Here is a 288,358-nt window from a genome sequence, read left to right on the forward strand (position 1 = left end):
AAAAATCATGTCATTTTTTCGCTGTATTACTAACTATTCTTCTACCACAATTTTACAATCGTTACCTTAGTCCAACCCTTGATAATACTTTCAACTTACATTTACAACCCTCCTCCTTTAGAAATACAGACAGTTTTAAAATAGCAAAGAGGAATACGGTCTCTATTGCCTGTTGCCTATCGTTGGGAACAGTCGCTCCCTCTTGCCTGTTACCTATCGCTTGGAACAGACGCTCTCTCTTCCCTGTTGACTATCGTTAGTAACAGAGGTATTCTCTTTACTCTCTACTGATGACTGCTGCTAACAACAGACATTCTCTCTCTCCCGCTTATAGTTACGCGAAAAATACCGCAAATGCTGTTTTAAATCGTAGACAGACGCAAATGTGCTCTATCTCGTGATCTGAGTGTTAGTACCGCGAGACACGTGTTCAGAAACCGGTACCCGGACAGCTTCCCCGTATGAAGAACAACCGCGAGTGAAAGCCTGCAAATACCGCGAGAGTGTGTGCAGCAGAAGAATTGGTAAGACTTTGTATAAACTTAATTTGCTATAATCTGTATAACCCTTAACTACACGTGATAATTTATTTTGAACCAGCCTTATATAATACAGTGCTCATATACTGAAATTATATTCATAATTTCACATATGTACACCCTTTTTGTACACATAGTAACCATAGCAACAAGTGTTATACAGCCGACTAGAGAATTTTTAAAACATAATAAAAAGTAGCACGATCTCGATAAAAATTGGCTTGTCGAAAAAGTACTACGAGGCAAAAACGTTTTAAAAACATTGTTTTTAACTAATGGTACCACAATAATAATTTAATTGGAACGTATACAAACATTTGGGGGGATTTAAGGGAACAAAGCCCCCATAAAATTTTTATGGGATGTACAAATTTCACTGTTATTTTTTTTTAAGATATTCCTGCCATAAGAAAGCTACATGTCCATTTTTAATATAAAATTTCTAACAGTTTTCGATATATTGGAAAAAATCCATTTTTATTTTGTAACTCCAAAAGGCTGTAACTTTTTTATGTGCACGTTTATACTAAGGTAAGTTAGGTTCAATCGAACTATTTTTGGTCCCAGAATACGTAATTTAATTTATGACCTACCTTTTTGTTACACCCTTTATATTTCGCTGTCCTATTAATGTACAGCGAACTTATATTTATTAAAGCTCTATCAAAAGCTGAGAAAGGTATTGTGATCAACAAAAATAACATCAATATTGTTAGATATGCTAATGATACGGCCATTTTTGCAAACGACATGAAAAAGTTACACCTGTGGAAATAGTAACAACATATAAATACTTATGAACATCGCTATAGAAAGATGCAGATCAGATAAAAGAAATTATATTATTTATTATTTATATAAAGAGATTATCTACAATAACAAACACAATTATACATTAATACAACACAATTAACTTAAAGAAGTTATTTTGTAACCTTACCCTTAACATAGACATCTTATAAGACCGAAAACGTTTCGTAAAAATATCTGACAAACGGTACTTTTTTAATTTTCGTTATCTAATATATAAATCTAGTCATTAAATAAGACAAAAATTTTAAATGGTACTAACTATTTACAATATTCAGGGACATTTTGCCTTTCTAGAGCCTAAAATTCGTATGTATCCGGTTTGAAATACTGCTTTATCGTCTGCTGTGTTAATATACAGTGCCAATAACTTCTCTGCTGCCAAAGGATGCCATACGCCAAATGTGCAGGAAGGATTGTCTTCGGGATCATAGTAGTGGCATCTCCTGGTAACTCTCGCCGAAGGAACGTATTCAAAAACATCTACGAAACTGCAGAATGGTAACAGCAAACGAAGACCTGATAATATACATATTCAATATATACGGAATTATACTTGTGTATTTTGTAAACATTTTACATAACATTTTTCACAATTATACATATTAAACATTATATTTTAGCATTACAACGACAATAACGAACGAAAAAAAATTGTGTAACGAATTAAAAGACCAAAACTTGAAATTCTTAAACCGAAAGTAAACTAGAAACTATTTTAAACAAGCAATAAAGGCTCTTTAAACCTGGCGTAGGCTTTTTAACAGAACATTAGGTTTGAAACATAAAGCGATGTAGGTACTAGTCATATATAAAGGTTGTCAATCCCATAATTAATTATGCGGCGCTAGTTTGGTGAAACAAAACAATGCAGCAAAACACAATACTAAAGTTCCAAAAAGTTCAGACTCTCTTATACAAAAATCACGAGTGCAATGATATCTAGCTAAGCTAAGGTAATAATCGCCGAGATAGAAGACCAGCTACAAAGATTAACACACATCGTCAATACAGCAGCCAAGAAATACAATATGATAATATCAGCAGAAAAAACCAAATGTATGACAACATCTAAATACCCACTACAATGTAAAATCAAAATGGATGGGAAAATAATAAAGCAGGAAGCAAGGTTCAGATATCTGGGAATAGATATAACTAGTTACGGAGACGTTGAAGAAAAAGCGGCGGGATCTCTTAATGACATAATCTGGAAGAACAAACGCTTAAGACAAGATACAAAAACAAGAATCTATAAAGCAGCAATTAGACTTATATTAACATACATGGCGGAGACAAGACCTGACACATCTAAAACGAGACTACTACTAGAAACAACTTCGACGAATATCAGGGAAAAGTCTGTTGGATAGGAAGAAAAGCGAAAACATAAGAAGAAAATGCAATATAGAAGACATAAATGGATGGGCGACAAAACGGATACAGGAGTGGAACGAACACATTAGTAGAATGGCAGAGGATAGGATAATACGAACAGCACGAGATAAGTCACCAAATGGACCGAAGAAGTATTGGCAGACCAAGAAAAAGATGGTGCGATAATTTAAACAATTTAGGAGGCTAACATTGAAGAAGAAACTTTAAAACCTACATACAAGAAGGACGAAGAAGAAGAAGAGTAGGAATAGGTTTTAATAGTCATAACACTAAATCTTCAATAGCCCTTCTAAATAAGCGCAGAATTACTTTCAATAAATTTTGATGTTCAAGAGGACCTTGAAAACCAACTCAATTCAAAAAAAAAAAACGATTGCCAGTATTGAATTCCAGGACATTAAAGAATTTCTGTTAAGATAGTTATGATTTTGGAGTTTTCAAAATCAATTTCGTGACCTGTATGAAGATGGTGTTAACCTAGAGCTGAAATTGAATCGGAACTGCGAACAGAAATGGAATGTTTATAAATCCTATTTTAGATTCTACGATTTGTTTGGCCTATATAAGATCGGGGACAGTCTGCACAAGGAATTTCATAAACTCCGTGTTGTTCATTTGGAATGTTGTCTTTGATTGATCGGACAAGAGATGATGGTTTTTGTTAGGCGGTAAATATTGTCTTTATTCCTCTTGATTTAAGAATTTTGTCAATTTTGTCAGTGACACCTTTGATGTAAGGAAGAAAAGCCCTCAAACCCTCATCATACACCTTTGTGTATGATGAGGGTTTGAGTCTTTGAGTTGAGATTGGGTGGGATATTGTTATCTATCCTATTGATGTGATTTTCCCGATAGCCGTTTTGGATGAGGGCTTGTTTTAAACTAGAGACCTCAGCGGGTCTACTTACATCATCGCAAAGGCATATTGATATGGAGACAAGAGTAGCAATGACTGAATTAATTTGTGAAGGTAGATAATGAGAGTTGGCATGCAGATAACGATTGGTATGGGTGGGTTTTCGATAAACAGAATGATGAACCTTGGGATTGGTTTTTATTTATGATAATGTCGAGAAACAATAGTGATGAATCAGTTTCCACCTCCATCGTGAACTGGATACTAAGATGTATACTATTTAGATGGGTTTGAAAAGACACCAAAGCATCCCTACCATGGAGCCATATGACGAATGTACCGTCAACATATCGTTGCCAACATGTGAAATTGAGCATTGATGTGGATAATGCTCGGGTCTCGAAGTCTTCCATAAAGATATTGTCAATTACTGGAGTTAGTGGGGAGCACATTGGGGCACTATTTATTTGCCTGTAAGTGTTGGACATACAATGTTAATGAGAGATAAGTAGTCTAATTCTTGTAATAGTATTAATCTTAGCTTTAGGTTTAATTAGGCCTTATGCTTAGTCTAATTATCACCTATTCCTATCAGTTCTGGTGTCCTAAGTAACGCATTAATCCCTCCTACATTATAATCTTCAGACTTCAGGACATTCTGTTCGGTTCCTGCAATGGTACTACAGCCGACTCCATATGGATGGTTTCAATCTTCTTATTGCTTTGTCTCCATCTTCAGGTGTAAACTGATTTTCCAGTCTTTAAATAACCTTTTAGTGCCGTTCTCTGTCCCACATATTAATCCTAACTGCTCATCTCAAGAGTATATTACTTACTCTACCCAAATTTTATCACATATGAGGTTCACCATAATTTGTCTTTTCTCTGCTATAATGTTTTTATAATTTTTCTTAATATTGTCCTTTAACACCTTACTTTTTTTATATAGTCTGGGTCAACATAAAACATTGTCTTTTTAAGTTAATTTTTATTTTTCAAAATCATCAAAAGTTCAACATTCAAAATCATTCAAAAAGTTCATCATCGCGCATTTCCTCCGTAACAGATGCCCTGCCCGTCGATGTCCCCATGACTGGCTATGAACTTAAACCAATCCTTTTCTTCATAAAATGTACTCGGTAGACGAGTCCTTAACGAATAAACATATTTAATGGTATCCGTTATTAGGTCGACTGTAAAATCAAAGTTTTTGCCCGGATACCTCTCCTAGCCTTGATGCTAAAGTGTTCCATTCTCTGTGGAACCTAGCGCAGGCGAAAATGAAATGTTCTATGCTATCTTGCAGACCGCAGTCCGTGTATAACCATGGCCGGGAAGGAATTGAATATAAAAATAATTCAACCTTCTAAACTTATATGTAGAACACGTTACCACATCAGGGATTAACATTTTGTCCATCGAGCCTTAGTTAATTGTGCCTCCCACTTGTTTTGCCAGAATTGTCTGTCATCTTACTTCGGACTTGCTCTTCGATGAGTGTCCATTTTCCTTATTATCTATCACATTATCACCAAAGCTTTTTATAACTGCCCTAGAACGTCCTTTTAAAACACTGGATTGAGATCATAAAGGGATAAGTGTCGACGGGGAAAGACTACACCACCTGAGTTATGCTGATGATATAGTGTTAATAGGAGATGACATAGGCGAAATCAACATCATGTTAGAAGAACTGGAAAGAGCCTGCAGAGAAATCGGTTTAAAAATAAATATCCCCAAAACAAAATACATGACGAACCTCTATCTATCTGTCCAGTGCCCAGTAACAATTTAAAAATTCAGAGAGGCCAAGTAGAACTTGTTGATAAATACCTTGGACACGAAATTAGAATAGGCAAGGACTACCAAACAGGTGAGGTATCAAGAATAAAGTACACGGATGGACAGCATATGGAGCTCTTAACAACTTAAAGACGGCAACATATCGATTAATCTGATTAAAACCAAGAGTAGCACAAAGAAGGATGGAGCGTTCAATGATAGGAGTAATAGACAGGATCACAAACGAAGACCTACGAAAAAGAACCAGAGTTACAGATATTCTGGAGAGAGCTTGCAAATTGAAATAAAGATGGGCTGACCACGTGACAGGGATAAAGGATGGAAGTTGGACACGCAAGTTAACCGAATGGAGATCAAGAACAGATAAACGAAACAGAGAAAAACCACCTACACTATGACAAGATGGTCTGCGAAAGATGACGAAAAATTGGATCCGTACTGCACAATATCGTGCACTCTGGATACAAACAGGGGGCCTACGTTCTGCAGTGGACTTAAAACATGCAGATAATAATGATATATCTTCCTAACATACGGCCCTTGAATTTACGTATAGTAAGTCGGTTTCTCCACCAACACTGTCCTGGCATAATTGAGCAGGTAGGGTACTACTTACAATTCTCCTTATATACTTATTGGTTAAGTAACCTTATCGGGAGCTGAATTGTAGAGTCCAAAACAGGTCATCAAAGTTATATTATAAATCAATTTTAAGTCTTTTCTTTTTTATTTTTTACCTATTTTTAATATCTGCCATTCATATGGAATTTTTCTTTCTTTCATGTTATATAGCAATTATTGTATGTCATATGGAAATTTCATTCTGTATAACTTTTAGATAATAACAATACATGCAACAACCATGCTTGGTAGCACTATGACCGAGCTCCTCTTCACTATGCTGTTGATTCAAGGAAATGTTTAAATAACGTATTCAATCGTCGATTGAAAGACTTGGTTTTATCGAAGGCTCCTGTGATCACCTGACACAAAATCGGATTGACTTATAATATAAAGTCATTTAAAAAATACAATATACCTACAAAACACGACCTGCCAATATTCAAGAATTAAAAGAAAAATAATTCCGGAGATAAGGAGAATATACGATACAGATATGTTGCAAAAAGTAAGTATATAGTTTTACAAATCGGATGGTTACCTCTTTGAAAATAAATAAACAAAATTTAGAGCATCCATTGTAAATTACTGTTATTTGTCAATAAAATTATTTTAGATGAATTTATGAAAAGAATACCTAATGTAGATATGAAGGGTCTTCTGTTCTAAAAATTAAAACAACACTTATTACTTCTTTTTCTCCTTCGTCTTTTTATATAGACATGACTGTCTGTTTTTCAATCATCATCATCCAGCCTCAAGAGTCCACTGCTGAACATAGGCCTCTTCCTCATGTTTCCAACCCCGTCTATCTTGCGCCGCTCTCATCCAGTTTTTATTGAGTCTTCTTAAATCGTCAGTCCATCTTGTAGGTGGTCGACCGACGCTTCTCTTGTCTTCCCTTGGCCTCCATTCCAATAACCTCTTTGTCCATCGCCCATCTGTCATTCTGGCTATGTGTCCTGCCCATCTCCATTTTAGTCTGGCTATCTTCTCGATGATGTCAGTCACTCCGGTTCTTCTCCTGATGTCTTCGTTGGTTTTTCAATGTGACTCCAGTAAGTTCATCGTTTTCGTGGTCTTCCTTCTGGTTGTCTTTCTATTGGTGAACCGTCTCTTGCTGTCTTTACTACTCTATTTATTGTCATTCGGCTTATATGATCGTTCCATACTACTCTTCTATTTTTTACCCAGTTCTTGATGTTCTCCACCTTGCATCTACGTCGTATATCTGTACTTTTAGCTCTGTTCCATAGTGTCTTGCCATCAATTTTTTTAAGTGTTTTCATCTCTGCTGTTTCTAACATCCTTTTTGTCCCTGTGTCAGATCGTGTTTCTGCCACGTGTGTCATTATTGGTCTGATGACTGTTTTGTAAATTCTGCCTTTCATTTTTTCTTTCTCGATATTTTTATTTCTCCATATTGTTTCATTCAGGCAGCCTGAGGTCCTGCTTTATTCACTTGATCTTCCACTTGAGTTTCGAACTTTCCATAGCTAGATAATGTGATGCTTAGGTATTTAAACTCCATCACTTCTATTATCTCACCTTCCAGTTCCAATTATCTTAGTAAATTTGCTGTTTTAACGGTGCATTTTGTCTTTCTTGGGGAAATTAACATGTTAAATTTTCTGGCGGTTATATTAAATTGGTGCTGCATACGTTGTAAATCGTCTTCACTCTTCACTGAGAGAGTAGTATTACGTCGTCTGCATAGCCGATTATTTTAAGTTGTTTTTCTCCCATTTGGTATTCTTTTGTAGTTCTTACTTTTTTTATTATTTTATTCATAATCAGGTTGAACATAAGAGGACTCAAGGAATCTTCTTGTCTTATCCCATTACCAGCTTCAATAGGGTCGGTTAGTTCTTCTTCCACTTTTACTTTTATTGTGTTATTTGGTAAATATTTTCGATCGTTCTGATTATTCCTAGAGGTACCTGTCTTGCGTACAAAAAGTGGATAACATCCTTTAATTTGACCCGCTCAATTGCCTTCTTAAGGTTCACCAAACATAGATATGCCGGTTTGTTGTATTCTAATAACTTCTCATTATAAATATAACGTCGGTGCATGATCTTTCTACCTAAAACCTTGTTGTTCTTCTGCTGAATTTTATTCAGTCACATTCAATACTGAATTGAGTAGCTCTACGGTTACCACAGCCGTTCCCAAGCCCGGATAAAATGTGGAGGGCAATTGGCAAAGTTAGCAACCTACCAATCATAAAAACAAATACCGCTCAAAGAAACAATGTACAGCCTCGGAACCGGATGGACACTTGTTACTTAAATTAATAAATTATTTTAACATAAAAATATACGTCAGAGATTTCTTTTGTTTTTATGTATTAGGAAGTGTAATCATATAAAATTGTTTATACTTTCTATTTTAGATTTTTTAATTATCAAATAGTATTAGAGAGCTTAAAATCTTACCCAAAAATCCTGATGAAGGTGGATTACGTCGCAGCATGCTCGGTGAATTATTCTGAAGAAAATCCCAGACATCCCAAACTTTGCTAGGATTTAAAAGGAATGTTCTAGACTTGGGGTCCGTTTTTCTAAACGCCATGTAATTAGTAAATAAATTAAACTCTGGTTTTTCTAACCACTCGTTTATGGTAGAAGAATAGTTACTGGGGTCCCATGCTACTATGGTTACATTTTTGTACAGGTTTGCATTTAAAAAATTAAATTGAGGCTTCGATACAACTTGAGAATTTAACAGACGAATCGTGGTTTTGTTGCCGACATCTGCTTCAAAACCTTTTGTGGGAGCATTGTTAAACCTTAATACAAGATCATGAGCATCTAAAAAATATTATTCAATAAGTTTTCGTGCACTATTTACTAGTCACTAGCTAAAGTCGCATACACACACAGCGAAAGCATGTGACCGTACGAGAGCGAACGTTCGGTGAAAGAGTACTATAATAAATACAGTAGTGTTTGCGTGTTTGGCACATTACGTGAAATAATGAGATTTACAACAAGTTATACTCTTTCCAAAGACAGTTCACCAACATAAACATGCCTCCTAATGCTATCAAAAAGACGGGCTTTCGAATCAAGTTTACGGATTTATTATCAGATGTCGCTATTTGCGTCCATACGAAGCCATGTTAGAGTTGCTTCCCAAGACAAGAAAGATTTATTTTCACGTTCAGAGCGTCTGTGAATATCCGTCTCTGATGATCCCTTTTAGGGTGAAATACGTATAAGCAAATATACAGACGTCTTCTTCTTCTTCTTCTTAGTCGTTGACCTGATGGAGGTATCGTGATATCATGAAGCTATTAGCTAAATTTCCCAATGTTCCTCCGCGTTTTTCTATCTTCTGCCATTCGAGCACATTCTGACAATGGAGCGCCAATGGTAGCAACAATATGGTCCGTGTATCGTGTGGGAGATCTACCTCTATTTCTTTTGCCTTCTACTTTTCCCTGGATGGTAAGTTTTTCAAGACCATTTCTTCGAAGCACATGTCCAAAATAGCTTATTATTTGTTCTGATATTTGTGTTCTTAGCCTTTTCTTTATGTTTAGCTGGTCCAGTATGGATTCATTTGTTCTTTGGGCCACCCATGGTATTCTCAGCATTCGTCTCCAGCAGTACATCTCAAATACATCTATGTTCTTTTTGTCTTTCTCAGTAAGGGTCTAGCATTCCGATGCATAAGTAAAAACTGTAAAAACTAGACTTCTTACTAGTCTCATTTTTGTATCGGTAGTTATTTCATGGCTTTTCCAAATTTTTGTTAATTTTGCAATAGGGCTTTTTGCGATTGCTGACCGCCGCTTTATTTTTTCAGTACAGCCTCCCTTGTTGGTTATTAATGAGCCCAGATACACAAATTTATCTACAACAGCGATATTGTTTATCATGACCAGATGATTTTGATTGTTGTTAGCTCTGTCAATTATCATGATTCTCGTTTTATCTCTGTTTATTTTAAGGCCCATCGTTAAGCTTGCGTCTTCTATCCGTTGTAGCAGGTGAATCAATTAAGCTTCAGAACTAGCGAGGATAGTAGTATCATCTGCATATCTCAAGTTGCAAATCTTCTTCCCGCCAATGGTGATGCCACCGTTCCAGTCCTCAGTAGCTTTCGGCATTATCCATTCACCATAGATGTTAAGTAGAATTGGGCTTAGTATGCAGCCTTGTCTCACGCCCTTTGTGACACTGAAACTATCGGTTAGTTCCCCATTTATTCTAACTCTGGCATAATTGTTATTGTACAGGCTTTAATTAGCAGTATCAGATGATTAGGGACTCCCATTTCCGACAAAACCCGTCACATTTTACTCCAGTTGACCAAATCGAAAGCTTTACTATAATCTATGAAGCACAAATATGTTGTGATGTTGAATTCTCTGGATTTTTCTACAATCTGCCGTACGTTTAAAATTTGTTCTCTAGTACCACGTCCGGGGACGAAACCTGCTTGTTCCTCCGCAATGTTAGGTAGTAAAAAGGGCTTTATCCTCTCAAGAATTAGGTGTAAGAGTATCTTACTGCAATGCGCAATTAGAGCAATTGTGCGATAGTTCCTACATAAATCTTTCGCTCCCTTTTTATGTATGGGAATATATAGTGATTGTGTCCAGTCCTCAGGCCATTTATCTGTCTCCTACACTCTTTGACAAATTTGATGTATAATATCCACTCCAACGTCATCTAGGGCCCAAATCATTTCAATAGGTATGTTATCTGGACCGGCAGCTTTTTTGCCTCATAATTACTGCTTTAACTTCACTTTTGAGTACGTCGGGTTCCGTCACAAAACTGGCATCTTCTTGTTGTGATGGGGCGTCTGTGCTTTCCTCCATCATCAGTCGTCCACAGTATTCTTTCCATCTGTGTAAAATATCTTTTTTAGAAGTGAGTAGAGTTCCGTTATCATCTTTGATAGCAAGGTAGTTTGGTGTAAAGGAACGTGTTATCTGCTTTATTTTTTTAAACATGTCTCTGGTCTCAGTTTTGGTTTTATGCCCTTCTATTTCCATGCAGATTTTGTTCAAGTGTGTGTTCTTGTCCTTTTTGCAGAGTCGTTTTATTTGACCGTTCAGCGCTTTATAGGCGTCTTTATCACTTTCACTGTTCAGTCCTGTGGCTTTTAAGCACTTCCTCTCCTGTATTTTAGTCCACGTAGAGTCTGTTATCCATTGTTTTCTTCTTTCTTCTCTATCACTCTTATGCTGTTTTTCGCAGCATTATGCAATATGGATTTTGTTTTTGTCCATATGCTATTTGAGGACTCTTCTGGATTTAATGATTGTTTGAGCTCACATAGCTTTTGCATTGCGGCTTTTTTGTACGGATCGTTATATCTTAGATGCCATTTAGTTGTTGTATTTCCTAACTTCATGCGGAATTCGGCTGATAAAAATTGATGGTCGCTATTACAATCTTTTCCTGGATAGGTCTTAACATCCTTAACAGAGCTCCTCCAACGGGTTTTTACCAGTATAAAATCTATCTGATTTCTGTATCTATTTCCTGGTGATATTCAAGTGTATAGTCGTCTTGGGTGATGTTGAAAGCCTGTATTAGTAACGTATTAGTAACAAACAGGTTGTTGTCTATATAAAAGTGTAGCAAGCGTTCTCCTCTGTCATTTCTTTGGCCAAGTCCATATAATTCAACGGTCTCTCGCAAGTAATGATCTTCTGTAGTTACACCAATTTTAGCGTTGAAATCGCCTACGACTGCTGTGATTTCTTTATTTGGAAGCTTCCTAAGCGTCTGCTCCTGTACAGACGTACTATACTTGAAATCAAATCTTAACTGTCTTTTTCCTTATATTACTTATACTTTATTCTTCTTCTTTCTCTTTATAAGCAATTCTGCTGGTTCATTGACGGATTAATAGCTCTATGGAAGGTTGTCACTCCATCTTTTGCGCGGTCGCCCGATACTTCTTCAAATATAAGTAATATATCCATTACTCTGTTTTATAAACCATGAATTTAGTAAAATATTGAAACTTACCTATAAGTGAGCCAAGGTTAGAGTCTTTAAGAGATCCAGCGCTAGCGACTATTGCACAGCTATTAAACCTTTTATTTTCAAAAAGCGCTCTTTTGGGAATAAAATCTTTGAGCGGATGATGTTTCACATCACTTCGTTTAAGCGTACGTAGAGCAGTGTCATGTAACTGACATAATACTTTCTCAGGGGGTTTCTCTAAAAAATTTCCTCGGAACCCTCTAAAGTGAACATTATAAGGGTTTTGTTTTCCCATTCTAAGAATATTACTTTCATCGGTAAATACTCTTCTTAGTTCGTTGACTATATTTTCTTTAAATTCTGCCGTCTTTTTATCACAGTTTGTTGAGCTATCATTTTTTAAGCAAACGTACCGTTTAGCATCGAGCTCAAAATCTTTTGGTTGAAGATTTGGAAATCTTGGCTTGCTATTTTTTATTAAGAGTACAGTTGAATTTTCCTTAAAAATCGAATGCTTTTGTCTTGACTTTAAATCCAATGCATTTGCCCTAAAATAACAAAATAACACAAATAAGTGTCAAATAAAATTATATATATGTTCGGATTAATTTCCGCGGTCAGGTTTTAACACCCATTTTGGAGCCATTATCAAGAGGGATATGGTTCCGTTCGAGTTAGGGGTCTCAATCTGCGTACTCCCCTCACTCGTGCCATACTAGTATCTTGTTTTGTAGAAATACAAGAACCGTCAAACGTCAGTCGAGTCATTCGACACTGAGGAGTAGGAAGATTGAGCCCTCAGTGCCGCTTAACGGTTTTTGTATTTCTACAAGATACTGGTACGTCACAAGTGAGGGGAGTAGGCAGACTGAGACACCGAACTCGAAAGGGGTCTATAAACGTTCATATATATATATATATATATATATATATATATATATATATATATATATATATATATATATATATATATATATATATATATATATATATATATTATGGTTGCAAGAAATAATTTAAAAATATTACGAAATTGTTTATCTAAAAGTTAAATATATATATATATATATATATATATATATATATACATATATATATATATATATATATATATATATATATATATATATATATATATATATATATATATGTATATATTTATTTTATAAAATAAAATACAATATAACCCAATCGAATCGATTATCGAATCAAACCAAATATCGAATAAATTTATTAATAAATCGAATCGATTGTCGCATCGAATAGATTTTCGAATCGAATCGATTGTCGAATCGATTATCTAATTGAATCGATTATCAAATCGAATGGACTATGGAATCGAATTACATATCGAATCGAATATCGAATCGAATATCAAATCGAATCTATTACCGAATCGATTATCAAATTGAATCGGTTATCGAATCAAATCGAATCGAATAATATGTATCGAATAAAATATTGATTCGAATCTTTTATCGAATCGATTAAAGCATCGAATCGATTATCAATTCGAATCTATTATCGACTTGAATCGATTATTATCCCGAATCGATTATTGAATTGAAACGAATCAAATCAATTAACGCATTGAATAGATTATCGAATCGAATCGAATCAAATTAAATATCGTATCGAATCAAATATCGAATGGAATCGAAAATATTATCTATTATCAAATCGGAATCAAATCGAATGAAATATCTAGTCTAATCAAATCGATTGTCGAAACAAATCGGTTATCGATATCGATTATCAAATCAAATCAAATCGAATCGATTGTCGAATCAAATCTATTGTCGAATCTAATTGATCATCGAATCGGAATCGAATCGAATTAATTATCGAACCGATTATCGAATTGAATATCGAATCGAATAGAAATAAAATAGAATAGAATAAATTAAAATAATTAAATTAACAATCATTCAGTTTTTTTTGCTTAGGTTTCTTATGATTAACTCAAGTTTGTATTTTTAATGGATTTTCAGTTAAAAAATTCTAATGCCGTACAATTTTTTTATGTTTTTACACTATTTTCGGAATCTTTTTTCAACACTTTTTACTAGTTTCTACCTAAAATAAAACATTAATACCTATTTGAGCTTTTTGTACTTTTTTAGGAACGTTCAACAAAATTTACGCATTTTAATGCCTTCCTTTATATTATATACCAATTTATTACTAAAAAAGATTTTAGTTTTATTCCTAAAATAATGTGTCCGTAACTATATCAACGAACTTAAAAAAAATAAGAAGGTTTAACAAATACATACGTATTATTTGGGTAGTAACCCCGATTATAGAAGAAAATTTGCTGATCATAAGTTGATGTTGTTGCTGTTGCTTGCCTCTCCATGTACAGCCAATATTGCGACCATAATAGATACATATATCCACACATTCCAAAAAATACTAAATTTATAAAAACCCATATTGACACTACCAAGGCACGCATTGCCCTCTTCTATGTCTAAAACATATCGAAAAAAATTTTGAACCTTGACTATTTTACATTGGAAAAATAATATATCATTCCACCACACTAAAGATTTATTAGGGTGGTTTGGTTAGAGTGAGATGAAAGGTAAAAATGAAAAGCTTTACCTACAAATCAATAATAGATATTAAATACAATAAAAATAAGAGAAAACAACGTTTAAAACATCAGCTATTTTATAAAATCATAAAGTTAAAACAGTAGAGTTTATAAATAACAACTTACAAGAAATATTTGTATGCAGAATTCCATCCTTTTTAAAATTTTAGTGCATTGCACGCACTCACTAGAACTTTTGTGACGTTTGAGAGGCATGCGCATGGACCTCGATTATTTAAATCAAACTGAAATAAAATGAATTGATATTAAGAACTAAAAATATAACAATGAAAATTGAAAATACGGCAAGATATATATATAATGTATCTTAAACATATGATTAATTTAGAACATGAAAATAAAATATGAATACTTTATCAGAAGAGTTTGAGAGAAGTTGGGTAACTTCTCTAATAGGAATATTTTTGCTGTGTTTTGGAATTTGGTTACTCACTTGGAATGAGGTTAGAAAATTATTTTAATTTTTTTGCATGTACTAGAATCTTAAACAGTTAAGTAATATTATTATCTATAAAAAAAGAAATGTACTTTACAATCGTGTAGTCTATTTTGGACCATGTTGGTACTTGGTACTTAAATTAATTATGTATATTTTAGGGTAGGGCAGTTCATCATGCTCACTCCTTGGATGAAACATACAATAACGCAATAATTCTGAATTTATATGAAAAACCATCAGATGAACATAATGGCAAAGTAGTCCATGTAACCGGCAGTCTGCAAATTGAAGAGCCCTTGACTGAGGTTGAATATGGTATAGCCATTCAAGCAGTTAAATTAAAAAGAAGAGTCCAAATGTACCAATGGGTAGAAGAAAGAACGTAAATAGTTCTTGTTTATTGTTTAAAACAAATATAAGATTGCATTTTATTTTTTAGACCAAGACCAGATGATGATAATAATATAGAAACCATGGGTACAATGACAAATGATTATTACTATATAACAGAGTGGAGGGACAAGTTGGTAGATAGCAATAATTTTTATATCAGACATGGCCATGAAAATCCAAAGTAATGTTATTTTTTTTTGTTATGTAATTTAACACTGGAATCTATGTGTAAGCTTTTAGGGGTAAAGACCAATTGCAGTTGTTACTCTCCTCAAGTTATTTATTAGTACTATGTAGTAGTACTATATTGATTACATCAAAAACTTGTAGTAGATATGTTTTGATACATTTTGCAAATTTTGGTAATATGCTTCATGTATCACAACAGATTACAATTAACATCATATCCAATCCTTCTAGTATTCAACTCCAAAAGGAGTGAACTACTAGCATGTCATTACAGATTTTATGATAGGTTTAGCCTTAATGTCTATTTAAAGTCTTCAAACTGTTGTAGTAGACATGCTTTGATGTATGTAATTACAGATTGTAATGTGCTTCATGAATCTTAAAATTAGACTACAAATAAGATCATATTGTCCATCTGTCCAATATTCAACTCCAAAATGTTTATTAGTTGTAACAGAATTTATGTAACATATCAGCTAGCTGTTATGTCCATACATATGTCATAGTGCACTTAACTGTGTTGTCTATTAGAGTCTTAAAAAACATAATGCTTTATTTTAAAATACCACTTTTGTTATATTTGAATTTTAATTCTTAATAATTCGATTTCTAAATTTGGCTTTTGGTTTTTATATTTTTTTGCATTAACTAACCCATTGTTTATAAATTTTGCCAATGCTTTTGTGGTTCATATTACTTAATTAATAACAGTTAGCAAAAACTCTTGGCAGGAAATACTACAGTATTCTGCTGATATAAGTAAAAGGCCACTTCGCCAAACAATATAATAATAGTTTTACTTTTAGGGAAATACCATTAACATCAGTAACATATGTTTCTCCTACAGTACAATTAGGGCATTTACTAGTAGGAAATGAAATAAAAGATAAATTCGATGATTTTATTGAAGTTACCAGTGATGAAAGACCAGACAGAAGAGATGTTAAACTGCATATGGGTATATATTACCACTGTGATGATATTTGGAATCCAGAAGTAGGGGATATAAGGGTTCAGTTTTATTATGCTGGTGCCTCAGGTGAACCTGTATGCATCCGTTTCCTTAATGATTTCTCTGTTTTTATTTAATATTTCTTAGGTTACTATAATAGCAAAGCAAGAAAGTGGGGCATTAATTCCCTATGAGACATCAAAAGGTCACAAAATTGCTCTACTGAGACAGGGGAACTTAAATATAAATCAGATGTTTTCTGCTGAACATTTTGATGCTAGATTGGAAACATGGAAGTTACGAGGATTAGGTTTTTTTATACTTTATGGCGCTGCTGTTTGTTTATCAAGGCTTATAAAAATAATAGGTAAGAATTTTTTGCATTTATCAAGGATAACTTTAAATCAAGAAGTGAAAGTTTTTATTTCATTACTGTTACATTCTTTGCTTATTGTGAATTTACTTTTAAAGTGATTAGTCCAGCTGTGTCATACAGATAAACATATTATACCCTAAGCATGCTTAGTGAGGATGACAAGCCATAGAGGAGTATTTCTTATCATATAACTAAATTCTCACAATATTGAGCAATTATGATCTAATGATCTACAAAACTCAGTTGTCCCTTCCTGGAATTTCTATATTTCTAGGTCATAAACTGTATAGGTTAAATTTTGCAGGTGACCAAGTAATACTTACAGAAGATTAAGATGGTACCAACTACATGCTACGAAAAATAGCCAGGCATCATTAAAAAAAAACAAAATAGCTAAATGTTTATGCCTAGAAGATATTTCTATAGTAATGTAATAAAAAAATTCTAAATAAGCAGTTATTAAAACCACGTTATTTGATATAAGAATACAAAACTGAATGTTACAAATGCTGCTAAAATAATAAAAACATATACATCTGATGATTAATAGATTCTCAGAAAATGTAAATTAAAACCGTAGACATCCCAATTAGAACGGAATCCTAGAAATACAGATATGAAAGAGGCCATTGCGGAACTTATTGCGCAAAGAAAAAATCCATCTAAATGTATTGAGGATCATCACAATCGTGAATTTATAGTTTCTAAAATTTGTTTATCTGTGACCAGGAGGATTTTGGTTTGTGGGTTAAATCATTTTCTAGAAAGTGAATATATTCATTGTAATATTTAGCAAGATTTTTATAGTTAGTTATAAACAGTCTTGTTCGCTGCCTTGGTGGGAACCAAATAGGATATTTATATCAGTATTTAACTGTTTTACATGTAATAAATATTTACCTGTATGTTTTTCCAATTTTAAGCTATACTTTGGGTTTAAGGTTATTTGGGTAAATAAATGAAATAAATACTAAAATTGTAGTTTCGAATTTAATTCATAAATTCGAAACTTAAGAAACTTAAGAACTAGTTCTTATATTAATTGTTTAAAATGTGCTCCATCTATCTCCTGACAGTAATGTATCCTATTGCTAAACTCTTGTACTCATTTAAATGTATCGGGGGAAATTGCCCTACATTCTTCAAAAATTCTTTGTTTTAAAGTGCCAATACTGTCGGGTGCTGCAGCGTTAACCTTATATTTCAAGTACAGACGGAGTTCCGTCAGATCAACACTCTGACGGAACTCCGGACGGTTGGCCTCCTGTCAATACCCAGAGACCGGGTAGAGTTCCCACTAGATCAGCACTTTAGTGAAACTCCCTTCTCTCTTGTGACCTACACTGTTTTATTTTCTTGTAGGCCTTATGGAAAAGGATGGAAAATGAATTATTGGTAAGAGTGAGTGTGTACGAAACGCTGACGGGACGGAGGCGATGCACATCATTATAATCACGATATTTCTCATCTAGGTAACGTCTTACTGCACCATAATAGTGTGCACAAGCACCATCTTGTTGAAACGTTATTTCAAAGTTGCTGAATTCGTCTGGATTATTTTCCAGAATATCAAGAATTAACGGCTCAATTGTGTAACATCTCCAGATACACTTCACCGGTTAAGTTAACATTAAGAAAAACAGGCCCAACTATTTGGTTTCCCAAAATAACTGATCAAACATTTACTTTTTCTGGAAATTGAGTATGTTTTTTTTAAGAGGAATCCCAAGTCACATTTAAGTCTATTACTATTTTGTCGACAACAGTGGAACTCCCCGTCCAATCTCCACATTTTCTCTTCTTCCTTGATCATATGGCCTACGGCATTAGCCCAATCTTCTTTCCGTACCCGTTCCATTGCGAGTTTTAACAAACGTTGGACATTAGAAATTGTATATGCCACGTTTTCCCTTTACTTGAGTCCAGATTAATAATGTCGAGTTTTACTCGCAATGGTAAGGAGGAAGTCTCAAAATGGTGATGCCTTTAGCACGAGTCATGATATCTACAACATTCTTTCTTTCAGAATTCTTTTTTGTCCTAACCAACTCTGCATGTCTGCGTTTTTGGTGGCCATTGTTGGCAGATGTTCTACCAATCGGCTGTGATAGGAAGCATTATCCATCACTGTTACCGAATTTGGCTCGACTCGTGAAAGAAGCGATTCAAACCATTTATTAAAGCGTTCGGCGTCAATGCCTTCGTGATAATCTTCGGTTTTTTTTTGAGGAAAAAATGAATGCACTATCTTTTAAGAGCACTCTCACTACCTATATGCGCGACAATCAGTCGTTGTCCTTTACCCGTTAGTCCTAATAACCCTGTTAAGTATCTTGCCAGATCTTATATGCTGTATGACCAGCGTTCACCTACGTTTCGTCCAAATAATAAACCTTTTTGTTTTCAGAACCTCCCTATTAGAGCGAAAATATCTTCGTCGCCATGAGACTAAATCTTCTCTTTCTATTAAGACATGTTTACGGGATCATTTGGCATATATAAATTTGAAATCTTCTTTTATTATTATCCTTAATGTATCTTTGCTCTTTTCTGGAATGAGATCATTCTCCATTACCTTTATCCTAATGGATTTGAGGGTTTGGGGTTTTATTCTCCAAAAAGAAAGAATGAATAGTAGGGTATACAAAATTTTTCTGGTACTCGTCTAATTCAATTTTTTTTTCTACCACGACAATTTACTTTTGGAGCTTGCACAATCTCAGTCACCTTTTTTTTCACGTACAATAAGTTCAATTGTCCACACGGATACTCCCGTTAATAATGAATACTGAGCTACAGCTTCCATTGTATGAAGTGTATTTTTAAAATTTTCATAAAATCTACTGACAAAAACTATTAAAGTTAATACATATAATTAAGTCTATTTAACAAATAAACAAAGTTACATTCACAAGAAACCCACGCATATGCAGATATGGACGCTTGGTGACGAAGAAACCGAACGAATAAACTATTTCTCCCATTCCCACTCTTTCCAAGGCTTACTTTTCATTTATCCACATTGGCGAAGCATACACAATAAAAATGACACCGGTAAGTGCCGGTAACAATTTACTTCTGACATTTAACATTGTTATAGTGTGTATCACATACCGATCCTGTTACTTGGCAGAAAACAGACATTTAACTATTGTCAGAGGTGATTAGGGAATCGAAAACGTATGTACTAGAACACAAACGTAAACATGGCACATTCTTTGATCAGATAACAGGAAAACGGACAAAAATAACGATTGATTTCTTGTCATGATCTAATCAAAATACATAATTTTTGTTTTGATACAACAGTGGTAATTCCAGAATATCTAAGAAATTATGAAATGAAAGAGAACATGGGTTGTTATCACATTTATGCTACAAAATTGGTTTGCTAAACAATATATTTCTGTAACTGCATTTTTTATGTGCTTTTATCAGGAATGGCTGAATTAATATAAAAGACATCTCTTATAACCAGAATCTGTGACTGTATTGAAGTTAAACATACATGATAAAAAATATGTCAAAAGTATCTTGTGTGCAATAAATTATTTATAACATTTATTTTTTAGTGTTCCAGGGTTCATTCTTGAGTTTCTACAGCGGAGATCCACTGTCTTTTAGTAACTTGGTTCTAGCATTTTCTGTAACTCTCTGCGTAGTAGCTACTGCTTGGATTATGTATAGACCAATGTTGGGTGCAAGTTTATTCTTTGCAGCAGTAAGTCCGTTTCTCTACTACACTATGGGATTAGATCACGGATATAATAATATGCGCATAAACTGAGTAGAAATAAAGTTTTATCGTTGACGAATGTATAGGCTGTAACTAATTTTATTTTTTTGTGTTATTTGTTATGAATCTCAGGTTGTATATTTATTAATTATTAAATATCATTTAATACAGTAGTAAGAATAGATTTTAAAACGTAAGTACTTAATATTTAAAAAATAAACTTTCTGTTTAATAAATCGTGGTTTTTGTTCTATAATGTTAAAATTCGTAATTTTAAAATTTTTAACTTGTACCCACGGAAAGCTGTGGAGTTTGTGCTAGTAAGCAAACCGGAAAGTGAAACCGAAGATTTTTATGATAGAAGATATCATAAATGAATACTGGAAGACTGCGAAAAAAATTGATGCCAGCCACATATCTCATATAATTATTGATTTTAACGAATCAGATTGTGAATTCAGGAATGATATTGAGAAAATAAATTAAAATATTACCGTTAAGGATAATTAGGTAATATGTATTAAAACGGTACTTTTTAGCACCACGACATTTTCTTGAAATGTAAGATATAATTGATGTCAGCCACATATCCCCTGTAATTACTGATTTTAATGAATCCAGATTCTGAATTGAATTGTGGATTGTTTGTAGATTAACTCAAAAATCAACCGATTTACTATTTAAACTTTTACATTGATTTTTTAACTAAACTTCATAACATTTGCACACCAAATCTGGTAGAATAACTCAAAAATCAACTGCTTCACTATTTAAACTATTTCCACTATTTAATGATAAACCTTCACAAGATTGGCTGCCACAGAAACTTATCGGAAAATTACTTATCCGAATATGACGATTCTATTTTATCACAGGAATTTCAATCGATGCTATTTTATCACAGGAATGTTTGCCTTGATGCCTTGTAAATTGCCAGTAAAATTTTTTATTTCGTACTCAGCTCTTAAAAGATTCTAGAACGAAGCGTTATTTTAAATAAACAAACATTCCAATTCCATAATGTTTGTAATAAATAATAATAAATCCATAAATAAATCTTAGCTAATTAAGCACTTTCCTTGGAATGTATAGAATAGGAATTATGACAAACTGCCGTTCCAATATAATGTAAATTAAAAAAAAATTGAATTGTTAAAGTTTTTATTCCATATTTAAATGAAAAATAACCTTTTCACATTTAGCCGATTACGATCCTGCAACTGTCAGATGAAATGTCAGACTAAAATGTCATGCAATAATTCTCGACATTCTTAAAATCCGTCAAAATGACGTCAAAATTAGTGACGCACTGAATGAAGGATTTGGGACAGATTTGTATGTATTTTCTTAGTGAACATTAAAACTTTTATATTCTAATCAGTTGTTTCGATTTATCATTTTTTTTTTCGAAGGTATTCGCGATATTACATATTTTGAAATTTTATAACATTTTACTCAGAATAAATGCTCCAGCTGCAACATCTACTTAAATCATTTCCTAAGTTAGAACAACAAATTTAAGCCAGCTGAACAAAAATATATGCGGAATGCATTGTTCTGTTGAATGCAGAAATTCAGAAGACGTGATCTAATTATTATTATATGTTTACTGATGCTTCGAAAAAAGGAAATAACACTGCATGCGAAGTAAACTAACATAATTCTGGATAACAGTATAAATATAAGTTACTTCTAAGTAATTAATATAATTAGTAATTAATAGTAATATAGGCTACGTCTAAGTAATTAATAAAGCAACCATCTACAGAGCACAAATGATGGCATTAAAGTTTGCTCGTTGACCGTTTTAATAAAGAAAATAAAGGGCGGTATAAGATTTACAAAAAGTAAAAGTACAATAGAAAGAATAGGCTTAACAAATAAATACAAGCAATTAACCCATCTTGATATAGAGATTTTAAAATTGTATTATGAAATTTCAAAGCTCGGTGGAGAAGTTATTATTGCTTGGATGAAACGACATTCCGGGACGATAAAGGGTAACATAATAGCAGATGCCTTGGCCAAAGATGAATATAGACAACAATATTTTTTGATCCAAAAATCCCTTCTTATTTATTTTCAGAGATATTACGTTTAATATTTTATTGTTTTAATATTATAGGACAAATATTTCAAATTAAGAACCCAAGTGTAGGCAATATTTTTTACACAATAATAACACCGTACAGCGTTCTCTCTCTATTAACCTACATGGGATAAAATGAAATAAAAGATCACATGACTTAAATGTCATTTAACTTCAATCATAGTGTCAGGTGCTGTTGGTGTCAGCTGACTTTTTGGTCCAGTCTTAATATTCAACACACTTTAGATACAGAATATTTTATTCTAAATCTCAAAAATGGCCTCAAAAGATAGATTAATGATTTTTCCATCTAGAGGGTAAATATATTTTTAAATAACTTAATGGTTTGCTAAACCATTAAAGCTAATACATTGAAACTTATCATATTTTTATTAAGGGAGTGACCACTTATAAATTTATTTTAGAGCCCAAATGATGATGAAATCCAGGCTAAAGGGAGCCCAAAAGGGACATAGTTTATTAAAGAAGAAAGCTGATGCTTTACAAATGAGATTTAGAATGATTTTGAACAAAATTATTGAGGTTGGTATTTACATGTACCATAACTATACATTATTCACTACCATTACTTATTAATTCTATAATTTTTATGTACAATCTTAAAATGGGCTTTAAAATGTTTTAATATGAAAGAAAAATAAAAATTACAGTTTTAATAGGAAAGAGTAATTATATTAATATGGTTTTAGTAGTCAAATCAATCATTTTATTCCCGCTAAAGTTTTCTACAAAATTAAACAGTTTTAGTGATCATATTATGTATTATTTTAATGTTACAATCACAACCAAACTTCAACTGTTTCACTTCCATTTGAGTAAACTCAGCATTATTCTCTTTTTCATTATTACTTCTGAGTTAACATAATCCTTTGAACTTTTGTTAAAGATATTTAAATTAAGGATACTTAATCTTATTACTATGAACAACTAATGTTAATGAGGGGATAAGTTCTTGTAAGAATCACCAATATTTGTAAAATTATTTGAATTTCTTCAGAATACTGATAAGTCCCTTTAATCATTAGTAGCTGGAGTAGTTACCAGGGTATTTTTATTAATCATTAAGTAATTGATAACCACATATTTTATAACTATAGACTGTTCAATCTTAGTAAATTTTTATAATAATACCTTTTTTTTACAGACCAAAACTCTTATGGGTGAAGTAATGAAAGAAGCTGCCTTTTCTTTAGCTGAAGCAAAATTTGCTACTGGTGACTTCAATCAAGTTGTTCTTCAAAATGTCACCAAGGCTCAAATAAAAATAAGAACTAAGAAAGACAATGTTGCTGGCAAGTATCTTTTAGACAGTATTGTTTTTTTATATTATTTTTGCAGAATCCATAACAATAAGTAAATTATTTTATATTGAATATAAGTTAGACCTTTGTTTATCTATCAGTTATTCTGTTCTCTCCTTTCTAAAGTGAAAATTTTGTGTTCAGATTCTTTACTTCTAAATATTATTAATTCATACATGATAACTTAATTTTTTTAGGTTTCAATATATTTTGTTGATTTTAGGTGTTACTTTACCAGTTTTTGAATGCTATCAAGATGGTACAGATACATATGAGCTGGCTGGTTTGGCTAGGGGAGGTCAACAATTGACAAAACTAAAGAAGAACTATCAAAGTGCTGTTAAACTGTTGGTTGAATTAGCTTCTCTGCAAACTTCTTTTGTAACTCTTGATGATGTTATCAAAATAACCAATAGAAGAGTCAATGCCATTGAACATGGTAAGTTATATCTATATTTATATTGATATAGTGTGATTTGTTGACTTCATGTGTGATTTGTTATGAATATGGACATAGCAATCTAATCAGAATGATCAGTATGCATTCTGAGATCTGTCTCAAAATTACTGTTTTCTATTAGGTCAGTTTTATTGAATAATGTTTCTATAAGATGAAGTTGACTTACTGTAATTGTTGACACCTTTTACATGTGGATGCTAAACTGCACTATGCTTTACTACCTACAGTTTTCATCTTAACATTTACGGCCAGTTCCACAATCAGTGGTTAACCCTAGGAGTTAAGTAACCTTTACCCCTAGTTTAACTGACAGATGCCGTTTCACATTCAGATTCGGTTATGGTCACTTAACCTTAGGTTTCGTTTTATTTTTCTTATGTTGGTAGGAAATTATGGGCAATAATCAGATTTTTATGAAATATTGTCAGTAAATATTATGGACATTGACCAGTACAGATGAGTTATGACACTTTTGTCACATTAGATCTAAAACAATATACCAATATTATTCTCATTTTCAAGTTCTGTTCTAGTGTGGTAGTTTGGTCTAAGTAGTGGTTGTTTGTTCTTCCAAGTTAAAATTAAAATTATAAAATGGAACCCACAAAAGTGTTCAAGAGATCTATTTTCAGAGATGTATCTTTAATTTGCTACAAAATATTTTCAACTGTGTTCTTTGAGAATCTAAACCGACAGAAAAAATCTTCATGGTCTAGTTCTTCAAAATGATTTGTTCTGTGCCTAATGATTCTTGTTCTGCTAGCTTCCTCATCACTGTTAAAAGCATTTACATCATCTGATTAATTAATAATTTACGTGTCTGTCTACACTCTGTCAATGTCAACAAAACGAAATTCGAAATTAGGTTAGGATATCCTGGTCAAGCTCTAAACCACCGCTTTATCTGTGGTTCTTATTCTATCCATTTTGGTGACGCATTTAACTCTTCTTAAAAACTCCATCTCTATAGCCTGTAGTTATCTTGCTCTTTTACTGATTACTATTTAATTAATTGTTTGATAATCAAAAACTGCTGACATCTAAATATTGGAACATTTTTTGCTTTTCCCCACTTTTCTTGAAAGTTTATCAGCTCGGCGCAAAGAAGGCGTTGAAATCAAACATACGAGTAGGTAGTGTGTTGTCAACAATAATTGTCACTCGTCATTTGAGTATGAATAAAGAGTTTTATTTCGAGTAAAATATAATAATGGCATGTGGAAAACCTACTGATCCAAAAGTTCGAGGAATTATTATTTATCAGTACCTGTTTTGTGTAAAACAAGAGGTTGCTGGTTAAATGAATTTAGAATAATAATGAAGAAAAAATTGCAATATTTTGACTGTAAATAAATTAGCGAACATAGCAAATATTAATTGTGAATAAGTTACGATAGTTTGCTGGCTTTACTTATTACTGTTATCTGTACAAAGAATAGACTTACCCTTTGAAATATTGGTGTGTTGATCGTAGCAGGCAGTAGAATAGTACCACGTCGCGACGCTCCGTGCCGAGGCTCGATAGGATGTAACTGATAAACTGGATGTTTTCAGCATGCAGTCTCAATAGGAAGTTTTGTCTTGAGATGGTCAGAAAACCCATTGGTTGTTCTTAGGTGGTCAATGGCACAAGTGCTCCCCCATAAATCAGCGCTATTGTATGGCGCTTTTGAATGGCGATAATCTAACTTAATGGTCACTGAAATATGATACTTTACAGCGTTTTGTGTGTGCTGGCGATATACTTTCTAAATAACAAAAGAAGTCAAATTCTTCGAACTTAAAAACAGACACATGTGCTAGCCAGTTTGACAATGAGATTTTACGAAATAACAGAAAATAATATCTTTTAAAGCAAAGTAGTTAGAATATACCATTAAATTAGATCATATTATACTACAGTAAAAGAAAAATATTAAATGTAAAATATGAAAATAAATATTAAATACTTTCCCAACAGTATCATGAAGGAAAAACAATGCGTGAAATTTCCAGTGAATTGACTGTAGCAAAAACTTCTGTGTTTAATATAATATAAGAAATATGGTGAAGCTGACAGTATTGATTTTTGAGGCAAAAACTCAGGCCGTCCAAAAGTTGTTTGTCAAAGGAGTGTAAAACATTTAAGTCGAATACGTAAGTCAATGAGAAGAAATACACTAGGAGAAGTAACTACTATAAGGACTAGAGAAACTGGGATGAATGTTTTCAGGGAATCCTGTCTCAAATATATCCACAAAAGCAGTCTTAGTTTTTATAATGTATGTTTGATAGGTTCTTCTTTGCGATATAAATTTTATTTTTTGATTTATTTGAGTCTTCTTCTTCAAGTGCCATCTCCGCGACGGAGGTCGGCAATCATCATAGCTATTCGGACTTTTGAGACGGCTGCTCTGAAAAGTTCATTTGATGTACATCCGTACCACTCTCTCAGGTTGCGCAGCCATGACATTCTATGCCTCCCTATGCTCCTCTTTCCTTGGATCTTTCCCTGCATAATCAGTTGGAGCAAGGTGTATTTCTCTCCACGTGTAATATGTCCGAGATATTCTAATTTTCTTGTTTTTATTGAATTTAAAATTTCCATTTCTTTGTTTATCCTTCCCAGAACCTCTTTGTTTGTGATGTGTTCTGTCCATGATATTTTCAGAATTCTTCTGTACACCCACAGCTCAAATGATTCCAGTTTTTTCATTGATGTCGCATTCAAGGTCCAAGATTCCATTCCATAAAATAAAGTCGAAAAAACATAGCACCTCACCAACCTAACTCTTAGTTCCAGTTTTAAATCCCTGGTACATAGAACTCTTTTCATTTTGTTGAAATTTGCTCTAGCCTTTTCTATTCTTATTTTTATCTCCTGATTGTAATCATTTGTGGAGTTAATCATTTTTCCCAGGTACGCATATTTGTCCACTTGTTCGACGTTGGTTTCGTTTATTAGAAGATTCTCGTTATTTCTTTGAGTTTTCGATATTCTCATAAATTTCGTCTTCTTGACATTCATTGTTAGACCATACTCTTTTCCATACTCTGCTATTCTGGTCACCAGTCTCTGAAGATCTTCAATGTTTTCGGTTAAGATCACAGTGTCGTCCGCATATCTAATGTTGTTAATGGGAACTCCATTTACCTTTATTCCAGCTGTTTCACCCTCAAGAGCTTTTTTCAGGACCTCTTCGGAGTAGGCATTGAAAAGAATTGGCGACAATACGAATCCCTGTCTTACTCCACATCTAATTTCAATTTCTTCTGACAGCTGTTCGTTAACACGTACTTTTGCTCGCTGTTTATAGTATAAATTTGATATGATCCTGAGGTCGTTGTAGTCAATCTTCTTTGATTTCAGGACATTCATTAAATGTTTATGTTGTACTTTATCGAATGCTTTATTATAGTCAATAAAACATGCGTATATATCTTGATTGACGTCCAGGCATCTTTGTATTAGTATATTAAGTGAAAAAAGAGCTTCACGTGTTCCTAGGCCTTTGCGAAAACCAAATTGTGTATTATTAACGTCTATGTCCAGTTTGTGATATATTCGGTTATGGATGACTTTAAGTACCTAGTAACTTTAGCGTGTGAGACATTAAGCTAATGGTGCGGTAATCGCTGCATTCTCTTGCGTTTTTCTTTTTAGGGAGACAAATAAAAATAGATGTTAACCACTCTTTGGGTAATACGCCTGAACTATAAATTTGGTTCAAGAGTGTCACTAAAACATCAATGTGCTTCTCATCTAGAATTTTTAGGATTTCTATAGGAAGCATATCAGGTCCAGGGCTTTTCCCGCTCTTCATTGTTTTTAATGCGTGCAATATTTCTTCTTTTGTAATATATGGACCTATTTCTTCTGACGTAAGTTCTATGTGCTCCAGATCTCCTCTTTCATCATCGAACAATTCATCGATATATTCTGCCCATCTTTGTATTTTCTTGTCCGTATGTGTTATAGCAGTACCGTGTCTATCCAGAATTGCACATGTGGGAGTTTATTGAGTAGGCCAAAGAAAAATCATTGTTGACGGAAACTTAAAAAAGGAATTATTACATTTGGGTAAATCAAAACTTTCGTGGACCAAACACGGGGACAAAGTTATCTTTAGCGACGAAAGCAAATTTGATGTATGTGGGAGATTATTGAAGGCGTGTGATTCGGGAAAAAACAGAAGCATTCATAAGGATTTTTTCAAAAGAACTTAAAGTTTCCACAGGACATCATGGTGTGGGGTTTTACTTTACATTTTATTGAGGCCATAGTAAACGCAGCCAAATATCAAGATATCCTTTAATACCTCCAAGAAAAATGTACCTCAAGGTACATTTTTCTTGGAGGAATCCGAATAGTGAAGAATACATGTCTCTGTTTTTAGACGTTATAAATTCTTGTGGTAGCTCCCTCTTATTTTTACGAATTGTACCAACAATAGCTAATCGCTTTTGAAGCAAGTCCATGGCCAAAGGTATACTGGTAAACCAGTTATCCATGGTTACATTTCTGCCCGTTACTTCTATGGGTTTAACCATTCTTTTAACAACCTCTGCGCTACCCCAATCAGTTTCAAAAGGACCAGTTTATACCATTTATAAGTATAAATATGCATATTTGCTATCTAATAACGCAACTATTTTTATATCATATTTGGATGGTTTACTGGGGATGTATTGATGGAATTGACATTTTCCCCTAAAAGCAAGTAATGACTCGTCAACTGTTCTGAAGGTGTAAAATTTTTTTGACAATTTTCAATAAAAAGTCCAAAAATGTCTCGTATAGGAGCAAGTTTATCCAGCTCTCTCCTTTGTTGTCTAGAATTAAAGTCAAACCTCAAAGATCTCAGTAGAAATCGGAAAAGATTTAAAGACATTGTCAAGTAAATAGCTTCAACACCAGTACCTTTCTTATTATCCCACATTTGCAAAACATTTAGTCTTGCACATTTTAGAACACCTGCTAAAAATAGTATACCAATAAGTCCCCAAATCTCTTCGACGTCGGTCATTTTAGCATCTCTGTAGCGTTGGAAATTTGCTCTTATCTTTTCAATATAGAGTATAACGCGTAATTTCTTCGACGATATTATCATCTAGCATACATTTAAAGCATTCAAATTGTGTTTTTGCGATTCTAGCTTCTCTTATTGGTCCTGGTAACTTCAAAACAATATTTGTTGCATATGAGTTTTGAAGTAGGCGCAGGACACATCTTACTCCACTTTGATTTTTTTGTCTTTGCCAAGATAGTATTTTGAAATTATTTTTTCTTCATCTTCTTCCCCTTGAACCTCTTTATCACAATCTTGTTCCGATTCTTGTTCAGACATGGTACATTCTTGTTCTACTACATCATCAGATAAATATTGCTCAACATTATAGTCATCTATCTGAACAGCTGTCGTCGTCACTACGATCTATATTCGGCTCCTGTTCGTTCTCTATTTCATTATTCCATTTCATCAGCATTTTTTCAAAATTAGAGTCGCGAATCTTACTTTTTTTTGGTCGGGACGTTGCTGATAACTAAAACAAAAATAAAAAATAAATATTTGTTAATCTTTTTCACGCAGAAAACTTACCTTAACCGCCGAATACAAAGTATAATTTTTAGTTTAGGGTTACGTAAGTACACGCGTGGATTACAATGGTAACAGAACACAATCTATTTCTTACACCTACACACATCGAGCGACAGTCGCATACTAAAACCAAAGAATATAGACGCTATATTCTTTGCTAAAACAGTAAAACAGTTCCTTATGCTATGCCCTGAAAGTATAAGGAGATAGGCAACTTTATATACAGTATATTCCGAATAGCAATATTATAAAATTTAATGGATTACGTATGTAATCCGCGGGTGTCCTGGAGGGTTAAACTGTAAAAATAATCCCACAAATTATGAAAAAAGTTGTTAATTTCATATTTACAGTTCTTCTTCTTCTTTTGGCATCATAACCCTGGATGGGTCTTTGCCTGTCTGGCTATGTCCTTCCATTCAGATCTCTCTTGTGCCCTTCTTCTCCATTGTCTTATGTTCATCGTTTTCAGGTCGTCTTCCATGCCATCCAACCATCTCGTTCTGGGCCTTCCTTTTTTTCGCCTTCCTATGGGCATTCATTGTAACATTTTCTTTGTTGTTTTTGCATCGTTTTGTCTCTGCACATGTCCCAGCCATGACAGTCTTTGACTTTTCACAAATCTTACAATGTCATAACCTTCATTTAACTCATTAACCTCGTCGTTTCTCCTGATTCTCCATGTGCCATCTTCCTCTTGTACCGGGCCATATACTTTCCTCAGTATTTTTCTCTCGAATGTCCTGAGTTGGGCTTCATCTTTTTTCGTCATTACCCAAGTTTCACATCCATAGGTTACTACGGGTCTAATCAGTGTTCTGTAGATAGTCATTTTGGTTCTTTTGTCTAATAATTTCGATGTCATCAATCTTTTATTAGCATAGTATGTACGATTCACGCTGGAAATACGTGCATTAATTTCGCTACTTACGGAGTTCTTCTGATTGATTTCTGTGCCGAGATATGTAAAGGCATCCACTCGTTCGATAGTATAGTTGTCTATTATGATATTATTTTCATTGTCAGTTATTCTTTTGACTGTCATATACTTCGTTTTTGCTTCGTTTATTTTGAGACCTCTTTTTCTTGCTTCAGGATCAATTTGTTTGAACACTTCCATTAGTCGTGGCTTATTCCTACTAATGATGGCTACATCGTCTGCATATGCTTTAATTTGTACTGATTTGGTGTTTATATGGCCGGTTATATTGGTTTTTCTGATGACTGCCTCAAGAACTAGGTTGAATAGCATAGTTGATAGGGCATCTCCCTGTCTTACTCCCATGTTGATGTTAAACAGGGGAGTCAGTTCTCCATCTACTCTGACTGCGGGTTTTGAACCCTGCAACGTCATTTTTATGAGGCTGATGTATTTCTTAGGTATACCTAGATTACAAAGGTCTTCCAGCATTCTGTCTCTTTTCACACTATCAAAAGCTTGTTTAAAGTCTATATACATATTATATAGGTCTATGTCGTATTCATAAGCTTTTTCTTGTATCGTTCTTAGTATGAATATGTTATCTGTAGTGGCTCTATTTGGTCTGAATCCATTTTGATAATCACCAATTATATTTTCGGAGTATTCTAATAATCTATTGTAGATTATACCAGAAAGAATTTTGTATATTAAATAATATTTACAATTAAAAAAAAATTAAAATAAAACAATTTCGGTAAATTGGTATTTTATTCCTAAAATTACTGCTTGTTTCAATATATTCGCTCCGTGCGTAACCATAGTAGGGGTATTTTGAAACGATGCCAGCGTGCGTAGCGGCGGTAGTAAAAATAGGTGCAAATACATGTTGCGTATTTAATTGTGCTAATAATGGCAAAAATAGTGAGTGTAGTTTTTATAGGTTTACAAAAGATTACATATAAATTAGAGAAAAGAAAAAGATGGATTCGTGCTATTAATATGAAAAAGTAAATATCACATAATTTCATTTTTATGCAATTGAAATAGGAAAATTTTTAAATAATATACCTTAAATGATATTTCATAAAGCTTCAAGCTAACTGCAGCCTGCCTGATGACTGTAGCTTTTATATCATATCATAACTTTTACTATTATTATTTTTAATCACAGGCTCTTCCACATGACAAACGTCATTTGCGAGTACTAGAATTTTCCCATTCTTTTCCCTTTGGGGTTGAAAAGATAAATTATGATGAATTTTTAGAAACCAAGTTCTTAATATTACATTCATTTTTACATAAAGTGAAAAAATATAATTAAAAAACTAATTATTAGTAATTTTTAATTTCATATGTATTTAACATATGTTTAACCTCAAATTGAGAGGTCCAAAACTGTCAGATGAAGACGGTAGGTGTCGCGTGACTCACTCACGGAGCGAATAGTTGTTAGGGGTCGTATGTCATTGTACTTGCATGCAAAGTTTCGTCATTATCACCTTTTTCGTTTCAAAGATATTTAATTGGTTCTATACTTTACCACAATCCTGTATATATACACATCAGTCTTTTGCTTGTATTCTTTATTGTAGATTTACTTTTAACATCCACATGTAGGATATATATTTTGTCGACTGGTCTTTCTGTAAGTGTTTTTCGGTTTATATTCGGCTTTTATTGACAAATACTTTACATTCATGTATAATCTAAACTTATTAAATTTTTACATTTTAGTTATCATTCCAAGAATAGAGCGTACTTTGGCTTACATCATATCCGAACTGGACGAGTTAGAAAGAGAGGAGTTCTATAGATTAAAGAAGATCCAGGACAAAAAGAAGATCCACAGAGCAAAAGCCGAGAAACAAAAACAAGCTCTTCTCGAGGCTGGGCTACTTAAAGAGTCCCAGGCAAACATGCTTTTGGATGAGGGCGATGAAGATCTACTTTTCTAAAACATCAAACACCGTAAAGTGTGGTTCTGTACATATGAATAAATATATAACGATAACTTGTTTTTAGATGGTAACTGTTTATTTTTCGCATTAAGTAATACATTTTAAAGATATGTCTTAATTTTTAACTTATCTATATCATTATGAATCAATAGTAAAAGATATTATAGCAACCCGTATATTTCCAATATAAATAACTTCATACTTTTTATTAACTTCAGTTTTTAAAATTTTAATACAATATTCAACACAACTTGCAATACAATTCGAAGTGAATAAAAGTTGCGAAAATTAAAAAAGTACCAAATATTTTTCTTAATATTGAACGCATATTCCAGAATAGTATTATAAAAGTTTTGATTGAAATTCTTGTACTTGACACTATGAACTTGTAGATTTTAGAGAAAGCAGCTTTTTCGATGGAAAATGCTTTATTGATATGGAAACTAGATAATGTAAATACTTGTTAATATACTATGAACAGAAAAAATAGTTTATTCGTGATTTTCAAATTGATTTTCATGAAATATATACATGGCGTGTAAATTGTTGGTTAGAAATAAAACTCTGTTCAAAAAGCAATTCTTTTATTATCTGGTATACCTAATGATTATCAGACAACCGATGGACAAAACATATTGTCGAGTTGAGACCAAGTCAAGAAGCTCTACTGACCAGAGAACACCCACAAATCAGATGGACTAATGACTTGAAGCATATTAGCAGTAACTGGATACAAGCTGCAAAATACATACAGATGGAAAGAGCTAAAGAGATACAGCCTTATGTCCCTCAGTGGACGTATACAGGTTGTTGATGATGATGATGATACCCAATGAACTTGTTCAACTAATAAATCTTACACTCATAGGCACAGAAAACAGAGAGTCGGGTGCAGAACAAGATTTCAAAGGCCCTCCATTATAAAAATGGACTATAACACGAAGATGGCCTTTGGATCTTCTATTTAACCTTGCACTGCAAAAAGTAATTCGGGATTCTCGGGATATTAACACGAATTGTACAATCTACGATGTAAAAATGAATCCTTGCCACGCTATAACTTGAGGACTACTTTAGAGATTTCATTCGAAAGAAAATCTCAGTGAAAAAAAAAAATCAGGAAAATTAACGACCATTTAAAAGTCGCACGTTTAATAAAATAATTTTGCGTTTGACAGTTACCACGATGTAAACGTCGTAGTTAAGTACCATGCAGTGCTGAGTATCCTCGCATCTCAAGCGGGGATCGGGTGTTCGATCGCCCCGTCCTATATATCAAAATAAAATGACGTTTGTTAGTCTCACTAAACGTTGAGAACGACTAGACATCTTGGCTAATTTGCTTTTTGAGACCTAAGGAAGGTTTAAAAGGTGAGAAAATATGAAATTGTAAGGAAAATAGTAAAAGCAATACATTTATTTTCCCATAAAATTATATATTATGTGATTTTACTCTTTTGCACTGACGTCACTAAAACTGTGGATGTCTTCACGTCTATTTACTTCAATATAAGTGCCCGGTCTTAGGTTATTTTGCGTAGAAAATGCACCATTCTGAATGCACCATTAATATAAGGACAATAAACAAATAAGTATGTCATTAATTTCCTTTTTAACTCCATGAAAGCACTATGGTGTACCTATTGGCCCAAACACCATATTGGCGGTCGCTCAGCGTATGCTTTTCTTCCAGCTCTCTACAATTTAGCTACCGAACTAAGAAGGAAAATTGTCCGAAAGCGCACCCCTTCCTCGTCATCTCCACCTTTCGGGATAAGGACAACCTGTGGGTGAATTAGTGCGGCCAGTCTTACTGTCTCTGACGTGACTACGTCTATGCTAGGTGCCGTTCGGATCTTCATCCGTCCAACAGCCTCGCCGAGTTCCAACTTAGTAAGGGGTTCCGCCTCTACGAAACCGATAACCCTTTCACGCATATCCTTTACCTGAGGAAAGAGTTCCCTCCCGTATTAAACTGAGTTTCTCCTCCTCAGGTAGGAGGTAGGATGTCCTTTTCCCCTTTAATTCGGTACAAACAATATTGAAGCCCTGTCCCCAGATATCCTTTTCGAGATCCTGAAGCAGGTTACTCCACTTTCTCTCTTAGATCCTCTTATCTCATTCCTGTATTCATTCTTCATTCGCTTCAATTCATTCATTCTCTCTTCCAAATTTCCTGCTTGCACTATTCTTAACCTCTTACTCTCATGCAATTTGTCCTCAGGTATTCAAGCCACTTGTTCCACCAGTATGGTTGTTTCCTTTCATATCTCCCATTTGATGTTACACAAGCTAACTCCTGTGCCGCACTCAGACCCTTAATCAACTGACATCCTCGCATCCTAGACCAATCAAGCCAAAAGCATTTACAAAAACCTCCTCATTTAAACAGGTCTTTAGATTGATATCCCCGTCTTTTTGTTTCTGCCTTTTGCTCGCTATCTCAAAACTCCATCGAGTTAGAATCTATGAAGAGGGCATCACGTGACTAAAAACGACCTCACTTCGGCCATATTGTTTTGCCACTTTTAACAGATCGTATATGTTTATTTACGTTTTTGTTTTTCGAATATTTTTAGTTTTATAATACTTTTATAGAAACTGTAATAATATATTGTGATAGTGCATAATAATGGTTTCTTGTTCTCAACGTAGTTGCAGTGGCAGAAGCAATGTTAATAAAAAATCTTCAGGAATAACGTTCTACAGGTTAGTATACAAATATGTAAACAAAGTAATGGCCCGTACTTCAGAGAATAAATTAATAGTATTTGACTGTATTAATTTATCTTTATGTATAATATACCGTGTTTTTAGTGTTTACCGCGAGATAAATAAATCATAGTTTATTAAAAATGTATTGCACTTTTTTAGATTATGTTTAAATCTTCGGAATAACTAGTCATATTTTTAAAGTAGTTTTATTATTATTGAGTCCGGCCATGATGCCACCGCCATATTGATATCACAGTTAGCCACGCCTACCTACGCCGTTTTTAGTACATACGTTAATATGCTCATAGCTTCTCCATAGATTCTAACTCGATGCAAAACTCACATACTTGTCTAAGCTGAGCAATTCTTTTTCCAAAACAGTCCAGCTTACGACCCTGTTTAGAAGTGACGTTGAAACCAGTGAGATGTCCAGAAAGGATTCACTATTACCTTGAATATGCATCCGCTAAATAGCCTACAACTCTGTTATATTCCTAAACTATATTAGCTACAAAAAGAGAGCCTATTATTATTTTATTAATTCGGTTCAGTAAAAATTGTACAAAATGTTTTACACATATCTCACTACAGACATCAATTTAATATTTAAGTAGGTATAATTTATTTGCTACTGTTAAGGCAATCGTTATAAATGCTGGAAGTCTTTTTAAATTTTGAGATCGCCGGGTGGAGGTGGTCCTAACTTTTTTTTGGCACGTTCAAAGGCTGCCATAATGGCATTTCTGAAAAGTTTTTGATGAAATACGTAACCACCTACATGTCCACAATTAATATATTTAACAGTACATCCGGGCCAGATATCTTCCAGCTTTGACACTCCATTCCTGGGAACATATCCATCCGTTGCGGCACAAACAGATATCACTAAGGACGTGTCGTAAGGGACAGAAAAGTTTCTCAAATGAGTACATTCATCCATCATGCCCCTCATGAACCACAAGGCCTCTTTGTTTTTCATTTTTACTTCTATTATTTTTTTGTTAAATTTGGGTCGTTGAGTTGGATTCCAAATATTAAAAGAAGTAAATTCTTTCCCAGGCGACGGTTGTTTTATTGGAGACATTTTATGCTTTATATTACAGTACTTATTCAAAAAATTGATCAGTTGGTGGGGTGTTATATTGGACATGCGAATATTCGAATCATCAAAGAAATGTAATAGAATATCCAGATCCTTAACTGCTTCTATTTTTCGTTCCCCCGATCTTATGAAAATATTGCCTAGCACAGTCTGAATAAGGTCACACAAAAAGGGGTTATCAATGATGTGACATTGTTTAGACAGCTGATTGCACAGAAAGCTATTGGATTTATATTGTGTTTGAAGCATTTCCCAATCTATTGACTCACTCATTACTCCCTCTGTGAATACTGAAGATGCAGTGGACCATGATAGGCAAGGAACTAACACTAGAGGTCTGGGCCAGTTTGACGCTGCCAAAGAAGCCATGTGACCTCCCATAGAAATTCCAGTAATTCCCAAAGGACCAAAACCATATTTTTCACACCAGTTTAGAAGAACTATACACTCAAATATAAGGCAGCCACCCATAACAAAAATATCAGATACATAGTGAAGACTAGATCTTATTTGATTTTTTGGTTTTCTAACACCATAAAAGGGATTTTCTAATATAATAGCTCCAATACCTTCTTTCAGTAATGGTTTAGCCATGAAATTCCTTCTTCGCCAAAAATAGTGATCACCTGTCCCTGCTAGATGAATGCACATTGGTTTGTAATCACTTTTCCACTTCAAAGGAAGCAACATTTGAAAATAGCAATCTTGTACTACTTCAGGTACTAGCCCAGGTAGGAAATTAGAAAAAGGGCTTCGGAATTTGCCTTCTATTATTCTACAGTCAGCTTTCTTCGTGATATTTAATATTTTGATAGGATAAGTGTTTGGCACCAATCTATAAGAACGGTCTCTGTTCGATATTATTTTTCGAAATTTGAATAATCTTTGTAAATTATCAGCTGACCCCCATCCTTTTGTAAAAAATTTAGATAACAGAAGTTTTCTATACACTACATCTAAACGACTTATTTGCATTATTTCATTAAATAATGAAAAACAATTTCCAATCTATACTTTCTAACTGTACTGCATCAAAGCCCAATTTATGTAGATATCTATAAAGTATATATTTTTCTCCAAACGCTCAATATAAAAATTCAGTTTGTATTTTATATACTTTTAATAAATACTGATAATAAAAATACATTTTTTCTGACAATTCAACTTTGATCTGACTATTCAAAATACCATTATCATGAAACTGTTTGAAAATTACCATTTATTTCATACATAGGTATTTTACATTTAGTACATATTGTGAACTGACATTTATTGATTAACCTGCAAAATTTACCTTTATTTATATTATCTCATCTTCTGTGATAAATTCTTAACATGTGTGATTTCCTCATGATCCTTCATGAACTTTACTTTGAAAAGGTACATGTCAGGGACGCGGCTGATTTCTTTTCCTTTATATATTTTTACGTTTCATAATCAAATTATGTAATGTTTACATCAATTTGACACTTAGGACAAAATATAAGAAATTATATTAATAAGGCTACTGGGTCAATGGTGCATCAAAAATATTTTTTTACTTTAACTCAGTGGCGCCTCACGATATTATGCTATTGGGGAGAGTGTGCAAGAACTATAATCCAATATTTTTCCTTCGATCACTCTCGTAACGTATGGTCCTAAAGTTTTGGGAAAAATTTCAAAAGCATATAACACTGACTACAATAATCTTATACTTTTATTAAATTATTCAACAATTTAACTTAGCTATCCTTATTATAAATCAAAATTCAAATGACAGACAAGGGACCATTATTTTCGATTTGCCTAATAATTCCCCTGACACGCTGCATCATCCTTTGGACGACGTCGGCGTCAATTTCTCTAATTTTTGTGTATATGCGGCGTTTTAACTGTTCCTGATTTTGTGCTTTCCATCCGTTATTATAGACTTTCCGACTTAATATTGCCCAGAACTCTTCAATTGGACGAGCCTGAGGTAGGTTGGGGGGACTGTCTGCTTTCGGTACAAAGGTAATGTTGTTAGTTTCGTACTAGTCCTTGTGATCCTCGCGTAACTTGACGAAATGCACTCGCCTTAACGCGCGGCAACATCTCGGAATTCTGTCTAATTGATCCTCTGTGTATTTTGGAGCTTTCCTTCTTTTCCGGTAGATAATATTGTTACTCGATAGGGTCCTGTATACTGTAGTCTTTCCAACATGAAATCTTCTCCCCAGTTTTCGCTGTGAGACCCCAATTTTGTTCTTAGCTGCTTCAGTCAGTCTTGCCTCTCTTATATGGTTCAAAATCCGCGGTCGGCCACTTTTACGCAAGTTAACACATGGTATCCCTTCTTCACATTCTCTGATTGTGCAATAAATTGTCGATTTGCTTATGTTTTGATCTCAATAAATATTAACAATATCTCGTTTCGACATTCGCCCAACCATATTATAAACACCTCGACGAATATCAATTTTATAAGACATTTTGCAGAGCACAAACCAAAATATTCTGCTTTGTTTATTAAATGTCAATAACTGATGACATTTCAATTCCATGGCCTTCTTTGTTAAATGCATTTTGCTTCTCAATCAGACCAGGTGAAATTTCTCCCAAAACTTTAGGACCATACGTTAATAGAGAAAAATAAAATTTAATCAACAGTAAAAAGATTAGCTTACGCGATATTTCCAATGAAAGAACGAGGTATAATTTGTGCATATAGGGGAAGTATGCCTTTGATGACATACCTAATTTCCTAATTTCACCTCTCGTTTTTTTTTTATTAAAATACATGATCATATCTGTTACATTTTTTTTTTCTAGTTCAGTTGAATGTATTAATTAAGCTGGACATATAAAGGTCAAAGGGAATGTGGATTTTTATATTAAAAAATTGAAATATCAGAAATGTCAAGTGTGCCATCATAGGCACATTCCTTGCCTATGATGACATGGCTGCAGAGTATACTAGAAAAAAATATGTTTTAGTGTTAATAAAAATGTTAATATATTAACAAAAAAGTAACACACATTAAAACAATTCAGAACATAAATCACAATAAAATATCTTACATATTTTATCGACCCCAGCGCATTCAGAGTGACACCAGGATTGGCACTCCTGACATTTAATCCAGCATTCTTTCGACTTTCAGAGGGAATACAGGCCATTACAATACAATCAAGCGACATCGGAATCATCATCTTCAAAATTTTCGTTATCGCTCACGGATTCCTGTTCCTTCTTATCATTTCTCTTTATCCCTTCTTTTGCCATCGGTATAATGTTCGTTTTTCAGGAAAAGTGTCATCCACAGATTTCCGTTCTATTTCACTGTTGTACGTAGCTTTTCCTTTAGGTTCTATCTTCTGTTTAATTTTTCGTTTAATTTGGTTTGCCAGTTTTCTTTTTTCTACATTTTCTTTTTCAACAACCTTATCTTTCAATTCTTGAATTTCAGGGGTTGAATTTATTACCCCTGTTAATTGGCGATTGGTGACTTATCCCTTGCTATTTTGACGACAGGGGTCTCCTCTATTCTGCTTATGTGTTTATTGTATTTTTTTTTTCTATTTTGTGTCCACTCATTTACAAACTGTACGTTACATTTTCTTTTAATGGCTTCATTTCTCTTTCGATGTCTTATCGTATTTCCTGTACCTAATTCTTCTCAGTACTCTCATCTCTGCCGTTTTCAGTAGTTTTTGCATTGTGGCTGTCTCGGGTCTTGTTTCTAAGGTATATGTCATTATTGGTCTTATACTGGTTTTATAAATTCTTGACTTCATCTCAGTGTTAATGTGTCTGTTTCGCCATATAGTGTTATTAAGGCATCCTGCCGTCTATTTGCTTTTTGTACTTGATCTCTCACTTCTTTGTCCAGGTCTCCATAGCTAGACAGTGTAATTCCCAGGTGTATTTTATTTCCATTACTTGTTCAATACTGATGCCATCAATTTCTAGCGCCATATTTCCTTTTGCAGACCGTAAGAATCATGTTTCATTTCTTTCGAAATGCGTTCCTAGTGATCATTTTTTATTTTTCTTATAAGTGCATTTGTTTCGTTTCTAATTGCCTTGTAATTATGGTATGCCTCTTGTGTTTTGGCTGAAATGTGTTTCAGGTAAGTTTTTTGCTTTTCTTTAAAATGTTCCTTCACTTCTGTACAAAACCATGGAGTTTTTCGCCTTAGGAACGATTTATTTTTATTTATATTTCTTTCACCAAGAATTGCCTTGGCCAAGGCGAAGATATTAGACTTAATTTTTGCCCAGCTTTCTTCGACTCCATCACTTTCTCTCATATATATGTTTCTGCTTTTTTCGGTTATTCTTTTTTGGATTAGGTATCTTGTGGAGTCATCCTGTTAACTTTCGACTTTTATGTTCTCGGGGTATTCTCGGGGTATTCTGGTGTTTTATTATCACATATATGTGTTTTCATTCGGATCGCTTCCTATTTCTGCTGATGTTAGTGGTCTTACATCCAAGATTTGAGAGCTGTGCAACTCTCTATTCGACAGAATATAGTCTATCATAGATCATTGTCCTCTACTGTTTTTAAAAGTGTATTTGTATTATTTTTTGCGAGGGGATATTTTGGGGAATATTGTAAATAAGTGAAACGTCTTCTGGGATATTAAGGGTGTGGTTGTGTTCTTGGAGATGTTGAGAGAAAGTGGAAGAGTTTTCTCTTTTTGTGTGCTCTAGAGAGCGTGAAGACAGTGATCTACATGTTCCACCTATGTAGGTGGCATCACAATCTGAACATTGTAGTCTGTAAACACCACTACGGTTCATATAATTGATGGGATCTTTGGAATTAGATATGTGCTGATCCAAATTATTGGGTACTTTAAAGGAAACATGGATATTTTCAACCGAACGTTGGATAAGATTCTGAATATCTCTAGAAAAACTTTCGTGATGGTATGGGAGTGAAACGTAATTGGGTTTGGTGGTAAGGTCTCTGGGGAACGCAGTCTCCTGCAGGGTCTTAAGGCGTCTTTTGTGGATGAGTTTGTTGATGATGTGGAGATCATATCCATTGTTGACTGCTATTTGTCTGAGTATGTTAAGTTCTTTTTTGTAGTTTAAATCTGAAAGTGGAATGGATTCTAGGCGATGGATGTAACTATGAAAAGCTGCGCATTTGTGTGACAGGGGGTGGTTAGATGAGAATGGTATTACGTGGTCAGTCTGTGTGAGTTTCCTATAGATACTGAAGTCGAAGTGGTCATTTAATCTGGTAATGGTGAGATCAAGAAAATTGATTGATATAGATGATTTCTCATAGAACTCCCACTTAAACATTTCCAGTAGCGCCTCAGTAAAATTGAGAGGGATTTTGATACCATGTGGGCGCTAATGGGTTAAAGATTTTGACGTAAACAAAACATACATATTAAAATTTTTCTTAAAGCAAAATCATAAGAATAATTTTCCTAATAAGTTTATACGTTACCGACTAGAAATATTTTGTATAACAATAACTTACATATTAGATATAAAATCGGAATGTCATGAAAAGCAACGTCAATACCTATATTTGCTGTTTATCTATCGACGGCGTCTTACCTTAACCATTGTATAATAAGCATGCAATGCAGTTATCAATGTTATCAATAAACGTATTTTACGTGTTTTAAAACTTGTTTTTGTCAATGAAAGAATTAAGGATATCTTTCGTCCCACCTGCTGCACGATGGCTAAATCACACTAGCACCAATGTCACAGTCTTTATCACAGACCATTTTATTTATTAAGCTCTCATGATGTGATTATGTAGAAGAAACTGGTACACAATGACACATTTTTTTAGGAAATGTACTCTAACATCGGAATGCAATCTTCGAAAAAATCTCAATTTAGAGTTTTGTTATCTGTATACATTTGTCTATAAAATTTGATAGTTATTAGGACTAAAGTAAAACTTAATTAAAATCCTTTGTAAAAGGTATATATTTAAAAACCCAAACGGGCTGTGTTAGACAGAACGTTTTTGGAATACATCATTCCATCATCGGTGTCTAGGAGTACATGAATGTAGCCACTAAATATATGGGTAAAAACCCGTTAACAAATAATTAGTTACATTTGTTCGACATTATATCTTATAAATACTTAAGATGTTAAAGTTACCGTTGGATTAGGTAACATGGCGAATAATCTTAATTAACTGGTTACCTAATCCAACGGTAACTTTAACATCTTAAGTATTTATAAGATATAATGTCGAACAAATGTAACTAATTATTTGTTAACGGGTTTTTACCCATATATTTAGTGGCTACATTCATGTACTCCTAGACACCGATGATGGAATGATGTATTTCGAAAACGTTCTGTCTAACACAGCCCGTTTGGGTTTTTAAATATATACCTTTTACAAAGGATTTTAATTAATTTTTTAATATATGGTATACAGACAAATACAGGAACGTAGATTCCTTGTGGATTTTAAAGTAAAACTAGTTACTTTGAAATTTTCAGAAATATGCAATCTGAATTTGTATCAATGTGTACCACCAGTGGTACAGTTTGAAACATAAAGTAGTAGATAATATAACCCGTTAAAAACAATGATTAAATACAAAAAATATTTATTATTTCTTCAAGTTACCGTAAAATAAAATTGTTAAACTCCAAACCAAATCTATAATAGCAAGACAGTTGTTTGTTTTCTGCATATATAGATGCTGCCAATAACATAACAAAATCAAATTTCAAACCCATATGAATATCAGGAACATCTGAAAAGCAAAATAAATTGGAAACTTTTGTACTTCTCAAATATGAAACTTTAAATTCACTTCTAAAATTTTCACAATTTCTAAAATTTTGGCTACACAATAGACGTTACTCATAAATTTGACAAAGAGTCTGTCAACACTAAACTTCCCGAATCCGTTTCTGAATCACTTTCACCTTACTTGGTCTTTTTTCTAGGAGGGCCCTTTTTATAGCCTTTTGTGCTAAAAGATTCACAAATATTTCGTTTCAGTTTCTTGACTGTGGGGGTTTTCTTACCTTCCGTGTTATAAGAAAGGTCTTTTATTTCTGGTATAGGTACTAGTTAAAATGACACTTTTCCTTGATTTCTCCAAATTTAAGCTTAATTTAGTATTTGCTCCAAATTTAAGAAAAATCGGTCAACATTTGGTTTCGTAAATAAAGTAAGCCTTGACAGTGAACATCCTTCTGACCTTCTGAGGCTTAATGATGAATTTCTTTTTATAAATGCCCTTAACCAATCTTTGCTTGCAAATTTGTTGGCTTTTCAATATTCTGGCATAGTGATATTGTTTTTAGCAACCATTTCATATGCCAATTCTCTGACTTTTAGAGTATTCAACCCAAAAGCCATTTTGCTACAGTTCTTGATATAATCACACATCGACGTCTCATGCTATGTGTTAAATACTAATCCAACAGCATAATTTGGCTCCATTTTTGCATTTGGATCATTTTTTTCTTCTAGAACATATCGCCTTAATGTGCTAAAATTTATGCCAAACATATCTGCCGCAACGCGAAGTGCCCATCCATTTTTTTAACCTCTGTTACTGCTGTGGTCATTTGTTCACTTATAAATTTGGTTCTTGATCTTTCTTTCTTCCTCCTTACCATGGTACACCTGCAATAGAATGCCGTTGGTATAGAATTATTAAGTATGGTACACAATAAACACGTGTCATTGTGTACCTCTACTATATGTTTCAATGTGTACTACCACAGGTTTAAAGTTTCAGTTGGATATAAACGTAAAACCCGGCAATTATTGGCAACGATATTTATACGTCAAAAGGCATCCATTACAGGTATTATAACAACATATATACTTAAAATAAAACTATTTATTTATAGGCAATATACCTTTTTATAAACGCTCCAGTTTTTAAATCTCAGGCACAAAGAACAATAAAAAACGTCGTGTAATGTCTACTACTCCGTATATAAAAACGCAATGCATTATGTACTTAGTATCCATTGCAGCTAGTGGCAATGTGGCGCCAATTTAATTCAGTACTAATAACAGTGTTTTATTGTGTACTATGAATTAATGTGTACCACTCTCCCTTACATGTCAAGACAGCTGAAATGGATAATGCAGATAATACTATGGCCCCTTATCCTAATCACCGTTATGTTCGTTATCAATAATATCTACGTTATTTTTTAAATATTTCTATCAAGAAGAAAACAACATAAAAATAAAAATATTTATTTTGTGTTCCTATGTACATAAGTTAAAATTATATTACATTTTATTTAAAATCTAATGATATCTAATTACTGTTTTGAGATCTCTTTTATATAAAAATAAAAGTCCTCAAATAAAAGTGAAAAGTATGGACTAAATAGTGCTTTTACACAAATAAAAATACTATAATCCTTAACTACCATACATTTTTATACAATAACATGATCTTAACTGTTAGTCTTGGCATAGTTGAGAGCGCCTAAGTTGCCCGATAAATGATTGGTTAGAGCATTCGAAATATGTAAAATCTCTATAAGACGATGCCTATCATCCTAATGAAGATAAAATACAATTATTGTAAAACTGTAAAAGATCTGGCTTCAGACGAAAAAGAACAAGATGCTATCAACTATGATAAGAGTCACTCACTGTTTCCAATTATATTAAAAAACATTTCCCACTATCTTCGTAATCTCTCTTTGAGGTGTAAATTTAGTTTGGATTTAAAAATTTTGCTAGGAATTGTTTAAAGAAGATGTTAATCATTATCTTATAACATAATCTACACATTATTTTCTTGAACTAAAATTTGACTTGCATTTTGATTTTTACGTTTTTGTTTCTTATCGTAATTTACTTTTGATAAAATTAAAATCATAATTGCTAGCACTAATATCGCTCCTATAATTAATACGATTCCCATCACAGAAATGGGGTTATGAGCTACTTTGGCTTTAAATACATTATCACAATCTGCCCAACTAACCCAGGTATTATTCCAGTACACTGGATTTGCTTTCGGATCACGTGGTTTATTTCTTGGAGGCACAACTGTTTTTCTATAGTCCAGAAGAAGATGTTCTAGATTCTTTACAATATTTGGTCTAGAGGAAGCTAAATTGATCCTTTCACATGGATCATCTTTAATGTTGAATAGACATGGGGACTGCAATAAGTTGCATTTTGTTTCTTCCAATTGATCTGGATCGGAAGGTGCACATATAACAGTTGCTTCCCGTCTTAGTTGTTCCACGACAGTTTTATCTATAGGTTTTAATCCTCTTGGAGAGCTATTTGAATATTTGTCTTCAATTTGTTGATAAGTTATGAAACCTAAAATAATTAAAAAGAAATTAGTTTTGTTACTGCAATTATTTATAGAATATTAAAATTAAACTGGCACAATTAGGATCATTTATTTTGGCCTCAAAATATCTCCAAGTTTGATAAATAATCTCTTTATTTGATCCAAATCTCATTACCTGTTGTACCTATTCCTCTGAGATACGCAAATTGCTTGTAGTGGCTAGGAACCGGACTTTAATAAGTGAGTGCGTAAGCAGTTCGAAGTACAGTTCTCGTATTTTGTCATTGTTACAATCGAGACTATCCATTATATTGCCTAAAGATCATTTTTTCCTCTTCATTTGTAGCTCCTTTCTTGATTTCTTTATTTAATCGTACCATATAGTTTATATAATACTTGATATCGATGGGTTTGCCCTTCTGAAATAATCGATGAACAAAATATCTTATGCATCCCAAAATATGAAATCTATGCCAGATGGACTGGACTGTTCACTTAGCTTACTGCCGATTTGACTTTTAAGTGAATTCGTGTTTCATCAAAGACAATCGACAAACGACTGTTGCCTATCTGTGTTTCGTCAGTCTCCTTCAAGAGCAGTAGCCAAGTCGGTCGCTGCGCGACATTTCTGTTTCAGCACTAATTTGTAAATGGTTTCTTATTAAAAATAATAACTCGCGAAATAAAATTTAATAACGAGGAAGACGAATTGCTAATCAAGTTAGTGCCTAAGAACCCACCACTATTTGAACCTCAACTAAAATCCTGCACGGATGTTATCATCCTAGAAAATATAAAATCCTTCTTCGCGCCTAGTGTTAAATATAGAATATATACATCTCCGTTTTTTCATTCGAAAGATACGAGAATACGAGAAATGTGTCGTCATTTTCTTCTTTCAGTAGCTTTTAAAAGAACAGTTTCGAAGCAGTTATACGACCTTTTTCTACATCTGATATACTGAAGTATAGACGCACGTTTTGCGTATGTCTCTTGTCTCGGTCGCATACTCATTTTAAGGAGTGAAGTTCACTTGCTGTCTCGGTCTCGCTCTATATATCACATGTCTCGGTTTCTTGTCTCTGTCGCTTGTTGCGGAATGCTACGTTTAAGTATCGAAACACAAATTCATGTTTATTACTCTGATATAGTTGCAAACAATTCTTTGAGTCATCAACGGGTTGATATTTTTGATCGACTGAGAGCTAACGCGGTCTTTCTCTAACGCGTGTCACGTAGAATTTTCAATCATAATTAATTTTCAATCATGATTAACTGGGAGCAAACTCCGTAATTACTCTGAAAACAGTATTCTCAAAGATAACCGTCTACGCAAAATGGAGAAATAATATACTTCCTTCTGATATGTTTAATATCCCTACTATATTACGCAACTACAATTTACGATAAATCCTCTAAGGGAAAAATTTACTCATCCCAGATACCTATGGTGTCAAAACGATTGAGCTCTGGTGGGGCTCTTTCCGTGTTATCGAGCCCTAGGTGACTTGTTATGCTGGGGTATCTCCCAAAAATTTTCGTACACATCTGGTCGTCGAGAGTAGTACAGCTTTCTGCATGGTCTTATAGAGATGTTCATTCAGACCCAGCTTTTTATGTTTTCTAGGAGGTTCTTCAGAATGACTCCAGTAGTAGAAAGAATAATAAGTATTATCTGGTTACTTTTCATTCTCCATTGTCGCCTCCATTTGTATTTCTAGATCTCTGTACTTGGCAATCTTTTCGTTGTATTTAACACACAGAATATTGTTGGATATCGCCACGTCGATTAGTGTTGTTTGTCTCGTTAGTTTATTAACTAGTATGAGATCTAGTCTATTGTGTGTGACTGTTTGGTTTGTGAGCACAGTGCGGTCCCAATATAGCTTAAAGTTGTTATTTTCAAGCATATTCTCTGGGACGTATTGATAATATGGGAGATGGTTTGCTTGGAGAAGTCCGAGTTTGATAGCTACTTCTTGATGAAGGACTTTTCCTACTGAATCATGCCGTTTTTTGTATTCAGTTGCAGCACAAACTGGGGGCTGCCAGGCACAAATGCCTGGCAGCCCCCAGTAAGATGTTGGATGTTTTCTTGGGTTTGACATCCATATCGGCATTTGTCGTTTTGGGTTTGAGGATTTTTGAGGATATATTTAAGGTAATTTTTTGTTGGTATAACCTAATCCTGAATGGCAATTAATGGATCTTCTGTTTCTGGGAAAATCTTTCCTGACTTCAGCCAATAGTTCAACGCTATATTGTCGACATAATCTTGACTGATTTCATTGGAATCTCGCCCGTGCAGAAGTTTACCTATTCAGATGCGCATTTTTTCATTCTTAGTTAGATGGTTTATGCGCATTTCTGGTTCCCTCAGTTTGATCGGTGTTGTGTCATCTACTGCGTAAATCGCGCGATGTCGAGTAGATGTCTCAGATTGCATATAAAAATAAGTTCTTAAAGTAGATAAGGTATGCCGGTCTGAGGCCATCCCCTAAATCGCAACCCCTAAAACCGCAACCCCCGGTCGTAAGTTCCAAACGGCTTAACGTAGGATAACGTACTAGGGCTCGTTGGAAAGGGGATGGAAAATGGGGTTGAACGCAGTATGTGCCGTGCCCATCGAAGCATGCCAAAAGGTCATTATTAGGTATCTTCGTTTCTATTGGTCCGATCGTGACGTACGAGGGCTCGTTGGAACGGGAAGGGGACGGGGAATACTTTGACACAAAAACAAAGATGGCAGCATTGCCAAATGGGCGCTAAACCGTATCTTCGTTGCTATTGGCCTGTTTTTGACGTATGAGGTGTGAGGTGAAAGCGTTGGTGACACAGAAGCCATGTCAACGTTCAGTATGAACATTCTTCTTCTTCTTCTTTTTCGTACAGTGCCTAAGAGAACGTGACAGTCGACGCAGAACGTGAAATGTCGCGTGAAATAACGTGACATTTGACGAAGAACGTGACATTTCACGTCCTGCGTCGAATGTCACGTTCTTCCAACGAGCCATCGTACGTCACGATCGGACCAATAGAAACGAAGATACCTAATAATGACCTTTTGGCATGCTCCGATGCGCACAGCACATACTGCGTTCAACCCCATTTTTTATCCCCTTTCCAACGAGCTCTCGTACGTCATACTACGCTAAGCCGTTTGGAACTTACGACCGGGGGTTGCGATTTTAGGGGTTGCGATTTAGGGGATGGCCTCAGACCGGCATACCTTATCTACTTCTTAAATTAGTAATCTGTTTTTACTCTTCTTTTACTGCACTGTTGAAGAGTTTTTATATCCATTTTAGTCTACTTAATAATACCAAATAAATAGCTAAACGGTGTTTAGTGCCTTTCGTGCTAGTAAGATGTGAGCGGAGCAGCTGTTTTACTTTTCGTATGAACTCTGAAATTAATTCGATTTTATTTTGTTTATAGTTAATTTTCTGCGCTTGCTTTACTCCTAGATATTTGTACATGTCATTTTCTCCCATAGCCTCGACGTTTTGGCCATTTTGCATATCGAATCCTCCGGGCTGAACCTTTCCTCTGACTATATTTAAAACGTGGCACTTGTCTAACCCGAAGTGCATACTAATATCATTTGAGGATGTTTCTAGAGTTTTTAGCATCTGATCTAAGTGGTTTCGAGTGGAAGACTTTACTTTTAAATCATTCCTATACAACAGATGATTAAGATTGGCCACTACAATATTGTTGTTTTTAATGCTAAAACCTGAGTCAGTGGAGTTCAATAGCTGGGAGAGTGGGTTCATCGCTATATAGAACTACAATGGGCTCAACGAGTCTCCATGGATTATTATAATATTAAAAGTACAATTAGTTAATCAGGCATTTTCAAAATTGAAACCGTGCAAAAATGTTCCCGACTCTTGATACGCATTGGTAATTGTTGATGATACTGATGGTCGAGAACAACTTTCAGCAATCATTCCAACGTGCTACTGCATCATTAGCCGCGGACTCAATTTCGTTTAGGTGTTCCATTTTCGCACTAAATTTGCGCTTGCGGTTGCAACAACAATAAGCTGTCTTTAATAATTGCAAACAACTGTCAAACAACTGTAACCAGGGAGACGCAAATCCCACGAAAATTGCTACGTTTGAAGAAAAAATAGTATACTTTATTCGGCAAAGAAGCGACTTTTCTTGACTTGCCTTCTATTATGCGTCATATCGGGCGAGTCAAGAAAAGTCATGCTTCTCCGCCTCATAAAGTAATATACTATTTGATGATGTGGCACCTGAAACGCCTTGTGCTTTTTCTTGAGTAAGCCGTATCACAATTTGATACCGCACTATCAAAAATAACAATTTAAAAATTTCCTAAATTTAAAACTTCTTATTTTAGTTTTTTTTTTGTAATTCATTATCTTAAATATTCGTCCACTGCTTGATATAGATGCTAGGTCTCACGCAACTCTTTCTATATTTTTCTGCATAGAGCATTCTTCTACTACTACTTTTTCTACTATTCTACATAGAGCAGCCTGCATCCAGTTTCTACTGATGAGTTTTATTTCATTGGGTCATCTTGTTGGTGAACAATGTCTGCTCTGGAAAGCATGTTTTTTTTTATTTGACGCGTTTTGTCCATCGGTCATCTGACAAATTGGCAACTTTACGACTTCGTTTTTCTTTAGAGTCATAATTTCTCGTATGCCACTTAAATTAATTGGGACTTAAAAACTACACATTAGGAATATCTAAGTGATAAAAGAACTACATCATATTTTTAATCTAATGAATATAACAAACGAATGCTCAATGAAAGGTAAAGCAAAAACGTAGCTAACTTAAGTATACCTGTAAAGGAAGTAGCGGCCTTTGACGACAAAACTTGATTAATGTCGTAAAAATACTCATCCCTTTTACCATTATCTCCAAACCATTTATCACGTTTTCCTTTAACTACAGTACCATACATGTATTTCCAGTCACCTTGTCTAATGGCTCCATATCTATCTATGTCATCGATGTTATAAACAAACTCTGTTCTAGGACTTTCTTTGTCTTCAGATATTGATTCCCACATATCCATTCCGTCTAAATGTTTGGGTATATTGGTCTTATTTAGTCCTAAAATTATTAAATAAAATTTCTTTATCAATGTATTATTTATGCATCAAGAATATTATTTGTATCAGATTGAGTATAGTACTTCTGAACTTCAGTACTTCAGTAGATGATTCTGAACAAAAATGTTTATTAACACTTTTTTTGTAGAATAAATCGTTCTCTTAGAAACAACGCTTGAACCGACCGGTGATTTTCAATGTCAGGTGCGCGCGCGAAATCAATTTCGAATAAAGTTTGTACCAACTCGACTGCAAAAAATCGATATCTTTTGATTAAAGTGTCCTAGTAACAAACATTAAATGCGTTTTAAAGGTGAATAGTGCAGCTATCGTATGCCGTTTTTGTATTTTGCCGCAAATAAAGTCAGTTTCATAAAGGCGTTAAATATGTAAACGTTTAGCGATTTTTACCATTTTTACGATTCTCACGAGATTAATAAAATTTTTCCTCTCCGTTTACCGGTCAATATGCAATTTTCATTAGAGCTTAATCTTCATAACATATAGCCTTAAATTTTGGTTTTGAGTTTTGGCAACAAATGTAAGGCATTGGAAATATGCCTAAACAACGCTGAATTTAAACTTTTACATTACAAATAATCTAAAATTGCTTTCTTTTGATTACGTACGTACGTAAAAGTGCGATTTTTAAAACGAGACAACTTCAGCTACAAATTTCAACTAATAACATTATCGTGGATTGTGATGTCATTTAGGCTTATTTCAAATGCCTCATATTTATTGCCAAAACTTAAAATCGAAATTTCATGTTAAAGTTTTAAAGATTATGCCCCAGCCGTGAAAATTTAATAGCGACCGGTCAATGGAAGTGACAGATTTTATTGATCTCACGAGTCATGATCACGAGATCTCACAAAATTGATTTCATTTGCGGTAAAATATAAAATTCTTTATAAGAAAGCTGCACTTTTCACCTTTAAAATGCCTTTAAAATTTTGATTTTTGTCGATAGGTCACTCTGATCCAAAGATATCGAATTTTTACCGTCGAGTTGATACAAATTTTATTTAAAATTTATTTCGTGCTCGTACGTGCAATTGAAAATCATCGGTCGCTTCAAGCGTTGTTTCGTAGAGAACGGTTGATTCTACAGCAAAAGTCTTTATAAACATTTTTGTTTAAAATGATCTCAGCTACATTTTTTAATTGCAATATTGTTTTCTACAGCGTACAGATTCATTGTAAATCGATTTTTCTGTTTCCTCCCCCCTTACGAAGAGGGTTTTAGGGGGAAGCCTTGGGATAAAAAAGCTAAACTTTTTTTATCTTTTTTGAAACCACAAAATTGACATTCTCAGCAAAATTCAGCCTGTTCGTATGATTTTCAGATCTCAAATCTCTGACGACTGGAATATAGTTGTACCTGATGTACCTACTTAGAAAAGTTTTGTTTGTATAGAAAAAGCCGTTCAGCAAGATGTTTTTTTTTCGAAGTAAAACACAATTTTATAACAATTTTGAATAAACTAAACAATCAACAAAGATCGCGATAAGCGGTGCTAAGGTAGAAATTTCGCAGGGTTGTAATAGGAACATTTTGGACGAAATATCTTTAAATGATCGTCTGTTTTTTATGGTACAAAGTACCATAATACACTTCTTTGTTGAAACTTTATTTATTTCAAATGTATTATCTAAATTTTACAATAACTACATTTATTTTAAGTTTCCGCATTTCATTCGGTGCTGATTTCATAACGCCTGTTACAAGCAAGCAATTACCATGGAAACGACATGCAAAACTACTTACTAAACAAAAAATGTTTTGTGCTAGATATATAGCTTAGCTGATTGTATGGACGTTCGGAATGCAACCAAGACATAAAACTTCTATTGGTTAAATATTATGCGTAGATATGTACTACAAAATTATTTAGTGTTAATAACATCATGTTAATATCCTCCTAGTTTGGAGGATAAGGCAAATATTAAAAAAATTTAAGATCTGCGCCAGTATTTAATTTAAGGCAAGTACGAGGCCATTCGTAAAATAAGGTTCCCACGAATTTTAAAAATAGATAGCTTTAGTGCAGACGATGCTCCAACTGTTCTATCCCCATATTATACAATTCTATTGCCAATCGTTTTAGGTATCAAGTAACCTTTTCTTTAACTTCATCATCGGTACTGAAGCATAAGACACCCAAGTGTTCTTTTAATAATCACTTGGTCCTAGATCCGGACTGGGGGAGGGCGGGGCACAAAGTCCAGTCAAAATCTCTTAGCAGTTGTTCAGTTTGATGTGAGATATGAGATCGAAGCCTCACACCATTGAACATGAATTGTGGTGTGGGAAGTCTCAGAAATATGCAAAGCAAGTTCGCTAATGGTAAACCTCCGATCTTCAAGCAATATTTGTTGAAATTTTTCGAAAATTTCGTCTGAAACTAAAAAGTCTGTTCTTTATCGTGAATTTCCGTTTGGCCTTCATTAAATTCTCTACTCAATTTGTGAACGTATTAAACAGATATGCACTTTTTCCCATAAACTTCGATTAACCGACTATGTATGTCAATAGGTGAAAACTGTTTTGCAAGCGAAGCTTTATCTTCGAAGGCTGCTAGGTCATAGGTCAGCACTAAGCAATGCAGAGTGGCATTAGTGGTAATCGCAGAGAGAGGGAGAGTGGATGTCTAAGGCAGTGTTGCCGGACTTCTCCTCCCAGCACATCGCATTCTGTCTCAGCGGCATAGAGAAGCTTTTTTTACGAATGACCCTCGTACAAACTGGTTATAAAAATTGAGCAAAGTTTATGCGGAAATATGAATTATAACCAACGTATAAGATCTTCTTCTTCAAGTGCCATCTCCGCGGCGGAGGTCGGCAATCATCATAGCTATTCGGACTTTTGAGACGGCTGCTCAGGCTGTAGAAGATCAAAGGACCGAAAATCCATACCTGACACCAGTTGTTACGTTTTTTTCTGTGGGTTCAAAGATTATCACAGTCACTAATTACCTTAAAGTTATTGCTTACAAAACAATTGGCACTTTAATGTAAAATTGCCAATAATAATCTAATTTAAGACTTCGGCAGGCTTATATATATAAATGAGAATGAAATATTCTCGAAACAGCTACCGAGCAACGATCGGATCCATACTAAAATTCGAAATTCTAGAAGGCATCACAACAATATCAATGAAAGAACTTGCTTAAGATCTATATCCAGTGGTGGATGAATACGGGTTGAAAAAGAAGTAAAAAAAGAGGCATCAAATTAAAATACGAATTCAGAATATTAACAATATATCGTAATCGCCTGCCAAAAAGTACTAGCGTCGCGCATTTTTAGTAATTTCAAAAGGTACCGAGAAGCCGTTGATGGATGATATTATTAATTAATTCATAAATGAATTTATCTAGACAATACAAATAGGGAAAGATTACTCCTTTCAGTATCCAATCTAATTCTTTATTTCACGTATACACACAGACAAACTTTTAAGTTTGACATTGCATACCATGCAAACCTAATATCCATATTAACACGTGTATTTGATGTATTTGTCCAGTACGCAGCTTATGATGTCTAAGGTTCTTGTTATATGAGCGCTAATGTCGTGTTAGCCGCGCCGCGTTAGCGTTGGCCCAACCCGACAATCGCATTACCATATGGAGTAAATTGTCGTCAGCGATTCCGCGTTATTCCGACGGCTAGCGTTACTAGCGCGGCCAGTCGTGTTAGTAGTGTAGAGTTCAAGCGTTGCACATAGCACGCATTAAGTTATACGTAGCGCTGACAACGCGAATAAAGTGATCTCAATGCGACGTAATTCCAGTCACGTATAACTTGGACATTATACGCTGTTATACGGCATTAGTGCTCGTATAATAGCTCCCTAAGAATTCTGTAGAAATTTTAAATTTATATACAAACCTGCTATGGAGTAGAATGTTGGCAGCCAGTCAGAAATATGCATTAAACGGTTGGAAACGCGTTGTGGTTTTTTAATCAGGGGACTCCATATAGCCGCTATATTTCGATGGCCTCCTTCGAAGGCTGTTTCTTTCGTCTAAAAAATAAAAAATACATACAAATATTTTAGCGGTAGATTTACAAAGTAAACGAGTTATTTTGTTTGTTGATTTTAGATGTGCCTATGATAGTGTTGAAAGAAACGACTGTACAAGGCCATGATAGAATTCAGCATATCAGTACACTTAGTAAAATTGGTGAAAGCGACCCTCTCAAGAGTCGAGTGTAAAGTTAGAGTGCAGAACGGAGTTTCCAGAACGTTCCAGTCTCAGATAGGACTTACAAGGAGACAGCCTATAATGCCTTCTATTCAATATTGCACTAGAGAAAGCGATAAAAGAATCTGAAACCAGAGAAAGTATTATTAATAGCGTACAATTACTAGCGTACGCCGATGACATCGACATTATTGCAAGAAGAAAGGCGGACGTGGTCGAATCATTCAAGGCGCCTGAAGCAGCAACAAAAAGAATAGGACTAGAGGTTAAAACTAGTAACACGAAGTATACGAAAATATCAAATTATGTACAAGCAGCACAACCCGAAGATGTAACGATCCGTACATATACTTTCGAAGGAGTGAGAGAGTTTATATACCTAGGCTCACAAACTAATCAGAATAAATGCAGTAAGTGCAGAAATTAACAGACGGATATATCTGGCAAATAGAGCCCATTATGGATTAAAAAATTTTTTTAACAACACGCCTAGTTACAAAAAGAACGACACTAGTGATATACAGAACTCTTATCAAGTCCATCCTCACCTACGCGTCGGAAATATGGACGATGACAAAGAGCGATAAAGAACGTTTAAGATGTGTTTAGATGCTATAATTTCGAACTTTACAGCCTGTATGACAAACCTGATATTATTAGGTCCATCAAAATAAACCGGCTGCGGTGGTTAGGTCACATAGAGAGAATGAATGAGATGGAGCAGCCAAAATATATTTATAACCAAAAAATAGATGAAGTGAGAAGGAGAGGTAGGCCCAGAGCACGATTTAAGGATCAAATGGAGGAAAACTTGAGAATGTTGAGAGTACGAAACTGGAAAGCCAAGGCGAAGAATAGGAGAGAATGGAGACTTAGCCTTGAGCAGGACAAGACCTACCATGGGTTGTGAAGCCAATGATGATGAGGTCTCTCATCTTAAAAAGTTGTACCAATTTTTATAAACAATTTTTTTACAAATAAATTTTCAAATTTGAATATTTTAATTTACAACTAGTTATAAATGCTATATATGTTTTATTTAAAAAGTGTATAATTTATTAGGTATTACAAATTCTACATCAATTGTTCGAAGATTTTTGCCAAACTTTAGTCCTTATAACTTTTTACATGGAGCATATTTCTCTAAAATCTGCACGTGAATAAAAAGTTTGAACCTCTTTTGACAATTTACTATTGAAAAAAATGTAAATGTAAAAAATAACGTGTTAGTAATATTGCTAGCAGCATTAGGCATGAACTCTTTTTGGACAGTCCTATCAGAAAAAGTGAATCACTCCATGCCGTCCGCAGATTCCATGTTTCCTGACCCAAGAAACTAATACCTGCTGAGGGTAACTTGTTCAGGATTACGGATAAATTCCAAAACAACATTCATGGAGGAGAAACAAGACTTCGAAACCGAATTGCATGAAAATTTGGATTTAGGTTCTACTTACCCTAAAATTTACTTTTGGACTTCTGCCGTTGATTGCTTTTTTATTTTTAGGGGTGAAAACTACCCCTATTATAAAAAATCGTATAATTGTAAATTAAATAAATGTCAATTAACGTTAGAGATAGATTAGTTATAACTAAAACAATGCGTAGGAAGACATAAAATCTCGTGGCTACGCAATCTCCGTGAATGGTTTGGATGCAGTTCAATTGAACTATTCAGGCGCGTAACCAACAAAATTATAATTGCCGGAATGATTTCCAATCTCCGATAGGAGCGGAACTTGAAGAAGAGAAGAAAACGATGTCATTTGTCTCCATTGATTTGCATGGAAACTTCGATTTAGGTTTTACTTACCCTCTACTTCAAAATTGGACTTGTGCTCTTGGTTGATTTATATTTTTTAGGAACGAAAACGACCCCTATTAAAAAACAATCATATAATCGTAAATTGAAGCAATTTGGAAGTATTTAATGATACAGTCACATTCAATTTAGATTTATTTACTGTTTTAATTTTTTTCACATAATTTCTACCCTTATAAAAACCACCCCTTGCGAAAAAATTCGAATGGTTGTAGTATTATTGAAGCGAAGCTTTTATACTGGCGTTGTATTGCTTTTTTTTTCTCTACAGTAAAATGCTGAGGAGGACGTTACGGAACTAGCGCCACAAAACGTCGTTGTCACGTGTAGCGTCATAGAATAGTGGTTCTTGATATCGATTCACTACTCTCGATAAAATGAATCATAACAAAATCCCCACCTTGTTTTGAGATACAATTTTTTTTATAAGTGCAATAAAAAATGTTTTCTCTCAAACAACAAAAAAAAATTTCTCTTGTTATCATTTTATCCTAACCTAATTCTTTTATCCTACCTTAAAATTTTATAAATTTTTCTTTATTCGTGGCATTTGTACACATCGTGGATATTGTAAATTCCTCGTATCTTTTCTGATTCCACATGCCTCAGTATATAACTGTTTATTCCATTTTCATTGTGGATTATATATGGACCCTCGAAAACAGGCATTAGTTTTGCGCAAACGTCCCCAGTAGGATTTGATACTCGTAACGCCCTTATAAGCACCTTTTCTCCCTTCTGCTAAGTCACTGGTCTTCGTCTTCTATTGTGACTTTGTCTTTGGAGATATTTCTGATTACTGCGCTGCAGCCTCCTCTGGCCAGTTTCCAAAACTCGTTGATATTCCCTCCGCTCAAGATCTTTCCATGGCCGTATTGGCATCACACCCTTCATGATATATTCTGGAGTTTCTTTTGTTACCGCTCTTGGAATGGTGTTCAAGTCATTTTCTATTTCTGCCAGTTTCCTATCCCATCGTCGATGTTATCCATCTGTAGCAATGCGAAGGAATTTCGTAGTCTCCTGTATAAAACGCTCTGACGGATTACTTTCAGGATGTCTGATACTAACAAAATTTGTCCCTATTCCCCTGTCTTGAAGCTGTCCTTTGAAATGATCACTCCGGAAATAAGTCGCATTGTCTCAGAGAATTCTTCTTGGTGCTCCTATGGTGGCTATAAAATTGTCAATCTTTCTCAATATTTCTTCCCCTTTTGTGGTACGGCAACTGTATAATTTTACATATTTGGAAAATATATCCAACATCACCAAAATATGTTTATTCCTTTGCGTGGTCATAATCAGATCACTTAACATATATATCGCTATAATATCCAATTTTTGACGGAATACAATATTCTTTGCATTATTTTCATTCCTGAAATTTCTGCTTTTATATTTTTGACATATTTCACATTTTTGGGTAACTTTTTGGCAATTCGGTAATCTTTTCGGCAGATATAGTTTTCTCGAAAAACCAGCCAAACCTTCCTGCTACCAATATGTCCATTGTCCTCGTGTAATTTTTTTATGATCCTCTCTGCCAATGTCTGTGTTACCAAATATAGTTGCTTTCCATCAATTCTCTTGAAAAATATGTCATTTTCCCTCTCCGCTCTTCTTTTTTCTCTTTCCTCCAGATCTTCTTGATTTGCTCTTATTTCGTTTAATGATAATACACCTTCCTCTTGTGTCAAAATATTCAGTCCCATATGAAAAGCAACTGCTTCCTTTTTTCCGGTGTTTTCATCCGGTGTACGAGCGTCGGTTATAATGTTGTCTTTTCCTTTTATATATCGAAATTCAAAATCATACTCCTGTAGTAACAAACCGCCTCTATGTATACGATTGTTAACCAAACGATTTTTCATAATATGTACCAAAGCTGCATGATCTGTTTCGATTGTGAGTTTTGCTCCCAATAGATAAAACCTTGGCTTATTTACACAAAAAAGTACACTAGCAAACTCTAATTCAGTCACACTGTATTTTCTTTCGTGTGCTTTTGTTGCCCGGGAAATAAAACAAATTGGCACTTTTTGGTTGTTTTGTATCTGTGACAAAACTCCTGCAAATTTTTGTATAGACGCATCGATTCGTAGTATAAAAGGTAAGTTGTACATGGGATGATATATTTTAGTTCCTTTTGAGAATTCTTCTTTTAATATTTGTAAAGCCTTCTCTTGTTCTTCTTTCCAATTCCATTTAATACATTTCTTCAGTAATTTTATTAATGGAATCTCCTTCTGGTTCAAATCAGGAATTAGTTTTTTGAAATAGTTAATCGTACCGAGAAAACCTCTCAATGTTTTCAAATTCGTTGGCCTTGGGTATTCATCTATGAGTTTTACCCGGTCCTTGGCTAAACCAAGTTTTTGTGTCCAATTTAAAACCCAAATAGATCACTTCTTTTTGAAAAAATTGACATTTTTCAATATTCAATTTTAATCCGGGCTTGTCCAACTCTTAGGCCAGTATTATTTTTATATGTTTCAAATGACTATGTGTATCTTGTGAAAAAATTAGTAAGTCGTCGATGTAGTGGACTATGAAATCTTCATACCTATTTAAAATTGTATGTAGAGCTCTTACCAGTGCTGCACAAGCACTTTGTAAACCAAAAGGTACTACTTTAAATCGGTACACAATACCTTCTATTGAAAACGCGGTGTAGTTTCTACATTTTTCTGCTAACGGTATCAACCAAAAACTATGGTTTAAATCAAATTTAGAAAAAATGTGTGATCCAGTAATTCTTACAAAAATAGCCTCGATGTTGAGAGGTGATTTATATTGAGATACCGTGTATTGATTTATATTCCGTGCATCCAAACATAGCCCCAATTCTCCACTGCTTCTTTTTACAATCACGATTGGGTTGATATACGGCGAGTCACATCTCTCTATGATTTGATCTTCTAACATTTTATTAATTTCACCTTTGACCTCCTGTCGGTACTTATATGGGATGGGGTAAGTTTTTGATCGAAAAAAGTCTTTAACCTCAAATGAATGTTCATACTTTTTGGCTACTCTGTTTTCTTTATTTATTAAATTTTCACAATCCCTCAATATTAAACGCAGCTCCTTCTCTTTTTCTTCTCAACATATCAATTTTCGTTCTTTTTCCTTAGATTCTTTACATATGTTTATTGTATATTCTATCTCCTCCATCTCGCATACATCTTCTTCAAACACCACCGTTTCAATTATTTCTTTTCCCTTTTCGTTTATCAAACTTTTTTTTTTCTTTTTCTTCTTCTTCTGGTCTCATCTCTTCTTTTGAGGAATCCCCTGTTTTCTTTTTTAATTTTGTTTTCTTTTCTTTCTTCTTTCTCTGTCCTTGCTTCGTTGCCAAATTCATTTCCACTGTTTGTTCTTTGTCTAAATCATCATTTTTCCGATTCTCATGTTCCTTGTCCTTTTCCAATATGTCCTGTTCTTCTTCGTTTTCCTCCGTGATTTTCATCGCGTTATTTTTGAACTCTATCACCACATGTTTTTCTGCCAATTCATCTACTCCTATGATCATATCATGCAACATGTTTGGCATTATAACACATTGTAGTGCATAAAATTTCTTGCCCAATTGTACCCTTATTCGTATTCCTTCATTTATAGTTGCCAAAGTCCGTTTATTTGGGCCCACTAAATTTACCCTGAGAATTTTGTAAATTAAATTTGTTAAATTAACCTCTTCTATTAATTTTCTGTTGATCAATGTAATTTCTGAACCGGTGTCTATCACAATTTTAATCGGTTTCCCGTTGATAAAACCATCTACAAACTTTAAATTTACTCCACTTCTTTTATCATTATTTCCTGCCAATTTAATAAATTCGTTCGGGTGACAAAAAATTCCTGTTTGTTTTTTTGTATCTAGTGAGCGCCTTCGTGCAAAGACGCTTGCTGTTCTTCTGTGCTCCTTTTTCCGCCGCTCAGTCTTTCGTCCTCATATTATTCTATTTGTGTGTTGTGGATCTCTCTTCTATTTTCTCTTCGTCTGTTGGACCCGTATCGATTTCCATGATTTTCCTGTTCATTTCGTCTACTATTATTTCTGTTTTCTTGATAATATGTGTGAGTGTAATTTCTATTTTGGTTTTCTCGATATCTGTCCTCGTTCCATTGCCGATTTCTTTGTTCATAATTTCCTCTTCCGTTGTCTTTATTTTCGTTTTCCCTTCTAGGAATAAATTCTCTTTTTGTGTAATCTCTCCTAAAGTTTTGTCCTCTATCTTTATAGTCTTGATTTTCGCATTGTGTATAATTTTCTTGCGATCTTCTTATTTTTCTTTCTCTCAGTTTTGCTTCTCGTATTTGTAGGAATTGGCATAAACTGTCGATACACACGTTGGTTTGCCATTTTATTATGATCTGCTCTTTCTTACTTTTAAATTAACCTTTTTATTTATTCAATTACTTTAATTAATTATTTAATTAATTATCTAAGTGTCGCAAATCATATAAAAAAACACTCTCAGGGTGACTTTAGCTCAGAGCTGTTTAGCACCAGTAAAAGATGCCATAAACTAAGTTTTACTATCTGTACCTAAATTTTAAAAATTTTAGAATGTATTTTGTCCATTATTTTATATTTTATATGTGTGCTATTAATGTTGAGTGTCAATGCTTTTACAAATAATCTCAACGACTATGTCTTGAAAAAGGAATAAAACCATTCCGAAAGCTACACAAAAAGTGAAAAGAGTGTTTCATTAATATCCCGGCCAATTTCCTGACTTGTGCTTGTGAAACAAAAGTTTCCAATGTATATATAGACACACTGTATTATCCACAGAGAAGCTCTGGCTTCCAAAGAAATGTCTCCTGGCCTGAACCTTCAGGTTCAAGGAGCCAATACACATATATTGGATACGAGTCATAAAGTTAATGCTTGTTGTAGAAAATTGCAATTGTGGAGCAGAAATTTAAAGCAAAAAAACCTAGAAATGTTTGCAAATGTAGATGAATATATTAAAACTTACAAGATTGGAGAACAACACGTGAAACTCGTTTTTGTAACCATTGAAAATTATTTAGCGATGTTGACAAAAAATTTTGAAAGATATTTTTTTGCCGCCGACCGACTTGTTATGAGTGGTTTAGGAATCCATTTCAAATTGTACTCGAAGGGCTCTCTACTATCGAAGAAGAAACCTTTAAGATTGCACGGTAGATGCCGAAATTAACAGACTGTTTAATAATAAATCCCTCTTAGAATTTTGGTCAGGGGTAAATAATGAGTTTTCTGCGCTGAAAACCAGAGCCTTCCGTATACTTTTACTGTTTTCAACATCTTACCTTTGCAAAACAAAATTTTACGCAATGGCTGCTTTAAAGACCTAATATAGATTGCAGCTAAATATATAAAAAAAAACTAAGAGCATCTATTTCTAATAGTACACCCTGTTTCGATAAAATTTGCTCTGCAAAACAGGCCCAAGGAAGTCACTAATATACATTAAACTTGTTGATAATTTAGTATTCAGTGCCCTGTTTATCAGTGTTCAAGTGTATTTTATTTTTTATTTTATCAGAATATTGTTTTGCTTTGATTTTAGTAAATTAGTCAATGTTGTTGGTGTTTTTTTTATATTCTCACGCCCTACCCCACTAGTAAAAGCGCGCCACCTTAGGGGGGCGCGCCCCACAGGTTGAGAATGACTGGTGTAGGCATTCTCTTAGACCCGTGTTCGCAAAGTGTGGTTCGTGATCTCCTAGTGGGTCGCAAAATGAATTCCGAAACAGGAAATTTTTTTTAAACAATGTTTTTTTCATAGCTTAAATAAAACATGTAAAATAAAATATAACGCCCTAATTATCATAATATTGTTGTTGTTTATTTGGGAACATAAACGTTGAAAGTACCTCGTAAAACATAAATAGTAAGAATTAAACACTTTACATAACAATACATTACAACGATCTACAGGTCTCTCGTATTAAATTGATTATTTTCTTTATTATAGTGATGATATCAAGAAATTTGTTCAGTTCCAAATTAGTTTTTTCTAGAAAGACACTAAAATTGAAAATAATATATGAGTTAAATGGTTCTGAAGATTTTTTCTTAAAATTTTTGATAAAACTCTTTTGCAATATATAAACTTTTGACCTAAAAAACATATATTTTCTATTTAAGTCTTATGAGATAAAGATACCTCTTCAAACAAGTATATTATTCCTTCCGACATTTTTATTTCCCTACAAGTCGTATAGGAAAGAAAATCGTCTAATTTATATGCATACAGAAGAAAAAACATTTTACGACCGCTACATAAAACGAACTTACCCCTTGAAACGGGTAATTCGAACCGTGATATGCATGGATTCCTTCAGGTTGTTACGAACTTTAAAATGTACCCTTTCCAGCTCAATGTTTTCTTTAGTCCCTAAAAAGGTTACGCATCAGATGGAACGGCATATAAATTCGTCTAATGTACTTTCCATATTGCACGAATTAGATCTGCCTATATATAAGAAAACCGCGTAGAATATTAATTATCGAAGGCGTTTGAGCTGGATTTGGTTAAAATTTGAAAGGTATTTGCTGGGATTCTGTTATGAAAATGGACGTGTCACAATTACAAATATCACACAGTGTGGTTTGACCTTCGAAAGAGCTTAAACCAACATTCAAATGAAGCCATCTGTTAAAATCAAATGAACTAGTGTTCTTACAGTTTTTCTTGTATTTTTTTGGTTTCGTTTCTCTCGTTTAGTTGTTAATCTTTAATGTTAAGTTATCGTAGAGTTTTTATAACATCAAAAAAACCCTACAAATTGTTTTTTGAACTGATGATGCTTTTAAAAATAAAAGCGAAACGTATTCGAATAAATCAATAAAGTAGTTGACGACTTTTATTTGCCAATTATTGACCGATAAAACCTCTGCTATTCAACCATTAAATATATTTTAAATATATGTATATATATATATATATATATATATATATTATATATATATATATATATATATATATATATATATATATATATGTATATATATGTATATGTATACAAAAATTCCAGGTGTATCCTCGAAGTTCAGACGCATTGGGACATAAGGAAAATATTTTGATGCCAAATCAATTTCTTTTGCTTTTTATGTACTGTCGAAAATGTAGTCGACCTTTATACAACATATTGCTCATATATTGCAAAAACTGGTCCTGGGTTCACTAAGTTTTGAGCGGTTTTGAGCGTCTGCTAAGCGGTGCATTACGTTTGACAAGTTCTGGTGGTGAAAATCTAAGGAATTTAAGAATTGCCAAAAAGCGAGGACTGCCACTGCAGCACAGCAAGGATCTCAACTTAATAAAAGTAGACCGTGCCATTTTAATTCTGGATCTAATCTCTTGAGCGTAGTCCCATTGTACGTTGAGGGTAGTTCCAAGGTAAGTGAATCTGTCGACTCTCTGGATCTCTTCGCTACCTGCCATTAGTGCCCCGGGATCTAAATTTGTACGGCTGACAACCATGAATTTAGTTTTCTTAATATTAAGGTTCAGTCCGTATGTTACGCTCACAGTTCGCACTCGGTCTAGTAAGGCCTGCAGATCGTTTAGGCTGGTTGCTAGTAACACAGTGTCATCGGCGTAGCGGATATTATTGACGTATTCACCGTTCACTCGGATTCCCATGTCTAGGTTTGTGAGGGCTTCATTAAAAATCTCCTCAGAGTATATATTGAAAAGAGTCGGCGATAGCACACATCCTTGCCTTACTCCTCGCATGATCTTCACTTGGTCGGTCAGCTGGTCTTCGACCTTGACTTGAGCACGCTGGTTCCAGTATAAATTCATGATGATCCGAATGTCCTTCTCATCCAATCCTACTCTTTGTAGTGCGGTGACCATCTTCTGGTGCTGACAACGGTCAAATGCCTTGGCGTAGTCAATAAAACAAATATAGACATCACAACTGACATCGCGGCATCTCTGAAGTAGGACTTGTAAGGTGAAAAGTGCTTCACGTATACCCATAGAATTGCGGAATCCGAATTGCATTTCACCGACATTTTCTTCGCATTTCTTGTAAATTCTGGCATGTATGATTTTAAGAAAAATTTTAAGTGCATGACTCATAAGACTGATAGTTCGAAAATCTTCGCACGTTTTCGCAGATCGTTTTTTTGGTAGCGTTACAAATGTTGACAATAGCCATTCCTCTGGGATATTACCTGAATCGTATATGGCGTTGAACAGTTCAGTTAACTCCTTCGTGCTCACTTCACTCATCACCTTAATAAGTTCAACGGGTATTTCGTCCGGACCTGTAGCCTTACCATTCTTAGACTGTTTTAAAGCAGCCTTTACCTCGCTTTCTAGAATTGACGGCCCTGTCATGCAATTTATTTCCGGAAGGTTGCCGCGGTCGTCCCAAAAAAGTTCTTCGATATATATTTTCCAGATAACCAGTTTGTAAGTTTATCCATACAATCTTGAAAGTCAATAGCTGGGTGAAAGTTATAGTCAAAGCAAAATTCGGGTATATCTCTTTGATGGTTATCATCAAACGGATTCCTAACGGCTGCCCAGCCGCTCATTTGTACCGCATCAATGACTTCTTCCTTATCCTTTGATGAATAATTGCTGTCTGAACCGCTCTCGAAGTCACTATTAAACATTTCACTTTAATCACTTTCACTCTCGAAATCCGAATCCATGTTTACTAATATAAAACACAATTACGTACCTAATAGGCAAGAAAAAGAACATGTGCTCTCTTGGCAAACACTAAACGTGCACTAAATAAATATCTTGCCGCTGCGTTGAGTTTCCACCAGACTGAACGTCGACCTTGAGCTGTTTAAATTATTCTGGTATTTCTTTAAATGGCTAACCATGATATCGCCATATGGATATCCATGTCCTACTGTGATCCAAATTAATCTACAGAGCCCTACACCACTTTTATAAAGTGCAATAAAATCCCCTATACGAATATCCGTATGTGGATATCGTGGTAAAGTTCGTCGTACCTATAAAATATTCATACGTGGATACGATGGAGCGGAAGAGGTTAATAATAATTATTTAAAGACCAGAGATAATAATATTTATCTATGAATAATCTATGCTCAGACTAAGAGTGTGAGATTACTAAAAAGCAGAAATTATTCATGCAATGTGATTGGTGATAACCAATAAATATTCTGATCCAAACCACCAAGCAAGTGAGTTGCTAAAGATAATCAATGAAAATATTCTCTAGATATTTTGGTGACATTATTACATGTACTGTAATGTACTATACATATCAATTCTCTGACAACTGGACTATTCGTTAAGTTTGTAAGAATGGCTATATTACTTTAATAAATTCTTGTACAAAATTGAGACAAGAAGGTAGAGATATTTATAATTTTGCTACTTTCAACAGGCCTATATGTACAAAGATCTTTACAATTTCTGCTTTCAAAACTGCACTATCATGCATTACCAAGTTGAGTATATTATTATTGGGTGAAATGTGTATACATACCCCTCTAAATGGATAATTTGAACCATGATTAGCATGCAGTCCAATAGGTTGAGCCCCATTATCGGAAATGAATAGAATGACGGAATTATCCAACATCTTTTTATCCCTAAGGGCACTGATGACTGTTCCGACACTTTGGTCTAACATGGATACCATCGCTGTCAAACAAAAAAGACTACATTTAAGACAAAATATTGTACCATGAATTTGAAAATGTTGCATAAACACAATATTATTAAAATATTTCTTAATATCTATATTGCTTACTAATCTTCACAACTGTATTGTTGAAGTTAATGAAATTAAACACTTAATTTTTACAAAGTAAAAGGGAAAACTGGAAAACTTGCAAACACTGAAGCCGAGATGAGAAGAATAAAAATAGACATCTTAGGTCGAATGGCCTCTGTCAACAAGGCAAACATGTTTAATATTCTTTGATAAATTGGGAGAAATTTACTCGAGACTAAAGTTAACACCCCAGAATGTGTGGAATCTCGCCGAGACCGGCTACCGTACTGTTCAAAAGCTAGTTCATGTGCTTGGTGATATAAAAGATAAGCAAATCAGAGCAGCTACTTCTGGCGAGAAAAGTACTAATGTTACTATGATAGCCTGCGTCAGCACCGCAGGAACTTTTATCCCACCCGGCATTATTTTTCCACGAGTTCAATTCAAAGAGCACATTTTCCTCCGCGTACCAGTCACAAATTGCAGCCGTTTTATAGGTTTGTTTTTGGTCCATTTAAAAATTATTTTAATAATGCTAGCAAAGATTGGCGTTTACCTCAAATAACATTTCGTCAGGTTTCAAAGCAGCAGGTATATGGCCATTTAATGCAAACGTGTTTGGAGACTATCAGTTTCTACCAGCTGAGGTGAGGAGGTCATATGAAATTTCAAAACAAACTGAAATTAAGGAGACAGGACTTATGGAGGTGGATAAAGTAATAGCATCAACAAGCAGTACGCCAATTTTTACTACTGCAATGACCCCGGAACAAATTCGCCCATTTTCGAAGGTGCCACCTTGAAAGTCAGTAAGAGCTCGTAAGAGCCTGTCGAAAGAGCATTAGTTGTATCTTCTTGTTCGTCTTAAGATGAAAACTAGCTCAAGCTTAAAGACATCTCCGATGAAAGCAGATTTTATTTAAGTTCCAAAGATGAAGACGTTCCTGATATTTCTTTTCACCAGACAAAGTTGCACTTAATTTTACTATCGGTAGCTGGGTTGTAGTAAAATTTGAAGTCGCTGAAAAAGCTACATCCACTGATGTTTACTATGCTGGTTTAGTTCAAGAAAGCACAAAACAAGAAGTTACTGTGAAGTTTCTCTGAAAACGGAATATTTATATTGTCTTCCCAGATCTTGAAGATATTGCCGTCGTGAAGAATTCAAGCATAGTTAAAGTGTTGCCTATGCCCATAATACGACGAGGATTTCATTTTTTCAACATTGCCTTTCACAATATATTTCTTTTAAATAATATATAAACACAAAATATGGTTGGTTTTTTCCGTCATTAAAAAAGGTATTTAAATAGTCATTTTATTTATTTAAATACAGTTATTTCGTGTCCCGCAAGCAAAAGAGCGCTAATAAGTCGTAACCATAAAACGTATAAACAACGATATGACCTACTTCGGATCATACGTCAAGGTAAAGTGCATGGGAAAAGAGGTCCAGGACGAAGAAGAATATCCTAGCTGCATAACCTGCGAAAATGGTTTTATTAACCACTACCGGACTTTTCAGGGCAGCAGTTAACAAAGTCAGAATAGCCATGTTAGTGTCCAACATCCATAACGGATAGCACCATAAGAAGAAGTTCGTGTCCCAATGCGCAACCAACACTGTCCCAAGGGTAAACCACAGGTTGAACCTTGGGACTAATAGCACTGTGCTCTTATATGGTAAGTACTCATTTACTCGTTGGTTTTAATATATATTTTTTTATCTGTTTAGTGCCTAAATCTACCTTCTTTTACGGGGATCAAATATATTTCTGTTTCAAATGAAATAAAAAAAATGAAAAATAATCGTAAATTTTGTCCCGAGCTACATGCCTTTTCCTTATATTATAAAAATTTTCTAGACAATATAAAGGTCCTATAAAAGTGCAATCTAATTGGTTGAAAAACATTAAATTAGAAAAGGCTTGTTTTCCTTTATTTTTTGTATATATTGCTGTTTTGCAGCAAGGGTATTAAATAACAAATATTTTTTAGGCCGTATCTTATAGAAAATTTAATTGTCACTATTTGGTTTCATTGCAATTTTGCTCTAAAATAAATCGCTTTAAAGTTATAAACAAGGAAAGCAGAAAAAAATCGTTGTTTTTAGTAATTTTTAATAATTTTAATTATTTTACCAACAACAGAAATCGTACGATTTCCTACCTGGCGAAACCGAATTCAAATTTTTACCACTGTAGCTTCTACAACTTTCAAAGCAAACAGTTTGATGAATTACTTGGCAAGGGAATCTAAAATATGCATTCCACCTGTCGTTCATCATCGTCAAAATTCGTAGTGAATTCAGTTTCTGGTACTCCAAAAAGAGTAAAGAAATAAAACATAATGACGGTATTAGATTTTTGTTTCGATACAGGGCAGCGGCAAGCCGCTTATATATTTTTCGACTTCTTTAAGTCTCATTAGAGCGGTATATGCCACTGCTCTGAATCGAAACAAAATCTATCCCATCAGTGGTATCAGTGGTAAAAATTTGAATTCGGTTTCGCCAGGTAGGAAATCTTATGATCTCTTTTGTTGTTATTAGATAGCGTTGTTACGTCTGTAAATAGTTATTTCGATCATTATTAGCCTACGACGGGATAGATTTTGTTTCGATTTAGAGCAGTGGCATATACCGCTCTGATGAGACCTAAAGAGGTCGAAATACGTATAAGCGGCTTGCCGCTGCCCTTTATCGAAACAAAAATCTAATACCGTTATTATGTTTTAATTTTTTTATTAACGTTCCTGGCCTGTTTGAGAGGGAGAATAAGTCAATTAATATTACTGAAGTTATTACACAACTTTTTCTGTAAAAATCCGAATTTTACCCCTTACATTCACCTTAAAACAAATCCGCCCTAGTCTACTTAAAATTGACAGATTTCCGTTATTATAGGTTGTTGAGTTTTTAGAATGTTTTGTTAAATACGAAATTGTCACCTTTAATGAGTTATAACTCGGTTTATATTTGGCTTACAGTCAAAATAATTTTTTTTTTGATTTTTATAAGCTACATTTTATCCCTCAACAGTTTTTAACTAAATTGTAAAGGTCTTCAGTTATTCGTGACAAAAAAATCGAAATTTTCAATCACGAATTCTAAAGTATAAATGTATTGATTTTTCGAAAAAAAAACTATAAATTTTCTTTTAGAATATATTCTTCTATCAATTCTTAAGGAGATTTTTAATAAAAAGGTACCAACCACCCAGTTGGGATGGATCTCACCCTCAAGATGTATGCACACTTCGGTATAGGGTAGATTTTGAAGTTAGGGATAAATAAAGGTTAATTCCAACCAAAGTCGATGCGACTTTATGGAAATCGGAGGTTATATGTTTTTAGCCGTGGTACACTGGAATAAAGTCAATATTAAAAATTGTATCTTCGATACATTTAAATGTAAAATCATTTAAACCACAGTATATAGTGTTAAATGGAATACCTGCGTAAATTCGTCTCTCTGGATCTTGAATATGGGCAAATTTAGCAATTTCTTCATCTGGAGCTTGAAGTGGGTCGTCTGCATTTCCAGTGTGAGGTGCAAGGTGTGTCATATATAAAAACATTGGATTGTTCGTATCGTGATTTTTAATTAAATTTACAGCTTCGTTTGTGAACAACGTTGTGGAGTATTTTCCTTTAGCATCGTAATCAACCTCTAAGTTTCGTCTCATATCGTATCCCTTGTCATTACTAAACTAAAACGAAAATATCTCAGTAATTTATCAATAAAAACAAATTGTGTTACATAAAGCATTTTTTTTATAATTAAATAATTATAGTAAGCCGTATGACTAAATTTGGATAAGAGTAAATAATATGTCGATACCTAACAACCATAATATGCGTGTTATATACAGTGAAACGATCGCCAAATATAGAGATATACTCAGCCAATACCTATCATTCTCTCTACTACTGGTATCATTTCAAAGAACCGCCTAGAAAATATAAAAAAAGCTGGATCTGAATGAATATTTCTATACCATGCAGAAAGCTGTACTAATCTCGACGTTCAGATGTGTACGAACATTTTTGGAAGACACTTAAGTATACCAAGTCACCTAGGTATTAATACATGGAAAGAGTCTCACCAGGTCAAGCCTTTTGATACCTTAGGTATCTGAGATGAGTGAATTTTCACCTTAGAGGGAGTGAAAGCCGTATGGATTAATCTGGATAAAATTACTAATAATCATGTAGGCGAAAAAATGTAGGCAATACAAAAGTAGGGGAGACCGGGGATAGTTGTTACAATTTTTACATTTTATTTTTTTGTGCATTCATTATGTAAAATAGGCACCTCATAAAAATTGTTGTAAGAAGCACTCATTTCGATAAAATATATTTGTTTAGTCTTGAAAATTGTATCAAATTACCTTCCAATGAGGTAAGTTGTTACATGGCAGGGGCAAATTGTTACACTAATATACTTTTCAAAGAATATTTTAATTTTCATAATGAAAAAACTTTATTTATTTGTTTTTTATTAAAATACGAACTATTGCGCAACATTTTTAAACATTATTTAAATCAGTTATTACACTATTCAGACTGGCAGTGTAGGCATACAAAAATTGGAGAACCGTCACTGCTAAGCTCATGCGCCTACCCCTTCCAGTCTACACATTGCACCCATTGCCCTTTTGATTTTGACTTAGTGTACAAATCACAACATACAATGCAGAAATATTTTTCATTTTCTTCATTGCTTCATAGTAATGGATACTGGCAGAAAATCTTCATCAGTACAAACGTTCCTATTAAACGGGAAAATGCCAGTTACTCGAAAACCGAACCGAACTGTATATTTTTTGAAGTTACAGCTAACGGCTCCACAATTGATGGAATGTTATAAATTGTCATTGTAACTCCTGGATGAATTTTCATCCAGCCATCCATCTGACTGCTAATAAATTTTTTTAATGGTCCAAACACCGATTTGTCCAACGGTTGCAATCGATCAGAGCAATGCGGAGGCAAGGTAAAGAGAATAATACCATTTTTCTTGCAATAATCTATCACCTCAACTGATAAATGGGGATCGTGGTTGTCCAGTAATAATAATACTGGACTTTCCTTAGAACATTTAATATTCTTATGAAAATCTCAAACTCAAATCAAACTGTCTGCTGACAGTTTGACTGGAAATCGCTCGTCCAGTAGCATGCCTGAAGATACTGTTAATTCTGGAAGCCGTGAATGTTGGGTTTCTTCTTGCCGTCAAAACTACAAAACGGTCTTGCCGACGAGTTATAGATCGTTCTCTTCCTCCTCCATGCCTGTATGTTGCAGATCCAGTTGCTACATACCGATTCCATGCACGAATTATCACACTTTGCGACACATTTAGCCTCATAGCAACCTTTTGTTGAGTTATGCCTTGTTGGATCCAACGAACTAATTGCTCGAGCTGCACTAGTTCTAAACGTCTTTGCGGCATAATGTTTTTGTCATAAATATATTTCTTGACTTATTGACAACTGGTTAAGCCAATGCAAGCACTTTTATACGAATGCTATATCCATGTTTTTAACAACAGGTCTCTCTTTGTACGAGATAAGGGCCGATAAGAATGGGGAGAAAAAAACCACATGCAAAAAATATTGGCAATAAAGATAGCATATAGAGTATAGTACAGGCGATTATTTTAAAAATAGTTTTATATGTTAATTTTAGGAATTTTAAAATTATTCACTTCAATTGTTGAGTAGTGTATATATATATATATATATATATATATATATATATATGATATTACAAGAATTATTATTAAACACAATAGTTTTCCGGGTTAAACGGCGTCGATTATCATTGCGCCGAGCTTTTGACATCCTCTTTGATGTCTTCATCAGGGCTTTCGAGGTCTCAGAAATCTTTCGGAAGATATATACATATATACATATATATATATATATATATATATATATATATATATGTATATATATATATATATATATATATATATATATATATATATATATATTGTTGTGATCTGCTTTATGATGTTTTATTATTGATTAAGACTAATTTAATTAATCCAATTATTTAATTAATTAGTTCACTAATTTATGCAGAGTCATACAATTCAATTACTATTAAAAATTCTCAGGGTGTCTTTTTAATTTTACTTTAATCAGTTTACTTTATATATCTCTTCTAGTGGGTTCAGTATCTTCTAGTTGCTCATAATCGGGATAGAACAGGAAACGGAACTACATTAAAACAACATAAATATGCACACAAATTATTATTTATTTTTAATAAGCAATACGGTGAATGTTAATAAATAACTTTTTGTGGGCAATTATCTTTCCCAACAAATTCCTATACTCTAAATTTAATTTTAATTAACAAACTGTCTATTGATCTGTTTTATAATAATATCTACTAAAAAATTTACCATATAAAAAATATAATTTATTCACAAAAAAATAACTCTTTGAAACTTGGAATCTTAGTTCGTATGCTTATATTTGATTTTATCTTTAGAATGTCTTAAAGTTTTCTTTCATTCAAATTATTTGACTGACCTTTATTTTTTTTACACCAATGATGTCTCCTCTCGATCAAACCACAGTTCCTTCCTTGATTGAATATGTCCGGCTACCATCAAATCTTTCCCGTTCCCAGCATCGATCCAAACCGCATACCAGCAAACTACTCCTCCGAAAACACAAGCCCAAGCCTCTTTTGACCGGTACTCTTTATTCACAAATTCTCCTTTCTTTCTCAATTAGATCTAGTGGACTATGCAGACTCAAAAGAGGTATTAATCTTCTCGTTTTTGATCTGCTCTCAGCTTCCACCTTTTTCACTAACGAACGAAAAACACTCTTACTCCGATTGACTACACAAAAAAACACGTCTTCTCTTCTGGTCTGCCGGTAACATAATAATCTTTTCAATCTCCCCAGACAACCTTCTCAAACTTTCTCATCCCCCATCATTCCTTTTGAACCAATCATAAGCATTCATCTTTCCCACTAATTTTCGATTCAGAAAATTTCCAACATAATATTTAAAACAAATAAACTAATTTCACTCAAATTACTTTTCAGAAACCATTAACAATTTTGCCTTTTTCAACCGAAATAAGCTTCCAAATTCTTGTTATCTCATATCTAAATCTAATTCTTATTTACTTTCGAAAAATGTCCACCGCAAAATACAATTACAAAGTTTATTCCTTAAATATATAATTACACGAATTCCATTGTCCTTTCACTATTCACTTAGTCCTTCAAGGAAAAACTAGTCCGTCACGGAAACAATGTCTTTTCTTATGCTAACGATTACAAATAAGTACAGGGTTGTATTTTAACTTATATGCCCGCTATATATTAAAATAATAAAAAAAAACTCTTTATTCTATTTTTGATCGATAAACTGATCCATAACAATATATATATATATATGTATATATATATATATATATATATACATATATACATATATATATATACATATATATATATATATATATATATATATATATATATATATATACATATATATATATATATATATATATATATATATATATATATATATATATATATAATCTGACTTGACAATAGCGTGTGACCTTGCCGAAACCTTTTGTGAATATCTTGTTGGCAATGCAAGCAATGAAGTTGGCCTAAAAATGGACTTCACAAAAACAAAAATTATGTACAACGAGTTAGTGGATGTTCACGGCACCGACAAAAATTTAAAATTTCTAATTCACCTGAGCTGCCACCGTGCTTCGGAGGGCACGTAAAGCCGTTGGTCCTGGCTACGAAAATAGTCGTTAAGTCATGTTAGGGGCGCTTGCGCGACCTGAAAACCCTAACACTAGACCTTAGCCAGAAGGTTACACGAACTTTACTTTTTTTAGTGAATGTTTAAGATTTAATAACAAACAACACTTGAGATAGTAGACGAGTATGTATATCTGGAAAAATTAATAAATACATAAATCTGGCTCCTTAATCCCAGAAATCAACAGAAAAATGAAACTGGCTTGGGCATCTTTTGGTAGAAATAGAATATTCAAATCGAAGAGCTACTTCACCTGAAGAAAAAAACATTATATTAATGTATATTACCATATATAAAAAAGAGAGATCGAAAAATAATAGAATGGATTAGACAAAAAACCAAGATCACTGGTGTAATCCACAGAATTCAATTTTTAAAATAGTAGGTAGTAGGCGGGAAATTTAGCAATGAGAACTGACAATAGATGGTCCACTAAAATTACATTGTGGTATTCAAGAGGCGTCAAGAGACCAAGAAGACGTCCAATATAACAATACTATTGTTAAGATTGCCTCTACAAAGCAGTCTGTTTTGAAAAATACTAAAAAAAGATTTTTCCAAAGCACCAGTTAAATTTCAGTAATTGTTTAAACGCTAATGAAAAATATTATTTCAGAATATACAATACCTGCCTTATAAAATAAATTTTATTCCAAAAAATGTTAATGGTAATGCATGTAATTTATTTAAATATTATCAGTCCTAGAAGGTTAAACTAAAACTCCACTCAGTATCCTGCGTGGGACACTCCTTAACCACGTTAACCACTTATATATTATTTGGTTATCTGGGTATAAATACCTTACTTTCACTCTAACTTGTATTATTTATTCTGTCGTGTTAAAAGGGAATAAAAGCGTCGACGGTATTAAATAGTATGAACTGAAATATACTTTATTTGCTACTTGTATAGGGTAGATCAAGGTAACCACGAATTAATTACTATTTCTGCTTGAATTATACATAGTAATTGAGATAGTCATATTTAAAATGAAAAGGCGTTATACATTACTTGGATCCATGAGAAATAAGAACCAAAAGAAACCTAACTTAAACTTTTCATATATTTTTTTAAAGCCAGTTTTTTAATACTATAAATGTTTTAAAATATAATTTGTGTATTGTCTTGATGTGTGTGTTAATTAGTTTTTGTTTTGCCCCATATATATATTTTTAATTTTATCATCTGATCTCACAATTACAATCTCTACAATTTGGTCTGAAAAAAACAAATATTCAGAAATACGGCATATCAAAGCCGTATCAACAAAAAACATGTGTCATTTTATTATTAAACTTTTATTAATGCAAAATCTAGTCAAACTTAAAATTGGATTACTCTGGAAATACGACAACGTGAAACTCATTAATAGTAAACCCATGGCTATTCAAAGACTGGAGTGTATAGAGAGGAAAATTAAGAAAGATCCAGAGCTAGCTACCAAAATTAATCAACAAATCAAAGATTTTCTAGAAAAGCAATATATTAAAAAACGGTCAGAACAAGAACTCTTAGAACATCAAGAAAAAACATGGTATCTTCCCATATTTCCGGCCTTTAATCCTAACAAACCTGACAAATTTAGATTAGTTTGGGAGCCAGCGGCAACCGTACAGGGAATAGCCTTAAATTCTATGTTATTAAAAGGAGATCAACTTGCTTCTCTATTAGGCGTCCTCCTACGATTTAGTAGAAGAAAGATTGGCTTTTCTGTAGACATCAAGGAAATGTTTCTTCGTATAGGAATAATAGAAAAAGATAAACCTGCACAAGGATTCTTGTGGTGCAATGGTAGCTCTGATAATCCTTTGAAAATTTATGTCATGACTGTGATGACCTTTGAGCCTACCTGCTCACTCAGTTGTGCACAGTTTGTTAAAAATACTAATGCCAAGATATTTAGCGTAGAATATCCTAGCGCTGTTGATTCCATAGTAAAGAATCATTTTGTCGATGATCTCTTAGAATCAACAGACACTAAGGATGGAGCTATCCAATTAGCAAAAGAAATTGCCTTAATTCACGCCAGGGGAAATTTTTTAGAAAACAGTTGGCCTCCAGACACCACCCTTAAAAAGAAAAAAGCTGATCAAATCTTAACCACTCATGAAGTAAAATTTAATAATCCACATTTAATAGATCTTGAAAGATTCAGTTAATTTAATAGAATTTTAAGGGCAACTGCATATATGTTTCGATTTTTAAGAATTGTTTATGCAAAAATATTACAAAAATAATAATTCTGATAGTTTACAGAAAACAGTTAATAAATCAAATTTAAATTATCGCCATATCTGGATGAAGATCGTTTACTTCGTATAAGAGGAAGATTAGATAAAGCTAGAGATGTTATTTCAGAAACAAAAAGACCAATAATTTTACCGAGAGAAAGTCGTTTAACTTTACTAGTTGTTAAAGACTATCACAAAAGATATCACCATAAAAATTATGAAATTGTAGTAAATGAGATAAGACAAAAATTTTAAATACCAAAACTTATACAACTAGTTAATAAGATTAGGACCAATTGTCTAAATTGCAAGGTCAAATTTGCTAAGCCAAAACCACCAGAAATGTCACCTCTACCGCCATGTAGACTTGCAACATTTACTGCTCCGTTCACACACACTGGTATGGATCACGGTTCGTAGACGTACTACGCTTGCCTCTTCCGCCTAACCAATGAACATTAAGCCCGAAACTGTACTCTCGTGACGTAATTCTTCCCCTTCAACCAATCAACACTGCAATCGACCTGCCCTCTACATTCAGTTTCAATAGCGAATAAATTGGTTTTGTATTCTTGTGTACTCTGGTGACGTAACTCAAGCATCCCCACCCCAGTCGGAAGAGGCAACCGTAGTAAGTCTACGAACCGTGGGTATGGATTATTTTGGTCCAATAAATGTAACTGTTGGAAGACGGACGGAGAAAAGATGGGGAGCTTTATTTACGTGTCTCACGACTAGAGCAGTCCATTTCGAAGTAGCTTACAAACTAGATGTGGACAGTTTTATACTATGCTTAACAAAATTTACTAACAGAAAAGGACGACCAAGGCATATTTTTGTGATCGAGGTACGAATTTTATTGCAGCTGAACGAGTATTAAGAGAAGAGCTGCAAAAAGTTGACAGTAAATTAATAGCCAATTCATCGATTAGCCCAGAGCTAACATTTCACTTTAACTTACCCTTTCCCCATATATGGGTGGGGCCTGGGAGCGCCTAGTGAAAGCGGTTAAAATTTCGTTATATGATTCATTACCAACCAGGAACCCTACTGACCAATTACTTTGCAATTGTCTCATAGCTGCAGAAAACATAGTAAACTCAGGACCACTTTAAGATCTTCCAATAGAATCTGAGGAATCTAAATTTCTAACCTCAAATCATTCTTTGACGTGACAACGTCTTAAATTAGGTTGTGGCTCGGAGTCATTTAAGAAAAAGTGTAACGCCCGCTCACGTCTGTTACAGTGAGTCACCGAACGAGAGAGAAGCCCGCCGGACCGGCGAATGCCTTGCGTCTCTCTCCCACTCAAACATGATCGGTCCGCTGTGCGCGGCACTAGAGAATTAGGCGCGTTGAATCGCTAAAGTTGAAAATCGTTGAAAGTATCGTCAGCTGTGTCTGTAGTGAAAATGTGGAGTGCTTACAGTGTCCTATTTTAGGGGGAACCACCAGTATCAGATATAATTTTAGGAAATTACCTAGGGACCCATATTCTTTTATAATATTGCTATGGATTTATCTATTTAATATTGAGCAATGATTGTAAACATTCTTTATAGTTTAAACTTCAATGAAAATTATTAACTGTGTCTAAAGACATATATGATGTGAGGTATTTTACCCAAGAGTATTAAGTATAATGAATATACATAAAAACATAATTTTGTTTTCTTAGGATTTAACATTTTGTCAGCACATTATCTCAAATTCACACTTAAATCAATATGTTTTTACTATTAGGTCTGTTGAATGTTTGTTATTTACACAAAATTTAGTCTATACTTCATATTTATTAAAGGCGGTAAAATATACATTACAATTCAGTTGTTTATAAACCACTTTCAAAGCATAAAGAACCTTTTAAGCTTTGTTTATATTATTTTGTGTATATTAATTGAGTTAATTGGAGTAGCCCACTTTGATACAAAAATACAGTCAATTTATGGATATTTCAAGGTGACAATCTAAAAAAAGCTGATTTCCTCCCATGCATTTTATTAGAAACACTTGAAATTTAAAAAAAATTTAAAAATCGTAAGATGTAAGACCTTAATCGTGAGATCGTGAGATTTGTCTTCAATTCGTGAGTAGATTCGTCATTTACAACAACTACAACAATAAAGGTAAATAATTGTACACTAATATTTCATTATCGTAAACTATGATTGATTGATTAATGGTTAGATTGACACAAAAGTTAAAAAACTGAGTTTATAGCGGCAATTCCTTGTTCCTATTGTGCAATTTAATAATATTCATCAATAAATATTCTACCGGGAAAAAGACGTTGTCACGTAAAATCTTCGCCCGTAAAACCGACTTTACAGGCAACCGATTTTTTTTTAACTGGATCTTGAAACGGAGATAACCCAATTGGATTTTTAAACGAAGATGTTAAAGTATTTAAATTTAATTATTTATACAGAGAGCAATTTGCAAATAAATGTTGGCGACGCTTTATTTCTGAATACATACCTGAACTACTACTTATGACAAAATGGCATAAACAAGTTGTAGAGGAAATTTATTTTGACAAGAGCTATGAGTCATACAGATGCAGTACACAAGTTTACCTGTTATTAACAATGTCATCTTCTTCTTCTTCTTCTTCTTCTTCTTAGTCGTTAACCTGATGCAGGTATCGTGATATCATGAAGCTATTAGCTAAATTTCCCAATGTTCCTCCACGTTTTTCTATCTTCTGCCATTCTAGCACATTCTGACAATGGAGCGCCAATGGTAGCAACAATATGGTCCATGTATCGTGTGGGAGATCTACCTCTATTTCCTTTGCCTTCTACTTTTCCCTGGATGGTAAGTTTTTCAAGACCATTTCTTCGAAGCACATGTCCAAAATAGCTTATTATTTGTTCTGATATTTGTGTTCTTAGTCTTTTCTTTATGTTTAGCTGGTCCAGTATGGATTCATTTGTTCTTCGGACCACCCATGGTATTCTTTTCCTCTTTTTGTCTTTCTCAGTAAGGGTCCAGCATTCCGATGCATAAGTAAAAACTGGAAAAACTAGACTTTTTACTAGTCTCATTTTTGTATCGGTAGTTATTTCATGGATTTTCCAAATTTTTGTTAATTTTGCCATAGCGCTTTTTGCGATTGCTGACCGCCGCTTTATTTCTTCAGTACAGCCTCCTTTGTTGGTTATTAATGAGCCGAGATACACAAATTTATCTACAACAGCGATATTGTTTATCATGACCAGATGATTTTGATTGTTGTTAGCTCTGTCAATTATCATAATTCTCGTTTTATCTCTGTTTATTTTAAGGCCCATCGTTAAGCTTACGTCTTCTATCCGTTGTAGCAGGTAAATCAATTCAGCTTCAGAACTAGCGAGGATAGTAGTATCATCTGCATATCTCAAGTTGCAAATCTTCTTCCCACAAGGTCATAGCTCTTGTCAAAATCCATTACGTATACCAATTAAACAGGGCGATATTGTAATAATATGTGATAAAGATTTACCAAGATACAATTGGCCAAAGAGTAAGGTAATTGAAGTTAAAAAATCACCTCATGGGCAAGTGAGACGAGCAATAGTTCAAACAAAAAATTAAATATATAAAGGTCCTGTTATAAAATTAGCAGTAATACCAATAAATGGAGACCAAAAAGATAATGAAAAATAAGTGGTACAGTTTCTCTTTCGCATATAACTGTACCGGGTGGATATGTTACGAATATTTATTGTTTGTATGGAATATTTATTTAAACACCCTGTATTTTAGTTAATTTTTTTTAGTTTATACATGTTACTTAAAATTTCCCGTTGCTACTATTCTAAAGACTATGTCAGATATAATATTAAAACTTCGGAAAACAAACTGTCACCGATTAGGGAAAAATTTAAATAATTTACCAGACAGCAAGAGAACAGTAAGTAATGGGAATTAATTAGTTTTTTATATTGTTAATTTTATATATTGTAGGAATTTGAGTTGTTTTTTCACAAATAAAAACAGTTTACTACAAATCCGTCAATTGCTGGCTGTACAATAAAGACAAAGTCATTGGAAGAGACGACTGCACACCTCCAAAAGGCAGTAAATAGCATTTACTGCCTTTTTTTTCATACAAAAGAAACAACAAAATCTAAGCAAACAGAAAAATTTAAAGGGGGCGTGCAGCCCTAAATATCCCCAAACTTTGGAGTACGTTCAAATCAAATGAATTTTGTGGCATCATTAGTTTAACAAATTATTTTTAAAACTTTTTTGCCTCATTACTTTTTCGAAAAACTAGTGTTTTTCTACGGATACAATAATTACAAACAGTTCCATCAATAATAGTCACTTATTTGAAGCTATCATTTATTGTGTGAATAAGATTAATATTAAAAATTTTGATATTACAATGGCCTACACATTTCAGGAAATGACAGATATACATTTAACTTTGGATAAGTTGGATCAGATTATATTATGATTTAAATAAACTATCGGGAATATCGTAGGTGAATGTCAAGGAAATAGTGCAGCAGCCGCAAGGCGTTATGCAGTAAAATACCCCAATCGAAATACACCCGATAGACGATTATTTCTGACCATTAATCGTCGTTTACGGGAAACGGGTACATTCCAACTGCAAGTTGCTGGCAATAGTGGTCGTCCAATAATGGATGCAACTGATGAAGACATTTTAGAAATCATTGAAGAAGTCCCTGGAACAAGTACAAGTGTAATAGGTGCTCAACTAAATGTTCCTTACGTAAGGGTTTGGAGGCGTTTGAAGGATCAGCTGCTTAAACCCTATCACTTAACAGCGGTTCAAGAGTTATTGGTTGAAGATTACCCTTAAAGGATTGGATTTTGCGATTGGTTGGTAATGAAAAACACTCGAAATGTTAATTTTATTAGAAATATTTTGTTTACCGACGAGGCTATCTTCAGTAGAAATGGAATAACAAACCATCATAACGAGCACATTTGGGCTGACGAAAATCGTCACGCCAAAAAAACGACTTATCACCAAAGGACTTTCAAAGTTAATGTTTGGGCAGGAATTGTAGATAACAATCCAATGGGCCCAGTATTTCTTCCCAACAAATTAAATGGCGATATTTATTTGCAGTTCTTGGCAAACGATTTACAAGAGTATTTGGAAGAAGTGAATATTGCAATAAGGCAAAATATGTGGTTTCTGCAAGATAACGCTACACCGCATTACAGTAATGAAGTCCGGGAATACCTTTGCAGGCAGTTTTTTGGTCGGTGGATTGGAAGGGGTCTTGACGCACCTATTTCTTGGCCACCCAGAAGTCCAGGTCTTAACCCCATGGACTTTTGCTTTTGGGGGTTTATGAAAGAGAAAGTGTATTCTGTAACAATAGAGGACGAACAACAATTAAGGGTTAGAATAATTGAAGCTGCAAATCAGTTTCGCCAGAAAAATATGATTTTTCAGCGAATTCGGTTTTCCTTATTAAAACGATACCGATTGTGTGTTGAAGAAAATGGGGGTCATTTTGAACATTTATTGTAATACCATATTTATAGAGCTTATAGACATATTTTGTACTTTTTAATTCATTTAAGCCATTTATTTAGTTGCACGTAATTTTTTAAAGGTTAATGAAAAGGGCCGTAACTCGATAAAAACTGTTTTTTGAAAAAAGTGACTGGAGGCAAAAAAATTTTAAAATAATGTGTTAAACTAATAATGCCAAAAATTTAAACGAAGTCAAAAGTTTGGGTGGATTAAGGGCTGCACATCTCCCTTAAAATTTTTCTGTGCACTTAGATTTTGTTGTTTCTTTTTTATGAAAAATGCTTTCAGAACAAGAAAGTAACGTGTCCATTTTTATTATAAAATGTCAAGTAGTTTAGCAGATAATGCAAAAAAAAACATTTTTTATTTTGTAACTTCACAGGGCTGTAACTTTTTTTGTGTACACTTTTGTACTAAGGTAAGTTGGATTCAATCAACTTATTTTTGTCCCCGGAATGCGTGATTTAATTTATGACATACCTTTTTGAAACACCCTGTACTTAAAATTAGAGTAACATGTTAAAACTAAAAAAATATTCAATAATTATGATTAATTTTTTAAACTTGTTCCATGTGTAGGAAACAAAAAAATACTACTATGTTATATAATAGGGGAGTCTGCTTAAGAGAAAATATGCTGTCTATACAGGATCTGCCTATACAAAAGCCATTTTGCTCTTCTACATCTGTCATCTCTTTTTCAATTTTATTTTTTATTATTTTTCCATAGAGTCTTGAGAGTGAATTTATGACATATGGCACTTAGCTCCCTGTAGTTTGAACAATTCTTTCTATCTCCTTTTTTGTAGATGTTAATCTGTTAAAATTTAGATATTGTTCTGTTAATGTGGTTTTGTCCAGTCTAGTGGTAAGTCATGTGCTTTATAGAATAAGGTGAAGACATACGCTAGTAATTCCCGCAATACTTCTGGGCTGTGTTTGAATAATTCATTCGGTATACCTTGTGGTATGCATGCTTTTCGATTTTTTAGACTTTGTATTGCATCTTCGACTTCCTGTACTGTTATTTCATCATCTTTATCGTATTCCACTTCATATGTTGTTGTAATGGTGTTCGTAAATTGCGGTCTTGTTTCAGTCAGAAGTTGTGAGTAATGTTCCATCCAAGATTTTTCTGTTACTAAATCTATTCTACTCACTTCTTTTCTGTTTGTTCTTAGGTTTTTTACCGTTTTCCATGCTTCTCTTAATCTTGTTGATCCTATATATTTGCATTTACTTTTTCAGGAAAAATTATTTCTTTACTTACTAGATTTTTTACTTCTCTGTTTGATCTTGCGTATATTCGTCTATCATCTGGGTCGTTCGTTTGCAACCACTTCTGATATGCTTGTTTTTTGGTGTGTACTTCATTAGCCATGTCATTTGTCCACCACAATGGAGTATCCTTTTTGTTCCTTTGGATCGTGCCGAGTGCTTCATAAGCTGCTTCATTGACTCTATTTATTATCTCTTGGTAGGTATTCAGGGCTGAAGAGTAGATCAGGTTTGTTAATTTTTGGCTAAGCCGTAACTTATATAAAAATGATCTTGAGTCGTTTTGCAGTGCATCAATATTGTATTAGGGTAGATTTATTTTCAGTGGTTTTGATTGTGCTGGTTGGTTGTCATTTCGATGTAGCGGTTACGGTCGATACGGTAGGTAACATTTTGATCTTACCATATAGTGGTCGATTCCGCACTCCAGACCTCTTAACACTCTTACGTCTTCGACTTGTATGTGTGTTTCTTGTTTTGTGATAACATAATCTATAATTGACTTCTTGTTTCTCGTTGGTTGGACTCAGGTATACTTATGTATATTTTTATGACGGTAGAATCAGTTTAGGAGTTTCAGAGAGTGCTGTTCGCAGAATTGGATTAAATGTTTCCAATTTTCATTTATTTTTGCACCTCCATATTTACCCACGACTTTTTCATTTGTTTTTTTTTCCTGTTCAAGCATTAAAATCTCTCAACTCTATTTTAAAAATAATACTAAAAAATCAAATTACGACGAAAAAATTTAACCATAATTATATACTTACTGATGCATAAGTCATATGGGTGTAATAATCTTGGAGACCTTGAAAGTAACCATAGTGTGTGTCAAAACCTCTGTAAGTTGGGGTGTATTCTTTTTCAAAAAATCCTAAATGCCACTTTCCCACTGCATGAGTTGAGTAACCGTTTTGCTTCAGTATTTGAGGAATAAGGGTTTCGTTAAGTGGGAGACCCCAAGGTTCTGGTTCTAGTATTACTAAATGTTGCATTCCTGAAATAACGAGCGATCTAAAATTATTTTCATCAAAGCTATCCGAGCAAAAAATTACGCATGTCTTAATTTAATCTGAATTTGTACAATTGGTTTATAAATTAATTTTGATTAACGCTGTGAAACATAAAAAATCAGCCAAAACCTTTAACACAGAACTTTAATCAAAAATCAAAAAAATTAACAAAATTATACTGATGGCCAAAAAAATGCAACACCTGGAAGGACAAATATTTTTTTAAATATTTCTTTATAGAAGTTTACATTATAATATTCTTATTATTTGATCACATTATAAACAAATCTGCAACGTCATTTTTATTAAAAATATTATTAATGAGTGTCTCCTCTTTGATTTTCTATACACTCAGTTACTCTGTGGGGCATTTTTCGAATTTAGAGGTCATATCATATTGCTAAATACTCATCCAGATGCTTCTTATGGCATGCCATAGGTCTTTTAATTTGCTGCTGCTGCAGGACGTGGCAATTAGTTTAGGTTTGGGCTACCATATTCCACACATGTTCGATGGGTGACAAATCAGCTGATCTTAATGGTCACTAGTTTCTATACTAGTTTCTTGTATGAACTCCATAGTTTCACGGGAAATACGAAATCTTGTGATACCCTGTGTAAAAATCGCATTTTTAATGGTTTGTAGGTAGTGATGTAAACCAGTTGCAGTACTTTACCGATATATCGTCGAGATGTCAAAGTGTTGTTAATAAGAACTAGAGGTTAGCACCCCATACCATAATGTTTAGTTATATTTTTGTATGACGTTCAACAGCCTAGTCTATATTTCATCTCTCTCATCAAAAACGTCTTACCCTTATGTGACCATTAAAGCCATCCAAAGAAAACCTTAATTCATTACTAAAGCAAACAAAATTTCATTGCCCATTCCAATTTTGCTGAGCTCTGTACTATTCTAAGCGTCGAACCTTAAGCTATGGTTTTAAAGGTAACACCAAAAGCGGACGGTAAGCTTTTAGTCCCATTACAAGTAATCTTTGATTAACTGTTCTTCTTGAGACTACCCTTTCTGTAGCTGTAACTAAATAATCTTTTACTTAATGTACACCGTCACTTCTATTACTGAAAGCAAGAAGTCTTAGATGTCGCAAATAACGACCTTGCAACATTCTAGGACGTTCAGACCCTCCACTACGCCGATAAGTCTCATCAAAACCTCCGCAAAATACCGATGATGGCAATTATCATTTACTAAAGAAAATTTGAATCTAGTTACCGAATATACCAACAAAGAAATAAAAATTCAAATATTAAAATATGGAAAAAAAACTTGACAGTAGTAACACTAAAAATACAACACTTAATGCTAGTACATCTGCTTCCTATACCAAAGACACCAATGATACAGGCTCTATTTGGGTTATTTTATTCTGTCGAAGTAATGATAATGGATGAAGTATTTACCAAAAAAGTTTTTGATAAAGACTGTCTCTATTCGACAATAAAGAAACCAAAGCTCAAAGAAGAGATACAGATAATCTAGCGGCATTCCGAGAAGTATTTGAAAGATCCATATATGTGCCTTCAGAGTACGCTACAATTAATGAACAGTTGATTAGTTTCCGTACTGCCATTGTACTGGCATCAAACGGCACAGTTAAAAATAGACAATTCTATATCCAAACCCATACATATAAGAAGGGGCGTTCGACAGGGATGTGTGCTTTCCCCTCTTTTATTTAACATTTATTCGGAAGCCATATTTCAAGAGTCTTTGGAGGATGCAAAGATGGGAATCAAAGTGAATGGAGTACTGATCAACAACATACGATATGCTGATGATGGTGTCTTAATTTGTGACAACATAGTCGATCTTCAACAAGTTGTCACTATAATCGGAGAATATAGTAAGCGAATGGGATTAGAGATTAATACCAAAAAAACCAAATTTATGATCATCTCCAGAAACTTGGATGCAGTTGAAAACTCCACCATAACACTGAATACTAAGTCCATTGAAAGAGTGAGTAAATTTAAATACCTGGGATCGTGGCTTTTTGAAGATTGGGCATCGGACAGGGAAGTAAAATGTCGCATTGAGCAAGCTCGACAAGCTTTCGTAAAATTCAAGAAGGTACTGACTTGTTCAGAGTTCGATCTTCAACTGAGACTAAGGTTTACTAAGTGCTACGTGTGGTCAGTGCTGCTATATGGCGTAGAGGGCTGGACACTCAAAACGAGGGATATAAACAGATTAGAAGCTTTCGAAATGTGGCTCTATCGCCGTATCCTAAAAATACCATGGACAGCGAAAATCACAAATATAGATGTCCTTAAAAAAATAAACCAAGAACGCCAACTTTTCGAAACCATCAAGAAAAGGAAAACGGCGTATCTAGGTCACATCATGCGAAATGAAAAATACCAGTTCCTCCAACTTATAATCGAGGGTAAAATTGAAGGCAAGAGAGGAATGGGACGCAAGAAAATGTCCTGGCTCCGAAACATAAGGCAATGGACAGGGATTAACGACATACAATCTCTGATACATATTGCAAGAAATAGAGAATTAATGGAAAATGTGATCGCTAACATCCATTAGTGGATTTGCATCTAAAGAAGAAGAAGAAGATGATTAGTTTCCACGGTCGATGTCCATTCAAAATGTACATACCTTTTAAATCCGACAAATATGGAGTTAAACTTGTGATCTTCTATCATGCTAAAAAAGCTTTTATACTTGACGCTGAGGTTTATGTAGACAAAGGCTCCACATGACGTAATATTTCTGTAGCCCAGTATTATTGCGATAAATTTACCTCTGGGTTTCAAAAAACCAACATAAATTTGACAATGGACAACTGGTTCACATCTATAGACACGGCGCAATTTCTTTTAGACAAGAAGATAACCATTGTTGGTACCATGAGACGAAACAAAGAAGAAATTCCTCAATTGCTTTTGGATCTAAAAGACAGGCGAATACATTCTGCCATGTTTTGCTGTTGTCAACAGCCTACACTCTTATTATATTATCCACCAAAAACTAAAAAAGTTTTTATAATACTTTCAATAACGCATTAAAATGGTGATGAATCAAATACCACTGACCTACCAGAGATCATTCAATTTTAAAAATATCACTATTCCACATGTTACACATATTTTACAAATATAAAGACGTGTCGTTGGCCATTATGCCTTTTTTATAACCTGCTAAATATTATGGAATATACCTTTTACGTGGTTCTGATGCGCCGGAAAAGTAAATTGTTGCCACCAGAAGAGCTTACCTAAAAAACTGGCACTTGATTTAATAAAACCTCAAATGAAAAGTCGTTTGGAATGTTCGACTTTGAGGCGTGAAACTATTTACAATGTACTAAAAATAGATAATCCAGTAGAAGTACCAACAAGCCTGGTTGCTGCTACAGGTAGATGCACATTTTGCTCCAAAAGCGAAGATCGAAAATCGCTAGCTGTGCCACATGCAAAAAATGCGTTTGTTTGCAGCACAAAAAAAAATATGACCAACTTGTGGATAATACTATAATAAAATATTTTTGTATACAAAATAATTTCTTAGCGTGTTACCCTAGTTAATAAAGAAAAAAAAACTGAAAAAATCTTATCCCAGATATTTCAAGATTCTAAAAGGATATGAGGGGTAGCTAATGAAAAATCCATGAAGACGTACAGCTGATTTTGTTTTGTTTTTTTAACAATCAAATAGAGAAAAACATAGTTTTTTGCCTATAAAAAGTTTGTTTTTATGTTTCAAATAAAAATTGTAGATCATAAAAAGTTTTCTATTTTGAGAGATTCCATAATAAAATACATAAACAATTCACATGTTAGTGTTGAAGCTGTTCAAGAAATTTTTCAGGTATGTTTTTATTACCTCCACATTCAACACAAAACTGCAACCGTAAGACAAAACTTTCTTGGGAACGCTCAAGGCATACTATAGCGAAGAAATCAGGCAATGGTTACGTCATAATAACCGCGCCCTCTCTCTGTACGATATTGGAGAACTTTTTGGCAAAGCATATCTTAAAAGCCAAACTGAATGTAACTGCTGTAAATGGATTCCGCGCCCCTGGAATTTATCCATTGAATAAGACTGTGGTCTCAGATGCAGATTTTATTGCAGCCGAAATTGAGAGTAACAACCACAGCCATGTAGATCCACAAGCTATTGAACCTGCTATCCTACCAAAAACACCAGAAGCCAGCTACATCAGTGAACCGGGTCCTTCTGGTTTGCAGAAGTTTGTAAGTCCACAAGCTATTGAATCTGATATCCTACCAAAAACACCAGAAGCCAGCAACATTAGTGAACCAGGTCCTTCTGGTTTGCAGAAGTTTGTAAGTCCGGAAGCTATTGAATCTGATATCCTACCAAAAACACCAGAAACCAGCAACATTAGTGAACTAGGTCATTAGTATAAACACTCACTCTAGAGATTGAAAATAAACACACTTTAATAACTCATTATATGCCACAATTTACAATAGTTATATTACATGTGCATGTTTGCAACAAAAACATGCAATGAATATAAATATCTCGGATCTATAATATCTAAAGAAGGCATTACCAAAAGAGACATCAAAAACATTATAAACTCTCTATTATGGTCTAAAGATATTAGACAAGAAACGAAATTGACAATCTATCGAACCTTGGTAGGGCCTATTATGACCTATGGGGCCGAAGTTTGGCAGATCACGAAAAAAGATAGAAAAAGAATAGAAGTAGTAGAAATGGATTTTCTAAGGAGAGCCTGTGGTGTATCCAAAAAAGATCATATCAGGAATGAAGATACTAGAAGGAGGACAAATACTGTAGATTCCAGTGTAGACAGAATTGAAACGAGAAAACTAATGTGGTATGGTTACGTGAACCGAATTATTGAAGATAGATGGCCAAGGAAAGCTTTAAATTACATACCGCAACAAAGAAGAAGAAGAAGAGGAAGGCCTTCAGTTGTCTGGGAGGAAATAAATGGTACGGCACATAATGAGAGCTAGAGCCATCAAAGAAGACGAATGGATGGACAGAAAACGGTGGCGGTCAAAATGCGAGAAGCGGCAGAGGCTGAACCTCGCTTAAATATATATATATATATATATATATATATATATATATATATATATATATATATATATATATATATATATAATATATATATATAAAAAAATGTGCACTTGTAAGTGAATGGGATATTTTCGGTCAATTTGGAGATAAAAAAAAGAAAAGAGTTGTGCTACTTTATCTTTTTATTGAATACGTTTCGCCCACTGTTCAATGGGCATCATCAGTTCAAAAAATTGACAATTACATTTTTTTGATAGATTTTAGAATCCATCAATGTTTTCAAAAGTTAAATTATAAAACAAATTAATATAAAATTACTTAAATTGGGAATCTTCCGGCATTCTGTATTTTTGCTGATTTATTTAGTAAATTAATTTTTGATGTGTCTTCACCATAATATTATCTTAATGCTACAGATCTTTTAAAGATGAACTGATGATGCCCATTGAACAGTGGGCGAAACGTATTCAATAAAAAGATAAAGTAGCACAACTCTTTTATTTTTTTATCTCCAAATTGACCGAAAATATCCCATTCACTTACGAGTGCACATTTTTTTATATTAAATTAAACGGTCATATTCCTTAAAAATATAATATATATATATATATATATATATATATATATATATATATATATATATATATATATATATATATATATATATATATATATATATATATATATATGTATATATATATATAAATATATATATAATATATATATATACATATATTACATGTCGTTATGCAGAAGACAAAGTTATTTACATTTATAAATTACTGCAAAGTAAAGGTTTTTTAAAAATATGTCGGTCAATTCTTTATGCATTTTAATTTTGAGTCTCTCAATATTAAAGAACTTTTTATGATCTATAACTTTTATTTCAATCATTTTTCTCTAAAATGCATAAGAAAGTCTTACGCAAAAACTATTTTTTTCTACTCGTTATCATTGTTTAAAAGAGCAAGCAAATTTAGCAATACGTCTTCACATAATTATACAAAGAATAATTTTTATGAATCTTTAAAAATTTCGTTATATTTTAAACCAAAAATATATTTGTTTTACTTGTAACATTGACCTACTATTTAAGAACCTTAATTCATTTGTTATGTAGTAAACCTTGAACTTAAAATTTGGTTAATATGAATGCTATTTATATACTTGTATTTTTAAGATATTGAAAACAAAAAACCTTTTATGGTATATTCTAGCATAAAAAGTATATTCTACACAAATTTAAGTATTTATTTTTAAAAGACAAAGTTAGGTGAATATCCGGGTATCAAAATATTTTTGTATGAAAGTTTATGTTTAAATTAGCAATTAGAATACATTGTTATCCTATAAACTAATGTGTTTTTGACTTTACAGCACATTATTGCTGATGTTGCTGCTTATGTTTGACGTGATAAGGCGTTCCCCATCGACAGGTCCTCTTCAACCATTTTGTAGGTCTGCTGGCAAATTCCTCTGGAGTCTTCTGGTATAGAGCTGTAGAAGTGGGTGAACTTGAAAATTTGTGTGGGTTTCTAATTTATTGTCTTGTGCTTTGTCTATGAATGACATCTTTAACATAATCTATTTTTAGAGTGTTTGATTGGAGACACACAAGTTACATCTGACTTCTTTGTATAACAGATATATTTAATTGCCCCATACTTTCGACTACTAACTTTCCAAGTATTGCATTGGCAGACATCATTGTAATATTAGTTGAATACGATATAAAGATAATCATTGGTGACATGAATGTGAAAGTCGGAAAAACGGGAAAAGTTTATAAAATTTGCTACAGAGAATAAAATGAAGATAGCTAGCACAAGGTTTGATGACAAAGACATTCATGAAGTAACATGGACTTCTACCCATGGAAAAATAAAAAATCAGATAGATCATGTCCTAATTGAAAGCAAACATGATAAGGTAATAATCGATTGCAGGAGTTACAGAGGGGCAGATAATAACAGTGACCATACACTAATAATAGCAAAACTAAAACAAGAACTACCAATAATAATCAAAATCTGTTAGAGATAGATTAAATTACCAATTAGAGCGTCTTCAACAGAAGCAAGTTGTAAACAGACTAGAGGAAGAAATAAATAAAAAACTAGAGAATCCAGTCAAACAGGATATAGATGAAGAATGGCAGACCATACAGACAGCCATGTGGGAAGCAGCGGAAAAGTATATAGGAAAAGAGCATACAAAAAGACGGTAATACTGGTTTAATGAAGAATGTAGGAATGTTTTGGCAAGAAGAAACAGGGCAAAACTACAAAGAGATAAAGAAAATACCCAAAATGTGGCAAGAAGAAGGGAAGTGGAAAGAATTTGCAAAAAAAAGAAAAGAGAGCAGTTAGAAAAGCAATTGAAAAACATAGAAAAAGCCTACATAAACAAAGAGGTAAATAATTTCTACCAAGAAGTTAAGAAATCCAGAGAAACTACAAAGAATAATCCACAGTATTGCAGAAACAAAGAAGGCTTACTTCTAGGTAAAACAACAGAAAAATTAAACAGATGGGCGGAATATTTTGAAGATTTATTAAATACAGACCAACAAGAGGAACATAACGAAAATGAGAATTGGCAAGAAGATGAAGAAGGGACGTGCGAGGAACCAATTTTAAATGAAGTCAAAGACATAATGAGAGACCTAAAAAATAACAAAAGTGCAGGAGAAAGTGGTATCTCAGCTGAGATTTTTAAGGAAGGTGGCCAAAGATTGAAGGAAAGGATATTTCACTTGATACTAATAATTTGGCAAAAGGAAAAAGTGCTAAAACAATGGAATAGTGCTCTTATTTGTCCTATCTATAAAATAGGAGACAAAAGAGAGTGCGAAAACTATAGAGGTATAGCACTATTAGAAGTAGTCTATAAAATACTTGCAAAATCTATTAGGAATAGATTAATAAAATATGATAATAAAGTGATTGGAGAATAACAGGGAGGTTTTAGATCAGGAAAAACAACTACTAATCAAATAAGTATGTTAAAATTAATACAAAATAATAGCTATGAACAAAACTTAGGATTACATATGCTATTTCTCGATTTTAAACAAACATATGACTTCCTAAGTCGAACGATGCTATATGAGGACTTGAGAATATTAGAAATACCAGAAAAGCTTATAAGGCTAGTGAGAATAACGTTTAGGCACACGATGAATAGGGTAATAATAGAAGGAAGCTTTTCAAGATATTTCACAGTGAATAGAGGTTTAAAGCAATCTGCTATCAACGAATTTATTTAACCTAGTTAAATTGCACAAACAGGACTATTTTTAACAGCAGGAAACAGTGGATAGAGTACGCGGATGATGTAATGCGGTGATTCTAGCGAGAACAAAAAAAATTTAGAAAAAGTTTTCCAGCAATTTAAAAAAAGCGAAAAGATACGGATTGATAATAAAATAAACAATAACGCAATATATAGAAATGAGAGGAGACATAACAAATAATAACAAATATATCAAAATCAAAGGAGCAGAGACTGTTTATAGTTTTAAAAAAGTGTCGGAATTTAAATACTTGGGAGTAACCATAACGAACACGGGAGAAGAAGAAGAAAAAAATAGACAAAAAATTGGTAAAGTTAAGCAGAGCAAAAGTGTCACTAAATTCATTGCTGAAAGCAAAAAATGTGCCAAGAAGAGCTAAACTGCGAGTCTACGAGACAGTAATCAGACCCACAGTAATGTATGCCAGTAAAACGTGAATTATGAACCAACAGGAAAAAGAAAGTAGAGATCTGGAAAAGTAAGGTGCGCACAAAAATCTTCGGCGGAATAAAGACGGCAGAGAAGATTTGGAGAAGGCGAACGAATAAAGAAATAATGAGGATGTATCTAAAACCAGCAATTACGGCAAAAATACTTTAAAGAGCTAGATGACTTGGTCACGTTATACGAATCCCAGAGAATCGAAATGTTAAAACAATACTGAAGAAGGAAGAAATGGGAAAAAAAGAAGAGGACGTCCAAAGAGAAAATGGTTGGAAGCAGTAAAGCAAGACTTGTTAGAAATCGGCGTGATAAGTTGGAGAGAGAAAGCAAGAGATAAAAAAAACTGAAGGGAAATAACCTAATAACCTCTTCTCTTCTTATAGAAGACATTATCAGTCAAATTGTTTTTTCTAGAAGCTGTTTTTCTGTCTTTTTTTAGAATAGTCTGGAATTTGGAGAGCCGTAATAGACATTGAAACCTTATATTATATATATATATATATATATATATATATTTATATATATATATATATATATATATATATATATGCCTATTTTAAACTAACTTTTTATCTTTAAATTCTAACAAGGTTACCTGTATGTATAGGATATTTTCCAGTAAGAAAAGCTGATCTTGAAGGCGTGCATAATGATTGAGTATAGTGACTATTTAAAATAACTCCATTATAAGCAAGTGCATCTATATTTGGGGTTGGTATTTCATCACTGCCATGAAATCCAACATCATTGAAACCCTAAAATAAACGGTAAATATTTAAAAGTTCATCTATATTAGCGAGAATAGAAATATATATATATATATATATATATATATATATATATATATATATATATATATATATATATGTATATATATATATATATATACACATATATAGATAATATACATAATCCAAAAATTTTAACTATTTTTTTGGTGTGTAACACATTGGGTGTCATGGTATTTTTTTATACCAAAAATACATCCGACTGATAAAAACAACAATGGATTCGTCAATAGGAACTGTCATAGTTTAAAATGAGCTCACTGAAAACTTTACGATAGTCCAAGGATTAAAGCAAGGAGACGGGCTGGCACCGACACTATTCAACCTAACCTTGTAATGTGTGATAAGAGAGCTGAATATAGGAAGAGGTAATCTCCTAACAAATAAATCAATACAGATTGCCGCCTATGCCGATGATATCAGCATCATGTCTCGCAGAACAGAAGAGGCGGCAGAAATATATTCACAATTAAAAACAAAGGCAAAGGAGACCGGACTAGAAATAAATATTCAAAAGACAAAAAAGTTAACACAGGCAAGAGCTAGGGGAAACAGACGCACAGTTGAATTAGAGGACGATATTAAAACGGTAGAAAGTTTCACATATTTAAGAGTTGCATTAAACACGGATGGAACAGAAGAACCAGAAATCCAAAGAAGAATAGTAAAGGGAAACAAAGCTTATTTTTCACTCGAACATGTGTTTCGCTCCAAAAACACACACTGGAGATCGAAAATCAGGGTCTACAAAACTATTATCAGACTAATAGTATGTTATGCATGCAAGACATGGGTGATAACAGAAGAGCCAAAAAGAAAACTGGGAGTCTTCGAAAGAAAAGTCCCAAGAAAGATATTTGGACCTATTAACGAAAACGGAATATGGAGATCCAGGTATAACCATGAACTCTACCAACTGTTCAAAGAGACACCGATCTCAGAATTCGTTAAACTTCAGAGACTTCGCTGGGCTGGTCATGTAGTAAGAATGGAGACAGAAAGATTGCCGAAAAGAGCTTTAGATAGTAAAATGCAGGGCGCAAGACCAAAAGGAAGACCATGGAAAAGATGGGAGGATAAAGTGGCAGCGGACGCGCAAAATTTTCTAGACGTGGGAACCTGAAGAAGATCGGCGTGGGATCGACAAGGTTGGAGGCATAGTTTGGAGGAGGCCAAGGCCCGATTTGGGCTGTAGCGCCATTGGAGAGAGAGAAAGGGTGTCATGGTGGATCAAAGTAATCCACCACTTAGGTTGAAAAATTTCTTGTCTAGTGATCATGGTGGGTCGATATTGTCCACCACGCCTTTTCACATTTCAGGCCGCAGTCCATCAAGTTAGTCTACCAGACCCATTCTAAATATATATATGGAAATGTTGAAGGATGCTTTTAGCAATATTTTACTATGGTTGGTTTTTATGGCGGTGAACTAAGTTGTCCACTATGGTCACAGTAAAAATTGGTTAACTTTTTAAGTTTTACTTTGACTAAATTAGGTATTTCGTAAGCTACGTATTGCTACGTATATCGCAGCAGTATTTTGTTTTATTCGTTATACTTTTTGCAAGATTGCTTCCCATTTCCCGGATATTTTTGTGGTAGTGATTAGAACAAATCCGTCTCTTATCCAATTCATATAATTTATAATCTTGATTATTAGAAACAAATCAAGAGGTAAGTAAGTCATTTATTTTAATTAGATCTGAAAATTGAAAATATTTAAGATTTTGGAAAAGAGAATACCAAATTCTTTGTTTCTTTTTTTTTTATAATTTTCACTTTGTTACAGTTCAAGCTTACTATAAATGTGAGTTTTTAGAATACTGGATTAATAGTTAAGTCGTTAGTAACACATTTGTGTCATAAAAAATCTTTAGTTCGTCTAAGTTATAAGAACTTTGTTAAACATACCTAACCTTCATATTTCACGTTCAGTGTTGGGACTGTTGGGTGTCAGTGGTTGCTATATTATGGTCGCAGGTGTTTCGAATTAAATATTTCCTGCGTTAAGATACGTAATTTTATTTGATATACAATAATTAAGTTTGCAAGCTTACAAGCTTGTTGCTTTTAACCATTAATTTATCATTCTTAAAATACCAACCAATAATACAACTTGAAATTATGCATGCAAAGGTTACGGCATTTTTAGCTTTTGTTGTAAATTTTTAAAATAATCTTGGCAAGTTGATAATTAATAACTAAATGTTAATTATAAAGGAAATAATTTGATGTCAATCAATCAGTTTCTTTCGTAATACATTCTGTTTTATATAAATTGGTAAGGTATTTTAATTCTTTTATTTAGATAAAATAATTATTAGTAGTATGCAGTATGTTAATACAGAGTAAACCAAAAGTCAGAAAACGCTAATTATCTCTTAAATAAATGGTCCGAATCGTACGAAAACCAGGATACGCCTATTCTGCAATATGGACATCTCAATTCTGATGCTAGACTCATATCTTTTTAAAAGTAAATAATGACTCTAATCGGATGTAATGTACCAACATTGTCATCAGTAGATTCTACGTAAACAGTAAATTGGCCGGTACGAGTATCGCTTAAGTGATAACAAATGTTTTTGTCATAATGTTTTTTCTCAGACCTAGAAATATTATCTTTGTATTGTAATTATTTTTAATTGGAATGGACTCACCAGGAATATCCATAATTGTTGCACACGGATCATTAATCTTCTTTCTAATAGACATATTACTAAATATAATATATGATCACCAATAAACAGCCATAAAATACGTCTACTCTGTTTCAAAGCTTAGACGGAACTGACACTCAAAGTTCTATTGCAAAAAATTTTTTTTCATTTTCATTAATGTATTAAACGTACAATTTTAATTCTGATTGTTAATTTCTTTGAAAAAATAATAATTCTCCTTTAATAAAGTCTTAAGATATTTAAATTTATATACATGTCTGATATTTTGACCGTCAATAAGTTAAGCATTATTCTTTGAGTAGTACCAATTGGAGAAACCGCTAATTCGACTAAAACTTATCCAGGAGCAGATATGTAAGGGGCAGTGACAACAACCTTGTTTTAGTAGGCATGAAACTCAAACTAAAAAAAAAATTAAAACAGCCATCAAAACACCTAGAATTAATCTAAGAAGACTAAAGCTGATCTCTGCCAAGAGATCAAAGAACAAAGACACAAGGAAGTCCAGAAAGTAGAAAGACAAGGATAACTTAACGCTACAAAAAAAATAAAGAGAGTTAGAAAAGATCCTGAGGAACATCATACAATAGCAATTGGAGGGCGATACATCCCCTAAAAGCAAAGAATGGATAACACAAGAAATAAACTCATTGATATCAGAAAGGAGGAAATACAAGAATAAAAATGATCAATAATACAAAAACGTAAATAAAACGTTTCCTCTGCTGTCTATTTGGGCATCCCTGACCGCCTTTTCCAAAGCTATGTTGAAAAGGAGACACGCCAGCGCATCTCCCTGTCGCAGCCCAACATGCGTTTCAAATGCCTGTGATTGTTCGCCCTGTATTTTGACTTTGCAAACAACTTTACGCATTGTAGCCTTAACCAATCTTATCAGTTTATCGGGGATGTGGAATTTATCCATGGCTTCATCATCCCAAATTCTGGCATATGCAGATGATGTTGATCTAGTTACCCGCACAACACGCAAGCTAGAAGAAATGTATACCACCAGAAACATCGGCCACCAATTCACGGTTGATAATTCTACCTTTGAAGTGGTGGACAAATTCACATACTTAGGCTCCCTGATCACCAAGGAGAACGTCATGACGGAAGAAATCAAGCAAAGAATAATCCTAGCCAACAAATGCTATTTTGGACTGAGTAGACATATGAGAAGCAGAAACTTAATCCAAAAAATAAAAATAACCATATACAAAACCATTATACAACCAGTGTTGACATATGGGTCGGAAACATGGACCATTTCCAAGGCAGATGAAAATCTCCTGCTTATATTTGAACGAAGGATCCTGAGAAGAATATTTGGTGGCATCTGTGAAAATGGTGTTTGGAGAAGGAGGTACAACTACGAGATATATCACAGATATAAACATATATTTGGTGGTAAAGACGTAGTATCCTTTATAAAAATAGGAAGACTAAGATGGGCAGGACATCTGGCAAGATCACAGCAGAACAACCCTCCTAGAAGAATCCTTATGTCACAACCTGTGGAAAGTAGAAATAGGGGTAGACCAAAACTCAGATGGAGGGATGGTGTAGATGAGGATGGTAGACAAATAGGCGCAGCAAACTGGCAACAGTTGGGAATGGATAGAACTAACTGGCGTAATAGACTTGGGAAGGTCGAGGCTCGTTTTTAGGGCTGTAGCACCAATGATGATGATGAAATAAAACGTAAGTAAAAAATCAAAGAAGGGAAGGAATTGTGGCTATCAGAAAAATGTGCAGAAATAGAAAGATTAGAAAAACCACATGACAGCTTTAACATCTACAGGAAAATTAAAAAAATATATGCCATATACAGAAAAGAGGTATTTGAAGTATAATTGACAAAAACAACAAAATATTAACTGAACGTACAAAGAAAATAAGTAGATAGGAAGAATATTTAAAATAGCTATTTAAAGACAACAAAACAATGAAAACAATAGAACCAAGAGGTAGAAATGCACCTACAATTTATTAACAAAGTGGAAATTGAAAAAACACTAAAACGTATAAAAAATGATAAAACCATGGAATCGGATAAAATACCTACAGAAATCTTAAGACTACTAACAGAGAACAATATTGATATACTAGTAGAATTATTTAATAAAATTTACTATACCGGGGAAATTTCGAAAAAATGGCTAATATCTGAGTTCATCCCAATAGCCAAAAAACCCAACTCAATGAATTGTGAAGAATATAGAACGATCAGCTTGATAAACTATGTTTAAGTCTTGCGAGTGATACATGAACGTGTCTACAAAAAACTAGACAAGAGAATAACAGGAAACCCACTAGCATTTAGAAAAGGATTTGGTACTAGAGAGGCATTATTTACTATATAAATACTCATAGAATGTCGTCGAGATGTCAAATGTGACGTATTCATATGTCTAGTTAACTTTGGGAAAGCCTTCGATAAAATACAATACAGAAGGTTTGAAGGTTTGAAGATTATTACGGAACACAGAAATAGATGATCAGGATGTGATCATCATTACAAATTTATACCCATCTAGAAGAAGAGGAGTACGACAAGGATGTGTACTATCCTCTCTACTTTTTAATATGTGCTCAGAAGAGATTTTTAAAGAGCCACTAGAAGACAAAGTCACATACTAAGAAATAAAAAATATGAATTGATACCTATGGTTATACAAGGAAGGAAAAAGAGGACCGGATAGACTACGCACATTATTTTGTTGAAAAAATTAAAGCAATGCACTGAAAAAACAACAATAGAACTCTTCAAAACTGCTGCAGATATAGTAAAATGGGCCGTGATGATCTTCAATATCCTTAACGGATGAGACAGATGAAGAAGATAAAGACCAATTGGTGCCAAAATGAGACAGGTGAGTATGGTTAAAGCATGTTCAATGATGAGGCGCTCGCTAATCATCCAATGAGAAGAATTGCCGAGTTGTAAGTTTCTGGAAGGAGTAGGTGAAGAAGACCAAAGAGGACATGTGAAGAGACTAGGTAGGACATGTCGGTAAATGGGATTAATATTGGTATGACGAAAGATAGTAAGTTATGAAAAATGAATAATGGTAAAGTTAAAGTTTAAAGTAAAATCTAAAAAATTTTACACAAAACAAACAAAATCACTAACTAGACCAGATATTCGATTAATTAAAAAAATTGAAAATAATACCAAGAGTTAAATAAATATTTAAAATAATATATATAATATTTTAAAATTCTTTTACTTTTAGCAATATATTTGACACAGTTAAGATGCTACCAGAAAATAGTTTTAGAAGAACCTTTTTTTCTCTTGTAGTGGTATTCTAATCACTTGTGCTATTTCCCTTACAATTTTGTAGGACTAAACCGATACACTTGAAATTTGGTGAGTTGAAAAGTACTCAAATAACAAAAGGTATAAAACGCCGATGTGTGCTTTCTTTCTAGGTGTGGTTGCCACCTCTTCTTGGGAGTGGAAATTTTTTTTGCTCAAAATAATCACGGGAAACAATAGAGAATTATTTAATTCATAAGATACTGTTTGAGGTTTTTACTGTTAAAAACAGCAAATTTTAATTGAAAAAAAAATCACGTTTGTTCATTGAAAAAAAAAAGAATGATCAAAAAAGTATACACAACAAAAATAAAGCTTATAAAAGCAGAACGAGATTTATTTTCTACAAGATATTCTAGATACAATACAAAGTGAGATATGGTCGGTGAAAGTAGGATTTTTTTTGCAAATATTTGAATCAATTACACATTACACAAATATTAAATTATAAGAAAAAAGTTGATTTTTCGGAGGTAATGATAGAAAAGTATTTTAATGGTTCTTTAAAATAAGCATTACAAAGAGTAATTTACGATTAAACTGAGTATGTTAGTGCTCGTTAAAGATATACTTTTTAAATATTTTAAGAAAAAAAGGGCAGTATAATTAATCTAGTATCTACCAGAATCAAAATTAATCGTTTTTCTCCCACAATAAATTATTTTTGGTGTTCTTTATTAGATCCAGGAGTTTGACTGGTTTAAAATGAATTATTTTTAAAAAAAGGTATAGTAAATTTAAAATTTTTTAAAAATTGTTCTTTCTTTAAAATAACTTAAAAACTATATTATATATGTAAAAAAGGGGCATAAAGGGGTACAATGCGGAACATGAAGATGATTCCAGTTTACTCCAATTAGCTTCTACTCAAATCCAACTCTTACTTTCACGCTGGTGTCCCCTGTAAACCTAGAAACCCAACTGGAGATCCGGTATCCAACCCGGGTGGAAAGTTGGTCGGGAACTGACGAGGGCCGGTGAAATGGCTATCCGTAAATGTAGTTTGGCGTTTACAAAACCCTGTAAAAAACCTATTTTTATGAGAGCTACAAAGAAACAAACCGGACTGTCTAACCTACGACGAACTCGCAAACGAAATAAGGATAATGATTTAAAAATTTGGATATGGAACGTAAGAAGCCTTTATCAGCCTGGAGCTACGGCTCTGCTGATCCAACAAATAAATAAAGCCTAAGCAGATATCATTGCTTTACAGGAAATACACACTTTACAATATATTGCAATATTTACTACAGTGGACATCCTACCAGACACGAATTTGGTACCAGATTTATTGTAAGCAGCAAGGTCAAACATAGTGTAATTAATTTCAAAACTATTAATCATAGGATCTGTTGAATAAGACTTAAAGGGAAGTTCGCTAATATTAGCATTATTAGCATCCATGCTCCAACGGAACAAAAAGAGGATGATGAAAACAACATGTTCTATGACGCACTAGACCGAGAGTACGATGAACGCCCAAAAAATGACATCAAAATAATAGCAGGGGACTTAAATGCCAAAGTCGGAAGAGCGACCATCGCAAAAGAGAGCCTACACGTAGACTCTAATTATAACGGTCTCAGAATCATAAACTTTGCGATGTCTAAGAACAGTTAATAGCTGGGACATGATTTCCCCATAAAGATATACATAAGTGAACTTAGAAATCTCCTAATAATGAAATGATTAACCAAATAGATCATATAATCATCGATGCAAGATACTGCTCTAATTTATTAGATGTTAGGTCGTTTAGAGAAGCAAACATAAATAGTGATCACTGTTTAGTTAAAACACGATTTAAAGAGAGAATATCCAATTTAACAAAGGAGATCGGAAAAAGGAGAGAAACAATCGACATTAATAAACTAAAATACCGCGACATTGCAAATGTATAGAGGCAGCAAATAGAAAAGGGTACTGAAAAAAGAAGAATGTCTAATGTATTTTGTAGTATTGTAAAGCTTTTTGCCGTTTGTGGATTGTACAATGGGTCGAGGTACAGTTATCGATGAGAAAATTTGTTCAATTATTAGATTTTTTAATTCTGGAAAATCCAATTCGGAAATCGCGAATATGTTGCAATTGTCACAATATAGTGTAAGAAATATAGTCAGAAGATACAAAACTACAGGTTCGATCATCACAAAACCTAGAAATGTACTAAAAAGTAAAATAACCGCAGATCGAAAGGCATTAAGACGCATTATAGTGAAAAATCGACGAGCAAATTATATGAAGTTACGCGTTTTATGGAGTGACGTTATTGAAAGACACGTTTCTGGATAAATATGTCACCGAGAGGCCCATAAATTAGGATTTGGTACTTACAAAGTAAGTATTGTAGTTGAAAAAATTAGAACGAATTGTTTTTAATAAATTTCATTTCATTTTAGGCTAAGGAAAAGCCACTTTTAACATTACAACAACAAAAAATAAACTAAGATGGTCAAAAGAGCATAAAGATTGCACTCAGTTGCAATGGGATTCAACAATACATGAATGTATACAATGGAGTGATGAGTCCAGATTTGAAGTGTGTGTTGGAGACAGTAGGAGTTGCGTCATTCGCAAGAAAAATAAAGCTTTCCATCCCGACTGTCTGAAGAGAAAAGTCAAATTTCCTGCATCTGTCATGATCTGAGGTAGCATGTCATCTAAAGGTGTGTGAAAGTTACATTTTAACGATGGAATTGTAAACACGGACAAATATTTGAATATTTTAGAAGAACCTCTTTTACTGATTATGGAACACCGTTTAACATCAGCGGAAGATTTTGTCTTCCAACAAGACGGCGCAGGTTGTCATACCTCAAACAAGAGTGTAAAATGGATTGAAGACTATGGCATACCACTTCTGGAATGGGTTTCTAATAGTCCCAACTTCTCCCTGATAAAGACTTTGTGGCGTGAAATAAAAAAAGCTTTGAGAAAACATCCTGCCAGGTCCATCAACGAATTAAAGGAAACATTGCAAGAAATATGAGATTCGTCAGAACTTGGTAAAAACTATGCTACAAAGAATTGTGAAAGTCATTAAAAATAAAGGGGATGTAACTCAGTGGTAAACTTTCACATTTTTTTTGTTAATATTATATATTCTATATGCGTTTTTTAAATTTATTATTATTCTGTTTAATCAATAGTTTTCATTACGTTATAAAATATTTTCTATAAGTAGGAAAATTCAAAAATGGTCGATGCATTAAAACTTCTAAAATTTACGCTACGCTTTTATTTTTGTTCTCTAAAATTTAATTTTTTTATCAATCTAACGTTGGACCAACTGATATGGGTAGGGGCTCGTAGTCGTCTTTAGCGGTTGTTTTTAGAAGTTGAAGAGTTTAAACTAACGAAATATCATTTCATAAGCGAGGAATGAATTTTTAGTTATCTAAATGGAAAATTAAAACGTTTTAAACTCTAAATAAGCTTTTTAAGTATTTTTATGCATAAAGGGATGCTTTCTAGAGGTTAAAACTTAAAAGCAATAAAACATCATTTCACAAGCAATGAATGAGTTGGTATTGATTTTAATTCATTCAAGTTTAGTTATTAAATTCATAATTTTAATGCATAAAATGATTTAGATTTCTATTGCTATTCTTTATTCCTATTTTTTCCACTTAGGGTTAGGTTTTACCCCTTAAAAACAAAAGGCACACTTCGCATGTACCATGCGGTCCATATGTATGGAATAATTTTATTTTTAGCTTTATTATGTATTATCTGAAAAAAACCTGAAACAGGTCGATTTTTATTCTTAAATTGACAATTTACAGTATGAAAATATTATCCCCTTTCAGCATCCCCTTTGAATTATAAGCACCCCTTCGAAAATTTTAAATAACAAAGGGGATCGTGTGGCAACTTGTTAGAAAGGGATTTTAGTCCTCTGTTCAGCAATATAAAGTTTTTTGTGTTAAGTGCCATCATAACGGAGAAAATTGATTTTAACAATTAAATTAAATGTTCAGCTTGAGCACCATTATTCACTTCTTGACAATAACCGAGGCCGTTTTGGAATTCTCGTACAACATTTTGTATGACCTCGAGGGTTATTTTGTTAGTTTCTTCAGTTATCCTAACTTTTAAATCAGCAATATTGCCTGGTCTATTAAAATATGCTTTAGAAATAATCAAGTATTTTCGTATCTGTTCTGCTAAACATTAGGGAAAAAACTTTGAAGATAATAATATTAGTAATATTGGTAATAAGACAAGAACTCAAAAGGAGGTTTGTGAAATGTTTAATAATAAATACCCTGGTCAACAAGTTTCGCAGTCTACAGTAAGAAAAATTGAAAAGAAGTTTCGTTATACTGGACATGTAAAAAATATTAAAAAACCAGGTAGAAATGTTAAATTTACTGATGAAAAAGAGTTCGATGTACTTCTAGAGATTGAGGAAAATCCACATAAGAAAACTCGAAAACTCGCCGCTGTCAATGATATAAGTAAATCATCTATTTTAAGAGTTTTGCATAAAGAAAAATACCACCCGTACAAAGTTCAGTTGGTTCTGGAGTTAAATGAAGATTACGAAGATTTTTTCCTGACGTCTACATTATGAAGATTTTTTTCCTGATGTCAATCATCAAAATAAGATTGATCGATCTATTTACTACCAACAAGACAGAGCTCGTCCGCATTTTGCACGTATAGTTAGAAATTATTTAAACGAGGTTTTTCCCAATAGGTGGATTGGAAGACGTGGAACGATCGAATGGCCGGCTAGATCCCCGATTTGACTCCTCTCAATCACTTCTTATGGGGTTATTTAAAATCTAAAGTATATTTAAATAGACCAAACAGTATTGCTGATTTAAAAGTTAGGATAACGGAAGAAATTAACAAAATAACCCCGAGGTCGTACAAAATGTTGTGCGAGAATTCCAAAATCGCCTCGGCTATTCTCAAGAAGCGAATGGTGGTCATTTTGAACATTTAATTTAATTGATAATTTTTCGACTGTTCTAACAACCATTCAAATTTCGTCATTTTGTGTCACGTGGAACAATTTCACCTAATCATGTCAACATTAGACTGATAATTGTATTCAGTGCAATTTTCAATCCCTATGACAACACGATCGAGTTTGACAACTTCATCCAAATAAATTTCAAAATCTCACGTTTCATAAGATTATAAATGTTATGCGTGGTAATAGATCTTCTATAGTAGAGAACAGCAACGAATCTAATGTTAACTTAAATTTTAATAATTGTACTTTCATTAACTGTACTTTTAATAAATAAATGTTTCGTTATGTTGAGTTATGATTTTTTTTTTCGAAAAATTATCCGCCGAATATCCCTCGGACATTGATGAATGCCTCATAATTTCATGACAAATTTCTCAAGCTCGTTGCTTGGTAACAGCAGGAATGAGCTTTCGATTGTCATGAAATTATCTCGTCTGTTATCAATATCCTAGGGATATTACTACTGAAAATTACATTGAAAAATACATTCTAAATATTAGGTGACATTATTATCTTTATTCAACCTAAAGTTTCGTGAAAGCGACATTATCACAATTTTACTTCAAAATCTTCAGATCAATTTTCTCAGTTATGATTGCACCAAACTTAAAAAACTTTATATTTCTGAACAGAGGAGTAAAGTTGCTTTCTAACAAGGTGACACACGACCCCCTTTGTTATTTAAAATTTTCGAGGGGGTGCTTATAATTCAAAGGGGGTGGGGAAGGGGATAATATTTTCATACTGTAAATTGTCAATTTAAGAATAAAAATCGACCTGTTTTAGGTTTTTTTCAGATAGTACATAATAAAGCCAAAAATGAATTTATTCCATACATATGGACCACATGGTATATAACTTTTACAAAACAGGCTAAGACAAGCTTTAATCCAAATTTTTAGCTAAATTCAGGCAGTCCGACAGAATTGGGGGTAAGATCCTATTTTCAGCTCGAGTTACTGGACTATGAATAGCGGAAGTTGATATATGAGCCAAAGAAATCACTAATCACTACAGTTTTCTAAATTATTGTGATATCTTACTTTGTAAGTTTTAATTGTTTAGCTATAATTAACGTATATATTTCCTTATAATTCTCTTCTTATTACGAATATTTTTTATTACATTTTTATTTTTTTTTACTTACCATATCATCTGCTATAATCACAATAATATTTGGTTTCTTGTTTGTGGTTCCATCGCAAAACTGGATCAACACCAGAAATACCCAAAAAATGTTCCAATGGTACTTCATTGTCACCTTTTAAAAACACTATAAGAAACCACAATTTTTATCTATCCTTGTCACAAACTACTATCGGAATAAGATAATTAAAATCACCAATCTTCAATGAAACTCTGCAACGCTGATTATGGAGGGAGTCAGATTTATTTTTATATTCAAGCATGAAATCGATTAAAACATAGGTATGTTTTGATCACCGACTAATCAAAGAAAAAATATTAAGATTTAAAAAAAACTGTTGGACCATAACTCTCTTACTTTTTCAAGGATACTTGCGTTTTTTATAATGATATGCACAATTTCTGACAGTATTGTTTTCTTAACAATTACTACCGAACTCTTTAATATATTTTCCACACCTATATGACGAAAAAATGTATGAGATCTGAACAGAATTTTAATTTACACAGAATACCGCGCGATTAGTTCTTCCTATTTTAAGTTTAAACAGGTTTGAAAGTTTAACAGCTAAATAATTGATTAAGAAAAGTAATTAAACTATAAATATAGATTTTAATGTATCGGTATAAAAATAGTCTACTACACTACGCTTTGAACATTCAACAGTAGCTAAATACAAAATTATTCATTATTAGAACAATATTTACTTTTTTCTTTCACTTTGTTTATTTTAAAAAACAGAAATAAACATTGAGCTTTTTTTAAAAATAAACCAGTTTCGTAACCCTAATTATCTTCTGATTACCGTTAAAAAAATACAGAACATATTTTTAAACTTAAAAATAACAGTTGAATATATAATTAATTAAACTACACTTTATCATTGGTCAAAATATAAACACTGTTAATTTTATCGGCACATGCATGATATATATAAATATATAGTGTATATAACGACGCTAAGAATTTCCCGAAAGGTACCTACCAAAGTATATATATATATATATATATATATATATATATATATATATATATATATATATATATATATCTGTATATATATATATATATATATATATATATATATATATATATATATATATATATATATATATATATATATATATATATATATAAATGTGCACTCGTAAGTGAATGGGATGGTTTCGGTTACTTTAATTAACTTTAATTTTAATTTTAATTTTAATATTAACTTTCTAAACATACTTGTGCCCTTGCAGAACATGCAATCAACACCAAACATATTGTGAATCTTCAATAAATAGATAAAGTAGCACAACTCTTGTCTTTTTTATCTCCAAATTGACCGAAAGCATCCCATTCACTTACGAGTGCACATTTTTTTATATTAAATTAAACGGTCATATTCCTTAAAGATGTCTTTATATATATATATATATATATATATATATATATATATATATATATATATATATAAAGTAGTTAGGTATTATTGACTGACACGTTATGTAAAATAAAGTTTTATATTGAGGTTGCAGTCATTAATAGGGCAGGAAAGTAAAACTCTTTGTTCTTTAATCAAGCTTTCGCAAAATTTATTTGCTTCTTCAGGATATGCTAAAATATGGTATCAGTAAATACAACGAAATTAGAACTAAATAGCATTGTATAAAACTAGTAAAAAAACTTACAACATGAGGTTAATCCATTAAATTTTCAAATTTGCAAAACATTAAAACTTAACTTATTTTAAAAATTATACAGTTATGTAAGTACAATATTCCAATTTAATTTAATTTTGTAAAAATTCATTTTGTAAAAATTTCAATGAAACTAATATATTAAGACGCGAAAACCAATTAAATAAAAGAGAATTCTTAGAAATGGTATGCATAAATAAATATCAATGCGTTAATAAAAAAACTGATATTGATAAACTAAGCAATATCTATAATTACATTCTGTCTTACGAAAATTAATACTATAATTTTCCAATATTAGATTTTTTGACTATAAATATTAGAATTTCAAAAAATTTAAATATTCATATTTGGCGCCACTTTGTACGTAACCATAATAACAATCAAGAGCTAGTTATCAACAACAAAAAATATAATAAACAGAAACGAGTGTCTTTCTGACATAAATCAAACATCAACATAATCAATGTCAAAATGAATTTTTACAAAATTAAATTAAATTGGAATATTGTACTTACATAACTGTATAATTTTTAAAATAAGTTAAGTTTTAATGTTTTGCAAATTTGAAAATTTAATGGATTAACCTCATGTTGTAAGTTTTTTTACTAGTTTTATACAATGCTATTTAGTTCTAATTTCGTTGTATTTACTGATACCATATTTTAGCATATCCTGAAGAAGCAAATAAATTTTGCGAAAGCTTGATTAAAGAACAAAGAGTTTTACTTTCCTGCCCTATTAATGACTGCAACCTCAATATAAAACTTTATATTATATATATATATATATATATATATATATATATATATATATATATATATATATATATATATATATATAGTAATCCAGAGGTAAAGGGCACTATGTCCATTTTTGTCAATATTGGGATTATACTGCAGTTATAATGAACTTTTAATTATTCTCCACACATATAAGCATTATGTCCTACTTTATAAAATAACAAAGAAAAGCACTTTATAAAAAGTATCATGTCACGTTTTGTTTAGAGGCAGAGGGCATCATGTGGACATGAAACCCTATACCTCTGAGTACATTGCTAACATTACAGTATCATCTAGACACAGTGCCTTGAACTACCATGATAGTTGATAGACTAATAATTGACTGTTTACATTTTCAAATTTTGTTTAGTTATATTTTCTTAAACAACGGTTATATGCTGTCAATAAGTGGTGGTAATAAGTTAATACGACTGATTATTGAGTACAAAAAACATTCTCGTGTTGCCAAAATATCGAATTTGGCTTTAAGAGAACAACATGACAATGATAGAGGTAAGATAATATCAAAGAATATAGACGCTATAAGCGTCTATATTCTTTCATAATATCATTATATTTTAGAGGTTATGTTTCAAGCTTAACAAAAGATACAATTTAATAACCTAAAGGTAAATGTTTGAATAAACTTAAGATAAAGTTTGTAAATTCAAGAAAAAATATAAAAATTTGAAGTCCTGTGGAATCTTAGTTTTCATTAATAAATATTGTATGCATTTACGGACTATGTAGAATAGTGTAAAATATCTTGGTAAAAAATATTTAGTTTAAAAAATTGATTAGTTTAATAGCTGGTTTTGAAACTTTCACATTTATTCCATTTAATGAATAACGTTGATTCTGAAAAATTATATTGACATGTTTAAGTCATTTACGGAATAACTTATTCTTAAACCTATTTTTAATTATTTGAAAAAGATTTGTTGAAAAGAGATATTTTTCCAGATCCAAATTCTCATAATGCAGAAGAAAAAACCAATCAAAATAATCCCGGTGATGGACTTAATATAGACGATGACGATCCATTTTTTGATAATGATGATTCCGATGCTGATAAAGATTACTATTTGTCCAGTGAGACATTTAGTGATACTGATGAAAAATTAAGATTTTTTCACCAAAGTTAAAGGCAGGAATCAGTAATGAGAGAACAGTTCACGAGTTAATAGAACAAGCAGTAGGTCTAAAGGATCAGTTGAAAAAAGATCTCTATGTATCCCATGATAAAGTATGTAATACTGGTAATAATTTCAATGTTGAAGATAATAGAAATATTGACAATGTAAATGAGAAGCCAACTAAGAAAAGGAAGTTACAAAATAGATCCAGTATTAAACAAGCCGGTAAAAAACGAATCCGACATTCGGGCAAATGGTTGTGTAACCTACGAAAACAAAACTCAATGTCTGGAAAGGAAGATGTTATCACAAGCGGTAAAGTATGTCAAGCCAAATCTATGAAACCATCTTGTTCATGTAGGAAAAGTGTTTTGATAAATTATCACAAAATAAGAAACAATAAATTTTCGATAGATATTGGAATGAAGACAACAGCAATGACATAAAAAGACATTTTGTCAGATCGTGTGTAAAAAGTCAACATATAGCTCGCTCCAAAAAACGAAATAGAGAATATAACAAACCAAAGGAAAATATATTTTTTTAACGTTTTATTGTTAATAACAAAAATGTTGGGATTTTCAAAGTTATGTTTTTGAATACTTTAAGGGTTTCAAATAAAGTGGTCGTAAACGGTTTAAGAAAGACAGAACAAGAGGACTGATACAACCAGACCTACGAGTTTAGGTCTGGATAACCTATTTAGGATTTAATATTTTCTTTAAATTAACTGGTAAAGACACTTGTGACGTTTGGGATTCATTTAGTGCTAGACTCACGAATGGACCAAATCTAAAGCAAACAATTAATGTAACAGTTATTTAAAAGTCGCATCTTGCAAAGTCAAAAAAGAGAAATGATTTAAAAAATCGAGATACTAAACTTTCTATGGATAATAGGAGATATAAAGTTTTGACTTGTGATCTCCAGAAGTGCTTACCTACACCTTTGATTACAAATAGCATCAGTTTTTCTAAGAGAAAGTTATAAACATTTAATTTTACGATTTATGATTCCTTCGACTCTTCAGTACACTGCATGATGTGGGATAAAAGTAAAGCAGCTCGGGGCGGAAAAGAAAATTGGGAGAAGAATGTGTTAAAGAAAAAAAATCTAGGAAGAAGTTTCACAACAAAAAATGGTAAAATAATTACAGCAAGAAGTGTTGTACATAATACACAACCGTTTTTGGAAAATAGGCAATATTAATGACCACAGAGAGTTTCTTTTAAGGCACATGTCTGAGTTAAAAACAAATTACCAAAAAATGCAGCCTGAACGAAAAAGGTCATAAAATTTCGTTTATACATTTTCTATTAATGGAAATAAAATTGTAGTTTGTAAGATATTTTTTATGGGTACACTAAACGTCAGTTCAAAAAAATGATTTTTACCGTTACGAAAAAAAAAAGGATGGATTTCTGGAAAAAAACGTGGCAAGCATGTACACATGGGAAGGGCTATTAACCCCCAGATAAAAGCCGACATATGTGAGCACATAAACTCATTTCCCTTAATAAAATCACATTTCTGTCGTTCAAGAACTGCCAAAAAATATATAGATGGAAGTCTTAACCTATCCACTATGTACAGATTATATATAAAGAACAATGTGAAATCCTACAAAAGCCTTATGGAAAGTATAACATGTAATCTACAATTTTTTCTACAGAATTCAATGTTGGTTTTTTTCAACCAAAAAAGGACCAATGTGCCCTATGTCAAAGCTTTAATACCGCTACGGGAGAAGAGAAAAAAATTTAAAAATGAACTACGAAAATCAACAATTAGAAAAAGAGGCAAGTAGAAAAGAAAAAGCTGAAAAACCTCACCGTGTATGAAATTGGACAAAAAAAGGATTTCTGCTATTTTTGGAACCAGAGCATTGCTCAACGAGGTGCAAATGAAATATGAAGTTGTGTATATTATTTTCTAAAAGAGCAAAATAAGAACCAGGTAAAAGCTATTACTTTTTACAGTGATAATTGCAGTGGCCAAAATAAAAATAAATTTATTATTGCAATGTATATGTACTGTGTGCAGTCTATGAAAAATATTCCAATACACACAAATTTTTAATAGCTGGGCATACTAAAAAAGAAGGCGAGAATATGCATTCCTTAATAGAAAGGGAGGAAAAAAGAAAGCTTAAGGCCAGCCGCATTTATGTACCTGCTCAATGGAATACTATAATAGAATTAGCCAAAAAGAAAGGCCATCCTTATAACATTAAAGACATGACGACTGAGGAATTTCTGGACCTAAAAAAACTGACTTTCTCTTTGGGAAACAATTATAACATAAGCGAGCAACTGGAAAAAGTTCTGTGGACTGACATTAAAATTGTTATGGTCAAAAAAAAAATAACCCCTATATTCTTTTTTACAAGACATCTTATTCTGATGCTGATATAAAATTTAAGTCTCCAAAAAATAAATCAGTACCTAGTTTATCTCAACTTTATACCGGACCTACTCTTATTCCATCTAACCTTAAGAAAGGATTACTAGAACTTTGTAAGCTTAAAGCTTTTCCTAAAGTACACTGGAATTTCTACAGAAATTTGTTGGAGCAGAAAAATAAAAATAAAACAAAAAAATATTTCAGCAAATAATGATAGCGATTGTGACGAGTGCGAAGAAAGTGAAACATAACTAATATTTAATTTTCATTATGTTTAAAATTGAAATAGAACGTTTAAGTTATACTATTTTTTATTTCCTTGTTTGGAAACAACGTCAATTTTTTCCATTTTTTTATTTCAAAACAGAAATAATATTTTGTTATTTCTGAAACAGATTTCTTTTTTTTTCTTTTAATTAGGTAGAAAGGAAATAAAAAACACACCTACAATGTAATTATCTACTAAAACTACATTAGAATTACAAAAAATTCTGGTCCTCAAATAATTGTTTATCTCAATAAAACGTGGTTGTAGCTGTGCGATTTTAATTATTAGCCATTTTCTCAAAAGGAGTTATTTTGTTTTCGTTTTTAAATTAATGTGTCTCGGCTGCAATGACCATTGACACAAACAATATTGTGTATAATAATTACAAAAAGCACATGTAACTAATTGCTACAGTTAATCTATAAGCTTAGAATCTATAACTAAATAGTACAACAGTTTTATCACCAAGTTATAAGTTAAAGGTAAAGTACATGGAAAACAAGGGGTCATATTCTGTTCAACAACTATATGTCTTTCAAGTAACCAATTAGGTTAAAGACTTGATCAGGTGAGTTTAAAACGTCTTTGATATTTGACTTAAGTTTATGTTGCATTTTGTGTTTTGCGTACCGGGAACACTCGATTAGGATGTGTTTCACAGTTAATTCACTTGAGCAGATTTGGCAATTGGGCTTCGACTCGGACTTCATCAAGTATTCATGTGTGAGTCGGGTATGTCCTATTCTTAATCTTCAGATAACAGCTTTTTCTTTTCTAGAGTTTATTGGAAGTTCAAATTTTTCAACAGTCTGCCGGATCTCATGTAATGCACTCTTGATTGTGTTCCAGTGGGTTTGCCAGGTATGATACTGTTGTTGCTTGAATATTTGCTTTAGGTCATTACGGATTTGAATATGTTGGGCATTTGAGGATTGACTGTTTACACATAAAGCTTGCTTGGCTGCTTGGTCTGCTTTTTCATTACCGGGGATGATGATATGGGATGATAGCAAGATGATCGTGACATTTACATCTTGAAAAGCGAGTGCACTGTAAATGCTATGGATTTCTTGAACTAAGGGATGCTGAGAGTATAGACTTTTTATCTAGTGTAGTGACGACAGGGAGTCTGTGCATATTGCTTGGTTTTTATCATCTGATTTTAGTTTTTTAAAAGCTTCTAGTATCGCATACAGTTCTCCAGTGTATACGCTGCATAAATTCGGTAAAACAGATGATTTTATTATTTCATCCTATGTGGTAACGGCACATCCAACGCCTGCTTCGCTTTTGGAGGCATCTGTATACAGAATTTTTTGGAATTGGTTCTTGCTTATGATTTCTTCGAAGTGTTGCCTTATAAAAAGGTTTTCATGTTAACTGTATTCTAATAGAGAAGTGATTGAATGTGGGATTGGTCTATTCCAAGGCGGAGTATCCGGGATTGGGAAGGGATGTGTTTTAGTAAGGTCGATGGTTTTTCTTAGAGTTAATTTCTGGATGTCTATTATTGGTTGTATCCTTTGCGGGGTCTCCACAGGCGATGTTAAAGTAATTAAATGGTAGACTGGATTATATGGATTTGCGGATATTGAAGCAAAGTAAGATTGAAGAAGATACTCTCGTCAAATCGAGAGAGGTGGTTCATTAGTCTCGCAGAAAAGGCTGTCTATAGGACTAGATTTGAAAGCGCCTAAGCAAAGACGAATATAAGTGTTACGCACAGAGTTCAGTAGCTTTAAGTCAGATTTTGATGCAGAAATATATATAAAGCTGCCGTAGTCCAGTGTTGAGCGCGGATTAAGGCTCTATATATATATATATATATATATATATATATATATATATATATATATATATATATATATATATATATATATATATATATATATATATATTGATACGATTGGGGTTTATAGAAAATAGTTTATAAGTTATATACTAGATAATTTTAGATATAACAAGTATTTGGTTATTTTAAGAAGTTATATACTAGAGAATTTAATAAAAATATATTTATGTGAGGGCATTTTTAAGAAATTAGCATATAAAAAGTATTTTTTTAGTAATTATGATGTTGTAGATATATTTAAGTGAGCCATGTGACTAGGCAACCAGATATACATACTCTGAAGTGACGTTTAAGAAATTTTACGAATATAAGTGGGGTTATAGTTGTTTAAAATGTGTAGTTTATTAAATTAGAATGTTAAGTTACTAATTTAATTATATATTCTGATCTGAAAAGCCTAAATGTAAACAAAATTATCAATAGAACATTAACGAATTCTCCAGAATGCAGAATTTGACCTTTGTTTATGTTGGAACATTCTGGAATAATGATTATGTCGGTGGATCGAACAGATACTTTTTTCGAGAACATCCATATAGAAGAAATAGAACTAAATCGAACATGATTTCTTACCAGATGGTTCTGGAAGATTGAAAAGATATAAATACCCGTGATTTGGATTCAAGATGGCAGTTTTTAGTCAGAAGTCAAGCAGTTTAGTAAGAAAGTCCGTCCAGTCCATTCAATTAGTCAATCAGTTACAAATAGTCCAATTGTTTAATATAGTGAGTTAAATGAAGATTAAAAATTATGCATATATTTTAATGCACATTTATAATTATACACAAATAATTATTGAAGATTAAAAAAGTATATTAGAAGAATATTGGATGAAATTAAAATTATATTATGATTGGAGATTAGTATAAATCAACTTATAATAATTGGATATTGGTATATTGAAAAGAAGAATAAATATAAATGCTGTTTGCTGGTTTGCTTGGTGGTGTATAAATGCTGGTGAAGAAAAATATATCTTAAATTGGTAGAAGCTGATAATTGGAAAAAGTAATTTCACAAAAACAAGGATAACCGAAGTACGAAGACATTCAGTGGTGATTAGAATATATATAGTGGAAAACAGTTCATTTAGGCATTCAGTGAAAGAAAGGTACAAAATTTTGTTAATATAATTTAGTTAGTGTCATAACAGTTTCAATTCTGAAGATAGTTTGTTTAAATTTTACATTGTCTATAGAATTTAATTAGTTTTATAAGAATATCAATTTAAAGATAGTTTATTTTAAATTTACATTGGCTAGGTTAGATATATATATGTGTGTTTCATAATAGTTATAATAAAGATAATTTAAAAAAGTACTTACAAACTAATTCTTTGAGAACCGCGATAAAAACCCTATATTATTAAAAATACTCATTGCTCATCATTCACACAAACAACACATCATAATAATATATATATATATATATATATATATATATATATATATATATATATATATATATATATATATATATATATATATATATATATATATATATATATATATATATATAAGTAAGATGGTTTCGTATGCACCCTATGTGTACTTTGATAGTACCTTAATGATATTGAGTCTCTTCATTGCATTGCCCTTTACTACACTAATATGCTGTTTCCAAGTTAGCCTTCTGTCAAACGTAAATCCAAGTATTTTGTGAAGAGTAACTAGTTTTAATGGAGTTCCATTAAGGGTGATAATTGGACTTTGGCTGCAAGGTCTTCTGATAAATCGTATTAATTTCGACTTAGTGGTTGAAAAAGATAATCCAGTTTTTTTGGACCATTCGCTAAGTTGATTTATAGTGGTCTGGAGCACGTTGCATGTGGCAATTGTACTTTTTCCCTGACAATATAAGATAAGGTCATCTGCGTATATTAAGTGCTTGACTGGTGGACAAATACTGGAACAAATATCAGTTAATACAAGAATGGACAGTGTTGTACTGAGTACTGAACCTTGTGGGAGATTGTGAATTAAAATTGATAAAAATATTATTTAAAACTTTAGTATTCCATAGAATTCCTGCGTTTTATTTATTTATTGGAATAATTAATTACATCACATTAAAATAATGAGTCCTTAAACGATTTACATAGTAATCATTGCGTTAATTATCTTTTATCATACAAACCAATTTTAATTGATGTTTGTTCAGCGTGAAATATCAAGTTTAGCAACCTCTTACTTTTCAAGAGCGCTTATTAAAGACATTAATTATTATTACCGGAATAAATTATCTAAAGAAATTTGTTAAGTTATTTTAAGTATTAGGTACATACTAAATAATATTTTACTTTTAACAAAAGCGTAAAAGTGAAATGGTTTTTTGAATTATTTTTATAATCTGTTATACCACATAATTTGTCAATATTTTCAGTGATTTATTCTGATAACTTTCCCGTAAACTTTACGGGAAAATTATTAAAGAAAAACTAGAAACTGAAATAATAGGAAAAATTGGAGAAGACCAAGCAGGGTTCACAGTAGGAAAATCATGCCTAGATCATACGTACACATTAGAACAACTGATAGAGAAGAAAATGGCAAAAGGTAGACCGGTCCATCTGGCCTTTGTTGATCTAAAGAAAGCATATGACTTAATACCTAGAGTCAAATTATGGGAAGCAATGAATGATCTCGGAATCCGACAAACACTAATAAAAGCAGTTAAAGCACTATACAAAGAAAACAAAGTAGCTATTAAATGTGGAAATAAAGCCTACAATCCATTTAAGACGACAAAAGGACTTCTACAAGGCTGTGCTACGTCCCCTACTCTGTTTAAAATATTCTTGGAAAAAAAACTCAAACCATGGAGGAGAAAGTGCGAAGGAATGGGCATACCAGTAAGAGACGAATACCTATACACCTTAAGTTTTGCCGACGATCAAGTAGTCATCGCACAAGATGAAGAAGATCTCAGCTTTATGCTCAGAAAACTAGAAGAAAAATATAAAAACAATGGAATGGAAATAAACTTAGAGAAAACCGAATACCTAAAAACAGAAAACAAGGATATGAGAAACCTAGAGATAGACGAGGGAAGACAAATAAATGGAACAGATAAATTCAAGTATTTAGGAACCATAATATCGAACCAGGGAACAACAGAAGAAGATATAAACAACAGACTGAGACAAACAAGAAACTGTATAAGACAACTAAACTCAGTGTTGTGGGATAAGAACATTACGATAAAGACAAAAAAGAGAATATATAACACCCTGACAAGAAGTATCCTGACATATGGGTCCGAAAACTGGACAATAAACAAGAAAAATAGAGGTAGAATAAGAGCAGTAGAAATGGAGTTCCTGAGGAGAAGCTGTAGACTTACAAAAAGACACAGAATTGAAAACGCAGAGATTAAGCGGAGAATGGGAGTGCAATCAGACATAATCGACTATATAGAGGAGAAGAGACTATTCTGGTACGGCCACGTCAGAAGAGCGGACAGAGGACGCTGGATAAACAAAATCACAGAATGGAGCCCGATTGGAAGAAGAAAGAGAGGAAGACCCCGAAGGTCATTCAGAGATGAAATCGACGAGGCTATGGAGAAAAGAACCCTGCGAGATGGAGACTGGAATGACAGGGAAAATTGGAGAAAACGGTTAAGTGAAGGAAGACAGTGAAAACTGTGGAAATCCTTAGTAGTAGTAGTATTCTGATAACATGTTGAACTGCTTTAATTTTTTCAGCTGTATACACTTACAGTATTATAACCCGACGTTTGTATATGGGTAAGGTATTGCATACCCCAATTTAACTTATTGAAATATAATTTAAAACTTATAAACTTGTTCTGCTTATTTTGCGTTTGTTTTCGTTTAACATTCAAGCGACGTAAACTGTCGTTCGATATATCATACTCCAGTGTACTATAACTCCAGCAAATAAAAAATGAAATGACTCATGAGTGATTACTTAAGTTATCGTATTATTTAGCTGCCTCTATGAGTTTTATCAAGAACGTATTTTTTATTTAGCGTATGGCATACTAAGAATACATATATATTCTTTTTGTATAACACCTGTGCGGTGTTTGTATACTGCTATCTGGCCACAAATGGCCAATTATCAGTTATTTTCTGACCTAACTTAATAAACAGCAAATACTTAAATCTAAAGGCTTACGTTATGGCTTACTCTTATTTTATCTACCAACTAATGCACTACAACTAACATGCAAAAACCTCACGGCCTTATACTCTACTTTTTACACTAAACTGCTACACATTTACACTAATTCAGATGGTTTTGTCCTTATGAGTCGTCTCTTTAGTTCAGTGTTGTCAAGAAGCTGGATTGCTTCGACATCCACATGACTATGCAGCTTCTGCTCGTGACTTGCTGCTGTTATCTTGCTTATTTCGATTACAGTTTCCATACCCAAGTCCTGGTGGAGGTTGCTGTTACGGATATATCAAGGAGCATCAACAATGTTTCTCAGTACTTTGTTTTGAAATCTCTGGATAATATGTAGATTACTAGCTTTGGTACAGCCCCAGAGTTGGCACCTATATACCCATACTGGCCTCAGTACTTGCTTGTAAATGGATGATTTATTGTGAATGGATAATGTTGAATTTTTTCCAATCAGCCAATACAATTTCTTATATCTATTATCAAGCTCCCCTCTTTTCTGTTTGACATGGACTTTCCAGGACAACTTTGAGTCTAGGGTGATGCCCAAGTATTTTGCTGGTGTTGCATAAGGAACTTGGGTATCATTTATTCTAACTGGAAAATTTTCTATATTTTTATTTGTATTTTAATTGTAAAGTTAATGTGTACAAATTTAGTCTCATTTAATTTTATTCGCCATTTTCTGGTCCAGTTATATATTTTATTTACTGATAGTTGTAACTTATCAGTCGCTTCTTCACTAGTGTCTCCTATCGCTAGTATGGCTGCATCATCCGCGAAGGTGGCAATAGTGTTTTGTTCTAGCTCTGAAATGTCACACGTATACAATAGGTACAGGACCGAATCTAAGACACTCCCTTGTGGCACGCCAGTTTGATCTCCCTTGAGTCGGTGTACACTTCTTCTTGTTTTACTCTGAAATATTTATTCGCAATGATTCTAAGATTTATGAATACTGTTTAGGCATGAACGTTCTTAGTTTATAGTTTAAACCCCCATGCCAGACTTTATCAAACCCCTGTGCTACGTCCAAGAAGATTGTAGAGCAGACTTTCTTTTCTTCTAATGTTTTTTTTATTATATTCGTTATTCTGTGAACTTGATCTATAGTGGAATGTTGATTTCTGAAACCAAATTGATGATTTCGTATAAGATTTTTTCTTTCTACTATTGGTTTTAATATTTTCAATAGTTTCCATAAGTTTTTCAAATAGTTTTGACATCACCGGAAGGAGTGATATTGGTCGATAGGATGTCACTTCATTAGGAGGATTACCTGGTTTGGCGATCATAATGACTTAGGCTACTTTCCAAAGTGTGGGAACATATCTCAATCTAAAAGCAGCATTTATTAGGTGTGTCAGCTTAACTATGGCTTTTCTTGATAGATTTTTTAACAGTTCTCCTGTTATCAGATGATATCCTGGAGCTTTCTTGAGATTTATATTTTCTTTTATCTTTGTTGACACTTCTCTAAATGATGTCAACGTTATTTTTTCTTCAGTTTGGAATGGTTCTTTCCATCTCAGTTCTTCACCATCATTGTCGTTGTGTTTGAACGTGCTTTCTAAATGATCTGCAAATCGTTCTGCTTTCTGTTCGTTACTCCTAGCCCAGTTGCCGTTTTACAACTTGATAGGAGGAGAATAAATAATTGGTCTCTTCATTATTTTTATTGCCTTCCATAACGAATAATCTGTGTTCTGGTCAGCTGTTAAATTTCTTAAAAAAAAATTAATTGTTGAATTTTTTATATTCTGTATCTCCCTTTTTAGTTTGTGTGTAGCATTATTTAAACTAGTTTTGTCTCGTGGAGCTCTGTATTGCCCCCATTTTTTTCTTAACTTCTTTTTTTTACTATAAGTTCTTTATTTCTTTTGGATAGTTGTTCCCTTTTGTTCTAGAAGTTATTGTGGGAGTATTTTTCCAAGCTACCTGTTAGATATTTTTAATAAAAACTTCTAATTCGTTTTCAAGTTGCCTCGTGTTTCTCAATGGCACAACAAGATTAATTTTGTGTTCAAGGTTTATTTTGAAGCTCTCCCAGTTAGGGTTTTTATTAGTCAATATTGGATTGAATTCTTTTTTAATCGCTGTATCACTCATAATTATATCACTCATAGCCGTCATTGATATCCAAATAGATATTTTTGTAAATAAAGAAATCTATCAGGTCTGGAATTTTGTTCCTATTGGTAGGTCAGTATGTTGGTCTACCAATAGAGATTACTTTACTCGTCTGTTCCTTAACAGCTAACAATAGTTCTTTTCCTTTAGTTGTAGTTAGCCTAGAGCCCCAGTGGGTAATAATACACTGCGCTCCAAAATTAACGCATAATTTTAAAAACCCTAGTAAATCACATAATTCTAATGTTTAGATTTTTGTGCTAATATATTATTGTTACCCCCGGTATATTGTAAAATTTATCGAAAGAACGGTTAAAAATTCTGATGTTGTTACCATTTTTTGTAAAAAATTAAAAACATGCTAATTGTGCTTCATTTTATTTCGAATTTAGTTGGGTTGCATTACGTTGCGCTGAACGGTTAAAGTGGTTTTTCAAGTTTATTAAGTGTTTTTTCTTTGAAATGAAACACCAGCAGCAAGAAAATCTAAATTTGTCAGAAAGTGACTGTTTTAGAATCGTAACTCTTCGCGAAGAAGGATACACTCAAGTAGAACTCGCTGAACGTTTTAACGTCACAAAGTCAACCATTTCAAGAGTGTTAACACGTTTTTCTGTTACTGGAAGTAACTCGAGAAGACCCGGTCAAGGCCGTAGAAGGGTTACAACTCCTAATCAAGACCGGTTTTTGACACTTCGTACACCGAGACAAAGGTTTGTTACCAGTACTTCTCTACAAAATGAATTTTTGGATCGTTATAACTTTAGAATTAGCCAAAATACGATTAGAAGAAGACTTGCCGAAAACGACCTATACCCTGGAAGGGCACCAATTGGCACATTATTGACCAGAGACCATAGAAGGCAAAGATTGCATTTTGCTCGTGAACATGTTGATTGGAATAATGAGGATTGGGGAAGAATATTGTTCACCGACGAATCCAGGTACTGTCTTTTTTCTGATGACAGGAGAAACCGAGTGTATAGAAGGCCTGGGGAACGCTACGCACAGTGTAACACCGTAGAGACTGTACAGTATGGCGGCGGCTCGGTAATGGTATGAGATTAATTTAGAGGCTCGTACAGAATTAGTTAGAATAGATCATGGTCGGCTTACATCGCAGAAGTATATAACAGACATTTTAGAAGAGCATGTCGTGCCATTTGCACCATTTATTGGGAATAATTTCATGCTTATGCAAGATAATTATAATCATAATCATTAAAAACAAAATGCCGTCTATTGAACTGCTACATATTCACAGTTCTGCTCTACGGAATGGAAGCATGGACACTGACTGTTGCATCTATGAATCGGCTCGAAGCTTTCGAAATGTGGTGTTATCCTAATATATATATAAATGTGGGCATCTTACGTATATTCTATGTTGACAGAGTTACTAATGTGGAGGTCCTGCGTAGAATGGGGAAAGAATGTGAAATTCTCATGACCGTCAAAACTAAAAAGTTGGAATATCTAGGACATGTAATGAGAAATCAAAAAAGTTACGGCCTTCTCCAGCTGATTCTCCAAAGGAAAGTAAATGGTAAGAGAGGACCGGGAAGAAGACGCATTTCCTGGCTTTAAAATTTACGAAAGTGGTATAACACGACTACCACTGAACTGTTCCGCGATGCAATAAATAAAGTAAAGATAGCCGTGATGATCGCCAACATCCGGAACGGATAGGCACTTTAAGAAGAAGATGCAAGATAATGCTAGGCCACACACGGCAAGAATTGTGGAGCAGTATCGTCAGGAGGTTGGAATTCCTGCCATGGATTGGCCTGCGAGAAGTCCTGACCTCAACCCAATAGAACATGTTTGGGACATCATAGGCAGACGACTACGACAACTACCTAATGCACCAAATACATTAGATGAGCTGTTTTTGTGTTTGGTTGAAATTTGGGATCAAATTGACCAAAAAAAATCAGAACGATTATTTTCAGTATGAGAGATCGTTGTCAAGCAGTAACAGATGCCAGAGATGGCAATACTCGATACTAGTACCCGGTACTAGTATTTTCTTCAACTTTAAAAATTTCAATTTCGTCAATAATTTATAATGTTAGTTTGTTTAGATCAGTTGTTTGTTTAGATGTTTAGATTTATGATGTTATATTGTTAATTTCAATACATTTTTTGTAAAAAAAGAACAATTTTTTATTTAAAACAAAAAATTTAAAATAACCATAAAACAGAAAAGAACCAACAAAAATTTTTTCATTACAACTCAAAATAAGAATTTTAAAATCTGCGTTAATTTTGGAGCGCAGTGTATTAGAAAACGCAAAATATTTAATTCTTTTATACGGTTTTTAACTTTTACTTTTTTCTCGTAAAATTTCCTACTATACCCATCTGTTTGAAAAAACTCTCTCTTTAAATATTAGTTAATAGAAATTATTTCCCATAGCTAGTCTTATGTACCTAAAAAACAAATACCTATAACATTATGTTAATTACAAAACATAATTTGCATAATACATTCAATATCTACACAATTATAGGCACCGCGGGTGTATCATTAATTCTTTAACCTTATTATTCAGGTTTCGATATTTTTAACAAAATATTAAACATTACATACGTTGCTTTTTTATTTATTCTAGATAATCATTTGGTAATTAATAATTACTAGTTTAACTTCTAACGCGGCGCCAAGGACGATTAATGTCGAATATTTCGTCCTCTCAGAGCTGCTATTCCATTGACTGGAATCATTTTTTAGTAAAGATATAAGTTCATCTGATATGGGTACAACCCTTAGTTAGCCTAGATCTGTCTCAAAACATCCTCCATCCTTGCCTGTCGACTTCTATATCTGCCCCAAATACTTAGCCAGAAGGTATTCCACGGGAAACAGACACTGCGCTAAGTATCAAAAAACACATCTCTGGAGCTCAACAAAGCGCCAAAAAAAAACAAGAGTCTAAAATGGCTGCTGGGACATCTCTCTTGTCGTTTTCGTATTACTGATGATCGTGATTTCCTCCAATACTTCAAACAAATTTTAGCTATTAGTTGGGATATTGACCACAGCAAAACCCCGTAAAACCAATACGGGGGTAAAAAAGACTTCGAGCAGTATCAATACCCCCCGCAACAAATGTTTGCTGAAAAACCAAGGAATTCTAACAAACAGACTAGATCATATAGATGGCGGTGGGACACAAACACTATCCTGATACCCAACTAGATTAGGATCAAACAGACGTGATCATTAAAAAACTGGAACGAGTAGTAGATAAGGCTCCTATCGGAAATTAGAATCAACTTCTGCTGTTCCTAAAAACATCGTTAACTTTTTGTAGTCAACTATGCTAAGGAGTATACAAAAAAATGGACTACTGAAGTGATGAATACTATGAAGAGTCTGTGAGTGGGAGCAGATTTACGTGTAGTAAATCCCAATAACATGCGTAAGCACCACATGGTCCACATTCGCATCCTTGAGAAAGATGATTGGATGAGAAAGCTGATGGATTAATGTTAAGGACTGTCCAAGGAAACAACATCAACACTGGTTGTTAACAAAGAAGAACGTGCAAATCCTAGTCGATCGACGAGGTCTCTCACAAAACTTTGAGAGCTGCCTTTTTTTAAGACATGGTATACACTTGAAAATATGGCCTTAAAAACCATCGTAGTTCAATCGGAGTCCTGCAAGCGAACCTCCAGCGTAGTAAGGTTTAAAATCCCAAAACTACCAGTCAGGTAATCCGAATCTAGATATTCACCATATCTTAATCTAAAAAAAGTCCCTCGAACAATTCTTCTTACATGTAAATGTGGTAGAGTAATGTTAGAGACTGAGCGGATACCAAGTTGATTATGGATTAGTAACCGCGAGTTCAATACCAAACTATAGACCGTTTGGGAAACGGTTTAGGTCTTCTTGGTGAACAAAAAGTCCTTTGAGGCTTGACATAAGTCCATACTTATGTGAAGCATTAAGTAAAAGGGCCTTTCTAAAGGAACTAAGTCCGGAGAGAGCGCTAAAGGTATTTAGAACAAGAGCCGTATCATCAGAACTGGAGATGATGTTAGTCCGCTCAAAAGACCAGGGGCCATTGAGAAGCAGCAATCGCCATGAAAGGAGGTCTCGAGCGAGGTTGAAGCTGGTAGGTACTAGTATAAAGGATATAGATCTGCACAAGTCTTATTATCAGAAGGACAGTTAGATGAACCTACAATTTTAATTTTATATAAATGGACAGAAAAACGCTTATGATCTAGTTTCAATCGTGTAATTTATTAAGTAGGTGTGAAAAATAAGAAATGCTTATAGGACGGTGTTTATTTATACCATAATAGTCTATAGTAATAAAATATACATTCTACTAAGATACTTTTACCTTTTCCGTAAAGCGCGTTCAATACTCTTCTCATCTTGTAAGATTCTACTAACCTTTGCCATTTGTGGTCCAGTAAAATTCTGTATATTTGTTTTTTCCTCAACATAATATTATAGTCGATAAATTAAAAGCATTTATCACTCATCAGAAAAAGGTTCATAAGTAAATCGCAGGGCTGTGTACTCTTGCACACACAGGACCTGTTATACGAAGTTGCCACTAGATTTCACTCCTACTAACGTCATCTGATAGCTAATGAATTGCTATTTTTAATACTAGATTAAGTAAAAGTACTTAAACTAACGTTAACTACTCTAAATCCATACGTTAATGTATCAGTTTTTAACATACAAAAGTATCTGTTACCAGATATATTAATACAGAAACGATAGAATGGCGTCTTCGTTTTAGAAAAAAAAACACACACAAAAAAACGACAATGCAAAATTTATGCAGTGTTGCCAAGTTACCCTAGATCAGTCTACTTATTGCCAACCCGTTTCAGATACAAGCCAAAATAACCATGCCCCTTTAGCACCTATCATATTTTCTGCTCCCCACTTTTCTGTTCGTTGCCAATTTTTTTGTACTTCTCTCATCCATCAGATCTCTTGGTTGTAGCCAAACAAACACTGCCGTCACCTTAGTTGACAATGTCTTTCAAAATTCTAAAAAGTTTCTTCGTACAGACTCATAAAATGTTAGGGCTTACTTGTCTATTCCAAAAAAATCCATTACGCACAATCCGGAGATTCTGCCTGAAAATTATTCTTTAACACTTATCTAAACAATAAATAACCAAAGTAGTCTATATGTAGGGTTCCTTGTCGGAACTGTGAATTGTCCTATATTTGGTCCTGTCCATGTCCTGTATCCACATACGTTTTGTCAACAAATTATCAGGCTGATTTTGAGAATACAGAAATTTTAGCCACTAAAAATAATTATTTCAAAAAAACTTTCCTTCCTCAACAAGCAGCCTTCAACTATGAACATGAACAGTCGTAATAATATTGACCATCTCAGTGAAATTTATTTTTTTTTTATTTTACGTAACAAATAAGTGTTAAGACCTACTGCTTTTGGGAATTTGTTTTGAAGTTGGAGGTGCTTTTTCCGTTCGATTTCATTTTCTTCATCTTTATAAGGGTTCTAAACAGTTGATGAGATCATCATGTCTTTATTTGCCAGGTTGGTCTTATCATCACAACTGTCCTTTGTTTTTGGAATTATCATCCTAATTTTCAATTGCATCACATATTAAGTTAAATTTAACATTAAAAAAATTGACATCTAAGATTAGTCTCATCGTCCTATATAATACCTTCTTATGGTTTGGTTAATATCTAATTTGATAAATTGTTCCACGTTTCAGGTATGTGTCACATTCTTCAACTGTAAACACTGTAGTGATTTCGCAAAATCACTAGTTTGACTACTAGTCCAAGATCCCAGAGCGATCAGACATAACTTATTTTCACACAGATGAAACCTTAGAGTCTCAATAGCGTCTCGCGTGCTTTGAATACCTGTGCATTTATGAAAATTTCTGAGTGATACCTGGGCAGGTACCAGGTGAGAAAGGTAACTAAAAATAAGAGCTATTTAACTTAAATTTACATAACTGATTTTTATACATATTTTGTAGAATATTATTTTGAAAATACTGTAATAAGTGTCAGACACTTGTCATGGACCAGAACTTTTGTCAGACGCTTTAAAGCTGCACTAAAATTAAATGAACTTTACTTACTTTTACATGTCTGATTTTTAAATATAACATATGGTACTAATGGTACTATAATAAAGTTATATTTAATCAGTCAGACAAATTAGAATCACCAAACATCCCTCAAACACAAAAATTAGTTAACTAGAGGTATGAGCGCGAGAGTGCTGTGCGCATGTGCCTCAGAGTAAACAATTCAAATTCATTAAGAATACTTACTGTTTTCGATCCGATTAAATATTTTTGCATCTCTATTTTAATATGATGAACTCTAGCATTAAGATAAATATTAAAGTAAATTAATGTATTGATATTTGGGATAATTAATTCGGAACACTTTGGTTTCATAAGAAATTATATTTACTTTATTGTAAAAAAGATACTAGTTAGGATAATTAAAAAAAAAAAATAATTTTTGTAAAAAATCTTTAACTGGGATTGATTGAAACAAACATTTTTCTATATTTTAATCATCATATTCATTGTCACAATTATTACAATTTTCATCATTCAACCAATCATGATGCTGCTCATCCGAGTCATCGTCTTCATCATTATCAGTTATGTTGTTGCTGGCTGGTTGTTCTGCAAAAAATAGTTCAAAGAATTAAAAACCAGAAAATCACAAACATAATAAATTCTACACCTGAAATCAAAGTATAATACCTGAAGTTTGAAGGAATTCACTAACGTTTGCTGGTAATTGGTCACCATCAAACCAATGAAAGTGATATTGGTTTTCTTCTAATCTCTACCCATTGTGTTCAGGAGTTAAAATGGTTGGTTGTTTTGCATTTGCATTATTCCATATGCTAAAAATGTAATTAGCACGGCGGAATTGTTGGAATAACCCACTTTAGCATGGTGGTAAACTGCTAGCATCAATATTTTTAAAATTTTTGCGATCGAATTCTTCGTTAATATTAGATACGCTGTAATTATTTAAAAACAATTAAAGCCGGACAGCATTAATGTTGCACGTATCAGGAAAACTATAATTTTCGCAGATAAATTTTTGGATTATTTTGAAAATATCTTTTTGGGTGGCTTCATCGGTAAACAAATCTGATTCTTCAAACTGCATGAAAGCTCGCTGATATTCATGTTTCTTCAATAATATATTGAATGGTCTTTGTTTACCCTTTAAAAAAAAAAGGCGGGATTAAAGTCACATCCAGTTAGAGCGTGTCACATCCCTGGCAAACTTCTACATAAAGTTGTTCCTAAGTACTCGTAAACCTTTGTCAAATTAATGTATCTCTGAATATATCCGGTGCCTGCGTTTAACCATACATTCGAATCATCATTTTTTAAATTATGCATATATCGTTACATAATTATCGCAATGCCTCACTCACTCTGAAATGCAAGCACAGCACTCTCGCGCTCATACTTCTGGTTAACTATTTTTTGTGATTGAGGCATATTTGGTCATTCTAATTTGTCTGACTGATTAAATATAACTTTATTATAGTTCCATCAATAACATATTTAAAAATCAGACATGTAAAAGTAAGTAAAGTTCATTTAATTTTAGTGGAGCTTTAAAGCATCTGACAAAAGTTCTGGTCCATGACAAGTGTCTGACACTTATTACAGTATTTTCAAAATAATATTCTACAAATTATGTATAAAAATCAGTTATGTAAATTTAAGTTGAATAGCTCTTATTTTTAGTTACCTTTCTCACCTGGTACCTGCCCAGGTGTCACTCAGCAAGTTTCATAAATACGCAGGTATTCAAAGCACGCGAGACGCTACTGAAACTCTAAGGTTTCATCTGTGTGAAAATAAGTTATGTCTGATCGCTCTGGGATCTTACTCTATACATCATATTTTACAAAACCTCATAAAATAAAAACCACTATTTATTCATGGGGACTTAGACGGAATATGTGATATCAATTATCTGTATTTTTTCTTAAAATGGCTTTGATATTTTATCTGTTGTTGAGATCTTTTTTATTTCAAATTAATAATAATAGTTATTTTCAACATACAGATCACGACATTGTTTTATTGACCATACAACACAATGGCAATCGCTGTGACATGTTACACATTTCCACCCACATATTCATTTCACAGTAGGTACGAATTGTCGTAATTGTCACATAATTATTTGGTTTTTACATATTATGAGAGGCCATTTTATTTGACATTCTCTTTTTTAATTAAAAAAACTTTTAATCTTTGTTCTAAGAGCATCTTACTCTTACCGATATGGACTGATGTTGTTTTGTAAATACAAAACCAAATGTTTTCGCTAATATATTTAATAGTTAACATCTAATTTTTAACATCTTGTTTTTATTTCCTCTTGGCTGACTAAAATCTTTAAGAGTTACAGTGTGAAAGCAATTTCACCCCATTCCATTGTTTTTCACAGCTTATATATGAAGCAATAAAAATTTGGGAGACTTTACTTTGATAGCGAATTATGCAAACCGCCAATCAAAGACTCTTACTGGAGACTATTAAACCATACTATGAATAACTTTTTATTCCAACGTGCATCTACGGTTCACCTTTGAAAACACCTTTTTCAGTCTTTACGTAGAGAATTGACGTGAAAATAAACGTAAACGACTGTACTTGATTCCTATTCGTATTCCACCATTGATCTTTTCTCTACGTAATGTATAACAGAACTCCAGGCCTTGAGTTCGATAGTCTTGACTAGTTTTTTCCAGTTTTTATGGTCCTTCACTTGTACTTTCCAGTCTCTTGTTCCCATTTCTTCTATGTCGGTCCGGACGGCATCAAACCAGTTCCCTCATGGTCTCCCTCTCATTTTCTTCCCTAATTCTACTGGTTGCAGTGTCCTTAGGACGTTTTTTTTCTTCTTCTTCTTCCTTTGCCCTATCCGTTTCGGACGTTGGCTATTAACAAGGCTATTTTGACTTTGTTTACGGCACCTCTGAACAGTTCGGTCGATGTTAGTCCGAACCATTGTCGCAGGTTATGCATCCATGAGTGTCGTCTTCTTCCCGGTCCCCTCCTACTGTCGATTCTTCCTTGGACTATTAACTGTAGCAGCCGGTACTTAGTATGCCGTTTTTTACGTTTTTTTTGGCATTCGTAAAACATATCCCAGCGATCTAACACTCTGTGCTTTGATTTTCTGTGTTATTTTGGGTCTCTTACAAATCTTCTCGAGCTCCTGGTATATTATTCTGCGCCATTCCCAATTATCCTTCTTTATCCCCCAAAAATGTTTCTTCTTCTTTTGATTCATTGTCCAAGTTGCACATACATAGAATACTGTTGGTCTCACCATTGTTTCATAAGTTCGAATCGTGGCTGCCCTGGACACTTTAACAGTGCGTTCAATGCTGCCTTTTAACAACCGCATATCCATTTCTCTCTTTTCGCCTCGTCTATTTGTAACTGTTAAACAAATTTAAACTCTGCTTCATTCTTTCTTAGAGTGATCCATTTATTTTCTTCTACATTTCCCTCTCTCATTTCCATACACTTCATCATCATCATCACGTAGCGCTACAACGCTGGGTGAGTCTTGGCTGACTGTACAACTTTTTTCCAATTTGTTCGATCTTCCATCAACCTAGGGTCAAATGGAATGTTCATTTTCCGGAGATCTGCTTGGATGTTATCTCTCCATCGCATTCTGGGACGTCTTTTGCCTGTGGGAATCTCTTCCCATACCAGTTTTACAAGTCTATCGTTATGCAGTATGTGCACGTGGCCTGCCCATCTTAGTCGCTGTGATTTGATTTCTTTGACAATATCGGCGTCATTGTAGAGTGCTTTTAATTCGATATTGGTTCTGATCTTATACTGGTTTGTGGTGATGTCATGTCGAGGTCCGAAAATTTTTCTAAGTATTTTTCGTTCAAAGCGTCTGAGCTTTTCTTCGTTTGCTTTGGTCATGTTCCACGTTTCGCATCCGTATGTTATTACAGGTCTGACGATGGATTTATAGATTTTGATCTTTGAACTTCTTGTAAGATTTTTTGATTTTATGAGCTTATCCAGTGCGAATAGACAGCGGTTTGCAGATTGGATTCTGTCTTTTATTTCTTCAGTAACATCGTTGTCAGCTGTGATTACGGCCCTCAGATACTTAAAACGTTGTACTCTTTCAAAATTGAAGGTGTTGATCGTCACATTTTGTCCTATTCTGTCTCTTTGTGTCGTTCTATTTATACACATATATTTCGTCTTCTCTTCATTAATCCTCAGCCCTACTTCACTTGTTGCTCCTTCCACCTTGTTGAAGATGTCTTTCGTGCATAGGGTGGAGGATTTCCATACACTTGGTTTTTTTAAAATCTATAGTCAGGCTAAATTTTCTAGCTTCTTCTTCAAATATTGTAAACATTTTTCAAAGTGCTATTCTTGAACGTGTCAGAAATACCATCTGCGAAACCTATCTGTTGTTGTCTTTTGTTAAGAATCGTGCGGCTGGTCTGGATCTTGGCTCCCTAATTATTTTTTCTAGAAATGAGTGAAGTAACTGTTGGCCAAAATATTTTTTAATACTGAGTCCCTATGTAGCTCACTTTTTCAGTAAAAATAATACTGATATTTTTCCATATTCTGTATATTTTCCAGACCTGAATCAAGTTAAATATGCATGAGATATGCATAAATCTTTCATTCAAAAACTACTGGTTTTTAATTTTAATTTGGGGAATTGCAGAAATACTTTTTTTTAAATGTCATTAAACTTTTATTTGAGTTCTTTTTACATATAAATCATTAGCAAATATTTAAAAACAATACATAAAAACTTGAATTTTTACAGAGAATATTTAAACTTTCTCGACATATCCCTAGATACTGTTGATACGTATACTTAACAACACTTTACTCTATTATATCCCAAGATTCATTTTCTGCTTCTATCGCACACATTTTCATCTATTTCCTTATTGATCTGTTGCATTGATATTAGATACTTACAACTATTACTGTTCAAAATAATTTCAGCACCTAAAGTTATCATTTTGTTTATATTTATTTCATTTTAAAACAAACCTAGGCTTTCATGGCTAGTGTTTTATAAAGATACATTTTTTCACGTTTATGAGTCAAAGTCTAAAATTGCTTTAACTAGACTGTTATTTTACGTCTGCGGCAGTTATCAAGAGAAATGCGCCAATGGTGGTAATTTTTTTCTCTATCTAAGGATGCTTTCCTATAAACCCAAAAAACAACAAATTGTTCTACTAAGTTTTAAACCTTTTTCTGCCATACAAATGCTTTTATTTAATATGCTGTAATTTCACCAAAATCCACATTGTCATGCAATTGAATCATATTTTGTCATTGAATCTGAACAGATCTGACGTCTTAGGTTACATTTAGGTTTGAGTTATATTTTTATATGCAGTTTAAAAATGCAACACATTTCAGTTTGGTATTCAAAGTAATCATTAAAAGTCTATTAAAGCTTAATATTTTTTACTGTTTAAAATAAGCTTTTGATTAAGATTTATAACCTCTTTTACATATCTACAGTCCGTAAGTTCAATAAAATCAGCTATAATAATATTAAGACCATTTGCACCAGGCGTTTGATTTTCAATCCAGTTCGATCTAGGTTCTTCAAATTTTATTCCACACGTTTTTTTTAGGGAACCTAAAACAAAGATTACATTATGTAAAATTTTTGTATCTACATGAAACACATAAATCCACAGGAGAACCTTTGAGATCTCTTTCTCTGGTGATGAGAAAGATAGTGTGGCAAATTACTCAAACTGGGCTCTGGTAAACAGAACGGAAACTAAACTAAAAACTCAACAACTTGTCTGGCTAGTGTAAGGAACAAGGCCAAATTATTACATCTATATAGGCTTATTATTCAGAAAAATACTTACAATATAAATGTTTAAAAATGAACCATCCAGGCGGAGTTAAAATACATTGCGTAATATAAGCAGTATCTATAGGTCTATTTTTAAGACCATTGTGTAAATATTCAAAAAGATATCTCTTGGAGATTGTATTCGGCCAAGGATTTGGGAAAGTACGAGAAGGCCACAATAAAGGCTGTCCGAATCGAGCTGCATCGGATCTGTAGACGCATATGACCTAAAACGTACGTAATTTATTTAAAATAGTTTAATATTTATAAGATGTAGATAGATATTATTAGACACAACAAAAAGTATTATTCTTTAATACTCATAAGGTCTTTGTCAAATTATAAGCCATCTTATAATCAAGTAACAAATTGTTAAAACATACAAGTTAGCAGTGACATCTAACGGTGACAAGTAAACGTTATGTTTGTAAATAGAGAGTTATTGAAGAGATCGTCTTGTAATAAAATCACCTTTATTTTGACATATACACATGCCCAGATTTGCGTCCTTTATTTTTGTCGTTTAATAAAATATAGTGGGGATTAAATGATGTGCATAGCGATGCGATAGTGATGCGCATCATAAGGTGTTGTTTCCAGATAACACCTCTAGCCTCTTCTACTCAATTTCTTTTCTCACCTTGGAGAAGTGTAATCCGGATCACACGGGTGAACCCCGGTAAACCTAAGCAACCCTACTGGAGACTGGGTAACTAACGCCAGTGGAAGGTGGGGTCAGAGCTGACGAGGAAGGGAGAAATGGTCCTCCGAAAAGGGGGTTGGGCATGAGGCTAACTCCCTCATCCCATAAAAACCTATTCTTAAGAAATCTCGAGATATAAAAGCCGGACTGCATTCAAGACGACGACCCATGCACCGAACTAAGGACAATGATTTAAAGATCAGTACTTGGAATGTAAGAACGCTGTATAGGACAGCGGGACTGAAGCTGCTGCAAGATCAACTCCTAAAATATAGCTATTCTACATTGCAGCCATTCAAGAGATGAGATAAACAGGAACCGGCATTATGCAGAAAAAAGAACATGATATATATTACAGCTGCAACCCGAACCGACATGAGTTCGGAACCGCGTTCCTACTATCAAAGAAAATCAAAAATTTTATTATTGGTTTTAAATCCATAAATCGTCGGTTATACATCCTTCGAATAAAAGTAAAATTTTTTAACATATGCCTGATCAACGTGCATGCGCCAAACGAGGCAAAAGACGAAGAAATTATAGATCTGTTCTACGAAGACCTCAAAAGAGCATATGATAACTCTGCCAAAAAACGATATTAGAATCGATAGAAACGATATAGAATAGAGATATGCTACCAAGATTATATTGGTAAACACAGCCTTCACGACGTTACTAATGACAATGGTTTAAGGCTTATTAGTATGGCAGCCATCAAAGATTTAATTGTGGGAAGTACATGTTTTAATCATAAGAATATCCATAAAGCAACTTGGATATCACCAAATGGATAAAACACAAATCAAATTAAGTGTGTTATAATTGACAGAAGGCACTTTATAAACCTAATGGACGTCAGAAGTTACAGAGGCGCAAATATTGACTCAAACCACTTCATGGTAGGGGCCAAGTTACGACAAAGCATTTCCAATGCCAAGAAAGAAAGGGGCACTAGACAAGTAAAATATAATTTACATATGCTAAAAAATGAAAATAAAGAGAACACACCTGGGCCAGTTACAGTTCCAGTTACAAAGAAACCCTAGAACAGACCTGGGCAGTCGACCAGTCAAGCACGGAAATGTGGAACAACTGCAAGGAAGCTCTGAAATTAGCAGCCAAAAGCGCATTGAGAATATCCCGAACCCAAGAAAGAAACGACTGATTCAGGGAGATAGATAGGAAAGATAGGGAGATAGATAGGAAAAGAAAGAGAGAAAGGAGAAATAGAGAAAGGGAGAGAGAGAGATAGAGAAAGAGAGTGAAGTAAAAGGTATATATTTCGTTTGCAAATTTTAAACAGCACCATTTTTCTGACAAAGCTCAATATAATTTTATGTTTTATAATATTTGAAGTTTGTCGGACATACTATTTTTATAAATGGAAATACTATTTTTATAAATTCTTGTACAAATCTAAGACAAGATGGTACCGACTTTTATATTTTTTTTAAACTCGTAGGTAATCGATATTTATATATTTTTTTTCTGTTTTGAACAGTCCTTTATAAAGACATTTTTGTAATTTTTGTACTCTTCTATCATAAAAACTGTCCAGCTATGTAGTTCCAAATCGAATTATGAATTATGAGACAGTAAATTTGAATTTTATATTGTATTGTATTCAAAGTTTGTCAGGTTAGTTATTTTGTTTTTATTATTTCTTGTACAAAATTGGGACAAGAATTGATATTTCTAATTTATATGTTAACATTCCTACATACAAATCGATGTAATGTACTACTATAAAACTGTAATATCAAATATAGTAAATCGATTATGAACAAGTTGTGGAAAAATCAAATTAAAATGTCCTTTTGTGATTGCAGATTATTTTTCTTTGCCGTCACTTGCGTTCTTAAAAAAGAAGGAACATACTGCTGTATATCCGACACGAATATGATGTACGCAGTGAGTATAAATGATGTAAAATTGATATGTATGAGATACGTGTCCAAGATGAGTCCAACAAGCTTATGTCACGACTGAAATAGTATTGTCGAACTGATATTAACGGCACATAAAATTTTTCTAATACATTAAAATTACAAATCACAGTGACAATTTGAGCATAAATAGAATATAAATAAAATCAACAGGTAATTTCCACTCGTAAATAGGTTTTACTTGAAGAATATTATTTATTTTTGCAATTAAGAATTTTATACCGCAAATACTCGTAACCTTGATTCGATTATATTTCCAGTAGTCCTGAGTCTGAAAAAAATTTGAGTACAGATACGTAAAAAACAACTCAACTAATTAGTTATTTTTCAATCGAAACTAAAATTGTGTCAAAAAGGTTACCTAAGTAATTTAACCCGCTGTTTTACGCGTCTTTTATTGTCGTAGTTGCACTCGTATGAGCGTCACCCTCACCTAAATTAATTCCACTTATTTCGAAGAAGAATGAATATCAGCGAGTATAAAATTACAATCGTTTACACTTACGTAATAATAGGAAGTCTTATAAACCAAAATATGTTTATTAAGTTAACAAAAGAAAGTGATAAAATATTATTTCCATCTTGAATTCCCAAATGGTCCCTTGGTTCTTGACGTATCCGTTTTACTAAGATACAAATTAAAAATGACAATGACCAATAATAATGTTTAAATGACCAAATATACCTTAAAGTTACCCAAGTATTAAACAAAAACACAAAATTTTCTTTAAAATTACAAAAACGATATTGCACGCACGATGCAAGATAAAACTTGTAATTTTTTATTTGTACAATACCATGAGTTTATTTTTGTTTACCTAGTTATTATTTAACTTACCTGATACCGATATTGTGTTGTCATGTATTCTAGAGACACATAATTCATATGTTGTGTAAAAGGCAAAAGTTTAGCACCAAATGTTTTGTTAACCATTTGCATCAGTCTATCATGATCACTTTGAGTAAATCCATAAAAATGTTGGAAGTCCAAAATAACTACCTGAAACATAAAATGTTAAAGAATAAAGTAATGTCAACAACTAACGTATGGTCCTGAAGTTTTGGGAAAAGTTTCACCTGGTCTGATTGAGAAGCAAAATGCATTTAACAAAGAAAGCCATGGAATTGAAATGTCATCAGTTATTGACATTTAATAAACAAAGCAGAATATTTTGGTTTGTGCTCTGCAAAATGTCTTATAAAATTGATATTCGTCGAGGTGTTTATAATATGGTTGGGCGAATGTCGAAACGAGATATTGTTAATATTTATCGAGATCAAAACATAAGCAAATCGACAATTTATCGCACAATCTGAGACTGTGAAGAAGGGTTACCATGTGTTAACTTGCGTAAAAGTGGCCGACCGCGGATTTTGAACCATATAAGAGAGGCAAGACTGATTGAAGCAGCTAAGAACAAAATTGGGGTCTCACAGCGAAAACTAACCAGAAGATTTCATGTTGGAAAGACTACAGTATACAGGACCCTATCGAGTAATAATATTATCTACCGGAAAAGAACGAAAGCTCCAAAATACACAGAGGATCAATTAGAGAGAATTCCGAGATGTTGCCGCGCGTTAAGGCGAGTGCATTTCGTCAACAAGTTGATCGTGAAGGACGATGAAAAATATTTTACTTTCTCCAACTCTGAGATGAAGGGTAACGATGGGTTTTACACGAACGATTACGAAAATGTAAAAATACCAAGAAGTCTTTCATCATTTTGAGATAATGTTCACGTTTCAGCCCCATATCAAAAACGGTCTTATTAAGGTCTTCTATATATTAGGCTTTACTGCACGTTTTATATTTTTATTTTTAAACGTTTTCGAAGACCGTGAACAGTTCTGTTTGCTATTGCTACGCGTCTTTTTATTTCGTCGCTTGTCGTATTTGTTACATTTACTAGCGATCCAAGATATGGGAATTCTTTGACTTGCTCATAAGTATGGTTGATAATTTGAATTATCTGTTGAATATTTCGAGGGTTTTAAAATACAACATATATTTGGTTTTTTCCTCGTTTATCACAAGTCCTAATTTACTTGCCGCGTTCGCAAACCTTGTAAAACACTGCACCATGTCTCTCATACTTCTGCCCACTATAACTATATCGTCAGTGAGTGCGAGAACTTGCGTCGATCTATTAAAAATAGCTCCAGTCATTCTAATATTTAATTGTGTCATTGCCTTTTCCAAGGCAATATTAAAGAGGAGGCAAGCCAGCGCCTCCCCCTGTCTTAGACCATTATTAATGTCACAAAACATAGAGTTTTCTCCTTCAATTGTAACGCATGAGCTTACGTTTTGTATTGTTAGTTCTGTCAACTTAACTAACTTAAATGGGATCTCAAAGTCTATCATTGCATTCCTTTTCGCACTGTAATAGGCTGCTTTGAAGTCGACGAAGAGATGGTGTATCTATGTTATATTCTAGTGACTTTTAGAATCTGCCTATGTGCTTGAATTTGATGTGTAGTTGACTTTCTAGCAGTAAATCTGCATTGATATTGACCAACAATACCCTTTGTAAAATTTTAAGTCTTTCAAACAATACATTGCCTAAGATTTTATACGCAGATGCTAACAGTAATGCCTCTATAGTTATTACACTCCAGTTGATCATCCCTTTTATGCAATGGACATATTATTCCCTTTAGCCACTCTCATGGTACCAATTCATTCTGCCATATAAGTACTATTAGTTTATGGATTGCTGCAAAAAGTTTATCACCACTTTTTTTATGCATTTCTGAACAGATTTCTTCGATTCCTGGGGCTTTATTGTATTTGAGTTTTAGGATGGCATTTGACAAATAAAAATACTATTTAATTAAATTCATGTTAATTGACAAATCTTGTATACAAAAGAAAAAAAATTTATAATTAATCTTAGGTTTTAGACCATGTAGAACTTGTTCTAAAAATACTTTTTTTCTAAAATCATAACTAAAATATTACCTAAAATATTTTACAGGCGAGTAGAACTTCCTTACTGTATACATAATCCGTTTATACTAAATGAACAAGAGCTAAAATTCTTCTTAGTTTCGTGAAAATCACAAAAAATATTTACTGAAATTCTATATTAACCCTTAAAACCAGAGCTTCACGAAGTTTTTACTTGTATATAATCTCACGGATTCTTTTCTAATTAATCTCTCATAAACTGAACAAAAGATTATTATACAAAAAAGCCGACATTTTTTGTAAATACTTTATTGCGTGTTTTTAAGAAGAGTTTCTCTTTATTAACTAAATATTATGAAAGTATATTAAAAAAGGTATTTCCAGATAAAATAATAAAATAATACAAAATGTAAATGTTAAATTAATGACATATAAACTAACCTCTCCAAACTTAACACACTACGTTAAAAATATACCATAAATTTGGAGCTATTTTTCTTCAAAACCATTAATTAAATTTCGATGATTTTTATTTCTCATTTTAGATCTATTTCTAAGGAATTACTTTACAAATTGTTTCTCAGAAATGACGTTTTTCTCATATACAAGGTGTAAAAATAAAGTTGTGTTATTTCATTTTATTTTGCAACACCCTGTGGAATTTATTAGAAATAAAGGTTACATATCTATATTATTAAAAATGAATTGCCGAAATGTTTGTACGGGCATCACTTCAGAACGACTGCACCAAATAAGATAATCCTTTTTTTGTTGTGTTTATTATTATCAGGAAGTTCGTGTAAAAGATAACTTTTAAAAAATTGTACGAAAAGACTTTAATTACAGTTTTTCTTTAATTTTGAATAAATGCCTTTTCCATGTTATGTCAAATTTCATTTTGTTTCATCAAAGCCAACCCATATGCTTTTATATAATTTCTGGAGTCACTATGTGGCACTCTGGAGTTAAAAATATCAAACCAATCATTAACAGTTTTGAAGACCTCAGAACAGTCAAACCAGTTGTTATGATTTTTATACAAACCTAAGATTACTACTCTAGAAATAGCTCGAGAAACTGTGTGTGAAAATAAATTAGTAGCAAATTTAACCTTTTGGCATAGAGCACCTTTGACAGCAATATTTAAATCTAGTTTTTCAGTATTAGTAACTAACTCAAAACTGGATTCGAATTAATTATTAGCCCATTTAATAAAAAAAAAACAGAGTCAAGAAAACAATTTCATTATGTAGCGTATCCGCAAAAACCTAATCATTTTTTCGACTAATATATTTTCAAACCACGTATTCTTCTATTAATCGCGTAAATTTGGCATTTAATGTTTTCCAATTTAGCTATAATTTTAAAGTGATACATTGTGATTATGAATGTGATTTTACAATCATAACTGTAATATATTAACACGGCAATATGAACACAGATAGAGCATTCAACTGAGCGCCATCAAAGTTGTCTCTGGTTTACATCACAGGTGTTCGAAAGAGATGCAAGAACATGAGCGTTTTAACTTATCTTGTTCTTTATAGTATAATGTGTAATGAACAATGCAGTGAGAGCGAGGCGGAAGTGGTGTGGCGAGAAAGAGAGAGAGAGAAAGAGTGTTGGTTAGATTTTCTCCAGCACGACGAATATATATATATATATATATATATATATATATATATATATATATCCTATTATCATTTTGAACTCTTTTCACGTTGCAGTAATTTAGCATCGCCAAGAAATGATTAACTTTAAACGATAAACCTTTTTTGAAAACGATTTTCAAAGTGGAAATCGAAACGTTAAACATTAATGAATTAAAAACTTAAATTTTACCAAAATCACGACCAATAATAGTAGCTTAATTAAGTGTGTTGGCCATATACCCTAATCAAGATAGAAAAAAAAGGTGAAACATTTTATATAAATATTTAAATTCTAAATGGTATATAAGGGGTAGCTTATGAAAAATGCATGAAGACGTACAGCTGATTTTGCTCTGTTTTTTTTTTAATCTTAAAAAGCAAAAAAAAAGATAATTTTTTGACTATAACACGTTTCCAGTACATTCTAAAAAAAAATGATTTCAATTAAAGATTTAGACCATAAAAAGTTTTTTATTTTGAGAGTTTTCAAATTAAAATACATAAATAATTGACCAAGATAATTGCAAAAAACCATAAATTCTAAAAAATTATGTTTGTCGACCTACATACTGACAGGGAATACAGTTACTTTACTTGTAAGTGCCTATTATTTGAGGTACTGTACGTCACGATTGGAGTAATAGAACCAAAGATACATAACTAAGGTCCTTTTGACATGCTACTTAATTTGATTTTTATATGTCATTGTATTCTATTAGTTAAATTCTATAATTTAAGGTACTGTATGTCACGATTGTACTTATGGAAACGAAGATTTATAACTAAGGTCTTTTTAACATTCTGCTGTATTTTATTTTTCTGTCTCATTGTATATTACTGATTAAATCCTATCATTTGAGGTACTGTACGTCACGACTGGATATTGACATGTAATAAAATAGTTATTAATAATAATACACTTACTTCTTGTGCATGAGTATCCAAAAAACTACTAATTTCATCTAAGCAGGTCTGCACAGTAACAGAGTATAATCCATGAACAATAAAAAGGTCTTGTGTACCTTGTCGAGTTCCGATTCTCAGATCGAAATATCTTATACCCCTAATTAGTTGGTCTTTCGCCATATATGTTTGCGTTCGAGACCATTTGACCATAAAAGCTTTTAATATGGGTCCTAAAAAACTTAATTTCTTTATTGCATCCTCAGCGTCTGGGGCCAGTTCCGAATCTGATGTAATTTCCGATGTAAAACTGTCATGCGAACCTAAAATAAAAGAACAAAAATACATTTTAAAGTTTATTAAAAAGGTATAGATATAAAATTTCCAAAATTTATATTCATATCTTTTTTAGTTTCAAATTACTTTGTTAATTTTTTTTTATTTCGTATCTTTTTTAGTTTCAAATTACTTTGTTAAAAATTTTTTTTAGAAATTATTAACCGTTCCTTCTCCCGAGACACGTATATGTTCTCATCGTCAACGTTGTCATTATATTGTATGTATCTTCTTAATTAATCTTTGGAGAAGGTTACTGAAGAAGTCCACTTACCTAGTGCAGGGGGATTCACATGGAGGAACGAAGGCTGCATATGCAATGTATATACATATACATACATATATATATATATATATATATATATATATATATATATATATATATATATATATATGTATATATATATATATCTATATATATTTATATATATATATATATATATATATATATATATATATATATATATATATATATATAATATACATAAAAAGCATAGTTCTCTTAGTATGTCCACCTACAGTATCTTCAATGGGCAGGTCATTTATTTAGGACGGAAGAAAACAGTTTTTTTTTTTTAAAACTGTTGAATACCATAGTGCAGGAGAAGCCACATATTGGAAGATCAAGAGCGCGATGGTAGGAAGATGTAGATGAGGACGCCAGAAATCTCGTTTGTAGTTAATCGTAAAGAAAAATGGCTATAGACCCTAACGGATGAAGAGGTTTGATGAGGGAGGCCAGGGCTCGAATTGGGCTGTAAACAAAATACAGAGATTAAAGTATATGAAAAATGCAAGAAGTGTTACTAACTGATGAAATAACCAAGAAAGTTGTGCAGTGACGAATTGAGTAGTCACTCCTCAAGTTTAAGTGAATTACGTAAGTCCTACAGAACATCATTTTATAGTAAGCGATTTGTGAGTACTAAGTGGAAACATTTTTTTATTTAAATTTAGTAATAATTAGAGCTACTTAGTTGTTTTTATATTTTCTGCTGTTCTGTTCAGTCTTAATATTTAATTAATGCTTTATAAGTTATCTTTCCAAAGTAGACTTTTACTTGACCAAACTTTCTTCTATATATTATATATAGACTCTTTTGTTTCTTATATAGTTTCATATATATATCCAAGAAGCACTGCCCCAGTGGAGACAAAAATGTGCGAAAATGGGGTTGAAGCTTAACAACCATTATCTGACAACGCTGTTCTTTGCAGATGATCAAGATGCTTAGAAAGCTCAAAGATGAATACGAAAAATGGGGGATGACTATGAATATGTCTAAAACAGAATATATGCGAATAGGCAGTGAAGACAAAGACCCGGATTTGGAAATTAGACAAATGAAAAGGTGCTACGAATACAAATATTTGGGAAGTATTATCTGCAGTAAAGGAACAACGGAACGAGATATAGACTATAGAGTGCAACAAGGCAGAAAGAGTGTTCAAATTCTGAATTCGATACTTTGGTCCAACAAAGCTACTATGAAAACTAAAATGACTATCTACAAAGTAATTGTAGAGCCCATTCTTACATATGGAGCAGAATGTTGGCAAATGACAGTAAAAGGAAAGAAAAAAGTTGACACGGTTGAAATGGACTACCTAAGAAGAGCTTGCCGTATATCAAGAGTAGAACGTATACCTAATTCTGAAATTAGAAGAAAAACAGATAGAGTACATACAACTTCTAAAAGAATAGAAACTAGACAGTTAATATGGTATGGACACGTACAGAGGATGGACAACAACAGATGGCCAAAAAGAGCTATGGAATACAATCCAAGTAATAGAAGGAAACGAGGAAGACCAGCCAAGTCTTGGATACAAGGTGTTATGGAAACCATGAAAGACAGAGCCATTGATGAAGACACCTGGAGAGATAGAAAAAGATGGCGATCGAAATGCGGGAAGCGCCAGAAGCTGTAGGATCCCCGCTTATATATATATATATATATATATATATATATATATATATATATATATATATATATATATATATATATATATATAGTTTCATCATCATCAGCCTCTCTCATCCACTGCTGGACATAGGTCTCCCCTGTTTGTCTCCAAAGTGTTCTATCTTGTGCTTGCTGTATCCAGTTTCTTGTCTTTCTTGTCTTTCGTAAGTCGTCTTGCCATCGTGTTGGTAGCCTTCCTCTGCTACGTGTATTGGCTCTTGGTCTCCATTCAACTAGTTTGCGAGTCCATCTTCCGTCCTGCATTCTGGCAACGTGTCCAGCCCATTTCCATTTTAAGTTACAGCTTCTTTCATTGACGTCTATGACTTTGGTCTTAGCTCGTAGATCTTGGTTTCTAATATCCTGTAGTTTTTCTGCGTTTTTCTTTGTGAGCGATGTTTCTGCACCATAGGTCATCACCGGTATTACGCATTGGTCGAAAAATTTTTTCTTCATATTTGTCTACCAGTTCTATTTCTTCATTTTGTATTTCAAGGTGTTTACTAAGTTCGTCATATATTTTGTTTTTGTTATATTCATTTTTAAACTTATTTTATGACAGGCTGTACTAAGTTCTTCCAACATTTTCTTTATTTGTCCCAAATCGTCTGCAATCAGGACTATATATACCATTCGAGGGTTTTGATCGCTTTTCTAGAGCCGATATGAAAAGTTTAGGTGACAACGTATCACCTTGTCGGATACCTCTTTGGATTTTTATTTGGTTGCTGTTAGCGTGTAGTTGTATCGAGCTTGTCGCATTTTGATATATATTACATATTAGCCTCGAATATCGGCTATCAATGCGGCTCTCGTTTAGTGCTTCTATACTATAACACTGTCGAGTTCTACTGAGTCGAATGCTTTGTGGAAATCTACAAATGTTAAAACTAAGGGCTTGTAATATTCTATAGATTTTTCGATGAGTTGTTTTTTTGTTTGGAGGTGATCATTGGTTTCAAAGTTTGCTCTGAATCCAGCTTGTTCTTTATTTTGATATAGGTCTAATTTCTTATCTAATCTTGTGGTGATTACTCTCGTGAAAAGTTTATAAAGATGGTTTGACAGACTGATTATTCGGTAATTTTCTAGATTAGTTTTTTCTCCTTTTTTGTGCAGATAAATTGTTTTGGCTCTATTCCATTCAGATGGTATGGATTTCTTTGTCAAACATAGATTAAAGAGATCTTTTATATTCCTCATTAGAAGTTCATCGCCATTCTTAACAGCCTCGATCACAATTCCATCGTCTCCTGGTGATTTATTGGATTTCATTTTATTCATCGCTTGTCTAATTTTACTGTTTTTTACTCTTATATAGTATATTCTTCAACAAATAAAAATATCTAGAGCATCGACACAAAGTTATGAAAAAGTAAGGGTTAAAAATATATGGTTCGTTAAATTCATTAATCATTAAAAATTTTAGTTGGCGTTGTTCAAACACTAATAATACTTTTATGTATTCATAAATTAACTAGTAACCTAGGTCGTTGTAATGTAAAATAATCAATACTATTAAGTCATAACCCAAATTAGTGAATCGCTCGTAGTGGTTCGTATTCTAAAGATTGACCGTAATTACAGCTTTACTTGTAGAAACTACGATAAGAATTTTTTTGATATTTTCAGAGAACTTGGAGTTTAGCACGCAATCGCAATTTTCTTTATTACGGCTCTCTATCTTCTACAATAAGACGTAGTTTTTATATCTCAACTATAGTTAGCTTATATATTTATTAGGAATATATTAAAGTATTTACTACAAGTTCTCGAGACAAAATATAAAGTAATAATATCTGCAAAGTTATGCCTCGCAACAGGTTTCAATGCCCCTATTAGAAAAATTGAGAATTACATTTCAGAGCTCTATTATACCTTCAAAAATATATGTATCGATGAAACGTTAGTTAAGTTTAGAGGACGGCTAAAGTTTTTACAGTATATCAAAAATAAACGACATAAGTTTGGCATTAAGTTGTTCAAGTCATGCCTTGAAAAGGGTTGTACCTGTAACTTTAGTATATATTGTGGTAAATCCAAAAAAGAGCAAATGTCAGTTCCATCCAAAATTGTCATGGATCTAATGGACAATCTCTTAGACAAAGGACGCACACTTTACACGGATAATTGGTATACCTCTTGCATGTTAGCAACTAAATTATTAAAGCGAAATACCCATCTTTTAGGAACATTACGTGTAAACTGAAAATTCAACCCAAAAGATGTTAGCCAAAAAAAAACTTAAAAATGATGAAATGGTTGCTGCTGAATGTAAGGAAGGAATTATGGTACAAAAATGGCGCGATAAACGCGATGTTCTGTGTCTAAGTACTAAGCACACGACTGAGATGGTTCCAGTGAAGAAAAGAAGACAAGACATTTTAAAGCCAAAAATAATTATAGATTATAATAAATGTTAGGCATTTATTGATCTATCAGATTAAGTGAAAGCCTATAATACTTTCTTAAGGCGAAGCTTAAAATGGTACAGACAGCTGGCATTGGAACTCATAACGGAAACCTGTCTTTTAAATACTTATATTGCTCATCAAGAAATAGCCAATGTCAATATGTCAATTACTAAATTTAAAGAGGAAGTTGTAAAGGGACTATTGCGAGAAGGTGAAGATTTTACGCCAAATAATGACGAGTCCGAGGAAGCCTCACATATACTGGAAGATGTTGGCCGAGCTAATAGAAGACGTTGCGTTATTTGTTATACGAAGATATCTGAATAATCGGGTTCCAAGGAGGTCTTAAGAAAAACCCCACAAAGTTCACTGAAGTGCTCTAATTGTAAAAAACATTACTGCATATCTTGTTTTTTTGTAGAGCATAACGCAACGAAAATATAAAATAAAGTCCTTATAAAGTATAAGACCGTGTTCCCTTTATTTTAAGTTTTCATGTAGAGTGAAGTTTTATTTTTATGTACATGTACTTCTTTGTAGGTAAATAAATAAATTTAAATTATAGAAACCTTTAAAAATTACGATTTTTATTTAAAACAAAAAAAAAGTCATATTGCTGTAGGGTGCCACAACGGTCTCGTATATAAAGTCCAAATATAGCAACTGGACCGTCAGGCCATACGTTTCAAGATCCCATTGATTTAAATGAATGCAACGAGATAAACGCTGCTTCATATAACGAAATGTTTCGATGCTGCATATGAGTCCACATTGGCACACAGCAATTACGTCCCAGAAATGGACGAGACCACGTTGGTCTCATCTGGAACTCAACGTGTTAATTGCCACTATATTATGCAATATTTTCGTTTATTTTTCCGGCAACACTGCAATTCAAATTTTTAGAAACCAAGCCATTGCAATATTTTATTATTAATATATATGATAGACCTTAATGTATTGTTGATCTCGTTCTTGATTTCAATAAGCAAGGATGTGAAGACGAACGTTTTCGATAAATTTTCGTTTGTCCGAACATTTAGTTGTTAAGGCTCGTATGTTGTGTCTTGAGGAATAATGTAATATTGTAATGTAATCTGTTGATATGGATGGTAAAATGTAAAATGTACCTCTCACTACCCATACAAAATATTATTTAAATTAAACATGCCCCAAGAAACCAGTGCACAAAATTTTTGTGCCCATCTTTTCATTGTAGAATTATTTAATGTATGTAATTTAATTTATTTCTTGCATCTTAAATAATAAAAATTTAAATTGATGACGAAGTTCGCATATTTTACATTACATCTTCCTACACACAAATAGTAAATGGATTACGCAATAAATAAATTTGGATCACTACAATTTTTCCGTCATACGAGTAGTAACGTATAATAAATTTATAAATAATTATAATGTAATTTAGTATCAATTAAGTATGTAACATGAATCATTTGGGTTAATTACTGTTACACCAAACAATAGAAGTAGAACGTTTTTGATATTCTTAAAACAATAACAAACAACGTAAATAACGTAATAACAAGGTCATTAACAATAAGAAAATCGAGAGATCTTGAGAGTTGATATTTAGTAAAGGTTAAGTTGACTCTTATTATTATATTATATAAGAACAAATAAATTTTTTTAGAGAGCACATTTTTTAAAAAGAGCACGGTTAGTTCAAATATACTAAATATGTCCTTTAACTGATGCAGCTAAAGCGAGAGGTTTACAGATAAAACATCTGAGAATAAAAGCAGAAATAGAAGAGCTAGCCACAGTTAAAACAATTCTGACTTGAAAAGAGAAAATATGAAACACTAAGAAAAATGGATGTTTAGAATATTGTGAAAATGTCACGAGTAATAAGTTATACTTAATTTTATAGACTTAACACGAATGGAGTCTATATCCATTCCAATATATAAAGCCAAATATCCAAAATGCCCTATATATATATATATATATATATTTATATATATATATATATATATATATATATATATATAATAATAATATATATAATAATATATAACTCTATTTGTTCTATGTGTCAATATTTCATCACGATTTTGTGACTTCTTCAGGAGAAAACTGTAAATTTATTAGAATAATAATTATTATATGTAAGTTCAATACTTACAACTATAAAAGAGGAAAAATTTAAATTTTTTTAACATATCTAGATACACGACGTCATATTTGTTTGATTTAAATTTATTTAGGAGTTATGGTAACCGCAATATTTTATAGAGTGAATTCCCATTTTACATTTTTTAGTGAATAAGTTAAAATAAACAATTATTATGATAGTATTATCGATATTATAAAGTGGAAAGATGGAATTATTAGTAGAGAATTGCGAAAAAATCAGGAACATGGTAAATTGATCTATAAAATGTAATTGATGGTACGTAGTCAGTTATTGTAATACTGATATTTAGAAATGGAATAAAATTTGTAGGTAGAGTTACTAAAGGATTACTGAGTTTGTTTTTAAAGGTTAAGATCTATCATATCATATTATTGTTTAGTATGTTGCAGTAGATATTACTTAAACGGTTGGTGTCTGTCTTATAATTTATAGATTCAGGAGTTTTATTAATGTGTACCATATCAAGGAAAAGTCGATTTTTATAATTATCAACTTATTCCAAGATTTTTACATTATTAAAGTCAAAGTTATGTCCTGTCTTCAAGTGGTGGTCACTTTGGTTGTGGTGGTTGTTTAAGCCACTGTTGACTTTGATGTATGTTACAAAAATTTAAATTTTTACTCTTACAGTTGTAAGTATTGAAATATTAATTTTGTTTACATATAATAATTATTCTAATAAATTTAGTTTTCTCCTCAAGAAGTCACAAAATCGTGAAGAAATATTAAGACATAGAACAAATAGTGTTTTATTTTCTACCGACCGATTGCTGATACTATAAATCAATATTTAAAACAGTACGGCCACAGAATAATAAACAATCAGAATGCCCCCTCTTCTTGAAAAAATAAGTACGCGCATCTCGTTCGCGCAGATGGAATTAGCCATGTTTTAGTCGGAACCAGTGCTGTTCAGTGACATTTTATCTGGTGTGCATAGACAAATTAACCCGGTTTAATTTATTGACGGCAACTACAGACATATTATGCACTATTTTATTTGTACTTTCAGTTGAAGAATAGATTACAAATTTCTCAATTTGAGTCTATCTTCCCGTCTAAAACATGGCGTTCGCGTGCTGACAAACTTCAAAGGCGGCATCTGAGAGTGGGCATTCTGTGGTACGGTCGAAAATAATTTGAAATATATATATATATATATATATATATATATACTTATATATACATATATATATATATACTTATATATACATATATATATATATATATATATATATATATATATATATATATATATATATATAGTTCAACTTTGTAAGATGGAAAGTGTTACCGAAGTACCGTAAATTTTTCTGTGCGCTTAGATTTTGTTGTTTCTTTTGTCTGAAAACTGCTTTCAGAACAAGAAAGTAACGTGTCCATTGTTATTACAAAATGTCAAAGTAGTATATATATATATGTATATAATGCAATTTCATACGAATATATTTTTTTTGAAAGCTGATACATCCCATGAATTTGTTTTTATATCTGACTCTCAAATAGGGCGCTTGTTACCAGGTTCGTACCATGTAATATTCAACATAACTTTTATAAGGATATAATTATTAACCAAATTTTAAATGAATTTAAACATTATACAATTTTACACCAAAAAGGTACTCTTGGTAAAACTTTTATACTATGTACCGTTTACTGAATATTTTGATTTGAATATTATGAAGTAATAACTAATGGTGGTATAAAGTGATGATAAAGTTATTAATAAAAAAAATCACCAGAAAAAAAATTAAAATAAAGACCAAGAACATAAAATAAATTCTTTTAGAGTAAGTGTTCAAAATGTCCCCCGTTTTCACGAATACACAAGTCTATCCTTTTTTCTAAAGAATCCATTTATCTTCTAAGATGTTGGGAATCAGCTATGATGTTATTAAAGTGACGTTAAATTCTGTCTTCCAATTCTTGACGTAAATTTGTAGCAATATTATTTGCTTATGGGGGTTTAAAAAGGGGGGACTAAACAATCATTGGGCGTGGAGATAATGAATGATTCTCTCTCCTGATGCCAACCAATATATAGCTTCGCCATTTTAAAATTTTTAAACTGTTTGTCCTTGTGTCGTGTAGTGGTAATTGTATAGTTATTATGTTTATGACATTCTCAATAGGTTGGACAGGCCAAATTTACCGAAATAAACCTGAAGAGGCTCTAGAAGCGAAAGTACTTGGGCAATATTTAATTAATAAACTGTGCTCGATATCTGCCTTTCATTTGATTATAGTTCATTTATTCGAGCATTCAACCTTATATAACTATAATTTTTCTCCAAGACCTTGCTTCCTTATAGTCGCTATGCAATCACATAAATAAGCTCTTATCCACTAGTCTATTAAAGAATATGCCACTTAGGTTATTCCGAAGTTATCTTATGACTTTTCACAGTGTAAGGTTAAAAACTGTTGCTGTCACACTTCAATCTTAATTCAAAATATTTCCGACATCCTTCCATCTACTTCCTAAACATCAGTAGTATCTGCTAGTAGGCTATTGATATTGTTCTTTAGAAAAGAACTACAACGTTAAAGGAGTTTAATTTTTTCATATGATCAACGGATCCCCAAATATGAAAAAACCGCGGAGTGCTACCATTTAAAGTCAAGCGTTTTTGAGAGATGGATGAATTTGTCCCTATGTATTAGGCTGCATTTGGGCGAATGCTATACAGTTTTCGTACATATACCTTTTTAGAAAAATTGTTTAAAATTAAATTTCCTATCAAAATGTCACTTTTTTGTCACGCGATTATCTTTTATTTATCTTTTTTGCCTCATAATTTTTTTCCACGGGGGTAAAGGTATACAGATTGCTTAGCAGAAAAAATTTTTTGTTCTTTCTCTTCAAAATGACATTTCGTAGACGTCTTTAGGATTTACAGTATCTGAGATTCACACCATTTTTGGGCAATTTTTCGCAAAAACTGTTCTATAACTCTTTTCTACGCAGTTTTAGGTATATGCAATGGTACATTATATGACGAAGACTCTAGGACTCAATTTAAGCAGAATACGGTTCTTAAAAATTTTCTATTTTTAACGATTTTTGCTATTTATGGCAAAATGCAAAAATTGTGAACGAAAGCTGCATTCATAATATCCATTTTAATTTTGTCGATAGGACACTCTGATTAAAAGCTATCGAATTATTACGGTCAAGTTGATAAGAATTTTATTTAAAAAATGATTTCTCACGCGTAACACATTCGGTCGCTTCAAGCGTTTCTGAGAGAACAGTTCATTCTACAGAAAACGTGCTAATATACATTCGATGTTTCTTCTTTGTAACTCCATCTTTTGCGCGATCGTCCGATACTTCTTCTGCCGATTGGTGACTTATCTCTTGCTATTTTTACGACACGGGTCTCCTCCACTCCGCTTATGTGGTTATTCCATTCTTTTTTTCTATTTGGTGTCCATTCATTTATACACTGTACGTTACCTTTTCTTCTAATGTCTTCACTTCTCTTTCGATCTCTCAGCGTATTTCCTGTAATTCTTCTCAGTACTTTCATCTCAGCCATTTCTAGTAGCTTTAAGTTGTGGCTGTATCGGGTCTTGTTTCTGAGGCATATGTCATTATTGGTCTTACAGTGGATTTATAAATTCTTGATTTCATCTCGTTAATGTCTATTTTACCATACAGTTTTATTAAGGTATCTTGCCAATTTATTTCCATTTTCCATATTAAATTCTTTTGCTCTTATGTTAAATCTGTGGACCAGTCTGCAGACTATCTTCAACTTGGGCTATCAATATTGCGTCGTCTGCATAACAGAGTATTTTGATTTCTTTGTTTCCCATTCTGTATCCTCTTCCTTTGTTAACGCTTTTGATGATTTTATCCATGATCAAATTGGGGCTCAATGAATTCTCTTGTCTTATTCCGCTGCCTATTTCTATAGGTTCTGTAAGTTGTCCATCTATTCTGACTTCCATTTTGTAGTTTTGGTAAATATTTTTGATAGTTTTTATAATATTTAGGGGAACTTCTCTATTATACAGAAGATGCATAACATCTTTGAGTCTTACTCTGTCAAACTCCTTCTTTAGGTCAATCAGTAGTCGAACGTTTAGTAACATTTTTGTCTCTGACGACTGTGACTGGAGTATTCTTTCCTGGTACATTTAGGTATATACAAATTGTTGCAAGTAACTAACTATATCTTTGTTATCGATACTCCTAGAATATATAACTTTTCTTTTTTATTTGGTAAGGCATATAGGGGAGAACGGGAGAATGCTGATCAGCTGGTAAAGGCAGTCACTGGAATATTTACTTGGTTTATTTGAATTTCCCTCCCACATAGTTGTCGTTTGTCCAAGTACTTTGCATGCAACTAAGCGCAATCATATAGTTGTGAACAGTGTTTTAATTGCGGCCTTAAGCACATTAAAGGTAAGGTTTCAAAACTTATGTAAATTTATATTGAAACTTTTTTTAAAAAAATACAACTTTCCAAAATAATCTAATGCAAATATGGCTGACTTGCAATAGGGTATTGGCAGTCTTTGACTGGTATACCCTGCGCGTAAGCAGACCTACACACCAGCTATTAATAGCTGTTAACGCGGTTTAAAATGAAAATTCTATTAGAACAACTTCGAAGGATAATGCTTTTACTTTGAGTACCCTTTAAAAGAGTCTTAAACCTATAACGTGTGGTCCACGTCTAGGAAAAAAAGCTGTCTTCACCTCTGAACAAGAAGCCAGTATAGTGAAATACTAGAAGACCTCGGCGAAGATGTACTATAGGTTGACACCTCTACAATTCAGAAAAGTTGCATTTGTTCTTGCAAAAAAACTTAAGATTCACCACAGATTTACCACAACATGCAGGGTAGCTGGTAAAAATTGGCTAGCTGGATTTTTAAAAAGAAATCCATCCATTTTAGTGCGGAAACCTGCAGCAACTAGTCTTAACTGAATAAAAGGCTTTAAAAAGACCGAGGTAAAAACATTTATCGAAAACCTTGAAAACGAGATGGAAAAATTTAAATCTACACCCAACAACATTAATAATATGGACGAAAAATTTGAAACAAAATTTTAGCATCAAAAGGGTAAAAGAGAATAGTATCTGTAACATCTGGTGAAAGGGGACAAACTACTACAGTTATTTGTGCATTCAACGCTACACATGTTCCCCATACTTTTATGTATGCAAGACACCACTTCTGGAAGGGAGTGGACCACCTGGATCTCTTTACAAATATCCCAAAAACGGCTGACTAATGAGGAACTTTTTATTCAGTGCTTATGAGTATTGCAAAGAGAACTTCATAACGATGCTGTCGCTGCCTACCTATTCATCTCATCGCCTTTAGCTCTTCCATGTCGTTTTATTTGTACCTCTCAAGAAGGCCTTTAAGAGGGAATGTAGAATTTCTAAAATCTGAGAAAGTAGTTGCAATGTCACCATCTCATGGTTTACAAGCGGTGACGTTTCAAGATGTTACCCTGGTACGTGATTTTTCTGAAGCAGTACCAAATAACGCCAGAAAGATACACTCGCAAACTATGACGTCAACGTCATTCAAATATGAGCTAAAAAAGAAGAAAGAAAAACGTGAAGAGAGTTTAAAAATGAAAGAACGAAAACAAACTTTGAAAAAATGTGCTCTTAAAGTTGGAAATTATGTTAATAGAAAAGTATTTGATTCATCTGATTCTGAGGTCCAATTGAGAGCGATTTATGTCAGGAATCTGGAGGCAGCACTCAGTCTACGTCGATTAACGTGACTGCGAACTTGAAGATAATCTACTCAAAAAGTTTGGCTTGGAAGAACTACTGAAACAAATTAAGTTAGATGACTTTCTTCTTGTGACAGTTTCAAAAGAAAAAGCAAAGAAGAATTTTCCGGCTGAAGTGGTTAAACTGAGGAAAAACTCTATTTCAGTAAAATTTATGCGTGCATATAGAGGTCAAGGGCACAGGTTTGTTTGCTCAGAAGTAGATGACTTGAGTTTCATCAGTAAACATGACATTGTGGCGAAACTTAATCAAGTTTGAAAATCTGATAATATATGGTAAAATATTGTTCGATTGATTTGATATGTTTGTATTTGGAACTTTGAAAAATGACATGAATTTGAAATATATATGTACGAATACTGCATAGAATTCACTCAAATGCATCCTAGTACATAGGGACAAATTCATCTTTTTCTTAAAAACGCATGAATCTTAAATGGCAGCACTCTACGGATTTTTCATATTTGGGGGTCCATTGACCATTATAATACCCTAAAACCCCTTTAACGTTGTAGTTTCTTTTTAAAGGTTTAAACGTAATTAATTGAATGTGTTAGTACTTAAGGGTTAAGAACTTGAGACAGTGGACCAAAAAAACTTGGTTTGAATTTTTAGGCAAGCCATGAATAAGGTTTTATGGGCTAGAGAGATTGCCAAAGTCCAATGAGGATAGGACACTGCAAGAAAGAAGAGGGTATTTAAGTGATCCTGGCTATTTCCACCTAACTATAAAATATGTATATAAAACTTAAATTTGTACAACAATTTTATATAAAATATTCACATATTTCACTCAATATTAATAACAAATAAAAAGCACATATTCATAAGTAGGCATTGATAATTAAAATTAGTTAAAACATTATAGTTTTTCGGAATCTTCTTAGGAGCAGGTATTTTATATTTAAATCTGTCTTTTGAATCTGACATATATCACAAATCACAACTAAACGCTAAGCAATAATACCAACCTGGAATAGCCAAATAAATAATTGGAGTTTGTCGAAGTTCGTGCGGCAATCGCGACATCCAATTTTCGAGATCTTCGCTCAAATCCGGCACACTATCTTCCTGATAACTAACCGCGTTATTCATATTTCAAATTTATAGGTTAAGTCAATTTCAATGGACGATGCTTTTCTAACTGGCTCCGAAACGAGACTGATGCTATAAATACCAAAGTTGTATTCATTGCTGAATAATATTAAGGAAAATACAAAGGAAAATCAGATAAACACAGTGTAATAATTGTGACCGAATCGATTTTACTCAAGAACAAAACTGGCTGTAGAGTAGGAGACCACGTGACATTGTGGAGGGAACATAACACAAATGAGTTGGAACGTTGAATACAGACTAGAGATAGGAACCGAAGGTTATTTAACAACGGTTATCTATCTATTATGTGAATGTAATATGTGACTTGATATGTACTTATGTCAGTTTTGAATTGGTTACAGGAAATTCATGTAAATGTTAAGAAATAGTATTTATCTAAATTGTCTGATAAAATTATATCGAATTGATAAATTAAACGATAAGTTCAGTAAGTTTTAATTTTTAGTTTCAAATATTATTTTAATTATTTTATGTTATTATTTTATTTATTTACAATATTTGTTGTTATTATTACTACTAAGCAAAACTCATCAACAGGAAAAGAATATTAATTAATCTATCTTGTAATTCGAATATACTTTTATAATGAATATGCAATAAAACAAAATATTTTAAGTTATCGTAATATGATGTTTTGGCATAGCTTGAGAAAAAAGTAAGCGGGAAATATTCAATATATAGTATGAAATCCCACTGCAAAATTACTAAGTATGTCGTTAATGTAGATAATCAAACTTACATTTTTACATACATTGAAGGACTTGGTGCAATAACCGTTCACGTGCACATTGAGTAGTTTTGAGAAAAATCATAAAAAAGTGTCATTTAGTCATAGTTGAAATTATGTGAACTTTTTTATTTTACATTTGTAGACTTCGGCAAATATGCAAATAAAAATGTAGAAAATATGCGCATAAATATGCACGTGTTTACCCGAAAATATGCAAATATTTTAAAAAATATGCATACAAATAAATAAAAAAATCGTAAAATGGTAACAATTTTATTTAAAAAAAAAAAGTGTACATAACTAAATATTTCCTACTATTCATTAAGATTTACATTTATTTTAAGTAACTACATCATTTTTAAGTATGAATAAACTTATTTAGAATTATGGTAACAATAAATGACCAAGTGGTGTTCAAAATTTTTTAACAAAAACTTGTGGCTTCTGTCTGAGTACATATATTTATATATGGAAAAACTTCGTTCAACATCGACTGATGTAACGGGAGCATTTTTCAAACTAACCAAAACATTTGGTTCTAAATTAATTGTTTCCGAAATATTTCCAGCTAGAACACTGACTACTTCAGAAAGAATATGGTAACCTTTATTTTTTTCCATAGTAGCTTCAAATTTTTTTAAAATATCTTTTCCAATATTACCTCTAACGTTCCGACAACATGACGCAAATTCTTTTATTAATGCTGTACTTTCGAACAATGACAGTTTTGGTGATTCTAACTGAGTAATTGTTTTTTGAACAAAACTAAAATTTGATTTTATAAATGAAAGTTCTTGTTGAAGCAAGTTACTCTGAAAAGTTTGTTTAGAATCCAAAAGAGATTGGGAACTTTCATCTGTTAACGTATCAATTATGTTCTTTATTTTAACAAAATTATCTGCATAAAAATTAGCTGCTTCTAACCATGTTCCCCATCGCGTTAAAATGGGTTGTGGTGGAAGAGGAATGTTAGGTAGCATTTCTTTATAAAGTTGAATTCTTATAGGAGATTTAAGAAATACTTTTTTGACACTGGATATCATGGTATTTACAAGAGGAAACTTTTTTCGTATTTCCTCTGCAACTCTGTTTAATCCATGCGCTACACAAGTAACATGTATTAAATCTGGGAAAAATATTTTTAAATTTTGTCCTGCTTTCACCATATAAGGAGCAGCATCCGATAAAATAAGCAGTAATTTATTAGAAGGAATAGTTGTCGGAAGAAAAAAAGTTGCTAATGTTTCTTGTATAAAACGCGAAATTGTTAAAGCATTTGTTTTCTCAAGTTGCTGGCATGAAATAAGATGAGATTTTGGTAAGGTATCTTCTTTAAGAACACCAATCAATAAATGAGCAATATACTTTCCTGAGGAATCAGTGGTTTCGTCTACAGATATGTAAAAATAATTATCTGCAATTTCTTCCTTAATATTAATTAACACCGAGTATAGCCCGTTCACATTATTTCTTCTTAGAGACCGATCACTTGGAACATTAAGTTTGCAATATTTTTTTAGAAACGAACTAAAATTTACATTTGCTAATTTTGAAAGCGGTATGTTTGCAGACACTAATGCGCGACACAAGTCTTCATTAAAAGTTTCTTGCTCATCTAATTTTTTTGAAGTAGATTGGAAACATTTAGCCATTGAAGTTTGATGTTTTCCTCCTATTTTTCCTTTTTTTGCAATGTGTGAAGCAGTTCTCACATGTTGGTCTATCTGAAATTTCTTCTCACATGCTATCTATAAATAAAAATAAAAACCTTTATTTTAACCCAACCTTTAAAATATAAAAATATACAAGGTGTTTTTGGTTAATCAAATAACTGGTTTGGAAAAAAAAAGTGTTTTAAATGCAGTATTAATCCACAAATTAGTTTTTGTTACTAACCATTAGTACATCATATAACTTATTTTAAAATTCAACAAAAGTTTTTTTTTTGTTAATTCAATTACAATAAAAATAATTGTGTTTTAGAATAGCTGACTTCATAAAAAAAAGTAAAGGTGAAAAATTTTTCTAAATACACACCATTGTATTGTACCATGGACAATTTTTTCTCACTAAAGGAAGCTATTTTTCATTTAAAAACAACCTACGAGTACTAAATTTCAAGTAAATACGTTTATTGGTTTTAAAGTTATTGTTGTTATTAACTAAAAGAATTTAATTTTTTTTAATTTTAACACCCTGTATCTCGAAAAGTAAATAAGTTTGACCCCTCATTAACTATATCGTTTTGTTCAATTTTTCGAGAAGTATCTACAGTCAAACGTTGTAAGTGTCATTTGGAAACACCCTGTATGTATGAAATATTAGATATTTAATAGAAAATATTAGATACTTACAATTTTGCCACAGACTGAACAGTAGATTTTTCCCATATCCGTAGACAGCTCTTTATAAGGTTTAATCCAAGTTGAAGCACTGGTTGTTTTAGGCATTATAAAATCACAATCTTCCTTTTTGTTACGCACAACGAGTGTTTACGCTTTGAATATCAAAACAAAAATGATTTACAAATCTGAGCATCAAATTAGAAATGTTTAGGTACCTAATTCAATAAACTGGGAGATTTTGGAAAATCCCTAAATTAGGAACAAAACTATTAGCCGTTTACCTGCTGTTAAGATACAATAAATTGTAGATAGATTTGGGGATTAGATCATAAAATGCAAATGAGCGAACCCTTAGCGATTATCCAAATAACTGAATGCCTCAGTGACCGAGACTTTCTAAGAATGTTGAGGGCTACTTAAATTGATCTTCTTTGAAATTGTAAATGTTTTGTACCTGTAGAGATTACGTACTTAGATCATTTCTTGATTAAAATGACTACAAAATTTTATACAAGAATTGAAATAAATTGGTATGTTTAAAAATTTTCAAATACAGTATAAAAATCTGAACTTTTATGCACTTTATGCAAACTTTTATTCAAATATGCCAAAATATGAAATATTTGCATAAAATATGCACAATATGCAAAATATGCAATATGCATATTTGCCGAAGTCTATAGATTTGTAATATAAGAAAAAACTCATCTTTTCTAATAATATATTGCGTTTTTTCTTTTAAATCATCGTAGAACGCTTGCGCTTTCAGGAGATGAACTTCTTTTTTGAACGTTCAGTTAGTGCTTAAGTTCATCCGTAGCAGCAGCATCAAATTGTATTTTCCACAGTCCACAAGTAGCACAAGTGTCCGATCGCGGATAACCAAATGACAAATTAAAATGTTCTGTGAAATACCTATAATAGGAATCATACGTAACTGTAGGTTTTATTTTTTCATGCCTTTTTGACAGACAATGTTGCTCGGGATCCTATATTTTTTAACACTATAGCGATAAGAATACTTAGAATACTTTTCTCCTTTTATATATTTTTCTTACATCTACGAGCGACCCTTAATAACTATCTTGAATATGTTCTTATATCCCATTGCATAAAATGCTGTAAATATTGCATCGTTCTCCATTTTCGTCAGTTTTTCAAAGCACCGGCTACGACACTCACACCTGGACTCTTGTTTCTTTGTTGCAATAGTTTTACCACTACTAGTTGTCTATTGTTTTCCAGAATTTCTTTGCAATTTTCTAATAATTCTTTTCCAAGTTTGGGGAGTGCACTTGCGTTTCTTAGTATTTTCTTTTAAGCGCCTTTCTACAGTTTCATCTACAATAAAACATACATAAATGTGATGCATACATATAAAAATAAATGCAAGTGGCCGCAAATAGTTTTACTTCAATTAATGTTAACTAATTTTTGAACAAAAATTTCCTTTATTTATGTTTTAAACAAAATACGCTTTAAAAACAGTTTTTTTTTAATTTTAAATATTTAATCACAGAGGTTTCTCATTGTTGACGGCTTTTGCAACCCCAATATAGTAGAGCTTGTTTTTTCTTCAAATAAATTCGACGAGCACCCATGACACCAGACTCGGCTTGGGGTCAGTGTCAAAATAATCTTTTTCATCTTCTTCTTCTTAACATCTTTCTTTCTTCTTCTTCTTCTTCTTAACATCTAACTTTTTCATCAGTGACGTCTTTTTCTGAAGTTTTCTTATAGTGACCACTGTCACAACCATAGAACTTTATGTTCTCCTTCTAATCTTTAGTAGAAGATATAAGTATTTTTTCTGGGATTTTATCCTTTTTCGTTTTTTTTTCTTAAGATCACGATCTGTCTCAATCGTTTCTTTGACAGGTGTAGAAGTAAGTATAAAAGATTTGTCCCTTTTACGTCCTTTTTGTCGATTCTTATGAGACTCCAGCACTATAAGGAAGAAAAGTAAAAGAAGACAAACTCCTGACTTTACAAATCGTTTTACACATATCAGAAGATATACGAATTAGACGAGGAGTGCGAAAGAGTTGCGTCTTGTCACCGCTATTATTTATTATTTTTCTGAAGCTATTTTCTTGTGCCGTCTTATTACATTTTATTATTTTTACTGGCAATAAGCTACAGTATAATTCCTTTAACTTATTCTCAGTAAAAATGGTAAACCGCCATTATTTATTCTGTATTCCGAGTATATTTTCATAGAAGCAATAGACGAGATCCGAGGTGGAATCAAGATTAACGGAACTAGAATAAGCAATATCAGATACGCTGATGATACTGTCTTAATAGCAAGCAACGCACAAGAATTGTAAAATTTAATATATTCTGTAGCTCGTCAGAGCAAAATGTTTAAAAGGTTTAAATCTACATGTTTCCAAAACTAAAATTCTAGTATTTTTAAAGATACTTCAAACTTTAGTCAGGAGCTCAGAATCAAAATGATCAGATGTCAAGTTTTTATGTCTTGATCTATGAATATAAAACAAATGGTAAAGAGAGAAAAATCAAAGAAGCTCCTATTATTTTGATAGGTGAAATCAACTGCATTGCAAATTTTTCGGTAGAATATTGTAGGATTTCGTTACCAATATCTTCTTTGGCTTTTCCCATTATGAGTTCGCCGTTTTCGTCCTCCACAGCACTCTATTCTCCCAGTCACCTTCTCTGAGGTCTCTATCTATCATAGCATTTCCGACGTATGTTTTCCATCTTGTAGCAAGTCTTCCTCTCCGTCTTCTTCCCGGCGGGTCCCAGTTTAATATTCTTTTCGGCCACCTATGCTCTGGCATTCTTTGTATATGCCCACTGCAGGGCTCTGTTTTCCAACTTTTTTGTAATTGAGCATTTTACTTCCATTCTGTTCCATATTTCCTCCATTCTTATTCTATCCGCTCTTGTGATTTGTAGACATCTTCTCATAAAGTCCAGTTCAACTGTTCTTATTTTATTTCGTATTGTTGTTGTCATTGGCCATACTTCCGCTCCATATAGGGTAATATTCATCACTATTCTTTGAAAGATCCTATTTTTGTTTTCTTTGGTTAAAGTGTTGTTCCATAATCACTCCATGAAGTGCTCTTGTGGCTTGTTTTCCCCGTGCTATTTTCATTTCTATATCTTTCATACAAGTACCATCTCGGCTAATCATTGACCCTAAATACTTAAAAGCCTTACAACTCTTAATAGTCTCTTCTACTCTTAAGTTCAAATCTGCAACCTCGGGTCCAATACATAAGTATTCGGTCTTGCACATATTTATCTTGAGTCCCCAAAGTTCATATTCTTCCTATAATTTTCTTATCATATATTCCATATCCTCCCTGTCTTGTGCAAAAATGACTTGATCATCTGCGAAAAGTAGTGAATGTAATATATTCTCTTGTACTGGTATGCCCATTGTTCCGAATTTTCTATACCATCTTTTCAAAGCCTGATCTATATATATATATATATATATATATATATATATATATATATATATATATGTTAAAAAGTGTAGGTGAGAGACCACATCCCTGTTTGAGGCCTTTTGTTGCGGTGATTGTTTTTGTTATTTCATTGCCTAACTTTATTTGCACTTGTGTTTCTTTATAGTCTTTGTGTTATATTCGCCCATTTCTCTCTAACGCGCATTCTTCTCATTGCTTCCCATAGTTGTTTCCTGGGCACGCTATCGTATGCTTTCTCTAAGTCGATAAAGGTCATATGTGTTTCAATGTTTTTTTCTTTGTTCTTTTCAATCACCTGTCTCATAATGAATATATTATCTAAACATGATCTGGCTTTTCGGAATCCGGCTTGTTCTTCGCTATAATGGTCCATGTGTTGTTCTAGTTTTTCTTTTATAACGGATGAAAAGATTCTTGCTATTGAAGGCATTATCTTCAATCCCTCTGTAGTTATTTGGTGACCTTTTGTCACCTTTTTTGAAAATGGAGGACATGTATGATAAATTCCACTCATCGGGAATCTTCTCTCCTGCTTGGATTTTATTAAACAACATTCTTATAAAGGATACTATCCTTGTGCCTCCATATTTCAGCAGTTCCATTTTTATGTTCCCTGGTCCTGGTGCTTTATTATTTTTGGATTTCTTTAGTGCTTTATTTATATCTTTCTCTGTGATTTCTGCTTCCTCAGTTATTATTGTTACAGGGTCGTATGAGATATACTCCGGCCTATTCTCCTGCAATAATTTTGTGTAATGCTTTGTCCACTCTTTTGATGTACCCACTTTGATGGTCCACTCGTTACCAATATTAAAAGAAGAAATTACTGAAAATAATATTAATTATATATTATGATTGTGTGTGGTTGCCTTTAAAATAAAAAAAAATCAAATTTGATCATTTTTTTGACAGGTATTTTCAAGAGGTTAATTTCAGGTAATTAAATCAACTATTCAAAATAAACTCGCCTCAGGCACGCTCTTAAGAAATATTAAAAACATTTTAAAGTCCTCTAATTAAAGGTCTGTAAAGGCAAATAAAATTAAGGAATTTGAAGGATTTCTATTTGTATTATAAGTAACAAAACCAAATAATTTATTTAACTTGTATTTTAAAAATGAATTTCCTTGGTTAAGTGGAAATAAATACGTCATTGTGGTTATTTCCCATTAAACATAGCAGATAACATGATTTTTATCTCGAATAGATTTGCGATATTTCTTCATTACCTCCATTTAATCCTTTGTGTATTATAAATTTACAATTCTTGATTAATTAATCAAAGATTTAGAAACATCAATACTCAATGAAATTTAGTTCGTACAAAAAATGTTATATATAATAGTATAAATACATTAAAAAAAATACTCCGTATGAAAAAAAGTGACAGAATTATTATGGGTATTTGTTTTTTAACAGCATATGTAACCATGGCTGCTTTACGAGAAAATAATTTCCATTAACAGCCTAAAAATAAACGTCTGCAATAATATACGGTTATCAATTATACAGTGCTAGTCAAAAATCCGATTCCCCCCCTCGTATCATTTGAACGGTTATTGTTATAATAGTGAAATTTAGAAGGAGGTAATAACCAGATGTAGGCTTCCCAACTAGTCATAACAGGTTACGTATTAGATTTATGTAAGTTTAAAATGGAAAATCGCTATAAACTCCGAAAAGACACAGGCTGTTCTTAAAAAAAAAGCACCAACAACCAGAAGAACAGGTAACTGTGCAAGACAATCCCATCGAGTGGAAAAATGAAGCAAAATACCTCGGAGTAATCATGGACAAATGCTTAACGTTTAGCAAACATGTAGAAGCTACAGTACAAAAAGCCAACATGGCAAGAGCATCAATAAGAGGCCTAGCAGGAAGAAAAAGCAAACTTAGGCTAAAATTAAAAATAAGATTAATAAATAGTATAATTCTTCCTATACTAACATATACATCTCTCGCATGGGGATACATATACAATACATCAAAAAAGAAAATACAAGTGACACATAACAACAGTCTAAGAGATGCAGTCAACGTACCGAGATACGTAGCAGAAAGATTCCTCTTTAGAGAACTACAACAAATCAGAGTAAGTGACACAATAAAAGAAAAAGCTAGGGCAAGGTTCGCGGAGATAGAGAACCACCACAGCCACATATTGCGAGAGATAATGAGGTACGACGCTTTCCACAGATGGAAGCACAGAAGACCCAAACAACAAATAGTAGAATAAAATCATAATACTAGAGAGAAAATAAACAATCACATCAGAGAGAAAACAAAACACCAGAGAGAAAACACTTCAAAAAACAACAATAACCCACAATGAAGATAGTTCGTAGCTCATAACACTAGTGGACATTCGCAACGTACAGCGTGGACCCAGTTAATTTTAAGTAGATAATTTATTATATTAATATGCACTAATTCTGATTTTATGTTTCAGGCATCCTACAAAAAAATCCAAAAAACAACAAAAAACGGTTTCGGCCACCAAAAAAATCTACTAACAAAAAAAAAAACTACTAACAAAAACCAGAGTAAGGCACAAAAAGAAAATATTAACAAAAACCATTAAAAACTCGGGCATGTAGGGCCAACCCCTTAAGCACCAAGTCGCCGAACTGAGCCTAGCTCAGAGCGGAGACTTGAGGCCCAAGTAAGCAATTTTAAAATCCACAAGGAAACTAAGTTCCTGTAGCTGGCTGTATACCATGTATCACAAAAAATTTTGTTAAAATCCTTTATAAAAGGTATATAAATTAAAAAAACCAAACGGGCTATCTCATGAAGACAAAACGTTTTCGGAATCCATATTCCATCATCAGTGTCTAGGTGTACAAGATTTGAGCCACTAAATATCTGGGTAAAAACCCGTTAAGTAAAAGTTATATGTTACAATTTAGTTTACATTATTTAGTCTTATATATAAGGATGTTAAAGTTCTCCACATGAAGTTGCTGGTCCTGAGACGGAGTGTCTACTTGATGATAGCAACGTTTTGTCTTCATGACATAGCCCCTTTGGGTTTTTTAATTTATATACCTTTTATAAAGGATTTTTACAAAAATTTTTTTAAGCAATTTTTGTTCACGGATAAGCCACATTAAGATAACAGGAATATAGCGACACTGCTCTATTTTGAGTTTTGAATTCGGTTAGAAAACCATGTTGGGGTTCTAGTACCCAGGACCTCTACATGAAGAGCATTTGGCTGATAGTTGTGCCCCTATCGCGCATCAGAGTGCTACAGGGGGAAAGGGATGGTCTGGAGCATTGGAACGCGGTGGAGTGACTCCTGTTTTTACTCGAGTTAATACACATCGCTCCAATGAATTGTTACACCCGAACGTAATTGTTAGGGGTGAAAATTTCTCACATCATCATCATCATCCTTGTCTCGACAATCCTCTGTGGATCTTGGCCTACTCTAAGATTCGTCGCCATTCTGTTCGCTTTGTGGCAACATGCCATCTTCTGATTTTTAATATCCGTAAGTCGGTTTCAACTCCATCTAACCACCTAATTCGCGGTCGGCCTTTGCTTCTTCTTCCTACAGGTGTTCATGTGGTTAGCTTTTTAGCAATCGTATGTTCTGGCATTCGTATTATGTGTCCAGCCCATCTAAGTCGCTGTGTTTTAATGAACGTTATGACATCTGGCTCATCAAAGAGCTGATACAATTCAAAATTATATCTTCTGCGCCACTGCCCTTGGTCGTTTATAGCTCCAAATATTTTGCGGAGTATTTTACGCTCAAATATTCCCAAAAGTATTTCATCTTTCTGCGTTAGAGTCCATGTTTCTGCTCCATATGTGAGGACCGGCCTCAGCAATGTTTTGTATATAATAATTTTAGTTCTTCTTTGAATGTTTCTTGAGTGGAAATGCTTTTGGAGTCCATAGTATGCCCTATTTGTAAGATTTATTCGTCTTCTGATTTCTTCGCTTGTTTTATTGGTAGCAGTCAATAGCGACCCAAGGTATGTGAAGTTGTCAACACGTCCAAAGCTATGACTTCCAAAGACTGTTACTCGTTCCTCATTTGCTATCGGATCCTTTGTTACCAACATGTACTTCGTTTTGTCTTCGTTGATGACTAGACCGACCTGTTTCGCCGCTGTTTCCAATTCTAGGAGATATTGCTCAACATCTCGCTTGCTACGCCCTATTATGTCAATGTCATCAGCATATACTAAGACTTGTATCGATCTATTGTAAATAGTACCGCCGTCCCTAATTCGTGTATCTCGGACTGCCTTTTCTAAGGCAATATTAAATAGGAGACAAGCCGGAGCATCCCCTTGTCTGAGTTCATCCTTTATCTCAAGGGATCTAGAATTCTCTCCCTGTATTCTAACAGTGCCTTCTAAGTTAGACATTGTCATTCTCGTTAGTCGGATAAGTTTCCCTGGTATACCAAACTCATGCATTGATTGGTATAGCACTATTCTCTTGACACTGTCGTATGCGGCCTTGAAGTCGACGATTAGGTGATGGGTTTCAATATTGAATTCTAATGTTTTCTCGAGAATCTGTCTTATTGAATGAATTTGGTCAATTGTTGATTTTTCTGAAGTGAATCCAGCTTGATATTTACCAACTATGCCCACTGTGTAAACTTGCAGCCTTTCGTAGAGAATATTTGCTAGTATTTTGTAAGCAGTTGTTAACAGGGTTATACGTCTATAGTTGTCACACTGGAGCTGGTCACATTTTTTATGTAACGGGCATATCACGCCTTGAGACCATTCACAAGGCATGGTCTCATTATGCCAAACAAGAAGTAAAAGCTTATGCAGTATTTGTAGTAGGGCATCGCCACCATTCTTGTAGAGCTCACTGCAAATTTGATCAATTCCTGGTGATTTATTATTTTTAAGCTTTTTAATGGCTTGGGCAACGTTTTCGATTCCAAAATTTCTCACAGGCTGGGTTTAATTAAATTGCTTGCTTGTTTACACAGGTTATGTAATAGTTACAGATGACGTTACAGCGCCACTGTGACAGATAATTTTAAATGGGACCTTATGGCAAGTGATACCTCGTTTGAAAGGTATTGAAAATACCTATTCAATCATAATAATTTTAATTACTATTTTAATGGGAATAAGCCACAACTAAAGGTTAAAGTACGTTAATTGACGTTTCAATTTTCACTTCGGAAATCGTTCCCAAAATACAAACATTAGTAAATTGTATTTTGAGAACCATAAAAATTTTGTTTGAGTTTAAGCTCATTTTGATGAATAAATTAAATAAATACTAAAATTGTAGCTTCTCATTTAATTAATTAATATTTAACAAACAGTTCTTATAGTAAGTATTCAAAATGTGTTTCATCTACTTCCTGGCAGTAATGCATCCTATTTCTAAACTCTTGCCGTACTCGTTTAAATGGATAGGGGAAATTGCTCTAGACTCTTTAACAATTCGTTGGTTCAAAATATCAATATTGTCGGGTTCTGTAGCGTAAACTTTATATTTTAAGCATCCCCACAAAAAAAATCTAATGGTGTGAGGTCCGGTGACCAAGCTGGCCATTCTATCGTACCTCGTCGTCTAATCCATCTACCACGATATTTCTCATCTAGGTTACGTCTTACGACACCATAATGGTGTGCAGAAACACCATCTTGTTGAAACGTTATTTCCAAGTTGTCGAATTCATCTGGATTATTCTCCAGAATTTCAAGTATTAACGGTTCAATTGTATTTTGTAACAATTTCAGATACATTTCACCGGTTAAGTTAGTATTGAGAAAAACAGGCCCAACTATGTGGTTTCCCAAAATACCTGCCAAATACTTATTTTTTTTTTTGAAATTGAGTATGGGTTTCATGAAAGACATGAAGGATTTGTGTCACTCCAATACCTCACATTGTATGTGTTAACATTTCCATTGAGAGAAAAAGTACTTTCGTCGCTAAAACAAATTGTTTTTATGTAATCGGGCTGTTGGTTAATTTTATTGGACATATTTTCACAGAATTCTAGTGTTCGGTCGGGGTCATCATCTGAAAGTTAGTACACAATTTTTAATTTGTATGGATGAAATTTGTTTTCAGCCAATATGCGGTGTACTGTCTTTTGACTGATTTAATAGATAGATGCTACTTGGGCTTCAGAAGAAGTAGGGTTCACTACCACTTCTGAAATTATGTCAATTTTTTTGTCATTATTAATTGCTGGTCGACCAGGTGGTTTGCCATCTTTTACAGTACCTGTTTGTTTAAACTTCCGAAGAAGCTTCCTCAAATAAGCTCTCGATGTAGGGCGATCGGGGTACCTCTCATTAAAAAGACGTTCCGCTGCATGGAAATAATGTCCACATTCACCAATTATTAACACAGCTGTTACTTTGTCGGCTACAGTACATACCATTCTGACGTTGTAAAAATTTAAACGTCTTGTTAAACAATAAATAAACTAAATATTAACTAAGAACAACTAACTAAAAACAACTCGACTAAACTTGAATTAACTAAACTAGGCAGAAACAGAAACTAAATATTGAGCTATAAACTTTTGCAAACTAAAAACAACTAGAGAATTGACAAACGTCAACTTTCAGATTTCCTCTCAGTCCTAATAGATTAAGTGTCAAACATGTTTAACATACTTGAGATGCTGTCCTCTCTGAGCAGGTATTACACAGTAAAAATTATCCGAAGCCAAAATATGCGACCCAAAAATATACTTAAAAATCTATACTTATCATTCTGCAATGTATTTGTCAGAGACCCTTAAAACAAATTCCCCTTCTCTCAACCAAATTGCTAACCCTTGCCGACCAAAAAACTTCCTGACCAATACATGGTCACCTTTTTTTACCATTTTGGATAAATAGTTAACTTAGGGCTATTACACTCGGATAGGGAGGGATCGTTTTTTATAGTTTCCCGATCCTATTTCCCAACCCTACCTGTCCATAGGGAGATAACAACCACAGCTGCCATCAATAGGTACATAAATAGAGTCAACAAATAAAGAAAACATCCTATAAGAACATTTACCTTTCCTCACCCCTTTCTTTTCTGATCTTTAACCTCCTCCACGGGACTTCAGATCGAACGTGACCAGTGGTAGAAAAAATCACTGCCTCTTACTACATCCTCCACCCGGAAACGCGTCCTAAAGAATCAAACAGAGTTTAGCTAAAAGGGGCACCAAACACATACCTAACACCACCCAAACACAGGAGAAGATAAAAAAATATTGCACCGATTGATAACGAGATTGAGCCATTGTTCTGTAATTGTAAACTAATCTGGGCACTTCGGATATTGTAAAAAAGATCAAAAATTAGGCTAAAGAAACCTAAATATATTTATATTTAATAATGTTATGAAATAATTGGTTCAGCTTTTCTATTTTAGTACTTCAAAGTTACATCTGTAACTGCCCTTTACTGCATGTTCAAACTAGTGTTCTTATATAATATTATTTTATATTTTTCTCTCAATTATTTTCTGCATATTGAATAAACTGGATATTAAGATAATTATTAAAATCACGTCTAAGTTCTTAAGACTCGTAAATAAAGTGTTCTTTGGATATGGATAAATATAAAATCACTTCGTTTTTTCGCCGTTTTATCTAAAAAAGTCCCTTTTGCCTCTGCGGAAAAGCTGGTATTTGGAAACGATAAGGCTGTCTTATAATCAGCTCCTCTGAGTAATTTATTACAACTGGTTGTTTAGGGGCTATAATTTACTCTCTTCAAAGAATTTCCTAATTCCAATTCTAAACTAAATTACTAATTTTCCACAGAAAAGTAAAAAAAATGTTCTTCTTAAAACCCACATTTTATGTACGAGTATGCGATTCAGCTCGATAAAAAAATGAAATTTTTTTAAACCGTGTGTTGAAATTGGCTTGAACAAATTATTGGCCTTAGAACGTTGTATATTGTTATTTTATTTTATGAATCTAGATAATCTTGTCCATAAATATTCACAAATAAATATAAACAAATATAATATACTTACCTTATACAATTATATTTCAGACACTTTTTTAATGTTTAAAATGGATTAAAAATTGGTATCTGACATCTGGAAGGTATCTTAAAATAGGAGTGGTTCAGGGCCGTATCTTAAATATCTGCCATAATGCATTTAAAAACAACTGAATTTATTAAATTAGGATACATATTGGAAAGATCTTTGATGTCAGTCTTATTATCATTAGAATTTGGATCTTTTTTATGTGAATCATCTTCAATATACATCTTTTGTTGTAATTTTGTTCTTTTACCAAAATCTGTACATTTTCAAAATCAAAAAAATGGCTATTTTCTAGAGAATGTTTGGATAAGGCTGTTATGTTTAATGCATTGGTCTGTACACTATGTTTGTGTGCAACAACTCTTCTATGCAGGTATTGGTGTGTTTGCCCAATATATGTTGAATTACAGTCATATTGTATAATAAAGAGAGGTATATCCAGAGGGATATACCTCTCTGGATGTCTCATTACATTAATAAAATATTGTAACTCTCGAATTTTTATCGTTTTTGTTATTTCTGTGCTCTTTTTCATTCGATGTAAAACTATTTCATTTCTTATTCGATCAACTCAACTTATCCGCAATACTCGTCGATAAATCCACATCTCAAAGGCCTCCAATAAGGTCATTAATGTCTCTGTAAGGGTCCAGGCCTCCACACCATAGAGCAATGTGGAGAATAGGTAGCAGCATATTTCTCAGCGTATTATTCTTCTTCTTTTTCCTCTTTGTAAGTAATTCTGCTTGTTCATTGGCGGATTAATACCTCTATGAAAGGTTGTCTGTCCATCTTTTGCGTGGTCGTCCGATAATTATTCTGCCGATTTATGCCTTATGTCTTGCTATTTTGACAAAATGCTATTCTTTGTATAATATCTTTGTTATTTTAAAACAAAAATAGGATTAATGTTTTAATTATAGGAATAATAGTAATTTAAATAATAAATAATCATAGTAATATTAAATATATTATATTACACATTTTTTTTATAATTTGTATAATAATAAAGTTTGGTCTCTTAATACTTGACATTGTTCTTATCTTAAACATTTGTATTAGCCTATATCTGTTCTCTATGTCACAGTTTTTCTAAACATAGAAATATACTTAGTTTGTATTTACTAAAGATTGATTAGTATTAATAACATCTTTAACATATTTACAATCAGACAATTCTATAAAGTCAGCTATAATAATATTAAGTCCACCTTTCCCAGCCTTCTGAGCCTCAATCCATTTTATTCTATCCGACTCTAATTCTTTGGCACATTTTTCTTCCAATGAGCCTGTAATAATAAAATAAATAAAATAAATCTATAGATTTTAAAATAAAGTTTATTATAATATATATATATATATATATATATATATATATATATATATATATATATATATATATATATATACAGAAAAGTTAGACTAATAAAGTGACTAATAAAGACAAAGTACTGTCGAAGTAAAACGGAACGCCTGGTTCCATTCCTGCTTATCCCCCATCAGGATGGATTCAGACCGACATATCCACAATGTGGTTTGAGCACTTTGTGAAGCATACAAAACTCTCAAAAGATGACTCGGTCCTCTTTGTCCTCGATGGACAAAACAGCCATACGAGAAACGTGGACCTTATAAACCAGGCACAAAACAATAATGTGAGTATCGTCTACCTACTCCGTCACTCAAGCCACAAAAAGCAATCCCTAGACGTTGAAGTTTTGGTTTCATTAAAAACATTTTACGTAAACGCCATTGAAAATTTGCTTCATTCAAACCCTGGCAAGGTTGTGACAAACTTAAAGGTCGGAGACTTGTTCGGAATCACTCACAACAGAGCTGACACAATGAACAACTCTGTCAACAGTTTCATAAAGATAGGTTTATACCCACTGAACAAACATACTTTTAGTGGGCAGGACTTCTCCATTCACATTCTGGACTCTACAAATCTAGTTCCAGAAGAAGGCCCATTTCAATCAGAACCACAACCATCTTGTAGTGGTTTTGGTCAAGGTATCGTCAGCCCAGAACACATAGTCGCTTCCACGACTACCCCCCAAGGAACCCTCTAAGCCAGACAAAACTCGCATAGCAGATTTATTCACATCCACACCATACCAAACAAAACTTAATGAGAGTATTGCTTAAAAATTAGCATCTGTAGCCAGTTGTTTACAACGATGCAATCTAATGCAAGCCGAAAATCGCTGAAAACAAGAAAAATACTCAAAGAAATAGGAAAATAAAGACAGAGAAAAACGTTTTAGGTGAGGGGATTGGTAAAGAAGTTCCAACACTATCCGGAGTGAAACCTAAATCAAAACAAACCAAAGGAAAACATTATGTTAGTAAAACGGGCGATGAAGAAGATGATAAGATTTCTCTCCACGACAGCAGCGACGACATGGACGATATAGATGCAGAATGCCTTTTTGGGAATGTTTGTATTCTTTTGATAAAGGGGTGGTAATGGAGATAATGCAGAAGATGTTGTCGATAGGCTCATGTAGATTGTGGGACAGATGACAACTTCCTGTGCAAGCAGTGTAAATAATTTCTGTTAAAAAAAATTATTTTTTACTAACGTGTTTACAGTGTATTTGTTTACGTATTTATAGAGTTTATTTCCAGAACAATACATTAAAATAATTTGTATTACCTTAATAGGCTATATAAAGTGGTATATCATATTAGGATACCACATGGTCTCATATTAAGATACCTTTCTTGAGTCGATGAACTTTACTATTACCAAAATGTTTAAAAAGAGAGTCTCATATTTGGATCCATTACCTACTACAATTTTACACGGAAGTTTTTATTTCATTGTAATTTTTTTGTTATTGTATTGTATATTGCTGATTATTGACTTCGTATGTTCTGTCAATTGTAATTGTATTAGGGTTTGTGAGGGAAAAACGTGTTTCCTATTATACGTACATTAATTAAGAAATCCAAACAGAGATTTTTACTTACTTAAAAAGTTGGCAATAATAAATCCAGCATCTGGTGTAAGAACACATTGGGAAATAAACGGAATATCAGGATTTCTTTTTGCAAGGTTATTATCCAAAGAATTAATCAAGTCTTGCTTTGAAACAGTATCGGGCCAAGGATTTGGAAACGTTTCCGTAGGCCAAAAAGATGTTCCCTGTATACGGTATATAACAAATATCTACAAAATAAAGATCAATTTTTTAATTAAAAGATATACTAAATATTAAGATTTATAATTTGTTTTTATTTAAAATTATTAATGTTTTTTTTTAATTATTTTTTACCTGGTATTTTTCAGTAGCCATAGATTCTAATGTAATTGTATCCATTTTATTTGTATATGGTATTAATTTTGCTCCAAAAGTATTTTTAATATCCTGTACTAGTCTTTTATGAATGCTATCATCAAAACCGAAGAAATGTTGAAAATCCAATATTACTACCTAAAATAATAATATAAAATTTCTAGCACATACTTAAATTACATAATTTATGACAAAAATTAAAAAGTTTTTAACTCTATTCATGTAACATTAAAACAACAAACAATTACACTGTCCCTACGACAGTGTGCAAAGTTTATTGGCAAATATTTTCTTCGAAAAGTTATGTCCACTTAAGCATTGGTCAGTTTAATCATCAGTATATGAGTAATTAGTAAAAAGCATGAAAAATAAGGATTTCTCGTATAATGCGTTTACTGAATAATAGGATGATGTATGATGGTGTCAAAACTCCAACCCTCTGTAATTTGTGAGCTTATCAACCTAAGTGTATTCTTCTAGATTAATCTAAACACTTATGTTAGCAATACCAGGATAGACTAGAGCAGAATGTAATTAATAATTTAGATATGACGATAGAAATATTAATAAAATAAATACAAAGAGATATAATCTAGTTTTAGTTTATCTAACTTTTATTTATATTTACCACTTTTTGCATGTTTTATTTTTAAATAAATTACAAAAATATAGAACAGTGAGTCAAGTGCATTTGCAACTATTCTAAGCAAGCTATTCTACTTTTGCATTGAAGTCTTCTAGGATAAAAGTGGTTTCGCCCTTCTTATTCTGGGATGGCACTTGTTTTATTTCCGCTTTGAAAGATTTAATATCTCTCCTGGTTTATTAGATGTTAGGGCATAAAACCTGAATGATATTTTGATTCTTCGTTGCTGCCTTGATTTGTATCATCATTATGCTGTAAGAAAGTGGAACCAAGTTAAGGATTGAGAAAGTTGTTCTAGGATCTAGCATAGTAAAATCTTTCCAGTGTGAAGGCGAGCCGCTGAAGTAGATTACCTTCACATCTTCTGCTTAGCATAAAAAGCGACTACTTAGCAGTTTTGAGCTCTCTATTAAACTTTTCTTGTATGACAGCGCATACTCGCAACTACTATACGACACTCATACTTACTCATCATTCACGTTCTGATACTCAAACCCATACCTGAGGAGAACATTACCACTAATACAATAACCAGTGGACGAAACCACTAAAAACAAACAGCGACCTCAAGATGTAACACCATCCTGCCTAAGGACTGCATGGCTCAAGGGAAAAAGTGGGTCTTAACTGATGCCCGAAGGAGAATTCGAACAGAAGGGGATTAAAGTCTTGGCGAAATATAAGCGCACTGATTCGTTAGTCCGAAGAGTCTACCCAACTCGTGAAAAGAAAAATGCATAAATCTATATGCATTCAAATATGCATTTTAGGATGCATCTAACAGCGAACGCATGATGACGGTGTGAGTTGTGAGTGTCATAAGAATTTATGTAAATTGTGAAACTTATGTTCGGGTATATATGAAATTCGATAGAAGAAAATTATTAACACAGGATAAATTACCAAACATAGAAGCACTCGAGATGAACCAAGAGGAATATCAAAGTGAACTAAAAAGAGACTAGACCTCTACCAGTATTCAACATGAAAGATATAAATGAAAGAACACAAAACTTAACGAATGACATAACATCAACTGCAAAAAAGATCATCAAAAGAAAGAAGAAGAACATCAAAAGAATCACCAGAGTATAAATCTATCAACAATAAAGCTAAAAAAAACATAAGGTTACACTTGCGAGCCTATCAAACAAAACAAATATTGCAAACCATAGAAAACAATAGAAACATGAGAGTATTCAAATCAAATTTACCTAAAGGAAAATCAAAGATAACTAAAATCAAAAACCAATAGGGGAATACGTTGACGGAAAAAAGTCAAATACTCAAGGAAATACAAACGTTCTATGAGAATCTGTATACATCTACTATACAGAACCCCGGAACAGACCAAAGAACAATTCTAAACGTCGGCTCGGAAACTCTCCCTAAAATAACTTCTTCGGAAATTAGACATGCCTTATAGCAAATTAAAAATAAAAAAGCTTCTGGTGAGAATCGTATAACGTCTGAAATGTTAAAAATTGGCGGCAACATCGTTGTAGAGGTTGTGGAAGTTTTGTTGAATAAGTGTCTATTCTGCGTGTTTTTATATTTGAGAGTATTTTTCGAATAGCTTTGCGCATTTTATGGTGAGATAAATTAATTTAGATAAATAATTCAATTGAATTCAATCGGATACCATCGTGAATGCAATTAAAATCGATTTCAACAATTGTCCAATGTTAATTTTTTTCACTTCTAATTTTCCTCAGTGAATTAGTGTTAGAATCAATTTTAACGTATTTTTCACGTCGTTCCCGTACAATTCTGCCTGCAAAGCGACAAGCAATTGGGCTATCTACACCTCCAGCACGAAAGAAGAGAGCATTAAGTGCCTTAGAATCAAAAGAAACTGGTGTAACTGGGAATGTCTGCTGTGACATACCAGCGAAGGATCTCTTCGATCGTGATTTGCAACGAGAAACACACTTTGATTCTGACGTACTGGGGACATTTGTTCAGAGAAATCTTCCACAGTTGGTTACAGAACAACACATTGCCTATGACAAAATTATGTGTGCAATCACAGAACATCGCAGTTGACTAATATTCATAAATGCAACCAGTGGTACAGGCAAGATTTATCTTCTTTCACTCATTTTGGCAACCATACGATCATAAAATAATATTGCACTGGCCATTGGATTATTTGGAATTGTGGTAACTCTTTTGGATGCTGGTTGAACAGCGTATTCAGCAATAAAACTGCCGTTAAATATGCAAAACACTGAGGCATCAACAAGCAACATCAGCAAAAGCTCTGGAATGGGAAAAGCACCCCAATCGTGTTAAAATATCATATGGGATGAATATCTCACAAGAAAGTCTAATGTCTGATGAACTTAATGCATGTCTAAAATCATCAGTTGTGGTCAATTATAGAAATTTTATTTTTAAATCTAACATATGTGTACAACTACAACAGGATGCATCGGCTGGAAATTTTGAAAAATAGTTAATGCATATTGGAAATGGGCGAATGCAAATTGAGAAACCTACGCAATGTCTCACCTTGCTAGCAAACTTCTGTAAGATCACAGAAAGCATAGACGAATTGGTGCAAAAAGTTTTCCCAAACATTGCACAGAACTACAAAAATTATCAGTGGCTCAAAATGCATGATTATAAAATTTCATAAAATGTAAATTGGAGCTAGACGGTCAGACAATAGAACAATATCTCGAAAGAAGCTCGAAACAGAAGTGGAAGCTCAAGAGAATATAGCTAACAGAGCCACCGATTGCCTTATTTAAACAATATGAAGAATAAAAATATCGAGAAAGAAATAAAAGGTATAATGTACAAATTCTATAAACAACTAATGTTAAAAACAGCAGAGATAAAAACTCTTAGAAAAATTTATGGTAATACACTATGGAATATAGCTAGGAGTACAGATATACGACGTAGATACAAGGTGGAGATCATCAAGGACTGGGTAAGAAAAAGAAGAGTAAAATGGAACAATCATATAAGCCGAATGACAAGAGTAGTAAAGACGATGAGAAACTGTTCCCCAATAGGAAGACGATCAGTAGGAAGACCAGTTAAACGTTGGAAGGACAACTTACTGTAGGCACATTAAAAAACAGTCTTGTCTACGTAAGAAAAAGAAGAAAAAGAATAAGAAATATTTGTATAATACGTAAATTGACATTTAAAATCCAAAAACAGTTTATGAGAGGTAATTCACGTTAAAAGACAATAATATTATAAACTTTGTTTAATTTAATATTTAAATGTCCATTAATTGAGGTTAAAAATTAGAGCTTTATAAGACTTCTTCTTCTTCAGCCTTAAGAGGTCTTCAGCCTAAATCCAACTTGGACATAGGCCTCCCTCAAATCAATTCAGTGTTTTCGATTTTGTGCCACTTGCTTCCAGTTGTGTCCTCCGATCTTCTTAATCTCATTAGCCCATCTCATTTGTGGTCTTCCTCAGCTTCTCTTTCCTAACCATGGTCTCCATTGTTGCATTTCGTGGATCCATTTTTTATCCTTGTCGGGCATTGTGTCCTGCGAAGCTCCATTTTAATTTGGCAGCATGTTTTCCTGCGTCTTTTCCGTTACGTTTTGCTTCTAATGCATTTGTTTGTTTTTTTTTTGTCTATAAGGCTCACCCTGAGCATTGATCTTTCCATCGCTCTTTGTGCTTTTACCATTTTATCCATATTAGACTTGGTGACTGTCCACGTCTGTGAACCATACGTGAGTATAGGGAGGATACAATTATCGTAAATTGTGGTTTTCAAATATTGTTATATTTTAGTGCTTTTCAAAATCCAACTCAGTTTTCCAAATCCTGCCCACGCTAACCTTATTCTTTTAATAATTTCGACATTTTGATTTTCTTTCTTAACTTTCATTATCTTTTCCAGGTAGATGTATTCACTTACTGTTTCTAATAAATTATCTCTTTTATAAGTTCTCTGTTATAAGACTAACTGTTACTATTTTATTTGGTAAAATATCATTAAGTTATTTTGTACTTACTTCCTGAGGATGAGTAGATAAGAAAGTATTTATGTCATTTAGACAATCCTGTAGCGGCACGGAATACAAACTATGTACTATATAAAGTTCATCAGTTCCTTCTTTTGTAGAAGTCCTAATATCAAAGTACCTAATACCTCTAATAAGTTGATCATTGGCTAAAAAGCTTTGAGTTCGTGACCATCTTGCTATGACCTCTTTAAATAAGGGACCTAAAATTGATAGGTCTCTAACTATATCTTCGGCATCAGGGGATATATCAGAGTCTTTTGTAATGTTGGCTGTAAAGCTGTCATGTGAACCTGAAAATAGTAATATTTTATTTTAGAACTAATACATACTATATACATACTATATATATATATATATATATATATATATATATATATATATATATATATATATATACATATTAATTTTTTATAATAAAGATAGTACAAATAATATAACCTCATTATTTACAAAAATAATTACTAAGAGAACCAAGAAAGAGCAAAATCCATTGAATAGAATAGAATTAATTATATCTTTTCTATCAGAAATGGGTTTTAGTGTTTGCTAGGCTGAATCTGATGCCTATACAGTCATCATCCGTTCTGCTCTTGCTGCATTTCAAGCCTAAGATTCTGTCACTATCGTAGCAGAGGATATTTACATTCTTCTCTTGCTTACTTCTTCAGGAAGGGAGCAGTCCAAGGGAGAGGCCTGGAAAATGCGTGGAAAAATTTGGACACCAATCAAAACTTTTAAAACTCCTACACACACGAACTTCTGAAATTAATTTTTTGCAGATGCAAGTAAAATCGTGAAAGTATGTGTGGTTGCCAAAAACTAGGCCTCAAATGCTTTGCATTGTGCCTTAATTGTTCTGGCAAAACCTGCAGTGACATTATGGACATATTAAAAATAATCGATAAATTCCAAGAATTCGAAGATGTTACCCACAATGACGCCAATTCTAACGTCCGTTCTTTGGCAAACATTCACCTTCGATACTGAATTAAATCCTGAACCGCAGCCTAGACCATCCAAGAAAATGATTTATATCGAGACTTTACCTCATAGGTGGTCGGGAAAAATGTCGATAATATTACCATTACCTATTACCACTAATATTACCATAGGAATGTTAACAAAATAATAAATTGTATTAATAAAAGCATAGGTAATAAAAACTAAGTCTTATGGTTCGTTTTTATCATACTGGCCTGCTTGTTCTTCGGACCTCAACCCATTAGATTTTTTTTTGATTTATCTAAAATCACTTGATTAGATTAGACGAAAGAATGAATGTCAACTTATGAATGCAGAAGTATTGGAAAGAGTGACTCACGAATTTATTACTAAGCTTGTATATTTTCATGAGGTAAATAGCAAGCATTTAAAACATTTTTTTTAAATTATTATTCTTATTGCTCTTAGTCAATAAATTCACCTATACTTTAGGTGTAAAGTGATGTCTCAGTTTAAGAAATCTTTTGTCTAACGAGCTTAGTATGTGTGAATTAGGAATAAGTTTTTTAAAATCTAAAATAATATACAGAGTATCCTATTTAAGTTAGGTAGATAAGTTAAGGGTATTAGCAGTAAAACCGGAAGTAGAGTAGTAAAAAATATGGTAGTAGTTGTACCTATGTGTCAATATACGTACTTACTTTCATGGAAAGTTTCATGAATATCATGTTTTTGGTTTTAAAGATATTAACTTGGTTCCATACTTTATCCCACCCTGTATATCATAATGTTATTGAATGTATGACTAGATCCAAGTCATAAAAACATAGTATACTCTCAATATCAACATTAATGTATAATTGGTAAATTATAAGAATATATTATGCGTCTCATAAATATTTAAAAATTACCGGTGGACAAAATTTTCACCTAATAGACTATTTCATGTTCCTGTGACCGTCTGCACTTTATATCTTAAATAAATGTGTTTACATATGCAACACATCATACATTTAATAGCCTAAATTTATTCACGGTGTGTACGTGAAGACTAACTTTTAGTTGATTAATTGCTTAAACTAAATTTTAATTGATTAATTGCATTTTTTATGCAACAATACTTTTATCGGCAAATATTACTGTGTTAGATTAGGTATATGTCGCGATTGTACTTAATTATAACAATAGCTGTAACCAGCTCCAACATTTACACGCGGGAATGAATGAGCGCAGATTATTATGAAATAATCATATACCTACCGCATCGTAGTACATATTATATTATACTGGTGTAAGAATGATCCGAGTGAAATTTTGTTGATTTTGTACAAATTAACAAGTTTTTTTTTTCCTTTTATTTATTTGTTATTAGTGGCATATAAAATATAATACAAGTAATGTTTTGAAAGCTGAAATTGTACACGCTATCAAACTATTAAAAAGTAACAAAACCCCAGGACCAGATGATATGTACGCAGAAACAATCAAGTTACTTAATGAAGAAAACCTAGACATTATTGTCAAGCTCTTTAACGACATCTACGATACGGGCCAGATTCCAAAAAAAGCTTCGATCTACATTTATCGCCCTACCAAAAACACCACGTGCGAACTTCTGCAAGGACCACCGACTAATAAGCCTAATGAATCACTTTTTGAAACTTTTCCTGAGAATACTTCACACTAGATTGTTTAAGAAATGTGAAGAGGTCAGTGGATGGAGTCAGTTTGGTTTCAAAAATGGACTTGGCACGAGAGAAGCGATCTTTAGTATGCAAACATTGATACAGAATTGTTTAGATCAAAGAAAGGATGTTTTTATCTGTTTCATCGATTACGAGAAAGCATTCGATAATGTAAAACATGAATTGATGATAAAATACCTACAAGAGTTGGGATTGGATGCAAAGGATATAAGAATCATTGCCAATCTGTATTGGAATCAGACAGCAACAGTACGTCTTTAAAATTCCAACGAAACAGAAGATTTCTCTAATAAAAAAGGAGTAAGGCAAGGTTGTATACTGTCTCCAATGCTGTTCAATTTATACGTAGAAAAAGCCTTCGCAGAAGCAGTGGAAGACTCTAATAAGGGTATTAAAGTTAACGGCATATTTATTAATAACATCAGGTATGCCGATGATACAGCCATAGTGGCAGATAACATCGAAGATCTTCAATGCCTTTTGAATGATCTAACTCTTGCAAGTGAAGCTCGGGGTTTGAAAATAAATATCAAGAAGACAAAATCAATGATTATAAGTAGAAATGATTACCCCAACGCAAAGATATATGTCTCTGGAGAAGAAATCGAACAAGTCAGGCAATTCAAATACTTGGGATGTTTGCTGAATGAGGGTTGGGACCCCGAGAATGAAATAAAGAGCATAGTTGAACAAGCCAGAAATGCTTTTTTGAGGCTTCGTAAGTTTCTGACTGATCGCAAATTGGACTTCAACCTCCGATACAAGATGCTTAAGTGTTACGTGTGGCCTGTTCTCCTGTACGGAATGGAAGCATGGACGTTAAAGGCCAGTTCCATTAACAAACTTGAAGTGTTCGAAATGTGGTGCCTGCGTCGAATGCTCAGAATATCATGGACGGACAGGGTCAGAAATGAGGAAGTACTCAGAAGAGCGGGCTTACAGGATAGGGAACTTTTTAATTATGTAAAAAGTAAGAAGACTGCATACTTGGGGCACATTATACGAGGAGAACGATACAATTTTCAGCAACTGATACTCGAAGGGAAAATAGAGGGTAGGAGAGGTCTCGGACGTAAAAAAATGTCATGGCTGCGCAATATTCGACAATGGACAGGAATCCACAGCTATGAAATGCTTCGCAATGCTGCTAAAAACAGAATTATTTAATCCAGAATATTTAACATCTCACCTGACAAGACGATGTACGGTGGACGCCTACGCAGAAATGCATGGCACCTTAAGAAGAAGAAGAAGTAATGTTACAAAAGCTTTATATATACCAGTGTTTTTTAACCCTCTGTTAGGTACGTGGCCTACAATCGTAGACCACCTCTTTTCTAACACTTGTAATATCCCTGTCATTTTCTCTTACATTCGCGTGCATCTCAGTAGCTGTTGCTAACGGGCGTTTTATTCTAATTTATGGTTTTATTTGTGTTCGGTATTTCAGTTGAGTATTTTGTCAAGCATAGAACAGTACTGGTCTACCACTGTAGACCACGTGCCCACTGACGTTACAACATCTGGCTATATTGCAGATATTTGATTCTATTGTTTTCAAAATTCAAGGTAACTTTTATTTATTACCATTTGGTACACTTGTAGTTACTGTGATATATTTTAGATAATACTATGTCTGATAATAAAAGAAGATAGGTGGAACAAAGTAACGACCAACAAAGGTTGGTCGCGATGGTTTGAGAAGATATCAAGTGGGGAAGAAAAATACTGTGATGATGAGTCCAAAGATGATCTCGATGTGATTGTGAATCGGAGCAAGAGGAATTGGCCCATAATGAAGGAACATCAGAAGACTCTGATAAAGCACGCCCTTCAAATTTTTACATAGCAAAAGACAGGGTGATAAAATCGAAAAAGAATAGATCCAATTTACAAGTTCGTATCCGTTCTCAGAATCTCATCAAACTTATGCCTGGTACAAAAGGAAACGCACGCACTGTTAAAACTGAAATTGATTACATGAAGTTATTTTGGATAAAACAGTTATTAGAGTAATAACTGTCTCGACAAATATTTTTATTCAAAAGATACGGAGCAATTACCAAAGAAATCAAGATTGTAGACAAACTAATGAAACTGAAATTTGTGCATATATTGGAATATAGTTCTTGATTGGTATTCTTGGAAGTTCCAGAAATAATTTACATAAAATATGGTATAATTATCAAGGATCTGGAAGTTAGTGATTCTACCGGGCAATGAGCGAGAAAAAGTTTCGATTTCAATTTCAAAAAGTTCAATGATGTATAGACAAGAACAGAGCGAAGAGAAATTGATAAACTTGCACGCATTAGAGAACTTCTGAAAATATTTTTGGCGAATTTCCACAATAACTTCATTCCTAGTGAGTATCTAGAGCAGTATATCTCATCGAAGCCAGCCAAATATGGCGTTAAAACATTGACTCGAAACTTTAACTGGCGTTAAAACTTCTTCAGTCCGAAGATGTGTGTGTTTGGATTTTTGTATAAATAACTGTATTAACAATTTTTGGAGATTAGTATAAATCGAGATGCTTGGCTGTTTACATGTCTTATTGTTGCTCTCTGTATCTGTGTGTGCAAAGAATAGCACTCTGGAGTATGCTATTTCTTTTCTTAAACGGTAAGGATATCTAAATACATCAAGTAATGCTATTTCTAGTATAGATATGGACTTAGTTGAATTTAAAGAAAGATACAATCTTCCGGTGACCGAAACATTAAATAATGATACTATGAATATGATTAATAAGCTTCGATGTTTTGTTGCCGACAATAACTATGCAATTCATTCGAAGTGGAATAAAACGAATTTACGCTGGTATTTCCCTCAAGCTATTAGTAATTCCGATTATATAAATCTTGCTGCAGAAGTTTTCGCTAGATGGGAGAAAATATCTAATTTAAAGTATAAACAAGTAATAAAAGGTACCTTCTCCAAAGCCGGATATTACTATAACTGTGGTACCAGATAATCATAATTTTCGAGCAAGGTGTTGAAGAACCTCTAAATGTTCATCTAATTTAGATGACCCTGGTAAAGTATTGGCCCACGCATACTATCCCAGCGCAAACGGTGAGTGTACTGAAATTCATCTTGATGCTAATAGGCGAGCGGTTTACCCCTATAAGCAGAGCATCAACCGACTAAAATTCTTTTGGCATTTCTAATGCACTAAACCTTTTTTATTCGATTCTAAATATTTTTCCAAGATGAAATGTATTTTTTTTAAATTCTTACAAGTGGGCCGGCAATTGTTATTAACAAATAACTTATACAAAAAAGCAATTTCACCGAATTGCTTCGGAATCATTTTTTAGGTGTATCTCATCAAAATAAACACTTTTTCTCTCTTGATAATTTTTCTCGAAAAATGCTTCCTTTTCGAGTTATTTGCATTTTTTGTTGAAAAAATGCCTTAATTAGTGATTTTTGGGATTTTTTTTCTAAAAAACTACTAAATGAATTGCAATTCTACGAATAGCTTTATAATCTTTAAACCGCAGAGTACAAGTTAGAATATTTTGACAAGGATAAATGGTTTCTATCTCGCTAAAAACGTGGACCCAAATATTTCGAATATGCCTTTCGAGAGTATCCCGCTAAGCGTGTACAGCGGTTGAGGTGCTGTAGGCGCTAAAAAAAATGCATCTAATGAAAAATTACCACCTTCGAAACCAGCATTATTACAACATTACTTAAGAGCAAAGTGGCAAATAAATGAATGGATTCAAGCAAAAAACAATATTATTTCATCTCTTGATCCATTAACCCATGGTTGGACAATGGAAAATAATTGTTTCGATTTTAATTATTTTGAAGGCGAAACTAGTTTAGATATGTTACAAAAGTATTTCTGCTCATGTACCGGAAAATGTTCTACGAAAAATTGTAATTGTATTTCCTATAATTTAGAATGCTGCGCAGTATGTGCATGTACACCAGAGAATTGTAAAAATGTTAAAGACGACTCTATTGAAGACAATGAAATCAGCTTATTAGATGGAAATCCTGTTGCTGTTGTCGAAAATTTTCAAATTATTGACAATGAAAACGATGTATAATTAATATTATATTTTAATTTTATTATATTTTTTAATGAAAATTAATTATATATTGCTTAATGTATTTCACTGTAATAAAACATTCAATAATATAGTCACCACGTATATTAAAAGAAAAATTACATTATTATAGCATTGTAAAAAATTAATTTTAATTCTTTTAATTATAATATGTCTATATAAAAATAATTAGAAATATCTTTTTTTTTTTAATAAATTGTACGTAATATTTGTATTGAATTAATTTTTTAAATTTAAACAAATATTTCTACGCGCCGCACGCCTGTATCGCCGCAACCGCTGTACACACTTAGCGGTAGACTGCTCGAAAGGCATATTCGAAATATTTGGGTCCACGTTTTTAGCAAGATAGAAAAAAGTTATCCTTGTCAAAATATTCTAACTTGTACTCGACGGTTTAAAGATTATAAAGCTATTTGTAGAATTGCAATTCATTTAGTAGTTTTTTAGAAAAAAAATCCCAAAAATCACTAATTAAGGCATTTTTTCAACAAAAAAATGTAAATAACTCGAAAAGGAAGCATTTTTCGAAAAATTATCAAGAGAGAAAAAGTGTTTATTTTGATGAGATACACCTAAAAAAATGATTCCGAAGCGGTGAATTCGGTGAAATTGCTTTTTTGTATAAGTTATTTGTTAATAATAATTGCCGGCCCACTTGTAAAAATTTAAAAAAAATACATTTCATCTTGGAAAAATATATAGAATCGAATAAAAAAGGTTTGGTTCATTAGAAATGCAAAAAGAATTTTAGTCGGTATATTCTGTTTCTAAGCGTCTTTTGAGGGGTAAACCGCTCGCCTATAATGAACAATGGTATGTAGGAGCTCCTGATAGTGAAACCAATTTTTTTGCTGTCCTAATGCATGAAATTGGGCATTCTCTCGGACTAGAACACAGCAATATTGACTCGTCTATTATGTATGTTTGGTATCAACAAGATGTAACAAGTTTCGGTGATAATGATAAAAAGTCAATGAGTATTCTATATGGACCAAAAACAGCTCCCTCTTACATACCAACAACAACACCAATTAGGCAAGCGCAAACAACAATTTCGCAAAATAGGAGTCATGTGCCAAAAACACCTACAATAAAACACAGGACCTATTTGCGAGCAACACCTGCAATACAAAACATATGTCTAATTCAGTATCCCGATTTCATGTTTCTAGCTACATCTCCTCAGTTTTTAAATTATCGAATGTACGTTGGATCTGGCCCGTATATATGGAAGTTTGATTTAAATGAGATGCGCCTTCCAGCACATCCTGAATTAATTACCGATTATCTTCCCAAAGAGTTGAGGTCTACGCACGTTTCATACGTTTTTCAGAATTCCGAAGGACACTTGGTAACTATAAGCAATAATCAGTATTACGCTGCATCTTTTCTCAACTTAAAAATTCAAAAACGTTTTATGTTTCCTTCTATACCTGCGAGGTCCAAAATAAATGCCTTGTTTCAAGCAAACAGCGGCCAAACGTATTTATTATACAATGACAACTCTTATATCTTGACAACTGAATTTAATGAAGCTGAAGATGTCTGAAACCGTGGACCAATAATTATCTCTTTCCCCAGGCTACCAGATAAAATAATCAGCATTCCGCTATACAGATGGGTTTATTTACGTTTTTTCAGAACAATACCTATTATACGTATAGCGAATACACACGTAAAGTTGCAGCAGCAGGAACGTTTAGCTGGGAACTTTTTGGAATACCCTGCCCTGACGAGGGCCTATTAAAACAATTAAAAACTTTGTTAAACAAAATTGTGACTATATACGAATAAAGGTTGCTGGGCTCCTTCTTAATGGTTGTTCGTTTAATAAAACATACATTGTTTATGTTGTTGTTGTTCTTTTATTTAAATTCCATTACTCTATGTATGTCAAGCGACGTCTTGCGTTGACTGACACATAACTGTTACGTCCTGCGTCGAATGTCACGTCATTTCACGTGATATTTCACGTTCTGCGACGACTGTCACGTTCTCTTAGACACTATACGAAAAAGAAGAAGAAAAATGTTCATACTGAACGTTCACATAAGTCAAACGTGTGTGTCTGTGTCACCAACGCTTTCATCTGACACCCCATATGTCAAAATCAAATCAATAGTAACGAAGATACGTTCTAGCGCCCATTTGCAATGCCGTTATCTTTGTTTTCTGTCTCAACGTATTTACCGTTCCTTTCCGTTCCAACGAGCCCTCTTACGTCACGATCGGACCACTAGAAACTTTCCAACGAGCCCTCGTCGTCATCCTACGTTAAGCCGTTTGGCACTTACGACCGGGGGTTGCAGGGGCTGCGATTTTTATGGGGTGTGCTCAAAGACCTATAGCCTATCTACTAATAAAACTTTATTTAATAATAGGCAACTCAATAAAGTAATAAACCTACCAAATTTTTGCAGTTGGGTGAATCTCAATGAAACATATTGCATTAAATTCCTTTTTGTCAGAGTGTCAGGAAATTTTGTGCATAAAAATGATGATGTGGAAATGAAAATTGCATTATTTACCAAGGAAAATGCTAAATGAAAAATGCAAAGAAAAACGATAAGTTTGTAATTCATAAATAATTGACGGAAATACGTTTAATATTAATACTTGCTGATTTTTGCGATCACAGGACACGAATATAATGACTATGAATATGGTGCAACTAGGCTTCATCTCCTAGAGTTTTGTGGAAATCTGATACAAATCAACGCAAACTTATCACTCAGGGGTTTTTGGTATCGCTGAATACTAATATTATGTCTTAGATGGTGTGCTAGGCTCCAGGTGCCCAAGACGGACCTCGTCTCGTTGAGTTTTTTGGAAATTCGATAAAAAATTAGTACAAACTCGGTGGTTTTTGGGTATGTTGAACACTAATAACATGTCAGCGATAGTGTGTGGTACGTGCACTTGGTTCTTCGTTATAATATCAGTGTAAGTTCTTAACTCGGGGATTTAGGGGTCGTTGGATACTAATATGATGGTAGCGATAGTGTGCAAAACATCTGATGACTAGAAAGGGCCTCATCTCCTGTAATTTGTGCATCTAATTGCATTGCAGACGATCTTAAATACTCGTGATTAACAAGGTTGTAGTAATTTTGTATCTAATTTCGACAAACTTTAAAAAGACAAGGACCAGGTGCACCAAGTGCCCCGGCGTCCATCGCGGTAATGATATTAGCGTTCAGTAACTCCAAAATTCTCAAATATTAACGTTGAATTAATTTCCGTTAATTATTTCCGACTTAAAAATTTACCCTTTTTGTATCATTACTTCGAAATGCACTTTATTAAATGTATTTTCCTTGTTCAATAATGCAATTTTCATTTACCATTCATCGTTTTTGATGACACAATTTCCTGACACCCATACGAATCGAATTCAAAAAGTTTTAATGAGATCCAACCTACTGCAAAAATTTGGTAGGTTTTGGCCTTTTTAATGCTTCATTGCCTCGATTATAACACAACATTCAAACTGCATCTTTATTTGTGAAAATATTAATTTTAATATTATAACTGTATTTAACAGTTTACAAAATTTGTATAGATTTCAACGTTAATAACAACTAAATCGAATATATTGCAGCATTAGTTGGTCATAACTATACAAAGCAAATCAAATATAACTGCAATTAGTTTGAAATGGATTATTGTAGAGCGACATGCTTTGTGAAAATAATAAAGGAAATAATTTAATAATAAATACGTCACTTACTCAATTATTTTAAACGTGAGTTAATAGAGTGACTTATTTTAGATCACTTTATCACTCACTACACAATAAATCACTCACAAAAATATGAAATTAAGTAAACGTGAGTGGGTGTGACTGGGAATGAAAAAACACTCACGCACCCATCTTTGAAAACACTGGTAACTAGTTCTGAAAGAAGCATTTTTAGTAAATCCGAATAAAATGATACTTGTTTTATTTACTAATAATAGTAATTTGACATTTCAATTCCGACCATGAATTTTGGAAGAGGTTAAGTATCCCAAATTTACGGTTTCTTAGAGATATAACTACTTATGCTAAGTTTGGTGGTACAAAACAGAGCAGAAAAAGGCAATAACAAAAATACAAAAGTTCAAAGACTAGCTTGTGTGGGAATTATGTGCACTTGTCCCACTGAAGCCATAGAAGAAGGTAGTGTTAGAATTACTCCTCTACATATTATGTATTATGCCTACGAATTAAATTTTTACGTATATTCTAACGATATTTTCAAAAATGCTACAATATAAAGACCTTATATTTTACATATCGTTACCATACTGTAAAGTTAGGCTTTTCTATATTCACAGTAACTGAAAAGTGGTACTTTTGTTTTAGAAGTGGTTTTGACTTACAAGAATCATTTTAATAAATAACATATCAACAAAAGTAGATTCTATCTTTATTGATCCTCCAGGCTCACATGTTTTAACCCAGTGGTTCCAAACCTTTTTCCCATGATCGCCCCCTTAGACAGGTTTCACCAGTTATGAATACTACAATCGCCCCCCCACCCCCCTCCCACCCAATTAAATTGAAACAAATAATGAATCTATACAAAAGGTAAGTATCCATATTTATTTATTTTTACATTTCGTAAAATGATAAATGGTTATATGTGTGTAAAAGAATTGTTAATGGCTTCCTTGTGCCTGGTGTCTCTCACATAATTTCTTTATGTCTGGCTCAATGTTGGTTAATAACAACCTCAAATCCCCTCTTTCTATTATGTCGAGCCTATTTCTTTGTCTGTTTTTCAATATACACACAGAACTAAAACCTTTCTCCAATAGATATGTTGTGGGGAATGCCAATAATAATAATTTGATTGCATTTCACAAGATTGGATACACTTCTTTTATCCGCGGCCAAAATCTTTCGTACCCACACTCCCGAAACAAACTTTCAATTTCAACATCATGTCTCAAATCTTTTTTTTTGAAGAGAAGAACATACCGTTGAAACTTCCACGCTGAAAGGATTGATAAACCAAGTTGGCACTTTCAGACTAGTCAAATCTTGGAATCGGGACTGCAGATCTTCTTTCAGTGTTTGAAGGTGGAGGCAGTATGTTTGAAGATCCTCAGAATTACCACAAGAACATTTCAAGTTGGGAATTTGGTGCATATTTTCTTCTCTCTCTTCTCTGCATATTTGCTTCAAAAATAGATAGTTTGTCAATGAATGCTCCGACTACTTCCTTCACTTTGGCCATATTTATGTTCTTCCCCTGTAGTTGCAGGTTCATTTCATTTAATTTTTAAAAATATCTGATAAGTAAGCGATGCCATTTCGCTTCTCTCGTAGTTCTGTAATCAGTGTGGGATCAGTAGTATTAAGAAATTCAATAACAGTATCCATGAGACTGAAGAACCGCCTTAAGCAATTGCCTTTAGAAAGCCAGCGGACTTCCGTATGTAGTAGCAATGTATTAAATATCTCATCATTTTCTTCACAAAGTGTACGAAATATTCGATCATTCTTTGGTTTTGCTTTAATTTTATTTACCGCATCTATCACAAGTCGAAGAGAATCGTACAACCTCCCACTCAAATTCTTGGCAGCCAAATGCTCTCTGTGAATGACGCAGTGAACACACAAAATTCCAGGTACTGCTTGTTTCAGATGTGCAATAAATCCCACATGGCGTCCTGTTATTGCTGCTGCACCGTCAGTAGCACAGGCGATCAAATTTAATACGGGAATCTCTTTTTTCTCAAAAAATCTCTTAATGACCTCAAATATGGAAGATCCTTTTGTATCAGTAATCAGACTTCTAACAAATAGTATTTCCTCGGCCATTTCTCCATTTTTTTTTTATATTTAGTTTGATGGCCTTGGCCGAGCCAATTAGCCAGACAAATTTAAAGACAAACAATTTTTACAATCATTACATTTCTCCATTATCGTCAATGAATCGGACATATAACAGCAGCAAAGCTGTACTGTCACTCAGGGTACTCTTGTCAAGTTGCACAGTAAATTCTCTGCTTTTCAATTTGTTGCAGAGAACATCTTCGACATTCGCTTCCATTTCATCAATCCTTCTGGAGACAGTATTATTGCTGAGAGGAACTGCATCTGTTACTTGGCTGGCCTGACATAGTATCAACTATCTCTTTGACAGCTGGGAGGATGAGTTCTTCTCCAATTGTGTGCGGCTTGCCACTTTTTGCTATTAAGAATTATACTTTGTAGAAAGCAAGTAAACCCTTGTCGTTTTTCTTGGTAGCCTTTGCAATCAATGACCCAACAGTAACTCGCCTTTCATACTTTGCCTTGAGCTCCTGTAAACGAAAGAAATACACATTCACTTTAATTATTATAAGTAATGGTAATAAAGTTTAAAAAAGGTTTTCTTTCAGTCTGACTTTTGGTAATAGAAAGTAAAAATAATTATAATATGTTGATACCTAGGTACAGTTACGATCACTAAATAGTTTACACTTTAATTTTTACATTGTAATACTTTTGACGTAAAAGGTGCATTTAAACGGGGTAAAAATTTAAAAAATAGGCTCCTAGATACGTAAGTCTGTAAACTTGTCAATGATTGTAACTGTACATGGAAAAATTACATCCTACAAACAAAAGACTTTTACTCACCGCAAAATATTGGACGGGTCTGTCTGACTTCTCTGGATGAATCGTCTTCAAGTGATCCATAAGACGAGGCGGCTTCATGGATTCGTTTGACAAAGATTTTGCACAAATGAGACACACAATAGATTCTTATTTCCTGACAATTCAATGAATCCATATTTCAAATACTCCGTTGAGTACTGCCGGCACTTTTTTTTTAGGTGCTGACATTTTGAGAGCAAAATAAAAGAGTAATTAATTACAACTTATTGAGAAGGCAAAGAATAAAAACACTATCTCGCAATTCTCAATAAATAATTATATTGCCACGCGTCGACGTCTCTGTCCGAATTCTAACATTGTGACTAATAATGATTCTAATATTGTGACGCCTCGTGTTCGATAAGATCTGTGACTAGACGAGATGTTTGTGTTATTATTACCTGCATTGGTATACATATATTTACTTTTTATTATCCTATGGATATCCGATCGAAAGTATTGTATTTTTTTTTCCTCTTTTCTTATTTTTCTCAATTACCCATTTCTCGTTTTCCGGATGCTAAACGCCCCCCTTATCGCCCCCTTTTCTCTGTCGCCCCCCATATCGGCCCCTTCGCTCTATCACCCCCCTGAATATCCCAAATCGCCCCCCGGGGGGCGATCGCCCCCAGGTTGGGAATCACTGTTTTAACCAATAAAAATACAGGGAATAAGATGACGAAGGGACATTAAACAACCGTTCTGGAAAAAAAAACAACTTAGTGGATTTCTGGTAACCTTCAACAATGAATATGAGACTTTACAATCCCAGATTATTCTCAATATTAAAATCTATCAATACCTCAACTTTTTAAAACGTATTTTGACGATGGCGTTTTACTTTTTTTATTAAAGAAACTTCTCGTTATTTATTATTAAAAAATTTTCAGACCTGAAAGTATACAGAAAATAAAATAAAATGTTTTCGGGTCTGTGAGTATCCATCTGGTGTTGACGGAAAACCTATATTATTGAATTGCCCAAGTAGACATATAAAAGAAAAGGAGAAAATATGAAAATTTTGTCCATTTATGGATTAACTGAAAAATAAATTCTTAGAACATTATCACCCCAGTCGTCAGATTAAGTATGATAAAATATTATGGATGTCATTCTTGTAAGAAATTTATTCGTGGCAAGTCAATAACCCGTGGTTACAAAACGTGGGATTTGAATATCAAATCAGGATATCTAGTAAACTGCGAACTATATCGAAGAAAAAAAAATCATTAAGACCAAAAATTACGAATAAAATTTTGGACAAGCTTTTACGCCTTTCTCAATAATGTTATATTAAAAAAGACTACCATATGACATTTATTTTCATAATCTTTTTATAGTAGAGGACTTGATTTGCTAGAAGATTTAAAAATAGGGCACATTTCGCGAAAATCGTGTACCAAAAAGCTGCCATCTTCGGCACATAAAATGCCTAGTACAGGAGCAAAGAGAACATTATAAAACAGCGCATGATACTTTCACAAAAAGGCCGATGGTAAGCTTCGAGGCTAGGAGACTTAGGCTAAATCTGATAAAAGACCTTTTATATAAAAGGATCTGAACCGCATGACGGATAATACATGTTATGATGGAACAAATGAGTCGCTATATGCAGAAACAAGTCCATTTTTCCGTAAATTTGATTTTTGGAAGAATATGAGTATACACACGTAATTACATTGCATTACAGCAAAATAACAAATGTCCATATTTAGCTTATCTCTCTAACGGATAGTGTTAGATTTTCGAAAATTATACACTTATTTCCTAATCATGAATGTGTTGCTTGTGTGAGTCCATTTCAAAAGGTGAAAGAAATAATAAGTTAGACTTACTCACAATCAATTTAATTTAACTAATCGGACGACCGGTTTCGCTTTCTATAATATGCAAAGCATCATCAGGTCACGATACAAAGTTAAAATGCTGAAAACAATAATCCCATATTAGGGTGTTGTCTAATAAAGATAAAAAACATAGGTAGGTGATATAAATTATATAAATTACAGTAATTATGCCAATATTACATGTCTGTGGTTTTATAAATGAATAAAAATAATAATAATAAGATGTTTAAGCAGACAAGGTAAGACCCACAAATTGGTAACATCGTCTATTAAACTGTAATGAATCAATAAATAAATAAACATTACTTACATGCCGGTACTCTATTAATTGATGGTTGAAAGAACATGGTTCAAACTATCTTGGATTGTTGATTGGAGAATTCAGGTTAACTATTGTAATTGTTTAACGGTAAACTGGGAAGTTCTTGAGGAGACAGATTTTATCCAATGAAGTAGAGATAGGTGGAATGTATTGTTTGTTTTATGAAAGTAATGTTCTATACCATTAATTTCTTTAAAGTTATTTAAGTTTATTCTAGAGATATATTTATGAAATGTGTGTTATTTATTGAGATTTTATGTTTTGTTCTGGAAGGTGACAGTTGTAAGACAATGAATAGGAATGGATGTACAGATTGTGTGGGTGTGCAATTGTATAATCATGTAGTTATCAAAATTTCTTTGATAAAGTTGTTGAAATATCTGGCAAATTACTGCAAAGTCCAGAGATTTTTATGTTAAAATTAAATTAAGACACTTTTACACACACAGAAACACACAGAAAACACTTTAAAAAACGGGGGACGAAACAAACATTTAATTTAAAATAAAAGGAGAGGATTTCAAAAGGACTACATTTCTTACTAGGAGACAATGAGTTTTTTATGTGCTGTATATCAGAATTTTAGAGGTAAACTTGACAAATGTAGGTTAAAGTGTGACAGTTCTTCTTCTATTTTAATTGCTGTAAGTTAAGTTATCCAGTTTATCAACTGGATAACTTAACTTACAGCAATTAAAATAGAAGAAGAACTGTCACACTTTAACCTACATTTGTCAAGTTTACCTCTAAAATTCTGATATACAGCACATAAAAAACTCATTGTCTCCTAGTAAGAAATGTAGTCCTTTTGAAATCCTCTCCTTTTATTTTAAATTAAATGTTTGTTTCGTCCCCCGTTTTTTAAAGTGTTTTCTGTGTGTTTCTGTGTGTGTAAAAGTGTCTTAATTTAATTTTAACATAAAAATCTCTGGACTTTGCAGTAATTTGCCAGATATTTCAACAACTTTATCAAAGAAATTTTGATAACTACATGATTATACAATTGCACACCCACACAATCTGTACATCCATTCCTATTCATTGTCTTACAACTGTCACCTTCCAGAACAAAACATAAAATCTCAATAAATAACACACATTTCATAAATATATCTCTAGAATAAACTTAAATAACTTTAAAGAAATTAATGGTATAGAACATTACTTTCATAAAACAAACAATACATTCCACCTATCTCTACTTCATTGGATAAAATCTGTCTCCTCAAGAACTTCCCAGTTTACCGTTAAACAATTACAATAGTTAACCTGAATTCTCCAATCAACAATCCAAGATAGTTTGAACCATGTTCTTTCAACCATCAATTAATAGAGTACCGGCATGTAAGTAATGTTTATTTATTTATTGATTCATTACAGTTTAATAGACGATGTTACCAATTTGTGGGTCTTACCTTGTCTGCTTAAACATCTTATTATTATTATTTTTATTCATTTATAAAACCACAGACATGTAATATTGGCATAATTACTGTAATTTATATAATTTATATCACCTACCTATGTTTTTTATCTTTATTAGACAACACCCTAATATGGGATTATTGTTTTCAGCATTTTAACTTTGTATCGTGACCTGATGATGCTTTGCATATTATAGAAAGCGAAACCGGTCGTCCGATTAGTTAAATTAAATTGATTGTGAGTAAGTCTAACTTATTATTTCTTTCACTTATTTCCTAGTTAGATGGCATTTTTTTTTCTCACCTGTGATAGGGATTTTGCAACTGTTAAGAGAAACTTGAGAAAATTCGATATAACTTTTACGCTCTTTCAAATAACAAAAATGAGTATAACCAGCAGTAACATAAAAACATTTTCTGTAAAAGAAGTAAAAACAGAAGATCTGATGAATTTTAAAGACTGATGGCCTACTTTATATAAGAAAAACTGCATATCAATAACAACAGTTATTTCACAGTTTTCACAGTTTATTTACAAGAGTGGAGAAAGGGGGATTGTTGCTGCTTCCTACTTTATATATGGCGCCTTCAAACATTTTAGCTGCAAAAGCCTAGAAAAATTGGTATTGTTTTAGTGTCGAAACCTGCACATCCATTAGGAAAAGTGTCCATCAAATTGAAAAAAATGGAGGACATCAAAAAATGTTTCGTATTTGTTAAAAAACAATACAACGAATTTTATAATTTAATACTTCGTTGGCCTACTACTGTTAATAATTAACTGTTGAGAGTTTTTTGTAAGGTTTATGAATAAAATTTAGCGTATGAGTAGAATTTATCTATTAATTTTATCAATACTAAGCAGAAACCTCATGTGTCCCCTTAAAAAAATGTATCACATAAACTTCAACTTTTATTTGTAAACTAAAACCATTATTGTGCGGTGTGAAAAATACCTTAACCTACCATTTTTAGCCATAAAATATCTGAAAAGAAGCGTGGAAGATGTGCTGTAGAAGTCTGTTATTCCAGCGTTCACACAATTTGCAAGAAGTATGATCTCACATTATTCATTCTGTGCTTTTTCATTTTCGATACAAATAAAATGAAATAAATAAAATAAATAATAGTACGAGGGTTTCACGCGGGACAGCGGGACGTGTAATAGATTCTTGTCCCGTTTCGCATCGCGTCCTTTTCCATATGTCATGTACCGTGTCCTTTCCCGTGTAACGCGGGACGTTGCGCTGTCCCGCAAAGCTAACTTAATTTTTTATATAATGATATAAAGACAAATTTATTATTTATATTTTTTTCTGAGCATATTTTGCTTTTACAAATTGTCTTAATAATTAAATATCAAAATTATATCTTGAGAAAAATTTAATAATTACTTTAGTTTCCATAAGTGACACCTCTTCTTGTACAATGTATTGTGTAAAAATTTTACACTAATGCCCAAAATTAACGCACCACCTTAAATGTACCAAAAGTTTGAAGCTATTTTTCTTGTGAACGAATGATTAGATTTTGATGATGTTTTTTTCATATTATAGGTCTATTCCTAGTAAATCAATGTACTAATGTTTTCTAAAAAATATTAACGTTTTACCCGTATACGGGGTGTAAAAATAAAGTTGTGTTTTTTCATCGTTTTTTGCAACATCCTGTGGAATTTATTAGAAATAAACGCTACATCTTATTATTATTTTGAGATAAATTAGTTCTTTCTTAAGATTTTCGTGAAAAAATTATTTCGATATCTCTATTATCAAAGATTATACAGAACTTGAAATGTAACAAGTTTTTATCCACATTTAAAGCAACGAAAACATTACTTACATAAACTTTATTGACATTTAATACAAATAAAGCCTAAGAAAATATAACCTAAATATTCTTTAACAATTGCCTTTTCCCAAAAACACTTAATAACGAGTATTTCCACCTCTACATCTAATTACTTTTTCACAGCGGCAAGGCATACATAAAATCAAGCAGCGTATTTGGTCTTGATCAATTGCATACCAAACTTCTCTCACAATAACTTCTATGTCGTCAAGAGAGACAGGAGACACAAATTCTCATTAAAAGATAATTATTTCCTATGTAAGGAGCAAATGTAACTACATGGTTAGACAAAATGTCTAATATACCTTTCACCTGTTAAGAAATCTCTTCGTAAAGCAACAAGGTCCGTTTGCGCTGTAAGAGATATTCCTCCCCAAACCATTACAGATCCACCATTGAATAAAGTAATAGGTCGTATATTACACTGTGCATAACGTTCTCTTGGCCGTCGATTAACTCTCACACTGAGCTATATAAGCAATACCACGATTCATCAGTGAACAACACATACTTCCAGTCATCAACATTTCAGTCAAGGTGCTCTCTGGCAAATTGTAATCTACTTCTACAGTGATTTACGTTTAAAGCTCTGACTGGTATCCTTATTTGCAGATCTTGTTCAGCGAGACGCCTTTATATAGTGTTTCTACTAATTTGAATATTATGAACATTTGTCACTTGTATTTGTAAATGTCTCATTGTGAGAAAACTTTCTCTTAAAGCACGAAGCCTGATAAACTGATCTTGTCGTGGTGTTGTAAGTTTTTTTCTTCTTTATCCACGCCGTTTCGTATGGTCGTTTGTTTGTCGAAAACGTTAAATTGATATTGTAATATGAAATACCCCTAACCTCAAGCCTATTTCACGATAACTTAAGCCTACATCAGCTAAAGTAATTGACTGAACACAATCATCTTGGCTCAGATTTCTTGAAATTAAATGTTGAATTTTTACAATTCAATAAAGTCACGTTACACTTTGAACGTACTTTTATTTTTTGACAATAAAGATATCGATGATTTTTTTACGAAAATGTTGAAAAAAAAATGAAACTTTTTTAAAGTATTAAGATTAAGATGTAGCATTTGCTTTAAGTAAATTCCACAGGGTGTTGCAAAATAAGATGAAAAATCAAATTTATTTTTACGCCCCGTATCTAGGTGAAATGTTGACACCTCCCAGAAAACAATAATACCGTAATTACTTAGAAATAGCTCTGCAATGAGCAAAAAAATTTATTGAAATCCAATCAAGGATACACAAGAAAAATAGCTTAATAATTATGGTAGAGTTGAGGTCGGGCGTTAATTTTGGAGAGTAAAAAATCACGCAATGCTTTGAAAATACTTTTCTTTTTTGATAATAAACGTATCGTAATGATTTTTTATAATTATTAATAAATTATTATTAATTAATATTATTATAGTCATTAACTAGAAATATACCTACAATGTGAAAAATAAATCATGGAAATCCAATTAAGGGTTCAGAAGAAATATAGTTTTAAAATCATGGTCCATTTTAGGTGGTGCGTTAATTTTGGAGAGTAGTATATTTGCTTTGAGTTTCTCTTATTTAAATTGTTTCAGATACTATACTATGTAGTTTCATTCACGCAACAATTCAATTCGAAGTTTTTAATGTTTTATTGTAGTACATTTTTGAAAATTTAGACCAGAGGGGCAGGTAAAAGATGCTCCACCTTCTAATTTAATATTTTTTTTTCATTCAATATTATCTTCGGTTAGACTAAAAATTGCTGTAAGGTTTCTTGTTTTAACTACAATGTTGGAATTTTACTAGATGAACCGATGCATTAATTAGTGATCAGTGTAGTAGTGTCTGGGGACTCGGGAGACTGAGACCTCGGAAGCCCTGAAGAAGACATCAAACAGGATTTTGAAAGTTCCGCGCAATAATCGACCCGGTTCAACTATTGAATAATGCTAATTTAATAGTAATACTTACTAATAACTAATACTAATACTTACAGTAGTATTAATCTTAGCTTTAGGTTTATTAGGTTTAATTGTACTAACCGCGGAAATTTCTCGGAATATATATATATATATATATATATATATATATATATATATATATATATATATATATATATTCTATAAGTATTATTTAATTAAATTAAAACATATTTTATCTTTTGGTTATTACTGGACATAAAGTTTCCTCATGGTCAAGCCGGCTCTGGAGAATACTCATCAATTTGTCACTGAAATTGATGAGTTAACCCTGGCCAAACATGCTGGGATGGTTGTCTTTTCAATATAAGATGTACACGGTTTTATATTCTCGTTCTTTTGCTAGATGTCGATCCAGTTCATCATCAAGGCGCACACTTTTCTTGTACAGTAACAAAATTTTGAGACAGTACTCGCCAATAGAGGACACAGAAGAAGATGCGACTTCTTGGTTGCTTCCATTTTAAGGCTTTTCTTTGATATTTTTTACATAATTCTTTGAGTTTTGGGTCTGTTTCTCGTTTCAAGAAACAGACCCATCCAATAAATCGAAAGCTAGGTATTTTTCGCACATATTGCGGAAGACTCTGAAGTCTTTAACTTGGTCCCTTAAGCTGTCAAGGCACAAACAAGAAATGTTTGTAATATGTGCGAGGGCAAAGAGGAATTGGTGGCAACGAGATTGCCCATAGTTTTTCTAAAGGAGGAACTAATGCTTTTTTATCGGACCAGAATCATTCTGTGTTATATAAAAAAACAGAATAGTGGAAAAAGTCCGTAAATAAAACTTAATGAAGCCTACTGAAAAAGACCAAAAGCAATAAAATAGTTTATTGTGATCTCCGGTTTGCTAAACAAAAATACTCTGAAAGCCTTAGAAGACTGAATTCAGATAATCTAAGGCTGTTCTCACTGAACATTACTCATTTAGATTATATGATCTTTGTAAAATGGGCAAAGTGATCAAAAATATATCCTAACAAATAAAAATTCACCTGAATTATAAATATAGTTTATCAATTTATTTTTTATTAGTCATTATTATAAATTTAAAACTAAAATAATTTTTTCAATAGTAGAACAATTTAATATTTATAAAACTATCTTACCTGGGATAGAAATATTAGCAATAGGTATTTGCCGCACACCTTGCGGTAACCGCGACATCCAATTTTCTAAATCGTCGGCCAAATCTCTAAACTCGTTACCCATTCTAAAATTTTCTAGGTTAAGAAACTCGAGTTATTGTTTTGTGGTCACCACCAATTATTACGAACTGACAGTTGTCTCCGTCTATTAATACTAAGATCAGCTTCATTACTAATCAATAATTATAAACAAACACACTTATACTTATGATAAAAAACGTCAATTAAGGTAACAAATAAATTTTTACAAAAATGATAAACACAATTACCACGTGACACCAATTCTAATAAGTAACTGGTATGCAAGGTTCACTTAATCAATGTAGAGATGGGTTCGTTAGTTTATTTTCGTTATTTTTATGTATTTACATTTTTAGACTCGCACTAATTTAATGTTAGTCCAGTCTGGTTATGCAAAAATTATCAATTTCACGGCAAAATTTTTCGCAAATATCTAAAGCTTTTAAGACATATGTGGGGGTTACTAGATGACGAATAAATAAAAAGGTACTAGTATTTTTACCTTGCTTTTTTTTTAACACTAATTTATGGTTGCAATTTGATTTTTTGTCTTTAATTTTTTTTTCTTATACTTTAAATAAACAATATTTCTATCATTTTTTTATACAAGAATATCGTATATTATATATATTATTTTATTATTTTATATTTTATTTTTCCGTTTTTTCAATTAAAATTGATAAATAATTTACGGAGATATTTGCAAAAACGCAGTTTTTTTGCACTAATTTATAAGTTTTATTAATTTTTTTTACAAAATAAAATGTTATTAATACATTTGAACATCGAGAAATTACGTCTATTAAATTTGTGAGAAATTTCTTCCCGATCGGTCAAATAGTTTAAAAGTTATTTAATTTATTTATCACCGAGGCTAATTATTTAAACTATTGTACTTGCCCTATGAATGATGCTAGACACATTTAGTATCATTCATAGGATTTCATAGGACTCTTTAAGACTTAAACTATCTCAGAAGTTAAATGAATATTGCATTATTATCAAAATTATTTACAAAATAAACGTTTGAAAAAGGGGTATGCTTTTTTACTTATAGACAATAATTGTAATCACTTCTATATTTTTCAAGCTACAGACATGTACGTACAACCATTGGATAGCTGGTAAAAAAACTCACATTAAAAAAAACCTTCTATGACCAATAGGAACGAAGCTAGCGACCATTTAAAAAAAATCATATCTCCATTATTTATAAACATTAAGAAGTTAAATTTGCACAAATTTTGAATGAAAATCTAAATTTTATATTAAAACTTATTTGAAACGAAGGTACTTTCGAAAGATCGACATAGGAAAGTGGAGGGGAAACTGTTTCAGCACCACGCTCCAAAATTTCGTCAGTCTCAGTGTAGTGGCTTTAGAAAGCAATATACAGTAAAACCTCGATATAATGGACCTCTATTTAACGGACCTCGGATATAACGGACAAAAAATCCGGTCAAACGTAAAAAAAAATAAAAACATACTGTTAATATTACACATGCGTCTCATATATGTAATCAATATGGCATAAAAAAGCAAACTTTCGGACATAAAAAAACAAATACAAAATAAATAAATTTACATTCATGTGTGATGTAGGAGAGCATAGCAATCTTGGAAAACGAATGAAATTGGCTCGTGAAACTTCACTGGAAAAAACAATCTTAAAATGGTATGGGTAACAACGTTCTAGTGGGATCGGTCCGAGCAGTCGAATTGAAATTTCTGATAGATATGTGATAGATGGCTCTGGCGCTTTAGTAAAAGGCACGGAATCATGAATAAAAGAATTTACGGCGAAGCTTCAACTGCACCAAAAGAAGAAACAGAACCATTTAGGCAAAAATTAATAGCAAATATAGCAAGTAAGTAATGAAATAATATTAGAATCTCAGATGTACAATGTTGACGAAACTTGTTTGTTATGGCGCGTACTTTGCCTGAAAGCGCACAAGCCTCCAAATATGAAAAATCGGATTCTGGTAGAAAAATCAGCAAGGACAGGATCTTGGCCCTGCTTTGTGCTAACGCTGATGGATCGCGTAGATTGATACCTGTAGTGGATGGCAAATCTCGCAAACCTAGAGTTGTAAAAGACATAATGCATCATATGCCCCTTTCATACTATAGCTCTAAGAAGGCATGGTTCACCTCAGATATTTTCAAAAATTGGTTTTTCAATGAAATTGTACCTTCAGTGAGAAAATTTCAAGAGAAGAAATTGGGAATACCATCAGAAGAGGTGAAATGTTTATTGCTTTTAGACAACGCTCCTGCTCACCCCTCTGAAAATATTCTACGCTTAGAAGATGGAAACTTCAGGTGTATGTTTTTGCCAAAAAACACAACATCGCTTATTTAACCCATGGATCAGGGAATAATTTTGGCATCCAAACGAATATATCGCAGAAAGTTTTTAAACGAAGTAATGGTTGTATTGTACGATGAAGTTAATGCAGAAGATACAAGAGCACAACGTACCTTGCAAAACTTAAGGTCTTACAATTTAAAATTAACAATTTTTAATTTTGCTGCAGCATGGGAGGAGGTGAAAGAGTAAACATTAAAAAATGGTTGGAAGAATTTGTTTGATGGCCAAGATGCAGACATAGATTTAGAAGGGTTGAAAGTTACTTATTTCTGTAGGACAATACATAATAATGCCGGGGAACATGTAGCTGAGGAAGATGTTTTACAATCGCTAGAAGTAGATGAAGGTGATCCTGGGTATAACATCATGACTGAAAGTGAAATAGCAGATGAAGTTATGAACCTTAAAAATGAGGACGGAAGTAAAGATAGCAAACAAGACGACAAAACAAGACTGTTAAAAATGAAGTTTTCAGAGGTACGATCGCATATCGACGATCTAACAACATTTATTGATTATTCATCCAATAGTTAAACTGTTTTTAGAGAGTTGATCATAGAAAAACAGCAAATATGGAAAGTGCAAACGAAACTTGTTCAAAACTTAATTACCAACAGCAAGCGCGTCGATATTCACAGCAACGTCACTTCACGACGAATGTCCGAAGACAATTACTTAAATAGTATATATATATATATATATATAATTATATATATATCTATATATATATATACATATAATTATATATATATATATATATATATATATATACATATAATTATATATATATATATATATATATATATATATATATATATATATATATATATATATATATATATATATATATATATATATAATTACAGGGTACATATATATTTAAAAAAAAAAAGTATTTTGATTTATTTCATATTTTTATATAACGGACTTTCGGCTTTAACGGACCCCCCCCCAAGTAGTCCGTTATATCGAGGTTTTACTGTCGTTATACTTCTTTAAGTAAAATAGTTTGTGTATTTTGAACAAAAAAGATTTAACCATAAACATATTTAATTATTTTTTGATTAAAAATTGTAAGTAATATTTAAAACTATTGAATAATTAATTAATTATAATAAATAATTATAAAAAAAACACGAGGATACACTTTCTTTAAATGATTTAAGATACAGTTACGTCTAACGACGAAACTGATTCTGAAGATGTATATTTAGAGACTGATTTAATAAGTGAAGACAAACAACCTGCAACAAAAATGTTCAGAGCTGACAGTGAAGTCGAATGAATGAATCAAATTTTAACTTTTAAACCAATGTATGTAAAGAAAATAAAAAAAGTAAAGTTCAATAAACATTGAAAAATTTAATAAGACATCACATAAAGTGATGAAAACATATTGTATAAATATCATATTTGTACGAAAAATAGAATAAAAATTAATATGTTAATTATAAAATACAAACAATTATAATTATTATAAGGGATATAATAATATAATGTGTAAAAAATTACCTGAAATTTAATTTATAAAATATAACTATTATTACATCGTTGATATAAAATGAAAAAAAAAAGTTGATTTTCCGGGATTTTCCGAGATTTTTTTGGGGGGTGGGGGTGGAAGGGGGTGAAAATTATGTCGTCATCATTTATACTGCGACAGACTTTTCCAGCCAAATTAAAAAAAAGTAAGTTTTTACGGTGAATTTCAAATGGAAATTTGGAAAAAAAATTCAATCTTTCCAAGGTTTCTGATATTTTCCAGCCAGTGAAAACTATGTAGTTAGTCATATTTCCTCATTATAGATTTTGAAAGATAAGAACATTTTCGAAATCTCAAAACTGACTGTTAGAAGGATGGCTGCTTTTGAGTGCCTGTGAAGTACATTATATTACAGTTACATTATTAAAGATTTTGAAGAACTTCTTCTTCTTAAAGTGCCTATCCGTTCCGGATCTTGGCGATCATCACGGCTATCTTTACTTTATTTATTTCAGCGCGGAACAGTTCAGTGGTAGTCGTGTTATACCACTTTCGTAAATTTTGGAGCCAGGAAATGCGTCTTCTTCCCGGTCCTCTCTTACCATTTACTTTCCCTTGGAGAATCAGCTGGAGAAGGCCGTAACGTTCTGGATTTCTCATTACACGTCCTAGATATTTCAACTTTTTAGTTTTGACGGTCATGAGAATTTCACATTCTTTCCCCATTCTACGCAGGACCTCCACATTAGTAACTCTGTCAACCCAGGATATACGTAAGATGCGCCTATAACACCACATTTCGAAAGCTTCGAGCCGATTCATAGATGCAACAGTCAGTGTCCATGCTTCCATTCCGTAGAGCAGAACTGTGAATATGTAGCAGTTCAATAGACGGCATTTTGTTTTTAATGATATGTCTCGACTGTTGAAAATGGTTCTCATTCTAACGAATGCTGCTTTTGCTTTTATTATTCGCTGTTTAATTTCTGTTGAGTGGTCCCATTGGCTATTTAAATTGGTGCCTAGATATGTATATTGCTCGACTCTTTCGATATTCTGTTGGTTGATTGTAAGTTGAGCGTTTAGTATTGGTTTTTTACTAATTGTCATAAATTTGGGTTTCTTTATGTTAAGAGCTAGTCCGTATCTGTTGCTGACTTCTGTTATGCGATTTGTTAATATCTGTAAGTCATTCAGATTATCGGCAAAAACTATAGTGTCATCTGCATATCTAATGTTATTCAACCATTCACCGTTTATTAGTATTCCTTTCGCACAACCGTCTAAAGCTTCCTTAAATACCCATTCAGAATAAATGTTGAACAACAATGGAGACAAAATACAGCCCTGTTGTACTCCACGTTCTATTGCAATTTTATCAGTTAACTGGTCTTCTATTTTGATTTTGGCCGTTTGATTGTAGTAAATGTTTCTGATAATTCTAAGATCTTTGTTGTCAATTCCAATTTCTTGCATTAGAGTCATTAATTTGTCATGTTTTACTCTGTCAAATGCCTTCTGGTAATCTATAAAGCATACGTATATGTCACAATTCACATCCCTGCATCTCTGAAATAGCACCTGTACAGCAAAAAGGGCCTCCCGTGTTCCCAGAGCATTACGAAATCCGAATTGTGTTCTTGTTAGTTGTTCCTCACATTTTGTATATATTCTTTTGTGAATGACCTTTATAAATTTTTTAAGTAAATGGCTTATAAGGCTTATAATTCTATAGTCTTCGCACTTTCTCGCATTGGGTTTTTTTGGAAGATTTATAAAAGTTGACACTAACCACTCTTGGGGAACCACGCCTGTATCATATATACTGTTAAATATATTTGTCAACCATTTTATGCCATTTGAAGAACTAGTGCCTCTTAATATCAAGGTGTCTCTAGGAATATTTTTGTCAGTATGGCATTCATTTTAATTGAAAATTTTTTAACAAAAGTTTATTATGGTAAAAAATTAAGAACTGTTTGTTTATGAATATATCAATTAATGGTTTGAAGTTCAAATGCTTAAACGAATTTTATTCTAAACTATATTTAAAATTATTTAATATAAGTAATTACTAGATACCTATAATTTAATCACAAACAATACTTTAAATACATACAAATGTATCCCATAATTACACAAAAACCATGATATTACATCACAATAATTTCATTACGCTAGTATTAAAGCAATTATTTGTTACCCGCATTAATTGATTCAACTAAAATTAAATTTTTAGTGACGTTAATAGAACATAGCGTTCGTTATGTACAATATCATTAAAAAGGCGAAAAAAACTTAAACTTTTTCTATCACCCATATTTTATTTGCTACGAAGAATTGTGCATTGTAGGGAAATAAAAATAAAATAATTTAAGTTTGTCCTTAGTGGTGCGGTTACCTTAAAAAAATATTCTGGCAGATGTTTTACGGCGATATCATTGGTTAAAAACTTCCACACAGTAGTTTGTAATCAATGGCGCTACTTAGCATCATAAATAAATGTCCAGCAGTAATCGACCAGCAGACTAGGATTAAATTTATATTGATAATGCTTTTCCATAGCTGGGATATCTTGATGAAACCTATCTCCTTATTTAACACTTACCTAAATTTTCTAGACAGAAATTGAGATAAGTATCCAGAAAGTGAATTTTTAGAGACATGTTACATTCCATTTCTCTGTAGGCACTAAATAATTTAATAACAAGATCTCTATAATTGTCAGCTTTAACATTGCCAATAAAATTGGACAAAACTGTTTTAAAAGCTCTCCATGCTCTTACTTAAACTTCATTATCAAACTCGCTATGTCTTATTTTTTCTCATATTTGTGGTGCCATAAATAAACTCAATTTAATTTTTGCCCACCAGAAACAAGATTTGATACATAAAAAAAAAACGGGTGTGGCACGGTAGAACTTATACTTCTATACACGCGTTCTCCGTTACAAATTTATATGGGAGTCAATCGGCACAATCATTACATATATGTAATGCTATAGGTAAGAGAGAGCAGAAAGAGAAACAGAATTAGGTATATAGGTATATGGTGCGTCGTTTGCTGTATATAAACAACATTTGACCTGTAATAGGAGTATAGTAAATGAAAGATTGAATCAATATTTTGATAAAAATGTATATTTTTATTTTCATATATGTATGAAAGGAGTTGAATGCAAAAAATTTTTTTTACACATACTCTGCAGTAAAATTCATTGTTTATTTTGCTATTAATATAAAAATATAATACAATTAACTGCAACATAATTCAATATAATAATACAATACAAATTAAAATGCAACATTCATAAGTATTTAAAAATAACAATATGCATAACATACTTACGCATATCTTTAATTTACCATAATAATAATATAAAAAAATAATAATATTATTAATAAATATTAAATATATTTAAAAAAAAGAACATTTTTATTCTCGAGAGAGAAAGAGAGAGAAAATATATCTTCTGTCTCTCTCTTACCTATATCTTACATAATATGTAATGATTTTGCCGATTCACTATCATACAAATTTCCAACGTCGAACGCACGTGTACAAGTATAACTTCAAAAACGAAATAAGTCCCACCCAAACAACTCTTTTCTGAATCTTAAAACTTGAATTACTAAATTTTTAGGTAACTGAACTAAGCCTCAGTTTTATTAATAGCGCCTTGACGCAATTTTGTAAGATACTTTTAAATAGGACCATGGAGAAATTAATATATTATTTGAAAGCACTTGTATAAATCATTAGGTCTCTGGATTTTTTGATTCTTTGTGGCACCGTTTCAAAATCTCCACTAAATTGTGAAAATCTTAATTAAATTAACTCTCGGTGAAAGAATAACTCTTTCTTCCCGGATGGATAATGTCACTAGTATCATATATATGCCAAAAATCATAATTTAAAAATAAAATCGACCTTTTTTGAAATATATGTCATGCATATAAACATATACATAAAAGAAATTTAAAATAACAATCATTATATTTGTCCTTTTCATCTTTACGCTCATGACTACTGTATGTACTAAATATTCAATGATAAATAAAATGGTTTGGAAAATTAAATAATGTATAAAATTAGCGAAACAATATTAAAAAATATATTATGATTTCTTACTTCTTTGATTTTTAAAACCAAAGTGACAAAAATCAGAAAATAATAATTAAAAAAATATATTCCGTCATTGGGATCAAACTCGCGACTTCTGGTTCTAAATACTACCTCAAATCATTCGACCATAAACCTTAAGTAATACGGTGGCTAATCAATGTCAATATTTCTCAAGAATATTATGTCAGTTTTTTGGTTGTATTTTGTGTATGTGTTTATTTATTTATTGTATTCCAAACATGGAAAGGTTATTACGAATCATAGATGTTCCAGGAAGAATATTTATTTGCAAAAGATTTTGGCCAAATGTATATATCTACTGAAATAATATAAAATAATAATAATATTAATAAATATTAAACATACAAATATATATTTACAAAAGGAACATTTTTATTCTCAAGAGAGAAAGAGAGAGACAATATATCTTCTGTCTCTCTCTTACTTATATCTTACATATGTAATGGTTTTGTCAATTCACTCCCGTACATATTTCCAACGTCAAACGCGCGTATAGAAGTATAACTTCAATAAAAAATATGCTAGAGACAACAAAAATTTGAATACTAAAAAAAATCACGAGAAACACTGGGGAACGAAAGAGAAGTGACGAAATGAAAACAGCCTTTATGGTAAAAAAGATTGGCGACTGGATACTAAATAGGTAAAGAGAATGGAACAATCATATAAATAGAATGACAGATGATATGCTAGTCGAGATCTCCTCGTCATTCCTTAAGCCCTTATCAGGGAATGGTGACAATCTAAATATTGTTAGCTCGCTGTCTTTCTTGGCTACGATAATGTGTCAGATGGACGGCTTCATGTAGGTATTTTCTTCTAGAGTCTTCACTTGGTATTTCCTTCATACTACCAATAGATCCATAGTCCCCATTCTTCTGGCTATATGACCGAAGTAATTTAGGTGAGCTCGGTTTCCTTTTTTTAATAGCCCATCTTTTATATGCGACTTCCACAATTGCCAGGCTGGTTTCGTGTTCTGCCCAGAATTCTTCTAAATTTTTTCATTGTCACATATTTTTATGGCTTGGAATAACTAATTAACCAACCTGAGCTAAGTATTGCTTGTTATTTTTCATCATCATCATCATAAGTGGCTCGACAATCGGTTGTGGATCTTGGCCTGCTCACAAAGAAGTCGCCACACCTGTCGATTCCTGGCAACTTCCCTCCATCTTCTAACCCCTAGAATCTGTAGGTCTTCTTCCACATCATCAATCTATCTCATTTGTGGTCGTCCTCTGCTTTTTGTGCCCTCTGGTTTTGAAAATGTTAATCTCTTCGTGTATTCGTGATGTGACATCCTAGCAATGTGTCCAGCCCATCTAAGTCTCTGCACTTTAACGAATTTCACAATATCTGGATCGGTGTATAACTGATACAGTTCAAAGTTGTATCTTGGACGCCATAGCCCATTTTCATTTACGGCCCCAAAAATCTTGCTAAGAATTTTTCTCTCAAAAATACCAAGAAGTCTTTTATCATTTTGAGATAAGATCCACGTTTCAGCCCCATATATCAAAACTGCTCTTATTAAGGTCCTGTATATATTAAGCTTTAGTGCACGTTTTATATTTTTATTTTTTAAATGTCTCTGGAGGCCGTGAACAGTTCTGTTTGCTATTGCTATGCGTCTTTTTATTTCGTCGCTTGTCGTGTTTGTTGCGTTTACTAGCGATCCAAGATATGTAAATTCTTTGACTTGCTCAAAGGTATGGTTGTTAATTTGAATTCTTTGTTGGATATTTCGAGGGTTTTTAGAAACCAACATGTATTTGGTTTTTTCCTCGTTTACCATAAGTCCTAATTCACTTGCTGCATCCGCAAGCCTTGTAAAACACTGCACCATGTCTCTCATACTTCTGCCCACTATAACTATATCGTCAGCGAATGCGAGAATTTGCGTCGATCTATTAAAAATAGTTCCATTCATTCTAATATTTAATTGTCTGATTGCCTTTTCCAAGGCAATATTAAAGAGCAGACACGCCAACGCGCCCCCCTGTCTTAGACCATTATTAATGTCAAAGAACGTAGAGTTTTCTCCTTCAATTCTAATGCATGAGCTTACGTTTTGCATTGTTAGGTGGGTCAACTTAACTAACTTAGGTGGGATCCCAAAGTCTATCATTGCATTATATAATGCAGTTCTTTTCACACCGTCATAGGCTGCTTTGAAGTCAATGAAGAGATGGTGTGTTTCTATGTTATATTCTAGTGACTTTTCTAGAATCTGCCTATCTTGTTATTTTTCGGTATTTTAAATTATTGGTCTTTTTCTTTCGAAACTATTTATTTCCTGAAAAATGAAAACATGATCCTCATTGATCATATGCTCTGCCAAGGCCCAATATTTGAAATTTCTCTTGATATCACTTTTATGAGAAGTTAATCTATGAGATAGGTTACGTGAGGTCTGACCGACGTCAGATTTAATTTAACACTTCAAATGTACAGAAACTTTAATTGAAGTTTAATTAAAATTATACATTTTACTAAACTTTCTTTGGGCCAATTTGGTTAAATATGTCAAGAATTGAAATATTTTCATAATAAATAAAGTTTTATTTATTTATTTTAAAAATTATCACCATTGTATAACACAATTTATAAACTATCTGTTCGAAATTCTTACAAAAAAATCAGTAAATAATTATTTATTCAAAAGATTATTTCTATCCTTTTATTTTCACCTGGGGTATACAGTATACCCAGCCACTAATTTCAAAGAGGTACAGCAACCCTTCTCATTGCAAATGGCTTAAACAAGATCGGGTACAATAGACAGCAAAAGTTTAATATATGCTGACATCGGACAGTAGAATTTTTGCTTTTTGCAAGTCACGGAAAAACACAACATCAAAACATAACCAAAAATTGGTCGTCGGGGAAGACAGTCGATAAACGTTGGTTAAAAAAGTATATTTGTATCTCAACTTAAAAAGCTTAAAATTAATCTCGGTCATCTAATAATATTAGCTACTCTTTAATTTTAATAAAAGAAGCCGAGGACGACCACCGACTAGATGGACCGACGACATAAAAAGAGTAGCGGGAAACTGGCTACAAGCGGCCCAGTGTAGAGAACACTGGAAAGAACTGAGGGAAGCCTATGTCCAGCAGTGGACGGGATTGGCTGATTGATGACATCCATCTAGGAAAGTAATATCCATAAACCCAGCAGATAATATATGGGCATATGTTTTATGAGATCATATAATATTCCCGGTAAAGGTCTGAAGAGAAAAGACTGTACTAGTGAGCGGAACATTGTACAGATCCTCCTCCTCATTCTTTAATCCCTTGTCAGGGCGTGGTGATACTCTAAATATTGTTAGCTTGCTGTTTCCAGAGATCCTGTGCCATATGGACAACTTCATGTAGAGATTTTTCCACCAGAGTCTTCTTTCGTCTTCGATCTTATTCCTACTAAAATAAGAGTATTGAACCAACCTTAGCTTATTACTCTCTGTTATTGTTCGGTCTTTGTATATTTGAATTAATTTAGCGGTTGAGGTTCGGGCCATTGATTTCTGAGGAACAATCGTAATTCTTGGTTATCAGGGAGCCCAAGTATACAAATCTGTCTACCACTTTAAAATTCGTCCCTTGGTGTACGTGAGGTAGATTAGTATTTATTCTGTCTACTCTAATTATTTTTGTTTTTCTGGCGTTGATCTAAAGTCTAAATTATTCAATTATCTGGCACACCTGTTCGGTGATGGTACTCATTTAGACTTCACTTGCTGCTTTTATAAGTGTGTCATCTGCCTATTGCAGGTTACTGATTTTTCAAATTCCTATAGTACCTAATTCCCCCATTCGTCTAGTACTTTTCTCATTATACACTCAGAGTATATGTTGTATAATAATGGTGATAATATGCAGCCCTGTCTACCTCCTTTCTTCTTTTTTTAACGCATCTGAATATATTTCGTGTATTTTAACACATGGCTGCCCAAATAGAAAAAAAAAATTTTCATTTCAGGATCCAAACTTTTTTTTATTAATTCATATTAAAAATACATTAGGTTATTAAATTTTTGAGTTCAGTTACAAAAAAAAAATTTTTTCTTGATTTATGACCGTGAATTATATTTAACGCACGGAGCTCTAAGACCAAAATACCACTTCCAGGCCACGTGCATTGTAGGTGACTCACGCAATATACTTTACCTACCGCTACAAGTCTCAACTTGCAATTTGCAGAGATTGCATAAGGATGAATACTTTGATATGAGTGATGAGGATGTAGATGATCCTTTCGAAGGTGACAATTCTGAAGACGATTATATACCATCTATGTCCAGCTCAGATAGTGAACAAGAAGAACCGGCTACCAAAAAATGGAAACGAAAAAGTGCAGAACCATCTACAAGTACTGTAGATCAAGTTATAAGTAGTGTAGTGTTGCGGGCTAGTCGTGAATCATTTAGTGATAGTCGTAAAACTGTGGAACAATCTTCAAGCCGTATCACGGAGACAACAGATCATCAATCTAGTGAATCATCTGAAGACACAGATCACGATGGCATTGAACTTCCCGTTACTCCTACCACATTTCAAATTACATGGACTGCTATAACGGGAAAAAATCTAAAGGTATTTGATTTCAATGCAGTACATCCTGGCATTTCACCTGAAGTTGCATCGCTATTAGCGCAAAAAGAACCCTATGATTTCTTTAATTTTTTTCTAACAGATGATATCATTGACTATATTGTAACTGAAACAAACAGATATACTGAGCAGCTCAAATAAAATGAAAATATTTCGCAGTATTCAAGAGTCAAAAAATGGAAACCTCTAACAAATTCAGAATTTGAAATCTTCCTGGGTATAATTATGTTGATGGATTTAAATAAAAAACCTCGACTATCCGATTATTGGTCCAAGAATATCCTGTACGTCAATGATATCAAAAAGCGTATGTCACGAAATCGTTTCGAACTAATATTACGTATGTGGCATTTTTCTAATAATACAGAATGTCCAAGAGATGATCGACTTTTCAAAATTCAACTCTTAATTGATCGTTTACTGGCCAAATTTCAAACTGTCAGAATTCCGAATAAAAACGTATGCATTGATGAGACGCTAGTACCGTTTCGTGGACGACTGGCTTTCAAACAATATATCAAAAATAAAAAACATAAATTTGGGATAAAACTCTACAAATTATGCACAGAAAATGGGTATACTTTCAATATGAAAGTTTACTGCAGAAGAAACGTTTTGGAGCCAGGGATTTCAGCATCATCTTCAGTTGTTATGTCGCTGATGGACGGTCTCCTAGATTGTGGTAGAATACTGTACACAGATAATTTTTATACTAGTATTCACTGGGCTCACCAGCTTTTAGATAGATCAACACATCTCATAGGCACACTCAGATCGAACAGAAAATTAAACCCCCAAGAAGTTGTGAAACCAAAGTTGAAAAAAAAATGAAATTATTGCACGAGTAACACAGGAGTTGTTGTAATAAAATGGAAAGATAAAAGAGATGTATTAATGCTTAGTACAGTACACACAGACAGCAAAGTAGAGGTTATGAGTAAAAACAACAAAATGGCAAAAAAACTACAAGCAGTGATCGATTATAATAACTGTAAAGCGTTTATTTACCTTTCAGATCAAATGAAGTCATATTTGAATTCACTACGAAGAGGAGTAAAATGGTACCGTAAACTAGCAGTCGAACTTCTCACTGGATCAGTTATTACAAATGCCCACATTATGTATAAAAGTATATCTGAAAATAAAATACAAATTACTGCCTTCAGAGAAGAAATAACAAAAAAACTATTAGAGGAACAAGTGCCGAAAGAACAAGTCGTACAACAAGAAATTTTACAAACTTCGTCGACTGAAAAAAATTGAATCAGCAAGAAGAAGTTGTACAGTTTGTTAAGTAAATCTGAAAACAGAACATGGAAGAGACTATGCTATGAAAAAATGTAAGCAGACTCCATAGAAATGTGACATTTGTGAGACATTTTTCTGTGTGGAGTGTTTTTTTGTGAAACATAAAACTGTAAAAATTTAATTTATAAAGAACTAAATAGTTTGTCACTTTCACAAATATCTACTTAATTTGATTGTTTTTTGGTTATACATAATTAATAGTAAAATGTGCATCTTATTTTCTACGGCTATTACAATAGTAATTTTCAGGCAAACCATTGGGCTAACTTCAGTAATCTGACCACCGGGCCATGTACAAATGTTGTATATGAATATTTATATGTATGTATATGTTGTATATGAATAACGTGTAAACTGTGAATGATATTTGTCTCACAGAGCATAGAACCAAACCTGTGGTTGGAGTTATATTTAACTCACAGAACGTCTGGTCAAAACGAAGCCTGAGTTAAATACAACTCACATGGTGGTTAATGTGTTAAGTTTGGCTGGGTTTTCATACAGATGCGATATCCTAATTTTAGTTCCCGGGTATTTCTCATTATTTAATAACTTTTATATATATGTAGGTATCCTTTTGTTAATTATTTATTTAGAAGAAATTTGTTCTATCTTTAATACTTATTGGGCTAGATTTAAGTCTTTTAGGAAGCAGTATGACTGGTACCTTAAGTAGATAGTTAATTACTGTTGTATCAGTGAACTAGCACACCAACACTATCATGTTCATAAGAAAACCGTCGTCGTTTTAAAATAAACCCATTTATATTTTTTCTGAAATAATTATCTTTTTTGGAATTTAATATTATTTAATATTTCCATTGAGAATTGAACACAATTTATGTTTGAAACAGGTCTATTATCACGTTTCAATTTCTACTTCGGAAATTGTTCCTAAAACACAAATTTGTTGAAGTGGAAATCGAAAGTTCAAAATAAAAGTACCTATTTTTAAACTGAAATCGTAATTAATCGGCAATAAAAATGGCAAATAAACCTATTCACACTATTTTACGCCATCTTAACATACACGGCAACGTTGCAAGAATAAATTAGGTCGTTTGCTCTTATCTCACGTTAATTTAAGTACATGTCACATTCCTTGATAAGTGTGTAATTAGAGTAGCCCTCAGGTGGACCCGAAATAACGAGGCGCATTAGGGTTATAACCTACTTGAGAATACAATGAAAAATGTATTGCTAAATTAAATATAAACTAATAAACAATATTATGTACCACATTAAAAACATTGTTTATTTGTTCTTTATACAATGGATTAATCTGTTTTTATCTCTAGACAATACTAGGGATTTTCTATTATATTGTTTCATTGTTTGTGAATAATTATTTATTTTTAAAGGATTAATCTAATCTCTATTTAATATAATTATAGAGAACTAAATAATCCATTTCTTGATATAAATTATAGAAATTATTTGCATATACAAAATGCATTTTTCTCAGGACGTACGTATAGGGTGTTGCCAATGAATATATCTTCCTGAAGTTTCGTCTGTGATTTTTATAATGTAAGAGTGAACCCCTATCTCCCAGGCCTGTAGCTTAGTCTAAATCAGAATTTAGAATTCTAAGACCTTCTGGGAAGAGTTTTACTATGTCGTATGATGGCTGATAATCACATCACGTTAAAATATAAACCCCCCTTTAATACGATAAAAGTTTTTGTCCACGGGGATATAGGCATAGGCAGTGCTTCAAAGAAAAAAAAATCTTCCTCTTAAAATGACGTATGGATACAATTAGTTGAAAGAAAAATTAATTACCTTTACAACGGTTTATAGTAGAAGGTTCTAGGACTAATTTTAAGTAGGATATGATTCGTCAAATTTTGATACTTGCAACGATTTGTATATACATAAATATAAAAGAAACGAATACTCCAGTGGTAGAAGTCAGAGACGAAAATGCCACTGAACCTTTAAAAATCAGGACCCTTAAGCTAACGGGGACAAATGAGCGAAATCCAATTTAACCTACGTAATATTTTTCCACCAATTTTTACTAATTTATTACCACCCTAATAATTTTTCACCACCAAACCAACCTTAAGGGGAGCGATTCTGCTGGCTTAAGGTTCAAGCTAGCAGAATTCGGAAAAAAAACTTTTTGCTTATGGCATACTTTTTCACCCATTTTTCACTAATTTATTACCACCCTAATAATATTTCACCACCAAGTCACCCTTAATGGGAGCGATTCTGCTGGCTAGGTTCAAGCTAGCAGAATTTAGAAAAAAGACTTTTTGCCGATGGTATAATTTTTTACCCATTTTTCACCAATTTATTATCACCCTAATAATTTTTCACCACCAAACCACCCTTAAGGGGAGCGATTTTGCTGGCTCACCGTTAAAACTAGTGGAATTCCAAAAATAATATTTATGATATAGGTACCACAGTGCTCTGCTAGGTTTTTATGAATTTATTACCACACTAGTAATTATTCAACCCTCAACTACTCCTTATGAGAATTCAATAATTCTGTTGGTTTAATATTTAAGATGATAAAAAATTAATTTTTACAATTTTACTGTACTCTTCTTGTAACTGAAAGTATAAATTGCCTGCCAGGTTTTTACTGAATTCTATAAACCCACATAATTTTTGACCCCCTAAGCCACAGTTAATAGGAAGCATTCAACAAGCTACGCATGAAATCTTTTTGGAAATACAAAAGTGCTCTGCTAGATTTTTACTATATTTTTACCAGCCTAGTCATTGTTTTCTCAACTACTCTAATTACAACAAAAAAAAAATTCTGAAATGCTACTCGGTGCTAACTAATATTTATTTTTTAAATGTTTATATATTGAAAATATGAAAATACTTTATTAAAAAAATTATAAATTTTAACTGTTTTAAAAAATTGAATCTGATTATAGTAGTGAGTACTATATATATATATCTATATTATGAATATAAAATAACTGAAATTAAGTTATTTAGATTTAGAGCTTTAGTAAATATATACAGTGGAATTGTTATATTTCGCAAAATAATTCTTCTTCTTCTTAGCCTTCTGTCATCCATGTTTGGACATAGGCCTCTCCCAACTCCTTCCATCGGTTTCTATCCTGAGCAACATATTTCCAATTTGTTCCGTCTATTCTTTTATTGTCATCAACCCATCTCATCTGTGGTCTTCCTCTTGGTCGTTTACTTTCGTAAGGTCTCCATGATTGTATTGTAGTATTCCAACGTTGGTCTTTTTGTCTAGCAGTGTGGCCCGCGAAGCTCCATTTAAGTTTAGCAATTTTTGTTTCTATGTCCTCGACTTTTGTTTTTGATCTTACCCAGTCGTTCCTCTTTTTATCTGACAGTCGTATAACTAACATTGCTCTTTCCATTGTTTTCTCTGTTGTGGCTAGTTTATTCATGTTTTCCTTGGTTAGGGTCCAGGTTTGTCATCCATATGCCATGATAGGAATGATGCATCGGTTGAACACTTTGCTCCTCAAGTATTGGGGTATTTTGCGGTTCTTAAGTATCCAACTAACTTTTCCAAATCCTGCCCATACTAGTCTTGCTCTTCTAGTAATTTCCGCACTTTGGTTCTCTTTGTCAAGTCTCAGAATTTGGCCTAGGTAGATAAATTCCTAAGTTCTAAGTCTCACTGCCATTTATAGTTATATGTCTGGGGTCATCTGTGTTTGTCATTATTTTTGTTTTTTCATATTTATTTTTAGGCCGACGTATTGGGAGCTGGCTGCTAGTTCCCCCATTATAATTTGCAGTTCCTCGAATATGCTCGCTATAATCACTATGTCGTCAGCGAATCTGAGGTGGTTTAACTTGTTGCTATTAATGTTAATGCCATAGATTGACCAATTTGTAGTTAAAGACGTCTTTTAGGGCTAGGTTGAAAAGCTTTGGCGATACTACGTCTCTACATCTCATTGTCTCACTCCTCTCTTAATGGGGATGGGATTTGTATTTTCGTCTAGTTGTACTATCATAGTTGCATTTTCATATATATCTATATTATGTATTAGTTGCCTAATCTCGAATCTATTTTACAATTATTAATAGCTTCCACAAGGAAACAAAGTTCCTGTATTTGGCTGTATACCATATATTAAAAAAATTTTGAATAAAATCCCTTATAAAAAGGTATATAAAAAACCCAGTTGGGCTATGTTGAATTGACAAAACGTTTTCGGAATAAGTATTCCATCATCAGTGTCTAGTCAGTATGACTCAGGACCGTCTCAGGACTTGCAACTTAATGTAGAGTCATATGTCGCCATGTTACCAATCCAACGGTAACTTTAACATCTCAACTGTAAATTAGACATAATGTAAACTAAATTTCATTTAATAATTTTAAAAAGGTTTTTACCCACATATTTAGTGGCTACATCCATGTATTAACTAGACACTGATGATGGAATACTTATTCCGAAAACGTTTTGTCAATTCAACATAGCCCAACTGGGTTTTTTATATACCTTTTTATAAGGGATTTTATTCAAAACTGTATTAATAGCTTGTTCTATAACAGAATAATTAACAGGTAAGAAATATTCAAATTGAAAGAATTTTATTATGTCTATTACATTCCAAGGAGGGTCGGGATATCTTGCGCACCTATTGTTAAAAGATTAAAAGATTTGTATTTATTGGGTACATCCATAGACCTAAGCAAAGTGTACCGGCAATCAAGGAGTGGGGTCTTCAGTCCTAATCGGATTTTAGATTGATACCGCCCTCTTCTCTATTATTTAACTTTGGCATAAATGTGGTAAATATACCGCCTCTCTACTCTACCTGAGTGTGTTTTGTGCAGAGTACAATCGTTTTTGAGTAATTTTTAATAAAAAACACCATTGCACATTCATCTACGCACGATCACGTCTTATAGTTGATTTTTAACTATTGAAATGTGAAAACGTGCATTTTTTTATACCGGACGAAAAAGTACGACTTTACGCCCACAAAATTAGAGCGTACGGTGCGAAATTTATGCCCAGTGTGCTAGGTGGAAAATATGAGGATAGCAAAAAATAGTAAAAGGTTGAAGTAAAAGTACAATACAAAAAAAATATTGAAAATACCTTGTATAATTTTATTTTGTCAGTTCAAAATTCAAGCTAGCAAAATTATTGGCTTCTAATAGAGGGGTAAACAATTGCGAAGATGGTAAATGAATTGGAAAAGTTTTGGATCAGACAGTGGTATTTAAAGATTACTTTTTTATTTTAACCTAAGCTACCAAGGGTTAGTTGAGAGGCTGAAAATTAGTAAAAATCGAGCAGAATCATGTGATATTTCAAAATTTTTATTTGAATTAGCTAGCTTAATATTCGAGCTTTCGCTTAATAGCTTAATATTGACTTCCCACAAGGAGTAGTTAGGAAGTGAAAAATTAATAGGGTGGTAATAAATTCGTAAAAACCTAGCAGAACACTGTGATATTCCATTGTAATATATTAAATGTTTATTTTGTTTTTAATTAAATATTAAAATGTTTAAAAAGCTCCTGGGATAACTCACTCGACGTATCTGTGTCGAGTTCTTCATCTTCGTATTTGAGTTTTCTGAGTTGTTTCGTCAGTTTCTTTTTTAACTGTGTACATTTCAATTTTACTGGACACTTGGATGTACATGAATGGATTTTGGAATATTTTGGATAAGAGATGTATAAATGCTTGAGTGTCTGAGGTGTATTTATTTGTAATACTGATAATATATTTAGCTCCTTGAATGTTTTCAAATAAATCAACTGTTTCTTCGAAGGTTAATATTTCTTTTTCGGAATAGAATAATTCTTCAACTGGTTGCAGTAGGGTTTCTGCCAGTGTTCTGCCAAGACACTGTCGATGTTTTTGTTTTTATTCTTTTTTGTTTCTGGTTTGGCTTTGAAAATATACTAGCTAATGTCTCAATGAAGGGTGTTATTGCTTCAGATATAGTTCATTTGGAGGATGATTTTGATGTATTTTTCTCGTTGGATATGCTAAATGCTTGTGGTGCCGGACAGTCTTTATTTTCATTAAGAGAGCTAGAATTATTGTGTAGACTGGAAGATGAAAACTGTTTAGTAATGATTGTATGGGATGATATCTTCTTTCTTCCTATGCCGTCCCCATTAACGGAGGTTGGCGACCACATTTTTAAAAGCTTCTCTGTCTTTTGCAACGTGGAATAATTCGTGTACAGTCATGTTTGTCCAGTCTCGAATATTTCGCAGCCATGACTTCCTCTTTCTACCTATTCCCTTTTTGCCATCGACTCTACCCTGCATGATGACCTGCAGAAGACTATATTTATTATTTCTTAGTATGTGTCCAAGGTATGCAGTCTTGCGTACTTTTATCGTTCTCAACAATTTTTTGTCTTGACCCATCCTTCTCAGCACTTCCTCATTGGTGACCCTGGCAGTCCATGGAATTCTCAACATTCTCCGGTATATCCAAAGTTCAAAGGCTTCAATCTTTTTAACTATTTGCGCTTTTAGTGTCCATGTTTCTACCCCGTACAAATGGAATGATATGATATATTATTTTTATTTTGTTTGTAACTGCTGTATATATTATTAGCATTGCAAGTATCTTCCCATAAAACTCTTCTTTGGTTTCATTATTATGTTAATTTATTAATACACTACTTACAATGAGGTTTCAAAAATTAACACGAAATGTCTCGAAATAATCTCTGATATCTGTAATCGGTTTCGTGAGAATTTTTATTATTATGAGGTGTTTCTAAAAAGAGAAAATATAGATGATATTATCTCGACACAGCGATTGAAAAAACCTTTTAAAACCTTTTTTTAAAAATCTGAAATAATATATGATAAGTAAAGAAGTGGACCCACAGTAACAAAGTATCTTTTGAAACTGTATTAATACATCGATTCAAATATAAACATAACTGTTTCCATATTTCCAAAACCATCTGAGACTCTAACTTTCATGTAAACTATATAACTAATTTATTTTTAAAAATAAATCATACTATACAATTCAACAAAGATTGAAAACCTTTTGCAATTTCGTTGCACAACCTTTATTTTATTTCGTAAAAGTTAAAAGGGAATCGTACTTATACTCAAAACCTTTCCATATATTTTGTAGAGAGATCTATAGTGCAGATAGAGATGCCAATATTATTGACAACATGTGAAAAACGATGTAGCTCTTTATATTCCTGTTTCCTATCCGTTTTGCGGAATGCAAAATGGAGTTGGTGGAGTGTAGGATAAAAAATGAACTGTACGTTTGTTCCTTTATTTCGCTACAGTGGTTATGTGACACCTTCATCAGGGAGAATACATATGAGACGCAAATCTGAAAAAACCGATTTGGTTGTTAAATTAAATAAAGTATGATTATATTGTTTTTTCAAGGATTTAAAAATTACGAGATATAAAACGGACAATTTATTTTTGTTGATGATAAGTTGATGAAGTGATTGACGTATTGACACAGTTCAGTATTCGCAGTGTTAACCCTTGAGTAATTGGGTACATGCAAATTACATGAACAGTCGCTGAGGTCTGTTAGACCCAGTTTTTATTTTACACAATACATTGAAAAATATTAAAAAAAAAACTATTTGATATATGTACAATCTTTTTATTTCATTTTTAATACATCGTAACTATTTTAAACCCAATGATAAAATAAACAACATCTTTAAGAAAATGTAAAAAAAAAGTTAACAAAAATGTACTTCTCTTACATTTAATAAACAAAATTCTAATCCTAATTTCAATTTTTATTGCAGTCTTCGCAAAACATACTTTAAGCATAGCCATTTTTGGCATTCGATACAAAAATATCGTGTTTTACGATTTGGACAATAGGCGCAATGACCTCGTATATTTGGATGCCTAGGCGCTGGATCTACACGTGCTCCGCTTAATTTTTGGGCGATATTTCTGATATTCTTTTGTAAATAAGGGTTTCTTGCTCTGGTTAACATGTTCTCTCTTGTCAAGGCTAAGCCAATTGATTTCAGAAATAATCTTCGTTCCGAAATTAGATCGTTTTCATTTGTATTACATTTATGTATAACGTAAGAGTCTATGTCTGTAATGTTGAGTAAATTATAAAAAATGACCATTGACCATCTTCCGGTGTTTCTGCCTACGGTATAAGCCACACATTTCTGATCAACTAAGTTAACGCCCGATTTTGTAATGTTATAAAAAGTAATAATATTGGGCTTACAGGCATCTCCAGAATCTTTATCAATCTAGTCATTATAGTGAAAAGATGATAACAGCGTCACGACTTTTTTTTCTTTGGGATATACGACACCAAAGTAATTGATTTGTAAAATGCAAACATAGACGAGTACACTGTGGTCTGCTGGGATCAGGAAGTTCTTTTGAAATCTCCCTTTTATTTTTTCGAATTGTTCCAACAATTGTAATTTTGTGCTGCTTCAGCATGCCTTTTTCAAATTTGTAACTTGTAAACCAATTATTTATGGTTATATTTCTAGACGATGTAAACACAGGCTCACAAATTCTTTCCACTAAATCGGTGGTTTTAGTAATAATGCGATATGGCTCTGGAAGCTGAGCTCCAACGTATACTTTCATGTTTACCGTGTAAAAATATTTGGCGTCCACTAAGGAAAATACTTTTATGCCATATTTTGCTGACTCATTTGGAATGTACATGCAGAATCCGCAACGTCCACTGAATACAAAAAGCATCTCGTCGAATGTTAAGTAAGATCCAGGAACGTAATTAAGTTTGAATTTCTGATTAAATTGGTCAAAAACGTTTCTTATTGGTGCAAGTTTGTCTATGGTTCTTATTTCTTCTCTAGTATTTACGGCATTATATCGCAAGCAACGTAGCAGGAATACAAATCGCATATGAGCCATAGTAGCTCCAAACACCTCTTCGCCAGTTCCATCAGTAGCCCAAAATTCCTTGCAATTTCGGCGGTTTGCTTCGAAAATCCTAGTTATGTATAATAGACTAATTAACGTCTTTATTTCCACAGTATCTGTAGGTCGGGCTTCATTCGGATGTGCATAATTGTTTCTTAGTTTATAAATAAATATGTTTGTGTTCTGTACAATGGTTTCAACAATATTATCATCAACAAAACATTTCCAACACTCTAAAGGATACCTCAATACAAGATATCCCATCCAATTCCTTAAGATACCCCAACTTTTGCATAATAAAAGAGCAGCTGGTTTTTCGCATTTATTTCAAAATATTTTGAAGTTGTAGGTTCCTCCCCCAATCATTCATCCAATTCTGTTTCCAATTTTTCCTCCCATTCTTTTCCTTTATCTGTGTTGTGGTCACTTTCTTCACACCTGTCTGATTCTGGCTCGCTTTCTAAATAAATATTTTCTTCTTTTACTTCATCATAGAGCTAATGTAATCTTTGAATATCTTTCAACTAAGGATCTATAACTAAAATATAAGAGAAAAAAACTAAAGGCTGGAACATTACTATATTTATATATAACCATAGGAATTAAAATTCTTACCCTATGTAGGTTATACTTCACAAAGAATATGAAAATAAATTGACTTGTCGAACTAACAAAAGTTACTCGAATAGTCGGAAAGAGTCTGACAGATCAAAAGTGCAAATAACTAGCGAATTATAATACACTAATGCAAACCCCGTTGTTCAATTTTGTTTGACATGTGAACGGACAGGTACTGACGAACGCAGTGCACTTCGACATAAAATAAGCAGAGAGGCATTAGAAATAAATTGTCGTCGTCTCACATGCCTCATCCGATCCTCCTCCTCAGTCCTAATCCCTTTTGGGATGTAGTGACACCATCAGGTCTTTACAGTTTTTTCACGATTTCTCTCCATCCTTTCCTGTCCTGGGCCAGTTGTTCGGCTTCATGTAACCCTTGGTTAATCAATTTTTTTGTTTGATCTACCCAATAGCTTGGAGATCTTTTCCTAGGTCTCTTTCCTTCAACTCTCCCCTTGACTATCAGTTTTTCCATCGTACCTGTTCTTCTAGCAATGTGTCAAAAATACTGCTAATATCTCAGTTGTATTTGTTTAAACAATCTATCCTTTATTTTAAGTTGTTCTAATATAAATACGTTAGTGCGATGATCAATCCAGGATATTCTTAACATGCGGCGGTATACCCACATTTTAAAAGCGTCTATCTTATTTTTATCCGCTTTCTTTAAGGTTCTATTAGTTTCTCTTAATTTCTAAATGAGTGCCCTTACCAGCCTTAATTTTTTGTGTATTGTTATGCTAGAATATTTTCAAATTGTTACCAGTTTCATCATAGCTGTTCTAGCAAAAGTCAACCTTCTACGTATCTCTCTGTCACACCCTCCGTCATTTGTTATTAGGGACCCCAGGTATATGAAACTATTTACTACTTCAAAACGCCCAATTTTTTTAATGTGTTGAAGATTATTCCGAGCTCTGTCTACTATGGTGATCTTTGTATTACTCCTATTTAGCTTTAGTCCATATGTTTTGCTTTTCTCCTCCAGATATCTCATTATGTCTTCCATTTCTTCTTGATTTGCCGCGATTAATTAAGTGTCATCAGCATATCCCAAGTTACTGATTTTTTGACCTCTTACTGATATTCCACCCTTCCATCCATCTAGTACCTTTCGCATAATGTGTTCGCTTTAGATATTAAACAGAGTTGGCGAGATTATGCGTCCCTGCCTGACATCTGCGCCTCTGTTCTGAAATGATCGGAATGGGTGTTGTTTATTTTTACTCTGCACTTGTTATTTTCATATAGACTTCTAATGAGTTGAATTAAGTGGTGGGATGTTCCCATTTTTGCTAGTATGGACTATAGCTGCTGTCATTTGACTTTATCGAAGGCCTTTGTGTAATACACAAAGCACATAAGCATAGGAGTATTTAATTCACGAGTTTTTTCGATAAGCTGTCTGACATTAAGGATGTTTTCTCTTATACCTTTTCTGGGATAAATCCCGCTTGCATGCGATATTAGGGTTACCGTTCTGTAGTTGCTGCAATCTAGCGGAGTTACATGTTTAGTAGGCAAATCCAGATTCCCTTTTGGTGGACTGATGATCCTTATATTTGGTTTTTCTGACAATTCTAGATTGCTATTTTGAGGTGTTACATATTTTACAATGTCTTTGACAGGTGTTATATGTTGTGGTAGATCCAGATTTAATCTTAATAGATCCTTGATCTCTATATCTGGGGCTTCTGACAATTTTAGATTGATATTTTGAGGCGTTACATCTGTTACACTTAGTATATTAATTTTCTTGATAGAAGAAATTGTTAAATTTGAAACAAGACTTGAATGATTATCTAGAAATTCAATAGCATCCGTTGAATTCCCTACAGAATCGACAAGATCAAAGTTAAGATCTGTATCTCCAAAAACAATTTCAGCCTTTTCAATAAAGTTTTCAAGATTTTGTGCAGTTCAGTTAATTTCGCTCTGTTTAATTTTTTTCCAAACTTCAAATAATGACTTATCTTCTATCTATCCACACCACTTTGTCGTATGTAGTGCATTTTCAAATTGAATAAGTTTATCTGTCTATATAAAAAATTGAATAAAAGCAAAATTTTTTTCTTTATTCGGAGTTTTCAGACTTTTTTTGACTTTGCTGTTCATGTAAATAAATGTGCTCTCTGTGATAATTAACAACTTTTTGATTCCAAGGAAAAATGCGCAAAAAAATCTTTTATTGCCACATTAAATAGTGGAGCGAAATCCCGTCTTCTTAATAACTTTTTCCAACCAGAACGTGCGAAACACGGCTACGTCCATAGACTGTAGTAAATGGGTAGCGTTCAGATACAAAGCAATCAGAATTATATTTTTTTCTGAACAAAATTTACTGAGATGAAAGGATAAATTGGAAGCATGCCCATCGAAAAAAAATATAATAGGAAATGAAACATGTTGTATTGATCACGGATAAAACACATTGGCTATGTAAGAATAAAAAGTATCTGATGTCTTCCACCTGTTTTCGGACACACCAATTCTCCAATGCTTCGGAATGCTTTCAGAAAGATCTGAAAGTTTTCTTTTGTACCGAAAAATTATCATTGGTGGCGCTAAACTTCCTGCGGTATTTCCATTGAGTAGCACAGTGAGGCACTCCTTTTCATTGCTATTTACTGTTGAGTAAACAGGCTTACTACCCTTCAGAGCTTACACTTTATTGCCGTTTTGGTTTAAAAAAAATGCCGACTCGTCAGCAATAAATATACGAGTTGGATCTTGCAATACGTTTGTTAAGTAATCCCCAGTTGTATTTTTGTAATAGAAGATCTACTCATTGTTAAGTTGTGGGGATTATTTCAGGATGTCTCGGTAAAAAACTTTTATACCATTTTCTTCGTGGTACATCATTCTAAAATAATTTGTTGAGTTGCTTTCCTAATTTCGAGGTACTCGATAACAAAATTTCTTTGAAAATCGAAAAACCACATTTAGACGTGTTAATTATCCACTTAACCAGAAAATTCTCTTCACTTTTCGAAAATAACGTGGCAGATCTCATTTTTCTTGCTTCCGGGTTAACACCTTTAAATTTATAAAGCAACGTGGTTTTTGGCACATTGAATTGTTTTGCCGCTGTTTTAACTGGCATACCATTTCCTACCACATTAATGGCGTTTGTCATTGAAATTTCAAGGTATTGCAAAAATTTTGTTGTAGCTATATCTGTAAAAAATATATAAGTAATTAAGTAGGTAGTTATGCATTCATTTCGATAAAGAAATGGATTTCTTGACATTTAAGATTGGAAAATAACAGTAAATATGATAATATGAAATATTTGTTACATAATACAAAAGCAATAATATCTATTATTATTTCTTATTTCTTTATTTTATCCGTTATTTAAGGTTTTTAGGTCCTTAATACATTTGAGTAAACCCAATTTTTACCACTGGTCATGCATACAATATTGCACCTAAAGGTGACACCCTGGGTCAGCTATAGGAAATTGTATCTTTATAACAATATTTTAAACAGACATGGTTATATCATGATGAATAAGTTGAAATGAAACAAGAATATAAAAATTTTGCTTTGTTCCAGTAGATGACAGGAGTGTCAACTACTAGAGCAATGCTATTTATTTTGTTCCAGTAGTTGACCCCTTACATATTTTAGATTTTGTAGGTTAATTAAACTTATACGAATGACTCTGGAGGGTTCCAAAGCTATGGTGAGAATAGATGGAGATATGACGCAGGCCTTTGATATTGAAAATGGAGTTAGACAAGGGGATGCCTTATCAACAACACTTTTTAATCTAACTTTAGAAGCTGTTGTTAGAAAACTGGATATAAACGGCTGTATTAATACAAGATCTATGCAAATATGCGCATATGCGGATGATGTTGCCATAATAAGCCGCAACAAAAGTGTATTGAGCGAAAAAGTTATAGAACTGAAACGAGAAGCTGCTACGTTTGGTCTATATATAAATGAAAGTAAAACAAAATATATGGAGTGCACAAAATCGAATGAACATGAGAATCTGAAGGTAGACAACCATACCTACAAATATGCCTCCACTTTTCCCTACCTAGGCTCAATAATAAATGACAACAACAACATCAGTCAAGAAATACAAGCACGGATTCTTAGCGGTAATAAGTGCTTTTATGCATACAAAGACTTAATGAAAAGTAAGTTACTGAATCGTGAGTCTAAGCTGAGAATCTACAAAACAGTAATTAGACCAGTGGTCACATATGGATGTGAAACGTGGACCCTCTCAACCACTGATGAAAATCAACTAAGAATATTTGAGCGCAAAATACTAAGGAAGATATTTGGACCAACCCAATGCAGCGATGGTTCGTGAAGAATTAAAATGAATCACGAGCTGGATGAACTAATGCAGAGCGCAGATATTGTCAGATTTGTAAAGTCACAAAGACTAAACTGGCTTGGTCACCTAGAAAGAATGCCAGATAATCGAGCTGTAAAAGTAGTCCAGAGATGGAAGCCCCAAGGAAACAGAACAAGAGGAAGGCCCCGTAAAAGATCGATAGACGACGTAGAGAGGGATCTTAAAACCATGAACATCAGGCAGTGGCGAAGGAAAGTATCCGACAGGGCAGAATGGAAGAACATTGTTAAGCAGGCCAAGACTCACAAAGGGTTGTAGCGCCATTAGAAGAAGAAGAAGAAGAAGAAGGTTAATTAAGATTCAAAATATTCATTTACATACACTTTATATCACAGGGAATTAATAAGCATGACACCGTAAAAACAAAAAGTATTAAACCCTATTGTGTAAACTTACCTCCTAAGCACATTCACTAAGAATCTATTAAAAGTTTAATACGATGTAGTGGCAGTAAATATGTTAGCGTGTATAACATAGACGTAATCTACATTATACAGAAGATAATAATTAATTGTCCTATTTGAATCTTTAGAATTTTTTCCAATCATTTTATTTTAATAAAATTCCTAGGTATAATTACATAAATAAGTTTTTATTTATTTATTTTTTGATGAAGTAAATCTAGTAAAAACTTTTTTTTGTAAAATGGTATTAATTTGTTTTTTTGTAAATTTATTTAAAATTATCCAAAATGGATTTATAAATTTTCAAAACGGTTTTGATTCTATCAGATCAGCATCACTGAAAAACCTGCAAATAGGTATGGCTACTTAAACATGAACAAAAAGGTAAAATTTTGACTGATAAATTGAAAATGTAGTTAATACTTACGTCTATAAAATAGTTGTAATTAGAGACATAATAAGTTCAGATGATCCTTAACCCTTTCAGCCCTGAATGTGTTTTTAAAGGTAAAATTTTTCTGTTAATATTATCTTTAATTGGACACCTAAATAATACTGAAAATATTTTTTATAAAATTTTTGACCCCCACTTTTCATTTTAGAAATTGGTGGCAACTGCCACCAAGAGGTTATTAAGTCATAAATAAACATAAAATTACATATAATATTTTATTACAGAAAAAGCATGTATAAAAACATATTATGTTGTATTGACGTCTTGTATGATAACTTTTGAAACATTTTTTGTCTTTCAACAAGCACAGAAAGACGTTACACTTTTCACACATCGTGCGTGATATTTCGCTGGATCCTTGAAAACCGCAACGCTGTTCGTGACCTTTTGTAGGAATTGGCCAGTGAGAAATTTCATCATATCTCACTTCGCCGATAGGTTGTTGCTGTTTTATTTGTTTGGAAGGTTCGTCTTTTACAAACGTAAAAGGGGAGCTTACAGGGGAATTTCTAGGAGAACTTCCAGGTAACTCATTTAAAGGACGACCTCTTTTCGGTGTTCTCAGTGGAGCTTTAGAGAAAGCTACTGCCACATTGAAATAGTGCAACATTACCCATAGAGTCCACTTCTTACTTCTAATATACGTTCTATAAAGTTATACAAGAAAATAATTTTTATCCACGCCCCCAATATCTATGCAGTTATTTTCTTCAAGCATTAATTCTTCGCAACGTTTTTCAAAGCTAGAAATTATTTTCCTCACTTTCCAAAGTTTATCATTGGTATTCTTGTTGGTGTTGAAATCTGAGATATGTAAATGATTACATAAACTACTTTCAAATCGGTTTCGGGACATACCGATATCTTTAATCAAACGAAATTGTGTACGGAAAGTCCAATAAAGTCTTAGCCTCTTAGCCTTAGGAAAATTATTAATTCCCATTACAATCTGCAGGGCATCATGGCGGCGTATCTCATTTTTGTCAGTACTGAGACTTTTACAATTCTTGTAAACAGAATAAGTATTTGTTTTTTCAAATTTCATTTGAATATTTGGGGTGAAAAATAGCGCGAGAAGTAATCAAATGGTGAACGGTCTTCTGAACTGTCACTTTCATCATAACTGAAATTACTTTCACTTGATCGATCGAAAATACAATTTGGAGGTACAACTTTTCTAGTTTTCCAAATAGTTTTTTGTTTTTCCACTTTTTTAGTCTTTTGAGGAATTTCTTCTTTTTCTAATGCTACTTCATCCTCGTCCGATGTTGACATATCAGCCTCTTCATATTCTGGATCTCCATCATCTTCTATATCAGAACAGTCATCATTCAGGGCAGCTAGTGCTTCTTCTGCTTGGACAAGGGTCACATCAACTTCAGTCTTCTCTTTCTCGTAAAATACAATTGTAGGAACCTCATCTAAAAAGAATTCATTGTTTAAAATCTTGTCATAAATTTTAATCTATTTAATCCACTTTTGTAACCGTTTACACCTACTGGTGGCATTTGCGTACGCCTTTTATAGGACCATACCAAATATTAACAAATGCAGAAACAATTACAATTTATTCTTAAATAAACTTTTCATAATGTTAGTTAGTAAATACCAACAGGTTCATGAAGTTTTTTTTAACACAATAGCAGTATTAGAACAAAAAACCAAATACTTACCAAGTATTTGGTAAATTTATATTATTATTTTAAATGTTATATATTAAATTTTTTTTATTGGATGTTAAAGAAAACAACATTTTGTTTTTCTTCAACAAAAATTTAAAAAAAATTGTATCACTTTGAGCTATTTTCTTATCACTCTGTATACCTAGAGTTGTCTCGAATTATCTAGACTGTTTACAGTCTATAACAAACTGTTAATCTCAAATTTAAAACTGATCCTATGTACGGCTTGTTTATGTTTGTGCATACATTACTTTTTAATTGAAATTATTAATTACATCATGAAAATATAAGTACATACTGGATATATTCGACTCTAAAATTTAAAACTACTGGTGATAATTGTAATATATTCTGGCAATAATTTAAAAAGCTTTATAAATTTAGTCGATAAAACTTTGCATAATTCTAAATCGAAGTTTAAAGTTCATCGCAGTTTAAAAAGCTTTTAAACTGAATATTTCATTAAGTTCCAGTTCATCCAGTGGTACAGGATTACATCCATATTTAAGAGACCGCTTATTTTTAAATAAATCAATATTGATATACATAGAGTTTTAGGAGTTTTTATATTTATTTCAATTTTAATTATGTTTTCGCTTTGGTCAACTAAATGAAATTATTTGCTTTGTATATTTTCTAATAGATTGATTGACGTTTAAAAACTCGTTCGAAAAGCTACCAGTAGTATAAATTTTATATGACTTTCATAAGTCCAATATGTTGTATATTACACTCATGGACAAAAATATCGAATATTTTGGAATTTTTAAAATAAATTCTGGTCAAGCAAGTCGTTTATTGTAAAATAGAGTTTATTTTAATATGTTTAATAAACAATTTTAAGTTTTTATGCGGAGAAAATTGTGAAAAAAAATAAATGTTTAATATTAGGTAAAAAAAGGTTATTTTACTCTAAACTTAAATGATAATTTAAATTGCTTAAACAACTGGTTTAAACTGAAAGAAGTGCATGATCAGTAACGAGTATTCTCCCCTCTAGCTCTTATTACTGCTTGCATCTTTCTCAGCATGCTTGCAAGTAAATTTTGGACATATCCTTGGGAAATAGCATTCCATTCATCCTGTGCAGCAAGCCGAAGCTGCTTTATCGTATTTGGAACGGGATTTCTTTGTCGTATGCTGCGTTTTAGGTGATCCCACATGTGCTCTATTGGATTTAAATCCGGGCTAGACGGTGGCCAATTCAATCTTCGAAGTTGGACCTCATCAAGATAGTTACTCACTATGGCAGCGGCATGTGGTCGAGCATTATCGTGCATTAACGTGAATCTTTCATATCCAATGTAGCCAACATATAATAAAACATGATCTTGCAGGATGTTTTAAACGTAAGAATCACCAGTCATCCGTCCAATCACTTCCACAAGTACTGTACATACCACCCACCTAATACTATCCCAAAGAATTATGCCATCAACTCCAAAACTAACGGTCTGGGTGAGACTGCAGCTGGCGAATCGTTCTCCAACTCTTCTGTAGACGTAGTTTTGACCATCTGGCTTCTCTAATAGGATTCTGGTCTCATCAGTGAAAAGAACGTTTTTCCAGCGTTCTGCGTTGTGTTCTTGCAAATTCCAAACGACGAGCTTTATGATTTTGGAGAAGACGTGGAACTTTGGCGGGGCGTCTGGGCTTTAACTTTGCTTCTTTTGATTTTCGTCTAACTGTTTGTGAACTCACACTAACTTGTCTAACATTTAATAGCTCATTTCTGAGGTGCATCGATGTCAATGAACGATTTCGTGAAGAATTAAGAACCAAAATACGGTCATTAATTGCGGTTGTGCACCGTGGGCATGATTTTTCCTTTACGCGAAGAAGGATTTTTATGATAAAATGTACGAATGACCCTAACCACTGAATAAACGTCAAAATAAACATCAAAATATTTCAAACCAGTTGAGTACATCAGCCTACTATATGAGTATTATTAGTCATTTAAAAGTATTTTATAAAATAATAGTGACTACAAAAAAAATTGGAAAATTCCAAAATATTCGATATTTTTGTCCATGAGTGTATTTACAGTAAATAACATATTATTAATATGTCCATTAAAACGAAGTTGAAATACGTCCGAAAAAACTTATAGAAAACTTTATTTTTGTTTGACGTAACCTGCATCAAAGTATATTATTTTTCTCGGTCTTTTTCTACACCTAATAATTTTTTTTTTCTTGGGAATAACCCGCATCAACCATAGAAGGTTATTACCGGTGGTACAATATAGATTATAATATAGTATAACGATTAATATAAAATATAAACTATAAAGTTTTTACAAAGTTGATTATAATTTAGAATTTTTCTTGAAGTATCACTTATATTTGATTATACAATTTCGTTTTCTTTAAAAACCTAATGATTTTGTCATAATCCGCACTGTCTAAAGCGCACTTTATATCACTTGGTAGTCCAGCAGCTTGTCTTTCCATTTGACATAATGGATAGTCTATAACAATGTGTCCTAGAGTTAGATTGGTGTCACAGGCGTAGCATATTCTAGGAGGTTTCTTCCGTAGATGTTCCTGCGTCAGTCTGGTATGTCCTAGTCGGATACGATGTGGTACATCGTATCCCTTCGCTTTACTAAATTTGGTGTTTTCGCTGATAGATCTGGGTTTGCTTGCTGCACTTTATTATTTGGTAAGAGTTGCTATATTCGTAACCATAAGTTTTTTGTGTACTCATTGATGCATTTTGTCATATCTGGGTGAGGAATTTGGTTTTATATTATCGGGTCTCTCCATTTTACAAGCTTCTTTGGCCACTTGATCAGCTATCTTATTTCCTGGTATCCCTACATGAGATGGTATGCTCACAATATGTAGTTATTTACGATTGTTTTGTAGAGTAACAAGGAATTTTTTAATGTGTTCTAAAATCGGATGATTCGGATATATTTTCTGAATTCCCTGGATTGCACTTAAGGAATCTGTTTATATTACTGTCATGTCTTCAAATCGATTAAGAGTTTGTGGTACTACCTTGGATATCGCAAAAAGTTCAGCAGAATATATTGAGTAGTCCTTAGGTAGTGGAAACTTGAGCGCAGAATCTTTTGTGACAATGGCGGATCCTACTGTTTCCAATTCGGGTGTTTTTGATGCATCGGTATAAATTATTTGATAGGATGAATATTTATTTTTAATATTGTAGAAGTATTGGAGAAAAAAAAAAATGAAGGGATATTGTCCTTAGTATAAGTTGACAGATCTGTGTTACAATATGGAATTTGTATAGTCCAAGGGAAAGCATAATCAATATTGATATGCATAATACCCGGAAATGTGAAGTTGCTAATTCTTTTGCTAAATGATGATCGAAGATTAGGATTTTGATTGTAATTAGAATGGTAATGTGTGGAGAAAGCATAGGGGTAGGCCGGGTTGTCTGGATTAGTTCATAGCTTGCGTAAACTGAGACGAAATCTTCTAATAAAAAGTGGAGATTCATTTGTTCGACATAAAGAGTTTCAACTGGACTGGTTCTGTAGGCTCCTAAAGCTAGTCTTAGTGCGGTATTTTATACAATATCTAATGTTTTTAATGTTAAGTCCTTAGCTGAATTATATACAATTGATCCATAATCTTATTTACTGCGGATTAAGGATTTGTAAATATTTAGTAGCTGTGTTGTGTCTACTCCACAGTTATGATTTGCTAGTACTTTAAGAATATTTATGTTATGTAAACATGATTTTTAAGCAATTGTATGTGGTTGTTCCAAGTAAGTTTTAAATCAAAAATAATACCTACAAATCTAAGTTCCTCAACGTTTTCTAAAACTTGATCATACAGTGTTAATTTTGAAAGATTTGCAACAATTTGATGTTTTCGAGAAAAGTACATTACTTTGGTTTTAACCCTAGAAAATTTCAGTCCTGTTGTTTTAGACCATTCTTGTAGGGAATTGATAATGTTTGATGCCATATTAAGATTTTTATGAGAAATATAGATTACAAGGTCATCTGCACATAGAATTGCTTTAACAGGGTTTCGGATACTGTTCTCGATATCGTTAATTGCAATTAAAAAGAGTGTTAGTGTAGATCCTTGGGGTATGCCATTTTCTTATGTATAGTATTCTAAAAATTCCTGATTTGATTATTTAATTTTATATAGTCATCTAGAAATTTTTTTAACAATAACGTCATATTTCCAAATAGTATCATAGGCTTTAATTATATCAAACAAGACAGCTATAACTTGTCGATTAGTTGCAAATGCCTCATTAACTGCCGATTCTAGCAACACTAAATTGTCAGTTTTGCTTCTATTTTTCCTAAAGCCGCTTTGCTGATCAACTATTAGATTTTTAATTCTAAAAAGAATTGTAACCGTCTATTTAAAAATTTTTCTAGTAATTTACATAAGATATTGATATTGGTCTATAATATTCAGGGTTTGACTTATTTTTGTTGTGTTTTAAAAGAGAAATTATTGTAGCAGTATTCCAGGATTTAGGAAATTGTTTAGACAAAAATAAAAAATTTAGATTAGATGCTTAGTAGTTAAAGGAAGATTAATTAAAAACAACTTGGAATTTCATCTGGTCCAGGGCTAGAGTTTTTAAGTCCTTGCAGTGCTTCGATTAGTTCGTGCATACTTATTGCAACATTTAGCGGACTGATGGAATCTCTAATTTTGACCTCTTTTTCTATTTTCTTTTTGTTTTCGACAAATAATGGGTCATGTACGGAATCACTTGAATATGTCTGAAATGAGTTCCCTAAAGCGTTGGCTATTTGACTGTTGTTTGTAATTAAGCTTCTCTCAATGTCAAGAGAGTGAATTTTGTTGCTGTATGAAATGCCTTTAAGGAGTATTTTCGGTTATTGTGTATACATAATTTTATCATGATTCTAGGTTCTATATTTTTTTAAAGCTGTTATGTTTTCCGGTGACCTAATAAATTGTGCCCATAAATTCTACTATATCAGAGTTTTTTTATCGGTATTGGATATATATATATATATATATATATATATATATATATATATATATATATATATATATATATATATATATATATGTATATATATTGTATGTATATATTATCGGTTTGGACATGTCCTGTTTTGACCATAAACTCTTTTTTAGAAAGACAGAAATTGGACAATCTTTAACCCTCAGTTAGTACAGCGTCCATTAGATCACAGCTTTCAAGAAAATTAAAATTTAAATATTTATGCACATTACAGGTTTATGGTGTTGCTAATATCTTCCTAGAATTCATTTATCTTTACTTTAGTGCCATTTAATCCTTTAAAATCCAGTATTAACATAATAAAATAAAGAGTAAGCCCCCCCCCGTTAAGATAGGCAAAATGCACTCACTCTCGGAATTTTTTTTTTTTTTATTTTTTCACGTGCTACGTGATTAAAAAATAAGGCTTAGCATAACTTTAGCCTGTGACCCCCCTCGCCCCCTACAAAAAAAACATCAATTTTTGGTTTTTACTTTTTTTAGGTAGGATGTAATCAATTTAAAAATTTCAAAAAATTCACATGCATTCACATGCAATAAAAATGCATTTTTTTGCGAAGACCACTTACTTTTAATGTTACTAAAAATTCATTTTTTTTTGGCGCACCATACGAAATAATCTGAAAATACATAAAATAAAATAAATAAAAAGTTCTTACACATTACTTCTCTAAACATTGAGTTCTTGCAATGTTACTTGTACAATAGTTTACAGAATGGCCATTAAAAAATTTAATAGATTTTTGGAGAGCTAAAATGGTACCCAGAAGGGACCAAATGTCTTTTGGAGTCCCTTTTATTAATTATTTCATATAGCGTTGACAATCTAGCCAATTTCTTTTAATTATACTTTATTAAGATTCTTCTATATTTTGTAGCTGATGATGACATATGTCGAAACGCATCCTATGAGTTAAAATAAAGATTGGTTTTACAATTTGTGGTTTTATATGTGGTATTATATATGCTATTATCTTAAAAAATAATCTAAAAGCTATTTCAAATTAGTTTAATTGACGAAAATAATAAAATATTTTAGTACAGAGCCGCCAATGAAATTCTAACAAGAATTAAAAGCTTCCTCCTACTTCTAAAACTAACTTCTATTCATTCTCTATTATGCAGAAATGATAAAGTGTTACTCTTCTTAAAGAATAACATTAAATGTCTTACCGTGACAATAAACCGTAAGAAATACATTTAAACGCTCATCTTTTACGGGATGGCTTACATCATTATTTTAAATTATTGCCACTAATAAATTTTTTAGTAAATTCAGAAAAAATATGTTGATGCACTGAAACGGGTTTAATCATTAAATGGAAAGAGAGGGAGAGAGAGAAAAATATCCCTTTTTTGCTAAGGAAATAGTTAATTCCTTCCTTTTTATTACATATTACATTCTAGCTGTACACTGCGCGGGTTGCTACACTACCAACTAAAATAAGTTTGAAAGAAAGAAATAACACAAATATGTAATTAATTTTAGGTTATTTTGTTTATTTAGAAAAAATTGTAACATTGCAGCGTTTCGTTTTAATTCTATATTTATTTAAGTACTGTAGGATACATATTATTCCTTCCTTGTTTTTCGTTCTTGTGTATAAGCGAATAAATGAAAAGGTTTTCCGACGCCTGAGCAGAGAAAGAAACAAATATTTTTTCATCTTTACGATAATTTTTTCTGCACATATGCCCAAGATATTTCCTTAGCTTAATTTTTGAATTTCCATTTTCAATTAACATTAAACTGTGAAGTCGAATAGCTACTAAACAACCACAAGTCTTGTTATCATTATAGGTACGCAGATAATTAGTTTGTATTGACCGTGATTTTAATGGCATGTTGTATTCTCTTTGAAAAACAATTAATCTCTCATTAATATAATTAAAATAATATAGAATAAAATTATCGTTTGTAAATATTATTTATTTTTTCCTACTTTTTATTTTGTGTGTTCGATGGGCACTTCTAACCAGTTGAGTTAGAAAACATTCATTCTATTATTTAATTTTTGTGGAAAAGAAAATACAAATACAACTTTGAGTCGTTCTTGTGCTCGTCGTGGCATCGGCGCGCTTCTATCGTCCATAAGAAATACATAGCCATAACTACGAAACGTTCCGTCCTTAACGTGAAACGCTCTATAGTATTGTCACTATTGACACATTAAGGATCTAAAACCCTTTTTTTTTGTAAATATTATATATTTGTGAAATGATTCAGTTTTTTTAAAGGTGGGTATGGTAACTGTGAAACATAAGTTCGGAGACATAAGTATTGGTATGGCAAAAAATGCGATGAGTCACTTAATTGAAGTTTGGAAAGACATATTTATCTCTCATAATATGGGACTGGTGAATGCCCTTGTATTCTCAATATTTCTATACGCGGCAGAGACTTGGACGCTTCGCGAACGCGAGCGCCAAAAAATTGATGTCTTTGAGATGTGGTGCTGGAGAAGGATACCATACCTTGGACAGCTCATGGGGCAAACGCTTGCATTCTTAACTAACTCGAGATTAAAAAAAAGCTTTTCACAATATCTCTGCAACATATTCTGTAATTTTTTGGTCACGTGGTTCGCAGAGGGGACAAGAGTTTGGAGAGATTAATTGTTTCTGGAAACGTTCCGGGGAGAAGGTAAAGAGGACCATCACCAAATAGATGGCCCGACCAAGTTAAATTAAGATAGAGACTAATGGAGAAAAATTGTTAGGAATATTGGAAGAAATCACGATCCTCAGTAATAGGGAAACGACAAGAGAGAGATCCACTATATTTTTGACCCTTTCACTCTCCGCACTCCTGCTTCAATGGATACATGAGCTCCTCTATATGAAACACGTGCTCCCCCTTTTCGTGCGCTCCACAGTTTTCAACGAACCTTGAAGTAAACGTGTCGTCATAACTAGTTGCTAGTTCAGCATATATTTAATTTCATTATCTTCTCGAATAATATAGAAGCGCTCCTCGCTTGTGCTCGCCTACTGTGTTTTATATCACTTAATAATACTCCCGTTACCTACCTTTTCCAGTCCCTCTCCTTTTTTGTTTGTTTTGATTTCTCTGTTCGAAATCCCGAAAGCAGAATTTTCATTTTATCTTTGTATATTTGCCCCGATATGTCCATACATCTTCCGATTTTCACTCAGCCGTCTTATTTTAAAATTCTTATCTTGGGGATCCCAGAGCATAGTATAGTTTCGGTACAACCCGATTTGAGTTAAATATGGGGAGCACGGAAGGAGCCTCCACGCATGTGATATAAGAACAAAATGTCCCTGGCGCTCCCTGGAAACGCCCCTTGGGCGGCCAATCCTTCCACCACTGGATCCGAACAAAGTAACGAGAATCAACGGCTCTTCTCAGAGCCTACACTGACAATGATGACCATAAACATTGAGGGTATTACTTGTAACAAACAGGAAATTTTGTCTGAACTGTGTAAAATCCACAAGTGTGATATATTATGTATACAAGAGACTCACCGTGACATATCAGCACATAGACCTAGCGTTGAGGGAATGCAGCTTATCATTCAAGTGCAAAACATGGAAGCGCCATCTTCGTAAGAAGAGATATTGATGTAACATCAGCTGAAAAACATGCTACAACGACATTGATACTAACCATCGAAATAGGAGCCTGCACAGTGACATCTGTGTATAAACCACCCCAGAGAGACTTTGTTTTCTCCCCTCCAAAACATTTCGCTTCTCAAAAAACCAGATTCATTCTGGGTGATTTTAATAGTCATAATGTCCATTGGGGCTACGCTTCAACTGATAAGAATGGAGATCTTGTGGAATTGTGGGCTAAACAAAACAACCTGGCACTTCTACATGACCCAAAACTGCCCTATTCGTTCCAGAGCAAAATATGGAAGAAAGGTTACAACCCTGATCTCACCTTCATCAGCATGTCTTTAGAGGACCGTTGCGTTAGAAAGGTATATAAGCCTATACCGAAGACGCAACATAGGCCCGTGGGAATAACCGTTTACAGCGCTATAAAAGCTCCCAAAATTCCTTTCAAACGAAGGTTTAATTTTAAAAAAGCGAACTAGGCAAAATTTGCTGATGAATTGGAAACGCAAGTGAAAAATATAGTCCTGATCCCTAAAAACTATGACGCGTTCATCTTACTTGTAAAACGAATCTCATGTAAGCACATACCCAGAGGATGTCAACAACATTAAATATCTGGTCTGAACGATGAAGCAAAAGACATTATGACAAAGTACACCGAAGAATATAGTAAAGACCCATTTAGCGAAGTTACGGCAGAGATAGGGGAGAGACTGCAGCAAACACTAAGTGCCTCCAGACAACAACGGTGGAGCGAGACTTTAAGTAAAATGGATATGACGCACAGTAGTAAGCAGGCTTGGAATATGATCAAAAAACTTAATGGTGATCCCACAGAGATGAAAGAGCTATGTACAATAACACCAAATCAGATAGCCCACCAACTGCTTCTGAATGGCAAAACAAACAATCGTTGCAAAACGCCAAAGATTATAAGAACTCAAGACCAGGAAACAACTCCCTTGCGAGACCCATTTACCATCGAAGAGCTCAAAAATGGTATTGACTGTATGAAAAATGGAAAATCACCTGTAGTGGACGAAATCCTAACAGAGCAGATAAAACACCTCAAGCAAAAAGCGAGACAATGGGTGCTCGATCTATTTAACATCTGTCGCTCTACCTACCAGATTCCAAAACTGTGGCGTAAATCAAAAGTAGACCCTAAACTACCGAGTAGCTACCGTCCGATATCCCTGCTATGCCATTTGTATAAATTGTATGAACGTCTCATTTTAAACCGCATCCAGGAAAAATTAGATGCAAAATTAATCCCACAACAAGCAGGCTTCAGACCAGGTAAATCATGCACAGGCCAAGTGCTGAACCTAACAGAATACATAGAGGAGGGATTTGAGCAGAAAGACATAGTGGGAGTAGCCTTGATAGACCTCACAGCGGCCTATGATACGATAAACCACAGACCCTGCTAACTAAGATCTATAACACTGTGCTTGACTACGGCCTGGTAAATATCATTAGATAACTGTTGTGTAATAGACGTTTCTATGTTTTGCTAAATGGAAAGAAGAGCAGATGGAGAACTCAAAAAAATGGCCTACCTCAAGGAAGCGTTCTGGCGCCGTCTGTTGGGGCCAGAGGATCGCGAACATGTTGAATACCCAGAAGCTGAAGCCTTTTTAATCTGAAGAAGGGGATAAAGAACTTTCTAATCCATAATTGGAAAAAACTTTCCATTTTTTGTTTATATTATAACCTCTACGTTTTTATGAAAATTTTGTTAGTATTAGTGTAATTAAATAGATAAATGTAATGTTAGTTATCGTTCTAATAGAATTTGATTGAAAATATTAGAATTCTTGGTATTCTAAAATATTTAGAATATTTCCATACAAATATTTTAATCCTTTTAATGATGTTGGGTATAATTGTACCCATTAATTTCAATGCATATATAATTCTACAAGAATATGTAACTTAAACCAGTTTAAAGAAATTTACATTCTATAAGAATTATACTTCTGCGTTTTGTACATAGAAAGCGCATGAATGGTTTTATTCTTAATGTCAAATTAATGTTCGTAAGAGGTAAGTGTACTTTTTTTTATTAACAAAATCGCATCAGCCAAATTGCCTATTAGCGAAACAATGGTAGCGAACAATAATTTGTATTACATTGATAATGTTAGTTTAAATTAGATTAGATTAGATTTAAAACGTTAATTGAGGTTAAGAAACTTTTCATGTTTGAATTATTATACTGTAGACCTAAAATATCACTAAGTTTGTTTGGTATATTGTACAACATGCGCTTTGGCGTTAGTGCTGGACATTTCTCTAATACATGCTTGGTTGTTAATTTTTCATCACAGTTGTCACATCTTGGTTCTTGTTTGTTACTAATAGCTACGTGGAGAACACGTAGCTATCAGTTAATCGCGTATGACCCAGTCGGAGTCGCGTTAATATTACGTGGTCTCTCCGACTTGTTGGTAATGTGAGCCAGGGTTTTATCGTTTTTTTAACATCGCGTAGCTTGGCCGATGACACTTTCCACTTTTCTTCCCACATATATCGCACTTTATATTTAACCGCCGCTTTCACGTCCGCACTCGTAAATGTTTTAGTACACTCCGCACTATCACTACTTGCAGCTTCTTTTGCAGCATTGTCTGCCTGTTCATTTCCTGGAATTCCAATATGGGATGGTGTAAGTGTACTTGTTTCTTCAAATATCAGTTTGAATAAAAGTCAATCGCTGTTTATATTTCAGTACAATGTTGGAAGTAGTGTTACTTCTTACTTACTAATTGTGAATATATTTTATTGAAATTGGACTTCTTTCAAATATAGAAGTGTACCTCAAATTTGATGGGCACAATTGTATCCAAAATGACCAAGTGTTATTTTTATTTTTAGAGTATTATTATTAAATTAAATATTAACGGAGAAGAAACTGCTAGAAGAGCTAAAAAACTGTCCGACATAAAAGGATGTGTTAGTGAAGATGGTGACTGCGAAGAAGAAATACAAGTAAGACAGAGAATTCACCATATGATAGATCATGTCTCAGAAAATCAAAAAGAAGGGGATAATGAGGAAGAGGAAAAGGATATTAAGAAAAAAACGGAGGATGATGATGAAACGGGCGAAAACGATGGTAACTATGAAAACTTCACTATAAAACAATATTAAAAATGATTACAGAATGTTCAATATGTAGTATTAATTAATACCTAGATAATTACCTAATATAATAACCCGGGTGTCTAATGGAAACTGTCCTGAGGAATATCCAGTTACCTATTTTCTGAGATATTTCCCCGAAAGTTTATTTGAAAATTTAGTTCAATATACGAATATGTATGCTTTGCAAACTGCAATTGAAAAGATTGTATTACGTAACCTGCAAGAAATAACATCGGTTTTTGGCCTTAGTATTCTAACAGGCTGTCAAACAATTTTCAAGACTGCGAATATATTAGGACATCTTTAAAAATTGATATTTTTCCAGACACATTGACATTGAATCGTTTTCTAAAACTTCGCACCAACTTACATTGTGTTGACAATCTGGAACCCAAACAGAGCAACGACAAACTATGAAAAGTTCGACCAGTTTTTGAATTAGTCCTAAAGAGATGTAAAGAACTTCAGGTAGAAACAAATTTTTGCATAGACGAACAAATCATGCCTTTCAAAGGGAGATTGTCTCTAAAACAAAATATACCAAAAAAAATTCCAATCAATGGGTAAAACTGTATTTATTAGATAGTGAAAGTGGATTGAATTAATGAATAGAACATTCTTATTTAAAATATGGACAGGGTTCAGCTAGCGTATTGCAATAATTATCAAAAATACTTGAACCTAATAAGCATGCATTGTACTGCGACCATTATTTTAGGAGCTATAACCTCTTACAAATTCTCAATCAAAAATAAATACTTGTTTTGTACTGCGGGGATCAATAGATTTTGATGAAATTGTAGTAACCAGATGGTTAGATAACAAGCCAGTAATAATGGTATCCAACTTAGTTGAGGTTGGTACAGAAGATGTTGTAAAACGTTGAAATAAAAATAACAAAATGTTTCATTGACGTAAGTCGACCCGAAGTTATACGAAAGTATAATAAGTCCATAGCTGTTCCACTAATCTTTCATGCAGTTGACATGGCCCCAACAAACTCTTGGTTAGAGTATAAACAAGACATACATACTTTAAGAATTCCACAAAAAGATATCATGGACCTTCTATATTTTAGGATGAAATTTGGTGAAGCCCTCATAAAAGTCAACTCTTTTAATAACCGAAAACAGGGAAGACCTTCAAGCGACACATCTAGAAGTTAGACCTTTTACTGTGGTGCAATTTGATAATATTGGACATTTTTTTGAGCACCCACAGCCACATTTACCATTAAGATTCAAAAACCCTGGCTGTACAGGAAAGTTAAGATAAAAATGTCAGAACTGCAATGTTCATTTGTGCCTTCAAAAGGAAAAAAATTCCTTTTTTCATATGCACGCATTCCGGGGTCAAACATACATTGGTTGAATCCAACTTACCTTAGTACAAAAGTGCACACAAAAAAAGTTACAGCCCTTTGAAGTTACAAAATGAAGATTGTTTTTTTGCATTATCTCCTAAACTCCTTGACATTTTGTAATAAAAATGGAAACGTTACTTTCTTGTTCTGAAAGCATTTTTTATAAAAAAGAAACAACAAAATCTAAGAGTACAGAAAAATTTTAAGGGGGCTGTGCGAGTGTGCGTGTGCAGCCCTAAATCCTCCGTAACTTTTGTGTACGTTCAAATCAAATGAATTTTTGTGGCATCATTAGCTTAACACATTATTTTTAAAATCTGTTTGCCTCCTATCACTTTTTTCAAAAAACAGTTTTTATTGAGTTAGGGCCCTTTTCATTAACCTTTAAAAAATTACATGCAACTAAATAAATCGCTTAAATTAATTAACAAGTACAAAAAATGTCTATAACCTCTATAAATATGATATTATAATAAATGTTTAAAATGACCCCCGTTTTCTGCAATAAACATTCGGTATCGTTTTAATAAGGAAAACCGAATGCGCTGAAAAATCATATTTTTCTGACAAAATTGATTTGCAGCTTCAATTATTCTAACCCTCAATTGTTCTTCGTCCTCTATTGTTACAGAATACACTTTCTCTTTCATAAACCCCCAAAAGCAAAAGTCCATGGGGTTAAGACCTGTACGTCTGAGTGGCCAAGAAATAGGTGCGTCACGACCGCTTCCAATCCACCGACCAGGATATTGCCTGCAAAGGTATTCTCGGACTTCATTACTGTAATGCGGTGGAGCGCCATCTTGTAGAAACCACATATTTTGCCATATTGCAATATTTACTTCTTCCAAATACTCTTGTAAATCGTTTGCCAAGATTTTGCGTAGATTGTTATCCACAATTTCTGCCCAAACATTAACTTTAAAAGTCCTTTGGTGATGAGTCGTTTTTCGGCGTGAGGATTTTCGTCGGATCAAATGTGCTCGCTATGGTTTGTTATTCCATTTCTACTGAAGGTAGCCTCAATGGTAAACAAAATATTTCTAATAAAATTAACGTTTCGAGTGTTTTTCATTAACAATCAATCGCAAAATCAAATCCTTTTAGGATAATCTTTAACCCATAACTCCTAAACCGTTGTTAAGTGATATGGTTTAAGCAGCTGATCCTTCAAACGCCTCCAAACCCTTACGTGAGGAACATTTAGTTGAGCTATTACCCTTGTACTTGTTCCAGGGACTTCTTCAATGATTTCTAAAATGTCTTCATCAGTTGCATCCATTATTGGACGACCACTATTGCCAGCAACCTGCGGTTGGAATGTACCCGTTTCATATAAACGAGGATCAATGGTCAGAAATAATCGTCTATCCGGTATATTTCGATTGGGTTATTTTACTGCATAACGCCTTGCGGCTGCTGCACTATTTCCTTGACATTCACCTACGATATTCCCGATAGTTTATTTAAATCATAATATAATCTGATCCAACTTACCCAAAGTTAAATGTATATCTGTCATTTCCTGAAATGTGTAGGCCACTGTAATATCAAAATTTTTAATATTATTCTTATTCACACAATAAATGATAGCTTCAAATTATTGACTATTATTGATGGAACTGTTTGTAATTATTGTATCCGTAGAAAAAAACTAGTTTTTCGAAAAAGTGATAGGAGACAAAAAAGTTTTAAAAATAATGTGTTAAACTAATGATGCAACAAAATTCATTTGATTTGAACCTACTCAAAAGCTTGGGGGATTTAGGGCAGCACACCCCCTTTAAAATTTTTCTGTGCGCTTAGATTTTGTTGTTTCTTTTGTATAAAAAATACTTTCAGAACAAGAAAGTAACGTATCCATTTTTATTACAAAATGTCAAGTAGTTTAGGAGATAATGCAAAAAAATAATTTTGATTATGTAACTTCAATGGGCTGTAACTTTTTTTGTGTATACTTTTGTACTAAGGTAAGTTGGATTCAACCAATGTATGTTTGACCCCGGAATGCGTGATTTAATTTATGACATACCTTTTTGTAACACCCTGTACATACATGTTATATATTGTTTTATATCTAAAAAGTGTTATATGAACTGTTTGAATTAAGTACATTTTAGGCAAAAAATATTTTTTCGTTTGCTGAAAAAAAAAGAGGTACTGAAAGGTTTAAAGGAAATTTTGGCAGCATTTAGGTGAACGATTTTATAAGGATTACATCGTATAGATGAAGGAATTAGCTTGGATCTTTGTAAATAAAAGCTAATCCGGCAAGTTACTTAAAACATATGGGTGGGTAGTATAACGGGAATTTTATTAGCAGGGCAACCATTAAACTTATACACTAAGTGTTTTTAATAAATTTAATAAAACAAACGAAAATTGGAAAAAATTTAAGGTATCAGATATTTGACACGTATCAATATAGATAAAAGTAAATTTGCGAAAATCAAAAATATTTGGTAATTATAACGAGTAAAATACGTCTTGTAGTAAAACACGAATATGTAGACGACATAGTGTAATAGAAAAAACGACGTTAGTTTTTGCATAATTATAAAAATATATGATTTTAATACTTTTTATATCTTTTATTATTCGCACTATGTGGACGACATTGTTTTAACAATTTCTTTTTATCACTTTTACGATAAAGTGCAGTATATTATTTTTATTGTAAAGTGAAATAAACAATTAAAAATATAAATACAAATTTTACAAAACTCTAACTTTATGAGTGTAATTTTTTACTACACGTTGACTTCCCTGTAAAACGAATATTTCTAAGGAAAATGGAAACCCAAAAGATATAAATCATCAATTTAAAAGTTAGAAGTACATGGGACAAGAGCGAAAACGCACTCAATGAATAAGTTAAATGAAACAAAATTGTGTTCTATCTAAGTCCCATTCAGGAAGTAGCACAAAAAGATCAAAAGAGAAAATTTCTTTTAAATTTATATGTACACTTAATAGCAAGATGTCATTAGCGTAGCAGTTATGAAAAATGATTTCATATATTTATTTAAAAAACATCTTTACTTTAAAAACTTTACTTCCTTTTTATTTTATTTTTTATTTTAAAAATAATATAATTTTATAACAAATTCATGTTTTATGTTATGTTAAAATATCCTACATAATGAAATTGAGTTAAATTTACCTTAGTTTAGTTACTAATATTAAGGCAAATTCTTCATTGTCTAAAAGATTTCTAAACAGTTTTAAGCCTGTTAACATTCCCTTAACCACAGCATCCCTGCCTGGTTAAAGTCATTTAGAGGTCGTTCCATTCTTATGAAACTTTATGTCTGACATTTACACAAGTTTTATTCAAATAAATCACAGTGTATCGTCGAAAACGAAATTTTTTCATCATGGTACACTTTACTACTCGTTTGTAAAAAAAGAAAGTTTATTTTATAAATAATTCCCTACATTGTTTTGTGTGAAATGTTTAATGACATATTTTTAAACGGAGTATTACCAAGACCATGGCTGAAGTCTACGTTTATTGCTCTATTAAAGAAAACAAAATCCGTATCCTGCAATGATTTCCGGACAGTCTTATCAGAACAGCCAACGAGTAAGCACGTTAAATTCTAATTATTCCTTTATCCGTTTTTACAAAGGTTAAAAACGCGTTTTGTGAATGTGTTTTGTTTTAATAATATACATTCATTGGTAAGGTACCTTTATTTCAACGAATATAGACAACTATATAAATAGGCCAGTACTTTCTGGTCCCAATTAATTAATATTTTGGCATACAAAATATTAATATCCACATCATGGCATCCTCATCTACGTCAACTCAACCTAGTTCTGTACCAGACCAACAACCTCTACAACCTAAAAGTTATTCTTCCGTAACCAGACAACTAACTACTAGTGTTTTTCCGTCAAGAAATCAAGCAGTCGTATTTGATGCAATAGACAACACTAAAATTTAAGATTACCTTCACAGTTTAAGCCTAATAATTCGACCAATCAATATTATTTTCTGTTCAAGGCTATCCAACAACAGAATATGCATTTACTTAGCAAATGAAAAATTGGTTGATGATTTTATTACCAACCACGGAAAAATCAACATTAATCAACAACTCTTATAGACACGTCGACTAATCACCCCCAGCCAACGACTAGTACTCTCTAACGTATGTCCGTCTATTCCACATTTAATCTTAGAATCTGAACTGCAAGCACTTGGTGTCAAACTTTTGTCACCCCTATCGTTTCTACGGATAGGGACTTTAAGTCCTGAATTCCAGCATATATTAAGCTTCAGGCGGCAAACCTACATATCCCCTTTAACCAACCATACCTTACCCGATTCTTTTGTTAGGACTCATGAGGAGACATCATATAGAATATACTTATCTTTATAAGTACGCAAGATAACCAGACTTGCCAAATATGCAAAAACACCAAGCACAGCAAAAGACTGTCCAGCAAAGGTATGTCTATCAGGCGACACAACTTCTATACCTCACAATATAGAAGCAGGTCAGAATGCTATTGGAAATAGTAACAATTAGGTAACTAAAGAAGTAACTAGTGCCATCCAACAAAAGCAAACCCACTAACTCCTAACTAATCAAATAGAAACAGAGTCAGTACCACAAAAACGCACAGTTTCTAAGCTTTCTACACCGTCCCCAACTCCTGCATCAGAACACATCTTTAAATTACCAAAAACAAAGAGCGAGAGACTAAATCAAACCAAAAAAGGAAACCAAAAAAGATGCTAGAGGAATTGCTGAAACGAAAATTCCAATTATCTCTTAAACTATAAATAACTATAATAGATTTTTTTGAAAACAGCACGTGATCTTCGGACCTACTAACTATTGCAAGAATATATACCAATGAAATTTCTAAAGTTACAGATTTACTGACAAAAAGATACTCTAAACTAAATGACAGAAAAATTAAAAGTAGATGCACCGGAATAAGAAATTAAATTCTTCGACAAATTGATCCAAACTTCCATATCAAGGCAGACAGCGATATCTCTATAGACACATACTAACATAATATTAACATTCAGCATTCAATGGAATCTAAATGGGTATTACACCCATTTAGAAATGTTGCAAATACTAATCTCAAAATACAGACCAATGATTCTATGTTTACAAGAAACTAATTTTAAAAGCACCACTGTATAAACACTAAAAAACTTTAATTGTTTCTTTAAAAATCGACAACATGCTAAAATAGCCAACGGAGGAGTAGGGATATACAGCAAATATATTATAGCAAACCTCGAGGCAATTGCAGTCAGTATCAAAAGTAGATGTAACTACCTTTTCCGTGTGCAACATATACATTCCACCCAACCAAGAACTTAACCATAACGAAATATCGGACCTCTTAGATCAAATACCTACTCCACGACTAATTATTGTCGGATACTTCAACGCACATAACCCGTTATGGGGTTAAAAAAAATTAACGAGTCTAGGCAAAAAAATAGAATCCCTTCTGGAAAAATTCAACCTAAATCTAGAAAACAAGAAATCAAGAAACGGTGAACCATCAATAACGCATATGCTTTCATGGGATGTATTACTGGAGCCATACGATAGTGATCACTATCCTATTATAATTCATAACAAAGAATTATCTACAGCTATACTTAGATTGAAAGAAATTTCAAAACCATATCAAACACAACTTGCATGTTATAAATCAAAACAGTAATGTGAATGAAAAAGTAGATTTTATTACAAAACTGATAATAGACTCATCAGATAAAAATATTGGGAAAATTAACTTCGCTAGTAAATTCCATCCAGTTCCTGGGTAGAACCATGAATGCAAACAAGCAATATAACAATCCAAAAAAGCGTTTAATAAATTCAAACGACAGAAAAAAGAACAAAACTCTTTAGAGTTCAAACGACTACGAGCTATAGCCAGATTCATTATCAAAAAAGCAAAGCGCGAAAAAAGAATATCTGGTACAAAATGACACAAGTCGATAAATCTGTTAGAGCAAAATAATGTAATATATAAATATCAAAGGCAAATATCAAATATACTGGTATTAGGTTATGAATAAAACTTAAGCGATGCAAACTATTACCAAATTTCTTAAAGAACAAAAGAAATGAAGAAAAATATACCATAACTATCAAGATCAAAATAACAGCGAAATAAACTTTCTAATATTGATGGATGAATTACAAACGGTAATGAAAAACTGTAAAAACTCGTGCCCTGAGCCAGATAATATACCCACTATTTTTCTAAAAAACCTCACCTACCCATGTAAAGAATACTTACTCAGCATGTACAATCTAATTTTCTCGAAAAATGTATTTCCAAAATCCTGGAGAAATTCAATAATAATTCTTATTCCTAAACAAAGTAAATCAAAATCAGATCCCTAAATATATAGGCCAATATCTCTTACTGGTAGTATGGGCAAAATGCTAGAGAAAATAATAAATAACAGACTCATGTGGTATCTGGAATCAAAGAAACTAATTATACCAGAACAAAGTGGCTTCCGAAAGCGTCGTTCTAGTGTAGACAACCTTATTGATATAGAATCGGAAATACATGAGGCTTTCGCAATTAAACACTGTATTGGAATATTTTTCGACATTACTAAAGCCTACGATTCAGTATGGAAATATTCAATTTTAATAACGCCCAGTGGATGGAAAATAAGAGGTAATACACTCAAATACATATCACACTTATTAAAAAATAGATAATTTTAAGTTAGAGTAGACGGCGCATATACCTCAACAAAAATCAAGAAAATGGTATAGCACAGGGCTCGAACCTTAGCACTACTTTGTTTGTAGTAGCTATGAATTCTATTACTGCAAAAATTAAACATCCTGTAAAAGCTAGGTTATATGCAGATGATTTATTTATACTTTGTAGAGAAAAGAACTTAACAACCATCCATAACCATGTCCAAAAAGCCATACATCATATTGAAGAATGGTCATTCACAAATGGTCTTCAGTTCAATACCCTCAAAACCAAAGCAATATGTTTTACGAAAAGTCACCAAATACAACCGAAGAACTTATATTTAAAGGACAGTTTAAATATGTAGATGAAGTTAGATTCCTTGGTATGATCTTTGACCAAAAACTAACTTGGAAAATACATTTAGAATATTTAAAAAAAAAATGTCAGCCTGGAATAAATTTGTTACTATTCACTCTCAAACAAAAAATGGGGCGTCGACTCTTCTACATTACTACATATCTACAAGGCCCTAGTACGTTCCAAACTGGACTACGGCTTAATTATTTACAACTCCTCTCTAAAAACGTACTTAAAAACAATAGATGTTATTCAAAATACAGGTCTTTAAATTTCCTTAGGAGCACACCACACAAGTCCAATACAAACCCTATACTGGGAAACTGAAGAGATTCCACTCGCGTTTAGAAGACAATATCTAAGTATTTCTAATGCCGCGGCAGTATCGTCTAATCACGATAATCCAGTTATACACAACGTATTCGCTGACCGCTTCAAAAGTTGTTTCCATACTTCAAATCGAACTGATCACCCTTTCTATTACTGCTTACATACCTACTTGTTAACAATAGGTATCAATTTTATAGTCATCTACGATATCTCCTTAATTCAAACCCCTCTTTCTTGGACAATTCTACTTCCAAGGAAAAGACAGTTAAGATTTCATTTCACGTATAGGGAGCTTGCGCATCCGTTTATACGTATTTCAGCCCAATAGGCATCATCAGAACGGCTTTCGCAAGCGCTCTGAACGTGAAATAATTCTTCTCTGTCTTAGGAAGCAACTATAACATGGCTTCGTATAGACGCAATGTAGCGACATCTGATAATAAAATCGTAGACTAATTTTCGAAACCAAATTCAAGAATTCCGCTTTAATCTGTGCCTTCTAAGAATTGCAAGGCAAAAACAGACGTTGATAAAGGTGTTAAGAGAGACATGGGGAATCTAAAACTTGCATTCCACAACATATCTTTTCAACTAAGCAAAATTCTTAGCGAATTGGTTTCTAGTACTCGTACAGAGTATATCGAAATAACAAGGAAAAGACAGTTAAGATTTCATTTCACGTATAGGGAGCTTGCGCATCCGTTTATACGTATTTCAGCCCAATAGGCATCATCAGAACGGCTTTCGCAAGCGCTCTGAACGTGAAATAATTCTTCTCTGTCTTAGGAAGCAACTATAACATGGCTTCGTATAGACGCAATGTAGCGACATCTGATAATAAAATCGTAGACTAATTTTCGAAACCAAATTCAAGAATTCCGCTTTAATCTGTGCCTTCTAAGAATTGCAAGGCAAAAACAGACGTTGATAAAGGTGTTAAGAGAGACATGGGGAATCTAAAACTTGCATTCCACAACATATCTTTTCAACTAAGCAAAATTCTTAGCGAATTGGTTTCTAGTACTCGTACAGAGTATATCGAAATAACAAGGAAAAGACAGTTAAGATTTCATTTCACGTATAGGGAGCTTGCGCATCCGTTTATACGTATTTCAGCCCAATAGGCATCATCAGAACGGCTTTCGCAAGCGCTCTGAACGTGAAATAATTCTTCTCTGTCTTAGGAAGCAACTATAACATGGCTTCGTATAGACGCAATGTAGCGACATCTGATAATAAAATCGTAGACTAATTTTCGAAACCAAATTCAAGAATTCCGCTTTAATCTGTGCCTTCTAAGAATTGCAAGGCAAAAACAGACGTTGATAAAGGTGTTAAGAGAGACATGGGGAATCTAAAACTTGCATTCCACAACATATCTTTTCAACTAAGCAAAATTCTTAGCGAATTGGTTTCTAGTACTCGTACAGAGTATATCGAAATAACAAGGAAAAGACAGTTAAGATTTCATTTCACGTATAGGGAGCTTGCGCATCCGTTTATACGTATTTCAGCCCAATAGGCATCATCAGAACGGCTTTCGCAAGCGCTCTGAACGTGAAATAATTCTTCTCTGTCTTAGGAAGCAACTATAACATGGCTTCGTATAGACGCAATGTAGCGACATCTGATAATAAAATCGTAGACTAATTTTCGAAACCAAATTCAAGAATTCCGCTTTAATCTGTGCCTTCTAAGAATTGCAAGGCAAAAACAGACGTTGATAAAGGTGTTAAGAGAGACATGGGGAATCTAAAACTTGCATTCCACAACATATCTTTTCAACTAAGCAAAATTCTTAGCGAATTGGTTTCTAGTACTCGTACAGAGTATATCGAAATAACAAGGAAAAGACAGTTAAGATTTCATTTCACGTATAGGGAGCTTGCGCATCCGTTTATACGTATTTCAGCCCAATAGGCATCATCAGAACGGCTTTCGCAAGCGCTCTGAACATGAAATAATTCTTCTCTGTCTTAGGAAGCAACTATAACATGGCTTCGTATAGACGCAATGTAGCGACATCTGATAATAAAATCGTAGACTAATTTTCGAAACCAAATTCAAGAATTCCGCTTTAATCTGTGCCTTCTAAGAATTGCAAGGCAAAAACAGACGTTGATAAAGGTGTTAAGAGAGACATGGGGAATCTAAAACTTGCATTCCACAACATATCTTTTCAACTAAGCAAAATTCTTAGCGAATTGGTTTCTAGTACTCGTACAGAGTATATCGAAATAACAAGGAAAAGACAGTGAAGATTTCATTTCACGTATAGGGAGCTTGCGCATCCGTTTATACGTATTTCAGCCCAATAGGCATCATCAGAACGGCTTTCGCAAGCGCTCTGAACGTGAAATAATTCTTCTCTGTCTTAGGAAGCAACTATAACATGGCTTCGTATAGACGCAATGTAGCGACATCTGATAATAAAATCGTAGACTAATTTTCGAAACCAAATTCAAGAATTCCGCTTTAATCTGTGCCTTCTAAGAATTGCAAGGCAAAAACAGACGTTGATAAAGGTGTTAAGAGAGACATGGGGAATCTAAAACTTGCATTCCACAACATATCTTTTCAACTAAGCAAAATTCTTAGCGAATTGGTTTCTAGTACTCGTACAGAGTATATCGAAATAACAAGGAAAAGACAGTTAAGATTTCATTTCACGTATAGGGAGCTTGCGCATCCGTTTATACGTATTTCCGTTCTGATGATGCCTATTGGGCTGAAATACGTATAAACGGATGCGCAAGCTCCCTATACGTGAAATGAAATCTTAACTGTCTTTTCCTTGTTATTTCGATATACTCTGTACGAGTACTAGAAACCAATTCGCTAAGAATTTTGCTTAGTTGAAAAGATATGTTGTGGAATGCAAGTTTTAGATTCCCCATGTCTCTCTTAACACCTTTATCAACGTCTGTTTTTGCCTTGCAATTCTTAGAAGGCACAGATTAAAGCGGAATTCTTGAATTTGGTTTCGAAAATTAGTCTACGATTTTATTATCAGATGTCGCTACATTGCGTCTATACGAAGCCATGTTATAGTTGCTTCCTAAGACAGAGAAGAATTATTTCACGTTCAGAGCGCTTGCGAAAGCCGTTCTGATGATGCCTATTGGGCTGAAATACGTATAAACGGATGCGCAAGCTCCCTATACGTGAAATGAAATCTTAACTGTCTTTTCCTTGTTATTTCGATATACTCTGTACGAGTACTAGAAACCAATTCGCTAAGAATTTTGCTTAGTTGAAAAGATATGTTGTGGAATGCAAGTTTTAGATTCCCCATGTCTCTCTTAACACCTTTATCAACGTCTGTTTTTGCCTTGCAATTCTTAGAAGGCACAGATTAAAGCGGAATTCTTGAATTTGGTTTCGAAAATTAGTCTACGATTTTATTATCAGATGTCGCTACATTGCGTCTATACGAAGCCATGTTATAGTTGCTTCCTAAGACAGAGAAGAATTATTTCACGTTCAGAGCGCTTGCGAAAGCCGTTCTGATGATGCCTATTGGGCTGAAATACGTATAAACGGATGCGCAAGCTCCCTATACGTGAAATGAAATCTTAACTGTCTTTTCCTTGTTATTTCGATATACTCTGTACGAGTACTAGAAACCAATTCGCTAAGAATTTTGCTTAGTTGAAAAGATATGTTGTGGAATGCAAGTTTTAGATTCCCCATGTCTCTCTTAACACCTTTATCAACGTCTGTTTTTGCCTTGCAATTCTTAGAAGGCACAGATTAAAGCGGAATTCTTGAATTTGGTTTCGAAAATTAGTCTACGATTTTATTATCAGATGTCGCTACATTGCGTCTATACGAAGCCATGTTATAGTTGCTTCCTAAGACAGAGAAGAATTATTTCACGTTCAGAGCGCTTGCGAAAGCCGTTCTGATGATGCCTATTGGGCTGAAATACGTATAAACGGATGCGCAAGCTCCCTATACGTGAAATGAAATCTTAACTGTCTTTTCCTTGTTATTTCGATATACTCTGTACGAGTACTAGAAACCAATTCGCTAAGAATTTTGCTTAGTTGAAAAGATATGTTGTGGAATGCAAGTTTTAGATTCCCCATGTCTCTCTTAACACCTTTATCAACGTCTGTTTTTGCCTTGCAATTCTTAGAAGGCACAGATTAAAGCGGAATTCTTGAATTTGGTTTCGAAAATTAGTCTACGATTTTATTATCAGATGTCGCTACATTGCGTCTATACGAAGCCATGTTATAGTTGCTTCCTAAGACAGAGAAGAATTATTTCACGTTCAGAGTGCTTGCGAAAGCCGTTCTGATGATGCCTATTGGGCTGAAATACGTATAAACGGATGCGCAAGCTCCCTATACGTGAAATGAAATCTTAACTGTCTTTTCCTTGTTATTTCGATATACTCTGTACGAGTACTAGAAACCAATTCGCTAAGAATTTTGCTTAGTTGAAAAGATATGTTGTGGAATGCAAGTTTTAGATTCCCCATGTCTCTCTTAACACCTTTATCAACGTCTGTTTTTGCCTTGCAATTCTTAGAAGGCACAGATTAAAGCCGAATTCTTGAATTTGGTTTCGAAAATTAGTCTACGATTTTATTATCAGATGTCGCTACATTGCGTCTATACGAAGCCATGTTATAGTTGCTTCCTAAGACAGAGAAGAATTATTTCACGTTCAGAGCGCTTGCGAAAGCCGTTCTGATGATGCCTATTGGGCTGAAATACGTATAAACGGATGCGCAAGCTCCCTATACGTGAAATGAAATCTTAACTGTCTTTTCCTTGTTATTTCGATATACTCTGTACGAGTACTAGAAACCAATTCGCTAAGAATTTTGCTTAGTTGAAAAGATATGTTGTGGAATGCAAGTTTTAGATTCCCCATGTCTCTCTTAACACCTTTATCAACGTCTGTTTTTGCCTTGCAATTCTTAGAAGGCACAGATTAAAGCGGAATTCTTGAATTTGTTTTCGAAAATTAGTCTACGATTTTAATTCTACTTCCCTTTACTGACACCAGCTTATTGCACCTAAACAAATCAGAAACGATAGAAAGTCAAATTAATCAAGAATTTCTTAAAATATTAAGCAAATATGGTAGCTGTTTCAAAGTTTACTCCGATGCCTCCAAAAACAAAGACGAAACCTTGGCAGCAATCTACTCATCAGATTATACAGAAGCTTACAAATTACATGTCAAGACATGTAATGTCAAGATTAAATTGTCTTAAGCACGTTCGTTACAGCTATACGATAAAAAATTAAAATTATTTCAAATGTAAAAATAAAAATAACAATAAAAGAAACGTTAGAAGAATGATATTTCTTTGATGAATTATTAAGGTTAGTTGTTATTAAGATGAATGTTGGCTATTTTGAATATTTATAAATTTTGTTCAATATGTTACAATATATGTTACTTAACTGTCCAGTGTCCGTTTTATAATTTAAAGTGTTTTTATTTTTGTTAATGTAATACATCTCACGAAATAATCTACTTTTGTAGTTATCAGTCTGTGCCAAAATGTGAGCTTTGTTATAATCTAGCATATGACCAGTGTTTTCATAGTGCTCAACCACTGCGCAAGTATTTTTTCCCAAGCGGCAATCACTTTTATGTTGTGTGATGCGTTGTTTTAGCCATTGCGATGTTTTACCAATGTAGCTATTTTGACATCCTAAACACGGTATTTCATAAACGACATTACTTTTATATAAGGTTGGTACTGGGTCTTTAATTTTTGAAAATAGTTGTTTGCTGTTCATGGCATTATATTTAGCTATACTAATATTAGGAACATTTTTGAATATGGATATGACAGAATGAGTTAGACTATTAATAAAAGGGAGTTTTTTATATTTGATTGATTTGTTGTTAGAATCATGGACGGGACCGTCATAGAAATTAGTGCTGTAAATCAGTTTTTTTAAAATTTGTTTAGGATATCCGTTTTTACGAAAAATTTTGTATATTATGTCCAGATTATTTTGCCAAAAGTTGTCATCAACAATTATTATTTGGTCGAAATAATCACTTATAATATATATATATATATATATATATATATATATATATATATATATATGTGTGTGTGTGTATATATATATATATATATATATATATATATATATATATATATAATCATTTTCATGTATGCAACACACACTCGACACATGCTGCACTCAAATGGGTCTTATAAAATTTGCCTTTCTGTTTCCTTGGAATTCTTGTGTCACATAACACACCTCCTTTCATTTAGTTTATCCTGCTTTAATTCTATTCTATATATATATATATATATATATATATATATATATATATACATATATATATATATATATTTATTTATATAAATATATATATATATATATATATATATATATATATATATAAATATATATATATATATATATATATATATATATATATATATATATATATATATATATATATATATATATATATATATATATTGGGGTAATAACCCCAATGTTTTGTAATAGATAAAAAGCTTTTTAGTTGTGTTAGTAACTCCATTTGAATAAACATTTTAAATATTCTTATTCCTTCTAAGGTAAACATGTTTCTTCAAAAGCTTTTGGTTTTGAGCTAACTAATTGATTTTTATTTAAAATTTGTTTTTTATGTAAAAACTTAACAAGAAGCTAAAAAACAAATAATCTATAATAAATAGAATTTTTCTGCATCTTTATTTCGATTAAGCCTAATATGCTGTTTCAAAACATATATATATATACAGATTGAACGAATTTAAAACGGAACATACGAAATCAATGTATTTCGGCTCAACTCCGCTCTAGGTGGTTGGCCAACAAAAGGTTGTCAAATAATTATATTATAAAAATCCAATACTTCAGCGGGCTGCTGGATTCTGAATTCATTCAAGAACAAGTCAAAACTCCACCCAACTAGGTTACCTAGAATCACTGAAAAAACTAGACTACACAAGCAGTTATTATGCTGTCAAACCACTTATCGCTTCCTTATAGTCCAAGAGATAGAGCCGAAATTTTGAACTGATCAGTAATATGACATTTCTCTATTGGAATATATTCATTGTAACTGGGTTAAAACTTTGCCTTACAGGCGGACGCCCCTCGTGGTACAGGGGGTGGCTATACAGGGATGAAGTTGTCATTTTTTTCGGAAAAATGAACGATCCATAATATGGCTGAAAATTTGCCCAGAGTAAGATCTTGGTATAACTAGACGAAATCCCAAAGGGCGGACGCGAGAGTGGATACATAAGGGGTGGCGGACAGGGGTGAAATTGCAATTTTTTGGGGAAAAATTAACGATAAGTAATATGTCCGCCATTTTCATGGCTCATTATTTAGCCCCTTAAAACTCTAAATCCAAAAGGGCGGACAGCTGGGTTGGTACAGAGAGCCATAAGACGGGGTCAAATGTACCACTTGCCTGCGCATTTTAGGTCTCGGTAAAAATTTTCAAACTGATTTTATTATGATATTTTTATACCGATTGATTTGAAAATTTGTATGTCACTTCTGTTACTATTCTGAGAAGCGTCAAGTAGAGTTTTCCTCAAAATTTTCCAAAAACATTTCCGTAAATGAAAATTTTCGTAATTTTTTGAGGTAAAATCTAATTTGTAGAATCCTTTCGATTTTCTGTAAGTTATACCATGATTTTTTTCCAAAAATTTTCAAACGATTTTTCCGATAAAAAAAAATTTAGAAAAACTTTTCTAAAACATTTGATAAAACTCTACGTCATCGTCTGAATCTTGTATAGAATATTTTATAGTTTTAAAATGATATTATGATAATGTTTTTTTTTCAATCTAAAGTCATATTTACTTTACAAATCACATTTTTTTCTTAAATATAAATATTTTACGAATTCATTTTTAATTGAATAAATGTTAGATATAAATATTTTTGGTATAACAAATAGTAATTTTACTTATTTTTTATTACAATAAAAAGGTTTTTAAATTTATATTGCATAAATAATTGTTGTTCAGATACCTCAGATGCCAGAATCAGTTCGAGAAGTAGTGATTGAAAATGAAGCAGATAATGAATGTGATATTATTGAAAGTGAAAGTGACAAAGATGATGAATGTGATGACATCAATGAGAGTAAGAAAAATGACGAAAAATTAGAAAAACTTCGTCATTTTTCTTACTCTCATTAATGTCATCACATTCATCATCTTTGTCACTTTCACTTTCAATAATATCACATTCATTATCTGCTTCATTTTCAATCACTACTTCTCGAACTGATTCTGGCATCTGAGGTATCTGAGCAACCATTATTTATGCAATATAAATTTAAAAACCTTTTTATTGTAATAAAAAATAAGTAAAATTACTACTTGTTATACCAAAAATATTTAATAGTTATCATTATAAAATTACTTTAATTTAATAAAATATCAAATATCAAACATTTATTCAATTAAAAATTAATTCGTAAAATATTTATATTTAAGAAAAAAATGTGATTTGTAAAGTAAATATGACTTTATAAACTACAAAATATTCTATAAAAGATTCAGACGATGACGTAGAGTTTTATCAAATGTTTTAGAAAAGTTTTTCTAAATTTTTTTTCTTATCGGAAAAATCGTTTGAAAATTTTTGGAAAAAATCATGGTATAACTGACAGCAAATCGAAAGGATTCTACAAATTAGATTTTACCTCAAAAAATTACGAAAATTTTTATTTACGGAAATTTTTTTGGAAAATTTTGAGGAAAACTCTACTTGACGCTTTTCAGAATAGTAACAGAAGTGAGCATACAAATTTTCAAATCAATCGGTATAATAATATAATAAAATCAGTTTGAAAATTGTTACCGAGACCTAAAATGCGCAGGCAGGTGGTACATTTGACCCCGTTTTATGGCTCTCTGTATCAACCCAGCTTTTCGCTCTTTTGGATTTAGAGTTTTTAGGGGCTAAATAATGAGCCTAAAAATGGCGGACATATTACTTATCGTTGATCCGTTGATCAATCAGAAATAGAATAAAGAGTTTTTTTATTATTTTAATATACCGCGGGCATATAAGTTAAAATACAACCCTGTACTTATTTGTAATAGTTAAAATAAGAGAAGATATTGTTCCGTGACGGTACCCGGACGAGTTTTTCCTTGAAAGACTGAGTGAATAGTGAAAGGACAATGGAACCTCGTATAATTATAGATTTAAGAATAAACTTGTAATTGTATTTTGCGGTGGGCATTTTTCGAAAGTAAATAAGAATTAGATTTAGATAGGAGATAACAAGAATTTGGAATTTTATTTCTGTTGAAAAAGGCAAAATTGTTAATGGTTTCTGAAAAGTAATTTGAGTGAAAGTAGTTTATTTGTTTTAAATATTATGTTGGAAATTTTCTAAATCGAAAATTAGTGGGAAAGATGAATGCTTATGATTGGTTAAAAAGGAATGATGGGGAATGAGAGAGTGGAGAAGGTTGTCTGGGAGATTGAAAAGATTATTATGTTACCGGCAGACAAGAAGAGAAGACGTGTTTGCGTGTAGTCAATCTGAGTACCAGTGTTTTCGTTTGTTAGTGAAAAAGGTGAAGCTGAGAGCAGATCAAAATCGAGAAGATTAATACCTCTTTTGAGTCTGCATAGTCCACGAGATATAATTGAGAAAGAAAGGAGAATTTGTGAATAAAGAGTACCGGTCAAAAGAGGCTTGGGCTTGTGTTTTCGGAGGAGTAGTTTGCTGGTATGCGGTTTGGATCGATGCTGAGAACGGGAAAGATTTGATGGTAGCCGGACATAATCAATTAAGGAAGGAACTGTGGTTTGATCGAGAAGAGACATCATTGGTGTAAAAAATAAAGGTCAGTCAAATAATTTGAATGAAAGAAAACTTTAAGATATTCTAAAGATAAAATCAAATATAAGCATACGAACTAAGATTCCAAGTTTCAAAGAGTTATTTTTTGTGAATAAATTATATTTTATATGGTCAATTTTTAGTAGATATTATTATAAAACAGATCAATAGATAGTTTGTAATTAAAATTAAATTTAGAGTATAGGAGTTTGTTGGGAAAGATAATTGCCCACAAAAGTTATTTATTAATATTCATCGTATTGCTTATTGAAAATAAATAATAATTTGTGTGCATATTTATGTTGTTTTAATGTTAGTTCCGTTTCCTGTTCTATCCCGATTATGAGCAACTAGGAGATACTGAACCCACTAGAAGAGATATATAAAGTAAACTGATTAAAGTTAAATTAAAAAGGCACCCTGAGAAATTTTTAATAGTAATTGATTTGTATGACTCTGCATAAATTAGTGAATTAATTAATTAAATAATTGGATTAATTAAATTAGTGTTAATTAATAATAAAACATCATAAAGCAGATCACAACAATATATATATATATTGAAAGGAGTACGACCGTCTAAATTTAAATACACAATGTGAGTGAGATTAAAATCTCACTGAAATGAGGATATCGGTCCAGGAGAAATAAAAAATGAAAAAACTATTTCAATCTTTTAATAGAAAACGTTTCTAGTTTCTAAAAGAGTATTTCTACACTTCTTCAGTTCTAATGATTGTAAAGTCATATATAGATGTCAAACAATGTTAAATGCATATGTTGAGGTGTTACAAAATACATTTAATAAATACAATAAAAGTTACAGTTAAAAAACCACATTCAGAGTGAATAGTAATTGTAGGAAATATGAAAACGAATTGGTAAATTTAAGATTGAATTTTAAATTAATATGGTTCTACAAGTTATGCACAAAATAGCTTACCTTAAATTGGTGTTCTTTAGGATTTGGTTAACTGTGCAGACCCAAATGTAACTACTCAACTCATCACTGCTCAATCCCTTCAATGGATTCCTTCCATGAAATTCCTGTTGGAAGTGAGACGGTACCGCCCGATACGTAACGTTCCGAATTCTTAACCTTTTTCGTTGAAGGTTGAATGTGTCGTACCTTCTCGGTTAAAACCTACTCATTTAGGCATGCCCATTTGGATATATGAGCGATTTGTGTGCGTCGACGTACAATCATATTATATCGCGCTTTGAATGAAATGCGACCAATAAGCACATTTCTTAAGACAAGGTTATTCTGCATCATTTCAAGGAAATATAATTATTAAAATCTAAAACTTATTCTACCCGAAATAAATTAACTATTATAATAATATTCAATATAAAATAAAGAAATAAGGATTCCCGAACACAGAGTTTTTTAAATTTATACAAACATTAAAAGTCACAAAATGTCACAATATTATGTTAACAAGAACAGTATAATATAATACAATAATTCTATTATATCGCTGATGTACAATATATCGAAACATGAAGTCAGGAGAAAAAGTAACTTGTTTTAATTGAGCTTAGTGAAACAATTTGAAAAAAAATATTTTTATGAAAAAAGCATGGAAAGTTAACTTTATCGTTAGAGACACCAAAGTAATTAAAAAAAGCGCCTATTTTTGACAGATAGGGATCTACTACTCCGAAGAGCAATAATATGGCTTGGGAAACAGTCTTTATGCGAAAAAAATCGGTTGCCTGTAAAGTCGGTTTTACGGGCGAAGATTTTACGTGACAACGTCTTTTTCTCGGTAGAATATTTATTGATATGAATATTATTAAATTGCACAATAGGAACAAGGAATTGAATGAAAATAAGAATTGCACAAATTTTAACTATAGAAATATATTTTGTTTACTAAAACATTGTACATGTAAACTTAAACTTAACTAATTTCTATTTGAGTGATTTTGTTGAGGATAGGACGATGATAGGAGAAATATGAAATGAAAGGAAGTGTTTCTGCTGTAATGTGTCTTGAACGCCAAGAACGCTCGAGAAAGACAGAGACACAAGCACGGAAGCACGCACCGATTCAACGTGCCTAATTCTCTAGTGCTGCGCGCGCAGCGGACCGATCATGTTTGAGTGGGAGAGAGACGCAAGGCATTCGCCGGTCCGGCGGGCCTCTCTCTCGTTCGGTGACTCACTGTAACAGACGTGAGCGGGCGTTACACTTTTTCATGAATGACTCCGAGCCACAACCTAATTTAAGACGTTGTCACGTCAAAATTATCAAGATAACAAATATATGTTTACAGGACAGAATAGAAAAGTCAATTTATTTATAAATCTAATTAAAAAATAGGTTGGAAATAAAAAGTACCGACGACCGTTGTTGGGGAACCATGTGGTTCCTTTTGGAAAGGATTTTACATCGAATGTGATGTATGAAAATTGCTAAAGTTCTCGTTGAAAAAAATGATTTTTTTTTCAAATTGTTTCACTAAGCTCAATTAAAACAAGTTACTTTTTCTCCTGGCTTCATGTTTCGATATATTGTACATCAGCGATAGAATAGAATTATTGTATTATATTATACTGTTCTTGTTAACATATTGTGACATTTTTGTGACTTTTTAATGTTTGTATAAATTTAAAAAACTCTGAATGTGTTTTTTTTAACTGTAACTTTTATTGTATTTATTAAATGTATTTTGTAACACCTCTACATATGCATTTGACATTGTTTGACATCTATATATGACTTTACTATCATTAGAACTGAAGAAGTGCAGAAATACTGCACGAAACGTTTTCTATTAAAAGATTGAAAAGTTTTTTCATTTTTATTTCTCCTTGACCGATATACTCATTTCAGTGAGATTTTAATCTCACTCACATTATATATATATATATATATATATATATATATATATATATATATATATATATATATATGTTACGAGCAATGTCCGAAATTGAACAATCCTAGCATTGTACAAAAAATCTTGTCCACTTCTAGCATTGTACCCTTTAACTGTACAATCTCCGAAATATATATAATCGTCGGACTTTGTATAAAAGAATTGCTGTACAATGTTCGAATTTCAATAAGTAGCCATGCGTCAGTTTAAGATAATATATCAGATATCGATTCATATCGATTTTTACGATTATTCCCCATTTGTTATTAACGACAAACAAACATCAATTGAGGTTATAAATCCATAACTAACTAGCGTTTTTGACTTTTGGATTAGTAGAATTAAATTATTTTAAATTATCATACATATCTCTTGAAAATCAAGATGTTTTACAAACATCTTCCCTATATTATAGTGATGTATCTATCTCTTGAAGCTTTGAAATGTTTCACTAACAATATCTATTGTAGAACAATTTCTTCTTCGATTCGATTTTTCAATTTTTGATTTGATGTGTCGTTTGTCAATAATAATCGATTCGAACCGATGAGCATTTCGACAAATATTTTGATTATTTCGGACATTGTACAGTTTGGCGGTACAATGCTAGAAATGGACAATAATTTGTGTACAATGTTAGGATTGTCCTCCAATTTCGGGCTTTGCTCGTAACATATATATATATATATATATATATATATATATATATATATATATATATATATATATATATATATATATATATATATATATATTTATATATATATACTTATGGGAAAATGTACCCTTGATCATCATTTCAAAATGCGTTAATCGGATATATTGACGTCAATTTAAGTCCTCGACTTGAACCGGTACTTTTTTCTTACATTAAAGTTCTTGCTGGTTCTTCTCCCATGCTCAGATTTTTCCGACATGTAATGGTTCGTCAGAAAACCAATCCAATTGAATGCCAATGTGACCAAAAAATTTCGTCAAAATAAAAAGATAATATCTATAAGTTTAATTTATTTCGATTACAACTGACTTGCTGATTCAAAAAATATATACATATGCTTATGAGAAAATGTAAAATAAAGTTCCTGAATCCTAAATTGAAAATGGTTTGGCAAGAAAAAAAATGGTATTATGAATTCATGAATAGTCAACAAGTTTATTTCGTTCCACCAGTATTAATAGGTTATGGTTATGGTCGATCGGGGCAGAACCCATTTGTATGCCCTTCAGATACTTAGGTCTCCTAAGACAGGTCCATTGTATCACCTCTATTATACGGAATGGGCCCATAAGGACCTAGTCTTCGGAGTTTCTGATGCTTAGGCTGTTTCGGGCTCCCACATTTGCAGTGATCAGCAGGGGTTTTAAGTCTGAGCCCTTGCTGCCGTTCTGAACGTCTAATCCTTTACTACCATTGTGGTCTCACAAGAATCACTCCCTCATTTGGCTCGGTTGCATAAAGATCAAACCCAGGATCTGCCACCTGTGATAGGCCAGTGGCGGGCACTTTCAGGGGACATGTGAGGAGGTTTCCTTCTCCTCATTACAAAGACATTGAAGCTTTCAAGATGTGGATCTTTTGCAGGTTACTAAAGATTTTATCTTCTTCTTTACGTGCCGTCTTCTCTCGGCAGGTTGGTAACCATCATAGCGATGATTCGAATCTTCCATTCCGTTGTTGTGAATAGTTCTGTAGAACTGAAGTAGAACCACGTTTTTAGATATTTTGCTATGAAACGCGTCATCTACCTCGGCTTTTTTGTCATTTTATTATCGCCTACATTATTACCTACAGCAGTTCGTAGCGCTCACTTTTTATAACACGGCCAAAATGGTGGAACTTTCTAATTTTGATAGTGTGATTTCGCCAGTCCCTGTTGGGTTCCCTTGTAGACAAACAAACTTTATGGTTAGCGAACTTTAAGGTTAGCTTTAAGCTTATAATTCCGAATTTTACAATAGAGACAATTTATTTCTACTAGTTTAATTTATTGTGATGTTACCCTCTCGTTTTACAGTAGATGCCTCTGTGTCCCAAGGTAAGAGATGGTGTTGTCCTCCTTCTCAGTCCTAATCCCTTTGAGATGTGGTGACACCATCAGGCCTTTACAGTCACGATTTTCCTTCATCCTTCCCTGTCCTGGGCTAGTTGTTTGGCTTCATTTAACCCTTGGTTAAACAATATTTTTGTTTGATCTCCCCAACGACTTGGAGATCTTCCCCTAGGTCTCTTTTCTTCAACTCTACCCTCGAGTATCAGTTTTTCCATCGTACCTGTTCTTCTAGCAATGTGTCCAAAAAACTGCAAATATCTCTGTTGTATTTGTTTAAGCAATCCATCCTTTACTTACAGTTGTTCCAATAATATCGATACATTAGTGCGATGATCAATCCAGGATATTCTTAACATGCGGCGGTATACGCACATTTCAAAAGCGTTTAGTTTATTTTTATCCACTTTCTTTAAGGTCCACGTTTCGGATGCATATGTGGCTATGGAAAAAATGAGTGCACTTACAATCCTTAGTTGTGTGTGTATTGTTATGCAAGAATTTTTCCAAATTGTTACCAGTTTAATCATAGCTGTTCGAGCAATAGTCAAGCTTCTACGCATCTCTCTGTCAAACCCTCCGTCATTTGTTATTAAGGACCCCAGGTATATGAAACTATTTACTACTTCAAAGCCCCCAATTTCTTTAATGTGTTGAAGATTATTCCAAGCTCTATCTACTATCATGATCTTTGTCTTACTCCTATTTAGCTTTAGTCCATATGTTTTGTTTTTCTTCTACAGACATCTCATTATGTCTTCCATTTCTTCTTGATTTGCCGCGATTATTAATGTGTCATTAACATATCTCAAGTTACTGATTTTTTGACCTCCTACTGATATTCCACCCTTCCATCCGTCTAGTACCTTCCGCATAATGTGTTCGCTGTAGATATTAAACAGACTTGGTGAGAATATGCATCCCTGCCTGACACCTGCCTCTGTTCTGAAGTGATCGGAATGGGTGTTGTTTATTTTTACTGCACACTTATTATTTTCATATAGACTTCTAATTAGTTGAATTGAGTGGTGGGGTGTTCCCATTTCCGCTAGTATGGACCATAGTTGCTGCCATTTGACTTTACCAAAGGCCTTTGTGTAATCCACAAAGTACATAAGCATAGGAGTATTGAATTCACGAGTTTTTGCGATTAGCTGTCTGACATTAAGGATGTGTTCTCTTGTGCCTTTTCCTGGGACAAATCCCGCTTGTTCTTCTGATATCTGAGGCAATAGAAAAGTTTTTGGTCTTTCATGTATTACATAAAGTAGAATCTTGCTTGCATAAGATATGTTTTATGTATATGTATTTCATGTATTACATATATATATATATAACATGTTCTGCCATTCGGAAGTGTTCTTGTCCTTTCTAATGGGTCTCCAAAAGTCCACATATTTCTATATCCTCTCTTTCGACTTCTCGTTGTAGTATATGCAGTTTGCCTGGTTGCAATAATCCTCGAACATTCCAGGTTGCTATTCCCATTGCTTTTCTTAACTGAAAATCTGATTTTCTTTCAGGCGCCAATTTCGCATGTGTTGTCTGGTTGCTCACAAACACATGCCCGGTAGCCCATTTGACACAAGTTGGCCCGGAAACAACTGAGCGCCGATCGCTAATCGGATCGCTAAGCATATCTAACTGATTAGGTACATTCATGATGGTGTAGTCACGGGAATATAATCAGGTGGTTTCCCCTTGCCTGCCTGATCGCAGTATCATAGCCGGTTGAATCAAGTGAGTATTTGTCATTAAGACAACAGTAGAAATCATTCCGCTATAGCCTTAATGAAGTAATGTCATAGCTGCTGCCCTATGCCATGTCCTCAGTTGGTCCACGGGTGCTTATTTGGTAAAACCTTATTCACACCAATCTTACATATATGTAGGACATTTTCCTATCGGCCAGTGATACGCGACATGTCGGAGTTGAGGACTCCCCCGCCAGTCCGCCTTCCGCGAAGTACAGAAGGGTCCCTACTTAATTCAGAACTCCTCCTCTACGCAAGCTGAGACGTATACCGGATGGTGTTGTACATTGGGACAAAAACTAAGTTTAAATTATTTTTCAGGTATTCCTAATAAAAATAAAAGCTTAAATAATTATTGATGTATACTAGATACTATAGGAAACAGGTATGCGTCAATATATATTTGATTTATTGAAAAAAAAAATATTATGCACTTTTGTTTGGAAAAGTGCCCTAACGTACAGTCCTTTCCCTTAATATACATAACCGTTCTCTAAATTTTATTTTCCATTTAATTTCGACAGAAAAAATATAGGTTTCTATTTAAAAAATAAATAGATTACTTAAAAAAGCAAAACTAAATTCAAAATTGTCCTGATTCGACATCATTCTGCTTAAATTGTACATAACAAAGACATTTTGAGAAGGTTTCCAACCCAAACGTTCACACAATATAAATCGTATTATGCAAACAATTTTGTAACATGAAAATTTTGTGTCTTGTTAGCCCTCTAAACAAATTTTCTACAAAAAGTCGAAGACCCTAAGAAGTGCCTTGTTTTCGGAAACCATCTAACTTTTTTTGGATCCCTTATTTCCGTCTATGAAAATCTCACAAAAAGATCAAGACGAGTATTTCTTTCTAATTTATCTAGTGAGTAGCAGCAGCGAAGAGATACGATGCTTTGCAAATTGAATAAAGAGAACTTCACAAGGCCTTCTCTGATATTTAAGTGAAGCGCCTCGGGATCCATTTTGCCATTTCATTCGAAATTGATTGGAGCTCGGACTTCACGGGTGTAAATTCATTTCCTGTCTGATCCGACAGCTACAGAGCTTGAAGCTCCATTTCGGAGATGGGATTGTTACTTTTTGATTTCGTTTCCTTTCTCGATTCTTATAAATAGTTAACTTTCCTCAAAACTCACGTTTCGTTTACAGAGAAAAATGTATATAAATTATAATGTATATCAATAGATCTAAATATTAGGTGCATATTAAAAAGTGAGAGGCGCAATTTTTTTAATTGGACTTTTAATTTACTTTGTAATATCAAAAACCAGAAAATTCCTTAATGTATGCCTCAAAAATGCAATAGGAATAGTCTTAAGTTTAAAATATCAACCAATTATTCATTAAATTTTGTAAGTTACAGCATACATTTCGTTACAAATTTATCCTGAGAGAGTGCTATGTAGAGGGTGGGGGAAAAAGTCATTAGAAGAACAATAAATAATTGCACATAACCTCTCACTAGCATACCTAATATGTTAGTAACGAATGTTAGTTAATGCCAATTAACTAGAAATTAATAAAACGTATAGGAATAAAGAAAAAAATGCTCAATAATCTTCAAAAAGCACATGATAGTATATTTTATAAGATTCTGTGTTGAACAAAATCATCACAAGAAGCTATCTTCTGGGAGACTCCCTGAATGTTGGAGGAATAACATAATATATATGTATATATATATATATATATATATATATTTATATATATATATATATATATATATATATATATATATATATGTATGTATATGTAAATACTTTTTTCTTTTTGGGTGTGGTAGTCAATAAAAAATAGAGCTTTGCTAAGGCGTACTATTTATTCTGAATCCAAGCTTTCGGTGGTTTTTTGCCACCTTTATCAAGGTCTACAAGGAAAATTACTATGTTGTAACAATTTGAATGGTGCAAAAAAGGCTATAAAAAACTATAAAAAACTTACCCGAATGTAAGATTCGTGGCATAAACAACAACGTTAAATAACATGATAATACTGAAGTTGCAACTAAACTTAAAAATGTTACTGTTAAAAAGACACTTGTTTTGACAGTATTGATTTCAGGGAGAGTTGGTTTAAAAACCTCACAGACTTAGAATTTCCTGTAGAAGTTAAAAAGTTGTTGGCTTTAGGCCCTAAGTTCGCTGTGCTTCCTAACAAAAAAGATTTTAAAGTTTCCTCTTTGTTGGCAGACATCGAAAACATTTTAAGACCAATTGAGAATGTCGATAAGGACATTCTAAGGTCCAAATGCACTAATATACTTACTAACTTTCTCAATAAAGTTGAAAAATACCATTTCTTAAATAAATATTATAGCAAATGAAAAAATTTTTTGAAACATCACCCTGAGATCAAGATTGTCCAGAGCGACAAAGGCAATGCCACTGTAGCAATGTACACTAGGGACTATATACAAAAATGTGAAGACTTACTCACCGACACTAAATATTATAAAAAGTTGAACAATAATCCCGTGTGTACTTTGCAACAAAAGGCTAATAAACTAGTTTCTGATTTGGTAAAGGAGAATCAAATAGATCAATCAGTTGGTAAAACTTTGAAAATTTACAATGCAATTGCTCCTAGATTTTATGCTCTCCCAAAAATTCATAAACCTACTCTGTCTATGAGACCAATAGTGTCCTCAATAGGTACACCTAATGGCCCCATAGCAAGTTTTTTAACTAATATTCTCACAGAAACGTACAGTAATAATAATGAGTTTTGCATTCAGGACTCATTCAGTTTCAGTTATTTTATTAATAACTTTAAATTACCTACCGACTATAAGCTCGTTAGTTTTGATGTAGTGTCTCTGTTCACTAATTTACCATTACATACAATTTTGGTTAGCGTTGAGAAGCACTGGGATGACATATCAATGCACACAACCCTTAAATTAGCTAATATCAAAAACTCATTTCTTTTGTTTTTGACTCTAATGTTTTTATTTTTAATGACTGTTACTACAAACAAGTCTTTGGTACTCCAATGGGTTTCACTATTTCACCAAGACTGTGCAATTATGTCTTAGATGACTTGATTGAAGACTGTTTGCAACAAATCAATTTTGAAATACTGTTCATAAAGAGATATGTGGATGACTTAATCTTGGCACTACCTGCAGACTCTATACTTTCTACGTTAAATGTGTTCAACCAACGAAACCCACACTTGCAATTCACGTGCGAGGAGGAGCGGGAGGGATCTTTGCCTTTCCTCGACATGAGATTGCATAGATGTGAGGATAATGTTGTGAAAACACAATGATATAGAAAACCCATATGTAGCAATAGATTCATAAGCTACCACTCTTACCATCCTCCTAGGATGAAAACTAATTTAGTCCTAGCGATGAAAGAACGTGACAAAAGGTTATCTCATCCGGATTATCCCCAACATGATCTCAACCTCTTACGTAATATTTTTGTTGAAAATTCATATCCTCTAAGACTGATTAATTAATTAATTTTTAATGTTCCCTTTGTTAATAGAAACAACATACTTACTATGTCACAATCAGTGCCCTCAGCACAAAATAATTCTGCTCCAACAAGTGTGCCCTTCCATATATTCCGAAACTAATCGTTGAACTCACTAAGATTTTTAAAGACTTTAAGAATATCAAAATAGCTAACAAGAACATCAAAACCATACGTCAGCTGTATAGCAAAATAAAACAACCCCTAACCACTCTAGAGACTACAGATGTTGTTTATTGCATTCAATGTACTGAATGTCCATCCACGTACATTGGTGAAACTGGAAGGAATCTGTCTAGCGGTATCATTTCTCATAAGAGTGATTGTAGATTAAACAAACCTACTTGTGCTTTGTCAGAGCATACTATCGATCTAGACCATAAGATAGATTTCAACAATGTAAAAATATTAGCCAGAGAGAAAAATAAATTTAAGAGAACTTTCTTAGAGATGGTACATATCAGCAAAAGTGAAAATAACAATCTGAATAAAAGATCTGAGATCCAGAATCTTAGCAAAATTTACAATTTTATATTGACTTTTGACTGAGCTATTTTGTATCTCAGATTTTTTTTTTTCTTTTCTCTTTTTTAAAGTTTCATTATTAATTGAATATTTTTGATCAAACTTCAGTTACTAATTCAGTTTTGTTTTGTTTGAGTTATTATTTTTTCTAAACCTATTTACTAAATACTATTTTCTTTCGATTGCTTATGTTATAAATAACATTTTTAATTTCCCGCTTAATTTCAAGTTGGTAATACAGTTGGTAGTACTCAAAATTCATAAATAGTATTTTGTGAGACGTTAGTTTCAAAGTTGTTTTTTGTATTTTCTTTAAACTATTTAAACAATAATTGTCCACCCACTTTCTCTTTCTGCTCGTGAAATGTGACTGAAATCAAGTTTGCAACGACGACTGTTTCAACATGTCGTCCCTTATTTTGTTTTTAATTTTTAACGTATTTATTAATTTTAAAGTGTCTTTTTAACAGTAACATTTTTAAGTTTAGTTGCAACTTCAGTATTATCATGTTATTTAACGTTGTTGTTTATGCCACGAATCTTACATTCGGGTAAGATTTTTATAGTTTTTTATAGCCTTTTTTGCACCAGTCAAATTGTTACAACATAGTAATTTTCTTTGTAGACCTTGATAAAGGTGGCAAAAAACCACCGAAAGCTTGGATTCAGAATAAATAGTACGCCTTAGCAAAGCTCTATTTTTTATTGACTACCACACCCAAAAAGAAAAAAGTATTTACATATATTTTTTCGAAACTAGTCAAAAATTTTGTACTACTTTTTCTTACTTTAATATATATATATATATATATATATATATATATATATATATATATATATATATATATATGTATATATATATGTAAATATATATATATATATATATATATATATATATATATATATATATATATATATATATATATATATATATCGAGTATGTGGTCTATATTAAATAAAAATCTTTGTTTTTTCTAAAGCTCAATTTTTCGCCATTAATTTAATAGCTTCATCGGAAGTAACTGTAAAAAACAAACATTTAAAATAACTGACGTACACTTAGATTTACAATACTTACATAAATTAAAAAAAGATTGCACACATAAATAAAATTGAACATTAAAATGACATTATTGCCAATGTCTATGTACATCCAATAAAATGCATGTTAAAATTTAGATATCTTTGAGCACGTTCGTTAACAATAAATAAGATGGAACAAGTAAAAGTTATTTCAAAATGCAAAAAATAACAATGTAAGAAAACATTAGAGGAATAATATTTCTTTAATTAATCATTAAGGATAGTTAGTATGATTAATCATTAAGGTGAGTGTAGTTTTAAATTTTGTTCAATATATTGCAATATATGTTGCTTAATTGCCCCGTGTCTGTTTTATAATTTAAAGTTTGTTTATTTTTGTTCGTGGCACATCTCCAAAAATAACCTACTTTTGTAATTTTTAGTCTGTGCCAAAATATGAGCATTGTTGTAGTCTAACAGATGACCGGTGTTTTTATAGTGCTCGACTACTGCACAAGTATTTTTTCCTCAGCGGCAATCACTTTTATGCAGTGTGATACGTTGTTTTAGCCACGGCGATGTATGGCCAATGTAGCTTTTTTGTTGTGTTGTAGCACAACATTCATCACGAGTTTTCTACCAAATTCAGTTATGGCTTGACAATAACAAAAATCCGGAACAGTGGAGATGGAAGAAAATCAACGGTTCGTTGCAACCTATTACAACAATCCTTCAACCAGCACCAGAATCGATACTACAACTTATTTCCTGCAACTGTACATCTGATTGTTCTTCGAGATGTGGGTGCAGAAAAGCAGGGTTAGGATGCTCGGAAATTTGTAGACACTGTCAAGAAATGCAGTGCCTCAATGTATACATGGAGCCAATTCGCGAAAATCTTGACGACTCCGATACAGATTCAGTACACCAGCATGCTAGCAAAGAATTAGAAGATATATTTTACGAGGCAGATGCTACCGACTCCGATTTTTTTAGGTATAAAAGATATGCATGCAATATAATATTTCAATCTACTTAAAAATCGTCACTTACGTAATTAATGTGAATTTTTTTACAGAATATTTACACCTAGTGAAGTAGTTCTATTAAGAAAATAAATGTAAAATTGGATGAAAATATTTATTACAATCGAAAAAAGTATCAAAAGTAATTGAAACAGACCTCAAAAACCCCGAAAATATTTTTCAATTTTGTTTGTTTATTTTAACAATATTATTAACAAAAACAAAATTATGGTACTGTATCTTTACTTATTATTTTAGATCTTGGGATGCTAAATTTACCAAACTTGTCAATATTGATAGTGATTTACTTGAAAAAAAAAATTACAAAATTATATTACTTCTTGTTATTTTAGATCTTAGGATGCTAAATTTACCAAACTTGTCGATATTCATAGTGATTTACATGAAAAAAAAAATCAAAAAATTATACCGTTTACTTGTGGGTCTCTGAGAGACCCGTTGTACTGCAAAAGGTTAAGCGTGGCCACTCCAGCACACCCTTTATGGCTAGGAACTCCTTGGTTTCTTGAAATATATACATTTTTAAAGGTCTATACCAAGTTACAGCCACTTCGCAAATTTTTTGTTTATTTTGGACAATTTTATTTAACTAATAAGAAAAAAATAAGCTTCAGATAAGTAAAAATCGCATCAAGGTTTTGTTAAAGTCTCTATTGGAGGCAAATAATTTGGTAACTAATCAAGCATTAAAATTGGAAAAACTTAAGGTGTACATACCTAATCATTTGTTGGAAATCAGTGTTACAAGTGTCTTTGGTTTGGACATAATGTATCCTAACAGTGTAAAAGTACACAAGAACGGGTTATTAAATGTAGTGAAATTTAAGAAAAAAATGTCACAATTGTAATAGAGAAATTGTATTTCCTTCATTGTAAAAGTGAGTATCTGTCGATATCTAATTATAAAATATCTTTTGCAGAAGCACGTAATTACTGTGAAAAATCCACGTAATTACTGTAAGGAGTAACAACTCCTTTGAATATTTAGCAGATTATAAAAGGGATTTTACTAGTTTGCCTACAACTAGTAGAAATATTTCGGTATCTAAATCAGTTCCAAACCAGCCAATTTTTTTGGTTTTACTCACACTGATTTTGAATATTACGTAGTCTCAACCAAATACAAAAAGGAAAATCAATCCAGTTCACCAATTGCACAGCCGTCTACTGAGAAACCAATGTTTCCTTTTGTTTTTGGACCTGATAAACCTTTACCTGTTAATCGAATTGTACCAAATTATAAAAACATTGAAATTAAAAGAAATGTAACTAAAAGTCTTTCTACTTTTATATATCAGATTTAACGAATATCAAATTTGATTAATACTAAATAAAATATTTAAAAGATTTAAAAATAAAACAGCCAAATGCTCGTTCTGCTGTCTCAAACAAAAATAGCATAATGCATTATTTAGTAACTAAAAAAACGTTATTGTCAACAAGTCCTCACAGATACTTCGTCTAAGGCATTAACTAATTAAATAAAATTTAGTAAAATATTTTCAAAATTACACTGAAAGCTACTATTTCTTGGAAAACTTGGTTTTAATTTATAGGGAGTCAGCATCGCGCGAGTGCTCGCAAAGTAACAAACCGCGCGTGTGACTTAAGCTACGGTTTGTTAGAACAGTGCGCAGGGCACAGCATACACGTACAGCAGAATTTGTTGTACTCGACTCACGGCAGTTTTGGTTGAGTCGGTTTGTTAGATTAATTCACATAAATATTCTGTCGCTCTGAAAACAAGTTTAGAAATTAGTTTCACGTTTATTCTCTCAAAGATTGTACTTTTAAAAAAATTAATTCTCGCAAATTTAACGCAATAATTTTATTACTTCAAGAAGAGGAGGAAGAAGAGTTGATAACGTTAAATCTAAATAAAAGAAATAAAAATGTAATCGAAATTTTTTCACGTCTTAATACAGAAGGTGCTTTTAAATTAATAGGTATTCGAAGAAAGATTGTTTTAAAACGAGGAAAAATTTCGAGAATATTTTAGACTTTACATGGATTTATTTGGAACTGTCTTACAATTTGTACTAGATTCACTAGTCTTTTATCTTCATCGGGAGAAAATTTAGTGGGCACTTAATTATTACAATAATAATAACTATATAAAAATGCAATTATAATTTCGGTATAGATGTGTACGCTGTGAGCTCAGCTGAACGTTTGCGTCCAAATCAAATCGCAGTTGATTCCAGCGCACACCGTCGATGTACAGGGCTATCGCTCTGCAGTGCGCGCAGCTCAGCAGAACCTAACAAACCGTTATCATAGAGAACCATTTATTTGATTTTGACGAACGTACGCGGCGTTTGACTGACTGTGAGTCATGCGTCGCTCACTGTTCTAACAAACCATAGCTCAAGATAAAGGTTTGTTAGATTCTGCTGAGCTGCGCGCACTGCAGAGCGATAGCCGTGTACGTCGACGGTGTGCGCTGGAATCAATTGCGATTTGATTTGGACGCAAACGCCGAGCTGATCTCACAGCGCACACATCTATACCGAAATTATAATTGTATTTTTATATAGTTATTATTATTGTAATAATTAAGAAATGTTTACTAAATTTTCTCCCGGGGAAGATGAAAGACTAGTGGATCTAGTAAAAATTGTAAGACAGTTCCAAATAAATCCCTGGAAAGTCTAAAATATTCTCGAAATTTTTCCTCGTTTTGAAACAATCTTTTTTCGCCTGTTAATTTAAAAGCACCTTCTGTATTAAGACATAAAAAAATTTCGTTTATATTTTTATTTCTTTTATTTAGATTTAACGTTATCAATGCTTCTTCTTCCTTCTCTTTTTGGAGTAATAAAATTATTGCGTTAAGTTTGCGAGAATCAGTAGCGCACCAGGAGTTTGCTCTGGGGGGGGGGGTTTGGTTGGTCACCAAAATTTTTTTTATGATGTTACCTCCATTTTAAGTCCTTAAAATGTGTAAGTTACAGTGTCGGAATAGGGTCCTGGGGGGGGGGTTTAACCCCCAAAACCCCCACTCGGTGCGCCACTGGCGAGAATTCATTTTTTTAAACGTACAACCTTTGAGAGAATAAACGTAAAACTAATTTCTAAACTTGTTTTTAGAGCGACAGAATATTTATGCGAATTAATCTAACAAACCGACTCACCCAAAACTTCCGTGAGTCGAGTACAACAGATTCTGTTTTGTACGTGTATGCTGTGCGCTGCGCACTGTTTTAACAAACCGTAGCTTTAGAGTTAAATTAATAACGTAAAAAACTTTATAACTGTTATGCAAGAACTTGTATCAGGCACATGTCCCAGCTCTGGTTTTCATGGCAAGCATATCGCCTAACAGCCGCCTACAAAAATTGTGTGTTTTAAATGCCGAAAACTAGCGCCTCAGATCGTAAATATTTTATGTCACGGCTGCCTTTATGTGAAAAATGAATATACGACTGACACATGGTCCCGTTCACCATGTTCGCTCCATGAACGCTGTCGGTCAGTCACGTATAGACGCTTTAAACGTAGCCCATTACTCTGATTACCTTACTTATATTACCTAAATTTTTTATATCGTACATTTCTGGCTGTAAAATAAATCTTAATTAACACATAAAATAAAATTTACAGATATACGATAGCTTTTCTGAAAACTAAATTTTTATATACCTCTCGGAACTACGAGGTTTGTTCGATTGAAACTCATGTACATGAAATAGTAACAAGTGTGATAGTGATATCAATGTACATTTTCTCTGGATAAAAGCACATGCAGGATTTGAACATAATGAATATATCGACTTATTGGCCAAAGAAAGCATTTCAACCGATACTGGTATTCTACATAAAGTAACGCTTTCTGATAGTATTACTTCTTGTAAGTCAACATTGCTTCGAGAGTGGAGCTACCAGTGGAAGGAATACTCTTTTGTGAATCAAAGTTGTTATGCTATGTAAAATTGAAAATAATATTGGTTTGCTTTTAATATATTTCAAAGTACAAAATAAAAGATATTTCGAAGAAATGAAAGTCCATTATCCTGGATTACCTGTAGTAATCAACATTTAAAGATATGTATAAATTATTTTCTTTATAAAATATATTCGAGTGACGTGAGTGAGCTTAGTGAAATCGTGAACAATGTAAGGGGGTTTTCCAAATAGACTTGTACGTCGATATACAGTGAATAAGACAATAGAATAGAAATATTTGGAAATATAATTCTCCGTTAGTTCTTAAGAATTTGTAGAAACCGATTAGCATGTTAATAGTTTTTAGGAAATTTATAATTGTAGATAAATAGATAGGTAGATGGGGATAACTGTGACGAACTTTGATTGGAGGAGATTGAAAAAAGTGGGATATGTATGTAGGAATGAGAGTTTAGCTAGATTTTTGAGTGAGAAAAGATAATCTATTGTTTTTCCAAGGGTTCAAGGGAATAGTCGTTGTTCTCTGGTGGTTCTCCATAGGTAGTAAGCAGTAGAAGTCAATGTTTGTGAGTTTTCTTGAAGTTAGTGTATCTGACGGAAGCTGATCCAGTAAAATATTGTAAGTTATATTTTTCTACTTATATTCCAAGAGTCAGAAGTCGGAAGGAGAGATTCAGTTTATCGAGAGGAGAAGAGGCTAGCATCATTTGAACGATACGTGCAGTTGAAGGAGATCATTAAAGACGATGGGCTCGCAATAATTTGTTATAAGATTGCTGATTACCTAGGGGACTGCTAAGAATAGATAGTGTAGGCTACAAGGAACAAGGATTTGGACAACTCATCATCAGAAAGATAGTTTTACCATTCGTCAGTTTTTCTTTATTAACAACATATTTTTGAACAATTGCTTTAGAAAAGATAGAAGAAGATTCCTTTTTAGAAAAGAAAAGGAATATTTTGATCAGGAGATTTGGAACAACAATTTTGATTTGAAATTTTAATTTATATTGTATATACCATTAATTTTTGAAGGTTCACGTACGTAGAACAAAATTTTGATAATCATTATATGAGATATTTTTTATTGAAGATATTTGAGTGTGAATTTTATTTCAATATATAATGTTGTATCATATATTTTTTTTATTATTCCGGTATTCTTTGGACCTTACCTATCATATGTAAAGCATAGATATTGAAGCACGAGTATAACCCTGAGATAATAAAATTAAATAGTGTGATAGAATCATAATTGCATCATTTAAATAAGTTTAATTAATTAATTAATTAGCTAATTACTTGGCGCACCTCAGACTTTTAATATCACATTAATAGATACTCGTTAATTCAGCCAGATATTCCCAAATTTCCTTGGTACTTGTAGAGCTTCCAGGAGACACATAACTTCCATTATTAGAATACAACTCTGGCACGCATGTTATCCAAAACACTTATTTAAAATACAGGTTTTGGATGATGACAAATGTGAGCATTGTGGACAGGAAAGTGATTTAGATCATATATTTTTTGGTTGTTCTAAATCACAGTCTACTCATCCAAACTTATAAATAAAGACTACAGGGAAAAAACCAGATATGTCAAAATTTCATAAAACCGAGAAAAACGCATATTTAACTTTGAAGACCATAATGTGTCTTACATTGAAACGTATAATAAAACTCGGGAGTCAAAATTGCTCCATAAAAACACATGAACGGCATTGCACTGTTTTTATTCAGAAAAATGTGTTACACTCTTTAAAAATCCAGGAAATTCTTGTCAACCGCAATTTGTCCATTGAAAGAACCAGCTTAGTCATCTAAAACAGAAAATTGTCAATGCTTTCAATAATTAAAATAGGTTTCATTTTGATTAGTATTTCTATTGTGAATGATAGGTAATAATAAATACAGCAAAACCTGTCAATAACGGTCACTAAAAATGACAGAACTATTGGCCGATATAAAAAGGTGGCCGCTAATACCAGGTTTTGTAGTCCACAAATTTTGGTTTGGGGAACTTTAAAACTAGCCGGCGGCTAGTACAAGTGGCCGGTTTTGACAGGTGGCCGTTAACACAGGTTTTACTGTAACATGGCTCGTTAAAGATCCCTACCTCTGGTTAGAACACCGGGGCATTCGTCAAAATTTTCCGTTGGTGGAAGCGTGCTCCGGGCGTCGGTGTTTAGTTTTAATCGCAGAAGTAGATCGACGCCGACGTTAAATAAAGAAATAAAAAAAGAGTAATTATAATAATAATAATTTACCTGTTACGACTAATTATAAGGTAAGACGGAGAAAAAGTCCACAGCTGCAGGACCACAGAATCTCATAAGGCTCATTAAATCGCTGTGCTTGGCTTTTGAAATTGCGAGGGGTCCTGAAACAACATACAGGGAATAATATTATAATTTTTTGTGATACCTTATACCTTACCTGAGTAGGCTGGTAATGGTAATTCAAATTCTCCATTTTTCAACTCCGTAGTTGTTAAGGTCATTCGTTTCTTCAACATACTTGAAAAGAATGGTCCATTGTAAGAAGATCGATGATTTATAAGTCGACTGTGCTCTGATGTGGCAACAACCTCTTTCAAAACCTGAGTTTTGAAAGGGCATTTTGGAATATACTTTTTGTCCAAAAATGATTTCCAGTCCAAAACTATTTTTCGTGTTACTTTCACGACGATGAATGGAGACGGCTTTACGCGGGACCCCTTGATCATGTCTCCAAACTCTTTTGGTACTTCAAAAGGCATTTTTAGATTCCACAGTCCAACATTCTTGTCACACTCTAAGTATGAATGTCCACGGATGGGATATGTAATTTTTATTTCACGAAGTCCATGGATTTTGTTGTTTACGATATAATGTATGAATCGAAATATTGTGAAATTAATGTGTGAATAATGCGAACTTTTTATACCTGCCTGTTTATATTTTTACAAGAAACAAAACGAGTCTTTCTATTACGTTATGTTATATCAATGCATAAATGTCTTGTTGAACATTTAATCATTCAGAAAAATAATTATATTCGATATTCACAAATGTTTGTTCTTACAAAAAAACTTTCTATTATTGAAACACGCATTGTTTAATAATAATTTTTAAATCAATCCAACGCTATCTACCGTGAAACTTGTGACATATCTGGTTCTTTCACTGGACGCATGGACAAAGCTGGTTTTTTCCCAGTACCCCGAAACTTTAAAGTGTAATTACTCATGACAAGACTACTTTTTGCCCTGTACGATAGCTCTAAAATGTGCTTCTCCGCGTGTTCTATACCATAAAATAGAAATCTGAAATTTGAAAAAAATTGACATGTCTGGTTTTTTCCCTGTAGTCTTCAAATGATTTAATAAAATGTAAAACAACAGCATTACCAATTCTTTAATTAAATTTTTAAAAGACAGCAAATTATCATTATAATTCTCTAAACATTATTTAGTTAATCTTGTTACCTTTATTTTAAACCATTTGTATAACTTCCTCCTCTGCGTGACCAAGTGTTGTGTCTTATATAAATCAATGCCTTGATAGGTCCCTAGGCGATTGTGGAGAGGAAATTGATTTAGATCATATATTTTTTGATTGTTCTAAAAATACAGTATACTCATCCAAACTTAAAAATGATTTAATAAAATGTAAAATAGTAGCTCCTTGGAACATACTATATTTATTATCACTTGGCTCTGTACATATGATGCTTGAATTCTACAGTAAAATACCTGTCTAATGACGTGCCACACATGGTCTATTCCCTATTTAAAATTAAGGATTTGTGATACTGGAAGTTGATAAATTAGGATGTCTATATCATTAAAAGATGAACTCTTTGGAATAAAAATCGACTTATTTAACACGTTCAAGATGGATTGTCATGTTAAAAGTTTTTCCTACTAGAACCTTGTAATTTACGATATTCCTTTCCGTCAGGCTGGAGAGGTTTTTTTTTGCGTATTTGAATTCTTTTTATCAATAGTAGCAACAGAAAAAAATTCGTTAGTGAAATACAATATCGCAAACCATAAAAAAAGCAGCGACCCACTGGTGTACCCCGCCGCCCTGGTGTAATAAGCTTGCGATCCACCCGTGGATCGCTTGGGCATGGGAGCTAGGTATAATTTTCAGCGGTAGTCGGGTGGGTCGCTGGAGGGTTTCTGAAAAGGGACAAACCGGCGAGATATCTGTGTCTCGCTGGTATTTTACAAGTTTTGTCATTTCTGTTTCTATTGTGATAAAGTACTGTTGATTTTATTATCATAGAAGTAAGTGTTTTTGAAACATAATAAATAAATTTACAAAGCAATCGACAATATGGTCAAGAGAAAGTTATTTAAAAAATCAAGTAGGTTATCGAAAATATTACATCAAGCAAGCTGTATCAATCAAAATGAGAGAGAAAGTATTGTGTTATAGGATGATACCTTCGTCCACTAGTGCCGCTAGCCGAAAAAAATTTTAATAGCGAGCAGCAAATATTACAGCACCATGCAAAAACTTCTACGTCTTTTATCATGTCTAGAAATGATGGACCAAATGACACAGATCAAATTAGTTTATATGCCCGCACTTTACTTAGAACTTTTCTTCTGGAAATACCTCCAGAAATAGTTTCCAATAATAACAAAAAAACAACCGAACGACGAGGTTCCTCAACTACCTACTACCTCATGTATGATTGCATCTACTACTGGTTTGGAAGATTATATAAAGCTAAGTGCAACATCTTCAAGCACCCCATTTTCTACATCGGATGTTTTTTCGGACGATAGTGATAGTGATTCCGACTTTGAATTATTAAGTCTATCTAGCAAGATTTCATCATCGACAGATTCTGAGAAAGAGGACGTAGAAGAAAATGAACAACAAAACATAGCACCGTCAGTAGAAGAGTGGACATCAAATAATGAAACCAATACGTATGTCAACTGTAATTTTGATGAGTACCAACAGCCCAACCATTTTACACCCTTAGATGTTAATTTAGAAGATCCCTATAGTATATATAAATATGTACAGTGTACTGTACAAAGAACTCGAAGGCAAAAAAATACGAGTGGATAGCTACTGATTTTGATGAAATGAAAAAGTTTCTTGCTGTATTAATTCTTATGATCGGAAATTATGATTGATGATTATAAAAAGATTGCGGAGTTCGTCCTTACAAAGTTCGTCGCTTATTGAATATGTTAAACCAACAGTGTGTGGAGTTGGTAACACCAGGCAAAGACTTAGTTATCGATGAAAACATGGTGCCGTGGAGAGGTCGCCTCTCGTTTCGTCAGTATATTCCTCTGACAGGCACACAAGTATGGGATTAAACTTTATAACCTTTGTTTACCTAATGGATACACAAGGTTTATGCAGGAAAACGAACAGTAACAACAAATAATGAAATTAGCCATGCTCATCAAATTACTATCGATCTACTTGACGGACTTCTAGACCAAGGACGTGTTCTCTATGCAGATAATTTTTATAGTAGTTTATCTTTAGTAGAAAATCTTCTGGAACTTGAGACATTTTTTTGTGGTATGGCTCGATCAAACAGAAATAAATTGCCCAAAGATTTTTTGAATAAGAAACAAAAACTGGGCGAAGTTTCGGGCGTCAATAATAGATCTGGAGCAAAGATTATAAAATGGACCGATAAAAGAGAAGTTTTGATGATGACAACTGTAAAAAAGGTAAAATAATTGAAACAGGCAAAAATACTCCAATAAAAAGTGCTGGAGATCCAATAAAAAACCAGATTGCATAATATCATATAATGCTGCCAAAAAGGGTGTAGACATGTCAGACCAGCAGTTTCTATTACAGAAAATTGAGAAAAACAGTTAAGTGGTTTCGAAAGCTAGTTATGGAAATGCTTTTTGGTACAATGATGGTATATTCATGGGTAATACAGAAAGATTTTTGCCATAATACAAACAAAAATGTCCCTCCTCAAATTTAGGGAAAGTATCCTCGACTTATTGGTCAATGATGGTCAAAGTACTCGTCTTTCCAATACACCTTCCAGAAAAAAACACAAACCGACTAGAGCTCCTGGATCTGTCAGAACCAGTCATAGAAGATGCCGACAGTGTTACAAGCGAATTCTTTAAAGTGATGGAAAACTCCAAGCAGATCGAATAACAAAAAAAGTACCAACCTTTTGTGATACTTGTGAAAACAAACCTTATTTATGTCTAGATTGTTTTAATATTATCCATAATTAATAATAATTTTTTAGTATTTTCAATTTTTATATAGTATCTAATATAAAATTTTAATAACATTTCATTCAAACTGGTTTGTTGTATTTTTGTAAAATAATATATTCTGTACTGAAAAACTGTGATAGATCAATATTAATATATAATATTACAACTTTCAATTTTTAAAATAGATATATATTTAAAATTTTCGTCATAATAATTATTTTTTTTATTATAAGATTCTCGCGACCCACCGGTGGAACGCTTCGTCTGTAGGAGCTAAAGACCTGTCGACCCATCGGCTTAAACGTGTTAAACATTTTCACAAAATACGATGATTATTGCCAAATATACGGATATATATTGTCCCAAGCAGAAAATGGACATGGATGAGCCCCGATAAAAAGACAAAGAATGAAATAGATTATATCCTAACGAAGAATAGAAACCTAGTAGAAGACGTATCAGTATTAAATCAGTTTGACCTAGGAAGCGATCATAGACTTATAAGAACAAAACTAATAATTAACAAAAAACTAGAAAGAAAAAGAATACATGAAAAAAGATACAAATGGACATCTGAAGAAATCAAAAATAGTGAATTTAATAAAAAGATAGCGCATGCATTAAATCAAGTTAGCATGTCAGCAGATAAACTCCAATGATATTGATGATTTGAATAACCTTATTACCGAAACAGTGAATAAAAGCCTTCTGCAACTAAAAAAACCAAAATCAACATACAATTAATTAGACAAAGAAATATTACAACAAATAAAAAGAAGGAAGATCTTAAATAAATCTAACAAAAGGGGAACCGACGAATATAGAGAACTTAATAGGCAGATAGAAAAGGAATCAGACAACAAAAAAGAAAAGAAAACGAAAAATTAATAACAACAACTATTGAAAAAAATAGGAGTATGAAATGACTCAGACCGACACTAGTACGACGTCAGATGATATCATTAATGGGAAAAGATGAAAATGAAATCACAACTAGAGAAAATATACTGACACGAATAGAAGAATTTTACACAGAACTTTACAGAACATATCAACAAGATGATGAGATGAGACCAGCACGGAAATTAATAAAAAATGTTGAATCAGAAATAATGCCAAAAGTAACAATTTCAGAGGTAACTACAGCATTGGAAAATATGAAGAGAAATAAAGCTGCAGGAGAAGATAATATTACCACAGATATGATATTAGAAGGAGGTAAGGAACTAATTGCAATTGTAACTAAGCTTGTGGACAGTTGTTCACATCAGGGCAAAGTTCCTAAGAGTTGGAACAACTCTAAAGTAATCTTATTACACAAGAAAGGTGATAGTCGAAAATTGAAAAACTACAGACCCATCAGCCTATTGTCACACCTGTTTAAAATACTCACCAAAGTCATAACTACTCGACTAACAAGGAAATTAGACGAATACCAACCATATGAACAGGCAGGTTTTAGAAAAGGCTATTCAACTTCCGATCACCTGTTAACCACAAAAATATTAATAGAAAAATGTAACGAATACAAGTTTCCAGTTTTCCTAGCATTTGTAGACTACGAAAAAGCTTTCGATACCATAGAACACATGGCCGTAATAAACGCAATGCAAAATTGTAGAATAGACAGCAGATATATTAACTTAATAAAAGAAACTATGAACCAAGCTACAGCTACATACTACCTAAATGAAAATGAACACACGAACCCTGTACCATTAAACAGGGAAGTCAAACAGGGAGATACTTTATCACCCAAACTGTTCACCTTAGTTTTGGAGGACGTTTTTAAAAACCTAAATTGGAAATATAAGGGAATAAACATCAATGGTCGCTACCTCAGTAATCTACGATTTGCAGATGACATAATCCTGATAGCTACTGACCTACAAGAAATGCAAACCATCCAGAATCTTCAAACCAGAATCTTCTAAAATAGGACTGAAAATGAATTTAAACAAAACAAAAGTCATGCACTCCGAAGACACCGTGACAATAATAAACGATAAAATTATAGAAAAAGTTGAAGAATATATATACTTAGGACAAAAAATAATACTAAATAGGGAAATTTAAACTGAAGAAATAAAAAGAAGAAGAAAGTTAGCTTGGGCAGCATTCGGTAAACTGAACTATATACTCAGAAATCAACAAATTCAATTACATCTTAGATCTAAAGTTTTTGATGCATGCATTATTCCGATATTAACTTATGCGGCACAAACATGGACAATCACAAAAAAGAATATGAATATACTTAGAGTCATTCAATGCGCGATGGAAAGAGCAATGCTAGGTATATCACTTAAGGACAAGAAAACAAACACATGGATAAGACAGAAAACCAAAGTCACCGATGTGGTGCAAAAATCATTAAAGTTGAAATGGGAATACGCTGGACATGTAGCTAGGAGAGATCTAAACAAATGACAAAGATCAATTTTAACCTGGAGACCATACCAACACAAAAGACCCAGAGGCAGACCTCCTATGAGATGGACAGATGATCTGAAAAGGACTGCCGGAAAAAATTGGCTACAAGTAGCCTACAATAAAAAACAATGGAAAGGAAGACTTGAAGAGGCTTATGTTCAGATGTGGACGTGAATGGCTAGACGAAGAAGATACGGATATACTTGTTTGGGTGACTACCCTGTACATTAGAACTTGTTTTAAAATGAAATCACGAATCGATAACAAAATAAATTTATAATATTTGGAAACACCCTGTATATCCATATGTATTTTATCTAATATATCATTATAAATGTATTTGCATATTTATAGCTGTCAGTAAGCCATACACTAATGATAAATACAATTTTAGATAATTATTAGTATCCAGCTCTAACAAATATTAGTTTAGCATTATATAATGCTTAATTTTAATATCAAATATATATTTGCTCCATTGAAAAGACCTTGTTTAACCAATAAGCAATAGCTGGTATTATCCTGGCAATATAGCAATATCCTGGTATTAATGTTTAACTGACATTATTGTAATGGTTAAGTGCCTGGTTTATAATACTCTATTTAATAAGCATTCCTTTCTTATTTACAAAAAAATTTAAAAAGTAAAATTTTTTATATTTTTCAAAAAAAAACAAAATTTTTCAAATTAAATATTATTTTGAAAAATTTTGAAAACAATATATAAACTAACTCTAAAGTTTCAGTGTAAAATTCGTGGAATATAGTATTTGTGTATTTATTTACTATACCAATATCCTGTTCTAGAAGGATGATAATATAGTTTTTGACTTGTAGAAGCTATTACAATATCTACTTTTAAACCCGAAACAATAAAGTCTATTTTAACAAGTTGCGTATTCGAAACAAAGCAAACAGATTTTCCGAAAATATTCTGCTGGCCAATTTATATATTCTGTCTTATAAAGATAAAGATAAAAAAACTTATAGTAATTATGTCAATACTACATGTCTGTGTTTATGAATATGCATAAAATTGATTTAGCAGACAAAGTGAAAACCCACAAATTGGTAAGAAATAATCTATTGAATTGTAATAAATTAGAAACTAACAAAATACTACTTACATTCCGGTACAAGAATTTTTAAATAAGGATTCGTGATACATATTTCAAACTATCCTGTAATTGCTGATAATGGGTGATCTTCGATTAATGTTGTAACTGTCTGACAATTAACGAGGAAGTTTCTCGAGGAACGAGGAGAGAGGTTAACAAATGAAATAGGAGTAAGATATATGTGATTGTTTGTGAAATGAAAGTAATGTTCTATATTATTTAAATTATTAAAGTTATTTATATGTATTCAAGAGATATGTTTTAGAAATGTGTGTTAATTTATTAAATTTTTTTACAGTATGAGGACAGTTATATGACAATAAATGAAATTAGAGGTACTATTTTGAGAGTCTGCAATTTCTTTGACTTGTAATTATCAAATTTTTTGATAAAGGCAATGAAAATTATCAAAAATCAAAAAATTTGATAATTACAAGTCAAAATTTTTAAAATATATCTCTTGAATAAATATAAATAACTTTAATAATTTAAATATTATATAATACCACTTTAATTTAACAAACAATCACATATATCTTATTCTCCTATTTCATTTGTTAACATCTCTCCCCTCAAGAAACTTCCTCGTTAATTGTCAGACAGTTACAACATTAACCGAAGATCATCCATCATCAGCAATTACAAGATAGTTTGAACTATGTATTACAAATCATTATCTACAAATTCTTGTACCGGAATGTAAGTAGTATTTTGTTTGTTTCTAATTTATTACAATTCAATAGATTATTTCTTACCAATTTGTGGGTTTTCACTTTGTCTGCTATATCAATTTTATGCATATTAATAAACAGACATGTAATATTGGCATTATTACTATAACTTTTTTGTTCTTTATCTTTATAAGACAGCACCCTAATAGGGGCTTTTTATAATTTGAGCGTTTAATTCACTTTGTACTGTTTGACCTGAAGATGCTTTGCAAAGTGTAGAAAGCGAAACCAGTCGTTTTGGTAGTAAAATTAAATTAATTGTGAGTAAGTCTAATTTTATTTCTTTTACCTATTTCAAACTAAAGAATTTCAGGCACAAAAGTCTAACACTGATCCTGTAAAAAATATGGACATTTATTGATAAAGTTCCTGATAAAATTTTTCGGTTGTATGAGGTAACTAATCAATGAATTAATTTATTCATTCTAAATTATTAAAATTGAAATACACAGTACAACGTTTAGAAAACACGTATTCCCCCATTTCTCCCCCCTTTACCATTGTTTTAACATATCTATTCTCTGGCATTCTTATAATGTAACCAAACCATCTAGTTCTGTGGACTCGTATTTTTGCCGTAATTGCTGGTTTTCCATACATCCTCATTATTTCTTTATTTGTTTTCTCCAAATATTCTTTGCCGTCTTTATTCCTCCCAAGATTTTCCTGAGCACCTTTCTTTCCCAGATCTATGCTTTTCTTTCTTTCTGCTGATTCATAATTCACGTTTCACTGGCATACGTCACTGTGGGTCTGATTACTGACTCGTAGACTCGCAGTTTAGCTGTTCTTGACACATATTTTGATTTTAGTAATGAATTTAGTGACCCTATCGCTCTGCTTTCCTTCATTAATCCTTTGAAAAGTACTAAGTTCCCCGGAAAGAACCACGTTGAGAATTTGTAACATTTTTTTTTTATTGAAATATTAAATTATTGTTAATTCTTTTACCCCCATGCTGATACGCTCATGGTCGGTTTAACAGGGGCAAAATTTTTATTGAAACTATCGACTACCTCAAAATACGGACTAACCGACTTATTAAAAACGACGGTTTAGGTAATCCTCGGTTAATTCCTTCCGACTTGGTTCCTTTATGATAAATTTGATAAATATCGTCCTGGTACTGTTGCCGAGAGGGGGCATTTGGGCCTGTAGGACCCATCGCCGGCTCTTCGGGCTTCTTCCTATCCCCGGAATTGGATCGGGTATTCACCATCTTTGGTTTGTAGTTG

General features: G+C 32.9%; 6 protein-coding genes and 1 pseudogene across 7 annotated transcripts; 2 read left to right on the plus strand and 5 right to left on the minus strand.

The window, feature by feature from the left end:
- Positions 1-1,050: 1,050 nt before the first annotated feature.
- On the minus strand, positions 1,051-14,790 carry SiaT (beta-galactoside-a-2,6-sialyltransferase). The gene is made up of 5 exons (XM_072532781.1): positions 14,707-14,790; positions 14,258-14,454; positions 12,024-12,529; positions 8,466-8,840; positions 1,051-1,868 (listed from the first exon to the last, which is right to left on the minus strand). The coding sequence occupies exons 2-5, from the start codon at positions 14,437-14,439 to the stop codon at positions 1,624-1,626; spliced, it is 1,308 nt and encodes a 435-aa protein (XP_072388882.1). The 5' UTR covers positions 14,440-14,454; positions 14,707-14,790; the 3' UTR covers positions 1,051-1,623.
- A 15-nt stretch (positions 14,791-14,805) lies between these two features.
- Positions 14,806-20,922, plus strand: Tmem43 (Transmembrane protein 43). The gene is made up of 6 exons (XM_072532782.1): positions 14,806-15,044; positions 15,199-15,422; positions 15,480-15,614; positions 16,429-16,669; positions 16,722-16,941; positions 20,523-20,922. The coding sequence occupies exons 1-6, from the start codon at positions 14,946-14,948 to the stop codon at positions 20,735-20,737; spliced, it is 1,134 nt and encodes a 377-aa protein (XP_072388883.1). The 5' UTR covers positions 14,806-14,945; the 3' UTR covers positions 20,738-20,922.
- Positions 20,923-22,933: 2,011 nt separating this feature from the next.
- On the plus strand, positions 22,934-33,591 carry LOC140441840 (V-type proton ATPase subunit D). The gene is made up of 5 exons (XM_072532784.1): positions 22,934-23,092; positions 23,201-23,318; positions 23,941-24,088; positions 24,321-24,536; positions 32,793-33,591. The coding sequence occupies exons 1-5, from the start codon at positions 23,052-23,054 to the stop codon at positions 33,011-33,013; spliced, it is 744 nt and encodes a 247-aa protein (XP_072388885.1). The 5' UTR covers positions 22,934-23,051; the 3' UTR covers positions 33,014-33,591.
- A 2,727-nt stretch (positions 33,592-36,318) lies between these two features.
- LOC140440800 (protein ABHD18 pseudogene) lies at positions 36,319-38,284 on the minus strand (annotated as a pseudogene).
- A 6,728-nt stretch (positions 38,285-45,012) lies between these two features.
- Positions 45,013-107,154, minus strand: LOC140441841 (arylsulfatase B-like). Of its 2 annotated transcripts, none has more exons than XM_072532785.1 (8): positions 106,531-107,154; positions 94,196-94,355; positions 84,557-84,783; positions 70,407-70,662; positions 66,722-66,879; positions 55,094-55,229; positions 50,922-51,194; positions 45,013-46,120 (listed from the first exon to the last, which is right to left on the minus strand). In XM_072532785.1, exons 1-8 carry the CDS (start codon positions 106,636-106,638, stop codon positions 45,570-45,572), a joined length of 1,869 nt encoding a protein of 622 aa, XP_072388886.1. In that variant the 5' UTR covers positions 106,639-107,154; the 3' UTR covers positions 45,013-45,569. The 2 variants fall into 2 exon arrangements, with proteins under 2 accessions (XP_072388886.1, XP_072388888.1); XM_072532787.1 differs by lacking the exon at positions 106,531-107,154 and adding an exon at positions 97,048-97,161.
- A 24,547-nt stretch (positions 107,155-131,701) lies between these two features.
- LOC140441842 (PI-PLC X domain-containing protein 3-like) lies at positions 131,702-154,988 on the minus strand. Its single transcript, XM_072532788.1, has 5 exons — positions 154,605-154,988; positions 141,003-141,304; positions 136,351-136,512; positions 132,877-133,090; positions 131,702-132,635 (listed from the first exon to the last, which is right to left on the minus strand). The coding sequence occupies exons 1-5, from the start codon at positions 154,726-154,728 to the stop codon at positions 132,448-132,450; spliced, it is 990 nt and encodes a 329-aa protein (XP_072388889.1). The 5' UTR covers positions 154,729-154,988; the 3' UTR covers positions 131,702-132,447.
- A 15,276-nt stretch (positions 154,989-170,264) lies between these two features.
- Positions 170,265-199,478, minus strand: LOC140440801 (PI-PLC X domain-containing protein 3-like). The gene is made up of 5 exons (XM_072531164.1): positions 199,165-199,478; positions 177,251-177,552; positions 172,589-172,747; positions 172,284-172,482; positions 170,265-170,596 (listed from the first exon to the last, which is right to left on the minus strand). The coding sequence occupies exons 1-5, from the start codon at positions 199,265-199,267 to the stop codon at positions 170,418-170,420; spliced, it is 942 nt and encodes a 313-aa protein (XP_072387265.1). The 5' UTR covers positions 199,268-199,478; the 3' UTR covers positions 170,265-170,417.
- Between the last annotated feature and the right edge of the window lie 88,880 nt (positions 199,479-288,358).

This window comes from Diabrotica undecimpunctata, chromosome 5 (assembly GCF_040954645.1).
Source record: "Diabrotica undecimpunctata isolate CICGRU chromosome 5, icDiaUnde3, whole genome shotgun sequence".
NCBI classification, from domain to species: domain Eukaryota; kingdom Metazoa; phylum Arthropoda; class Insecta; order Coleoptera; family Chrysomelidae; genus Diabrotica; species Diabrotica undecimpunctata.

What these genes read in the sequence shown, in the direction of transcription:
- SiaT (XM_072532781.1), bottom strand. Translation starts at nt 14,439, where the DNA reads ATGCGTGCCTTGGTAGTGTCAATATGGGTTTTTATAAATTTAGTATTT. An exon ending in TAACCTTGGCTCACTTATAG is followed by an intron (nt 8,841 to 12,023) that starts GTAAGTTTCAAT and finishes AATATTTTTTAG; the next exon opens with ATGCTCATGATCTTGTATTA. An exon ending in ACCTTCATCAGGATTTTTGG is followed by an intron (nt 1,869 to 8,465) that starts GTAAGATTTTAA and finishes GTATATTATCAG; the next exon opens with GTCTTCGTTTGCTGTTACCA.
- Tmem43 (XM_072532782.1), top strand. Translation starts at nt 14,946, where the DNA reads ATGAATACTTTATCAGAAGAGTTTGAGAGAAGTTGGGTAACTTCTCTA. An exon ending in CAATGGGTAGAAGAAAGAAC is followed by an intron (nt 15,423 to 15,479) that starts GTAAATAGTTCT and finishes TTTATTTTTTAG; the next exon opens with ACCAAGACCAGATGATGATA. An exon ending in AAGGCTTATAAAAATAATAG is followed by an intron (nt 16,942 to 20,522) that starts GTAAGAATTTTT and finishes TTTATTTTTTAG; the next exon opens with TGTTCCAGGGTTCATTCTTG.
- LOC140441840 (XM_072532784.1), top strand. Translation starts at nt 23,052, where the DNA reads ATGGCCTCAAAAGATAGATTAATGATTTTTCCATCTAGAGG. An exon ending in TAAGAAAGACAATGTTGCTG is followed by an intron (nt 24,089 to 24,320) that starts GCAAGTATCTTT and finishes TGTTGATTTTAG; the next exon opens with GTGTTACTTTACCAGTTTTT. An exon ending in AGTCAATGCCATTGAACATG is followed by an intron (nt 24,537 to 32,792) that starts GTAAGTTATATC and finishes TTTACATTTTAG; the next exon opens with TTATCATTCCAAGAATAGAG.
- LOC140441841 (XM_072532785.1), bottom strand. Translation starts at nt 106,638, where the DNA reads ATGAAGTACCATTGGAACATTTTTTGGGTATTTCTGGTGTTGATCCAG. An exon ending in AAAATATCCTATACATACAG is followed by an intron (nt 84,784 to 94,195) that starts GTAACCTTGTTA and finishes TCGTTATTTCAG; the next exon opens with GAATGCAACATTTAGTAATA. An exon ending in AACATTCTACTCCATAGCAG is followed by an intron (nt 51,195 to 55,093) that starts GTTTGTATATAA and finishes TAATAATTTTAG; the next exon opens with GACTAAATAAGACCAATATA.
- LOC140441842 (XM_072532788.1), bottom strand. Translation starts at nt 154,728, where the DNA reads ATGAATAACGCGGTTAGTTATCAGGAAGATAGTGTGCCGGATTTGAGC. An exon ending in TATTTATTTGGCTATTCCAG is followed by an intron (nt 141,305 to 154,604) that starts GTTGGTATTATT and finishes CTTTTATTTTAG; the next exon opens with GTTCGCATGACAGTTTTACA. An exon ending in TGGATACTCATGCACAAGAA is followed by an intron (nt 136,513 to 141,002) that starts GTAAGTGTATTA and finishes TTTATGTTTCAG; the next exon opens with GTAGTTATTTTGGACTTCCA.
- LOC140440801 (XM_072531164.1), bottom strand. Translation starts at nt 199,267, where the DNA reads ATGGGTAACGAGTTTAGAGATTTGGCCGACGATTTAGAAAATTGGATG. An exon ending in TATCTACTCATCCTCAGGAA is followed by an intron (nt 172,748 to 177,250) that starts GTAAGTACAAAA and finishes TTATTATTTTAG; the next exon opens with GTAGTAATATTGGATTTTCA. An exon ending in TATTATTGCCAACTTTTTAA is followed by an intron (nt 170,597 to 172,283) that starts GTAAGTAAAAAT and finishes TTATTATTACAG; the next exon opens with GCTCATTGGAAGAAAAATGT.